Source organism: Ciconia boyciana, chromosome 24 (genome assembly GCF_034638445.1).
Source record: "Ciconia boyciana chromosome 24, ASM3463844v1, whole genome shotgun sequence".
Taxonomy (NCBI): Eukaryota; Metazoa; Chordata; class Aves; order Ciconiiformes; family Ciconiidae; genus Ciconia; species Ciconia boyciana.
The window spans coordinates 1,295,544-1,571,450 of NC_132957.1; the positions used below are offsets into that span (position 1 = coordinate 1,295,544).

The 275,907-nt window shown below is 54.9% G+C and overlaps 9 protein-coding genes and 1 long non-coding RNA gene across 22 annotated transcripts in view; 4 read left to right on the forward strand and 6 right to left on the reverse strand.

The window, feature by feature from the left end:
* Nucleotides 1–15,917: 15,917 nt before the first annotated feature.
* On the forward strand, nucleotides 15,918–38,819 carry ONECUT3 (one cut homeobox 3). Its single transcript, XM_072845505.1, has 2 exons — nucleotides 15,918–16,947; nucleotides 38,396–38,819. The coding sequence occupies exons 1-2, from the start codon at nucleotides 15,918–15,920 to the stop codon at nucleotides 38,686–38,688; spliced, it is 1,323 nt and encodes a 440-aa protein (XP_072701606.1). The 3' UTR covers nucleotides 38,689–38,819.
* Nucleotides 38,820–46,910: 8,091 nt separating this feature from the next.
* Nucleotides 46,911–69,926, reverse strand: ATP8B3 (ATPase phospholipid transporting 8B3). Its single transcript, XM_072845270.1, has 28 exons — nucleotides 69,837–69,926; nucleotides 65,281–65,355; nucleotides 64,577–64,668; nucleotides 63,888–64,001; nucleotides 63,308–63,406; nucleotides 62,781–62,842; nucleotides 62,095–62,167; nucleotides 61,920–61,990; nucleotides 61,266–61,348; nucleotides 60,467–60,625; nucleotides 59,828–59,916; nucleotides 58,781–58,974; nucleotides 57,871–58,079; nucleotides 56,498–56,532; nucleotides 55,912–56,068; nucleotides 55,294–55,482; nucleotides 54,741–54,853; nucleotides 54,175–54,339; nucleotides 53,759–53,870; nucleotides 53,370–53,445; nucleotides 52,763–52,913; nucleotides 52,037–52,304; nucleotides 51,294–51,517; nucleotides 50,609–50,692; nucleotides 50,068–50,307; nucleotides 49,720–49,858; nucleotides 49,320–49,450; nucleotides 46,911–48,652 (listed from the first exon to the last, which is right to left on the reverse strand). The coding sequence occupies exons 2-28, from the start codon at nucleotides 65,333–65,335 to the stop codon at nucleotides 48,431–48,433; spliced, it is 3,606 nt and encodes a 1,201-aa protein (XP_072701371.1). The 5' UTR covers nucleotides 65,336–65,355; nucleotides 69,837–69,926; the 3' UTR covers nucleotides 46,911–48,430.
* Nucleotides 69,927–75,286: 5,360 nt separating this feature from the next.
* Nucleotides 75,287–117,858, reverse strand: REXO1 (RNA exonuclease 1 homolog). 2 transcript variants are annotated; one of them, XM_072845123.1, is made up of 16 exons: nucleotides 117,485–117,857; nucleotides 102,561–104,344; nucleotides 98,559–98,660; nucleotides 95,927–96,128; nucleotides 95,094–95,257; nucleotides 93,093–93,230; nucleotides 91,986–92,109; nucleotides 90,761–90,874; nucleotides 89,439–89,576; nucleotides 86,800–86,913; nucleotides 86,073–86,146; nucleotides 82,562–82,672; nucleotides 82,082–82,197; nucleotides 81,776–81,914; nucleotides 79,059–79,179; nucleotides 75,287–78,304 (listed from the first exon to the last, which is right to left on the reverse strand). In XM_072845123.1, exons 1-16 carry the CDS (start codon nucleotides 117,675–117,677, stop codon nucleotides 78,216–78,218), a joined length of 3,723 nt encoding a protein of 1,240 aa, XP_072701224.1. In that variant the 5' UTR covers nucleotides 117,678–117,857; the 3' UTR covers nucleotides 75,287–78,215. The 2 variants fall into 2 exon arrangements, with proteins under 2 accessions (XP_072701224.1, XP_072701225.1); XM_072845124.1 differs by lacking the exon at nucleotides 93,093–93,230 and having other exon boundaries at nucleotides 117,485–117,858.
* LOC140643420 (uncharacterized) lies at nucleotides 107,938–116,845 on the reverse strand. The gene is made up of 4 exons (XR_012039571.1): nucleotides 116,587–116,845; nucleotides 111,478–112,230; nucleotides 110,415–110,537; nucleotides 107,938–109,880 (listed from the first exon to the last, which is right to left on the reverse strand). It is a non-coding gene; the product is annotated as an uncharacterized lncRNA (long non-coding RNA).
* A 7,578-nt stretch (nucleotides 117,859–125,436) lies between the features above and the next one.
* On the reverse strand, nucleotides 125,437–133,293 carry ABHD17A (abhydrolase domain containing 17A, depalmitoylase). The gene is made up of 5 exons (XM_072845504.1): nucleotides 133,159–133,293; nucleotides 130,375–130,890; nucleotides 128,238–128,432; nucleotides 127,359–127,538; nucleotides 125,437–126,418 (listed from the first exon to the last, which is right to left on the reverse strand). The coding sequence occupies exons 2-5, from the start codon at nucleotides 130,686–130,688 to the stop codon at nucleotides 126,193–126,195; spliced, it is 915 nt and encodes a 304-aa protein (XP_072701605.1). The 5' UTR covers nucleotides 130,689–130,890; nucleotides 133,159–133,293; the 3' UTR covers nucleotides 125,437–126,192.
* A 550-nt stretch (nucleotides 133,294–133,843) lies between these two features.
* LOC140643527 (AN1-type zinc finger protein 5-like) lies at nucleotides 133,844–144,893 on the reverse strand. 5 transcript variants are annotated; one of them, XM_072845386.1, is made up of 7 exons: nucleotides 144,734–144,893; nucleotides 143,914–144,233; nucleotides 142,601–142,774; nucleotides 141,035–141,128; nucleotides 140,174–140,292; nucleotides 138,399–138,509; nucleotides 133,844–136,546 (listed from the first exon to the last, which is right to left on the reverse strand). In XM_072845386.1, the coding sequence occupies exons 3-7, from the start codon at nucleotides 142,749–142,751 to the stop codon at nucleotides 136,398–136,400; spliced, it is 624 nt and encodes a 207-aa protein (XP_072701487.1). In that variant the 5' UTR covers nucleotides 142,752–142,774; nucleotides 143,914–144,233; nucleotides 144,734–144,893; the 3' UTR covers nucleotides 133,844–136,397. The 5 variants fall into 5 exon arrangements, with proteins under 5 accessions (XP_072701487.1, XP_072701491.1, XP_072701489.1 ...); XM_072845390.1 differs by lacking the exons at nucleotides 143,914–144,233; nucleotides 144,734–144,893 and adding exons at nucleotides 141,744–141,808; nucleotides 141,989–142,121 and having other exon boundaries at nucleotides 142,601–142,741; XM_072845388.1 differs by lacking the exons at nucleotides 143,914–144,233; nucleotides 144,734–144,893 and adding exons at nucleotides 141,744–141,812; nucleotides 141,989–142,121 and having other exon boundaries at nucleotides 142,601–142,741.
* Nucleotides 144,894–160,754: 15,861 nt separating this feature from the next.
* On the forward strand, nucleotides 160,755–176,876 carry LOC140643434 (nuclear receptor ROR-beta-like). 2 transcript variants are annotated; one of them, XM_072845162.1, is made up of 10 exons: nucleotides 160,755–160,887; nucleotides 168,235–168,320; nucleotides 168,421–168,562; nucleotides 168,921–169,334; nucleotides 169,748–169,869; nucleotides 170,239–170,371; nucleotides 171,454–171,561; nucleotides 171,955–172,065; nucleotides 172,432–172,544; nucleotides 173,123–176,876. In XM_072845162.1, exons 1-10 carry the CDS (start codon nucleotides 160,881–160,883, stop codon nucleotides 173,282–173,284), a joined length of 1,398 nt encoding a protein of 465 aa, XP_072701263.1. In that variant the 5' UTR covers nucleotides 160,755–160,880; the 3' UTR covers nucleotides 173,285–176,876. The 2 variants fall into 2 exon arrangements, with proteins under 2 accessions (XP_072701263.1, XP_072701264.1); XM_072845163.1 differs by lacking the exon at nucleotides 171,454–171,561.
* A 3,222-nt stretch (nucleotides 176,877–180,098) lies between these two features.
* On the forward strand, nucleotides 180,099–200,835 carry SCAMP4 (secretory carrier membrane protein 4). Of its 4 annotated transcripts, none has more exons than XM_072845164.1 (8): nucleotides 180,099–180,179; nucleotides 185,814–185,884; nucleotides 186,327–186,382; nucleotides 189,147–189,275; nucleotides 192,353–192,509; nucleotides 195,663–195,764; nucleotides 196,740–196,857; nucleotides 197,590–200,835. In XM_072845164.1, exons 3-8 carry the CDS (start codon nucleotides 186,376–186,378, stop codon nucleotides 197,764–197,766), a joined length of 690 nt encoding a protein of 229 aa, XP_072701265.1. In that variant the 5' UTR covers nucleotides 180,099–180,179; nucleotides 185,814–185,884; nucleotides 186,327–186,375; the 3' UTR covers nucleotides 197,767–200,835. The 4 variants fall into 4 exon arrangements, with proteins under 4 accessions (XP_072701265.1, XP_072701267.1, XP_072701268.1 ...); XM_072845166.1 differs by having other exon boundaries at nucleotides 180,111–180,188; XM_072845167.1 differs by having other exon boundaries at nucleotides 180,113–180,179; nucleotides 185,817–185,884.
* Nucleotides 200,836–204,032: 3,197 nt separating this feature from the next.
* Nucleotides 204,033–250,228, forward strand: CSNK1G2 (casein kinase 1 gamma 2). Of its 3 annotated transcripts, XM_072845221.1 has the most exons (13): nucleotides 204,062–204,274; nucleotides 233,222–233,718; nucleotides 241,719–241,759; nucleotides 242,300–242,369; nucleotides 242,793–242,941; nucleotides 243,452–243,686; nucleotides 243,915–244,000; nucleotides 244,448–244,532; nucleotides 244,627–244,775; nucleotides 245,266–245,349; nucleotides 247,129–247,233; nucleotides 248,995–249,101; nucleotides 249,675–250,228. In XM_072845221.1, the coding sequence occupies exons 2-13, from the start codon at nucleotides 233,532–233,534 to the stop codon at nucleotides 249,727–249,729; spliced, it is 1,353 nt and encodes a 450-aa protein (XP_072701322.1). In that variant the 5' UTR covers nucleotides 204,062–204,274; nucleotides 233,222–233,531; the 3' UTR covers nucleotides 249,730–250,228. The 3 variants fall into 3 exon arrangements, with proteins under 3 accessions (XP_072701321.1, XP_072701322.1, XP_072701320.1); XM_072845220.1 differs by lacking the exon at nucleotides 247,129–247,233 and having other exon boundaries at nucleotides 204,033–204,166; XM_072845219.1 differs by lacking the exon at nucleotides 247,129–247,233 and having other exon boundaries at nucleotides 204,066–204,274.
* A 5,838-nt stretch (nucleotides 250,229–256,066) lies between these two features.
* The window catches only part of BTBD2 (BTB domain containing 2), a 22,339-nt gene continuing 2,498 nt past the window's right edge, over nucleotides 256,067–275,907 (reverse strand). Inside the window, exons 2-9 of one of the 2 annotated variants that reach the window (XM_072845682.1) lie at nucleotides 271,365–271,484; nucleotides 267,842–267,998; nucleotides 264,019–264,124; nucleotides 263,021–263,218; nucleotides 259,941–260,133; nucleotides 258,131–258,218; nucleotides 256,956–257,102; nucleotides 256,067–256,363 (exon numbers count right to left, since the gene is read on the reverse strand). In XM_072845682.1, the coding sequence (XP_072701783.1) occupies nucleotides 256,202–256,363; nucleotides 256,956–257,102; nucleotides 258,131–258,218; nucleotides 259,941–260,133; nucleotides 263,021–263,218; nucleotides 264,019–264,124; nucleotides 267,842–267,998; nucleotides 271,365–271,484 (1,171 nt within the window). In that variant the 3' untranslated portion in view covers nucleotides 256,067–256,201. The remainder of the gene's footprint in view (nucleotides 256,364–256,955; nucleotides 257,103–258,130; nucleotides 258,219–259,940; nucleotides 260,134–263,020; nucleotides 263,219–264,018; nucleotides 264,125–267,841; nucleotides 267,999–271,364; nucleotides 271,485–275,907) is intronic. The other variant, XR_012039605.1, reaches the window with a different exon arrangement.

Genomic DNA, 275,907 nt, shown 5'->3' on the forward strand with positions numbered 1-275,907 from the left:
AGAGACTACATCTTCTCTCTTCTTGGAAAATGGCAAATATCTTTGGGGATGGGCCAGTGCTTGTCTATTTTCTTCCCGCCTCCAGAGCAATCGAGACACACGTGTACACACTCGCAAACACGCGCGCATGCACCCGTACGCGTGTGCATCTGCACAGAGGTGCCTGTCTCCCTTCTGCTCCCTCTCACTGTGGATCATGTTAAAGATTCAAGGACTCACTTGATTTAACTGGTGTTAAACTGCAGCAGAGAGCTCGGGTGAGAGCGGGAGCCAGCCACCTTAATATCAGATCAATTAATTATCAGCCCTGTTATGACGAAGGCTGCTGAAATGTGGGTTGAGAGATCCCAGAGTGCAAGCAAAGAGCTCTCATTTCCCCAGTCCCATAATCGCTGGAGGCAGACCTGGCCTGTGATCTCGGTTACACGGGCATAAATCTGGAGCAGCTCCAGTTATTTAATTGGCGTCGCTTGGGAATTGCCTGCATTGCAACCGAGAGCAGCATCCAGCCCTTTGGATGGGAGCCTTGTCCTTCCTGCTGGCAGTTTAACTGCGCCGACCGCAGCAATTATTCAGTTGGGTGACGGCGGTGGCTGGAGGCTTCACGTGCACAGAGCTGGAGGTAGACATTTAGGACATTTAGGAAATTTAGGAGAGAACGGGTAAAGCTGAGACACGGGGAGCAATAGCTGGAGGGTCCTGAGCCCATGAGGGTTCTCGCTGCAGGAAGGTGAAGCCTGGGGAAGGAGGTGAGGAAGAGAGGATGAAGGTGCTGCAGGAAGAGGCATGAGATGGAGCGGGGAGCAAAGCAGCCCCACGCGGAGGGGTAGAGAGGGGACAGGGACAGGGACAGGGACAGGGACAGGGACAGTGCAGAGGGTTTTGATATGGCCATGGGGTGTTTGTTTTCCAGGCTCTTGGCCTGCAGTGGGCTGGTCGCTGCAGTCCCCACGTAGAGGCAGCAGGAAAACACCAAGCAATGGAGGGAGGTTTTTGCACAAGCCTGGTCCCAGCTGAGTGTCTGGGACCCAGCAAGTCAAGGCTTGGTCAGTTGAGCTTATTTGGGCTCTTCCTTGGTCTCAGCCACACACTTCCCACAAAAGCAGGTCCTTCAAGCTTGGTTATGTCCCCCCAAACGCTGCCCTGTGTCCCTTTCTTTGACATCGGAGTCCTGAATCAGTCCAGACTCCTCCTTGCCTGGTTCTGCTCTCAGCCTTGGCATCTCCGGGCAGCAAACAAGACCCCTCTCATAATCAAGGCCAAGTCTGCTCAATTCCTCTTCCCGAGCATCCTGCAGCTCTGGACAAGTCCTTCAGGCTCTGCAGCATTCAGACCCAGATTTGCTGCCTGCCCTGGCCTCTACAAAGGGGGAATTTTGCTGCTCCTGGCCCCTTCCTGAAGGCTGGCCTGGGTTTTGTTTCCCTGCAGGGAGTTTTAATCTCCCCTTCCAAAGTCCTGGAGATCTGGAGGAGACTCATCACCCAAGCCCAGATTCCTGAATGTGCCCACCTCCATGTCTGCGTCAAATGGCAGCTCTGGACACCTGCACTCCCTCACGAGCCCGTCCCTGGCAAAACTCACTTTGAAGGACCTTGTCATTGAGTCTTGGACATGCCCAGGGAAGCTCAGAGAAGCTGGAAGCCACGTTCACCACGTGTGTCCATGGGTCACCACTCTGCAAAGCCAACCCGGATTTTTGAGGCAGGGACTTTTCCTCTCCAAACCTTCCCAGGCTGTGAACGAAGTGGTATTCTGAGTCTTTATTTTTCTATCAATAAACTTTATTGTCTGTTTCTTGCAAACCCTTCAGCAATTAAAAAAAAAAAAAGGAAGAAGAAGAAGAGGAAGAAGAAGAAGACAAAGGGAGTTGATGTTTGACTGCTGGGCTATCACTTAAGTCCTTGTTCCTGTTTACTCAGGACTTATTAGAGCTCATTCAATGCCTATAGCATGGCTGGATCAATACCTGCTGGGAGCAAGAGAGATTCCGCTTGGCCACTGTAGCCCATGTTGCAGAATTGATCTGCTTGGCTGCTGCAATCTGAAAATCCATCTTTTTGCGCTCTCTGCCTCTCTCTCTGCAGCGGGTTGCTAAGCAACGGGGGCTCCTTTGGGCGGCCATTGGTCAGCGCCGCGGCCGGGCGCCGTGGTCCTCCCTGGTCACTTGGCCACTTTGGGCTGCAATTCCTCCTCCAAGGATGGCTGTGGGCCGCGGGGAGGTGGGGAAAGGGCAGGGAGGAGGGGAAGGGGCTGGGGGGCGGCGAGAGGAGGGACGGGGAGAAAAGGGAAATCGATATCACCTCACATTTAACCTTTCTTTAAAAAAAATCTTTGAGAGAACTATATTGACCCATTCCTTATCACTTTGCGCCACTGCAGCCTGCTCGAACGGGGGCTTCGCTGCCTGCACATGTACTCCATAAACACTTTCCCTCTCCTCTTTTTAGGGTAGATCACACTGCCTTCTTTCCTTCTCCCTCTCTCTCTCACCTTGGCTGGACACAAAGTTATGCCAGTTTAGCTAAAGGTGTGTTTTTAAACTGATTTCATTAAACTGGGGCAAAACCTTTGTGCGGATGTACTGAAATCAATGTAAACCCCATTTGCATCGATTTCGCTTCGCTTTGGTAAAGGAATCGAATTATACAAACCAATACCAACCTGCTTTAAAATGATTTAAGAGTGTCTACACAAGACCAATTTTGGCTTGCAATTTTGTGTGTAGACAAGGTCCATCCCTCCTCTCCAAAGAGCCATTCATTAGGCAAATCTCGCTGCCACAAAAGCCCCCGAGCTCTCGCTCCTGTGGCCTCCCCACCGGCATCATCTTTGCAGCCTCCAACAGCCCGTCCTAAAAGTGGGGCCCAGGCTTTGCTTCTCTTCCATCAGATGAAGATCAGGGGTGCGGCGGTTGTTTCCCAGGTGCTGTAGAGTATTTACTGTACAGATATTGATCCTGCTCTCAATCCATCCCACCGTAGATACATGCAACTCGTGTGTGTATGTGTGTGTGTGTCTTCTAACGATGCCTTTTACTATGGTCCCTAGATGATGTCGTATCTAGATCCCAAAGTCTTTGTACAAGAGCTTTACAATCCTTATTTTGTGATTATCTTCACACGGCCAAAGGACAGAGGGGTTAATACTAGACCACAAGTGCTCACAAGTGGACGCTTTCCCTTGTGAGACACCTGTGTGAAGTGGCCTCATTTCTACAAGTGCTGATCGTCTCCCTCAGAAGCCAGAAAAAGCCACATTTCTCCAGGGTCATCAAAGCCACCACTTTTATTAGCTACCACAAGAGGTAATTCACATTCAAAGATGCTTCCCGGACAGAAAACATGAGACCAGTGCTTCTCAGCAAAGATGGACCTCTGATCCCAGCCCTCATCCCTTGGCACAGCCTGTTTGACTCCACTTAATCTCAGGGTTCCCCACGCTGGTATGTCCATATTATTGCTGGGTCAGGAGTTCTTTGGGTCACCTCTTTGCTTAATTTTTGGGTTCAACACATGATTCTGGGGCTCTCCGTCATCACTGTTCAGGGTCAACCTGCAGTGGAGAAGCTCACTAACCCATTCCTGATGGAAAGGTAAGTCAAGGAGCACCTGCATTGCATCTGGGCAGACCACGGCTCCCCAGTGGAGACGAGAAACCAGGCTAGATGGATCTTTGATCTGACCCCCCAGATACTGCGTGCAGGTTGATAGACCCTCATCTGACCTTGCATCCTTCAGCCAAAGGAAGAAGCATCAGAGGACATGTATATTATTATCCTATTTTAAAGATAAATTATTATCTTTAAAGATATATTATTATCTTACTGTAAATTAAAAATCCCAGTAGTTTCATCTCAGATAGAAGAGCTGGACGTAACTCAGCCCAAGGCAGGGTTATGATCTGTCGCTCAGACTTTACACGCAGGCATCCAGGTAGGGCTGAATTACAGCTGTGGGCCCCGTCCTGCCACAGGGTGATGAAGGGACCCAAGTCCTTTGCCATAAAGAGTCGTCCTGACTCTGCTGCTACGATTTTCTCCTCCTCTGCAATTGCCTCCTTGAATTTTCTTGTCCTACACTAATTTTTCCCCTGCAGGAAGGCAGGACACAAACCTTGGAGGAGAGGGACAGCAGCTTGAGAGCCCTGTCAGCGTAGGGCTCCATTCCTGGGAGCATCTAAAGCCCCTCCCGTCGAGGAGAGATCGGAGATACTCCAAAAGTTTTGAAAAATCAGAAAAATGCCACTTCATCAAAACAAATCCTTTTCCCAAAGAAGCCAGCTCTTTCATTAAATCTCCCTTTTCAAACCTTTCATTGGCCACATGAAAAGAGTGGCAGTCGTCAAATTGTCCCATTTCAACATTTTCCAAAAGATTAATTTTCCTCTTCCAGCCCCGTGTGATTTTATTTTTGTTTTAAAATCATGATTAATTTACACTAAAAGGAAATTTGAAAAACCGCCCGAGCTTAAATTTAGCTACAACTTTAAAGCTTGTCAAAACCACCTGCTTTGATTGACAACGTCTGTAATGGTTTTGATTTTTTTTTCCAATTTCTTGCTTTTTTTCTTAATTGAAGAAATTCAAATTCACATAAATTCTCACAGAAGGAGGAGCCCATCTCCTGTCAGGTCCCAAAACTCTTCTCCAAATTCCCAGGGGGGTTTAAGCGGGTACTTACGGGCTCTGATGAACAGCACCACTTCCTCGAATCGGGGCAGCGCTTTCCTCTTCCCACCGGGGTTTTTCGGATATTTTGTTTTATACACATGTTAATGGCTGCTGAATGATCACTTTACTAAGCAGCACATCAACCCCTCGCAAACCTTCCGCCCCTGGTTCTGTGAGGACTCCCCATGCCAAGAGGATGGCTCGGGAAGACCATTAACTGATTTTTGCTTTCACTTAGAGCTTGCAACATTGACGTGCCTGCTCAATATTTGACAAGCTCTCCACTGGCCCCGAGAGCTGAGCAGCGTCTCGGGAAAATATTCCTGCTCTTCACCACCACAGAAACCTTCGGGTTTGATCCTGAGCCACAGCATCCTGGCAGGGCGGGTGCTCCCCTGCTCTCCTGACCGCCTCTCCCGGGCTCTCTGGGTCCGGCAGCCTCCGACAGCTCTGCCTTCAAGAGCCGCTGGGTGCCTGAGCAATGGGGAGCGGCTTTGATCTCCAGCTCGAGCCCCTCGGTGTCCCCACGGCGGGCAGGACTGCGGCCATCCCTGCCCAAGCCTCCCCCAGCCTTCCAGGCACCATGCTGGCATGGAGGGCATTTCATAACCGGCTGAAGTTAAGCACGTGCTGACGTGCTGCTAGTCAATAGGGATTCTTGCCGGCATCTCTGCCGGCTGCTCAGGGAGCCCTAAGGAAGGTCCCACAAGAAGGGGCCCAGCCGCTGCCTCCCGCCAGGCCACGTTTCACAGGGGGGTGGTGAGGGTCTCCCTGGGCTCGGGCACTTGCTGCGGGGTTCGAGCTTGGGGCAGGGATTTAGCAGGAAGAGAAGGAGGTGACATCTCGAGAAGGACTTATCCCAGTCCCCTCCAGCAAGACCACTCAGGGGGTGCATCATTTAACTAGCTGCTTGGCTTGAAGGTGGAGATTAAATGCAAATATCGGCTTCAGCATCTCATGCAGCTGGGTGCTTGGCCCTTGCAGGCATCTGGCTGAGTCTCACCGGAGCACATGGGCCGAGTCCCCAAATCCTTTTGTCAATTACCCCACCTCTCCCTGCGAGCTCCTTCGGACTGCCCCGAGGTTGCGCAGGGACACCCTCCTGGGGAATTCAGGCCGTGCACTTTGATTTGCCTGGACGCGGCACGCCGGGGCGTTGCGCTGCCTGAAGACGCATGGCTGAACCGGAGCCAGGAGCCGGTCAGCAGCCGGCAGGGAGGGTTCCCCTTCTCTGCAGAGATCGCGTGGCTGGGAGATGAACCCTGAGAGGCCATTAAAAAGCTCAAGTCTGGAATTGCTGAGGATTAACTGGCTTTTTTTATTCTCTGCTTGTTTTTCATTGAACATCTTCTGCAGACAAGGAGAGGGAGGAAGAGGAGGGGAGGAGGGCGGGAGGCAGGGGAGGTGGGGAGGGGAGAGAGTCCATTGACAAAGTGAGGTTATTAATTTTTCAGAAAAGAAAATGCATTCTACGTTTTGAGGAGAAATATTGATACGTGCTTTAATGCTCCTTTATTTCTTTCGCTCTCTCTTCTTTCTCACAGTATTTTTTTGTTCTGCAGCTCCTGTGTTTTCATAAGCCCCTGTCCCCTTGCAAACCCCCAAACAGCTGAAAACCTCTTTTCAAATTCGCTTTGAAGCTGCAGTTATTTAGGGGAGGAAACAGAAGCTTCCCCTTCCCAACACCCTTAAATTTGTTGTATAATTAACATGAGACAAGTGTTGAGAGGGGACCCCACAGCAAGAGATCTCCCCCGCCCCAGAGCCAGCCTGGGCAGGCGATGGACACAAGAAGGGGCTGATAACGTTGGGGTTTGCTCCCCGGGTCATGGCCAAGCCACCCGTGTAGGGACCGGGGGGACACCGGGCGCCAGCCAGCACCAGCCCAGGCAGCATCTCCTCAGCAGCTGGGTCCGCTCCCGCGGGCCCGCGTCGCCAGGCCTTGCTGTGCTGGGGCTCTGGGGGCTGCAGGTCTCCACCAGAAGGTCTCCAGGCTGGTTGGAGTTGGCACCAGCCGCCCTCGCTTTCCCTCCTCAGGTCCCCATGTACATGGTAGCTGGTGCTCTGGGTCTGTGATGCTTTTCCAGCCTCTTTTTGCTCTTCACTCTCTTCTGCATCTTTTTTTTAGCCCTCTCCATCTGCTCCTCTCCTCTTTCCCTCTGCATCATTTAACTCACAACCCCTGGGGGCTTTTCGCCCACAGCTATTGGCTCCGCTGGCCCAAAGCCTTCCCGAAATGCCATGTCAAGGACTCCAGCACCCGGGGGAGAAGGAAGAGCTATGAAATAACCTCCATGGCCAGGTGACACAGGGTCTGTTTGTGCACCGGCTGGATAAATCAGCCAGAAGACTCATTGTCCGGAGCACATGTGTGTGCATTTAGCCCTTTATACACTACATAAATGAAGGGCAGGAAACAAAAACTTCATCCATTAACATAATGACAGGTATTTCCCTGTTCTTAGGCCGGGCCTAGTCAAGCAAAACACTTAAGTACATGATTAATTTGAAGTCTAAGAGACTTAAGCACATGCTTAAGTGTTCTGCAGCTCCGGACCTAACAACAGAGGTTTCTACAGGGCAATCCATGCTCACGACATGTTACAGTGGTGCTTAGATGTATGGATTAAGGGTGCCATAAACAGTTGAGATATTCTGTTTAAACAATCATTTGTTGACAAGACTATTCTAAGCCCATCGAATCCCTAAGTGATAGATGTATGTTGTCTTTCTGAGTCTCATGCTGTATCAGCCATTGATTTTTTTCAGCCTGGATGCTAAGGTAACCTTTACCTGAGAGCTTAAGCAGAAAGCAATGGGTGTATGCTCACCATACCAGCCACTGTTTGCATTGCTGGAGCCAGGACAAAGCGAAGGCTCAGCTTCGCATCCATCCGCATAGCACGAGGCTGCCCTGGACTGCTCCGAGGGCTGGGGATGAAGGAGCACGTCTGGCCAGTATCGCTCGGTGCTACAGCGCAGAGGCTGCAGGGGGACGGCTGGGGACATCGGCCGAGGGATGCTTCCCCCTTCCCCAGAGACACAAGCCTTTACCGGGGTCTTGCTCCAACCCAAATCGTGTCTCAAGGCGGTTTCTCATCCCCAATCCACCACAGGCCACCGCAGGGAGGAGCAGCATTGTCCTGCCATCCATCTCCCCACTCAGCACCCACTTCAGGAGATGTTTGTCTCCAGAGACCCACGGGTGCCCCGATGGCTCCATTCCTGCATGGGTGCTGTGTTGGGACACCCTTCTTTGAGATCTGTTTTAATCACATTTATACCGTGTAACCAGAGGAAGGAATCTATTGACAGTCTGTCTTCACATTTCTGTCAATTCTTCTGGAGACATCATTAAATCCAAGAGTGGATCTTAATTTAACGTGTTAGCTAACGGGTTATTTAATTAGTTTTCAATACCCCCAAAAAAAAGTGGGGGGGGGGGGGGGAAGGGCTAAGTATTAAGGGGAGAAAAAAAAAACAGAGAGCAAGATGATGAACACATCCAGGTTTCCCGGATCTGCAGAGAAATTGTCTCCTCGGCCCCTTCGCCTCTTCTCTTTCACAAGAAAGAGCCCTGTTGCGTTTCCCCTTCTCCCCACTGTGTTCAATAATAAATGAAAATGGTAAAAAGCAATTCATACACAGGCTAAGCGTCTGGATTTATTATCAAGACAATTACACCGAGGAGAATTCCCGGAAAATTACTCTTCGAAGTCTTTCTCTGCCACCCCCTCCTAGTTTGGATAAATACAGCAGCAATTACTGCTGTGGGAGAGAGGAGGGCACGGGGAAAGGGGTGCCACTGCCGCACGCCCCAGCCAGGCTGGCTCTCGGGGTGCCATCTGCCGTGGGGCTGGCACCTGCCAGGGGGGCTGCGTTGTGCCCAGGACAGCGGTGGAGTTTGGTAGGAGGGGGTGGGTTTGGGGACAGCAGATGCACGTGTTTCCCTTGGACAGGTTTGTGCGATGGGCCAGCACTCCGTGTGTCTGTGTGTCGGCGTGTCTGTGTCTGTGTGTGTGTGCGTGTAATAGCCCTGTGTGGATACGAGCTGCTTTGGGTTATTTTAGTGACAAGCGCAGCAAGACCCAAGCAAGCCGGGGTGGGCCAGGGCAGGCCTGGGTGCCCCATCCTGCGGGGACCCGCTGCCCATCCCCGCTGAGCCCAGGGCGGCTGCTTGGTCTGGCTGGGGGTCGGCAGGTCCCTGCCTCGTCCCTGCTTCGTCTCCTGTTCCTGCCTCGGTTCCTGTTTTACCTCATCCCCATCCCTGCCTCATCCCCATCCCCGCCTCGTCCTCATGCCTGTCCCTGCCTTGTCCCCTTCCCTGCCTCATTTCCCATTTTCCTTCAACCCCATCCCTGTCTCATCCCTGTCCCTGCCCGTCCGCAACCCCGCTTCATCCCCGTCCCTGCCTATCCCTGTCCCTGCCTGTCTCCGTCCCTGCCCGTCCCCATCCCTGCCTCGTCCCCGTCCCTGCCTCATGTCCCCATCCCTGCCTCCTCCCACCCCTGCCTATTTCCATCCCTGCCTGTCCCCTGTGCCTGCCTGTCCCCACCGCTGCCTCCCCCGGCTCTTGCCGCGGGACGCCCGGCCTCGGGGCGCGCCGGGTCCCGCAGCCCCGGGAGCGGAGGTACCTGTTGCGGGGGCTGAGCCGCAGGGACCGGGGGGCTCCGGGCCCTCAGCGCCCCCGCCCCCCGCCCCGGGCCGCGGCGCGGTGCGGCCGAGCCGGAGCAGATCGCGCAGGGCGGGGGGGGGCGGCCGAACCTTCCCGCTGCCCTCGGCCGTGGGGAGAGAAGTGTCCAAAACGGGATCTTTTCGAAAAAGCAGAGACGCTTCCCGAGCCGGGAGAAGGAACCCCGCGGCGACAGGAAAATACCTGCGGGAAATACAGAGAAACAGAGAAAAAAAATAAATAAAATATATATATCTCGCATATATATAAAATAAATATGGTCTTTTTCTAGATATATCTCCTTGTATATATTATGTATAAAATAACTCTGTTGAATTTGCGTGCTTTCAGTGCGCGGTGCGATGCAGGGACGCGCTGCAGCGCGGCGGAAAGCGCCCGGTTCGTCTCGTTTCCTCGATGTTTCACAAGGCACCGGCACCGGCACCGACTCCTCGCCCCCGGCCCCGCGGCGAGGCTGCACTCACGGCCCCCCCGGTCCCCCCGTGAGCCCGCGGGGAGCCCTTGGGGTGCTCAGAGACTCGGCTTTGAGGGTCCCCGAAATGCACAAAAGTGGGAGAGGGCAGAGGCGGGGGGCGAGGGGCATTTCGGAGGTCTGGCCGTCAGCTCCCCCCCCCGCCGCCCCGCCGAGCACCGACAAACTCGTTGCTTGTCTCACATTGTAGTTTCTAAATCCACCCGCACCCCAGCCCGGCTCGGGGACGGCCGGGCCCGACCGGGGAAAGGCGGAGAGGGGACGGGAGGGAGGGGAAAAAATGGGGGGGGGGGGGAATAGATATATCCCACCTCGGAGCTGGGCGAAATGGCAGCAATTTTCACCGCTTTTTCCCCGAAAGCCCCGGCGGGGCCGAGCCCTCCCCGCGCCGCTGCCGGGGTGTAAAGTTCAGGGCTGCTCCGCCGAGAAGTTTTGAAAACAAATTGCGGATGAAAGAGGCTCCCGGAGGTCCCCGTCGGTTTTCCCGGAGCGGGGGGCAGCGGGGGGGCCCGGCCCGGTCCCCGGTCGCGGGTGGGTGCGGAGCCCCGGGGCCGCACGGCCCCGGCCCGGGCTGCGCCGGAGCTCGGCGGGGCCGCTTCGTTCGGGGGAAACCTGCGGAGCTCACATCGAAAAGAGCAACCGCCCGTCCTCAAAGTGCCCCCCCGGGGCGAAATCGGATGGAACCCCTCCCCCGGCCGCGCTCCCCGCCGCCGCCGCGACCCCGCCGCTTCCGGTCGCCGAGTTTCGGGGCGGCCCAAAGTTTCGGGGTAAACGAGAAAAGTCTCCGGAAAGGCTGTGGAGGGGCCGGTTCTCCCCCCACCCCCGCCCCGCCGCCCCACCGCTTGATTTCCCCCCGTTGCTGCCGCTTTTCCCCGGTCCCAGCCCGGCCCCGGCCCGACCCAGCGAGCCCGGGGGAAGGCGGGCGGCAGAGGCGGGCGGGGGGGGGGCAGCTCCCGACGGGCCCCCCGGTCTGTCCCTCTCCCTAAACGCCTCCGGGACCGATTCTGCAGAGAGAGGGAAATTTTTCGCCGAGGGGGAAATGAAAAAAAAAAAAATTATATCCCGCAAAAGGGAAAGGAGAAGAAGCCGGGAGCGGCGGGGAAAGGGCCTGATCTCGCAGCTAAAATTGTCTTAAAATAAAAAAAAGCCGCCGAGGACGCAGAGCGGCGGGGGGGAGCGGGGGGTGCCGGGGGGTAGCAGAGGAAAAGGTTGGTGGGGAAAGGGCCGGAGTTTGCTCCCGGCTGGATTCCTGCCCGAAGCGCCGCAAACCCCGGCGCAACGCGCGGGGCGCCGCGGGGAAACCGGGGAAGGGCAAATCGCACCCGAAAAGGCCGGAGAGGCCGGGGGGGAGGGCGGGAGGCGCGGGGCTGCGCGCCCGCGGCCGCGGGGGTGCGCGGAGGCAGCGCGGAGCCGCGCGGAGCCCCGGGGCGGGGGCGCGCAGCGGGACCGGCGGGGATCGGGGCTTCGGTGCCGGCGCTGCGCCCCCCGAAGCGGGTTTCCCCACGTAATATCCCGCTTTAATAACCCCGAATCCGGGCGGAACTTTTCCGGCGTCGCTGTTTTTTTCTGCCTTGTTTTGTTTTGGAAGCGAAAGCGTTTGAATCCCCTTCAAGAACGGGTATCAAAGTCTCTTTTTTTAAAAGCTATTGATTGCAAAAGTCTTATTTAAACCAACACATTTTAGTTTCTCACATTTTAAAACATCATCTGGGGCCCATTGTATGGAAAATCGATTAGCAGAAATTGCCACGCTCTTTGCCTCCCGCTTGATTGTTGTAAAATCGAGACATCCATAGGCAAAGGCTGGGCTGGGGAAGATTTGGAACCGAAATGAAAGGGTTTGCGAGGAATCTATAGGCACTAAATAATTCACCTGCCAGGCGATGGTGCTGTTATTTTGAAGCCTTAAAGAACTTTAAGGAACTTGGGCTCCTCCAAGGGCAGTGCTATGGCGGGATGCGCGGGAGCCACGTTGCCGGCTCCTTCTCCTTCCCTGCCCGGCAAAACAAAATGGTTTATCCCCTGCCTTGTACCTGCTCGCCGGCTGCAAGAAATGCTGCCCGCAGGGGCGCGCCCCGCTCCTCTGGGGGTATTTCTGGCCGTGGCGTTTGGGCTTTCGAGCTGTTCCTAAGGGGGGGGGAATAAATAGAAATAAAAATAAAATGGATTGGAGCGCAGACCACCCCGGTGCAGCGCGGCGGCACGGCCCCGGAAGGCAGGGGTACAGGCAGGGAGCGGGCAGCAGCGCGCGTCCTGCCGCCGACACACCTTCCCCCGGGCTGCGGGGCTGCCCGCCCGGCCCCGCCGCTGCCGCCGCCGCCTCCTGCCCGGGCCGGCCGGGAGCGGGGCCGCCCCTCCGGTGCGGGCAGCCCCGAGAGCCCCGCTCCGCCCGGGGGGCAGCGAGGTGCAGCCGGGGGGTGCCGAGCGGGGCCCTGCGCGGGCAGCCGGGGGGTTTGGGGGGGGGGGGGGTGCTGGGTCCGCCCGGCTGCGCCTCTTTCCCCGCTCGTCCCGTCTAGGCGAAGCCGTCGGTCGCTCCCGGGGGCTGCGGCGGGGGCCGGGCCGGGTGGAGGCTGCCCTGGGCCCGCGCTCCCCCTCCGCACTTACCGCTCTCCGCCCCCGGGGCGCCGGCACTGCCCGGCTCCTCTCGGAGCGCTGCCCGGGCGGCTGCGGAGGAGCAGAGGGATGGGAATTAAATAGGGAGAGGGAGCTCAGGAAGAAAGAGGAGGCGAGGGAAGGGATCAATAGCATCCAGCTGGCGAATGGAGACCGGGCCTCTCCCCCGCGCTGCGCCCCGGCCCATCGCCAGAGCCTCTGGGCGCTCCGAGGGGCTTCCCCCGGGCTGGGGCCGCCGCGGAGGCAGCAGACCCCGCCGGGCTCACACATGCCCGCAGCGGCTCGGGCCCGGGGCCGGACCCCGGGGCCCGGCCCGGGGAGCTCCTGCCGCCTCCCCGCTCCCCCGGCCCCGCGTGTCTCGGTGCCTGTCGCCTAATGATATTGCATCGATCGGGGAAGAGCCGGGGGGGGGGGGGCGCGGGGCCACCGCATTACTCAATTATGTCGCACTAATTACTAAAAAGTCTCTCTCTTTTTTGTTGTTTGCTCGGTGCAAAGCTCGGCGGAGGGCAGAAGCCAGCGCCTGCCCCGGGGGACCCCGGTGCTGCGGGCCCGGGGGTGCTGGGGGGGGCAGTGAGCCCGGCCCGGGGACGCTGTGCGGGACGGCGGGCGCGCTGGGCAGCTGCAGGGATGGATCTATCGATGGGCGGTCGATGGGCCGGTCGGTGCGCTATCGCCATTATTACACTCAGTGAAACCCTTCCAGACGCTGCTGCTTCATCCCTGGTTTGTTCCCCACCTCCTCCTCGCTGCGCACCTCGACACCCCCCCCCCAGCATCCTCTGACGCTGCCCGGCTCCAGACCCCCCTGCCCATCCCTGCCCGGCTTCAGGTCCTCCTGCCCATCCCTGCCCGGCTCCGGGCCCCCCCCTGCCCATCCCTGCCCGGCTCCCTGTCCCGTTACCTGCCTGGAAGCCCCCCCCTGCCCACCTGGATATCGGGAACTTCGCATCCCCGCCGGAGCCCCCGGGACGCGGCTCTCTCTCGGTTTCGGGGTCTTGCTCCCGGCCCGCGGACCCTCCCGGCAGGGACGCACCGGGGGTGAGGGCTGGGAGCGGGGCTCGGACCGAGGAGGGCCGGATTCCCCCACATCCCGGCTGGGCCGGGCCCGTCCCAGTATAGGGGGACCCGACCGCGGTGTAGGGGGGTTACAGGGGCAGAAAAGGGGCTGAGGGGGGACCCCCGCTCCCCCCCCGGTTCATCCTCTGCTCCACGGGTGACCGTCCTGCGCCCGCGTCCCGGGAACTTGCGGGACTTTATTTTAAATTGAGCACTTAAGCGACTTGCCGGGGGCGGGATGGGATGGGATGGGATGGGATGGGATGGACGGGGTGGGATGGGATGGGTGGGATGGGATGGGATGGGATGGACGGGGTGGGATGGGATGGGTGGGATGGGATGGGATGGGATGGACGGGGTGGGATGGGATGGGTGGGATGGGATGGGATGGGATGGACGGGGTGGGATGGGATGGGTGGGATGGGATGGACGGGGTGGGATGGGATGGGTGGGATGGGATGGGATGGACGGGGTGGGATGGGATGGGATGGACGGGGTGGGATGGGATGGGATGGGATGGACGGGGTGGGATGGGATGGGTGGGATGGGATGGGATGGGATGGACGGGGTGGGATGGGATGGGTGGGATGGGATGGGATGGGATGGACGGGGTGGGATGGGATGGGTGGGATGGGATGGGATGGACGGGGTGGGATGGGATGGGGTGGGATGGGTTGGATGGGATGGGGTGGGATGGGTTAAAGTGCACTGAGTTCGGACGAGATGTTAAGTTTTGCTGAATTATTCACGGCGGAGCCGGGGGCGGGTGACACCCGAGCACCGGAGAGCAGGACCTGCCGTCCTCCTGCTGCTGCCCCACGCCGCAGCTCCCAGCCCCGCCCGCACCACCCTCGGCCGTGGGAGCCGCGTGGAGCCCGGCAGTGACCGAGGACCGAGCAGCCCACGCAGGGCTGGCGGGGCCCACCCGCGGAAAACTAGAGATTTTATTTGTTTGGTTTTTTTTCGGTATGTTCAATAAAGCTTGGGAAACCCGCACGTCCTGGCCTGGAGGACCGGGCACCGCCGGGAACTGCCAGCGCCGCTTCAGCCGGCGCTCACCGGGACCCGCCGGCGCTGCCGCCGCCCCTCGGGGTGGGAGCCGGCCCGGTGCGGGGCGGCTGGAAACGTGCGTGGAAAGGACCTCGAGTGACGGCCCGTCCGGTGGCCTGAACCCGGCTCATGTCGTCCCTTCATCCCGTCTCCCTCCCTTCCCTTTCCATTTTCCCTTTCCATTTTCCCTTCCCATTTTCCCTTTCCATTTTCCCTTCCCATTTTCCCTTTCCCTTTTCCCGTTTTCCCTTCACCACCGCTGCCCAGGGCCCTGCAGCACAGCGCCGTGTGCCGCCCCACGCGTGTCCCTGCCACCCCCCACCTCCCGGTAGCCTCCGTTGCCCGGGAAGGGCAGGCAGTGCCCGCCGCGGGGGCAGGGGAAAGGCCATGACGCTGGGGACATGCGTGGGGACACACGGGCGTGTGGGGAGAGGCGTGTTTGGGGTGGGTGAGGGCAGCCAGGCCCTTGGGGGGAGGGGAGCCCGGGGAGGCAGCGGGGTGGGCTTGGGGGCCGCTGGGGACAGGCGCATCCAGGGGTGGGGGCAGCCAGATGTGTGCACGGGGGGGTTGGGGTCAGCCAGATGCGCGGGGCGCAGGCGGGCACAGCCGCGCAGCGCCGCCAGATGCGCGCTGGGTGCCGGGGCGGGGGTCACGGCGGTGCGGGGGAGGGTGTCACTCCGTTGCGGGGGCGGGCACCCGGTACGGGGAGGGTCGCCCCGGTGCGGGGTCACCGCGGTGCGGGGAGGGGGGGTGTCACCTGGGCGGGGGGGGGGGGTCACCCCGGCGGGGGGTTGGGGGTGCGGGCGCGGTGCGGTTCCGCCGTGTGCCGGGCGCCGCCGGCCGCGCTCCCCCCCGCCGTGTCCCGTCCCCCCCCCGCCCCGCACCGGGAGAGGTGCGGGGGGGGCGGCGCGGCTCGGTTCGGCGGGGGGGGCGGGGCGGCGCTGACGTCACGCCGCGGCCCAGAGCGAGGCTGCCGGGAGCCGGCGGCCGAGGGGCGCCGCAGCCGCCCCGAGCGCACGCACCGCGCCCCGCTCCGCGCCCCGCTCCGCTCCGCGCCCGGCCGCAGCCCCCGCGCCGCAGCGCACCGAGGCGGGCTGGGGCGGGCGGGCGCGGCGCATCATGCTGGCCTGACCGCGGGGCGCGGGAGATCGATCCCCCGAGCGCGGAGTCTGAATTAATCCGGGCAGCCGGCGCGGGGGGGGCGGGGGCGGCGGTGGAGGAGGAGGAGGAGGAGGAGGAGGAGGAGGAGGAGGAGGAGGAGGAGGAGGAGGAGGCGGCGGCGGCGGCGGCGGCGGCAGGGGGGGTGGGGGAGGAAGGCAGCGAGCGAGCGGGCGAGGCAGCGGCAGAGCCCGGCGGCCACCATGGAGCTGGCGATGGAGAACCTGGGCAGCCTGCACGGCGTCCCGCACTCGCAGCCCGCCGAGCTGCTGAGCCCGGCGCACGGGCGGCAGGGCTCGCACCGCAACCTGGTGCCGCACGGCCGGCCCGCCATGGTCTCGGGCATGGCCTCCATCCTGGAGGGGGGCGACTACCGCGCCGAGCACAGCCTGGCCGCCCCGCTGCACCCCGCCATGAGCATGTCCTGCGAGTCACCCTCCGGCATGAGCCTGAGCAGCACCTACACCACGCTGACCCCCCTGCAGCACCTGCCGCCCATCTCCACCGTCTCGGAGAAGTTCCACCACCCGCACCACCACCACCACCACCACCACCCGCACCAGCGCCTGGCCGGCAACGTCAGCGGCAGCTTCACCCTCATGCGCGACGAGCGGAGCCTGGCCTCCATGGGCAACCTCTACAGCCACTACCCCAAGGACATGCCTGCCATGGGGCAGCCCCTCTCGCCGCTGCCCAACGGGCTGGGCAGCCTGCACAACGCCCAGCAGCCGCTGGCCCCCTACGGCCCCGGGGGCCACTTGCCCAACGAGAAGATGCTCTCGCCCAACGGCTTCGACTCGCACGCCGCGATGCTGTCCCGGGGCGAGGAGCACCTGGCGCGGGGGCTGGCGGCGCCCAGCTCGGCCATGATGCCGCCGCTCAACGGGATGCACCCGCACGGCCACCCGCACGCCCAGCCCGGCGGCTCCCTCCTGGGCGAGCGGGAGCGGCAGGCCTCGGCCACCGGCTCCCAGCCCGGCGGCTCCGGGCAGGTGGAGGAGATCAACACCAAGGAGGTGGCTCAGCGGATCACGGCCGAGCTGAAGCGCTACAGCATCCCGCAGGCGATCTTCGCGCAGAGGATCTTGTGCCGCTCCCAGGGGACCCTCTCGGACCTGCTGCGGAACCCCAAGCCCTGGAGTAAGCTCAAGTCGGGCCGGGAGACTTTCCGGAGGATGTGGAAATGGTTGCAGGAGCCGGAATTCCAGAGGATGTCGGCGCTCAGGCTGGCAGGTAGGGCACGGCAGGGTTTGCTGCCGGGGCCGCCCGCCCCGCGCCTCCGGGCGGGTGGGTGAGGGGGTGCCGCGAACACGCGTGGGGACCCCTCGCTCGCGGGGAGCCATGGCGGCCTGGGGCTGGGCCGGGTGTTACCGACCTGGTTTGCAGCCTTCAGAAGAAAGGGAAGGAAACGGTGTTTAAGGCGAATCCCCCCCTCCCCGGGCCTGCTCCTGCCAGCGGGAAACGAGGGATCCCGGGTGGCGGGCGCCGGGGGCTGCCCGGTGCTCCTCGCCGCCCCTTCGGCCGCCCCGAGCCCCGGCGGCGATTTTCCGCTCGGTCCCGCCCGCCGAACCGGCCCCTCGTCCCCCGGGCGGGCCCCGCAGAGCCGCCGGCAGCCCCCGGCCCGCGCTCCCTGCCGCCCGTGGGTGCGGGCTGAGCCGCGGCCCCGGGGCCGCTCGTGGAGCTCCTTCGCCGTCCGTTGGGCACCGCCGCTCGGTGCCGCAGCCGCGCTCCGGGAACCCGGCTGTGGGGCCGGGGATCGGGCGCGGAGAGGCGGGCGGCGCCGGGGCTGTGTGCTCCGCTCCCGCCGGGACACCGGCTGCCCTCGGCGAGAAGGAGCGACCCCCCCCCGTGTCCCCGGTTCCCGGCCTGGGTGCGGGGCCGGCTGCTGTCCCGCAGCACCGCGGGTGCGGAGCGCGGCGCGGCGGCAGCGCCGTTCCCCGCGGCCGCCGCCGGCGGGGCTCGTTCGGGCTCAGGCCGGCGCTGGGCCGAGGGTTTGCTGGGGAACCGCGGGTTTTCTACGCGGCCGCGCTGTGGCTGCGGGGAGCGGGCGGGGGCGGCGGCTCCGCGCTCCTCCGCGCTGCGCGGAGCCGCCGCGGGGGAAAGGGCCGAGGGCTGGCAGCGACCGGCCCGACCCGCCGCCCCCCGGCACCCGGAGCCGCTCCAGCCCGTCCTCCCCCGGCTCCTCCGCGCCGGGGCTCCGCGGGGCCAAGAGGGGGTGGCCGTGGGGTAAAAACCGCGCGTGTATGATTTTTTTTTAAAGCAATCCCAGCTCCCCGTGGGGCCGGGCAGAGTCCGGCCCGCCAGGCGCTCCGCACGGCGAGGAGCCCGCCGTTATTTATGGAGGAGAGCAGCGTTCATATGTATTTAGTGTAATTCAGTTGCTCTTTAATTAGGGCAGGGTAGTGGCATCTTTTAGTTCCAGTCGATGCCCTATTGAAAAGCAGTTAATAGAATGCAAATTGTTCCTGGCTTTACAAGGTTCTGGTAAATAAAGATTTAAACACTGCCGCGATCGGCCGTTTAATGCCCCCGTTGTTCGGGCTAATTGAGCAGCGGGTGGCTGGTTTCTGACTCGCCAAAATTTGAAATAATAACCACGATGGTGATGATAAAAATGCGGCCCCGGCTGGGGGAGGCTCGGGGAGGTCCCTGCCCGCCGGCCCGGCTCGGGCTCTGTCCCCGCTGCCGTCGCTCCGCTCCTCCCGCGGCCGCGGGGGAGGTTTATTCTCCCCAAAATGGTTTTTATTCCCCAGCGCCGACTTTTCCTCGGCCCCAGGGCAGCCCTGGGGACATTCTTTACGGAAATTAACCCCCCAGATTTCCTGGGGACAGGGTTTAATTCTTTTCTTTCTGCGAAGACGGGGAAAAAACCCCACCAAAACAACAAGCCAACCACCCCGCCGTGAATTCGCCTGCTTGAGCCCCGGCTTCCCACGCGGGACAGGGCCGCGGCCGCCCCACGCCGCCCGTGGCAGGGGATCGGCCGGGCCCCAGCCGTGGAGGGGGGGGAGCCGCCCCGACCTCCCCGCGGCCTCCCCCGGCCCGGCCGCTTTGTTCCCGGCTCCCGGCCCCGCTGCCGCCCCGCTGGGACCCGCTTTCGTTTCGCTGCTCCCGCCGTCTCGTCCACCCGGGCCCGGGCGTGGGGCGGGTTTAAGCCCCTGGGGCTCAGCCCCGGCCCGGCTGCCTGGAGGAGCGGGGCTACACGGAGGGGGTCGCGCTGGGGGGGGGGCCGTGCCCGGCCTCCCCGCTGGCTGCGGGCGGGTCCCCCGCAAGCCGACCCAGCCCGGGGCCGCCGGTGGAGCCCGCTCGGCCGTTCAGGCCGCCCCGGGCTGGGGGACTGGAGGGGCCCGGAGGGCTGCGACCCCCCGGCGAGCAGGGAAGGGACCCCTTCCCCGCCTGGGGAGCGATCGGCTGTTTTCCCTCCCAGGGCAAGCACAGAAAAAAAAGATTGTTAGACGGGGGCACGGCCGGGGCGAGGGCTGGTGCTGGGCCCGGGCCCGGGCCCGGTGCCGGTCCCGGTCCCGCCCGGCCGCAGGAGTCCATCTGACGGATTAGTCGGAGTCAGTAAATCGCGGATCAATAAACCCGCCGGGCCCCCAGCAATGGCAGTCGCCGCTGCTCTCCTCTTCCCAGCCCAGCTCCCCCGTCCGCAGATGAACCATTAATTATTCAGCCGGGACCCGGGCAGCGCCGCAGCCGGGGGGGCTGCAGCTCCCCCCGCCCCGGCCTCCCCCCGTGAGGCTCCGCAAAATACGGGGGTCCCACGGGGAAACATCTGGGCAGCAGCTGGCGGTGCCCGGCCCGTCCCCTCGGGCCATCCATCTCTGTGACTCGCTGTCACGGCCGCATTCCGCCCCCCCGCTCCAGGTGCAGCTCTACAAACTTCGTGACCCCCCCCGCGAGGCCTGCGAGGGCCCGTGGGTGGCGGGGAGCTCCCACCGCGGCACCTTTGGGGGTCCCTGCACGGCGGAGCGGGGCTCCGAGCCCCCACCCGCGACTCCCCCACCCGCCATCCCTGTCCCTCGGTGTCCTGGGGGCGAAAAAGGCATCGGCCTCCTTCGCGTGGGGTCATGCGGGAAGCGGGTGCGCTCCTGCGCTCCCATCCCCGCGTGTCCGCGGAGGGCGGTGGATGCCTTCCCAGCATGCCTGTCCATGGCTGGCCTCCCACCACGCGTGTCTGTGGGTGCGCTCCCACCCTGTCGGAGCCCCGGCCGGCGGAAACCCCCTCCCCGCCACGGATTTATTCCGACGCTCAGGACCAGGAAATTCGCTCGTGATTGTTTCTCGGGAGGGCGACAACATCGTCGTGTCCCTTTCGCGACACGGCGGCTCCCCGCTCTCCGCGTTCGTTCGTCCTCAGCTCGAACGAGCGCTCGGCTGACCCATCCTCTCGTGGGTTCCCCCGAGACGCGTGTCCGTGCGCAAATTCACCCGCTTGCCTGAAGCGTTTGGGCCGCGGGTGGGCTGTAAGGCCGGCCCAGAGGAGCCTGCTCCGCGGGGACCCGGCCGCTGCCCGCGCCCCGGGGGGCAGCGCGGTCCCGAGTGGGCTCGGCGGCGCCTGGGGTGGGCGGCTCCTGCCCCGCAGCGGTGCCCGGGCGCGGGGCCGGGGCTGGCGGCCGGGAGGGACCCGCGGGCGGCGGCCGGGGCGGCTGGGCAGCGCTGCCCCCGCGCCTTCCCTGCCTTCCGCTGTTACGCTTCCTTCTCCCTTGCCCTGCTCGTCTTTCTTTTCCCTTTCCTTTAGCCTTCGCCCCCCGTTTTTCGTTCTCCTTCTTTCCTTTTTTTTAATTTTCGTTTTCTTTTCGCTTTTCCTTTTCCTCCTTTCCTTTCCTTTCCTTTCCTTTCCTTTCCTTTCCTTTCCTTTCCTTTCCTTTCCTTTCCTTTCCTTTCCTTTCCTTTCCTTTCCTTTCCTTTCCTTTCCTTTCCTTTCCTTTCCTTTCCTTTCCTTTCCTTTCCTTTCCTTTCCTTTCCTTTCCTTTCCTTTCCTTTCCTTTCCTTTCCTTTCCTTTCCTTTCCTTTCCTTTCCTTTCCTTTCCTTTCCTTTCCTTTCCTTTCCTTTCCTTTCCTTTCCTTTCCTTTTTTTGTCTTCTTTCTTTCTTTCTCTCTCACTGCTTTTTCTTTTTCTTTTTCTTTTTCTTTTTCTTTTTCTTTTTCTTTTTCTTTTTCTTTTTCTTTTTCTTTTTCTTTTTCTTTTTCTTTTTCTTTTTCTTTTTCTTTTTCTTTTTCTTTTTCTTTTTCTTTTTCTTTTTCTTCCCTCTCCTCCCCGGGCTTTCTCCCCCGAGCAAATCTCCACCGCAGAGCGAACCGTCGTTATTAAAAAAAAAACCCCAAACCACCCCAAAACTGCGAGCACGATCGCGGGAGACTGGGCCAAGGCAAATGCCCGAGAGGTTTGGCAACGCCAATAATTAATGCCGCTAATTAATACCGCGAACTACGACACAGAATTGCCAGAATCAGGGACAAGACTGCGCTGCGTAAAAACTCGGGAAACACCTGTTTTTTCCTCGAGTTTTGTTTCAATTTCAGCCTCTCCCAAACGACTTTGGCCCAACGACGGCTCCTCCCCGCCGGCGGCCACCGGGCACCGGGGCGGCTCCGGGCGACTCCGGCCCCGGGCTCCGGCCCGGGAGAGCGGCGGGAAATCGCGGGCGGTTTCGCTGCTTTCGATCCGCGCGTGTCCGCGGGGAGACGGGGAAAACGCGCCGCGGCCGCGGGGGGGATCCGTCGCTGGGAGAGGGAATTATTCCGCCGCCCTGAAATGGGGAAAACGCGAGGCCGGGGCTGCAGGCGCCCAGCGCTGCCCCCGGGCTCGGAGAGGGGCCCGCCCGCAGCGCCCGGCGAAAGGGAGGGCGAGAGGAGGGAAGCCCGCTTTCCCCGGTGGGAAAAAATGTGGGGTTTTTTTTTCCCCTAAATTTCTTAATTTTTTCTTAAATTATTCTTCTTTTATTTTATTTTTTTTTTAGCACGTTAATAACAGGCAACTTTCTCCGCCCGCCGGGGCCGCCCGCCTGGAGCAGCCACCGCCGGCGCCGCTCCGCGCCCCGCTCCGCGCCGCTCCGCACCCCGCTCCGCCCCGCGCCCCGCACCGCGCCCCGCACCGCGCCCCGCACCGCGCCCCGCACCGCGCCGCCGCCCTTATCAGCGCGGCGGGGCCGCCTCGCTCCGCCCGCGGCTATTTTTCTGTTTGCTCCTAATCTGCGCGTCAGAAGGGGGGCCAATAAACCGCCCGTCGGTTAAATATTAAATCGGGTTCCCTCCCCCCTCCGCCTCTGCGGGGCGGCAGCTCCGGGTACAGCCCACCCGTGTCTGTGGGGTGCTGCTCCCCCAAGCACCGCTCCCCAAATGCCCCCCGGGGCTCCGCTCATCGCCTGCCAGGGAGGGACCCCCCAGCCCCAAAGCAGAGCCGGCGCCGGGGGCCTTTCTTGCCGCCTCCTTCTTTTTGGGTGCACATTTTGGGTGGGTTTTTGTTGTTTTTTTCTTTTTCTGGGTGTACAACGTGGGGGTGATATTTTTTTTCTCTGTTCTGTCAATCGCCACTGAAACCATAAGGGAGAGATAACAGAGAAGAGAAAACTCTCGGAGTGACCTTTGAATCAATTTGAAAAACCTCATTTAACTGATAAGTCTTGAAAGGCCCAGAACTAATTTGAAAATACATCTATTAAAATCTCATTGCCGCTGCCTGGGAGCTGCTGGGAAGGGTGTGCGAGGCGACTTCCCGGGGTCGGGGGAGCCGGGAGAGCAGGTTTAAGTCCTGGTCAACAAAGAGATTGCGGAGCCGCCTGCAAAATGATGGGGCTTAAACCAGGAGAGAAAATAAGAATATTAAAAGCAAATCAGTCTTTCTTCCCCAGCTGGTGGGGAAAGGGGAGATTTACAGCATTTTCCTGCCATAACCAGGCGCGGAGTCTGGGATCGCAGACAGAATATTGGATTTTTTTTTTTTTCCCTCCAGAAAACAAATCCAATATTTTCTCATTCTGCTCAGATGCGGTTGCAGGGCCGGGCAGCCTGCGCCTCTGGGAGGGGGCAGCCGTGCCCCCCAGGAGCGGCTGCGGGGGAGGCTCTGCCTGCGCTCCCATCGCGGGGTTTTCTGCCCAGCTTCCTCGGTGCCACGGAGTGAATGCCAAAACCGGGGACAAACACAGGGTCTGCCAAAGCGGAGGAAGGGGAGGGATAGTGAAGACAGGAGGAGACCAGGGACAGGGCCCAGGCGCCTGTTTTCCTGCCCTGGGAACATCCCACCCTGTCCTGGGCACGGCACCTCGCCTCCCCCAGCACCCCTGCAGCATCGCCTGGGTGTAGAGGAACCAGAAATCCCCTACAGAAACCTCCCGGGCACATGGGTCTCCTTCTGCGAAGCCTTCACAGGGCTCATGGTGGGGTGGCGATGGCCGACGTGCAACACCAAAACAAAATAAGAGGAAAAATTAAAAAAAAACCCAAACCGCCAGAGCCTGGCTTGAAAGGGCTGGGGCTTTGCAGCTCGGTGGGGATTTGAAGACCCAAGCTGTCCTCCTGCTCCAGACCTTGGGGTGCAGTCTGGGACGCCGCTGCCTTAGGACGGGCTGTGTTTCCCGTGGGAATCGCTGCCTCCCTGGCCGCGACAGAAGTCGGACCCGTCACCTCCCAGCCCCAGCGCCTTGTTGGCTGGAGGGGGAAGAGTTTTCCCCCTTGCTGCCTGATTCCCTGAGGTTTCTCGGAAAGGCTCGGGCAGCAGGAGCCTGGCACCCCAAGTACTGATGGAGACATTAGGCAGCTCTGATCTGGCCTACCACCCGCATCCACGCACCCACGCGGCTCAGCCTCAGCTCCCTTTTCAGAGCTGAGCTGCCACGAGGAGCACAAATCCTACAGCTCAGCATCGAGCTCAGGCTGTCTCTGTGCTTCGGTCGGCCCAGGATGTGTCCCATCAACCCGGGCTGTGCTCTTGGCCGTTGCCCTCCACCCACGCAGAACCAAGGGCAGCACAGAGGGGCTGGGGTCAGCCCCTGGCTTCGAAAGCTGGTGAAAAAGGGAAGTTGGAGCCAAAAATTTTCTCCTCCAGCCCATCCATCCACAGCCAAAAGCAATGGTGGCTGGGTGGGTGCAATGAGAGCGATGCAGGGCTGTGCCGGGGTGGTGAGGCGCTGGCGAGCAGCCGGCAGCAGGTTTCGGCAGCTGAGTGCATTTCTTACTGGCTCCGCACAGGACCATGGCCATCGAGTGGCAAGATTTTGCTGATTAAATGGAAATTAAAAAATCTCGTTAATACCTCGAGTGATAGAAAGCATCTCCAGCAATATTTAAACCAAGGCAGGGTTGGACAGGCAAAATGGATGATGGATTTTTAAAACATTGGGGTTATAAAAAATTGCGAAACAAAAAGTCAACCTGGATTCTCTGTTGCTGGAAGGAGGGGCCAGGACATTTAAAAAATAAAGACCCAATACTAAAATTGAGACGCATTTGCATGAACATGGTTAGGATTTCAAGAATGACCTTAATAACTCTGTCTAATAACACATATATGTTCTGTTAGGGTTATGCACCGTTGCTCTAAGTCCTGGTGGTTTCTGCAGCGCAGGGCAAGGAGGTCCAGAAATTATTTAAAAGGGATTCAGTGAGGTTCAAGGTGTTTCACGGGTGGTGCAGTTAAGGCATGGAGAAGGCAAAGCTTTGCCAGAGCACAAGTGGGGCCGGAGGTGCCGCATGGCGAGAGGACGTACACCCGTGTACACCCACGTACACCCATGATGGGTGGGATGCAGGCAGAGGTGATGGGCTGAGACAGGCAGGGCTGCAGCGAGGATGCTCGTATTCCCTGGCCCCATCCAGCTGTAGGTACCGACTTTTTGCCCCCTCATTAGGGATCAGTGATGGTCCTTTCCTTCACCTTCTCATCCCCGGGGTTTTGCCTCCAAGCTCTGCACTGCAGGACCTTGTCGCTCCAACCAAACCATGCCCTGATTTCCTCCAGCATCGTTTCTGAATGCAGGAGGACTCGGTGTTACCGTGAGCTGAGTTTGAGGAGCTGGGGGATGGAATTTGCTGCCTGGCCTCTAACCTGGGGAATGGCAGATGCCACCACCGCTACCCTGCGTTGGAAAATGTCCCCGTCGGGAGACCTGGACCCGTCGTCCTGCCTCAGTTCTGTATTGTTGTGATTGTTCCTCTTCTTTTTCTGTTCCCAAACCCAAGGTACAGAAATAGCCAAGAAGGAGTGACCCTTTCAGGGTCTGGGAAACCTCGTCAGCCCTGGCAGGCTGGGGGTGGCTCGGCTCTGCCCAGCTTGGGAGAAGGAGCCAGAAAATCCCTGTGCGGGAGCCTGCCCAGGGGAAAGCAAGGGCTGGTTGTGGAAAGGCACTCGCTGGGACAGGCTGTCTTCTCCTTGCTTGCAGAGCAGCGAGGAAAACCCCAACATTTTGACAAAAAAAAAAAAAAAAAAGAAAAGCAAATTGCAGCTTTTTTGCTGCTGATGGCATGGGCAGCGTTAACTGACCCAGCTCTGCTGAACCCAGGTCTTGGCAGGAGGAGGCAGCAAGGGGAGCAAGGGGCTGGTGGTCTCCCACCCAGGTCGGAAGAGAACCGAGGTCTCCTGCTGTTGGCATGAATCCAGGGAGCCCTAAATATTGGGGGCTGGCGGGCTTGGGGCATGCTGGGAGGGCTCGGTGTGTGGCACGGCTCCGCAGGGCACAGCAGGGAACCTGACGCATCAGGTTTGGCTGTCAGGGACCCTAAAAAACCTGAAGTGGAGCAAAATCAGGGGAAACACCTTGTGCCAAAGTGGTCTTCAAAGGGCTGTGAAGGTGATGGTCTCCCCAAGGAGCTGCCGCAGCGGTGCACGGCACAGGGAGGGCACAGCCCTGGGAAGCCGGGAGCCATGGCAAGACTGGCTCTGGCCACCGGGAAATGTCCCAAAGCCTCATCTCCCCTCCCCACACCAAGTCCCACCATGCAGCTGAGGGGACATGAGCTGTGATTTGGCTGTGGGTTGACAGGTGGAGCATCCGCAAATCCCTCCGTGCCTCAGTTTCCCTACATGTGTGGGATGACAGCGGGGATGACAGTGCTTTTATACAGTGTATGAAGACACCAGCGCCAGGTCATTAAAGCCGAGGAACTCAGTGATGCCACATAAAAGGCCAAACCTTTAAGCTGGAAGATGAGCTCCAGAGAGCGATGCCCCTTTGTGGGAGGCATGCTACCCTCAGCCGATAAAGAGCAGGTAATGAGCAAACTCTCTCCATTAGGGATAAAATTGCAAATGTATTGGGAGCTGCTGACGGGCGATGGTATCAGGGGCTGACAGAGATATCAACGACTCTGCTCTGCCGCCAGCAAAGGCTGCTCCCACTGCAGAGCATTGGAGACCCTGGTGCTCAGTGCCTGTTGCAGGGCTGGGGAGCGCAGCAGCACGTGGCAATGACACCGGCGCCTGCAAGCATCATCCCATCCCTTGCAATTTCTCTGGAGATCTGGCCCTACTCTGTATTTTTTCCCATCTTTTGAGGTTCCTTTGTCTGCCCTGGACCTGGCATCTCCCCAGATAAGTTACAACCCAGGATGGGGAATGGATCTCCGTTGGGTTTTGCTCAGTGGTTGCTCGGTGGATGGACCAGCATCTGGCGCAGTTGGCTCAAATGTGATGCTTGAAAAAGTGCTGGGGTTTGTGCCGTGGTGGTTTGTGCTTCCAAAGCCCAGGATGGGGGGGTCCCTTCCCCGTCTGCCTCGCAAATCGCAGGGGCTGAGGAGGAGAAGGAGGGAGGGTGGGACAGTGGCACCGCGCTGCCAGGCTGCAAAGTCACCCAGAGGGACCCAAGGCTTTAACAAGAGGCCTCTGGAAATGGATCTGTGGATTGATGCCCGCCTTTAGTTCTCTTTTTGGGGCCAAACTTCAGGATTTTGATGACATTTCTCATGCAGAAGGTAGTGAACCCCTACCCTGATATTCCCAGGGGAGCTCCTGCATGGGGGGGGCTCCTGCTGGACTCCCCCAAAGCCACTCACCCGCCTGGCCACACACACAGGCAGCCAGAAGTGCTTTATTTAGGGCATTTAATTTACTTTCTGTCGCATATTTGTGGTGAGGTAGGTGTTCGCATATGCCTCTGCGTTGCAGCTGGTTTCAGTTTGTGTGGGTCAGAAATGGGGCGAAAAGAGGCGAGTCAAAGATGCGGCGAAGGGTGCGGGTATCATCGGATGCTTTGCATGCCAAGAGGAAAAAATAAATTGAAAAATAAGTCATCCAAATCAGGGCGTTTATTCAAAATAATGCTGATTTCAAACCAACTTGCTTTTCCCAGAGAAAATTTGAAAGCATCTCTCCAAACCTGAAACAGCCTTTTCCGCCCCAGATTGATGATACCCAGCCATTCCTCTGCCTTCAACACCTCCAAGAAAAACCCAAATTATTTATTTGGTTTGATTTTTGGCACCTCGCGAGGCGGTTGCCCTGCCGGCTGGTGCCCGGGAATGGAGGAGGATCGGCCCCGCTCTCCACACAAGAAGATGCTGCTTAATCGATACAGGCAGAGCCGGGATCTTCAGCCCCAGGGTGCCATTACTGCACCGTCATCTCCCCTGGAAAAGGGACGTCGGGGGGACATTTGGTGAATCGAGGGGCTCAGACGTCCCCCTCAGCCTCCTGCTCAGGAGCTTTTCTCGTGGTGTTTATGGAGGGTTTATACTTCCTCTGGATGATGATTTCATTCCAGCCGGCTCCTCTCACCCGTCGCTCTGATGCTCCTGAAGGTGCCGGAGCCCAGCCTGGGTATCCGGGGGTGCTGGCGGTGGGAGGGGGCAGCCCCCTGGGCAGCGTCACCGTCCCCTGGCAGAGACCCCCCCTTGGCTGTCTCCTGTTCTGCAAAAACGGGAGAAAACAGACAGGAAGGGAAAAGGAATGGGAACGTGGGGAAAACAAAGGAGCTGGTGGCTGCTGGGTGTTGGGCTGGGATAGAGCGGTGACACCCGGCTGGGATCCACTCGCTCCTCTCTTTTCCATCCCTTTAATCTTTCTTCTCCTTGTTGTCTTTTTATCTTTTTCTTTTTTAATTTTTTCATCTTTCTTTTTCTTTTTTCTTTTTTTCCTTGTCCTTTTCTCTTTTTCTTTTTCTTTTTCTTTTTCTTTTTCTTTTTCTTTTTCTTTTTCTTTTTCTTTTTCTTTCTTTTTCTCTTTTTCTTTTTCCCTTTTTCTTTTTGTTTTTCTTTTCCTTTTTCCTTTTTCTTTCTTATTCTTTTTCTCTTTTTCTTCCCCTTTTCTTTTCCTTTTTCCTTTTTCTTTCTTCTTCTTCTTCTTCTTCTTTTTCTCTTTTTCTTCTCCTTTTCCTTCTTTTCCTCCTTTTCCTTTTCTCTTTTCCCTTTTCTTTCTTTTTTTCCTTTTTTCTTCGTCCCTCCCCCCCCCCCCTTCTCTCCTCCTTTCTTTCTCAACCCATTTTGCCCCCCACAGCCCCTTTCCCAGCCAGCAATGAAATCTGGCCAAGAGAAACCATTCCCTTTAAGCAACCCCCCGAACACTCCTCCTCACGCCGTGCCATCGCCTTTCACTCTTCCACCTTCGGGAGCAGCCCTGGGGACGCGCAGCCGGAGGGAACAACCCAGGGAATAACCCAGCTCCATCAGGATTAATCGCCCCATCCCGCAGCCCCTTCTCCTTCGCCTCCCTCCCTGCAAACCTGCCCGTGAGCTCCCCGCCGGTCACGTAGCCATCAAACTGATGTGCCAGCAATATCCAACACGCAGTTAAAGCCACTCGTGGGAGTTTCAATAAAATCGACCGGGCAGGATCAATGGGCTGTGCCGGCCCCGGCCCCATCCCCGCACACGGGGCAGGGGGGGCAGGAAAAATACCCAGGGCTGTGAAATGGGGGCGGTGGGAGGGGGGGAGCTGATTACAAATCCATCCCATACTCGCCGTGATTAATTGCTGCTTTACCAGAAGGAACAGCTCTGCGTGGGGGTCATTTTTAAAGGTAATGTTGTGGGGGAAGTTTCTCTGCTGCGGTCAGATGGGAGGAAGCAAAAGCCCTTTTCCTGCGGGAGTTCTCCCGGCGGGATGGGCTTGGAGGGGAGCAGGGAGCAGGACCCGGGGCGCAGCGGCAGCGGGCACAGCCCGGGCTGGTCAGTGTCCCCCCCCCGGCAGTGATTTGAGAGTTGGGAAGGGCCCTCCCCAGCCGCTCGGGAGCATCCCCGGCTGCTTTGCAGCCACGGGGGCCGGGGGGGGGGCTGCTGAACCCCCGCCAGCCGGGATCGCTGGTGTCCCGGGGCCGGGAGCCTGGCCTGGAGCTGGCCCAGCTCCCAGCCAGGGCATCACTTGGCGCTCGGTCGCCCGACGGGTCCAGGTTTCTGGCTGCTCCTCGCCCAAACCAACCCCCCCCGCCCCCCGGCGCTGCCGCCTGCGCCCGGGCAGCCCCTTCACCCCACGGCAGCGGCGAGGGTGTCCGGCCGGGCTGGCGCGTCCTCCCCCGGTGCTCGGGGGGTCCCGGTCCCGGCCCTGCCCCCCCCGGCGGTGCCCAGCTCGAATTAAAACATCATCCATCGTCACAGCGGCAGCGCGTAATCCCTGGCAGATCAGTGCAATTACTCCGGGAAGTGCCCTGGGAGCTGAACTAATAACGCCGGAGCGGTGCGTTAAGAGTCACTGGCTTAGTGCCGGCCGCGGCCGCGCCAGCCCCACACGCGTGGGGGGGAACGGGCTGAGCCACCCCGGGGGGCAGCGGGCTCCCGGCGGGGTGGGTGGTTGTGCGGCCGGGCTGGGGGGCGATGGGGAGGGGATGATGGGCTGTGGGGCAGCCGTGGGGTTGTTTGTGGGCAGCGATGGGGCGGTGATGGGGTCGTGATGGGGCAGCGATGGGGCACTGTGTGAGGCAGCGATGGGGCAGTCGTTGGGCAGTGACGGGACACTACAGGGGGTGATAAGGGGGCAGCCCTGGGGCAGTGATGGGGCAGCCGTGGGGCAGGCCGAGTTTCCCCGCCCCGCAGCCGGGCCGGGAGGTGCCATGCCCGCGGCTCCCGGGGCGGCCTGTCCCCCCGCCCGGGACGCGGGTGGACCGCTCCAGCCCAGCGCGCCCCGTGTGTGCGGGGCGGCTGGAACGGCCCATCGCGCTAAGCCGGGGGGGGGGCTGGAATGGCCCATCTCCCTCGTGGCGGGGGCGGCTGCGACGCGCCATTGGGCAGCGGCGGGGGGGCGGGGCGAGCTGTACCACTGCCACCGCCCCCCGGGGGGGAAAATGCGCCCGTCCATCCGCGGGGGGGCGCCAGCGCGGCGGGGACGGCCCATCGTGGCTGCGGGGAGGGGGAGCGGCACAAACCATTCGCCGCTGCGCGGGGGGCACCGGCGGGACCAGCGCTCCAAAATGGCGGCGGGGCGGTGGGGTGGGCCTCGCCGGGCGACGGCGGCTGCCGGGGCCTCCTCGGGCCTCGGTGGCTGCCGGGGCCTTGGGGCCGGGAGTTCGCTCTGCTCCGCCTCCTCCCCGCCGTCCTCATGGCCCAGCCTGCGGGCAGGTGCAGCTGAGGGCCCTTCGCCCAGGCCGGGGATGAGGGGGGCCTGGTGTTGCCCTGGGCCTGGGCCGGCCTGGTGGGGGAACTCACCCCAGAGGACCAGGCAGGGTCCACCCAGGGGGTTTGAGCGGCTGCCCTGTGTCACCCCCCTGCCCCCGAGCAGTCTCCGGCTCCCCCTGAGCAGCAAAATGGGGTGCCGGGCCCTGCCGTTGTCCCCAGACCCCTCTGCAGCGTGCGGTGACCAGCCTGGGCACATGCCACCCACGCTGGCTGCTGCCTCGCGGCACGGACTGCTTCATGCTGGGTGTGAATAGCCAGGGATCTGGGGTACGCTTGGAGCAAGGCTGTGGCACCCGTCGAGGTCAGGCTGGAAATTGCCTTCAGAGCGCCAAGGCCTTCCAGAGTGCGGCCTGGTGGCAGGGAAGGGCTCAAATCTGGAAGCTTCCTCGTGTGATGCACGTGTGATGCTAAGGGATAACCTGAGAGCAGCCAGTGTCCCCGCTCAGGCCCTCCCGCCTGCCTTCAGAGGTCCCAAACCCTGGTGAAGCAAACCTTGAACACCCAAACCTGGAGGATTACAGATTTTCCTGTTTTTCACAGCACCGCAGAGCAAGAAAGCCGGAAGCCATCTCGAGAATTGACTCAGCCAAACCCTAAGGGAGCTTCCCATCTCACACCCGATAGATTTTTTCCCCCCACTGCATTTCCCCTCTCTCCAGCAAATGGTCCTTGGCTGATGACGGCCCTGGGCCCTCTCAACACCATCTCTCCACCGAGAACAGCTCAGGAGCAACATGCGCTCTGATGAAATATGCTTCATTGATTGCTGAATTTGTTTATCATCCCCGCTCAGAGAACCAGATCTGGGAGCTGCTGAAGGCAGCGGGATTTTGGCAGGAGGAGCCTGACAGGAACGGGCTGATGAGAGTCACCTAGCAGTAGCCCGTGTGGATGCCAAAGGGAGATCCTTGCTGCTCCTTTCCTGGGTGAAGGAGTGAGGACAGACGTGAACTGCACGGGACCCACAGCTGCATGGGTCACAGGGATGTGACTTGCCCCAGGTTCCCGGGGGGAGGCTCCTTGTCTGGCGTGACTTGGTTCTGCCTGTCACTGTGGCATGAATCAAACCCCAAACTCCCTTTTTCCCCCTGGATTCTGCAGCTGGGGCTCTTGCGCCGAAGCTGAGCATGAGCAAGTGTCGCGGACTCCAAAGAAAACTTATTTCAGGGGTTGGAGGGTTTCCAGCTGCCCCCCCAAAACCATCCCTGCATCCACCCTCTCTCCCAGAAGGCGACGACCTTCCCCTGCTGCTGCCATCCCTCACGGCGCTGCTGGCTTCTGCCTGCCGCACTGCCTGACTCCAGCACTTCATTAGCACCAATTTGCTCTCGTCACACTAAGTGGCAATGACTCGGGAGAAGAGTAAGGAGAATGGAGCAGCCGGGAGGACTCCCAGGGCACCTCTGCCCGGCCCTGCCTCACACCAGGCAGCTGGTCCGGTCCCACGCCGTGCTGGCAGCATGAGCACTGAGCAGCTTGTGACGGCAGTGGTCTCCACTGGGACAATAAGAAGCAGCTGACCCTCGTCCAAAAAAAGGCCTAGAAAGGGAGGAAATGGGACAAATGGGGGAAGCGACTTTGCCAGCAGATGTGATGGCAGATCCAGGGGTTGAGCCTGGTTTGCCTAGGTGCTGGGCAGAGCGGAGCGGGGCACCAGGTCTCCCTTTACGAAAGTCTCCAGAAAAGCGAGTGAAAAATCAAACCTCTGCAGAAAGGAAATGCTTTTAACAACAAACCCACATTTTTAAGTCATCTAAAACTGTTTATTTCTGTGTTCATGAGAGGGGTCTGATGCAGCCGACTCACCCCAGGGCTGTCTCTGGCAGGGCTGGCAGCAGCTTACAGGACAGGAATAAAAATAGGACAAACGTGGAGGGATGGAGCCAAGCGCACCTGCAGCTGCCACAGCTTCTTTGTGTCCCTTCACCCACCCCCAGACCAAACTCATCGGCTTCAGCACTGGAAAAGCTGAAAATGCCATGCCATGAAAAAACAAAGCTTAAGAAGTGCAGGAGAGACAAAACGAGGCGTCCCGTGGGGCTGGCATCGCCGCTCTGCTGTACGTTTGGGTGGCTCTGCTGGTGTCCTCCAGCCTCTGCCAGCCCCAGCTGAACGCCCCTCTCAGGAGGGACTGTTGTCACCCAAGCAGGGGACGAGGCCTTGTGTTTTGCCTTGTCCCTTCCCTCCGCCTGCCAACCTGTCCTGCTCTGAAAGCCCCTGGGCTGTTGGGGAATGGGCCAGGGACATCGGTGGCTGGTGATGCCTCACAGCCCCGAATGGGTCGATCGGAGGTGCTCGCTGGAATGAGTCACCGAAACCCTTCGCAAGGGAAGGAAAATGCACCCAGCAACGCAGAGGCGAGCGCTTTGTCTCATCTCATCTCCTCATTTGCAGCATTCAGAGGAAGATTTAATTTGCTGGGCTCGGGGAAGCGGCTCACCCTGCAGCACGCTGGCTGCATACCAATGACCAGGGGCTCTCCCCGGGCCTCATCCTCCAGCAGCTCCCAGGGACACCAGCGGGGAAGCCGTCCCCACCGAGGCAGGGCCACATGGCACAGGGACACACGTGGGGCCAGGAGCTCTGGCCGGACCGTGTCACTCTGACCCAGGACTGTGAGGCTGCAGCTCTGCAGACACATCGCAGCTCCACTTCATCTCTCGGGCTCTGGATGGCCTCTGACGCACAGTTTTCCAAACCTGTGGGTTTCTAGAGCGGGGCAGTTTTTACTACAGCATGGTTCAAAGCTTTTGGATGCTGTGGGGCCACAGCGGTCAAAATCCCCACAGGTTTTGGAGCGCAGAGGTTTTTTGTTTTTTAAATCGCATGCTGCTGAAGTCTGGGGGATCCCAGAGTTGCAGCGTTGCAAGGTGGCATTTGCAGGGATGGGCAGCGTGGGGCAGGCTCTGCCACGGTGGTTCTGTGGTTGACACTGCATCCCCTTTGCCTGTGTGTTTGTTAGTTTTCGGAATCAAATGGGGTTTCAGCAAAAAAAAAAAAAAAGGCAAAAAGAAAGTTGAGGTTTGGTTTTTGAGCACTCCTTCTTCCTGCATTGTACACTGCTGACTCTCCCATCAGCACTGAGTCTTCCCAGTCTTCCCTAGAGAAGATGCGAATTTCCCCTGGAGAAGCCTGTTTGTGACAAATCTCTTTGGGCTCTTTTCCTACAACATAAAGAAAAGTCAAACAAATCTCTCACAGTTACTAAGTTCCCCCAGTTCTGAGCATCCCGGCTGGTCCAGCTGTGGACCAAAGGATTTCCATTTTGCAGATGAAGCTCCCTGATGTCTGGTCCAGACTCTGCTCCAGCTTTGGGGGAACAGATGCCATGAGGTGAAGTCAACTCAGGATCAGACACCGCTCTGCTGTGGGAGGCGCTGGGCTCATCCCAGTTTGCTCAGAGCTGCAGCTCCCAAAACCTTCCAGAATATCAGGGCAGGGTCTGAACCAGTAACACCCACTGCACAACCCCTTCTCTGTGAAAGAGGTTGAGATCGCTTTGCCCCTTCAAGGAGAGGGGGAAACTGAGGCAGCCCAGGGGCTAGACCCATCTTGAAGGCATGGAGAGAAGCCAGCTTTGCTCAGGGCCATTTCCCATCCGGTGCCCACCGGTGAAAAGAGCCCGTCCCACCTCTGCACCGCAGAAACCTGTCCGGACCTGACCGACCACGTCCAGGTACCCCCTCTCCATCCCTTCCTCCCCCTCCCTTTGAGCCCCTAAATGCTCCTTGGTCCCCTTGCACTGCTGCAAACCGATTTGACAGGGAGAAAAGGAGAAAACCTGGTGTTTTGTTTTTTTTTCCCCCCTAACCTCTCTTACAGCCAGCATGCTGGCTCTGAAAGCCCCTGGCTGTCTTTTGTGATTTCAACAAATCACCAGCACTTAAGCAAAGTGGGCAGAAAATTACAGGTTGTATTGCAAGTGAATGGAGAGGGAGAGCACGCTGGGGCTGAGAAAACAGAGGTTTGCTGGTATAATAGAGAAACCAGTGTCTGGCAGGCTGTGGAAGCCTGCAAAGCCATCAGGTATTAGTTAAATGCTTCGCGGAGTTCACGCTGCGAGGCATAATCGCAGCTTCTGAACAGCAGCCATTTGATTGTCTCTATTATGTCCCTTTAGAAATGATTTGGGAGATATTTTGCTTTGAGCTGTCAAGGTTAAGTCAAGGAAAACGCGCTGCCTCTGACATAAGTCTCCAGGGAGGCAGAAGCCCTCAGCAGAAATCCTCCGGGGGAAGCGGGTGGGATGCCTCTGCTTTGAGAGGTCTGTCCTCCTGCTTTCCCCCCCGAGGTTCCTCCTTGCCTTTGCTCCCTGTGGTTTTTCCGCAGCCAGGTCAGCTACCTTAGGGATGAAATACCGCTAGGCTTGTGTGCCGGGCGTCCAGGAGGAAGGGGCTCCGTGCAATCACCCTGTCCCACTGCATCTGGCATTCCCTCCTTGTCACTCCTGCACTTGGCTGGTTTCAGCCAAGCCTGGCTGAGCTGTGGAGGTCTCAGAGGTGCAGGTGTTGTGAAATGAGCTGGGGAGAGATGGGAGAGGAGAGGAAGACCTCCATCGTGGGTGAGCTCAACCCCTTACTGGCTGTCGGAGCATCCCCCCTGGCCACGGGGGACCCTGGTCCTTCTCTCCCACTGTTGGTCCTGGTACCGCCAGGGTCTCCTGTGCCCCAGGAGGAGTGGGGAGCAGGACAAGCCAGGGAATAAATCCCGTGCTTTGGGCATGTGCTGGGGAGATGACAGAGGCAGGCATGGAAGCACCCTGAAGCATGTCCCCATCCCCACAGACTGCAGCCAGGCCCAGGGACCCCGGAGGGACGTGGCTGAAGAACAGCATTAAGCCAAGGATGAGTTGTTTGGAGCTTGGGACTTGGAAAAAAGGGATTTTGAAGCACGAAGAAAACCCCTCACCCTATGCTGACCTGGGTGGGAGTCAGAGCCGTGCCCCCAGCTGCCCCCCATCCCCAGCTCCCACCGCCTGCGGGGACACGGGGATGGCCACCGCCAGCCTGCCTGGGAAAGCAGCGCCTGGGGGATGGGGAATAGGAAAAAGATCCTCCGTTGGGGGGTTGATGGCCGCCGTAAATAGATCTGACCAGCGTCACTATCGATTTCTGTTGTGCGGAGCTGTAATTAGATTGAACTGGGGAAGAGGGGTGTTGGGCTGCGTCAGCAGAAAAAGAAATTAATAAATAAACAAACGAGCACAGGAAACGTGGGATGTGTCCACCGCTGGCTCGCAGGCCAAAAATAACGGGGGTATCAAGGGGTGCGGAGCAGGGTGTCACCTCTGTCTAAGCAATACTCAGCACCAGTTTAAATGCTGGATCACAGTTTTACCAGCAAGACCCTGATGGTGAGCGTTTGCCTCGGAGCTTTGAGTTATTAATGGGCGACTAGTTTGTAATAATTACTCCTAAAAATTGAATGGGGGGGTGCAAATGTGAGGTTGAAAAGCTGAAATGCTGCGTCTCAGGCTGGCTGTCCAGCACTGCTGGTGGGAATGGGTGCCAGCAGGCAGGAGAGGAAGAGGACAACCTGGATCCCCGCGCCTTTGCTAGGGTTACAGCTGGGTCAGCACATCACCCCGCATGTCCCATGGGAGTGTGGATGTATTTACACATACCTACACACATTTGTATGTACCTGGTGTATATGTGGTAGAGAGATATAGTATAAATGCCATCCACGCAGAGCAGAAGCCGTTGCTCACAGGAAGCGTGCAAGGTGCCCACTGTCAACACGAGGTCCTACCCACGCCACGGTCACGGGGCCGGAGCCGAGCATGCCGGGGGGATGCCGGGAGGGCGCGTGGCAGGCGGGCGAGGGGTCCAGCAGGGTGAAGACATGCTGCTCTGAATGTGCACGTACGGTGGGAGGGGGACTTTTTCTGTTTGTTGTTTGGTTTGGGGGGAGTTTGGGGGGGTCTTTTTTTTTTTTTAATTCACGTCTGGAAAAAAGTCAAATTTTCTATAAAGGCTTTTTTTGTTTGTTCTTTTTGCAAGCATCTGATGGTCATAGGGTAGGTTTCCACTAAATAAACCATTCTCTGCTGGCTGTTTGAGTAAGGTACCCCTGGGACAGGGTCCCCCGGCACCACCAGGGCTCGGACTGTCCCTTGTCCCTAAGGATGGTGGTTTGCAGCCAAACCTGCCTGGGGGGGAGAAGGGGAGGGGAATGCTCTCCACTAACCATCTTTACCAGGGAAGGCTGATTTTGACCGAGTGTGGTTGGTTGTCCCAAGCTTGGTGCCTCCTGTCCCCTGCCCCAGCCGGCTCCCACCGATGGCTCCCACCACCCGCATGGGGACGGGGCGAGGACTGAGCCCAGCAGCCGGGGAAACAAGGCTAAGTTTGTTGGATAAATCACCTGCTTCACTGAGCTCTAGATCTCCCCAGCTTTGGGTAGAAGGGGTAGATATCATCCTTCTCTATTAGTTCAAGGTGATGTGAAGAGGACTCGTAGTGCAGGCCAGCTGAAGAAAAATCAGAGGAAGACCTTACTTGTTCTCTAGTGAGGAAGAAGTGACTTCAAGCGCTCTCCCGTTACTCCTAGGCTACATGGCTGCCTACCCTTTTACTCAGCCTGGCCGTGGAGGTGGGTTTGTATAGCAGGCAGGTAGTTAGCCTGAGGGGAATACCTGTCCCGTGGACCCAAGATGCCGTCCCATCGCGGTGGCGGTGGCTTTCAGTCTCGGCCTCTGGCCCCTCCAAGGTCTGTGCACCAGGTCGAAGAGGCTTCTGGAAGTGCCTGAGAGAAGCAAGTTGAAATCTGTCATCCAGCAACGTTCCGACAGCGAATGTCTCGAAGGACCTGTGCCCTCCCTGCAAAAACCTTTGGAAGATCCGAACCAAGGCTGAAAACTGCTGCTGTTTGAGGCAAGAGTGGGGCTTTCCTTGGAAAGTCTTTCGCCCACAGTTTCCTGACTCTTTTCTGAGCTTTCCAGGAGGAAATGGTGTGTCCGCAGCCTTGGAGGGCCAGATCTGTGCCCTGCCTTGCCCATGGGTGTCTCGCACTCCCACGGTGCTTGCACATGTCCGGCCAAGTCCTGACCCAGTGAAGTCCCTGAGCACCCTGACCTAACCTCAACAGCTTGGAGGTCATCCCTGCTTGGAGTAGGAACTGGACCAGCAACCTCCACCAACGTCAGTTATTCTATAATTTTCTAGAAAAATATCATAGCAAAGGGCTCCTTTTCTCACCCCTTTCCACCAACAGCGTGCTTAATATTCCTGCAATTAAAATTCATATATTTACCAAAAGGTGCGTACTCGCCTCCCTCCCTTGCAGGCAGCATGGTGGTGTCAGGGGGGCTTTCCTGGCTCCCGGCAGCCTGTCCCCGTGTGACAGCACCTCTGTCCTCACCTACTGCTCAAGCCAAATCTGTAGGAAGGCTTTTAATTCGGTGCTGGCTCAACCTGACACACATGCCAAAGGATCCGGTAGCAAAGGCACGCAGGGGAGGCTGAATTTCCTGGAGCTTCAGGTGGCTCAGGCTGTTCTCCAGCCTCCAGAGGCAGGAAAACCCCTTCCCAGAGCAGGTGGAACAACGAATGGTCCTTCCAGGCTGTCTGCTGTGGGACATGGTGGCTGCAGACCAGCCTTTTCACAACGTCCCTGTCCCCGGCTCTTCCCTGCGTTTCGGAGGTGGCAGCTGGACATGATGGCCAAGAGACGCCAGTTCCCTGAGTCCTCCAGTGAGATCCACAGAGGTCATGAGGCGAGGGAGACCACGCCAGAGTGCAGCAAGGGAGGGAGGCTGATGGACCCCCAAAATTTAGGGATGGAGTAGGTCTCAATAGTCAGGCTGTGGGAGCAGAGTCAGCCCAGGAGTTTCCTCGGTCTCTAGTCCTAGGGTCAGCTGGAGATGCTGAGACTTGGGCTTTTCCTGGGCATCTGAAGAGGTGATGGGCTTCACCCAGGCTTTCTCATAGTGATGTCGCAGGAGGCTGTCCTCCCGTCTCAGCAGACGCTCAGGAGGCACAGGCAGGAAGAGGAGGGAGGTAGCCTAGGGAGTGGGGGGCAACAAGCCAGCAGGTTTACTGGAGGGAAGGGCCTGGTTTTTGGGAGGCAGCCAGGCAACCTGCAAGTGGGCCAGGGCGGTGAGCACCAATTAATGGCCCTGTTCTCTCTTTTGAATATCTAGCTTGCAAACGCAAAGAGCAAGAGCAGCAGAAAGACAGGAGCCTGCAGCCCAAGAAGCAGCGGCTGGTCTTCACGGACCTCCAGCGCCGCACCCTGATCGCCATCTTCAAGGAGAACAAGCGTCCATCCAAGGAGATGCAGATGACCATCTCACAGCAGCTGGGCTTGGAGCTCAACACCGTCAGCAACTTCTTCATGAATGCCCGCCGGCGGTGTATGAACCGCTGGCAGGAGGAGCCAGGCACCAACCCCGGAGTCCCCTCTTCTTCTACAAGCACTTTCTCCAAAGCATGATGTCCCCCAGCCCTCCCTGCCCCTTCCCGGACATCCTCCTCATGACAAAGCCAACCCCAGACTCACATGCGTGCCCCGAGCCGACCGGGGTGGGTGCTTTTGGATGCTGCGGGTCCATCAGCCTCCCAAACCCTCAGCCGGGTGTCACCCCTGGACGTGGGCCTCATGCCACATCCTGCTGCCACGTCCTCCCAGCTCGTGGAGCAGGGAAAGGGTTTGCAATCAGGTCAGCTCCGTCCCTGGGAGGGCTCGGAGGAAACCCCTGTGGAGCGAGGGATGACGTGGGATGGAGGGAGAGGGCGAGGTGCTGTCTGGAAGCATCCCTGGTCCTCGGTGACCACAGAACCTTGTCTTCACCTGCCCACCAGGGTCTTTGGGGAGAGGGGCACACCCTGACCCCCCCCCAACCTTGATCTCTGCCACAGCCACCCTTACGGCTCCCACGGTGGAGGGGTAAAGGTGGGGGAGATACAAGAAGTGGAGTCATGGGGCTGGGCTCTGGCACAACCCTGCCACACCAGGGCCAAACCCCCTGTGGTTCAAAGGGGGATGAGCAGGGAAAATGCTCCTGTGTGCCTGGGGGGTGACCCTGGGCTCCTGCCAGGTCTCTGGCTGCTGAAGCTTTTTCCGCCCCTGAGGTGCAGCGGGGTTCCCCGAGGCAGCCAGACCCTCTCTGCCATGGACACATGGGTGTTTCTCTCCCTTGAAGGTTTTGAAAACCTGGTCGAGGGCATTCCTGCAACCCCAGTCTCCTCCACGGGCATCTTCCTCCGACACGCCCCCCCCCCCGGGACACCCCCAAAAGCACCCACATCCCCTAGCCCCCCATGCACACATGCACCCCGACCCACGAGAGCACCCGTCCCCAGATCCCTCCCAGAGAAACTCCACGGCAAAGGAGACGCCTCGCCGTGGCCGTCCGCCTCTGCGCGCCCGAGCATCCCCCGGCCCCGCGGCTGGAGGGGGACCGCGGCTGCACCGCGTCGCCTGGCGCCCAAGCAGGTCAAAGAAGCACATTTTAGCTACAGAAATCGGGTATTTAAAAATAATAATTGTTTGAAAGGAGATGGGAGGAGAGACTTGGAGCGAAGGATCTGATCTTTCCTGGTGACTGGCTCCACCATTCACCGCTGGATTTCTGGTTCACTTTTCAGTTGAGGAATGGACTCAGACAAAGCAGATTTGTTGGCTTTGTGTCTCGCCCCATCCACCCCTCGACACACACTATTGCCCCCTCCCATCCCCCCTCTTCATCTCTGTTACCAAAGAAATTACAAAACCAAAAACCCAACAACAAAAAAAATTCCCTCCTGGGAACCAACGTCGGTGTACGGTGGGAAAAGAAAAATCCGAGGGATCTGGTGGCGAAATCCAGCCCTGGGTGTGAGAAGGGGGAAAACTCCCCGATGAGATTGAAAGGGAAAAAAAACAACCCAAAAAAAGGAATAACAACAGAAACCACAACCAAACAAGCTCAACGCAAAGACCGGCAACTTACCAAAAAGACGCCAGATTTTTTTTTTTTGTGCCAATTAACAACCTGCCTTAAAATGCGAATTTCTGGAGCAGTGGTACTAGCTTCAAAACGATCGTTTCCTCCGAGCTCTCAATGGTGACTTGTGCCATATAAAAAAGCAATCACGAGGCCAAACCCTTACAATCAGCCCTTGTCCCAGCCACCCCACGGGCTCCTTGCCAGCCCGGGGTGTCCTCGGGAGGAGCAGGAGGAGCAGGGAAGGGCTGGGAGAGGCTTGGGGATGGAGGGGAGGCAAGGTCCCCTCCTTCCCCCACCACTTGAGGAAAAAAAAAAAATCCTCCAAAACCAACCATCAACCAAAAAAGAAAAAAAAAAGGGACACTATTGAATTTATGCGGGTAAAATAGTACCATCTGTGTTCTAGCGCTATGGTTTCTTCGATTCACTTTACTTTGAGAGCGATCTGTTGTGTAACAGGAAGGCACCTTGTTGAAAAGAAGGAAAACAGGAAAAAAAAAGTGTATGTGTTCACCAAAAAAACCCAAAAAAAGCACCCCAAAAAAAGAGGAAAGAAAGGACAAAAGAATGAAAGAGAGAAAGAAAAATCCCCTGCACACGAAGCCCTGACCGGCCGTGGTCACCGGCGGGGTTAGAGGACGTCTTTAACCAAAGAGCTCCTGGGGTAGGTGGGCGGTGGAGGGGTCGGGGGTGTCAGACTGGACACGGTCTCAACAAACTAAAGCAATTTATTGCTGGAAAGAGAGCGTGGGAGAGAGGGATGGAGAGAGGGAAGGAGCGGGAAGGGGCAGGTGCCGCAGCGTATTTTGCCAACCGCAACCCAAAAACTAACGGCAAAGCAAATCTCATCCCCCCAGGACCCCGCTCCCCGCCACTGATTTTTTCCCCTAACGTTGTTTCTTCTTGTCTTGTCGTGACGTGGTGACGATGGTGGTGGATTCCTGAACCCCATCGAGTAGTATTCAAGGGCTGAAAAGCCAGGAAGGGGGCCTTGGTTTGGGAAGTGAAAAACACACAGGAAAAAAAAAGGGAAAAAAAGGAAAAGAAAGAAAAAGAAAAAAAAAAAGAAAAGAAAAAAAAAAGAGTAAATGCCACAGGCCCTCAAGGATGCAAAGACATTTCTAGTGAGAACCCGAGAATAAAGGCTACCTCACTTGAGTTTTCAATTTTTGTGATTTGAAAATCACGTCTGATACCAAAGATTTTGTTGCCTTGTCTGGTCTGTGCTGGAAACGCCACTTTCCCTGCTCCCCGCGGACGGGCCGGCCGAGAGCCCCCCACCCCAGCCGAGAGCCCCTCGCCGCCCCCAGCCCCCCCCGCCCCAGCCCCATCGAGTCCCCAGAGAGCGAGGGAGAAGGCGAGCGAGCGACCCCGGGATGGCAGCGTGGTAGATGAGTGCCTTTTTCTTGTACCAAAGGTGTGTGGCCATTTCTTTGCTCCTCTGCTTTGATCCTAAAGACTCACTATTACCTCAGCTCTCCAAAGGGACGGATTCTGGCAACTCTTGTAGTCTTTGGGTGTTGGGATGAAGGAAAGAAACCCAACCCTTGTCCTAATTGAAGAGAAAGCATCTCCCTTGCCGCCCGCTGCGGGAAAGGTGCTGGTTCCCCGGCGTGTCCCCCCTCTCAGATTTCCCTGTGTCTCTCAACCTGGCGTGGTCCCCAGGGTCCCTCCATCCAGCCCCTCTTGCCCCAGGAGCACTGACCTGGTGTCCGGGTGCCTTCTCGTGGGACATCGCTCCCAGGGAAAGGCTTTGCTCCAAGTCCTTCGCCAGCCCAGCTTGGCGCTGGGACCCTACAGAAGCCCACAAGATGAAAACATGGGTTTCATGATGGGGTGTTTCTTCCTCGCTCAGCTCAGTCTTGGGCTTTGGTTTCCCTTTTTGGTAGCGCAGGGAGGCTTCATGGCATTTCTGGCTGGAAAGACAAAGGCAGGAGCGGTGGAAAGCCTCACCCCGGGCTTTCTCCAAACCCCTCCTTTAGGGAATGGTTTGGAGCTATGAAACCTTTCAGCAGGAACCATTTACAAGTACCCAAAGGGGCATTTTTGGGGTGGGGGAGATGGGTACAGCTGGGTCCGCTCCACTCCACCGCTCGGCTTTAGCGAAAGGCAACGGGAGGACCCACCGGAGAAGATGCTCTTCCACAGCAATCTCCAGAATGTCTAGTTTAGAGAAATCTTGGGTTGAATTGTACCTGCTTGGTTCAGGCTGTGGCCAAGGCGGCTCCTTTTGAGTTGGACCAAACTTGCCCAGGGCCAACCCCCCTGGCGACAGGAAGCCCGGTCGGGACCCCTGCCGGGTCCTCCATCTGCTGGGCAACCTGACAGAGCAGGTCAGAGCATCCCCGAACCCATCGCCTCCCTGTCCCCCCGTTCCCCCTCCACACCATTGCCTTGGCCAGATCTTGCCCGACCCCGTGGCCGTGCCACCCCACTTCTACCTGATACCCACATGGCTTGTGATACCAAAGACGTTCTCTATGCAGGAGAAAGCCTTCTTTTCCACCCAGCACAGACCTTACAAGCCTTTGACAATGTTCTCTGAAATACCTCAAAATATTTAATGTATAGTTTATGTGATAAAAAAAAAATTACTTAGCTAGTTTTTGGAATTTGTGACTTGAAGCTTTATACTGTTAAATTATAATTTTGCAGAAGACGGCATGTTCTTATTTCTTTGACGCGTTCAATGGGAGACATATTGAATGTTAAGGAAATGAAAGCTGGATAGTTTCACGATTAAAAAAAAAAGAGAGAGAGAGAGAGAAAGAGAGAGAGAAAGATTAAAAAAAGGACCCTTGGAGTTTACAGATTTCATATTTAAACAAGTCCTTTTAAAAAAAAAAAAGAAAAAAAAGAAAAACTAATAATGATGACGATACCTTTGCGTTCAGATGTGTTACTTTTCTCTGAGTCATGTCGTACAAGAGTATTTATTATATGTGTTCTGTGTTCAAATGTAATTTAAAGAAGACCAAAAAAAAGACAAAAAAAAAGACAAGATGAGAATTTGATTTATGCATGAAAAAAATATACTCTTTCTTGAAGTAATGTAATAATTATTCGGGGAGGGGTGGTCGGGTGGGAGCGGGAGGGGACAAACTGTGCTTTTTTTGTCCACGAGTTTTCAGTTGATGAGGACTTCTCTGCATGGATCATGTTTTTTGAGTTGGAACTCACACAACCACGGGAGAGTCGTCGTTTATCCCCTCAGTTTCTTCCTTCGCCTCTTTTCTTCCTTTCCTCACCCTGAAAATCGCGTGGCAGTGACATGGGGAGGCAGGGGGCTGCTCGTAGGACCCCCAGGGAGGACGGGGCGCACGGCGTGGCCCCATGCCCGGCAAACAGGGTAAGGGTATCTGGGGCACGGGACCCCGGCATGTGCGCCCACCCGTCCCACCCGCCGCCGTGCCATCCGGCTCCTCGCCGTGCTTTGGGTTTGGTTTTTTGGTTTTTTTTTTTTTTTTTTTTGCTTTATCCAGCTCTGCGGGTCAAATCCCAAGTGCAGATGAGAGAAGGAGAGACAATCAGCTGCCACGACCCGAGCCAGCAAAGCCGCGGGGCTCCTCGTGTGCTCTGAGACAAGGGAAACGGCCCCCGGGCACCCCAAACCTCCCCCCGGGGCTGAGGCCTTTCCAGGTGATGCTCCCAAGTCCCCATCCCTTGGGGTGACCTCACAGACCTGCCTCTGCCCTTGCCCCGCGTGGAAGGAGGCACTGGAGATGGTGCTGCATCAACGCCCAACCGAACCCAGGGATGGACAGTAGCGACCCATTTCTGAGGTTTTTCTACCCAAGGATGCGGTTTGGGGCAGAGGCACCACCCAACACAGAGTGTCTGCCCCTGCCAGGCTTTCCTGCGCCACCCAGCCTGGCTCTCGCCCTGCACAGAGGCACCCGCTCTGGTTGAAGTGGTAAGAAGAAGAAGAAGAGTCCAGCCAGTGGAAGAGGTCCTGGAGGACCCCAGCCCACTGGCAGGTCTCAGGGGACTTTGGAAGGTCTCCCTGCCTGCCCTAGACAGCCAGGGAGCTTTCTGCAAACGTTCTGAGAGCCCCCCCTGGACAGGGCTGCATCCCCTGCTCCTTCCTCCCCCTGCTCCTCCTCCTCTCCTTGCTTAAAGACGAGAGGAGAGTAGCAGTAAGGAGTCACCTCTTTGGAGGTCAGGAAGGTGATGGGGGCCCAGAGGCGGCAGTGGTACCTACTTCTTTCTGCTTCCCCACCACTACCAGAGCATTTACCTTAAAATGCTGATTCCTCAGCCCTCTCCAGCCTCTTCACCACTCTGTCCTTCGCCTCTGTCACTAGAGGTGGCTCTAAAGCTCAGCCCACTGCGAGGAAAGAGATCTCAGCTTCTTCGGGCCCCACCAAAGTGGCCCCCAAAAGCAAAGTAGGGTTTGTTTTTTATAATCTGCATCTCTTGTCTAATGCGGTGTCCCTGCAGCCTTCGCCTTCTTCATGGCCAGCACTGAGATGCTCAGTACCACGTGGTGGTGGGAGACATGGGACCCACTGACCAAGGACCTGGGTTTTAGGAAGAGATTATGTTTATTCCAGCAGCACCATTCATCTACCAACCAACCCTCCTGTCCTCCATGGAGCTCTGCATCCCCCTCGTGTCCCACTTCCTCCTACGAGACATTTTCCAGCACGAGAAGCTTTATTGCTTGGAGGCCAAGACCTTGTTTCCAACCACAAGAAGGTCTCACCAGGCTTGGATGCAACGCACAGTCACAAGTCCTCTGACCTTACAGAGACCAGCTTCTATCCATCACGGGGGATGGACTGAGTGGCTTGGGAAGCCCTGGAGAAGCCAAGAGCCAAGCACTCTCCCCTGTCCTTTAGCCCACCAGGACTCACTGGATCAACCGCAGGCAGGCTGAGCCCTGCCCCATGCCAGATCTGGCCGTGCCTGCTGCCCACATCAGCCAAAATGCCTTGAGGAGCAACTTGCCATGATACCAAAGATTTTTTTTTCTGTGCAGGTAATGACAATCTGAGCTCTGTCCTAAAGACAATTCTCTCGACCAGGGTTGCCCCCGAAGGGCATTTTTGTGCTGTGGGGAGCAGGAGCAAAATCGGGGCTCCAGGGGCACCTCCGAGGGTGTTGGAGGGTGAGGAAGAGGAGGGGACCCGGGATCTCCCACTGAGATCTGCTGGTTCAGCCTGGCCACCATGTCCTACTTCAGTTGTGGAAGTTTTCAGGGATTTGGGTCATTTCATTACCCGTCACGCCCCCCGAGGCACTCCAGTTCTACCTTGGGTGGAAGTTTTCCACCGATGGCTTTTGTGCTTTGAAAACCCACCGTCAGCAGTGGGGCAATGCTGTCCCTGTCCTGCTGGGCGAGCAGGAGGAGCACGGGCTCCCAGGGATGCCCAGCTGGGTTTTAGCCATTGTCACCCCATTATGGCACAGCCAGAGCCGAGCTTTTCCTGCTGTAACGACAGCTCCGCTGACGGACACTGGCACAGAGCGGGGCAGGAGCTGGCATTTCTCCGTGCCAAGAAATGGCTTTGCAAAAAAAAAAAAAAAAATCACCACTTGTCCCTTTTCCTGAGCATCTGAAGTCTGGGTGGGGAAGACGATCGGCTCCTCGTTACCTCTCTCCCCGGCCGCCTTTGGGGGGGCCACGTGAAGATGCCAGTGGCACCGTGCCGGCCGACCCCCCTCAGCACGGCTGTGCGTCCCCAGTATTAAATCAGCTCCTTTTCCCTTGTCTCAGAGGACACCCACAGCTGAGGCGGCGCTGGCAGCCGGCGATGGAGCTGGACCTGCAGACGCTGCCACGCAGAATCCAGTTCCTCCTGCGTCTTTCTTTGTTTGGGGTTTTTAAAGAGAGAAAATTAAAAATGCAAAGAACAAAATTCAGGTTTGTGGTGTTTTTTTTTCTTTTTCCCCTTAAATTTCTAAAGGAACAAAAGAAGTCAGACAGAATTAATCCTGGCCAGGAAGAACCCGCAGCCTCGGGTTTGCCAGTCCAGCCACCACCAGAAAACATTGCTCATTTTTCTGTATAGCAATAGGCAACACTCGCCCTCATCCCGCATGGTCCGAGGGACGCATCTCTGAGTTTTTAAATGACTTTTTCCTTCTAATTAAATTGAATTTTTTTTTTTTTGCTGCTGCTTCATTGTTACTCTCATGGGATAGGTTTTACTCTACAGCGAAATGCAATTGTTACTCCTCTGTGTCTTGCAACTATATTTGTTTAAGCTATTTACAAACGTTAAAAAAGAAAAAAAAAAAAAAAAAAGAGTCTTATGTGTCAGGCACTTTATCCAAACTGTGCTGTGTGCTCTGGAGTTTGTTCCTTGTTCTTTGCAATGACTCATGCAGGGGAAGTTACCAGGAATCTTAACTCCAGCCTGTCAACAGGTTTTAAAAGAGAAAAAAAAAATTAATCTCTATTTGTTCATCCTCTACTGGTCATGACTGTGTTGTATTTCTGCAGCTTTCTGTTTCTTCAATAAATTATTTTCTAGTCATTCACCCTGGCGTGTGCGTGTGTCCCGAGGTGATGCTCGTGGGTCAGTTCCCTCCTGACGCAGCTCCGGGCAGGAGGAGGGCTGCTTTGGAGGAGTAGCCCCATTTTAGCCATCTCAACTCCTCTCCCTAGACCTGGCCTGAGAGCATCAGGGGGTAGACCTGGGGATCATGCCCAGGCAGCCAGGAAAGGTTTCTCCCCCCCGGTTTCCCACCTGGTAGTCACAGGGACGAGAGCTTTCCCAGAGGAAGCCTCAGATACTTTTATTTCTTGGCACCGTCCAGCACCCTTCTGGCCAGAGCCCAAAGAAAACACTTTAATTCTCACAAACTCGGTGCAGATGAGGCCAAAGCACTTGTTAAACAAACCCATCAAGTCGTGTGTGCTGCAGGCAGGTCCAAGCCCCCATGGCTGATTTAATTATTTATCTTTTTACCCAAATATCTTGTCCTACCGTGCATTTTGCCATGGCACAAGTGCTGGCAGGTGGCAAAGAGCTGGTGGCACACACCGAGGGACCACAGGACCTTTCTGTGCAGCTTTCTCCCTTGGCGGTGTAGCAGAGATTTACAGGAGAGGAGAGAAAAGCTAAAGACCTTTTAATTAAAAAATAAAAACAATAAAAAGGGTGATCCAGTCACCGGTCAGTTGTTCACACACAACTTCTCCAGCAGCCACTGCCGATGTCCCCAAAGCACGGCCCTGCAGGATGTGCGCTCCCGTGCCTGCTGGGCAGAGCTGATGCACGTTACCCCCACGCTTTGCCCTCCCCCCAAAAGTACTTTTCAGGGCTTTGCAGCAAACAGCCTGTGGCCACAAGCTGTCCCCAAAGATGGGGACATAAGTCCTCGGGGAGTGGGACATGGCTGTTCTGGAGACAGGGCATGGCACACAGCAGACACCACCGCTGTGTGCACCTCGTGCAGGGATGGCAAAGACAAGGAGGTGGAGGTGGCGGGGGGCAACAAGGAGAGGCTGCAAGAAGCTGGGGTGGTTTGGCTGGAGGAGAAAAACCTGCAGGTAATCAACCATACATAGGTCCTCCTCCAGAAAATAGGGGACATTTTAAAATTATGCCGCTCGAGTCTGATCTGTTGAGTCGATGCATGTGAAAGCCACGGGCACCGCATCCAGCCCTGCGTGGGGAGAGTGGCCGGCTCTGCCCTGCGCTCCTTGCAGCCATGGGAAAACAAGACGAGGGTCTTCGTGCAGCCACTGCAGCTCAGCCCCTGGTGCGGGAGGGAGCGAGCAGGGGCAAGGGGCTGCACCCGCCACCCAGCCCCAGCCCTGGTCTTGCATCAGGGCATTTTATTAATTCAGAGGTGGAATAACGAGCCTGGGGCAGCAAAGTTGCTGTTTGTGGGTCCAGCCTGGAGCAGGATCAGCCTTGCGCAGGAGGAAGCCCCGGCTCCAAGGGGGCTCAGCAGAGACAAGGGGGCTGGGGTGCCAGCCAGGGAGCTGTGGGGCGAGGGGCCAAGCATGGCAGCAGAGGTTGGGGGTTTTCACAGCTTTACAGGCTCCTGCAAAGCCCATGGGCGTGAGGGAGATGGAGCTGCTGGCAGGACAGATCCTGGGGCTCAGTGCCCAGAGCAGCAGCCCGCCCAGGCTGGGCCAGCCCTTCTGCAGCCATGGGGGCTGCCCACACTTCAAAACCATCCAAATAAGATCAATAAAATGCCCATAAAAGGAGGGAGCCAGCTAGTTCTGTGCCTTGGTGACACCTGCCCTGTCCCAGCATGGTGGGAGGTTGATGCCACCCAGGGCAGCTATGCTGAGGGGCTGGGGAGGGAGGACAAAGCTGGTGTTGTCTCTGGGCACAGGAGACCCCGGGTGGCCCTGCGGGTGCCCCCGGTGCGCAGGCTGTCCCCGCGGGTGATGAGGCCGGCGTAGCCTTCCTGGTGGGAGAAGGCGTAGCTGGAGCGGCGGTGGAAGGAGCTGCGAGGGACATGAGCACGCAGCTCCACCGAGGGCTCCTTCAGGCGGATCTTCTGCAAGGAAATGGAGAAATCAGGGCTGTGGCCACCTCCCAGGCAAGCCCTCATCCCAAGGGGACACATGCAGGGAGAGCAGGGATGCCCTCCACCCAGACACAGTTTGGCTCTCAGCTCCACCATGACCTGAGTTGATGTGATGGGATGCATAACGTGGGGACCCTCATGGGGGTCTTCAAAGCTCTCGGAGCTCTGGAGCACAATCTCAACCCCTGCTCTTGTCTGGGACCTCTTTGTACTACCGGCAAGGCATAACCCACAACCCAGATGGGGGTGAGCTCTACCAAAGCTGGGGGTGGTACCAAGACCCGCACAAGACCCCAGTGCCTCCTAAGCGGCAGCTCCAGGGAGTCCTGGAGGGCAGTTCCTTACTGCAGCCAAAAGCAGACCCTCTCCAAGAGCTGGAGCAGGTCTCTTGCCTCAGGGCCTCCTGTTAGGCCATGAACCGATTTGGGGAGAGGGCCCTGGAACCAGACTTGGACACCGCTGTCGTGAGAAACCACCACCAGCTGAGTGGTACCACCAAGGAGAGGTGACGTCCCACTGCTACAGCCCAGGCAGTGGCTTCCCTGGGGAACCTCACCCTTCTCATCACCAGCAGTGCCCTGGCCAGCCCCAGACACCGGCAGATCCCTCCCCATGCCAGCCACCGCACAGCCCTCACCTGCAGGATGGTAGTTTTGCGCGTGATGGTGCAGTACAAGCGGACGGTGAGCGAGGGGATGGTGTTCACCACCAGGGACAGCAGGACCACGAGCAGGATGTAGGGGTCGGTCAGGGCGTTCCGGCTGGCGTCTGTCAACGCAAGAAGTTGGGTGATGTAGGGAAGGTGGAGAGGACAGAGGGAACAACTGTCAGGGGACAGGCCCCCACCCACAAAGGTGTTGGGAGGTCTAAAGAGGAGATGGCACCTAAATTGGAGTCAAAAATCAAGACAGCAAGATTGAGAAGTGGCAATGAAGAGATGATCTACAAGGTGGGAAACAGCTCGTAGCACCAAGCCCAGGCTGGGCTCCCCTGGCTCAGGGAAGGGGAGGACCATGGGGCTCCCCGGGACATCTCACCTGGGAAGCAGAAGATGGCAGGGGCTATCCTGAAGGCATCGATGCTTTGGGTCAGGAAGGAGAAGAGGCAGAAGAGCAGAAGGCTGGCTGTGACCATCAGAAAGGACAACACCGTCCAGAACTTGGTGTCCAGGATGATCTGCAGGGGCAAGGGGAGAGCACACAGAGGCTGTGGGGACCCTCTTCCATACAGCCACTCATCCCTAATTCCTCCTCTGCCGCAAGGGAGGTTGTCCCCCAGCCACAAAGCTGGTGGGGACCATGTCAGAGAGCCCAGGGCTGAGCCCGGCTGTGGTCCCTGAACATCTCCCCCGGGGTCAGGATGGGGAAGGGCAGAGCGGTACTTACCTCCATGAGGACCGACAGCAATGCCGATGTGGCCACCGTGACGGCAAAGGACTCGTAGTCGCCAACAGCCTTGCTGCCGACGCGGTCCTCAAAGGCCCAGAGCGCAATGTAGAAGCTGGCAAGCGAGGTGCTCACTCCGTGCAGGAGGGTGATGCCAAAAACACGGTAGTTGAAGAGCTCGTCTTGCTGCCCGATCACATAGAGCTCAGGGAACTCCAGGCTCTTCTTGGCACTCACGTCCTGCCGAGAGGGGGCTAAGCATCACCCTCCCCACCCACGCTGGGGAGCAGGATTGGGCCACCCCACCCAACACACCCTTCAGGAGAGATGCAGTGAGTCCCTCCACCCGCTTGCTCTGGGGTGACAGGGAACAGAGGCACCCCAGGCCCGGTGGTGACCTACAGATGCCCATCGAGCTGCTTGGTACCACGTCCCAGCGCAAAGAGCCACGCAGATGGGGTGCAACAACTGCCGGGCTGATTCACACTCGATGGGGATGCAGCCTCCAGACACAGTCTGGATGCAGCCGGGTGAACCATACCTGCTCCAGAAGGCCCACGGACAGCACAGGGTAGGCAGTGTAGAAAATGTTGTAGAGTGCAAGGAACCAGCCCTCATACAGAGGCTAGAAGGGAGAAGAAAGCAGCCGTGAGCTCAGTGGTGCTTTGGAAAGACTCAGAAAGGATGCCCAGGCAGCAGGGGTGAGTCCAAGAGACTCACGTCCAAACTCTGGGGAAATCCCCATGGACTTGACCCAGTCTCTGCATCAGCCCCGTATCGTCTGCAGCGATCGGTGGGCTGTGGGGCCGTGCTGCAGATCGAGATGGGGGGCTGGAGCCACACAGTGGTGGTCAAGTCACACTGATGGCCCTTGGGATAAAAGCTCCCATTTTGGAAGAAACCAGCTTAATGCACGTGGGATCTTTCCCTGCGTCTGTCCGAGACCGAGCTGCAGCTCACAAGGACATCCCAAATCTCCCCAGGGTGCTTTTCCCAATCCAGCCAGGTAAAAAGCGGATAACCAGTTGCATCTCAGCCAGGAAACCCCAAAAAATTGGACAGCCCAATACCAGGGCAAGGGAGAAGGGACACCAGGGCAGTGATGTGGACACGTGCCCATCAGGCAGTACCAGGCACGAGACCTGCATGGGGTCCTCAGCAAGGGGCTTTGCAACATCCTGCAACACAGGATGGGTGCGACCCCTGCTAACGGCAGCATCCCTCACCTGAGCTGTGAATCCACTGTGGAAAGCGAACCAGACCTGGGCCATGAGGCCAGCAAAGGTCTTGTAGAAGAAGTAGCGGAGGAACTTGCAGATGCGCAGATATGCCCAGCGGCCGTGGACGAGCAGGAGGCGCTGGAGGTAAGAAAACTGCGCCAGGGCGTAGTCGCTGCACTGCACGGCTTGCATGCCCTCCAGCCCGCTGATGCCCACCCCGATGTCAGCAGCTGCAGAGGACAGGAGAGTGTGAACTGCAGGTGGGGAGGTTTTTGGGCAGCCGGGTGCGTGATTTCCCTGTGGATTGCCCCCAGGCTGATGGGCAGAGGGTGAATCCAGGAGCAATGAGCGAAGGGAAGAAGCCCCCTCCATCACATGCAATGGCTGCGGGAGTGACATGCCAGGCATGGCTGGGCATGCAAAGAGCACAGCCCCATGTCAGGGCTGCTGGAGAGGGTCAGGGACACCTCTGCCAGCTACCCAGGTTGGGGCTTGAAGTTTCATCAAGGTTCATCCCCACTGCCAAAGCAAATGGTCCACCCTGCTCTTGTCCCAGGCTGATCCTGGTCCTGTGCCTCTTGCTCCCCTCCCGGCACAGCAACGTGGAGAACCAGTCTGGGGGTTCCCCCCCCAGCTCCTCACCTCAAAGGAGATGGTGAGGTGGTGGAGATGGCAGATGGGACACCACTGCTCCCCACCAGCAGGATGCACCGGCCAAAACCCACATTCCCCCCTGCCCTGAGCCTCACTTTTGATCATGTTGACATCGTTGGCCCCATCCCCGATGGCCAGCGTGATGACCTTCTTGTGCTTCTTCACCAGCTGCACGATGAGGGCTTTCTGCTTGGGGGTCACCCTGCAGCAGATCACCGCCTGGCAGCTGGTGGCCAAGTCCACAAAGGCCTTCTCCACCAGGCTGCCCTGCTCCTGTGAGCCCGTAGCCCTGCAGCAAGCCAGCCGCTGCCACAGCCAGCCCTTCTTCTCCTTCAGCACCTCTCCCGTGTGGAGGATTTTGTCCTTAGGGGAGAGCACATGCAGTTGGGACCTTACCCATAGCCTTCATAGCATGAGAGCCCCCAGCTCCTCAACGATGCTCTTAAGTCTTGTAAATGCTACAAAGAAGTGACCCCAGTTTTCTCCAAGTTCATCATGCAGCGGGCACTGTGACCATGAGACCAGTTTGTCCCACTGTGACCAGAAGATCATGTGATTACCCGCCAGCCTGCGTCATCCCAGATGACTGGTTGGACGTGTCTGGTCGAAGCCCTCCCAACACCAAATGATCAGTGCAAGGTTGTCCCCCTCTCCACTCTTCATTCCCCAGCCCAAAATGGGCTTTTCCCACCCCTTCGGCAGGAGGGGCATCACATCCTCCGCGTGCTGGTGCCACCCAGGACTTTGATAGCACCAGGGCAGAAACAGCGATCTGCCAGCGCAGGCAGGGAGCAGAGAAGAGCATCCAAGTGCCACCTTACCAGGAAGTCTCCGCTGACGATGATAGCTCTCTTCTTGTGGCGTGAGTGGCGTGAAGCCTCTGGGAGCTGCTGGGAGAGGCGGCCGCTGCGCAGGGCTTCCCCGCTGCCACTGAGGTTGTTGTTGCTCACCCAGTAAGCCTCGAGGATCTCGCTGTGCAAGGAAAGGGTGGTTGGAGCCAAGCTGAGGACACTGGGCATGCTGCCTGGCTTCAGCTGAGACCTACAGTTGGCCTTTGCCATCTCAAAGCCAGCTCCAGGGAGATGGGGCTGGTACCCAGTGGTGGGAATGGGGGGACAGAGAGGGGGCCCCAAGGGCTCATTGCTATCAGAAATCAGCCTCTGTCCCTGTGGTTTAGACGCTGGAGAGACAGCTTAAGCACTTTCTGGTCAAAGCCTGCCAAGGAAGAGAATGCTGTAGGGGCAGAAACAGATGAGGAGGCCTGGAGAAGCATCAGCAGATGAGGGCCATGGACATCTAGGCTGGGACAGGGAAGGAGAAGCATCTCTGGCGGAGTTGAGCTCTGCTGTCCCCACACAGGTTCCTATGCCCTCGGGTGTCTTCAGTGGGGACAACACTGTCCTGAACGAGGAGGTCACGATTCCTCACCTGATCTCCTTCTCCTCCAGGATCTCCATGTCATCCGTGAGCAGCTTGCACGCGTAGCCAATGTTCATTGCGGTCTCTGCAACACGCAGGTGTCAGCGGCCAGTGATGCTGCCCCTGCCATCCCAGCGCAGCCCAGCCCTTGGGTCCCACAGCCCTTGGTGGCAGCAGCTGCTGGGGGCTCTGCTCCAGCTCTGTGCCATCGCGCAGATGGCTTCCCCTGCCTCAGTTTCCCCAAGGGTGACACGATCTGTGGGACGTGCTGCTGTTGTATATTAAAGGGAACAGCAAAACCTGGTTGTTACCCACTCCCAGGGTCTCATCTCTTCTCTGGTCCTGGTTAGGGGAGAAACTGAAGTGTGTTGGTGGGGTCTGGGGCTGCCTCCACTGACCTTGTTTGTCTCCCGTCAGCACCCACACTTTAATGTTGCCCAGTTTCAGCAGCTGGATGGTCTCAGGGACTCCATCTTGCAACTTGTCCTCAATGGCCGTGGCCCCAAGCAGCTGGAAGGAGGGCGAGTGGGTGTCATGACATGAGGGAGGGCAAGATACGGAGGTGGCAATTGCCCCTGGATCCAACCAGGAGTCTTTGCCCATGGGTGGATATGACCTGACAGATACCTAAGCCAGTGTCTACTGGCATGTCACAAAGTCACCCCTGGGGGAAGAACTCCACCTGCCCTCCCACCCAGGGGATGGGTGTTGGGTTGGACACCTCACCCCCTCATCCCAGAGCGCCGAACCCCACACTCCGGCCCTCTGTGGGACCAGCACAGCCAGTTCCTCCTAAACCCCAGCCTCATCCCACCTGCAGGTTCTGCTCCATCTCCTCGTACAGCTTGTCCAGCTCCCGCGTGCGGTCCTGCAGCAGGATGCTGGCCTCACGGTGCCTCTTGCTCCACTCACTGTACTCGACCTCGCTCACCTCCTTGCTGGCCAGGCATAAAGTCCTCAGTGTCTCCTCTGCAAAGCGCTGCAGAGATGAGACATCAGGTCTCCCTTCCCTTGACCAGGATGACTCTCACATGGACCAGGGCATCATGCCAGCCAGCCACAATGCTCCCATGGGCAGAGTCAGAGACGATGCAGGATCTGAGGGTCTCCCTCTGGGCTCTGACTCCCTCCCCCATCCTACAGCATCCCCATGAGCATCCTTGCAATGCAACTGGTCCATGCAGAACACCGAAGGTGGATTTGATGCCCTCTTAGCCCCTGTCCCATATGCAGATGAGGCTCCTAGAGCAGAAGGAAGAAAGAAGGACCAAAATCCTGAAGCCAGAGGGAGAAAGAGCAGCAGGGGACTCCAGGACACCCAGCCCAAAGCCAGCAGCAGGGAGACCAGCCCCTTCCGCCCCAGGTTGGTGCGGGACTCACATCCAGCGCCATCTCAGTGAAGGTCTCGTTGGGCCCTCGCCTCTGCAGCCTCTCCAGGATGACTGTGTCAGCCCCCTTGGTGTAGAGCCGGATCGTGCCCTGGGGGTCTTGCACTGGGAGGGAGGGGAAGGACAGCTTAGGTATCCAGAGAGATGGCTCCCACTCATCACTGTCCCCATGCAATGGCCATGCTACAGAAGGCACCGCAGGGGACGCTGGTGCTTTTGTGCCTGCGGTCATAAGAAGCACAGGAATTTCCCCAGATCTACACCACCACGAGGCAGGATCAGGCCTCAAGGACTGTCAGTTCCTCACACACCTCCCCTGAGCCCCTGATTTACTCGCTCTGTCTTGGCTGCTCAAACCCTTCTCGGCTGCCTTCACCAAGGTATCAGGGCAAGCAAAACTGCAGGGATGACCAGGATGATCCTTAGGAGCTCCTGTGCCAGTTGCAGTCAATTGCAGCCATCCCGGTGCCATCCCTTGTAGGGCTGAGTACAGAAGGGACCCTCTGTGTTCCTGGAGGGGCCCCCCAGACACCTCACCCGCTTACCCAGGACAGACATCCTCTTGCGATCACTGTTGAAGTCCAGCATGGCCAGCACTTTGTACGTCCTCTTCTTCCCCAGCTCACTGATGGTGATGGTGTCTTGCGTTCGGGCCAGAAAAACGTACCCCAGGTTCCTAGCTGCCAACACCAGCGCTTCTTCGTCTGGTGAAGCTGCCTGATAAACCAGCTGGTCTGCAGAAGAGGAGTAGGGGTTAGACAAGGAGACTCCCAGCCAAGCAATTCTTGGACATCTGAAACACCCTGTTCTTGCCCAGCACCAACATTATCTATGGACACCCTAAATTCCAAGCCACCAGGCTAGGGAAACTCAGTCCTGCTTGTCTCATCTCTTCTGCTCATTGCCCCAGGCAGGAGAAGTGCCCAGACAGGGATGGATTATCCCCCCTGTGCTTCTGTTCCAACTAATCAGCTTTAAAACAAACCCAAATGTACATGTCCGTGACGCTGGGACAGCAGCACAAAGCATCCCTGGGCTCTCACGCCACCTGCTCCCCGCACAGCAGAGCTTTGCTGGGCGATGGAAAAAGCCATCGCGGCCTCAATGCCTCGAACAGCAGCTCAACCCCGCTCCAAGCGTGTCAACCACCGTGGCCAACGCACCGCCCTTCTCCTCCACCATGACAGTGTGGCAGAGGGCCAGCAGCCTCAGGAACTCCCTCAGCACCGGGTCACTGTCCCGCTGGGCGGCTTCCAGCAGCGTCGCATCGCAAAAGTCCAGCAGCTTCTCCCCGTGGTGGTTCCAGGTCAACCCCGACCCCTGCAAGAGGCACAGGCAGGCTGCAGGCGCCCGAGAGAGACCAAGCACGGGGCTCTGCACCGGGGATGCTGCTGGGTTGCAATGCAGCAACCCTGTGCTGGCACGGTCTGATCCAGATCGGAGTCTGTAAGCCGAGCTCTGCATTGCCTACACCAAGGGGGGGAGTATAAAAAGGCTGGGAATAAAAACCAACCAAACAAACAAAATCCGAACTGCATTATGTTATAAACCCTGTTCCCCTGTCCTTAACTGGCAGCTGAGGACCAGCAAACTCACCAGCCCAAGGAAACACATACCACTCTCTTACAGCATGGGACCCCATTGTAAGCAAGCTGTGCTCCAAAACAAAAGGCTGGGCCTGCTGCCGGTGTAATCAATAACTGCTACAGCTTTGGCCCCGATGTTACATGGGAGAGGGGAGTTACGCACCGATGGCTGTTTGTTCTCACGGCCTGTGCCTGTACCTGCCAAAATAAAAATAATTCAATTAATAGAGAGCTGGCAGGGAGCATCACTAGCGGGGGCTTTGAGCAGTTTCTCTAGAAGGGACTGCTGCTTTTGCTGGCCAAAAGACTGGCAAAAAGGGACAGGTTTTCAGCATCTGCTCAGTGTCGGTCATGAGCCAGGCTCCATTAGGATATCCAGGTTTGACTTATTTGGCTCTTGGACTGTTCAGACTTTTGACACGTTTTTAATGTTAAAAATTCAGGTCTAGCTTTCACCCGCGTTTCCTGGGAGACTCTGCAGTTGGCCAGAGACTGGCGGGATTACGGCGATGCTGCCATCACAGAGGTGCAACACGATACATCAGGCAGGGGAAAATCAGTTTTATTCCTGCTTAAAAACTTTGCTAGATTTTTTTTTCCCCCTCCTCTTTGCTTTTACTACTGTCCATTTGTCTCAAGTGCCTGATACTTATCTCAGGAAAAAGGAGCTCCATGCTAAAGCTCTGGCCTGTCCCGCTCGCTAAATTGCACTAATTAAGCACTGAGACAGCTCCTAGAAGCCAGCCGAGAGCTCGAGTATAGCAATAAGAAGAGGAAGGACTTGGCAATTCTCAGATTTCTAAGGGGAAAAACAAGCAGAATCATAAAAAAAAAGGCAAAGAGCAATTACATGCATACACTGTAAAGAAACAGCATAAGGGGAATGATAACTTCTTTGCCTTCTCCATAGGTCACCTGAAAGCCTGAAATGCCCAGAATTGGAAACCAAGCTGGAGATTCACCAGAAAACGATGCAAAGAAGAAAAGCAAAGCCTCCTTTTTCTCTCCAAGACCTTCAAAGAAAATAAAAATCCATGGGCTTCACTGGCCCATCACCCCGTGGCTCCTCTGCCTGCCCTGTCCTGGCCACCTGGGCCAGCATCAGCTAATTCACCAGCTGGGATCCACCTCACTCAGACTATGTGTTTGCCATGTAGCTGTGCTGGGCTCCTAACTCCAGGCTCCCTTTTTTATCAGGGAAAACCTAGCTGATCTCAGCTGAGTTTGGGGCACGATACCTCTCCTGAAAGGTAGGCACCCATTTTAGGAGGGCAGAATTGTGCCCTGACTCCGTGCACTGGGAGCATGAGACAAGTGTGACTGCAGGCGTGGTGGCCCCTGAAAAGCACTGGGAGATGAAAAGCATGGGAGATGAAAACAAACTGAAGTCCTACAGCATCTTCTGTCTACACGCTGGACCACCAAGATCAATCCACATGCCCCAAGCTTCCTAGCAAGCCAGGAGGAGTGGAAAGAACCAATTCAAGGTTTACCTAACTCATGGGTCCCTACAAACTTGCTTCTGCCAAAAGTTACCATAGATGGTCCCATTGATACAGCATTTCTTGAAGCTCATAATGTTTTGTGTCAAGGTGCCAGTCTTGTCCGAGAAGATATATTCGATCTGGCCAAGCTGATCGTTGAGGCTGGTGCTTCTGGCTTTTGCTGGAATGTCCTTGACAGGGTAATACATTTCCAGATCCCAGTTGATAAAAAAGCTGTTCACCAGATAGATGAATTCAAACCTAGGGAGTCCAGTAGAAGAAAACTTACGCTGGGGAAGGAGACTGCATTACTCACATCCCAGGGGCACTTGGGGATCTGACACAGGAAGGAAGGGCAGAGGGGAATTCCCCACCTGGATCCTGTTGCTCTGAGCTTGGGGGAAGCAAAAGAGTTTTCATTGTTCATGGCCAGGTTTCCAGAAGGCTCATCACACCGGACTGAGAGCCCGCTGGGTCCCAGGCAACTGGGCTCCCCTCTGGAAATCTGGCCCTTGATGACAAAATTCATAGATCTGGAGATTCAGTGAAGGGCTGAAAAGTTTGGAAACTGCTTCTTCCAGCACAAATTGTGATTATTGCCTGCTCACAATGGCCGTGCCCTTCTCTTCCCCACCCTGCTGCTGCTCAGTGGGGAAACACCACCTTCATCAGTCTCATCCTCACCCTGTCCTCAATTTCCAACATCAGTACGTGTCTTTGAACCTCTTTTCTGGCTTTCCTCTGAGATCTCAAAGCACATCACCAATGTTTGTAAGATACAAACCCCATCCATCCTTACCCTCTTATGGCTAAGGGAACATATGGGAATGACTTGCTCAGGGTCACAGCTGGATCTTTTGTGCAGCCCCATTTTGTGGCTGCAAACCAAGGTGCCAGATGACGGCCAAGGGCAGGGAGTGGGGTACTGATCTCCGATCACTTGCAAGCTCTGTTGTTCTTACGTTATATACATGGACATGGGTATGATGATGCTCAGGAGGATCGTGAAGCCCCAGAAGTTGAAGAAGGCCTGCTGGGCAGGGGTCGTGTGCTTGTAGAGAGCAGAGAGGTAGCTGTGCTTCTCCTGGAACATCCTGGCCCAGAACCCAGAGGCAACGGCGAGACACAACGACGTGACCAACAGCACCAGGAAGATCTGAGATGGGGAGCCAGGATGAGAATGTCCCATCACATAGAGCCCGCCAGACTCTTTTCTAGGACCAACCATTGCCTCTTCTAGACTGTTTTTCTCATTTAGCTGTAAACCTGCAGAAAGGTGTCCCTGTGCCTGTGTTCTCAGAGCTCATCCTGGGTGGAGATGAAGGATCACAGCACGTATTTCAGCTTGACACCTCCACAACACACACACGGCAAAACCAAACTTTCCCACCCTCCTAATTGCCTCAGACACCATCTCCCTGGACAAGGGGTGTCCTGCAGCCTTCCTGCTGAAGTTACCAGCAAACAGAGGAATGCTAGTGGCCAGTCTGAGAAGTGATGACACTCAGCCACCAGGAGCTGGAATAAGAACCATCCAGTTCATTGTTATGACCACGCTGCTTTGCTACCCACAGAGGAAAGGCTCCTCCTTTCCCTCTTCTCCATTTACTCTGTGCTGAGCCACAGCCTGCAGGTCCCTCAGCACAAACCGCCTCCTCGGACCTCCACGGTTATGGATAAGTGAAGCAGGCCAGGAGGGGTTGGAGATCCTGAATACTCCAGCTCCCTGATCCAAGGGGCTGCTCTACAGCCGAGGACTCAGAGCTGCCAGGGTCCAGGGTTAAGCAACACAACCACCACACAGACTGCTCCAGACCCAGCAACTACCACTTCCTGGGAACATCACTTGGTATGTGCCCATAACATGTTAAACCCAAGATATTTTGAGCAAAATATTGCAAGATTAAGAAAATCAGCATCACCCAAGCAAGCAGCCTCTCATGAGAAGACTTGTGAGCTACCCCAGGAGGCTGGTGGAGCAGAGCAGGAGGTGTTTGCACCACACTCACTATGATCACCAGCCGGTCCATCATGCGGTCCAGCTTGGTTTTCTTCCGCTTGATCTTTCCACAGTTCCTCATAATTTTGGAATCAAACCCTGGACAAGAAACATTTTAGAAGTAAAAACGCAAGTCCGTAGCCCCCAGAAGGTTGACTTGCAGCTAAGTGATGCTGGTTTCCTCCATAACGACATCTCCCCACCTCTGAAGACTTCAGAGGACCTTGATCAGTGGTTAATCATCCCTTGATCAGTGGTTAATCAGGCTGTGGCTGCACACTCGGAGAAGTTCTGCTTACATCAGATCTTACCCCACCCCTCTACCCACAGCTACTGATGGCCAAGCTCTCAGCTGCACTGAGCTACCTGTGCAGGAGGCCACAAAGTGAAATGGATCCAGGACGTGATGCAGCTGATATATAACCCAGGATAAGCAGATGTCTGGTGCCACCACATCATCTCCCTGCCAGCGAGCCCAGAACCCAGCAAAGCTTGGGACAAACTTCTGGGGGCTTGGTTACAGTAGCAGGTCTTCCCACATTTACCAGCTGACAATGGGACCTGCTGATGCTAGAAGCGCTTGGGCAGCTTAAAACCCCCGGGGACCTCGGTATTTTCTGCCCTTCCTGATCTGGGCCTGGGCACTCACCTGCATAGATAACCAAGCCGTAGCAAACGTCAGTGTTGCGAAGCTTGCAGCCTCGCAGCAAGATCCTTTCGCTGTCGAGCGAGTAGGTCTCACCCCTCCACTCCAGCGTGCCGGTGAAGCTGTGCATGCGGCTGTTGGGCTCCTCGCAGGTCACTTTCCCTTGAGCAGAGGGCACGATTCAGGTAATGGCTTTGGGGGAAACAAGAGGTCCTTCCTCTCCCTCCCACCACACTTGTCCCCCCCAACCCCCCAAGAGGGGTGCTGGGGGCTTCTCAGGGGAGATTCAGATTTAGCCAGGGCATCTCCAGATGCAATTGGGATATGGATAGCTCAAATTAAGGTCAAGCTAAGCTGGAGGGCCACCTTGCAGTGTGGAGAGGGTGCTCAGTCCAGGAACCGCACTGGGCTATAAAATTGGACAAAGTACAAACACAACCCACTTCATCCCCAGAGCCTCTGAGAGGGGAGTCTGCATCCTATGGAGGACCAAAGGGGAAAAAATCCAGGGTCTGAGCTCAGGTTTGGGAGCCAAGCACTTGATTCCAGTGGGAAAATCAAGATCCGGGGCAGGGGGAAGGTGCACAACCCCGATGGACCCATCACAGAGCCACTCTGCTGGGAAAGGTCCTCCATGCAAGGTCTTTTGGCACGAGCCACCCTCCAGCCTTGCAGGCAGGAGCAAGTGCAACCTCCGGTTAGGCTGACAGCACTCGGTGCCTGAGAGGACAGAAACTTCCCAAGGCTGAACCGATCCCATCCCAGCGGGACGGCCACGTCCTCGCCCATCCGGGAGACTCACCATCAAAGGTGGCCATGCTCTCCTCGCTCACCAGCTCCTGGTGGGTGACCAAAAGGGCTTGTCTGAACTTCAGGTTCGTTTCCCTGCAAACAAGAGCCACGGAGGGAAAAATAAAACAGCCCTGAGGGGTGACAGAGCTGTTAATTCTGCCTGTCAGACCCATGGGACAGAGACGGCCATTAATTATCGGGTGATTACATGAGTGATGGCAAGGAAAAGCGAGATAGGGACCTATCATGCCAGACATCGAGCACTCATGCAGGGAAGAAGCTCTGGCCCGGAGACCCTGCCATTAAATCATCCTGCAGTCGGAGGCGGGAGGGACAGGCAGCCGCTGTCCTCGGCATGGCTGGGAGGGAGCCAAGAGATGGAGAGAGATGCCCGAGGTCACCAGCTGCTCTGTGGAAGCCTCAAAAGTGTTTTTGGCTTCCCATTTTCAAAATTTGGGGCTCAAATCCCATTTCTGGGGTGTCTATAGGTTTACCTTTTGGAGGATCCCCACATCCCATGGTTTCTGCTGGACTTGCAGCCCTCCCAGTGTGCCTGACCCCCCAATGCTGGGGGGTCCCCAAGACTGGAGGCTTCAGCCGTTGGCTGGGATGTCTCTGCCCCTCTCCCCCCACGGCAATAGGGGTCCCCTGCCCCTCCCCTCACCCATCGATGTCAGCAGTCTCCACGTAGCACAGGCTGCTGGGCTCCGAGCTGCACAGCAAGAGCATGTCGGCCTTGAAGAGCAAAAAGGGGGAGAGAGCACCCGACTGAGCCTCTCCTCGCCAAAACTCCCCCCTGCTGCCCCTGGCACGCAAGCCAGCTCCAGGTCCCCGCTCACCGGGACGAAGCTCTCCTTACGCAGACGGACGATGTCCCCAACGCAGATGTCACTCCATTTCTGCCAGCGGAAGCTGCATGAGAATTAGGAGGGAAATTTTTATCCTTGCAGAGGAGTGGGAATGGGGACCATGGCTGTTTCTGTCCTCTGGACCAGCCTGTGTCTGTCCCAGCTTCTTGCACGAATGGGGTCTCCAGATTGTAGGTTCCTGTGCCACCATGGTACCATCTACGTGACTGAAGGATGGCTGAGCACCAAGGATGGCACAGGACCCATTTGTCACCTCCATAAACCCCGTACCTACAGGTGGCAGGAACTTTCAGCCCCTGGCTGCAGGTGGGACATGTTGGTCCTTCCCTGGACCAGTGTTTAGCAGGAATATGACTCCATAGGCTAGATATGAAGACTTGGAGGAACTTCCACGGCCAGGAAACCCTCCTCCCAGCATATCACAGCAAATTAGGGCTTTTTTAGACCTGTTGTCTGTGACTGGGATACGATCATTCCTACAGGGGAACAACTGGACCTGCAGCAGATTTTGGGAGGTGATGGGAGTTTGTAGAGTCAGGGACATTCCCACCAAAACCCTTCTCAGCTGCTATGCTCAAGGGTGCTCAGCACTTCAGATGATCCTTCATTCCACACAGGCCTGGAGAACACGGGTACAGCTTCCCAAAGCCCCTCACCTCTTCCCAGACAGGATTTCACATGGTCTGCTGTTGATGTTTCTGTCACTTTGATGACGGCCCTGCACAGAAGAGAGGAAAAAAAGAGGCCAAAAGAAAGGGATAGGCCATGCCAGATTTCCTTGTCCCATGAAAACAACACTTTTAATGCCACAATCTGCCTCCTCAGCCCCAGGGAAAGATCTGCTTTCTGAAGCAATCAGAAGATGTATTCTGATGAATAAAGAGGCAAAATTCCCCCAGGGTATTTCTGGGGACCAACCTGGGAATATAGCCATGGGTTAAGATATTAAAGATGGCAGAGATGGGGGTCTAGACTCCAAGGAAAGCAACCAGCCAGTCACATTCTTCCCAAGGGAAAATACAAGGCGTTTTGGACATGGTAGAGTTGACACCTCAGGAATGACGAATGACAGCAACTCCCAAGCTTTTCAGTTCACCCCACAGCAAAGGGGCCCTTTCTGCTGACCATTCCCCACAGGACCTATGCCCAACACTCACAGCCTTTCGCTCCAACCCATACTCACAATGTCATCAATCAAGTCTCGTAGACCCCGGATGGTGAGAAGGCAGCTCAGGGGGAACAGCAGAGTGTACCAGGGCAGTGTGGAGATCTCGGGGAAGGTCTAGAGAAGGAGAATTTTACACCACTGACACAACTTTCATCCCACCTTGGGACATGTTAGGTGACTGAGTAACTCCCCCTCGCTCCCAGCTCCCATCCCCAGCCAGCGCCTGAGGATGGCAGGAACCCATCCAAGATGAATCAAATCCACATCTCTGTCTACACAGAACTATTTTGTTGAATTTCCACCTCTTTTTAAACTGGATGCGTGAAATGCATGTGGGTCACTGAATTTGGAGGGTAGCATTTCTGTTTAGGCATGGTCTACATGAGCTTAGCTTACATCCAAATCCAATCAGTTTAAAGTAACCAAACTTTACATAGGTTAAACCCCTCAGAGTTCATGGAAGACAACGAACACCACTGAAAAGCAGCATCCTCAACACCATTTTAGACCAGAGTCCCCTACTCTAAACACCAGACAACCCTCCTTTGCTAGACAGTCTCGCACACCCTTGCTCTTACCTTGGTGTCCATCTCACCTGTAAGAGGATGACAAAGACAAAGTAGACGTTGGCCATTCGGTGAAACTGCTCGTAGAGGTTCAGCGGCAGGAAGGTAAAGATGTTGTACTTGGCAGTCTTAATGGCATTGCCCTGCAGAAGAAAAGCAGGTCAAAGCCACAGTGGGAGTTCAGCCACATGAAATCAAGGATGTGTTTTGAAAATGCCAAAAACATTCTGGTATTTTTAGGACTTCTCAACTTTTTATGGCATAAGAGATGCCTTTAAAAATTTACAAAAGCCATAAAGAAAAAGATTTATTAAAGCAAAGGCCCATATGACTTAAAATTGAAACAAAATATTTTGCTTCTGATCATCTAAAGCATACCCAACTGACCCCCAACAAGATGGTCATTATTCAGCTGGAAAAAAAAAAAATCTGTTTTTTTTCAATCAAAACTTTTTTCAAAAATCTTTCTTTTGATTTGACCATCAGACTAAAAGGTATCCTTCAAACAGTTCTGCTCCTTGTCTGACAGCTTCAGAGGGCATCTGGGACACCAGGCAGGGAGCAGCCCCTTCCTCTTCATTGAGGATTACGTATGCGACTCTCCATCCTACTGGAGATCACTCTGCAGCACCTCTGTCATGTCATCCCCAACCACCACCAGCTCAGGAATCAGGGGCTGAGTAAAGAAATGGCCCAGGACTGGCCCAGGCTGACTCACCGCATACTTCTTCTTGGTCAGACAGAAGGCAAATTTCTTCTTGAACTGCATGTGGTAGTTTCGGTCGTTGGCCCTCACCTCCCAGGTGAAAGCTGGAAAAGCAAGTGGATATCCACCAGCTCTCATCAGAGCCAGGCCCTGGCCATCAGCCTCTGGCCTCCAAGGACACAAGGACCAGCGATGGTGCCACTGGGCTCACGGTAACCCACTGCTGGCAAGATGGGCTTCCCAAGATGCACCTACACCTTGAGAGCAGCTGGAGGTACAACTGGGACAGAGCTGGATCTTTGGGGTCAGCTGGGTGGACAGAGGGTGCAGGAGGCCAGAAGCTTCCAGAGATGTAGGACTGCTGCACACACTTCCCTTCTGAGCCTCAGGCTAACCGTTTGGGCTCGGGTTTTGGTTTAACAGTATAATCAGGCCAGGTGAAGGACAACTCCTCCAAGCACAGTCTTTGCTATTCTGAAGGCTGGTCGTTCCTCTCCTAATTTCATTTTTGCTATCCCAGTGCAGATGCCACCAAGCAAGGGGCATCCCAGCTATGTTCCCCAACTCCTGCACCCCAGCTGACAGTCAATCCTTCCAGACCATTTCACCCCAAATCTGCTTCTTCCCCATCTCACAACCCTGTCCCACATTCAACTTTCTCATAAACTGTCTAAAAAAAAGGAAAAAACCCCAAAACACACTCACTGCACACTGACCTGGCAGTTGCTTCTTTCCATGCAGGCAGCCTGAGGTTGGGTCTTGTGCAGCCATGCTGGCACCACTACCAGGATCTAGGAACAAGGACAACCAAAGATATTTGCAGCGCTGAGCAATGACAGCGTGACCCCACCAGGATGCTCCAACATCCCAAACCTGGGCCCTCCATCTCTCCAGGGCAGGCCATCATGCAGAAGGGACACTCTTCTGGGCAAAGCTGGGGATGAGTCTCTTTCCTGGAGCCACAAACTAACTTAGACCTTTTTACTACCCTGGAGATGTAAAACCCCACATTGACACACAGTCTTTTGTAGCCATCTGAATGACGCAGTGACATCAGGCTGAATATTTGTCATCAGAAAAAGTCTTTCTCCCTTTGATGCCTGATGTTCTTTGCCCTGCCTTTTGCAGGACCAGCCACAGCTCAGATCTGAACTGAAATCCACTTCACCCTGGCATTTTTTTCTAAGAGTCACAGATTTGCCCTTCACGGGTGCCTTACGCTTAACTCAAACCTTGCGTGGGCATTGGCACTGGGGGTTGCCTGGATAGACCCTTGCCTTCTCAGTGTCCTCAGGGGTGCTCAATGGCTTTGGCGTGGGTCATCTTTCAGACCCACCTCTGCCCAGTCCCAGCTGCCCATGACAACTCAAAGACATTTTTCCTCTCTGAGGAAGTTATGGGAAATCATTTGAAGTCATCAGCAAGGAAGAGAAACTCTCCCCGCCCTGCCATCACACCCGAGCGTCCGTCATGCCTAGAGAGCAGCTACCTTCATCAATGACAAGATTTCCCTTACGCTCAGTGACCTTCCCTGCAGGGATGTTAGGGAAGATTAATTAATGTTTGTGAAGCGCTTTGTGATCCTTACATGAAAGGAGTCAGTGAGGTGTAAAGCATTAATTACCTTATTATTAAATAATCCCACACAGAAGTCTGTCCCTGCCATTATTTTTTATCTCACTCCTTTGATCACTTTTTTTTTTCCATTCTTTCACCAAAGTGTCTACTTCTCTCCCTATTGCTCCTCGTGGTACAAGGCAAATTTGATATTGGTTTGCCCCGACACACGATGCTGCCCTGGGACACTCGCAGATGCCACCAGCTGGGCCAGAGCTGTCACCTCGTCCCAGGTCAAAGAGACTCTGAACAGCAACATGGGCAGCACCTCGGCCTCTGTGTCCAAGAGCTTGCCCAAAAAAAGCACTGATCCACAAAAATCATGCTTCTTTACCACTAGGAACTCGACATTTGTCACTGTACGTGGGTCCTAACTGACACCCATAAACTCAGCACACTTGGGGCCCATCTGTATTGTCACAGCATGGCTGAGAAGGAAGGGTTGCAGGGAGCTGCTATGCATGGTGGGACACTCGTGCTACATCCCACGGCTCCAACTACCATCTGTCCCACAGAAAAGAGGGAGCGGGATGAGCAAGGATACCTGGAGGGATGAGATTTCTTCCATACCCAGCTGCACAGAAGCCCTTTGGTGCCCAGACTGGCTGTTCCCACTTTGTTTGGGCAAAATAAGGTGGCAAAGAATTTGACACAGAGAAACGCAAATCTCCCGTCTTCCTCCCTGCTGTGATCCCACTCATGTCCTTGGCCCAGTGAAGCTGTCAGCTTGGGACATCTTTCCCTGCAGCCAGCCAATTCTGGGCTGCACCTAGTTGCAGAGACACAAGGGGGACACCAAACTGCCCTCCATCTCCTGCTCCTGGCAGGCACGTTTCCCTGCCTGCTCCTAACAGAGGGGTGGGCTCCCCCGACCACGCAAGGATACCTCCTCCTCATGGACCATAAACAGGCCAAGGGATACGGGCTAAATGGAGGTACCTGCACCATCGGGAACATCCAACAGGAGACAAGATGAACCTCAGGGTATCCAGAATGGGGAAAACTGAGCCACCTGCTCACACCCTTCTAAGTCAGCCAGTGCCCCTTGGCTCATACTGGTGGAGGTAACCATCCCTGCTGTGACTCCATCCCCGACACTGGGCCAGGGCACAGCAAGGTCCTCATTATCCCATCCATCCTGCAGTCCCCAGTCATGGGCAAGCAGGGCAAAGGCAGGGATAGCAGCCAGGGTCAACCCCGAGCCCAGATCTGCAGTCAAGCTTGCGATGATGAGGTAGGTCCAGGTTCAAGTCAGGAAGTCAACACGCAGGTCAAGATCAGGTCTGGTGACAAAGGCCAAGGTGAGGCATAGCCCAGTGGTTACTGGGCAGGTCCATTGGGACAAGACAGCTCCAAGGTCAAGCCAGAAAGCCAGTCCATGGGTAGAGGGCTGGGTCCATGGCCAGGGACAGGCGTATGGCCAAGCTGGAGACAGACCCACCTACGATAAAGCTTAGGCTAGGACTAAGCCCCAGGGCTGAGCTTAAATAGAGCCCCGTGCCCATGAGTGGGTGTGGGAGAGGTCCCAGGTGAGGCTGCTCGGGGCCATTAATACCTGTTAGTGCCCTCGGGGCCCTCACCCATTGCTCAAAGCATCTTCTGACCTTGCTCCAGGACATTAATATTAGAGCTGAGGCTGACAGTGATGTTCGCTTGAGCTCACTGCTTCCAAACCCCCAAATGGTGCAACTGCTTTAATCAAAGGGTCTAAACCTGCCCTGCCCTGAGTCTCCCCGAAATACACTGGAAGACCTCAGGTTTGTCTGTGGTCACCCTTTCAGAAGGTCCCTCTTGCGCTCAGGATCTGGCCTGAAGTTGAATATCCATCATGTCCCCGCTGCGCTTGGCATCTCTGAGCCCCATTGTGCCCAGCAGCGATCAGCGTTACCCCCTCCGCGGCACTGCTCATCTGCTCCAAAGCGCCCCTGTTCCTGGGCGATGCCAGACAAAAGTACAGCTAATTAAGCACCTGCAGCTGGCAGATGCGGCACCCTCCGTGGAGCTGAGCGCCGTGCGAAGGCAGCTGGGAAAACAGCCCCTTGCCAGAGCCCAGGAGCAGGGGGAAAGGGGAAGAAAAGGAAAAAAAAAAAAGTGATTCAAAGCACTGGAGAAATACTTCTAAGGAGGTATCCAAGAAACCTCAGTTCCAAGAACCCTCTCTACAAACCTCACTCATCGCCCCAAAAATTAGAAATAAAAATTGCACTTTGGGTAGGCAGGAACAGGCTGGAAGCTGGTGCCAGGGTGCCCTGCCAGCTCCAGCTGCGCGGGCGGGCAGCCAAACCCCGCACTGGCCCCAGCCCAGAGCTTCCCGGGGCCAGAAAGGGCCAGCAATGGCCAAAGGCACAAGACATCCTCTGACCACTGCTCCACACCTCATCTAGACCAACAGTGATTTATTAACCTACAGGGTGTTCCTCCAACTCAGGGCCTGGGATGAACTGGCCAGTCCACCCAGCTCGGCAGGGAACGTCCCGTCCCGCTGGTCCCTGAGGTCTCCGGCTGTACGGTGCTGCTGGGTGCTAACAAGACCCAAAGTGGGGCTTTCTCACCCAAAAACCATAGTTTTAGGCTAGCAGAGGTTTGCATGGCTGAACACAAATAACCCAGTTTTAAGCAGGAATGGGCACCGTGCCACAAGGGTTTGGCCTGGGTTAGTGAAACACGTGGAGATTTATGTTGGTCGCTGATCCGACCCGCTGATACAGGGTTTCTGTGACGGTTTTGTTTCTGAAATCTCCGGATAAAAGTTGAGTTGTTGCTCAGCACAAGAATTAGTGAGAGACGTGTTGGGCTCCCTGGGAGCACCCAGCAGACCCAGCACAGCCAGCGCTCGTGGCTGGGGGTTTCTGGTTGCCTTTCTGCCCCTCCTGTTCCCTCCCAGCCAAAAAAAAACGGGGGACAGGACCAGCCCGACACCCTGTCCCCCGCCCAGGGCTGCTGGGCGCTGCCATAACCAGCCTTGTGAGTGCTGCTGTTGTTTACCTGATCGCAGCATCCCCACGGGACCCCAGCCGGGGACCCGCCACCCCGGGGACCCCCCGCCGCCAACCCCCAGTTCCGCAGCTCCAGCATCAGCCCATGCTCAGCCCCGTCGTGACAGCCGTCAGTGACACCGGCCCGAGGGCAGGCAATGAGCGGGTGGGTGGGTGCGCGGCAGCAGCCAGCTCATGCCTCCTCCTGCCCTCGTCATGCCGGAAACGCCCCCGCGCTCCGGCCGGGTGGATCACGGTTCATTAAAGCCTCTCAGGGTTTTTTCCCCAGCTCTGAGGACATGCCCGGGCCATGAGTTTCCCTCTGCTCGCCCTATTTTTCCACCTGTTTTGATGCAGCTCCAGGTGGAAAGGCGGCTCCCTCGTCCCCATCCTGAAATGCTCCTCCGTGCCCGGCATCCAACCACGGCATTGTTAGAGGGGGGCTGCCCTGGGCTCCCCCCTTCTCCCCGGGGTCCACAGGGAGAGATGCAGCTCCCAGGAGAGCCCCGAAGCACCCGCCAGCAATGAGCCCCCCACCGCACCCACTGCCCACTCGGGTCCCAGTCGGCACCCATGGGTGCCCCGAAGAGAGCAGGAGGGAGGAGGATGGCAGCTCTTGGGGCCTGCTGCCCTGCGCGGGGGGCTCCGCGGTGCCACGCTCCCCCCCCGGGTCCCCGTACCTGCACCGATCCTGCCCGCAGCCCTGCTGACAGCCCTGGGTGGCCGCCGAGGTCGTGCCACCACAGCACCGAGCGGGACTGCTGCCACCCGTCCTGCCCCACGCCGGGACCGTGGGGACAGCCCATGCCACACCTCCAGCCCTGGCCTCCGCAGGGACGTGCCTGCCCTGCCCGCCTCCCATCCTGGCTGCCTGCCTCTCCCTGCCTGCTGCCGGGGCACCCTCGCTGGGCACCCCCCGGGCTCCCCCTCCTTGCTGGCAGCCAGGCACAGCTCGAAACCCGCCCTGATTTATCGTCTCGGCACGGCTTGGTTCGGAACAACGTGGAGCTGCTGCTGCGGGAGCTGTTCCCGTGGGATCTGCCAGCGGACGGGGACGTGGTGTCAAGGCCAGGGCGTCCCCGCCACCCTGGGTGGTCCCAAACCGGGTCTGAGGGCAACGAGCTGGCACGAGCGTCTCCGGGGCAATGTTTGGGCAGAGAGCAGGCAGATTTGGGCAGGGGGGGCGTTGGGCTGCACTGGGGCCGAACTAGTTTCACTGGGGAGCGTGCAGTCCCCCCCAGAGCCCCCAGGGTCTGGCAGCAGCTTGGCGGGGCTCGGGCCATGCCTTGAGGACCAAGGAAGGTGGGAGCAGGGCCCAGCCAAGGAAGAAAAGGCCAAAAGCACAAACGAACTACGCTGCCTCCGAGCAGCCCCAAGGTGACAGCGCCGGCACTGCAAACCCAGCTGGGGACAGAGGCCGCCTCGTTAGTGACGGCAGCTAACGAGATGAGAGCTGGCCCGGTGTCTCCCCGCTCTCCATCCTGCCCCGCATGCATCCCGCATGCCCGCAGAGAGGCCCCACCGTAGTGGTCCTGCGTTAGCCATCATTAGATTAATTGCTCCCTGCAATTAACCACAGAAACCCGGAGGCAATTAACCAAGCGCTGGCCCGACAGTCCATAAAGCATTTACTGCGTAGTCATGAATAACTTGTTCAAGGTCCATAAATAACACAGCTGCGCCGTGTCCCCATGTCCCCATGTCCCTGCGCCCCCATGTCCCCGCGGGGCACTGGGTGATACCGGCCAGCACCCGACCTGCGGCAGTGGGGGTAGATTTGGGTGCATCCCCATCCCGGGGCTGCTCCTCACCTCCTGAAAAGGGAGGGGAAAACCTCACCCAACCCTTGCCCAAGGGGCCGGTGCTGCGAGATAAGCCAAATTAACGAGTTATTGTTAATTCTCACGCAAAGCTGGTGAACAGTGGCCTGTGCCATTTTGAAATAAAGCGTGGGAGAGGTCTGGGTCACAGCGGGCAGAATGGGACGTTTTGGTTAAATGGTCTGAGCAAACGTTAGCGGTGGGAGCGGGCACGCGCTGGAGCGGGGCCGGGGCCGGGGAGTCTCCATCCTTGACCGCGGTGGGGGCCGGCCCCACTGGGAGCAGTTTTTTGCATTTTCGCAGCCCCAGATAACGACCATTGATGTTAACCCAACCCCTCTCTCCAAATACAAGCAGAGTTTCTCCCTTCCCTTGCCCCGAGCCCATCACCTGCCTCTCGTGCCTGCTCTCCCCCGGCAGCTCCTCCACCGCCGTGGCGATCCCCGGCAGCGCCCGTGGGGCCCACGCCTGGCCCTGGAGCGGCATCCACGAGGAAATTCGGCGTTTCAGGCCTCATCTGCCATCTCCTACCTGCTGCCCCGTCCCTGCCGCTCCCTCTGCGCCGGCAGCACGCGCAGCGCTGGAGCCCTGCGAAGACCCTCGGACGAAGGCGGCACCGGCACCGCTGGGGAGGGCCAGCAGGCACCTGGGCATGGCGGGGACACACCCCAGCCCCAAACCTCTGCGTCCCCCCGGCTTTCACAGATGCTCGCTGCTTCCGGCAGCAGTGGGCCAGATCCGGAGGAAGGAAAGGGATTTCCACATCCTACCCCAGCGTCCCCCCCGCAGGGACACGTGGCGTGGCGGGTGGTTTCGGGCACCCGGGAACTGATAATGCTGGCGGAGAACGGCCAAGGTCACCCTGGCAACCGTGGCCGGCGAAGATGACATTTTTTACCAATCAATCGCCCCCTGCAATTAGCTGAACCCCCCCCCGGCGCAATTAAGCAAGCGCCAGGAGCCCAACGCCAGGGTGGAGGATGCTCCGCTGGGTGCCACGATGACCGTCCCAGCGCGTCCCCTCTCCAGGGGCACAGAAGACCCCGGCGGGGGCTGCCCCACGCAGCGGCGGCCAGATCCTGTGCGCAGCTTCCCACGCTTGCAGGGAAGAGTTAAACCTTTGAGCCTCGTTTTTACCTTCGGTCGTGGACCGAGCAGCTCCAAGTGCCCCGTTCCAACCGGCCGAGCAGCTACAAAGCCCCGTTTGTTTGGAGAAAATAATAATATAATAATTTAGAAACATTTCCCTGCGGGACAGGGGTTGTTTCTCAGCCTGGGAGCAGCCCCACAAGCAGCCCCCGGCCTCGAGCCGGCACCTCCCTGGGCTCCCGTTGATGCCCCAAACTTTGGTCCTGGCTCAGGCACTGGCAGACGCAACCGAGGGGACCGTCACGGCGTGGCGGACGGGCAGCGCTGCCTCCGGGCATGGCTGCTGCCCCCGGACCAGAAGTGCTGCACGTGGAAGTGGTGGAAGGAGCGAGCGATGTCCTTGGCACCCAGCACCTGCCTCCAACACCCAAAAACTCACCCTCCCCAAAAGCTGCACGACCAGTCAGCTGCTGCCCTCCTCCCTGCTCGGCACCCACAGCCTCCTCTTCCTCCTCCTCTGCTCCTGACCACCCTGCGGCCGTCTCAGGCCAGGGGACAGTGCTGGGAAGGGGACAGGGCTGGTCACCGGTGGTGACCCTGTTTCTCGCCCACCGCCAGCCCCTGTTCCCCAGTCTGGCCCGTTCCCCTCTCTTGCCAGTGGCTGGAGGGTGCAGGAGGACCCCAGTCCCTGCGGTGACACCGCTGTCACCCACCTCGCCCTGCTGCAGGTTTAGGGCTGGGAACAGGGACCCCCATGCCTGGGGAGCCCCACAGCCCCCTTGCACTGCAGGGCACTTTGGGGGTCCAGGGCCATGGTGGGGGCACAGGCATCCCACGCTGCCACCCCGGGGGAAACCGAGGCACGGAGCAGAGCGGCCGAGGTGCCCGGGCTCGGGGCACCGACAGCGGGTCTGGCCAAGCAAAAGGCTGGAGCGAGGAGGAGTGTGGAGGGAGCAGATGCATGGGGGCTGCCACAAGGTCCCTGTCCCCATCGACCATGGCAGAAAGGGCCTCACCGCACCACTGTCACTGCATAAGGAGCTTTCCTGCCTGCACACACAAGCCATGGGATCCCTGACACATGATGGATACTCGCCTCCCTGCCTCGGCCTCAGCCCTTGCCCTCCTGGAGGTTCTGGACAAACTGTGGTAAAAAGCTTTATAAAGAGAGGATCACTGACCGCGGTCACCTCTGACCTGTGCCGGGTGGCTCGGTGGCAGGGGGTGACATGCAGACACCCCGTGGATGCCCCTCGACAGGGGACGATGCTGCAGGACGAGACGGGCCCTGGCACAAACCCTGGTAGCATCTGCAAACGCAGGGCTGCATGAGATGAGCTGCCCAGTCTCAGCTGCAGCTGCAGAAGAGGGACACGTAATGACCCCATGTGCCCAACGAGCCCCCTGGGCTGCCCAAAACCTCTCCCCCCCTTGCAGGGGGGCAGGAGGCTGCTTTGATTTGGGTTTGGAAATTCCCTCCCCGCTTGAGAAAGTGAAGCCATGGGAACGGAGCGGCCACGCAAAGCCGAGCTGCAACCAGCGCAGTAGAGAGGCCGGAGCAGTGCGGGGACCCTCCTCCCGGGGCTGAAACCAGCTCTGACGGTGCCATCGGGGACCCAGCGGGTCCCCGTACCCATGACAGCTCCGAGGACACAGCCAGCACAGTGGCACCGATTCGCCGGTAAAGAGCTTAGACTGGGACAGGGGCCAGAGGCTGTTTCCGCAGATCGATACGGGCACAGCGTGCAGGGACAGGGGCCAGATCCCCGGCAAGGGGGGACAAAGTGGGGGGATTTGTAACACCCCGGCACCTCTGAGCTGGGGTGGAAATCAAGCCTTTTTTTGCAGCGAGCTACTTTGCATCACCTCTCCAAATCTGAGCTCCCCCTGAAGGAGCTGGCTGTGCCGGTCCAGCCTCCCCAGCGGGGCTTTGGGAGGCGAGGGACCGGGGTTACGGCTCAGGGGGTCTCTGCTTGTTTGCTTCCCCCAGTTCAGCTCCAGCATCCGAGAGCTGAGCCAGCGGCGGGGGGACAGGCAGCACCAAGCCCAGGGGCTGCACTGGGAGTCAGAGGCGAGGGACCCCAAAGGGACAAAGGTTTCAGAGAGCCAGAAAGCCCCTTGCTGCGGTTTCTGTTGGCGATTCCCCAACTCCGGCAGTGCCCCCAGGACACAACGTTTTCCAGGGAAAAAAACGAGGGTCTCAGACCTCCGAGAAAGATATTTAACACAGACCTGCAGCACCGGTGTCCGTCTGTCCATCCATGTGTCCATCTGCACGCCCAAGGCTGGGCGAGCGGTGCTCACCCGGGACCAGGGCTCTCGCAGCCCTACAAACCCTGCCTGCCTCACAGCGGGCGACGTTGCGGGAGGAGAGGGGCCAACCACCCGCAGGGGAAGGGACGGCACCCTGGGAGGTGAACGCCGCAACTCTGCGCACCCAGCACCTCAAAGGCCCGTAAAGGTGGCTGAGAACACGGGTCAGCCGTGACTTTTATAGCATCCTAAGTAACCGCTGCCATCGCCAAGCCACCACCAGCACGTTAAATAAAACACATTGCCAGTGAGGTCATCTAATAGCCTATTATTTTTTTATTTGAACTTTTTACCTTCACCTCTTCCTCCGTGCTGAATCAGCTCCTTCGCTTGGCACTTTAATTCCTGCCCCATTTGCGAGATTGATACGGGCTCTCCTGGGGAGCCTGGTCAGGCGGCGGGAGGACGCCGAGGCGGGCACCAGTGCTCCTGGGCTTTCGCCCCAGCTCCGGGACGGAGGCAAGAGGAGCCGGGACCTGCCCTGCTGCTGCCCAGCGGCTCAGGGCACCGTGTGGGGGGCAAGAAGGGTTTGCACAGAGCAAGGATATGGCCCACGCCACCCCAGGCACCGCGGGCAGCACCTCGTCTCGCGGTCCCAGGGGGTTGGGCTGGACTTTTGCAGCCGCCGAGTGGCACCGGTTTGGCCCCCTTTCCTCCAGCTCCTCGGCTCGCCCCGGCAGGCTGATGTGCCGCAGAGAGGAATGGACCGTTGAGAGCTGCAAAGCCAGCGACAAGTGCTGGGAGAAGGCTGGGCTCTGCTGCAGAGCCACTTTGTGAGGACACGGAGGAAATAACAGCGGCTGCAAGTGGAAGGGATGCCCGGGCCCTTCCTGCCTCCGGAATGGCTCCAGCACCCATCCTCCCCAATCCGGCCGCAGGCAGAGCAGACCCAGACTCAGGAGCGTGCGTCTAGTCAACACCCTTTTATTAAAAACAATTACAAAAAGTTACAGGTTACAATAGTTATGTACAACCCAAAAACCTCTTACCGACCACCAACCTCTGGTCTTAGTGTTACGGTGCCCGGGGGTGGAGGCGATGGCAGCCCGTGGGCCCAACGCTTGCTCTGACCCGCACCGACAGCGCGGGTGGAAGTGGTTCGCTTTCCCACTAAAACCCCACAAGACGGGCAACGTCCCCCCCACACCCCACTCCAAAAGCCTCATTTTAGGGGTCCCGGCTGAACCATGGGGAAAGGAAGTGGGAATGACCGAGGTCCCCTGGCCTGGCAGGACTCACGCCTGGAGGAACGCACCCCGTAGCGATGCTCTGCCTTTCCCGAGCCCAGGCGGTGGGATCAAGCCAAGCAACCAGCTCCCCAAGCAGGACAGCAGCACACCGGGTCCACGTGAGAAATGTGCCGGCTTTTCCAGGGAAGGCAGCTGCTGCAGGAGAGGGCCGGGGAGCTGGGACTGCCTGTCGAGTAACGGGGGAGCCTCGAGGCAAGAGCCGGCTTTGAAATCTAACATGGCAAACCAGTAGATTGGTGGGCTGCTCCAGGTACGCTCTGTTGCTGCAGCCAGGAGTGAAGATAAATGGGGGGATAAACAAGGGAAAGAGGCAGAAGCGGGAAAAGACCTTCCCTCCCTGGTTAGGAAGCACTGAACTTTCTCTCCGTCTTTCCCACGGCCTGGGCAGGAACAGCATAGCTCCCTGCAGGCGATGGGAGAGGGGGACAGGACAAGGTGTCCCGAGGCTGCTTCACGTGGAAGCCCCACAGCAGGGAAGGAGGCGGCTGCAGCGCTTGGCAAAGGCGGGCTGCAAGGAGAGCTGGATGCGACGTGCCCTACGGAGCGCTGGGGGAGTGGCAGGGAGCTGCACGGCCTGACATCGGGGGTAACGAACAGGCTGGGAGCTTGTGCCACTGCCTGCCAGAGGAAACACAGAAGGGCTCGGCAATAACAGGAGCCTTTACAGTCCTCACTTCTCCCGGTGGCTTCAGGAGAGCCTGGCAGAGGTCAGGCACTGGAAGCCACATCCTCGCCTCCGAGGACAGCAGTGGGATGGGGAGAGGCTCCCAGGGCTGGTGCACACACCAGCACCCTCCGGGCCCATGCAGAGGGGCCCGAGCAGGACGCCCCTGCCCGTGGCACACAGCCCAGCCCCACGCTCCTCCCCACCGCCACGCTGGGCACGGAGGTGGGACAGGTCAGCAGGACGTGCCAGGGGACACGCAGCACGTTCCCGAACTCTGAGCCCAGCACCGCCAGCGGGGCTACAAAGGAGCGAGCCAGACCCAGCCCCGACAGGAACCAAAACCCAGCAGCTCCCCTGCCCCACAGCCACTGGAGCAACACAGCGAGCCCGTGCCAGGGACGCGGGGGCCAGGACCACACCAGCCACCGCTGGGAAGCAATGCCAGTCCCGCCTGGGAGGGGGGGCGATCGCTGGTCTAATAATGGGGCTAAGCTGCTGCCTGGACCTCAGCTAAGAGACCTCATCTATCAGGGACCATTTCAATCAGCTCTGCTGTTCCCCCGACAGCAACGGAGCCTGGGCGGAGAGAGACCACTAGAGCCGTCCAGTCTGTCTGTGCTCCTGCCCCCGTCGCCGCAAGCGCGACAGAGACACACTCTCAACAGTTGCTTTTGTCCAGGGGGCCAAACAGACAATAACTGGGTCTTTTGCTCTTCTTAAAACATGCAATATGTAAACTAATTTAATGAATAATTTTTACCTATTGCTTTTGCTCTTGCCTGCATCAAGTCCCTGCTATCTGGGCAGAGTGGTGGGGAGTCCTGCAGACTGCTAGGGGCCACCCTTAGGTGCAATCTTAGCTGCTCCTGGGTCCCCACAAAAACCTTGATCCCTGCATACAAGCTCCCTGGAGACACGCTGGAAGCTCAGGGTCAGGGGAAGGACAGCTTGTCCTAACCCGCAAAGACACGATGCCTGCTCTTACCACTGTCCTCTCCAACACGGCTCCTCCCCTGGAAAGCTGCAAGTTGCTGCTTGGCTCTGGGAGTCCAATTTGTCCCAGCCCTGCTGTCCCTTGCCTCACTACTACACACACGGCTCCCTGAGGTCTGGGCAAGGTCTGACGCTTGTGGTTTCCCCCTTTTGCAGCGATTGCAGATCCAGAATGCCAGCCCTCACTGAGAGGATCACCTGGGCCACAGCAGGCAGTAATTCCCCTGACCCCATCTCATTCCTCTCCGACCTGCTGCTCCCACCACGTGCTCTCAGAGACAGCCTCCCTCTCTTGCAGCTCTGGCTTTCTCCTCCACAGCGGGGCTGCACTAGGATTTCCTCCCAGATGGCTTGATCCTCGGCTCTCACCACCCCTTGCTTGCCATTCACACACCAGCTACACAATCCACTCACTTTACAGCTTCCTGCCCAACTTTCTTCCATCTCCCCCTATCTCCAAACACTGCGGGAATCAGTACAGAGTACAATTTGGAGTACAAAGGCAATTTAAGGTACATTTGAAAAAAAAACAAAAAAGAAAAAGATCTACCTTTAACCGAACCAGAAAGATCCTTCTGCACGTATCCAACCTACCTCTAAAAGCTTCTCCTAGGAACCAAGAAGTTCTCTCTGGTTGTGCTACTCAAAACCACCTTGCCATGCCTACAAGGCAATTGTACCACAGAGTATCCCTCAGGTGGAGTAAAGAGGATCTGAGAGCCACTATCTGGACACAGGGACCTGCAAGCAGTGAGCTGGTGCCGTTCAGCTGCGCCAGCAGCAGTCCTTAAGTCCCATAGATACCTGCGAGTGCATGGGGAGTCTGGGGTAGCATGCTGCTGCGTACAGGTGGACAGTGTTACTCTGAGCATTTATTGCACTGCTTCAAAGAGGTGGAGGAGGAACAGGAGAGAGAGAAAGCGCAAGTCATCGTTTCACTTTAGCATCTTCTTTGATCTTCCAGACCATCAGCTCCATGCAAGCTCTGGCATCCTCGCTGGAGTCATGCCCTTCCACTGAGGACAGAAAGACAAGGATGGCAGTTAGCACCTCGGCCCAGGCAGCCCCTCTGCTGCACAAGGGCTGCCTCCTCACAGCGCAAAGCACAGAGGAAGGCTTCCCAAGATGAGATTCTGCCTGACACTGCTGGCCCAGCTGCTCACTGCCCTCTGCCACAGCACCCACAGGTGCATCTGTGATCACCATGAACCACAGTAATGGATTTAAAGTAGAAGAATTTCCACTAAACACATTTTTTGCTGGACTTCAGCCTGACACCATTCCCTTGTTTAAATTAAGGGCTGCAGTCCTGCTAGTCTGTAGGCCCTCAGGCTGTGGAGAGGTCAGAGAGGCCTCAATTTCCCCAGCAGTACGTTTACAATGTGCTCAAGGAAGACTGAAAGGAACATGCCATGCTTCAAACAGGAAGGTCAATCTCAGTTTGCCAGAGAGAGAAGGGAGGGCATGACGTGGCCTTAACAGAGCTACCTCTGGCCTTCTCACACCACTTCTCTGGTCCCCGCTTAGCACAGAGAGGGAAGAAGCAAGTGGTGCTGGCCCTCAGAACAGGGTTCAAACTGAAACTGTCTGTGGCAGAGACTTCATATGCTGGCCCTTTCACAGCTACTGCCAGATACTATGCAGGAAAAAAAAAAGATTAGGAGCAAGATGATGGGGCTTGGGGAGAGCAGAGGAAGGCAGGTCCAAGGAGCCCACATCCAGGTGGGACGGGACACGAGAGCCTCACTCTCAGCTCCTCCTTGGTCTCACCATTGTCCTGGATGATGCGCTTGAGGTAGTCTGCCATCAGTGTCCGGAGAGCCCGTTTGTAAGGCAAACCCAGCCGGTGGGGAAAGACGATCGCGGTATCCACCACTGTGCCATGGATAAGCTGGAGGGAGGGAGCAGGAAAGAAACATGCTTATTTTCCCTCTCCCACACGGACGGACACTCCTTAGGATTAACCATGCTAAAGCGATCTTCCGGTCAGCCTCTCGGGCTCTACGTAATGCTGTCGCCAAGCTCTAACCCAACCAGTCTTGCAAGAGGCTCTGGCTGAATCAAAGATGACTCCCCCTTGAAGGATGCGTGCACGCAGGCTTCCCAATGCTCTGCCAGCCAATATACCTGCCCTCAAAGCCCTGCCTAACTGCACATTCAAAGCAGCAGAAATACAGGGCTGACTCAGTTCGTATAACTCAAACGACAGGACAGGTCAATCCTTAATACCCTGGCCTGGAGAAACTGGCATACCTCTGAGAGTGTCCTTCACAATGAAAAACTAAGCCGAGGAACCAGCTGACCCCACAAAGCTTGTAAAAGCCTTTCAACTGCTTCTCAAGAAGTGGACAGAAGTGGGAAGGATATGCAAGTCAAAACTGTACCTAACCCATTGTACGTCACACTGCTTCTACAGAAAAGCCCTAACCTTCAAGGTGCTAATCAGCCTGAAAACCTCCAGTGCATCAGCAATGAGTCAACAGGAAGTTTTTAACCAGCACTGGCTTAGCAAGGATGAAATGGGACGAGGAGATTTCGTACTTCTGGGCGTAAGGAACTACGCAGTGGATGGGAGGGAGGCCCTGGCTGGTCCCATGTCTGGGTCAAAGTGCCTGGGCACACAGGAGAGGCAAGAGGTTTGCTGTCCTCTAGGTATGAAGTGTCATCATGCTGTAGGAACTGAGGATGCTGAACAGCTCACCAGGCTACCCACCCTGCACCAAGGGCCCTGCGGAGGACCAAAAGGTCACATCTGACACAGTCCATAAACATAGGGTAAGCTGGCTTTTTTCAAATACTAATTTCTTACTCTCAGGCTAAGACAAGATTAATCCTCTGTTGCCAAGAATACGTGTTCAGTGAGAGCTAAAGGAACGTGGATGAAGGCAGTCCCACATCTTGAGTACAGGAGTGAAATGCAAGGTCTAAGAGATAAACCTGTATGCCTGACCAAAAGACGGCTCTGCAAGTCTCGACACAGGATGACTCAGACAGGACCCTGATAATCCCGTCTCCTCATCTGCCTCGACTCTTCCTAGGCACCAGCTAATGTTGCATGACAATCCGTAACTTCGTCATTAATAGTTTCATAGCCCAGCTCCGTAAATGCCTGAGAACAGCTGCAGTTTAACAGAAACAACCTGCTACGCTCTTTGGAGTATAAAACTGCCAACATTATGGATAATCTCTCCTAGACTGCAGTCAAGTTTGGCACTCACCCAGGCACAATGATAATTACTTATGTAGATCAGGAAGACTGAGGAAACAGGATAATATAGCTTTAAATAAAAATTGAAATGCTATCACCATTTGGAGCTTGCCATGGCCATTAGCGAGATGTCGACTTTACTGCCACAGCCTTCAGACATTACGACTTGACATGCCACTGCCTGTCATGCTCTGCTATATTGCTCTCGGGTTCGTCCTCTTGGCAGTGTCTGCGATGCTAAGAGAAAATCATGCCTCTAAGAGGCCAATGCAGTCATCTTGTGCTGATAAAACTGTAAATAATTTTTTTATGATGATGATGAACTCTCTGAGAGGCTGGGATAAAGGGTGCCACGGAGAGGTAAAGCGCTTTGCAGGCATTAAAACTCCCTGCTTCCAAACCATCGCCGTGAGCTGGCAGCCACAGCTCCTTCATCAAAGAAGCTGCATGATAAAGAACGGCTGGAGGAAGTTCTGTCTTGTGAGCCTAGACTAAAGACTCGGCTCCTGCCTGCTGCATGCTTTCTTGGTGACCCTGGACAAGCCCCTGGGGATCTATGTTCAGAGTGCAAGGGGAGAGGACAGCCCTCCCTCGCAGGATAGCAGAGATGGCTGAGAGGTGTGCAGGCTAGACTGACAAGGGCCAAGCAGGAAACAAGACAGATAAAAGGTCAAAATAGCTTGATCAAAGGAACACCACAAATCACAGCAAACCAGGCAGAGAACCTCACTCAGTGAAAACAGACATTTTGACATTAGAAGAGAAACCATGAGAATTATCTCCAGTGGCAGAGACAACGAAGAGGCTTGTCCTGTTTCTAAAATAGTTACCGTGGACATCCAGAGGGCACAGGGGACTCCAGAGCCCTCCCCTGTTCATGCCCTGACCCTGGCTGAGCACATCTTCAAGCCAGTCAAAGGAGGATTCACCAACGGAGGATTCTTGACTATATGGCAGGAGTGAAAGGCAAATGATTCGAGATCAGTCCTTCCAACCAGCCCTGCTCTATCCACCCTCCCCAGTCACCTCTAGAGAGGTCCGTCACCCTGGGCAGCACCAGCCAACAAAAGCTGGGGTGACACCATGAGTGACACACGTGACCCACTCCCTTGCTCTTCCACCACAGACAGCTTCGCAGCTGGCTCAGAGACAAGACAGACCTACTGTGTCCTCCTGGTTCTTGGAAATAAACAGTTCCTAAATTTAAAGGAGACATATAACACACACCAGAGCGGGAAAGAACCAGAGGGAGATGTAAACGCAAGACAATGCAAGTTACCTTTAGTGCAAATAAGTCGCTTTCCAAGCTGTGCCCTATCAATATGGTGTCTGCACTGAACATGTTCAGTAGGACAGCTTGGACATCCCGCAGGGTGATACTAGTGTTCTCCAGGTCCTCTTCTGTCACGCCTGAGAATCTGCAGAGCAAGAGCAGAAAGGAGGGCTTCCTTCACTAAAGGAACACCTCAAGGCCCAAAGCATCTCAGCCATTAGGAAGTGGTGGCCAGTGGAGTTTCAAGAAGGGCTCCCTGCTAAGTTCCCGATTCTGAGCACAGACCTCTGACCCAAGGAAGACCGTCCTTACCTGGTGTTATAGTCCACCACCTTGGTGTCCGGTTTGACGAAGGTGTCATATACCACTTTCAGGTCAGAGTTGATCACAGTTACTCTTGTCAGCTCCAGTCCTTGCTTAGTATAACACTGCAAGCAACAGAGCAGACATGAAGACAACTGCATGCCAACCACAGCACGGTATCAATGGAGCCATTCACCGAAGTGCTGCAGATCCCAAAACGCAAGGCCAGCCAGCAAACACTGCTCAGTATTGGCCAGCTAGCTACAACTTTTCAAGGGTGCATGCAGTCCCCAATGAAACACACATTGCTAAAACTAATTAATAACAGCTAATTTAAATGTACAGAACCAAGATGATTTAGAGTCCACAGCAGGAAAGGAAAGATGGTAAGGAAACAGAGCTTCCCTTCAGTCGCTTGTATCACACCCTTGGCCTGCCCCAAAAAGCTTTATTTTGCTTGTGCATTGCCCCTATTCATTAGGGACTCACCATTTCACAGTCTAATGCGTAGATTCCAGGGTAGCCATCAGTTGTAGGCAACTTCTCAAAAGTCTTCACAAAGCCATCAAGGCTCTCCTTTCGCCCATCGTGGACATGTTGCTTAAATAAAAAAAAAAAAAAGGGGGGGGGACACACAACAATTGTTGATGGTAGGAACAAGAATCCAAAAAGTCCACTTCAACAGAACGTCCTACTTAAACAAAAAGATTTTTTTTATCATTTCTAAAGGTTAATGAGGAATAATTCTTGCCTACCAGTCGGTCTGAGAAGTTCGTCACAATAGCAAAGCCATGTGCAACCCCGATTCCAAAGACAGATCAGGGCTAGTGGCATCATATTGACAGCTCAAGTAGGAGCAAGACATCACACATCTAGGGACAAGTATCGTTCAACTTTCAATTTGGAGCAGAATTACTCAGAAAAGGTCACACTGAGGTCTTACACTGATCTAACTCCAGCTGCTGCTTCCTGGTTTAGCTTGCAGCCAAGACATGCCCAGGTGCAGGATTCTAATCCCAGACATCCCTGTTCGAGCATTAGCATCAGGTGTATCACAGCCCATAGACAGCATGAGAAACTGGTGTAATGAAGTACCAGAAAACATCAATGTGTGCATGCAAATCAAAGCCACCGTATTCTAAAACCAGATAGTTCGCAGACAAACAGGAGCTACTGCCTACGAGCACTGGAGGCAATAAATAGAGAGTATTTCCAACCACTCTTCATTATCCCCAGCTAAAGCTCTAGGGTCAACAAGATCCAGCACAGAAGAGCTCCCTGAACTAGCAGGAAAACTCGGAGTGATTTCGCAAGTGGCTTAAGCCAATGCAAGGCTAAGCCACTGTTGCAAGAGGCACTCCCACTCTCGTTTCCTCCACAGCCACAGATCCCACCCTACTTGGTCAGCCTGAAAGCCTTCTTTGCAGGGGGAGTTTTAAACTGGATGATTGCACTGATCCGGTTACCTGCACCCCTGCACCAGTGGGGAAGCAGGAACACATAATCGAGGGCAAGACGGAGGTTGCAACTGCCCTTTTGCCCACTAACGTGGTTTTAAGTCAAATTAAACTGCTGCACCACACCCAGAGGTGATGCTCTCTCTCCTGTATTCCCCAGTGGGGTTTTTTGTTTTGTTTAAGTTTTGTCTATCCCTAAATCTCAATGTATTTGCACACAATCACAGCAGCCCGTGTACAGCCTCCTTCATCGTGCTTCTCACAGATCTCACCCTACAGGAATCAAACTGTACTCGTTCGTCTCAGGATAGAAAGGCTGGAGAGATGAGGAACTGAGGCACCTGTAAAGCTGAAACCTGTAGAAAGCAAGGATTTGCATATTTTCCTGCACAGGTTATTACTGCAGGTGCAGCCAAAGAACAGAGAACTGCATCATTTGAAGTTAACAGCTGGGAGGCCACACTTGTCCATTCTGCATCTATGCCCATGAATCTGACTGTTTTGCTAAAGAAATGGGTAGAGCAGATTACTAGGCCAACAGATAGTAAATGTTTCTCTCCCTTACAGCTTGATCCCTTCCCTCCCTCTGTAATACGATATAACTGGGCAGCGAAGAAAAGAAAGAAAGAAAAAAAAAAAAAAGATGTTTTTCTACAGTAGTTGATGTTCTGCAACTGTCCAATTCCTCCTTGCTGAGAGGAGAGCAGAAAAGTTGCTTCTGTTTTTCAGACCAGAGAAAGAAGCACTCAGTTGTCACAAAGAAGAGCAGCTCCAGACTCCTCCGCTCCTGGGGAGCGGTAGGTACGAGCACAGCTCCATCCTGCCATCTCCTGCCACACTGGCTAACTGCAGCATAATCCAGACAGGCACATCTCAAATGTATTTGGAAGGAAAAGACACAGACATGCTTTTCTAACCAGCTACGGATCTAGTTACATAGAACAGTTTCTTATTACAATTATTTGCTGTTTTGAATGCCCTCCTTCAAAGCTGAAAGATACTGTGCTCCCCAGCAGCCCAAACATCCCAATATGTCATTGCATACTCTCATTCTGAGCAGGCTGTGGACTCCAGCCTTAAATCTACCAAAGGATGCTGTGAAACTCGCTCATTTGGATGAGAAAACCAAGAAAGCCAGAGCATAGTGATCTGTAGCAGCACAACAACTAGGAGGCAGATGAGAAAGGATGCCTGAGCCCTGGAGCACTGGTGGCATGCTTCATTGAGTAAGAGGCTATTAGAGAGATTGTATGCTTCTTAAAAGGCCATGAGGTTTTATGGTCTACAACAGCCATGCAAAAAGTGCAGAGAAGTCACGTTTTTATAGCCCCATCAATTTCTCCCGACTTCCCTGCTGGATGTTTTTTGGAACACTGATTAAAGAGATCCTAATTTCACATGAAAAAGAAAGAGGAGAAGTAGCAGCCTGCCTGATCCCATCCACACTTCAGACTGTGCAGGGCAGGCTTTTAGGGTGCCCATACAGACAATTCTTCCTATTTTAACAAGCCTCGAATTTTGCCTCAGAATTCACTTCCTAGCTCTAGCTTTTGGCCAGAACAAGAAGGGCACACACCTCTCCAGAACCTACAGCCAGCCTTGGTGGCCTTGTATTGCTTGAGGTCTTTCAAACAGTGGGACAAGAAGAGGCCTTATAACAGATATGCTCTGGGAGCCCCTTCAACTGGACGTAACCCTTTTAGATCCCCTCTCACTTAGTTCTGCATCATGCTCCTCTCCCCTGTGTGGCAGCTGCCAAATATAAAAATGCCACTGAAACAAGTGACAAGGAACATCCCCAGAGACCTGAGGGAGAGGCAGAAGACGGATTGCTCCCTTCAGTCAGTGGTTCAAGAGGACCAATGATGCCAGGCTGGGAAGCCAACTCTCCTGTTGCCTAAGGAAAAAAAAAAACACCTGTGCAAAGGTATCCCAAACAGCGTTCAGCTCTATCAAAGGGCGACTCTATTCCTGAGCAGGTTTTTCATTCTGCTTTCTAGTGCTAGGATCCCTTCCCTGCCTCCCTCCTCAAGAGGAGTAATACTTATGAGTTAAAACAGGCTCCTTGGGAAGGCTCCTCCCCTTAATACAACAAAGGGCATACAGTAAATGGAAAACTAAGAAAAGATTTGGCCTACAGCAGAAAGCTACCTTAGCACGGGCATCTGGGAAAGGAAAAAAATCAGAAAAAGGTTTTGGCACACTGATGTCAAGGCCCTGAGACTGCTCCTTAAAAGGAAATTCCTTATTTCTCACTTCCTCGATGTTTCCCTATCTGAGCTTTTGCTGGGCAGCTTAACCCACTGGCATTTGCTTAGGACAAATGAAACCACCTCACTCCAGACAGCTGAGTCTCCTCCTTCCTGCCAAACACTGAATTTTCCTACCTTTGCATAGGAAAAGATATTTAAGAAGTACTTGTTTTCCTCCCTTAGGGGAAGCCACCATTCTTCTAAAGGCTTAAGCAATGATTACACAGCCATCACCACTGTAAGCAGAGGGCATATGTCATTAAGAAAAAAAGGTGCTGCTCAATAACTTACTTTAGCAACCTGGCAGCCTGGTGAACCCACAGCTCCTGAGCAGCAGCTGTAATGAGTTTCCCATCCACCTGGCACTGAAAGAGCAAGAGATAAGAGTCAAATAGAAGAGTCCTGTTAACAAGAGACCTAAACTTTAGCTCTCACATGCAAAGATATCGTGGATGAGCACAGCAACAATAATGTGGCAAACAAAGGGGAAAAATAAATATGGATTCGCACGCAGCAATCTGAAGAGTTTAAGTCTTTCATACTCAGCCGGACAAACTCCAGAAGCCACCTGGATGCTCTGATGGAAAACCAAAGCAGAGCTCAAACTTGGTTAGTGTCTTGCTGCAAATGAATTCAACCAAGCCCAGTAAACTCTCCTGGGCAGTGACAGACGGCTAGTGCTCCCAAGTCAGCCTCCTCAAAAGACTGATTTTTTTCAAAAGGCACAGGAAGGTTTGTTTTTTCTTTTACTTTTTTTAAACTGAAAGATGAACAACCTCTGCTCCAGCCCGTGTCACATTTTCAGGACCGTACCACTACTTCCCAGCAGCTCTTTGCAAGGCAATTTCAGCAGCAGCAGGGCCACCCAGTGACAAAATTAGGAACTGTCATAACCTGTGAGCGTGACAAGCCCCAAAAGCCACAAAATGTTCCACAGCAACTCAAACCCGAGGTAGACTCTGTGTTCAGAGCTAGAGCACAGTTAGCATGTGACTAAGCCCTCTTTGAAGAGATATACCTCTCTGCTTGCGTAGCCTTCCCCAGTGATGGACGCACTCCTCTTTGCGAATGCAGTTTCCAGAGGCTGAGACCACGTACTCAGTGCCACAGCGACAACAAATCCTGCAGGAGGCTTTAAGAGAAGAGAGAAGCAAGAGTCAGGTCACTAGAAATCCTTCCCCTGTGTCCTGGTTTCGGCTGGGATAGAGTTAATTTTCTTCCTAGTAGCTGGGATAGTGCTGTGGTTTTGAATTAGTATGAGAACAATATTGATAACGCACTGATGTTTTAGTTGTTGCTAAGTACTGGTCACACTGGTCAAGGACTTTTCAGCTTCCCATGCTCTGCCGGGCGCACAAGAAGCTGGGAGGGGGCACAGCCAAGAGGGTTGGTCCAAACTGACCAAAGGGCTATTCCATACCATATGTCGTCATGGTCATTGTATAAACTGGGGGGAGTTGGCCGGGCAGTAGCGACTGCTGCTCGGGGACTGGCTGGGCGTTGGTCAGCGGTTGTATCACTTCTTTTTTCCCAGGTTTTGTTCCTCTCTCACTCTCTTGTTGTTTTCCTTTTCATTCCCCCCTCCCCCCCCAATTATTAAACTGTTCTTATCTCAACCCACAAATTTTCTTACTTTTGCTCTTCTGATTCTCTCCCCCATCCCATCGAGGGGGGAGGGGGAGCGAGCAGCTGTGTGGTGCTTAATTGCCAGCTGGGGCTAAACCACAACAACCTGTTAAACTTGGCCAAAGCACAAGAAAATCAGAATCACTCAAGCCCCAAACACCAGTGAAACAACTTTTCCTGTTAAAAAGGATTCCAAATGTTGTTTCAAACTCCCATAAAGACATAGCAATCCCTCTGAAAATGCAGTCCTGTAGCATTTGCCCCCCAAACACTTCTCAGTGGCAAACATAAGACTCCCTAGTGTTTTTGGTGCGCAACATCAGCTCCAACACAGTTCACATCAACATTTGCTGCCTTGTTTCTCCATCCACAGCAAATTACGTTGTACTCTAACACAGTTATTTTAAGAAACAGGATAAATCACAGCAAATTATATTGTACTCTAACACAGTTATTTTAAGAAACAGGATAAATAAGTCATTCTTTGGACATCAGAGCTAATGAAGCCTGGTTTCCAGGGGATCTGTGCCTTGTCACTTCTAAATGACATTCGAGTTCTTCCTCGGCACAGCTTTTCTGTAAGGATTCTCCAGCATCTAAAAACGGAAATGCTTACAGCACAGCCTGCCCCACCGAGGGGGCAGTTACGGACTTCTTCCTCCTGTCACCTGTGCTTGTACTGCTTACAATTCAGAGAAGGGAGATGCAAAAAGCCAGAGTAAAGAAGTTGACTGTCATGCTTCTGATGTCCATGCAATCCCCTCAGTTCTAGTGTGAGCATTTAAGCTGCTAGCAGATTCCCAGCTCTGCATAACACCAGTCTAGACCATTTTTGTCCACTGACCATGGTTGCAGCATTAACAGACTAGCAATAGCTTAGTCAAATAAGAACAAATTCAAAGATCCTGCAACATCTGCAGGAAACTACTGAAACAGAACCAGGAACATGATCTCAGAATCTTATAAAGCAGCTGGCTGGTTAACTGAAAAAAAGGGCTCTAACAAATATAGTACCTGACAGTGTTAATGCAAGAGAGCTTTCGTACAGGTTGCTTCAGCAACCGCAGGACAAATGTAGACACAAGGTGTTAACACGGATGAGCACTTAACACACTTTAGCAAGGTCTCTCCAAAGAGATGCTCAGAGGAGTGTGGCAAGGAACCTCAAAGTATATCCTAAGTATGTGTTTTATCCCTGCTGCATCACAGCCTGCTCTAATCAGCATTTGAGAAGCATAAATCCTGCTACAGGAGTTCAGAAAATTCAGACAGAAGAGGAGCCCACCCTGTCCTGAGGAAACCTGGGGGATCATTTTGTCCAGTTGCAAAAAGGGCTGTTGGGAACTACTTGGCCCAGTGCTGTCAAGAGATCAAGCAGAAAACCGTGCAATCCAAACCAGCAAGGCATGACCCACCGCAAAACCAGCCTGGCCCAGCGTTGGTCCATATCACACCATAACAGCAGTTCATATGCAGAGACACAAAAAAATCCTTCCCCTGGAAGAGGGGAGCATCATCAGATGCTAAACAGGAGCCTCTCTCCAACCAATTCCCTTGCAACAGCAGCAGGCAGCCTCCAGGTTACTGCAATGAAGTTGGAGTCAAAACCTGCACTGAGTGAAGAAGCGCAAAACATGTGCGCGCACAGGGGGTGGCCGAAGGCGGTTTGCCCAGGGAGGCAATCTGACCCATTCATATTCGTTGGCAGCAATTAGAAACCTCACTCAGCCCCACAGCCCCACAAACTATAAACCTTGTGTCAAAAATAACATTCTTGTGACACGCAAGCTGAAGAAACTCGTCCTCTAGAAAGGCAGCAGACTTCTGCAGCCACACTCCTCTCCTCCGCAACTGGCTGGCCTGCAGAGACAGAGGTCACGGCCAAGGAGACACATCACAACAGGAGAAAATGGCTCCACGCTGAGACCAAGAACATCCTTATGCAAAAAGACCATTTGCAAGCAGGACAGGCATCTCCAGTTGTACTGTATCTAGCAAACCTTGCAAAATGAAAGAGCCAGCAAAGCTTACAGTCAATCGTTTTCTTCTCCTCTGCAGTGAAGAGGACAGCACGGCCGGGCTTCTCTGGGTGAGGCATTGGGTAACCATTTTCCTTTAGCTGCTCCTCGGTCATGAGATACTCCTTTAGTCGCCGGTACAAGGCAGCTCCTGCACACAAAGATGATGCTGAAGCCAGATCACTTAAGCAGGGACTGCTTCTCTTACTGTTTTTTGCTTTATCAGGCCTCCTGCGAGGGACTCCCACTATTTTAAACTTGCTTCCACTGCCTTTGTTCAGGATTGACAGAGAAATAGGCGCCAGGGCAGTGTTTTTAAAAATCTGGTCATTGGTGCACGAGCTGATTTTTAACCTCTTCAACAACCAGCATTAAGTCTGGAAAACACAGCTGAAAGAATTCCTCCAAAGGGGCCATCTTCAGGCCTTTTTGTTACCAATGTGAGACTTCTCCCATTTTAACATTTTAAATGCTTTAACTGATAATTTGTAACACAGCCCAAAGAATACCCCTCAAAGGCCACCCACAGCTAGCTAAAAAATTCATTATCAGAAGCTTTCTTCCTGCTGTTGATTTCAGGCTGCTCATTTCATTTCACAGAATAATTATAACTTCTTGCACTCTGCTCAATATCTCTTCTTTTGCTGCTACGTTAAACCCCTCCAATATTGCTGTGTACCCTTTGATGTTGCTTAGCTGAGCTATACAGGCCCTTTTAAGCTTTCTCCATGTCAATTCCTTCTGCTCCGTGGCCTCCCTGTCTCTTCTCTGATCTCCTCAACAATTTGCCTACATCTCTTGGCAACCAAAATACCCATAACTGATTTGAGCCAACATGAATAATGCTTGTGGCACAATCCTTTGGCTACAATATGACCTTACTATGACATTCGTAAACGTGAAAATGAGCCCTGCAGAGCAGATGGAGATATTTGTAACTTTGCCTTTTAATCTGACAGGCACATTGTAAAGTACTGCTTCAGGGCAAGAAAGTTAAAGTAAAATCCAGACAGAAAAAAAAGCCCAAAAGTCAGTAATACCCAAAACACAAGAGGCAGCTCTGAACAGTTACTGATGCTACATCAAAGCCACGCGGACTACATCAGTGAACTCGCAGCCCAAAGCGGGGAAGTAAGGCAGACGCTGATGAGAGCGACGTACCGTTCACCGAGCAACTCTGCAGCACTGTACTGCAGTTGGGTAATAATTCATAACACCGGCCCACAGATAAATCGCAGCACTTCATGCATCAGCAAGATCCTGCTCTCCCCAGTCACAGCGTTATACCTCCAGCTAAAATTTACAGGTTACAGCCTCGCAGGAGCAGGGTCTTACCTGTTAAATCCTCTGCTCTCAAGCTCCCTGACCGGTTTAGAGTAAAGCTTGTCTTAGCAGCAAGCTTCCCTCCCAGCACAGCTTCATGGGACACCACTTTCTTGTTACTTGTCTCTGCAGCGAGAAGAGGGAAGAAGCAAAACAGGACAGAGATCAGGTACCCAGCTGAGTAAGAGTAAGTGACTTCAGTCCTAGAGTTTGGGGCACTACACATCGGCAAAAGGAGGACCGCATTTATCCTCTTGAATTTTTACTCTGCTCCAGAAATTGGCACCTGTAAGGTGGTGTCCTAGCATTTTCATTCCAGCACCATGGGGAGCTTTCTGTTTGCACTGTCAGCCCACAGCAATTTATTTTTTTTTTAAGGGCAGCAAGGACATTTGTACAGTTCCCCTGGAAACTCTGGTAGCTCTACCTGCTTACTCTGCACAGCAAGCCCTCCTCCTGCCCAAAAGCAAGAGAGGACTAAGCACAGAAGCAACTCGACCCGGTCATGTGCTGCGTGGTGGCATCACCCACCCATAGCGAGCAGCTTTGTTGTTAGGTCTCTGCAGACCAGACTCCCACACTGAATCTTTCAACTTCCTTTAGAAAGGAGCTTCAGAGCTCTAGAATATGCTCAGCACATCAGATAATGGCAGATAGGTGCTTTTTACTAATCATTAACTGGCAGCCCTCTCCTAAAGGCCAGCCTCCCAAGTTCAGCCGCTCTGACTAATGGCCATGAAGGTAATGAAGACAGAGGGGAGAAAAGGGAAGAGACCAGGAAAAAAAAATTCACAAGAACAGCACAAATTGATTGTTTAATGTACCCTCTCGAGAGCCAATAATGAAATGTCTTAACCCTCTTCGTTTCTCTCTTGAAGCTTAATGTGTGTAACAGATTTCTGCGGTGATGGACGAGTCTATCACTTTGAAGGCATCATGTGAAAGTTACTCCATTAGCGGGGCTTTTCATTTTAAAGAACTTGTGCTAAAAAAAAAAAATCCATGTGGCATTATCTCCATTTAGGTTCAGACAGCCAACAAAGCATTGCAGGACTTGCCTCTTGAAGGCCCATTAAAGCTTGCCAGACTATAAAAAGCTAACTGGAGTTGTTTGCCTTTCAGCATAATGCTTCTGAGAAATGGGTCTGTCTTTTCAACAAGTTTCTCTCCATGGCTTCTAATCCAAGCAGGGATTGTTAAGCTGCTCCGATTATTAAACCACAAACGTGGTACGTACTGTTCGTACTGGACGGGGAATTGGGCACTAGGCTTCGGAGCTTCTTTAAGGTGTTCACTGCCACATTCAGGTAGATGTTGCGACTGGTGCTACGTTCATAAGCCACCTTCTCTTCTGACAGAGCCTGCAAACAATGCAATTCATTACTACATACTCTCTTTCCACTACTGCTTTTGGAGAAAAGAAACGTTTGGCTCTTAAAATACAGAATCCAAGTATGATAGCAAAAAAAATTGCCTGGCAAGGAATCGAGTAATAAAGTGGAACATGGCACAAATATATACTGGTTCTGGGGCCTGCTTAGGCGAGTAAGAGAAAAAAAAAAAACTGCATTTTAAACAAAGTGCTGGAAGAAGCATTTTCATGTGAAACCTCCCCTGACAGATTAACAAAAGAGTTCTAGAACTGCCTGGGAAAAGCTGTTTTCCCCACTTCAGTGGCAGTGCAAGAAGTCTGGCAAACGGTCACTCCTTGGATGCAACAGGAACATTCCCCCTAGGGAGCTGTGAAGGTGAAATCCCACAAAAGAAATCCTCGTGGCATCTGCTTTGGTTACAAAACACACCACACAATGTCCCATACTTACCCAACTAACATTAATGGCCAAAGTTTTCCAATAAAACGCATTATTTTCTCAACTCTGCTTTTGGAAATCCTACTATATTATTCCCTACTGCTATAAGGCTCTTTAAAAGCCTCGCAGTTCATAAGCAGCAAGTTTTACCAATTATATCTCTCTCAAACACTTAGCTCTGCTGAACACTTAGATTCCAGGAGGTGTTTGCTGCTGTACCAGAGCAAAAGGCCTTTTTGTCCAGCTTGACCATAATGCACTTTCCCCTACACCTCTCTTCTGGGGTTATTAAAAAGATTGTGCCTGCTTTCCGAATGAAGGGAAAGATGGGATTTCCTACTGGAAATCCCCACTGGAATTACACTTTCTGTTGTCCAGTCTGGAATTATGTAATGCCAGTCTCCTCTACAGAATTATATGTGGACAGGAGAGTTTTTCTGGGTTTGCTGCAATTTTAGAAGGTCTTAGCTAAGGCAGAGGATGTTATTCTCTGCTGCAGACTTTATTCATAAGAAGCAAGCATCAGTACAGACCTTGTCAAATGCTTCCTGGGAGGAGGAGCAGAATTTCAGGCACTCATCAATGAAGAGATTGAGATATCTTTGACGAATGTTTGTTGGGACTTTAGCACCAAATTCTGTGGGAATAACAGGCCTCTGTAAGCTGGTGCTCTAGAGATGAGACAGAGGGAGAAAAAGGCTATTCAGGGTTTAAGAAGTATGTTGCTTTGAGACTCTCACATTTCCTGCTATGTTATTAATAGTGGCATGACTTCCTTTCTGAAAATCTGCCCAAAGCTAAACATAACATGCATCATTTTTGGTACTAAAAACACCACTTGAAGCTTTTGTGCCACCTTCAGTATTTGAACTACTTCAAAAAACAACCATGTTTCATTATGCAACTCATCCAGCAGCCAAGGACTCCCAGTGGCATTAGTCACAACACTACATTTACACATACAAGCATTCCAGACCACGAAGATGATGACATTTACATGAAGAGATTCAAGATTAGCAAGGTACCAAGCACCACGCTTGGACTTGGAGATGTGAACACATGACACCAGTTATGTGCACGACAGACATGGTTTTCTTTTCAGTGCTCTGGCTGTGAAGAGAGAATGGGAGGCCCACTCCTGCCAGGCTGGCAGCCAGCTAAATCATGACACTTTCTGTGGGATTCCTGTAACTTCACTGCATTGAGGTTTTTTCTTCCTTTTTTAATGCCCATCATGATGGTCCCAACAGGATTTCCCCCTTAAACTGAATGACATCTTCATGCATAAAAAAATGCATGTTGGACCAAGTTACAACCTACCACTGCAGTTGCCATTTAACACCAGTTTATGCACCAAATCAACACAATTTGCCTCTTTTTTGGAGAAGAAACCAAATGTTCACCTCTAAAGCACCCAACTGTTTTGTCAGTCTTTCTCCATCCCCCCCAAGAGATATCCATAAACCAAACCATCTGCTGCAATCTGTAATAAAAAGAGCTCTAGAGAAGATATGAGCATGTTCAAGGGGGAGCAACTGGTCCTATCTCAATGGGAAGAGTGCTCAGTTTCCTCACGAGACTTCCACTTTGATGCCCTGTCCAAGGGGATTTGGTCCTTTTCATTACATATATATATTTTCTCAACATCTAATACGATACCCTTAAGCACCTCTGTTACACTGGTAAATATTTTACCCTTTCAGTTGTTTCTTTTATTTTTAATCAGCTTCAAGTTATATGTTACTATTGTGGCTTTTTGGGTGGGGAAGAAAGAAAATGACTTTTCACTCCTACAGAAATAATCAGAGTATGTTATGATATATCCTGACACAAGATATCATCAATAAAGACATCTTTAATCCTGGCACTAACCATACTCCTTGCCATGCACTCCAGCAAACAGCTTCTTATGCCATCCACATGCTGCTACATGAGGAACTCTGTTCTGTCTCAGCAAGTAACATGTTCCCCAGTGCTCATGAGGAAAGGAGGGACTTCTTTGCTAAGGAACCCGTAGCAAAAGTACCCAAAGGCTGGGCAGGTACCCCGGGGCGGGGGGAACAGAGAGTTTCTTCCCCAAATGCTAACAGCAGCATGAAGTTTAAATGATCACATTTTAACTATATAGGTCACTGTGGGACATTATTCATAACCACCTTCCTCAGGATGGCCCACAAAGCCCAGGAAGGGCATTAATCCAGCCATGCCTTTTGAACATGAGAGGCTCCAAGTCCCTCACACAAACAGCTACGCACCTAGCCAGACAGCACAACGGAAGACTCAAACTGAAGATGAGCGATCAATATTCAAAGAGATCAGAGCAGCACTTAAGTATTTCTATCTTTTTAAGCTCCTACCCCTCAAGTGCTTAATTTTTTATACAATGCTATCGAGGAAAACCACAGGAAGAAACAAACCCATTTAATCAACCTAATCAAAACACCGCTCTTCAGAGCGTGCTAAGTTTGGAGCAGCATGGTTAAACATACCACCCTCAATGGGGAACGACCAGAAAGATTTCAAATTTCTCTTACCTGTAAGGAGGGAACATGCGCTATCCTTTTCGGTACGATGGTGCTGGTGGTCTTTGAAGCCATCCCAGCTAAGGTGCAAGCCTTCAGAGAAAGGGTGGGTGCTTCAGAGTCATTGGAAGGTGTGACACTCCTGCCAGCAACAGTCGTCTTACTACTCACGAGGCCTGCAAGAAACAGAAAACATATTGAGGTAGAAATCCTACCACTGGGCTTCAAGTTGCCAGAATGAACTTACTATAAAAGGCCCATGCTGCAAACTGTGATTTTTTCGAATGGAAGCCTCCGAAGGGATACAAATTGGGTAATTTTACCACCTTCCAGGCAAGGATGAAGGAACCTTCTGCCAGGAAACGTGCCTCATTTCTGTTTGGTTTTGGGGTAACTGAGTCAGCAGAGTTTAAAGAGGTAACCCTGTCAGCTACAATGCACTAACTGCCCATCACGTCAGCTCTGAGTCCTTCCAACTACAAAGGGATATCAATGAACATTAATTAGTACTTCCCTCCTTTTCGTGCCAGCTCTGAAGGCCTGAATGGAAGAGCGAACAAGGAGCAAACATACTCCAAGGAAGAAACAGAAAAAGAACACGCTGAAGTGAGGGAGGCTGGGTGAGACAGACAGGGGAACGGGGCTGTACGTCTCATCTGTTGCTTTTCAGAACAGGATGGAATTTCTCAGAGGAAAGACCTTCCACTGGTCACTGTCATTCAAGATCCTATGCTGCACATCTCCTGATAGTTTCACATCCGCTTGGCAGAAGTTTAAACAGAAGGCAGTGTCTTTTAACAGAGGGGAGGACAGGACAGCGATCACAAATAACGCTGCTGGCTTACTTTGTTTGGCTGCTGCAGAAAGGGCTACATTTGGCACATGAGCAATCCTCTTCTTTTCTCCTGGCAAAGAAAGAGAGGCCTTTTGAACGGCCACAGCCAGCTGTGCCGCCTGCTGCTGAGCCAGCTGGATCCTCTGGTAACAGACCTCCTGAGCGGTGGGGGGACGGTACGGCCGGATTACAGGCTTGCTCGGGACCTCTGCCTGCACAGACAAAAAGTTTTAGAGCCAGCATGCTTGCCTGCTCAATCCCCAACCTCTGGCTTCCTTTCACCCAAGAAAGGTCTCTTTTCCTCAACCCCAACCTGTTAGCAAATACAGGTTTTTGAGAGGAGAAGATCCCAACCATCTTCCAGAACAAAATATTTAGTGTCACTCACTAAAAAACGTGACATTAATGATTCACCCTCAGGGAAGGCCTTCCAGCTCTCTGGCATGTTCCTAAACTGGTAGGTGGTATTTGAACTGCTTGTTTAATGGCATGATGTTCCCCATCACTGTGCCTAACGCACTTCTGGACTCTGTCAATAGTCTCAGCTCTACAGCCTTGCACTAGAAGATGAATCTAGCCCCGCACTGCCCACTGCATGCTTCTTTAGTTTATATTGCAGTGAAAGAGTGACCAACTATTCTCCATTCCCCTTTGCTACACGATGCTGAGTTTTCCAGCTCTCTCCCTCTCTGTCTTTCCCATGCTGAAGAACCAGTGCCATCTACGCTTGCATTACAGCAGCTCCCCACCTCTCAGCAGCCTTGTTTCAGGCCTCTAGTTCCTGTAACTACTTAAAAGTCTCACATATATGTATTTATGGGATTAGAGCATTACATAAACTGAGCTCTGAATTTTAAACAGGCTCTGCCCCTGCCTACTTCTGGAGGCATTTCACTGCTTCAGCCGTTACTAGCACAAACAAGTTACACATGCATTTTCTTTGATGTCCAAATTTAGGTTGCAGGAAAGGTGCCAGAAATTATGTCAGCAAACAGAGAAGTTTTCTAGCAGCAGAAGTACAAGAGAAGCAGCAGTAGTACAAACTTCTCCACACTATTTAATAACCTTTGAAATCTGAGAAACAGGCCTTCCCTCCTGAAATTTCTTCAGAGAAGGGTGCGCTCGCACAGCCCATGTGTAACACAGCATTTCTGAGACTGCAAATTGGGGGCAAGCTGGCACCTCCTGCATTCCTGGTCTCTGATGCTGACACCGGCTTCTGGATACCAAACTGAGTGCAGTCAGCCATTAAATTATAATTACAGACTTCCAAGCAGGGCAGGACACTCATTTTCTGCCTCACCTTCAATTCCTTTGGCCCACCATTTCCCCTGGCAACTAAACTAGAACTCAGCTCCCTCCCCTTCTGCTTGCTCAGTCCTTGAGCTATAAATCACAAGCAAGACTGAGCAAATATTCAACTTGGAGGGACACAGCAAAGCACGAGCCTCAACTCTGCACGTAAAAGCAGCAGTTCAGGTCTTACAGCACCTCCTGAACAGACGTGGCAGCAGCGCCGAGCTGAGATACTGCAGGGAATGCACGTCCCGGTGCATGCTCACGGCCGCTGCTGCTGAGCACACCAGATCGGCTCTGTTTGCCCATGCAATGGCTGTGCTGGGGCTCACATCTTTGGAAAGCATTTTGGGATCAGCTGTCACATTAAGAAAACGTATTTAAAGATTTGTACATGTCTAAAAGGCACCTATTTACAATAAATATTTGAGTTAATGAATTTCCAACCCATTTGCTTCAGTCTCTTATCTCATCACTTTGGAAGAAAGGGCCCTTATCAAAACACATGAACTGGCTGAAGATATGCAGTTAAATAAAATGCATTGTATTGACCTCAGGGCTTCAAATTATTAAAAGCAAAGAAACCTTTTCTAGGCAGAGAGGAAAGGAAGAACAATTAATTTGGACTACCCAGCTCAAATCAGTGCGTAAGTCTCCACTCTTATCCTGCTGGAACATAAAACTGACTAATCTGTGCCTAGCACCTGGAGGGAAACACATTAAACCCTCAGAGAAAACATGAATTAAAATCCCAGTGAGAAAGAAATAAAAAAATCAGAATGTCTTCCTTGCCTTTTTTTTTTTTTATTATTATTCTCCTCTGTATTTAAAGTATTTTCACAATTGTGAAAGAAGAGTATCAAACAAGATACTGTTGATATCTTGGCTGATTCAGAACAGATATATATAAGGTAATGGTTTTAAACATCTGACAAAATTCCTATAGCTATCTTTCAGGTCCACAAGACAAAGAAAAGTACCATCAGACACAGACTGACCTTGTGTCCAGTTAATTGTTATCTAAGTGATTGAATGAAGCTATACTGTAGAAAAATGAACATCTCAATCTATCCCAATGAGTTACAAGGTGCAAAATCCATTTACTCTTCCACAGCTTACCCTTGGACAGTTTATCAGAGTTTTGCTGCCCTTTGTAAGAGACGCCTAACCACGTTTTTCAGAAATCAGAAAGGGGAGGAAAGAAATCTGACACAGAAGGATTCCAGTGCAAACAACTCATATGCTACTGCCTGAACCTGGGACTGCATCATTTTCCAGTGTCATAACAGGACAGAAAATCCTCACTTTAAAGAATCTAAACTTTTGCTTCTAAAAGCTGCACTTACATTTCCTTGTTTGACAAGATGAGAGATCCTTCTTTTTTGGCCAGGAAACAAGGTAGTTAAATTATCTTCTGTCTTTTCTTCATTTCCTTCCTCTTTGGATATCTGGAAAACAAAAGAACAAGCTTCCAAAATTGAATAGACTTGAAGATCCTTCTCAATGAGCAGATCTGAAAAGTCTCCTTTTGGGTTAACAGCAAGTCCTTGCAGGTGGCAGGTGAGAACAACATGTGGTCAGCTGCTGAACTACTAAAACAAACCTTGTTTTGAACCCAAGAGCCACCAACGAAGCCAGCAAACAGCAGCATTACAGTTCCCACCCAAGCGCTCTCTCCACAAGCAGTGCACTAGGCAGCACTGGCATGATTCAGGACAGCCTCTACCTGCCACAAGAGACTTGAACACCCTTCTGCCAGCTGCTCACACCTCACCTTTCATGTCGTTCTTAAAATCCAGAAGGTTTGGGGGGATTTTTTTGTAAGAACTTGGGAGCTGACTCATTTCTGCCCTTGTATAATGTGCTGCCAGAGCAGGTCCTGAAAACCTGCTTGACACCAAACCACAGTTCCCCCACTACACATTTAGGGAAACATTTCTCTGCAGCTTTATCTACAGCCATATTTGCAGAAAGACTGCGGTGACAAATCCCCGGGTCACACGCTTGTATGGCCGGAAACCCAGGAGGAAGTAACAGCACCTCTCCAGCTAAAGCTACTTCTGAGCTAACATCTCAGACTTGCTGCCGGGGGGAAGAAACCACTTTAAAATCTTTGAATTTGACTTGGCTGTTCATTTATACAAAACACACTTCACAAGTTTATTTTTCAAAACTTTAGCTGCTCTCCAGTCAATCTTGCTTTCAGTTTTCCAACACAACCCCTGGCAAAGCTCTGAGCAGAGACAAGCCTTGCAATCTCTTAGAAATTCAGCGACAGAGCCGAAGGCTGGATTTGGGGATGAGCTCAGTCTCCACTTAGGTTGAGCTTGTGTTCATCACCACAAGGGCATTCTGGATGAGCACTTCATACTGAATCACTTCGCTCTCTAGGAACTCGGTAAGTCTGTTAATTCAGTTACACGCCTAAATAAACTCTCTCACAAAGCGGTGGAAAAGTACCACACTGCCCACATGTATCTTCCCTCCGGACTAGCACATTACTGAGACCAAACGACACAGGCTCCATCTACAAAATTATTCCATAAACAAAAAAATTCCCCGTGACCAATCCTACCTGCCAGGAACGCAGCAGGGAAGCAGGTACCTACTTACAGACACTCATCTCACAAAGAAGGACCCCTCCGCTGCAACGCTTGTTCCTTTCCAAAACAGGGGGAAACTAAAATTTTAGTGCAGGGATCTAAGGTAAAGCACATGCAAAGGAAATACACGTGGCTGCTGACAGCTCCATGCCAGAATTAACTGTTTGCAGTGAGTGGCAGCCCCTGGTTCAGCACTTTCTGAACTCAGTCCATTTTGAATCATCCCGTATTTGGAAAGCTCTAAATGGGTTAGTATTTCCCACTATAGATTGCGTGCCCTTATACTATTTTCACTTAAACCAGGCAATTTGAAGAAACAAAGCCAAAGCAAAGCACTCATTTCTAGCCAGGAATTACACTAAACACTGAAGAAAGCAAGCTGAATTTTAAACAAGCAAAATCAAGTAATGCTTAATAGTTCAGAAGAAAATCGTTACGCACAACTGCTTTATATAGTTTCTTCTACCAAGGCATTTCACACAAGTGTAAAAAAGGTCTTTACTTGTCAGCAACATAGACTTCTCTCAGAACAGATCAGGGACTTTATTGCAACAGAGAGTTCAGCAAAAAGCTTTAATAGTCCAGCTTCTTTTCAAAAGATGAGCTCTCCTCCCCACACTGCAGATCCCAGCGCACTTTGTCCTCCACATACAGATGGTCATGAATGGAAGAATTTTGCTCACGGCCACTTCACCCACCCAACTAACAAAAGCCTGAAAACCAGCACCGATTCCTGATGCCATTTTTAGAATAAAAGTCAACAAACAACTATACCGGGAGAAACTGGCTTTCCCCCATGCAGTCGCATGGTTCCCGCTGCACTCACCCTGCCCCTCCTTCAGATCAATAATCCCAAAGGGAATCTTGCTGTGTTTGAAGGGGTCTAAACTGGAACACACTGGAAGCCCTGATGGAGTCCCAGTACCTCCATTATGTTTTGGACACAGGACAACTGCAGCTGAAGCCACTCAGTAATTCCTTGGATAGACGCACTCAGCCTTTGGCACCCCTGTCCCCCCGCACACAGAGGGCACCTGATTTTGTCACCTTGCCCCGCTAAGCCTCCCAGGTTATCCAGCTGACTCAGCAACCCCAAAACCTCCGTATTGCAGTCAGATGTGCCAGACGGATAACACTAGAGACAGGTTTGGGGTGTTTTCTCAATGTTGCTGAATTTGTCACCTTTTTATTTTTTTAAAGCCCTTTCCAATCCAGTTCCCTGAATGCTTGCTCTGTACGCAAGCAAAATCATCCCAACCAGAAAACCTGGGCATGCTGGGTTGGACAGCAAGTCAAACAATCCTGCCCATGCACAGGCGGCCGCTCCCAGGATCGAGGGTTTGCTCTTGCTGCCCAGTCAAACTCAGATGTCAGAAGATGAAGGATGAGTTTTGTCTGCTCCTACTTCCCTGCCTCAGAGGCTGTCAGAGGATCACTGCCAGCAGCTGCTTTCTAGCCTTTTACACTTGCTCTGCTCTGTTTTAATCTTGGAAAACAAGGGTCTTGCATCCTTTGGGGACCACCTCACAGTCACTGGCAGAAGCCTTTTTATGTAAATGCTGCCTTTTTACCTCCTTATTCTGAACCCCCTTGTACCTTTTGAAGAAGTTTTACCTTCCATTTCTTATTTGCGCCACCTACAAGGTATCCAGAGATCCTCATAAAAATATCTGCAGTATGCTTTTAAAACAGGAAACAGTAATTTGGGGAGTCTCCTGCCACTACGATGCTGCAACAAGAAGGCATTGCCCAGATCGGCAAACTTGGATTAGCTTTGCAACACCCACAACATACTCTCTGAAGCCTTTTCTCCAGCCATCCAGGCCACCATGGTTCTTAGGCCAGATGTGTAGTCAATCAAATTCAGCATTATACAAGTACATACGGAATATCGGTCTGACCTAAGCACTTAGCTATGATGAGTGCTCTAAAGATAACGGAAGGCCGAGACATACGTAAAGTTGATAAGGGGGATTCATACTGGAACGTGGAACGTCTAATCAAGAATTACTGTCCCTGGGAGCAAAGCACATCCTGGAGAAATATGTAAGCTAACTCAGATGTTTTGGGACAATCTGAAACTGCTAGCAGAAGTGCAATAAGGAGCACCTTTACGCGAACTATCCTCATTATAATACTAAAAATCACACCCCTGGAGCTGGAGACCCCAGCCCAAGCAGAGACCCCTCACCTCTGAGCATAGGCAGGATATTAAAGTAGCACTGTAGCTTTAAGATTGAGACAAGAAAATGTAGATCAATAGAAAATGACTTTGCATAATTACTTATGCATATGTATAACTAGACTGAATAAATATTGCACCTGCATGAACGAGCGGGGTGCTAGCTTTGTGGACCTACCACCTAGCACCCGGTCTTGCACAAAACTTGAAATAAACTGATATCTCAGCTCTGTGTGCGTATTGGGTGTTGCACACCAGGTAACGAACTCTGTTTGCGAAACAACAGATGGAGACAGAAGTAATTGATACCCTTGAAAGCTAAAGGCCTTCCACACAAAAGGTAACTGAATCCTTACATTTCCCAGCAGCTTTCAATCCAGCAGGTAAATTCAGGTGCAAGCTCTTCAAAGCACTCAGTCATGACAAGGATGAGATTCTTCCAAATTATGGAGTCTCCCTCTGTAGCCCTCTTCAGCTACTTGAAATAAGCAACACCACTAAACCAAACCAGAATCCTTTCACATTTAGATATGAGAGAACCAACCAACCCAAACCAGCATTACCTGTTTCCCCAGCCTTCCCTTGTCTTCAGTTTTCACGTCTGTAGATTCATTAAAAATCCTGAGACACTCTTCCATTGGATCTGACTCAAAGTCCAAGTCTTTCTCAAGGATGGAATAATCAATGTCATCAGATGTTGAGGAAGACGACGACGACTTTGACAATTTAGAGCGCTTCACTTTCTTTGTCCCTTCATTTTCACTCTCAGAGTCTGAACCACAGTCCTCGCCATCCGAGTCCGAGCTCACGTCAAGCAACGTGGATGGCAAAGGCCGGCCTTTGTCATCGTCATCTCCACTCTCATCACCAAACAGGTCAACATGACTCAAACTCTGCTGCTTCCGACCTTTCTTTGGATCTCCTTTTTCTGTGGAACTGATCTTTTCTTTCTTTCGCTCCACTGCTGGAGTCTTGGCCCCTTTCTCTTTGTTTTTACGATCACAGGCTTCCTTACCATTTTTCGCATCAGCTGTTTTCAGCTTGGGGTCTTTCTTGCTGCTCCCCAGCTTCTCCGTACTAGAGCCTTTGATGACACCCTCACTCTTGCTTTTCCCTGAACTACTGCTGGTGGACTTGGATTTTTCTTTCTTAAGCCCATCCACTTTTTCTGACTTTTGTTTTTCAGGTTTCTTTAAATTCCCATCAGTTTTCACTTTGACACTTTTATCTTTGCAGTTTTTCTCTTCGTTCCTGGTTTTTAATTTTTCTTCTTTCTTCAGCACTTTGTCTTTTTCTGTATTTTTACTTTTCTCCTTCTTACCAACCTCACTGAGGCCAGGTGTTTTACTAACATCTGATTTCTTCCTTTTTGTTTTGTCTTTTGAGTCTTTGTTTTTATTTTCAATTTCCTGGTCGTTCTTACCAGAACACAATTTCGCTGCTTTTGCATTCTTGTCTGGTAAGTTTTTGGCAAGATTTTTCTGTGAACTTGGAAGGTCTTCCACACCATATTGTGCTGCCCCTTCTTTGCTATCCTGGGAAGCAAAGTCATCCACTTTGGTGCTCTGCTCTTTGTTGGATAACCCGTCATTTGATTCACTTTCAGAACCAGCTTTTGATTGTGAACTAACAGAAGTTGGCTTATATTCCACATCAGCCTCATCTTCAGAGGAAGAGAACCTGGCATACACTTCATAGTCATCAGGTACTTCACAGAGCTTCTTTCGCGATGGAGAATAAGATTCCTCATAACTAGACACCCTACCCCTTTTAGACCCCTTTGGCTCCTTTGTTGTGGCTTTGCTCAAAAGCCTGGCTGAGTAATTTGAAAGTGGGTCATATTCCAAGTCTGTAGAAGGCTTAGAGTCATCAATCACATATTTATTGTTAGTGACAGTACTACTGTATTTTTTATTCTGTACTACAGCCTTGGGAACATATTCCAGTGAGCTACCTTTTGATCGGGAAGTATCCAAAGTGTATTTACTTGACCGGCTAGCAGCAGCGAGAGGAGTAGGGTTGTAGTCTGAGTTATTATTAAAGTTGTAGCTACTTGGATTATATTCTAAGGAGGTAAATGAATCATTTTGTGTCCCAGCAGCTGACACGGGTGTATTCGAAATGAGCGAGGATGCCTCTGAAGCACTGAACTCCTTTGTCGTTTCTAGCAGCTCCTCATACTTTTTCTGCTCTCTCTCAACTTCGTTTTTGACTGCCTCAATGGCCTTGTTGACCAGCTCCAGCTCCAGAATACCGGGCGTCACATCTGTAATGTCAGCCAGCGCACCATCCTCTGCCTCCAGCGAGGGCCTCGGAAGCTCTGGATTGTAGGGATCATAGCCTCGTTCTGTAAAAGAGAAGGAAAAAATAATTTACTACCAGCAATTTATGTAAAATTTTCTTTGAAGTAAAATTTAAAAAAAGGTAAAAGTTCTTTTTAAGGTCTGCTCTCATCAAAACCAATACTGAAAGACACTACCAAAAGACATGTTCTTGCCACCACAGAGTAGACGTTTGATACCGAAAGCCACCAGTGACATTCTCTGGCCAGCGGCAGGTGTGTGGCTAGACTAATTTTACAAACTATTCCTGGGCCTTAAGGACTAAAGATCTATTAACAAAGTGCTTTTATTACTCATGGAAAAGCTCTATAAATTAAAGAGTCTTCGGGGCACCAAAGAATAATCACTGTATTAGGACCAAGAGGAGCTGAGTATGCGCAGAATTATCTGCTTAATTCAATGAAGCGACCAAGGGAGGAAAGAGGATTCCAGTACGAAAACTGTGGATTAGGTTCTCATTTATCGATGCCAATGCCTACAGCCCACTGAAAGCCTCCAATATTCCTCAAAGCTCAGTATTTCTCACGGCAGCTGCAGGAAAACCAGTCTTATTTGGACTGACAAACTGAGTGCTGCCAATATAAAAAAACTACAGGTCCAAAGGCAACACAACGCAACCACACAGAACAACCACCAAGACAGGAACATTAAACACCCAGAACATTTCTCTTTTCTGACATTTGTCTTTTCAGACAAGTCCCTTAGGTGGCCTCTCTTACACAGGCATTTCTACAACTGCAAACAGAGGATACGCTGTGACCACGCTGCATGGCTCTTCTGACCACAGCTCTACAGGAGAGCTTTTGGTGAGCGACGGTCCACCCTATGGAACAATATGGAAATGCTAAAGCAACTCATCCAAGGGACAGCTTACAACTGGAGAGTCCAGTAAAGCTCATCTTGTAACATTCATCTTGAAAATGACATGGGAGCAGTTGTCACAAGTATAAACGCTCTCCACCTTCTGCCATGGTGTTCCAAAATCTCCCACCTACCTTTCCCACTCGTGGTGAAAAAGAAGGGAAAAGGACATCATTCGCACGCGTGTGCAGAGTGACAGGCACCCTGCTTGCCAAGGAACAGGCAGGAAAACAACTTCACCTTGAAAAATTAGACTAGTAATAGAGGAACCCAGCAAAAAAGTTCACTGCATTTAGCAAGCTAACAGAAGCTACAGGTAAGTTAATGGCTGCTTTTTTACTTTGAACAGTTTTCAATCCTTGTTTTATCATAGTGTCTCTGGATGCTGCTATTCCAGAGGAACTTTTTCTTCTTTCCTAGAATGATAGTAGTAAAACTGGCTTTCCAACATGAATGTGTAGAAGGACAAAACAATAAGCAGAGAGATAAAAGACAGGAAAAAACCCAACCTCTCAGGTCTAACAGGGATGAGACAATTTCTTCTAAGAGCCAGAAACGAACAGTGTTTACAGGAGTCGTTTTTACCATTCTCACAAGACTGAGTTTTTCCTTGGGTTTTTTATTTTCTGGAGAGGATCCATGAATGCACAGCTCCCTTTGGTAATAAGTAAAGAACCTGACTAGCAGTTGGCAGAACTAGCCTCCAAGCAAGCAGAATAATGGAGACTGGGTTAAAATAAAGGTGGTGGTTTCATAAAACACTTTTTACCCCCTTGGGTTTGCAAAGTTTTTTTCCAAACCAATTAGCACCTGATTGAGCAGGGACTCTGGGCAATCGCAGCATGATGTCACCATCTTCCAAAGAACAGTCTGAGCTGTGCTCAGGACCAGAAACGTGGGGAAAAAGGAACAAGGAGATATATTTCTATAACTAGCTCCCCCTCCACCTATTGCAAAGCGCTTTACAAACCAGACACAAAGAGCATTTCCAAAACTAGTGTCTGTGCTTCCCCGTTACAACGCCCAGCACAGCTCACACCCTGGGGGAGAGAGGGAGGGAGAAGGTAGCAAACCAGAGCATCTCAGTGGGTGGTGTACACCAGACAGACTGATATCCAGAGCCTCATTAGAAAAAGAAACCACAAAGAAACGTAGATAACTAGGAAAAAACAGGAACAAACCTAGATGCAAACATCATCATCAAGGCTAGTATATATAAACAGATTATCAAAATAATTAGGTATAAATATTAGCCTAGCAGCTGATAAAGAACAGAGTGCCCTCCATACCCACCACCTCATTTCTCACCACTTTGCGAAACGTCAGCTCCATAGTGGTAAAGAAGACCAGTGCAGTGAAGTCTGGAGGAGTCAGCTATTACCCTCTAACTCAAGATGGAGACCTAAAATTTAGCACAAGCATTGTTAAGGGAACAGCTGAAAGCCTGGTAATTTGTGCAGAGATAAGTATTAGGTGGCCTATAAACAAACAGAGGCGAGAACACAGAGTCTGGATCTAAAGACTTGCCAAAATAAAAAAAAACAACACTGCCACACCAAAAAACCCCACAACAAAACAAAACAACCCACCAAACTACACAAAAGACATCTTGTCCACGCAAAAAAGCAAGCTATTTTAAATATACCAGGATACAGAGAAAGTAGAAGACAACCTAAGCACAGACCTGGTGTCTGATTCTCTGCTGTTCATCTACAGTATAAAACTAACTTGCACATTGTCTTTCAATGGAATGACCAGATGTAAAAATACATTATAACCTCTGAGAATGCCAGCAGGCTTTGAGATATCGTCATGGAAGAGCTCTTTTGTAGCTGTGTAGGAGGCCTGATGGATCACCCAAGCGCCACTGATCAAAGGCTACCTTTTCCATGAAAGACACTTGTCTAAGTGGGCTCCATGATATTAATCAGGACTGTCACCTTTGGCCATGATGCATTTGCAGATAACGTAGCGGAAATACAAGCAGAAAACAATACAATACCTCTTTGTTTTTATGTATACACACACATCTATAAATATATATATACACACAGAGAGCCATATACACACAAGTCCCCAAAAAGTCACGAGAAATTAAATATGCTATCTGAAACCAGGCCACCTTTTCAGATGCCCAATTATGCTCCTAAGAACCCAGGAGAGGAGAGGATCTCTGGGCAGCTAAGCCCAGTCCCATGCAGGCAGGCACCCAGCTACACCCACACACAACCTGGATACAACGTTCTTACAACCTGGATACAAGATTCAACGCAGTCTTCTTCAGCTTTTGCATTTATTCCTCTTCATTTCAAACACTAATATGAATACCCATGGTGAAAAGAAAGATTACTACAAGATGAACTACACTGGTTTTGCTATTCTGATATACAAGATGTCTGCAGTATTTCTGCTGAAGCAAAATGAGTAAGTGAGAGGTACCACATAGTGAAATAACTCTTTTTGGATGGATGTAAAATTGAGAGTCTGCACTGTCCTTTGAGAATCATGAGATAATGAGACTTGAGATGACAACTCCTTATAGGATTGTGAACTCAACTGCTATCAGGACACTCTTTAAAATACATTACTTTATTGAAATAGTTTGCACCTCAGACATATGAAATAGTCCTTCTGAGACACAAAAAGGTGAAGTTAACATCAACGCTATACAAAACAAGTTATTCATAATTTACATAGGACCTCAGCAAACAATTCATTTAACCTAGAACTACTTTAGAATATACCAAAATGAACTGCACTTAAATCAGGCATTTCAGCACAGAGTATACAGAAGTGTAAAACAAGATTCTTCCAAAAAAACAAGGTTGATTGTTTTTTTTTTCCTGGTTACAGTCATGTTGGTTCTGGGAAATGAGGCCTCAGTTCTGAGGTGGAGCTGTTTTATTACAGAGCTTCTATAAACTAGCGACTCCTTGCTGTACACTGGTCCTTCTAGTTTGTGCAACAGGCAAAGGCAGTAAACAAAGGCTGACATTAAATGAATAATGGGAGTACAAGGTCACCTGTTTGATGTTAAAACTTATTTTACAGTGAATCATTCTGGAGAAAAAGATGTCTTTTTTTTTTTTTTTTTTCCCCAAGCACCCTACCAGAACACATACTTCAGATGCTTTTGATACAGAAAAGCAGAAACGTATGACGGGTACCGGTCGTTGTAAACCTGCAGGTTTCAGAAGGCGAGTCAAGCTCTTGCACGCATATGGGACATGGATGACAACTACCTTTCTTCCAGATATAACACAGAGTTGCTAAGCAGCAGCAGCTGCTGCTAAACAAAAGGGAGACAAAAATTAGAAACTTCCAAATTTGCGGCAATTTGGATCTCAAAACGGAAGGGTTTGCTGGCCAAGCTGCAGAGGGACCAGCACAGGCCAAAAGACAGCAAACCTTTTCAAGACTCGCCACTGCTGAAGTCACCCATTTTCCTGGGTCACCTGCAGCTGGCAACTAAAGGTGCATTCACTGGGAGATGAGGAAGGTGAAAGCTGTTGGGAGACCTCTTTGGAGGAAAAAAAAAAAAAAGACATTTTTATTTTAACGTCATCAGACCAGCTTTGTTAGCTTAACAGCTTGCCTGTGTTTACAGTGCCAGTACTTAGCAAATGGACAACCTCTGCGATTACAGAAAAATTATCACCATTGGAAAATTATTTTAAGCTTTTAATTTAATGCTTCACAGAAGAGACAGTGGTTTCTCAAGAACAAAATGTTTCAAAAAGGCTTTACCAGCAGGCTGAGTTTTGCTACTCTTCAGAATTAAACAGCGCAAGAGATGGCAGGTTTTGGCGCAGACCTCATTTGCGAGTACCCAAAGCAAATTTCCAACAATTAATTTAACAATAATATCCAACCACCTGGAAATAATTAACACTGAGATTTAAAATAGTACATTTCAAATAATTATCCAGAGCAAATGGGTTAGGAGGACAGGTAAGGGGAGGTAAGAGAAACGTTTCTTCCACTTGAAATATAACCCTAGTCCTTGTGCTGGTCTAAGAACATAAGGGAAGCAAGGTTTGAGAGGTCTAGTCCAAGCTGGCCTCTCCTTATGCACCCCACTCCTTGCATTTGTTATTCCATGAGAGGTATTTGACGCACATCATGAACCAACACGGTCATTTCTTTAGTGGAAAAAAGGAAGCAAATACGAGAAAAGAAAGTCTTATATTAGCAAGGCTGAAAAAAGTTTGAACAGTCATCCATCACACTGCGGTATTTTTAAACCTGCTGTGACAAAGCCTGTTTAAGTTCAGGGTATGGTTTCACCAGATGTTGTCAGCCAACATAAGTGCTCAGTGCCACCGAAGGACCGTCTCGGTGGGTTGAACTGGTTGACCAGGGGGATCACCAGAGGGTGTCACAACCACCATGAGGGACACGAGCAGCCAAACATCATCCTCGTACAGGCCATAAGCTGTTTTCTCAGCTCAGCCGCATGAGACTGCCGACACGCTGTGGCCGGAGAGGAGACACGGACCTGCTCGAGTGGATTCAATCCAGCAAGGGAGCCGCTCCAACGTGGGCCGTGTCACTCCCGAGCAGGCAGCGTTATCAGGGAACAACTCACTCGGGTAGGAAACTCACTTTGACAGGAGGACGTTAGGGCACACCCTTCAAAGCAGCTCAGGCAGCAACGTCCAGGGAAACAGTACACACCTCCTAATTTTATTCAAGAAAACACAGTTTTGTGCAGTTTTGCCTCTGGCACAGCAGAAGAGGCATCTAAAAGGTCCTCAAGCCTACTAAGTATGGTAGCTTCACCCTCTTGATAGCCTCACAGACAGTCCTGGAGGACAGCTGGGACCGCCACTGCTTCACACAACAACACTAGTTAAATCCAAGGATGCAAAAGCCAGAACAAGATGGTCTGGCCCATGCAAAAGCCATCATTTAAATTCCTCCACTGCCCCAGTGATTTACAGTCCCACCCGCTCCAGTGCTAAAACAACAGCAGTAGGCAAAGAGCATTAGAGGCATGTCAAGGTCTGTGATAAATGTAATGTTTTCCTAAGGGGAAATCACACCATCGATACATTTCTCCCATAACCTAGGAAGGAACGCGAGAAACATAACTGGTGTATTTGCCAGTAGAGGGGCAGAAGCAAAGGTTGGCACCCCAAATATCACGATTGCTCCCCAGGCTGCTACCCCGACCCCACAGCCTGTCATCACACAGGCTAGAAGGCGTCTCACCGTTTTAAAATCGATGATACATTAATCTGGATATTCAATGTTTGGATTCTTTGGAGATCTTTCCATTCCCTCTCTCATTTTAGCTTTAAAGTTATTCCTCAATATACAAGAAAAGTTGAAATTCTGTTTGGGGAAAAAAAAAAATTAACGGAGACTTATTTTTTCTGTTTCCGAGAAAAAGACAGACCAGAAAACATTTCCACGTCCTGTACAAGTGCTAGGTAAAACTAAGAATCTACTCCAAAACTTAATTAGTAGAGCAAGTCTTCTTTTCAAAGAAGCAGAAGAAAAAAATTAAATATTTCAAGTATTCTGGTGTCTTCTTTTCTCTCTATTCAACTCCGCCTTGAAAACTTATTTGACCAGCATGGTCAAAAGCAGTAGCACTACTCCTGACCCACCAGTCCCTTAATTTTCCAGCCTTCCTCTGGCTTGCTCAAGATAAGTTATCTTCTCAACACCTGTTTTATTTCTTTAACTATTTTGGGTGAAAAATTCCCATTTAAGAACAAAAACCAACAGTATTTCAATACAGTCACAACTGGGCACTTTGAAAAACAAAGTTAAAAACTAAAGAAAAGCACCTTTCATGATATATTACATTTAAAAACTTCAGCTGTGACTTATGAAGGACTAAAACCAAAACTTAAACTGGTTTTAAAACCTGTCCAGCTTTAGTTAACTCAAAAGCTGGAATTAATACTTTGCAGTTCTTTTACAACTCGGACACCTGCAGCTCCACAGACTCTTTTAAGCAGCTAACCTAACGCAGTCCCCGATTCTCAGCACAGATCCTCTCTTTAATAAAAAGGCTAGATCTCACAGAGAAATGAAAATCCTCGTGTGACTAAACCCTCCAAAGCAGAGCTGAGCTTTCTGCACAGTCCGTGTATTTCAGAGGCAGATGCAACCCTGAGGACCAAAGTCTCACGTTAAATGAATGGCTAACACGTGAAAGCCTCTCTGGAGAAGGCACTTCTCTCACAGCTGCTTCTTCATGTACTGCAACCCACACAAAAACACAAGTTCACTCCACAGTAAGCCAAAAATTTCAAAGAATTACCTGAGCTCCCCGCGGTTAATAAATATTGCAGATATTTGTTCATGCTGTACTTGAGGCTTTTAATATCTGCTTGGTACTGCTAAGACACTCCGGCAAAGGCTTATGGCACAATACCACTGACCATGTGCTGACACAGCACTTTCTGAGCTGCAGAGATAATTAGGGCAGGACTTACCAACCCAAAGTCCCGCCTTCACCCTCATTTACTCCCAAGTCGGACTGGGTTTTACTCGAGTGTCTGCAGGGGCTTTTTGACTGTTTTCCTCTTTCCTAGTGCTACTACTATCATCTTGGGGAATTTTTTGACATCTTACTTTCTCCACTCCCCAACTGTACACGTTGCTTTTTATTTGATTTGAGCAACACAAGTTGGCAAGCACAGAGGTTTCCCACACAGCGATCCCCAGGGTCACGCTCAGCGATCCCCTCATCCCACCGGGTCCCCTCAGCAGCGTGCTCCCCAGCCGGAGCCCAACGCCACCCCACTTCTCCAGCCCCGCAGCCCACGCTCAGTCCCAGCAGGGAAGGAGGCTGCAGGGCAGGGAGACGACCTGGCCCTGCCCGTCGCTGCGTGCCTGCCTGCAGCCCAGCGCTGCTGCCTCTCCGGTATTACGTGAGCCGACATGCCGCCCCGGCGCCTCCGACTCGCCTCGCCCAGCACAGGGCAGCCCAGGAAAAGTGGTTTGGGAAACCCTGGACTAGGGAATTGCGCTTTCCACTTCTCCAGCGCTAACACAGCACTGTGGTGTTTGACTAGAGGAAAAAAAAAAAATAAATCACAGGAAGTGTTTAAATGTCAGGTAAGATATTCCACACTGGAGAGAGAAACCCTGTAAGAGCAGACAAAGCGCTCCTTAGGGTGGGCAGAGGGGAGCCCGGGGAGCTCACAAATGCCACCACAAGGCTAGTGCCTCTGACACCCAAGCAGGCTGCTGCACCTTTAGCTTTCAAAATCCTTCCGGCTTGACAGAGAAGATTTGCTCCCACCTCCTGCTTTTCACATGTCTGTAACTGGAGCAAGGAAGAGCCGCATGCAAGCTGAGGGCCAACTCTCCCCACAGCAAAACTACCACTTGCAGAAAGACCAAAAATCGGAAGTGCCCTGCCAGCCCACACTGAAATCCCGACACATAAAGCAGCTGCACCTGCCCACCCACAGGAAAACTGCCATAACTGACAATTTAGTTAAATGACAAGAAATCCCTCACCACTGGAAAGCCATGACATTGATTTACATGAAAAGACATGTCCTGACCTTACCGTCAAGTGAGTTTTCTATTCTTCATTTCAAGACTCAGATAAAAAAAACATCCGCCGGTGACATTTTGGTAATTACTGTCCTAAACACAGATGGGGGGGGGGGGGGGGGGGGAGGTCTTAGCAATGCCCCCCCACGCAGTTCATGGAGTAGAGCACCCGACACCGAACCACCCGATTTCCTCTCTCAGTGAAGAAATACCAAAGGCAGTTTATAAGTTTCCATTTCTGATCATTCAATTTCCCTGTAGCAAATGCAATAATAAAAGCTCTTTCCTACAAGAAACTGATCCTGCACAACATCAACTACAGGAAGGAAAACGCATCTGTTAAAGACTTTTTTTTCATCCTTTCTACACATGGCGTGAACCTGCACTGCAATATAAGTAATACAAAGGCAATCCCAGACAGTGCTGAGTTTAATGCGCAGCCCCTCAGCAATGTGCTGACAGGTGAAGAAGACAACGGCCTCGATCCTATGGTGATGCATGGGCTGAAGATGATTAAACGTGGGTTTTAACATTTAAAGAGCCATTTTAGGTTTTACTAAGTATCATTTTGCACAGCAGTTTATATACAAGTCACAGCCATCCCATGTGGCTGCTTTTCAGCTGAAGACTTTGAAGAAGGGAGAGGTGAAGTGCCTTCCTGCATCAGTGACAGGACCAGCAGAGTTAAAGCTGGGGAGATAAGCCCAAGGATTTCTCCACACCTGACCTGGGCAAACAGGAGCCAAACCGTGTTACAGCGGCTTACTTGTGGGCTGGGTAGCATAAACCTCACAGAGGTGAAAAACTCAGTTGCTGCATGGTACCACACAAACCCATCCAGTCACCTTTCAAAGATGCAATCTAGATCTAATCTTGCCCATGCAAATAGAAAATCCACACGGCAAGAAAAGCGCTCCACAAGCTTTGGACCATACCAGAAAACTGCCAAGCAATTGCCAGTACACACCACCCTAGAATAAAGTATTTCAAGGCAGGGTGCTGAAAGCCTTGCTCTTCCCACCTCATGCTAACACAAGGACCAGAGTAGACAAAGAGGAACTCAGACCCTCAGACCTGGACGCAGCTTTCTGCTCTGGGTTCAAAAAACATCCACCTCTTAAGCATCTCCTGACAGCTACTATCAAACCCAGCAAACCAAAGAGCTGGTTTCCTTAAGATATTTATGAAGAGATGTATTATGCTTCTTTTATGACTTTCAGCATACTTGGGACCTAGACTTTAAAGAGACTTATTTTTCTCCTCTACAGCTCTTGAAGAGACGCTTTTAGGACTGGAGACAGTTCTTCCCTCCTACTTACACAGCACACTTTCAAAGCACTTCACACACATTCAATAATCTTTTCATCCTGCTCTGAAGCAGGTGGGGTTTAGTCATTTTGTAGATGGAAAAAGCACTTCAGCCAAGTCAGGATTAGAATTTGCAATCTCCAGATTCCCAGTCCTGCACAGGCTCGCATCCCATTTCTCAGCCCACCAACACTGCCATGGAAATACCACATCGGTGCGTGCTACCGCCCCAGCACCTTCCTCAGCTTTCAGCCAGCCCTGAATTTCCACAAGCCTCCAGGTAGCCACACTCTTTTACCACGCAGGCAGATACTTGCAGTAAAGACACTGGAATAGATTTTGCATATGAAGTATCATACGTTTCAGAACCCAGTTCAAACGTGCCCTACGGACCAGACGCATCACGCTGGTTCCCTCCTCACCCAACAAGTTTGTATTTACTGAGCTGCTTTCAGAGGGGAAGAAAAGGGAACGCCTGCTACATACAAACAGCAGCAGACGGGCAAAAACTCAGTCCTCCTGCTGCTGCTGATCTCCTAACAGGCACGGAGGCCTCTTCAGCACTGTCTCCCAGTGGTTGGGACCGTAACAGCACTGTATGAAAAATAAGGATCATATATTACAAACATCTGAACACTACGCTCTTCAGGAAGTTCGGAACAGTGAGAAGGGCAAAGAAAAAGGGAATAGTGCTACATCCCACTAATTCCTCTTTTCGCCTCCTCTCTGCTCCATCTGGCACATGTCCATAGCCTCCTCCCACCACAGCCTGGCAAGACCAGCTCCACTCCTCTGTTTTCAAAAGCTATTTTCAAGGCTACAGAAGATCTGCTAAGAGTTTTGGAGCTACTGCCAGTCCTATGGTGATCCTCAAACATCAAAGTCAACACCAGCCTTGAATCAATATGCTTAGCAGGCTGGTTCTTTAGATGTTATCCTTTTTTCTAGGCACTATCCCAGAAAATACAGATCTGCACTGTAGCTCTTGGTGTAGATACCCACCTGCTTTGGCAAAAAAATTATGCTTTTAAAGCTTATTTATCGAGTGACGTGATTAAATAGGTCAAATATGCCCAAGTGCACTGTTATAAGGCTACTTTAAAACAAGACAGGCAGTTTCACTTATGTTGGGTGGAGAAGCTGCTTTCAAGAAGATGGTTGCTTGGTTGCTAGCTAAACTACTACACCCTCTAGTGTAAATCTTAAATACGTCCTTCCAGACTAGACGAGCTTCAGACAAAGGAAAAGACAGGAGCCCTTCAACCTGAACCCTTCAGGTGAAGCTAAGCCATAGCACTGCTTAAAAAATAACTGCAAAAGTGTCTTCTGCTCCTACAGAAATCAGGCACTTTACACAACCCCGCTGAAGTCCTTTCTAAAGACAGCATTTCGCAGCAGGTTCACCACTCATTTTCCATTTCTCAATCGAAATCAACATAGAAAAAATGGCTGAAGCCCAACACTAAGCTGAGGCAGAATTTACAGATCCTTGGTTATGACAGCCGTGCCATGCGTTAGATGCCAACAGTTTGGGAAAGAGGGCAGGAGCACATGCTGAGCCGGCTGAGGGAAGCGGGAGGCAGCGGGCTGGAAGTTAAGCCTCAGGATCCCACTTCTTTCGCAAGCGGCAGACACTTCACCTAGGAAGACTAGACCCATGCTTATACCTGTTGTTTTACAAAAGCCAGAGCTTCTCTAAGAGCCATAATACAGTAAGTAAATCACTGTGACTCCCCAAAACACAAGCTTTCTCTCCTGGGTCACTACCACATCCAAGCCAGGCCTAACAAGATTAGCACTGGGATCACTTCTTTCTTGTCATTCACACTCCGCTCTTACGTTAACACTTTTCAGCCAGTATTAGAAGCTGCACACACTTTCCAGGTGCACCACGAGGTTTTACTAAAGACCAACTTTCACTTCCCCATTTCGAAAATCAAAACCAGCAGCAGCATTTATTTAGTACAGCAGCATCTGTTTCAGGTGGCAGACCAAAATAAGCAAATCTAGTTCCAAAACCGACACTCTACAGATATTTAAAGACAAACAGGAATAGTACACTGAAAGTTAATTATAATATCAAGCATCTAGAGGACCATCCTACAGGGTTCTAGGGAGCTTTTCAAATTCAAAAGAACACTGAAAGAGGCAAAAACTTTTGTCTTTCTAATACGGTATGTCTGCCTGTGACAGCCCTGAGTATACTTCCTTTATTTTAAACTAAACCATAGTTGTGGTAAGTTGACCTGGTAACCAGGAGACATGAAAAATTAATAATCTTCCAAACTTGTGAATAACCTGAAGTTAAGCAAGCACAGAAAAACCATGACAAGTTGTGCTTTATTTTGACAACTTCTGCTTCAGGTTGTTAGAGACCACACATACTAGCAAGCATACCTAACTGAAATAACAAAGCTTTAACAAAAAGAAAGCAAGCAGCATTCTACTAGGGAGAAGAATGAAGGCTTTTCTTTCCAAATAAAATAAGCAGATCAGCAAATAATGTGTAAAACGACAAGAGTTGCTGGAAGAATGGAGGAGAACAATAGCTCACTATCTTTTTTGTAGCGAAGCTTCATTTGAGAAACCTGGCAGCACTCCATGCCCCTCAAGTCCCTCATCGGGAGGGGGCCTGGCTCACAGCAGCCCCCCCATGTCACCCCACCAGCAGGACCTGCCTTGCAGCACTGGACTAGAGAACACATCACCTCCAGCTCCCAAAACCCATGCACCTCCTGAAGGGTTGTGATGGCACAGCAACTCTTAGCAGAGGTTGGAAAGACTGCCCTGACACCTCATTGCCACGTGAGCTGGGGTGCCTGGAGGGACAAAGAAAGGGATCAGAACAGAGCTGCCCTTCTGCAGCCTCCATCCCGGTGACGAGAGACAGCCTGTCCTCAGGCAATCGGACATTTTGGAAAGCTGCTCCCCACCACCTCTGTGTCAGACAGCAACTGTGGGATCCAACTGGCGACGATGAGGAGGAGACGCCCATCTCTCTCTCACCCGGTGGGGCAGAAAAGGCCCTTCAGGCCCTCCTTCAGAGGCAACAAGAGGTGACAACCAAGGGCCCAGAGCCCGCGCAGGGCTGAGCGCCGGCAGACACAAAAGCTCAGGGGCGAGGGGGACCCACCTGCCCCGCCTGGGTGATGCTGACAGACCCCCATGGGGACATCCCACTCGAGAGGGGCCTGGGGGGGAATACCTGAGCCCTGGGCGCAGGTGGGGTTTGGAGGAGCCAGAGGCAGATTCAGGCCCTGAAGGGTGGGCAGGCGTGAGAAGGAGGAAGGGCACGGGCCTGTCCTTGCCAGGGGGAGGCCATGATGCTGCTGCTGGGGGGCAGTGCCGGCCTGGGGGGCGGCAGGGCGGGGAACAGCCACACCCCGGGGAGGGAGAGAGACGGGGGAAGGGAAGGAGGTACCGCGACCCGGCGGGCCGGGCCGGGGCCGTACCTGCGCCGTGGCCGAGCGCGACCCCCGCGCCGGGGCCGCCGGAGGCTCCGCACCGCGCCGCCGCCGCCGCCACCGGGGGGTGCCGGAAGTGGCAGTAGGGCCGGCGGCAGGGCGGGCCCCCGCCCGGCCCCGGCCCCCCGGCGCTGAGGAAGGGGCAGTCGATGCCGCGGAAGTAGCCGGTGGATCTCAGCATCCCGCCGGCTGCGGGGCAGGGAGCGGGGCCGGGACGCGGGGGCCCGGGGAGGGGAGAGGAGGCACGGGCGGCGGCGACGCGCTCCCGCCTCACACCGCCGGCGCCGGCCCCGCCGCCATCTTGGAACCGCCAGGCCCGGCGGCGAGGCCCCCGCGACGCCGCTGCCCGCACAGGGCTGCCCGCGGCGCGCCTGAGCGGAGCGCGGGGCGGGGGCGGGGCGAAGGGAGAAGGCGGGGCGCAGGGAGAGGGCGGGAGTGCGAGGGAAATGGCGGTCGGAGGGAGGCGGCCGCGCTGAGGCGAGCCCGGCCCGCTGGCCGCCGGCCCGCTCCTCCGCTTCCCTCAGCCGCCTCCCTTGGGGTGCCGGGGCCTTCCTGGCCTCTGCCCGGCGGCTGCAGGCGTGGGAGCACGGGTCTCTCCCTCAGGAAAGGGCCTGGGGTGTCCCGGGCCCCCACGGCCGCAGGGGGCTGCAGGGGAACAAACCCTGCACAACCGTGACAAGTCACCCACTGCGCTCCTGGAGCCACAACTGGCGTATGACCACTTTGAGGAGATGCCGTTGAGAATATCTCCAGGTTCAGCTGGTTTTGGGTGGACCAGCTACGCCCCCAGAACCCCACAGAGCGAGGGGGAGAGGCTGGGGAAGGAGGGTGCAGGCCCCAGTGCTGTGGCCCTGTCCTGCTGCCTCACACCAGGCTGGGCCACCTCTGCTCCACCCGAACACCTCCAGATCGCTCCTGCTGCGGCCAGAGGGACGGCCCCGGGCTCCTTGTGCTGCAGCCCACTACCCCCAGCATGGCCCACGGCTCCTGGCACAACCTCGGCCTTCTGGAAAGCAGGAGAATGCCAGCCACGTTTTAGTAGAAGGACCTGAGGCAGAAATAACTCACCAGAGGCCACGCAGAGGAGCAAACTCACTTTGCGCTGCCCCCCGCCATGAGGACCTGGCCCTCCTTCCTTTCCCCAGGCAATCTTCACACCCGTATTTATCGGCGGGGAAACTGAGGCACGTGGTAACAGCCATTTGTCTGTGCCGAGTCGGGGCCGGCCCTGGGGGGGTTCAAGCAGGCGAGCGGGTCCGCAGCTCCTGGGAATCGCCCGGTGCTGCCCCTAGCTTGAGTTTTTGGAGGGGGGAGTCTCCACCTTCAGCAGGTGAGGCTGTTTTGGGGTGACAGCGAGCAACCAAGCCCTTGGAGGAGAAATCCCATTAAGTGTAGCCAGAAACCCCAGTCCGGAGAGAAGGGAGGATGCAGGAAAGCCTCATCGCTTGTGAAAGGAGAGATGGGAGAGAGGGTGGAAAGCGCTGAGGCAGTGCGGGGAGCCAGCTAGAGGATGTAGAGAAAGGTGCACAAGGAGGAGTCGTCCTTGGCCCCAAGGAAGGACAAGGGAAAGACCACAAGTCATGTTTCATAGTAGTCTTAAAAAAACCAAAACCACTTTATTTTCAAATACGGCACCACAACAATGTGATGATCCTGCCTCCTCCCTACCCATCGCTCCCCCACGGCATCCCAGCAGAGCGAGTCCAGGAGCTGAGAACATCGGGAGAGGAACCCACCACCATGCCTGGCCAACGTGCGGGGGGGAGTGAGCAGACCGATGCCCCGGCACTGCCAAGGTCTGGGGGTGAGCAGCTGCCGGCCCCAGGAAACCTGAATAATTGATACAAAGCTTTTAAAAAGCAGGAAACACCAGGAGATCATCAGCTTTCCCTCCGGCAGAAACATGCCACCGACACAAGGTGCCTTACAAGGTACCCAGGGAGGGCTCACGCTGAGCATCCCCACCCACGCTCCTGCCAGCCAGCTCCCTGCCTCCCACAAGTGCTAGGAAAGCAAGCTATTCGTTCCCCCCCAAAAAAAGCATTTTTATTTTTATGATATAGATAAATCTATTCTATATAACTTCAGCTGTAATAGAGAGGACTCTGTAGAAATACCATGCGCGCAGACATGCTGCATAACGTTATTTCCCTTCCTTACAATTCTCGCCCCATGCTTACTCAACTCTCAAGCTGGCAAAATAAAATAAAATAATATAAAATAATCCATCCCTTTCTGTCCAGACCTGGAAAAACTGCCTGAAATCAATTCAGGCTGATCTTGGCTACGCTTCCACTTCCCCACATGGAAAGGGGCAGCTCAGTTAACTGGGATGCCCACTCAGCTCCCAGTTAGCAGCACTGGAAAAGGTCCCGAGGGTCCCTGCACACACCGAGGCAGCCCCTCTGAGAAGAGGGACCCCCAAATTCACCCATCCTGGTGGATCCAACCCTGCCAAGGACCTGAATCTCCCACCGCAGCCTCCCAGATCAACTAATGGATCCCCAAAACCGACCTCATGTTCCCCCCCAAAAGCTCCCAACCCCTCCGCAGAGAAACGAGGGCATTTCCCCAGCCGCTGGTCCCTGGGACACCCGGCTGATGCTCGCTCTGCCTCCTGGCACGGCTCACATCCAACGACCAAATGTCCCAATTTAAGGTAAGGAGGGGAACAACCTCGGGACAGGTTTCAGGCACGCGGCAAGGTTGTCACAGCACCTCGGGTCCCCATGTGGGACAATGGGCAGCGCGGAGGGACGTGCGCCAGCGCAGCCCTCCGCGTTTTTGCCCCTCTCCTCCCTGGGGAGAGCCAGGCAGAGGGATGCCACCACATCTGGGCCACACTCATCCCCACCGCAGCCCGTTATTGCTGCTGGGTGACAGCGGGGACCCGCTCCCTGTGCCGGGGAGACCTCACGCTGTGCTGGGCTTCGCCGCCACAGCAGGGACCGAATGGAGGATGCGACCCAGAAACGTGGCTCCAGACCTGCCACGGGGCATGCTCCCAGTTTGCTCCCCGGGGCAGGAGGCTGGATCCAGCCCTGGAGCTGGATCAGGGGTGACCAGGGGGAAGGGGATGTCCCCAAAACCTTACCCCAACCCACCAGCCCGGGCCCAGCTGCAGGCGAAGCATCTCCTGCAGGGAGTGGGTCCCTGCCTCCCCGCAGCTGATCCCCACCCCATCATAAAGCTGTTGCTGGGTGAATTGAGTCAAGTTTTTTTGGGGAAAAAAGCCAAAAAATAAGGAAACCAGCCGGAGATGCTCGTGTGGCGGGAGCCTCCCGCCTTGCAGACCTCTGCTCCCTGCTTGTTATTTTGCATCACTGTAAAAAAGCACCTCCCGGGGCAAGTTTCTGCTCTCCACGGTGGGGGTTACAGATTTTCCCTGCATCCGCGCGGGAACTTTCCCGTTGTTCCGGCTCGAGGCGCCAGCCAGGAATTTGCGACGTTGGAGACAGAAACGGGGCGGTGGGAGAAGAGAGGCTTCCCCAGAGCTGCTAAAATGTCCTCATGCAGGGTCGTCTCTTCGCAAGGATGGGCTATTCGGTGCGCGGGGTGATACCCATCCCAGTACCCCTGCCTGGTACCGCCCCACATGTATCCCACCATGGTCCACGTCCCCCATGGGAGACTCCTCCCCGGCCCTGCTGCAGCGTCCCGCTCGCCCCCCAGCCCCGCCACGGCCAGGAGTGCTCCGTGACACCCCATAGCCCCATCCACATCCCGGGGCAATGGCCCGGCCGCTGCGTCCCACGCTGCCCAGCCCCAACCCACGGGGTATTGGCCAGCTCGGGGAGGATGCTCCAGCCCCCCAAGAGTGCTCCCAGGTCCCCAGGGTGCTCCTGCCCCCCCAGGGGCATGCTCCAGCCCCCTAAGGGTGCTCCCAGCCCCCCAAGGGTGCTTCTGCCCCCCCCAAGGGGATGCTCCAGCCCCCCCAAGAGTGCTCCCAGGTCCCCAGGGTGCTTCTGGCCCCCCAAGGGCATACTCCAGTTCCCCAAGGGTGCTCCCAGCCCCCCAGGGGCGCTTCTGGCCCCCCAAGGGCATGCTCCAGCTCCCCAAAGGTGCTCCCAGCGCCCACCAGGACTCGGGCCCCGGCCCCGGGTGCGTGGTCCCACATGTGCTGTCCAGGCGTCGTCACCGCAGGGCTGTGGCAGCCCGTGGGCCTCCCTTCACCGTCCCAGCCTCCAGGCATCGCTCAGGCATAGGATGACAAAGGGAAGCTCACAGGGGGCAGGGGGCCGCGGCCCCGCACTCCTCCCGCCGAGGGCTCCTGCAGACGGGAGAGACGTGAGCGGGGAGGGGAGGGAAGGGGGCAAGAGCCCGGGGGAGCCGGGGGATCCCCAACCTGCAGGAGGTGAAAACCAGCCCACGGATCTCCCTGGTGCGACCCACCGGCCCCAGTGCTGCTTCTCCCCGCTGGGGACAGTTTGGGACGTGGCGGGTGTGCAGGATGCGAGCGAGGCCACGCACGGGCGGCGCTGGCTTTTGCAGGGGGGTTGTAGTGAATGCGCGAGTTTGCGTGTGCGACCCGAGGGGGCTGAGGAGTGCGGCACCAAAAGGGCAGCGTGGGGGTGCAGGGGCGTATGTGCACATCCACGTGTGTGCGCACGTCTGTGCCGGGTTTTGCGCACACGCGTGCACGGCTGCGTGTGTGCACGCGTGTGGATGCGAATGCGTGTGCAAGCCTGCGCAAGTGTGCGCATGTGCACGTGCAGGTCGTCGCGTGCTCGGATGTCTGTGCGCAAGCGTGAATGCGTGTTTGCGTCTCTGCAGGCACACACATCTGTGTGGGCACGTACACGTGCGTGGGTGTGTGCGTACGTACGTGCACAGTGCAGAGCTGGGTGGGCCCATCCCGCGGTTGCCCACCCGCAGGGGCCAGGCCCAGGCACCCTTCCCGGGACCCAACCCAGCACAGGGACACCTCGGGGACCACTGGGCACCCACCACACCGTCCCCCCCAGCCGGCAGCGCAGGGTGGTGGGTGCCCCTGCTGCAACCCACGCTCCCTCCTCCCCGTGACGCCATGCCACGCTCGCCGTCTCTCACCAGGGAAGTGCTGGCCGGCGTCTGGGCGCAGCCGCAGCCACACCAGGATGCTCACAGCGTCTGTGCTGCTCAAGGAGCAGGGGCAGACGGGCTCTGCTCCTCCTGACCTGCCACCGTCCCTGTCCCCAGCTGTCCCCCGCCGGCCCCAGGTCGCTGCCTCACTCACCTGGCAGGGCAGAGCCAGGGGCTGCTGCCAGCTCATCCTCTCCTCTCCTTGTCCTTTCCTGTCCCTTTCCCTCCATCTTAGCCAGAGCCGTGCAGAGCCCCTCACCCTGGCGTTCCTCCTCCGGCACCCTCCCCTCTCCCCAGCCCGACCACGGATGGGATCCTGTCCCTCTGCCCTTTTATACCGTCTTTGTTCATATGACAAGCACGTGAAAAACCAGAGCACAGCTCGGAAAAAAGCTCCTTAAGATGCTTTAATTCAGTTTCCTGGATCCCATGACTGAGCTCGGCCTGTGAACGGGGTCTCATGACTGTGGCACGCAGGCCCCGGCCATCAAAAGCCTCATTTATGCCCCAAAAGAGACTTAAACCCCTCTTGGCCGGTCACCCAGTGAGCCTGATGTCCCCCACGCCCGGCCTCGGCCACAGCCCCGTCCGCACCGGCATCGCGCCTCTGCCGAGGGCTCATCGCAGCGGGTATCCCGTCCTTTCCCCTGCGGGATCCCTGAGACGTCCAGGATGTCGTCCCCTTTCACAGCCATTACAGGCAGGCACACGCAGGTGCCCCCCAGTCCAGCCGGGTGCCTGCGACTCTGCAGCAATGGGAGCAGGAGCCGCCTGCGCCCCGGCTCTTCCGGCTGGGGACTTCAAAACGACCCAGGGGGACGCCTGCCCTGTCCCCTCTGCGGTGGCTGCGGGAGGGACTTTGGGGACACTCTGAGGCCTGGCTCTGCCTTTCTCCTCCTCCACGCCCTCCTGAGACCGCAGAGTCCCCCTCCAGACACCAAACCCTGTCCAGGTCCAGCCCCAGCCCAGCCTCTTTCCTTCCCCATCCCCTCCTGGTGCTCCCAAACCGTGCCACCAGCGGTGGGGACGGAAGTGCCATCCCGGTGGCTCATGGCCCAGTTTGGCCCCGCTGGGGGAGGACACTGCACCCAGGACCCCCAGGGCAGGTCTGGCTCATGCCTTCTGGGGACCCTGCAGCTCACGTATGGATTTCCAGCTGCTCGTGCCCGAGTAAGGGGAGCCTGAGCCCTGTCGGGCCAGGAGTAGTGAAGGATCCAGACCCAAAAAGCCCCGATCCCTAACAACGGATCACAGCCACGGCTCCCCATCATGGAGGCGGCAGCCAGCGATGTCCGGCTCACTGCGATCCCATATACCAGAGCTGGCTCTAAATTTTGGGGATCAGGCTGAACTTTTCTGTCCTTTTGCCTTTTTTTTCTTTAAATGACGCACAGTAAATACAAACTCAAGCCCCCCCAACATTCCCCCCAACGCAACCACTGGCTCTGAGACGTCCTGCCAGTGATGCAGAGCCGCTCTAAAGCATCCGCAGCTCAACAGGAAACAGGCAGCAGTAAGAGGATAAAAATACCCTCGGTGCAAACAAAACGTCTCTATGTCAGGATTAGGGCGCCGTGGGCTGCTCCAGCCCCGCTAATCGGGGCCGGGGCCGGAGGTGAGCTGGGCCGGGCGACCGTGGTGGCTTTGGCTTCCAGCACACGTGTGAGCTAAAGGCTCTAAAAGCACCCAGCAGCCGCGTGTGGCGAGGCGGGGAAGGGAGGGGAGGGCTGGGGGGAGAAGGGAGAAGCCAGACGTCCCAGCTCCCAGACCCCAAACCGCCCTGGAAAAGGGGGGAGACCACCCAGAGCCCCAACGTCCAAATCCTCTTCTAGCTCCTGCGGAGCCCCAGCGCCAAGGAAGGGTCCCCCCTCCTCCGCTGCAGCACCCTGCCTTGGTCCCGGGGGGAAGTGAGGGATGTGTGGGGAGCGGGGGGTCCCGTGCCCCCCCACCTCAGCCCCCCCATAGCTCCCAGCCCCAAACAATAGGTGCATTTGAGCACTCCGAGCGCGGGGCCGCGGCGAGGCCCCACCACAAGGTCCCCGAGCCCCTCCGAGAGCCGCCTAAGGAGATTATCGCTCCTCACATGAGCCCGCTGGGCCCCACGGCCTCACACCGGGGAGGAGGGGACACGAGGGTGACAGGGGCAGGGAGGGGGGAACCGGTGCCTGGGAGCCCTGCGAGGGTCCCTGTGAGCACGGGAAGGGGCAGAGCGCTGCTGTGCTCTTGGGGTTGGGGCGAGGGATTCCCCGGGGACAGGAAAACACAGGGCCCCTTTGAACAGCTCTTCCCAGGGCGATTTCAGGGCAGGCGCTGACCCAAAAAGCACAAACCCGAGCACTCTGCCTTTCCGTGGGGCAAAACACCCAGCCTGCTGGCCGGAGGGCACGGTGGGATGGCCCACGCGCCTGCCTCCGTGGCCAGCACATGCCAGGCATCGCAGAGGTGCCCGTGCAGCCAGGGGCACAGCTGGGCACAGAGCAGGTCAAAAATAAGATCTGCCCCCCCCGGGGCCGCCCCGCCCGCTCAGGACCACGCTGCGTCCCTCGCGACGCTGGCCCTGGTACACCGGCAGGCCCTGGGGACGTCCCGGGGGATAACGGGCCCCCGTTGTCCCCACAGCCCGATTCACAGAGACAGACCTTCGCAGCCTGGTCCTGGGGGACCAACGGCTCCTTCCCCATCTGCTGGCACCTTGGGGCTGCCCGGGCCCCAGAGGAGGGTGACAAACGTCGGGGATCCGGCCAACTGCAGTTCAGCAGAGGCATCAGCCAGCAGGGAAAGCCGAGGGGCCGGACCCCACAGGGGCTGGGGCTGGTCCCCCCGGCTGGGTCACAGGGAGGCAGCCCCGGGCGTACCCGGCAAAAGGGCACACACAGGTAAAACGTTAAACCTCTGCTCTTTATTCAGTGCCTGGTTTCCTCGCCCCGGTTCCCAAGAGCACCACGAGCGAGCGGTACGGAGGAGGTTTTCCAGGGGTGACCTGAACACGGGGAGTGCTCTGAGAAGGCAGAGCAGGGCCAGACTGGAGGGGGTGTGGGGCAGGGGGGCACCTCCTCCATGCGTCCCCAAACTCCCCTTGGGGACACGGCTGTGCTCCGGCTGTGGGGCAAACGCCAGGCACCCCACCGCCACCAGCGCCGATCCTGGGAAAGCTCCGTCAAGAGCAGGAACTGCCACCTCCTCTGTCCCGCCCCGCAGGGACGCCGGGGAGGGGGCCGGGCCCCCAGCCCCTCTCCAACTCGCATTATTGCTATAGTCAGAGCAGCAGAGCGGCCAGGAGGAATTCAGGAGTTCGCTGTTTTAGGAGAGGGGACGAGGACACGTCCGAAGCCAAGGATACGCCATCAAGAGGGTGGGCTCTCATCTTTCTGGGGAAGGGGGAAGGAGGGAGCTGCCATCTCTTGCCAGCCCAGCCGGTGGTGCCAGCAGCGCCGGGGCTGACACCAGGAGGAAGGAGAGTTGTGCTCATGTCCAAGAGGAAACGCACCGTCTGCTCCAGGGCCTCCTGCCCTCTCCCGAGCCTGGAGCTGAGGCTGTACAAACTCATTGCATCTCCAGCAGCAGGCACTGGGGAGAGACACTGGGAGAACTGGAGAAACAGGCAGAAACCCCCTGTCCGTCCTCCCGCCCCCTGGCTAGTTGCGTTGGCTGGCCAGCTCCTGGGAGATGAATTTCCGAAGGCGCTCGAGGTACTGGCTGTAGAGTTCAATGTCATTGTGCCCAGCCCCGTCCACCCACAGCGGCTCCACAGCTTTGGGGCAGCGTTCAAAGAGCGCCAGGCCATGGGAGAAGTCGATGACTTCGTCCTCCGTGCCGTGGATGATGAGGACAGGAGAGGTGATTTTGGAGATCTTCTCGATGCTGCCAAGAATGTGGGTGGGGGAAGAGATGAGAGAGGGGGTAAGTACAGGGATCAAGGCGCTCCCATTCCTCCTGCCCCCCAAAACACATCCCCTCGGGGAGAGGGACCAGGAAATGCTCTTTGATCACAGCAGAGCATGGGGACATGGAGCTGCTGCCAAGGATGAGCTCCAGGACAAGACCTCCCCCGGCGTGAGAGACGAGGACCAGGCAGCGGTGACAACAGCCCCCTGGGACCTAGGCAGGGCAGACGGAAACCGCTGCAGGAGTGCGAGCCCAGGCCCTCCCCGCGTCGGGATCAGCCGTGCCAGGCTTTGAGGAGTGGAAGCACGGCTGTTCTCAGCCTGGCCCCAAAGGCCGCACGAGGCCATCGGGATGCAGAGCGTGGGCTGGTGGCTCCCAGCCACAGCTTCCGGCTCGGGGACCGTCCCTTGGGCCCCACTGGCCTGGCTGAAAGGGAGAGGGGAAGCAAGAGCTCGTACCAGCTCATGGAAAGCGCTGCCCTTCCATGCCGCTGTCCCTGCCCTCTGCAGAGGGGGAAAAAAAGCCCAAGAAATTACCCTTGGGGGAGAGAGGGGTCCCAGAGACCCCCGGGACTTGTGATACCTGACAAGGGGCTGGTGGGACAGTCCCAAAGCTGATGGGCAAAGACACCGGGACAGGAAGGCCAGGAGGCGATGCCACCGGGGAATGTGGGGCGCACACATGGCATAGCCCTCAGGAGGGGGCACGGTGACCCCAGGGAGGGTTACGATCCCCCGCAGGGGACCGAAAGCAAGGCAGGAGAATCACGATGGGCATTCCCGGCCTATCATGGGAAACAGGTCCACAGTTTTCACCATAACCCCTCTTCGTGGCCAGCGCTGGCCTCCAGGCCAGAGCTGGTCTGGGCACTGCCCCTCCAGAGCTGACCCCTGTCCCTTCTCCTCAGGCCACTCACTTGGGGAAGGCATCGAACCAGTAGGTCTTCTTGGTCTCGGGGAAGGCAACTCTCATGCCAGAGGTGAGCGGGGAGTGGAGCACAATGGCAGCGCACTCATAGCGGGAGGCCAGGTCAACTGTGGGCACCGTGCCAATGCTTTGTCCATATAAAATAATGTTCTCCGGGCTGATTCCATACCTGGGAGAAGAGAGGGCAGGTCAGCACCCGAGCACCAGGCAGCAGAGTCACATCACCCCGAGATACAGCTCAGGGGGTCACCCTGCTCTGGCCACAGCACCCTGCAAGGCTTCCTGGGGTGGGGTGGGGGGGAACGGGGCTCTGTCCCCCCCACCTTCCCCCAGCTCCTCACGGCGGGGCCCAAAGCAGCTGCCCCGCACCCCCGGCAGGACCAGGGAGCAGCCAGGGTTGAGCTGCCAGAGGAGCTGTGGGGGGGCGTCAAGGCTCACCCTTGCCAGGAGCAGGGTTACGGGTGGGTTCACGGACCCCGGATCGCAGCCGCACGGAGCAGCCCCCAGTTCCTGGGGCACGCTGCGAGCCAGGCCTGGCTGCAGGCAGGGCAGAGGAGGCAGAGCCCATCATGGGGCTGCACCCTGAGCCCGGCTGGGGAACTGGGGCTGAGCACAGCCAGGGGAGAGCCTGGGAGCAGCAAGATGGGGAGCACAGCTTGTGCCAGCACCCCCAAGCAAGGTCATACCCCGCAGCATCCCTGCCCCTCTGGGTCCCCTGCCCCGCTCCCCCTGCAGCTGCTTTCCGGCCACCCCTTCCCATCACGAGCAGCCCGGGTTCCCTCTCTGGGAGGTTTCCTGTTTTCCAGACTGCCGGCCTGCAGGGTTTTCCTGGACGTCCTCCCTTCCCCCTGCCCGGCGCCCCGCTCACCGCGTCCGCAGCGCCTGCCACGCGGCGTCGATGTCGGAGTAGAGGTTCCTCTCTGAGGGCTTGCCTGTGCTCACGCCGTAGCCCGAGTAGTCGTAGGAGAAGATGTTGCAGTTGATGCGGGTGCCCAGACCGATGTAGAAGCTGCTCATCTGCCCCAGGTCCACGGCGTTGCCATGCGAGAAGAGCACCGTGTACCTGCAGCGCCGGGGAGAGACGGGCGCAGCGGGTTAACCAGGGACTCTGCCGCAGTGCCGCCGCGCTGCCCAGCCCCGCCGGCAGCTCGGGGAAGGATGTGCCTGGGCAGCTCCAGCCTGGATGTCCACTCCCAGAGGCTGAAAGCCAAACCCCAAGACGCGAAGGGCCAACACCCCTCTGGCCACCAAGGAAGGTCCTCGCGACACCCCCAGCCCAACCCCAGGGATACCCAGACCCTCCTCACCACCCAGGGCCAGGGGCTCACTCCAGCAGAAATGGGCAGCCCAAAGGCAGGACGATTCTGTTCAAGTTTTTGAGTCTATTTTTGGTAAAAGCTCAGGATTTGGGGCCGTTTGCCCAATGGGGATTTCAAATAAGAATTCTGACAGCAGATTTTTTTCTCCCCTGAGTCTGGCAAGACACCAGACACTGGGAGAGAAGTGAATTGTGGGAGTGACAAGGCACAAGAAATTTCCACCATAAGGGGAAAAACAATGTTAATCATAAAAATTAACACTAATAGCACACTGATGGAAGCTTGGCTCTCTTCTGCCAGAGGGAAGGAGCAGGACCCGCTCCCTGCTGAGCCCCCACAGTTGGTCCAAGAGGTCTGTGGCCAGGTGGAGCCTCCGTGTCCCAGCCTGGACGCCCCAGCAGGAAGGCAATGGCACGACGGGCTGCGAGGAGGACAGACCTGATGCCCCAGGGGGTTTGGGAGGGCCGGATCCCCCCCAGCCCAGGCCCTTCCCTCCAGCCCGGCAGCCCGTGCTCAACGGTCACTCCCGCAGGCTGGCTGGGAGCGGGGCCAGCACCGAGCCTCACCACGGCAGGGCACGGGCAGGCGGATGTGCAGGCAGAGCAATCCCGCCGACGGTTTCCTCTCTCCGGGGACCTGCGACGCATGCAAGGACGGAGCAGACGTCCCCGCCGGGCAGCCTGCGGAGGCCTCCTGTAACGCAGCTTTCTAACCCCCGCGAGAGCCATCCCCCCTTGCCCCAAGCCCACCCGGTGAGTTCAAAGCCCTCGGCAAGCTGAGGGCAGATCCGGGCTGCATTCCCTCGCACAGAGGCCCCTGCGGACGCTGTTCCTTGGTGGGCACGTTGCTGCTGGGAGGATACCGGTGTGTGGGGTCAGCCAGGGTGCTGGAGGCTTTGGGACCCGACCTCCCTCTGCACCTGAATCCCCACGCCGTGCCACCGGCTCAGGGAGCAGCTGCCGAGTCCCCTCCTGTCCCCGCGCCATCCCCCCGTGCCTAGCCACCGGCAGCCGGGAGGGGGTCTCCGTCCCGCACCCCGGGCTGCCCCTCGCCACCTTCCCAGGTTGTGGACCCCTGGGTGTGACGGGTAGCAGGTTGTGCCTAAACCCCTCCTGGCTTCCGCTCCTATCGCTCTTCTTGAGGACTCAAATTCGCCAGGGAATTACACTAAACGTGCAGACTCAGTTCGCCGCAGGCGTCTCCTGGCCAGCACAGGCTCTCGCCCATCCGTGGGGGCTGCGGAAGGAGGGCGAGCAGCCAGCGCAGACCCCCACAGCGCTCACCGAGAGCCTCGCGCAGACGCTTGGTTCACAATGGGAGCGTTACGTCACTGGCGTGACATCAGGGGGGATCCGCGGGACAGCCTAGGGAATCCCTACATCCCTATAGCCTCCAGCTTTGCCTCCGCTCCGTGTTTAACCTCATTCCCAGCTGCAGCCACAAGCCAGACCGGTCCTGGGAGCCGAGCTCACCCGCCCCACAGGATCCCTCCAAACCCCCGTGGCGGGGCCGGCTCCTTCAGCAAGGCGCCGGGTCAGGCTGGGTCAAGGCGGTGGCACTCAGCTGCAGGAGAGGAAGGGGCAGGATGGCACCGTGCCCACCGGCACTGCACCAGCCCGACGTTGAGCCCGCTGGGGTCAAACCGCCAGCAGCGGCACCGGGCCGGCACATCCATGGGCGACTCACCTGGCGCCTGGCACGCAGCGGACGTACATGCAGCCGACGCGGTTCCCTCGGCTGCTTTTGGTGACGAACACCTCGATGTTGTCCAGCTCCCGCTGGGAGTACTGGAAATCTGCCCGGTCCTTCAAGTGCAGCTTCCACCGCCCCGCAGCACCGCCGCGGAGGGAGCCGGTGCTGGTGCTGCCCACGGGCTCCGGCTCGGGGACCACGGCATAGGTGGGCTCGGGGGGCAGGAAGGCCAGTTTGGCAGCGATGCGGCTGGGGCAGGGGGGGCAGCAGAAGAGGCAGCAGAGTTGGCTGATCGACAGCCCGTTCATGACGGCGGTGAGGCGAAAGGCAGCCGCGCCCAGAGCGAGGGAGGATCCAAATCGGAGAGAGGCCGGGAACGATGACGGCCCGGAGAGGCCCCGTCCTCAGCCAGCCCTCGGCACGGCTGCCGCCGGCAGCCCACCGCGGGCCGGGGCGCTGGTCGGGGCTGGGGCGGCCGCCATCCGTCCGTCTTCGGGCAGCAGCGGTGGCCTGCGGGCAGGTCAGGCAGCAGTGAGGGCTCTGCAACGGGCACTCCCCAGACACGCGTGACCCATGGCCGGGGACAAACACGTACCTCCCCGGCACACGCACGCGCCGGCGAACACAAGCACCGCACCCCCCCGAGCCGAGGGGCACGGCACACCACACCGTCCTCCCCTCTAACACACACAGACAGCACACACCCACCGCTCACAGCCCCCACGCTCGCGCTGAACCCACGCACCCCCCCAAAACCAAGCCTCCTTCAACGCTTCCCAGCCCACACACCCCCACACTACGCGCCGCAGCCTCCACGCACAGGCCCACGCTGGGGAGGCGAGGACGGCGGGTGCGGGATCGCACACGCACACACACACACGCTCCACGACAGCCGCACGGTCAGCGGTACAAAGACCAGAGCCCCTCCAGGACCCTCCCTGGACGCTGGCACAGGCCTGGCCACACAGGCGTATGGCGGGAGCACCGAGCTGCTGAAGAAAGAGGGGAGGGGGGGAGAAAGAAAAAAAAAAAAAAGCAACTATTTTCTGCAAGTTTGGGCACAGGCTAGCGCTGAGGAATGTCAAACCAGCCCACACCCCGAGGAATTCGCTCCATCTGCTTTCGAAGGGCTGGGAAAGGGGAGGAAAGGGTGGAGGGGGGAGGCCTGCTGCCCAGCCACGAGGGGAAGGCACACGGCACCGAAATATGCCAAAATGTTCGGAGTGAAGGGATGTCCCGTGCCCCGGGCCCACCGCAGGCCCTGCGCTTTGGGGGCCGGGGCTGAATTTGGGTCCCCCTCGGGCCGGTGGCCATCCACAGCGGTGCCAGGGCTGGCGTCACACCCGGCACACGGCAGCCCCGGCCCTCCCCGGGTTTGGCACCCCGCGTGCCGGCAGCACCACGCGCGCCCACGGCAGATGAGGGTGTCCGGCGGCCGCGCACCTGCACGGGCACGTCAGGGTGTGGGTCCACGCAGGCAGAGGCAGGCAGCTGCCGGCGGCGCAGGTGCCGTGTGTCACGCTCACGCCGTGTGTCACGCTCACGCCGGGCCAAACCCTGGCACCGGCTGGGGACACGCGCCCCTGCGGGCAGGCAGCCCCGTGGGCAGGCAGCCCTGCCTGCCCGGCCACCCTCACCCCGCAGCCAGCGTGGGGGCCGGATCCACACCACACACACACACTGACCCCACACCCACTCGCCCCACAGCTGGTGTGGGGGCCAGATCCACACCACACACACACCCTGACCCCACACCCACCCCACGCCTGGCGTGGGGGCTGGATCCACACCACACACACGCACTGACCAGCCCCGAGACGCACAAACACTCACCCCACTGCCAGAGCGGGGGCATCCACACTGCACCCACTCACTGACCCAAGTCGGACTCCCACACACACACCGACCTGAGTGGGCCTCCCCCCTTCACCGACAGCACAGGAGCCCCCCACCCCACACACACTGACCAGTGTGGGCCTCTCACCCCCCACTGGCTGGTGTGGGGGGTCCCACAGACACACTGACCTGCGTGGGCCCCCTCCACTGACTGCTGTGGGATCCCCCCCCCCCACTGACCAGTGGGTGCCCCCCCCCCCGACAGGCATAGGACCCCCCACCCCACACACACTGATCGGTGTGGGTGTCCCCGTGTCCCCCCCCACTGGCTAGTGTGGGGTGGCCCCACATCCGTTGACCAGCGTGGGCCCTCCCCACTGACTGCTGTGGGACCCACACACACACAGACTGACCCCTGTGGGACCCCCCCAGACACACGCTGACCCACGTGGGCTCCCCCGCTGACTTGTGGGTGCCCCCAGCCCTCGCTGACCAGCGTGGACCCCCACCCCATCGGTGTGGCCCCCCCCCCGATTGCTGTAGGCCTCCCACACACACCCGCTGACCAGCGTGGGCTCCCCCACTGACTGCTGTGGGCCTCACTCCCCCACCGACCGGTGTGGGACTGCAGGACCCCCACAAACACACACGGACCGGTGGGGGCCCCCCACGATCACTGTGGGCCTCCCCACTGACCGCCCTGGGCCCCACACACACACTGACCTGCGTGCCCTCCCCACGGCCTGCTGTAGGCCTCCCCACACCCACACTCTGACCGCTGTGGGGCCCCCACGCACACTGACCCGCGTGGGCCCCCAAGCACATCCACGGACCGGTTCCCCTCCCCCCCGGGACCCGTCCCCCGCCGCCCCCGCAGGCGCCCCCAGCACCCACCCGTGCCTCCCCGCTCCCCGGCCGCGGCAGACCCGGGTCCCCCCGTACCTGGGCATGCTCCGCCGCGGCCCGGCCCGGGCCCCCCCCCCCGCGCTCGGGGCTGCCAAGGGACGGGCGGCCGGTGCGGGCCTCCGGGGCGGGGGCGGCGCTGCCCAGCTGCCCGCCTGGCCCCGCCCTCTCCGCTCCCGGAAGTGACGCCATCAGCCCGCCTACCGTTGCCGGGGGAACGGCGCGGCCTTCTCTGGGGGTCGCTCCTCTCTTCAGGGCTGCTGAGGGACGCGGGGGACGAGCCCACGCAGGGAGGCCACGCGCGGCCAGGATATTCCCCCCCCCCCCCCCTCAAATCCAGATGCCAAACCCAGCCCGGAGGGGGGGTCCTCGGCCTGGTCCGTCCCCCCCCCCGGGTCACGAGCAGCGTGGGGTCCCGCTCCAGCCCTGCAAACGCGGGTGGAGAAAGCAGCTCCCCCACCACGCGGGAATCTGGTCCCCCAGGGCCTAGGGGTGCTGGATGTGGCCCCAGGACACAGCCTAAGTACCGGGGTGGTGGGAAGAGAAAGGGGGAGTCCGGGTGCCAGGAGCAGGGCGCTTCTAACCCCCACCAGCACCAGGCACAGTTAGTTATTATCCATAGGGAAACTGAGGCACGGAGCCCCACAGCCGCCCCAGAAGAGCTCGGAGCTGAGCCGGCGCCAGCGTGCGACACATCTGTGTCCGTCACAAACCATCCACAGCATCCAAGCAAACTAGACTGTATTAATATTTACACTTATGAAGAGGAAGGAAATAAAAGGGAAAAGGTAAGTGGTGGAGAAGCAGGTGGCTGCCCCTTCTGCCGTGTGGGCTTTCCCGTTGGATCCATAGGAGCTGCGTCCCCTCCCCAGGGGCTCGTGACCCTCGTGCGAATGCAAGGCGAGGGGTGGTTGCAATTTCTCATGGCTTCCCCCCCCGCCCTGAGAGCGACGGCTCATTCTCAGCCAAAACCTCAACGGTGAAACCCAGCCTTGCCACGCACCGCCAGCACCGCACTTACGGCCCGGGTGCGTCCCGGCACTAAAACGTGCCGCCACTCGCATGCTCCAGACGTGACGCCGATATTGCCCAGAAGCAAAAAACAGAGGGAAAGGCTGGCAAGAGCCAGCCTCGCCTCCGCTCTGCGCTGGCGGGGGATTTGCATCATTTTTGGAAGTTCGAATCCTCCTGGCAACGCCGAATGACGGTAACTGCCTCAGGGCGCACACCGCTTTGGCTGAAATCAGAGAGGAAAAATGAAACCTTTGGAACAATCCCCCCGCAATCACCGGGGCAGAATTGCCAGATAAACTGGGGAGGAAACCGACACTTGGTAGGAGCTGCCATGATTTCCCCTGGCTGCTGGTTCGGCCCCTGCGGCTCCGCTCTCCGACACTCTTGTACGAGCCGATGCCGAGGGAAACGCTTCCAAAGCGTGGGACGGCCAGAAGTGGGGCAGAGGCTGCTGCTTTTCCCCTGGGAGTCATCTGAGTTTCTCTACTTGTGAGACCGCTGGGAGCCCCGTGGCTGCAGCCCCGCTCCCGGCATTCCCAGGAAGGAGAGGCGCCCGGGGTGCTCCGGGGCAGGCACAGACCCTGCGTGGTGCGGAGGTGGCTTTCAGCACGTCCCAGGAGCCTCTGCCTGCCTTGCACTGCGTACCCGAGCCCCACGTTTTCTTTTCTAACAGCCCCAGAGCACTCGATGTGTTTTTTCTAGAGTGCTACCGAGCCCGGCATTTGGCTTTCCCTGCGCTCCAGAGCCCTGCACATGCATGTGTGTGTGTGCCCGAGAGCCTTCCAGGTGCCTTTTGAGGTGCTTGAGTCTTCTGAGCACGTTCAGTGTACCCCTAAGCTCTCCTTTTGCCTTCCCTTGCACCCCAGAGCCCTCCTTGAGTCTTCCAGCACCCCCGAGAACTCTACGAGTCTTTCGATGGGCCCAGAGCCCTCCAAGTGCCTCTCCCTGCTCCCCAGGGCTCTCCATGGGCTTTTCTGAAAGCCCCCACCCGCAGCTGCAGGCACCCCATGACCCTCCTCGTGACTTTTCACAGGCCCCGCAGCCCTTCACATGCCTTTCCCTGTGCCCCAGATCCCTCTGTCTGGCTTTCGGAGCGTCTCCTGGGGATCTAGCCCTGCCTCTCATCCCACAGGGACAAGCAGCAAGGCGGGAGAGCACGGAGGGTTGGGTGGGCTTCCCGAACCAACATGCTCACAGGGGAGGAAAGCGCTCTCCGAGTGTCAGCGAGGCCCACAGGGGAGGAAGGGTCCTCACCGTCCACCTGCATGCAGGGACAGGAAAGGAAGTGGAGGTTTGGTGATCTGAGCTTTGTGCACAACCCTGATGAGAAAGAATCACGTAAGGCAGAAGGCAGGGAGCGGAGGGGAGAGGAGAGGCGCAGGTGCCGCTGTGTGATGACAAACCTCGCTTGGGAAGTGGCCAGCGGTTATTCAGGGGGTGTTGAAGCATGGGAGGCCAGTGCAAGGGTGTCCCTCAGCCCAGCCACGGCCCTGGATGCAGCGAGCCTGGCAGGCCAGCTCCCTCCCCGTGGCGAGAGGCATGAGGCAGCGAGTGGTACTTTCCTAAAGGTCCTGACCTGCGGCTGGAGCGTGTCTACATCGCTTCAAGCCACAAAATAACTTTACTGTGCCGGTACTCTGCTGCTTAACCATGCCAGTGCTTCAACAACAGCGTCTCAAAGGGAGGGGAGGGGTATTTGGGGCATTAAAACTACAGAATCCTCTTTTCTGCATCTGAGACTGAACACCTCTCGGGAAGCAGAGGGCAGCCTTGCTGCCAGGATTCCCCAGCTCCTGGTTTTACATCTGCCACAAAGAGACGGTGGGACAGAGGGAATGAAGTCCAACGGCAGCTCGCGGGCTCCAGCCGTGAGTCCCAGGTGGTTCGCAGGACTTGGAGCTGCCGGCTGAAGGGAAAGGCTGCCCGGCAGAGCCCTGCTGCCTGCGCCACGCAAACAGCCCCAGCGGAAGACAAGTCCAAAGGCCTCAGCACTGGAGCGGTGGGGCAGGACGGTCCCTTTTCCCTTGGGAAGCTGGTCAAGAACGGATCAGCTGAGCTGTGGCTGTTGCACGGGCAGGAAGGGAGAGAAGGAACGCCAACTTTCTGCCACAGAGGCGTGAGGAGTCTCCATGTCTGGGTGCTGGTTCGTGTGTGCTGCTGGAGTCCCCATCGCACCACCGATGGGGCTGGGAGGAAGAGGAAGGCTGGGAGGAAGGGGAGGAGCACCAGGCCACCTGGCTACAGTTGGAGCTGCTCAGCCCCCTTCACAACTTCTGGATCTTCTCAGCAATAACAATGGGGTTCTCCTTACGGATCTTCTCAGCTGCTTCTGCCTTGTAGTCGTAGGGGCAGGCGTGCATGTCGGAGTACCGGTGAATGGCACAGAACAGGTTCCCGCAGCGGCAGTCAAAGCCTGAAGGGAGGAAGAACAGAGAGACAAAGCCGCGTTAGTCCCCGTCCAGCTGGACAGGAAGGCGGCAGGGCCCCCGCTCTTTCCTGCCAGGCCAGGAAACTCCACTAATGCAGAAAGAGGGTCAGATGGGGGGGGGGGGCACTGTCCCTGACAGGCGGAAGGGAATCTCAGTGTGGGGGAAGACCACGGGTTGCTCTTCGATTTCCTCTGGCTTAGCCACTCCCGTGAGCGCAGGCGCGCTCTGGGCAGCCCCAGCTGTCACAGCGGTGGGAAATGCTCCCAGAGCAGCTGCTCTCCACGTTCCCTGGGGGATAAGGGACATGCCGGGGACTGCAGAGTGCCAGATTGCTAATCCAGACCAGGCTCCCCAGGCTGCAGGGAGGCAGCCTGAGCTGGAGCAGAGCCCTCCGAGCCAGCTTGGCTCCCCAGGCATCAGTCATGCAACAGCATCTGGCCTGACCAGCAATAAGCCAGCAAGCAGCGAAACCTTCACCTCGTTAGGATCACTTTCGAGCTATCTAGGTTTCAAAATTCATAATTTAGTCACTTCATTTGGAGACAGTGCTGTTCTGAAGTGCTACCATTATCACAGCACACTGGGAAACTGAGGCACGGAGCAGGAAGGGGGTTTGGTGCAGGACAGCAGATCAGCTCCCTGTTGTGCTGGCAGTGATGCACTTTCTTGTCACATCTTTCCAACTACAGGCTGTAAAGACCACAAACACCTTGCTACAAGGTGCCTACTTGAGAAAACTCATTTTATCCTAAATGCCCTGAATTCACAGGAGTTCTCTGCAAGTTGATTCCTAAAGGAGAGGAAACTTCTCACAGTTTGAAGCTCTTAAGGAAACACTCATCCAGGAAAACAATCCTCCCTGCAGATCTGAAGGCTGGGCACAGAGTACCCTGCCCAGTCCTAGGCTTAAAAATCCACGTTTATGCTATGACAGCACCCTCAAATATCCAGGCAAGCTCGGGTTCCAGTGTCAGGCGCTGGGCAAACCTCCCAGGCCAGCCCATGCCAAAGCAGCTTACCTCGACGAAAACAGAAGTGTGTGTGCTGTCCCTGGCTGCTGAACGCACCGAGGAGGCTAAAGAGGCGAGCGCTCCGCTAGAACAGCTTGACCTGCACGGCTCTAGAGTTAACTTTTTCCAGGGAAACACTAAATGTCAGAGTCAATTTAGGGGATTGATGTTTTTATTAACAAAGCACAGCCAAGTTAATTGCTTCATGAATTGCCTTTCCAGGGGCAGTTTTCCCATTGATACCGGTCACCTGACACCATCTCAGCACTTCTCTCTCTTCAGCTTTACAGGCTGAACGCTGAGAGCCATCCTGCTCTCAGGAACCTAACAGCAGAAGTCAAGCAACATTAACTAACGGGATGAGTCTTGGAGCGCGATTTTCAGTTTGGATCTAACTCAGTTCATGTCACTATTATGAAAGCTTTACCGCTGACTTGAATAGGAGCAGAATTAGATCCACAGCAAGCACTGCCTTTGCTTCTACAAGCAGCTTTTGCCAAGCAGCAGAAACAACCCAAGAGGCACAGCTCCATCCAGTTCTGCAATCCTGCATCCAAGGGCTGGCAGGGACCCTGACAGTGAGAGGCAGATTCCCCAGGCTACTGCCTCGGACAGCGCTGTTCGCAGGTTGAAGCTCCCCTCCCACCTCCCCTGCAGCGCCACATCTGAGGATGTAAAGTACTTTTTGGAGGGGTACCTCCAACCACTGACCCACGCCGACCCTCTGAACCCAGGCAGTATCACAGCACAAGGAGATCTGTTCACAGGGCTATGAAACCAGACTAGTTAGGCCACAGGCAAGTTTTCCCCACAGCCAGGGTCTTACCAGTTAGCCCTATCTTCTTCCGGCAAGTGAAGCAGCGATTCTTCTTTTGTTTCGGTTTTTCTGAAGCTGTCTTGCCCTCAGCTGTGTTCTGGGATATTTCAAGCAGGGTACCTGAAACAGAGGCAAGAGTTTTGCTACCCTTCTTGATAAACCAAGCGACACATTCGTACAGGAGCTGCTTGAGGCCCTACCGATGCTGGGTCTGTGCCAGACACCTCTGTGTGCACGTTGCCCTGGCCGACAGACCCCAAACTGTGAGATTTGCTTTGTTCCAGAGATCTACACCTCACACAGCCTCATGTCTTCTCTGTTTCAAATTCCTTAAGTTCCAGGCTCAGAAACACCAAGGAGATATTACGGTTTAGCTAAGGCGTATGTACATAAAGTAACGTGATGCCCTTTAGCTTCTGCCAAGAAGAGGTAATACTAAGTAGAATTACCTGGTGCTTGCCATAGGTTAAGCACGCATCTGGATAGTCACTGCAGCTTAGCTGATGTACAGTAACTCAACTGCACAGCTGAGCCTAGAGTTAATCTTTGCAGGGAAAAAAAAAGTTAACCCCTTGTAAGTACTACTAATTATTTTTGCTGACTCTTATGTAAGTGTTCCTCGTATGTAGGTCTCAGAATGCTTTACACAGATACTCATCACTGTCTCTAATCTACCAAAAGGAAAACTGAGCTCTGAAAGCCAGATTGTTAAAGGTCACTGATGCTTAGCAGGATTTCCTACAGTACCTAAGCAGGTTAGAGAAGTCAACAGGAGGGAGGAGCTCCAACTCCTAGCAGATACACACCTGCAGCGCACGCCACTCTGAAAATCAGGCTAAGGAGACAAACAGTCAGATAGCTTTGTGGATCTGACCCTAAACAACTTTCTAAAAATCCCACAATCAGAAGAAAGGGGCAGGCTCTCCCAAGCCTCTCTTTCATCAAATAGTCTCTCACCTGCCTGTTGTAAATTGTCTCCTGGGCTTGCAGGCCAGGGATTACCAAATCCAAAATGCACACTCATGTGCGGTGACTAGAGCCTGGTTTTTTAGCAACAAACAACTCTTGGGGGTTTTTTAGCTTTGAATACAAGCAAACTGTCAGCTGACCTAAAGGAGGGTGTCTCCAATGCAGTGTCACTTGGTTATGGCTCGGCTGCAACACCATGGCTCACTCTGTTACTCATCAGCTGGAGGACATACCCCGCTAGGCAACAAAACCCATGCTCCTCTATCACTTCAAGGTACCCACTTGGCAAACAAAGCGACAGCGTTAACACTCCCCTCTGAGGGGCAGGTATGCCTCCCGTCACACCGGATGACAACAACCAGGCCAGCAGCTGCCCCTGGGCACCACCACAAACACGTCTCCTCTCCCCCAAGACTACACTGGATCCGTCTCCTTTCCTCCCTCAAGAGATGGCAGGGAACTGCAGCCAACAACAGCCGTGCAGCAGGCTGTGGGACGCTCCGGGCTTTCTGCCATTCACTAGGATAGGCGTCATGGAAGATTATCCTCCTGCCAGCGAGTCGAGGGCTGGCAGCTACTCAGCCTTCAGCCCACAAAGCAATCTCTATCGGCCTGCCCTCAGGCACAGCATTTTCTCTCCTCCCTGTTTCAGAAACAGACAAACTGTTTTCTCCTTAGCTCTCTTGCTAGGTGTACCTTTCCTGCCGGGAGGTAACAACCGTCCCCTGGAGTTAGTGGCCAGTACTGTACTTGCTGCTCAAACTGACTTGCGAGATCAGTGTCATTCAGACTCGTGCAAAGGCCAAACCATCTACCTGATGAGGAAGATGCTGATGAGGCTTCTTCTGTCTTGACGAATTCTTCTGTCTCACCGCTGTTTTCTTCTCTGGATATGCTCATGGCCGTCATCTGATGGGTCACAGGAGTCTGAGCACTGGGAGCATTTGCCACAAACAAACAAACCAACCATAGAGCAAACATAAGTATTTTCTTTTGATGAACAGTTATGTGGGAGAAATCTTCAGCCTGTAAAGGCAATTTCATTATACTCAGAGGTAGCTCAGGAGTACAGCAGGCTAATTCCCCTTGAGATTTGGGATCAAAGTTCTTCATAGACACAAATGGAATGAATCTGTGATGACCTCCGTTTCCTTTTCCACTCAATTATATCTCAAAGCCAAGGCAACAGCCCATCCAAACAAGTCCAGGGACAGGGAAACAGAGTTATGAGTCGGGACTGTAATGCAATGGTGGAGCTCAATGCAGTACTATCTTCCTTCCTATCAAACGTGACTGAGGTCCCTAATCCTGCTGTCGCAGCTTCCAGACTGGATCATCACCAGGTGCTTTCACTTAGGACTGAGCTGAAACCGAACAGCTTAACACAGCTTGTAACAGACAAGGTGCACTGGCTCTTAGAGAACCAGGATGCCACTCAGTTTACTACAGGTCTTCATTTACTTCATTACTTCATTACCCTCTGGTACCTGACTCTATGCATCAGTCATCATCATCAGGGACATCTCAGTCTACCAGATAAACCAGGGTCACAATGAACAGTGATCCGCTTTACAGATCCCCTTGGCCACACGAAGGATGAGAGCCCACCCCTTGTGTCCCAGGGCTGGTTTTTAGCATAGCTGTAGATCCCCCCGCCCCATAGACTATGACCCTACCTGGCTTTCACATCCTCAGGCGTGGAGTCTCCCTCTGCACGCTGCCCTGCAATTGAATCTGAAGCCATGGGGCTGCTGTTGGGACCACTGGGTGCTACGAGACAAGATCAGAGTCTTGGTAAACTCTTAAAAATGTCAGCCAGTTCCTCGGGTGTTTGCCAGCCAAGGAGAAAGCAGGATGAGCACTTTCAGCAGGCTTGAACCTCCTGCTCCCTCCCAGGAGCTGGGAGGGCACACCCCGGTTGGCACCACTCCCAGATCCCCTGTTCTTATATTCTCCCCTCCAAATCTGTGCATAAGTCTCTGTGGGGACAACACACCAGTGCTGGACAGACCTCACTGTGACCCAGTGCAGATATTCTTACATTAGATTGGGAATGACTCCTTGTATCAGGATCATAACATCTTTCTGAAATTAGCTGCTCATCTTCTGGAGGACTGCAGGCCTTGTTTATGGAGATCTGTTCAGCTCCTCAGGATCTGCGAACTCCCTTTTGAGGGACGACAGTTTATTCGCAGGAGTTATGTGCTGAATGCCTTCCATTACTGTGCATTTTTTAACATCTGGTAAAATCTGACTTCAGTCACCCATGACACCTCCGTCATTCTTTGATACCCCTTCTTTTCCTCGACATTGCAAAGCAAACTCCGCATCAGCATAAATACTCTCCTATCAGCATAAAAGAAAGTGCTGCAGTTACCAACATACCTTGAACCCGTAACTTTGCAACTTCTCCGAGGTATAAGAACCAGATCCTCATCTGCTGAAAGGAACTGGCTTCAATAGAAACATGTTGGTTTATGTCAGCCGAGGATCTAAGTCAGGGTCGTTAGAAAAACCCTTTATCAGGAGGAGCTGTGCTCCCAATATATATTTTGGGTGGGTAATTCAAGGAAAGCCATTATTACACTCAGGAACAAAACTGCGAAAGATCTCTAGAAGGCGTTTCTCACCGGTATTGCAAAGCCTGTACACGGGGCATCTGCACAAACTCTCAGCAAAAGAAAATCCTGCTAATGATGGCAAGAGCATCCTTTCTGTGCACCTAGCTGCCTCCCAGCTCGGTGATATGTCAGCTCTGTTTAGCTGCAAGAAACAAACCTTTTATTTCATTGCTTTTGATTGTCAACCCTGTTAAGATAAGAAAATTATGCAAACCCAAAAGACCAAATTCTTCCCAAATAAAAAGTCATTTCGAGGATCTGTCGTGATTCCCAGCAGTCAGCACATAACTCAGGGAGCGGGTAATGGCTAAAAGTCTGGGCCACTGTTAGTACAAGTGAAGTTTTACAGTTTACTGGAAGGTGCTGACTGGGACGGGGCTTCACAAACAGCTGGGACTGGGAAGAAAAAAAACTGATGCCCTTATGGGGAACAGAAATGCTCAAAGGCTCAGGTCTTTGATTTAGAGGCTTGGGTCTACACGAAAAGGGAAGACACGAGTTTTCCAGGAAGAAATAAATCTGCTGGTGGCCAGTACCAGCACCATGCTCTATCCCAGTTGCTTAACAGTTTGCATACCAGGCACCCATTTAAGACAGATTTCTCAGACAAAAATCGTCTACCTGGGGGGCTTATCCGGTCACTGCTCTGCTGTCTCTGTAGAAACTCCTTGTAGCAAACGGAGCACATCCCGTTAGTCCGGGGGCTGCCATAAAATCCACAGCCTGTGGTACACAAGAGAGGCACCTGGGTTTGGTTTGTCTCCTGAGCCATCCTCTCTCCTCTGAGGCGCCAAGCTACAGACAGGAATAAAAACGAGACAGCTGTTAGGGCCGGAGCGCTCGTTCATTGTACGCTGCAGCTGATCAGGAAGGAGCACAAAGGATCCCGAGAGAGTCCGGTTCCTGCACGTGCACAAAACGCGATCTGAGTCCCTTAAGCACGGGATACCCAGCGTTCATAAGCAGCCACCGGATCCGGGTCCTGGGGCCTTGAGCCATCCAGAGCTCAGCTGCCGGGAGGCTGCCCAGAGCCAGGCTGAAAAGCCGACAGGAACCAGCTCCTGGTACTCCCTCCTCACACCACGACGCTCCCTGAACTCCCAGTGAAAGACACGCACTAAAACCTGAACGATCCGCTCTCCAACGGTAACAAGAAGTGCCATCGCAGCGCAACCGATGACTCCTGCAAACACCGAAACAAAGAATGCCACTCAAACAGCCAGTGTCCAGCCTAATTAGTTACATTTTGCGCTTAGTGGCGTTTGTCTTAATTTCAAGACTGTTTTACTTCTTTAGTTCTCAGGAAGATGATGCAAGTGATGCAAAAATAACCCACTGACTCTCAGTTTGGACACACTCATGTGTTTCCTGACACATGCTGGCAGATAAGGGGAATGTTAGCATAGTTAGGCTGGAAATAAGAATAAGGTTTCCTTCCAGCAGTAAGATGCAATTCTGGAACACCTTCCCAGGGGAAACAGCAGACACGGTGAAACCTACTTTTAAAACGAATCTTAGTAATTTCTCTCTGGAACACAGACAGTTGCCTCTAGACCCGGGAACTGGCCCCTTCCAGCCACACGTGGTGTAGCATTTACATGGCCAAACTGCGCTGCACCCCTTTAAACCAGAACCATAAGCAGTAACTCCCAGCAACAACAAACACCAATTCAGATGTGTGTGAACAACGTGGCCGCGGCCGGTCCAGCTTTGGCGGAGGACAAGGGGAAAGGATGTCTGCAGGACCACGGCAGCACAGGTGGCTCCAGCTCGGGCACAAAGACACGGCGTTGCTACCGGGAGTCCCCAGCAGTGATCCCCTTCTCCTAGCCCGGCAGTTGCACAAAGTATCCACCGCTTTACCCCTCACTCTGCCGCTCCCACAAAACTTGCTCCACCGAGGAAATAAAACAACAGGAACATGAAATATTTACCCTCCCAGGAGCACTCCTGTGGGATGGAAGCGGATCAGCTCTGGTTTATTCCTCCTTATCCTCAGCTGGGTGATACAAAGCTCCACTCTGCACTCGGGGCTCCCCTCGCAGAGCTCAGACCAGCGTTGCTACTACCAGACCAGGGGTCCTTCCCGGCCCAAACCGACCTCTCCTTCGGCACCAGCAGCCAAGGGAGCCTCCTCCGCGCCGGACCCTCTGGGAGCAGACCTGGCAGGCTGAATCCTCACGGAGGTAATCGGATGGTAACCACTGCCACGCACGGACAAATTTTCAGGAGTTGCTTCTGATTTTGAGCGTCCCTGGAGAGAGAGGGCAACGACTGCTGAGACTTTGGACGAGTTCAGCTCCCCCTCAGGAAGCAGCCTTAGCCAGCAGCCCAGGGGCGACCTGCAGCGGGGCCGAGCGCGGCTTTACCGCAAAGCCAGCTGAAATGAAGAACCGCGGGGGAAACCGAACCGCTCCCTCTCCCGCTGCTCTGCCCCTGCACCCCGGGCCCGGGCAGGCCGGGGCGAGCCGGGCAACCCACCACCGGGCCAGGGAAAGCCGCAGGCCACCCGCCCACCCCATCGCCCTCCGGCCGAGCTGCCCCAGCCGCTGCCCGGTCGAAGGCCGGCGCTGCCCCGGGGGGATGTCTCCCCATGCCTCCCCCCCCCCCCCGCCCCCCATCGCGGCCGGGCCCCGCGCCCCGCGCCCCGCTCCCCGCCCGCAGTGGAAATCGAGGCCGAGGCTTCGCGGCCTGCGCGGCGGCGGGCAGGCCCGGGCCGGGCCGGGCCCCTGGGCCGCGCCGGGCCCCACTCACCGGCGGCGGAGGCGGGCGGCCGCCGGGCCGGGCCGGGCCGGCCGCCGGGAGGCTCAGGCGGGCGGCGGGCAGGGCGGGCTGCCGGGAAACATGGCGGGCGCTGCCGGCGGGACCGCGGCCCCCGAGCGCCCTCCCCCGGGGAGGGCCCGGCCCGGGCGGGACGGGGGGGACGGGACGGGGCCGCCGCCTGCAGCCGGGGCCGGAAAGGCCTGGCTATAGGGGCTGGGGTATAGGTGTGTCCCGGTTATAGGGGCTGGAGTATAGGTGTGCCCCGGCTATCGGGGAGGGGGCTGAGACCCCCCCCGGCTATAGGGGCTGGGGTATAGGTGTGCCTTGGCTATAGGGGAGGGATTTGTGATCCCCCTGGCTGTATGGCCAGGGTATAGGTGTGCCCCGGCTATAGCTGAGGGGGCTGAAATGCCCTTATGGGTATAAGGGGTGGGACACAGCCAGACCCCACTATAGAGAGGGGATCTGGGAGCCCCCGCTATAGGGGCAGGGACACAGTTGGACCCAGGCTATAGGAGAAGGGTGAGACCCCAGTCGCCCCAAGCTATAGGGGCTGGGACATAGATATTCCTTGACTATAGGGGAGGGAGCTGGGACCTTCCTCCCCAGCTGTAGGGGCTGGACCCCAGCTATAGGGCAGAGGATGGGGGACGTCCCCATCTATAGCCGCTGGAGGAGAGGGTGGACAACACTCTTCCCCCACCCCAGCTATAGGGGCCAGGATGCAGCTGGCTCTACCCCCAGCGACAGGAGTGGGGCTGGAGATACCCACCCCCCGCTCTCGGGGCCATACCCCATCTATAGGGGGTGAGCCGGGAGGCGGTGGTGCCCCTCGTCCATTTTGGCTGCGATACAGAATTAATTGACCTGAGCGCACGCTCATTCTCAGCCTCACCCCAGCCTCTCCCCGCAGCCCTGGGACCCACGGGGCGTCACTGCTCACCCCACGGGTCAGCCTTGCCATCCCAAACAGAAAGGGAGGGTGGGATGCTCCGGGCGTCTCCGGCTGGACGGGCTTCCCGGCTGCAAACCGTTACCGCCGCTCTTCTCCGAGCCCTGGATGATGGTTTTTGGTTTTTGTTTTTGTTTTTGGTTTTTTTTAATCAAAGCTTTGCTCAGGTGTTGTCGTGACCCAGCGTGTCACGGGGCTGATTCGCCTCCGAGCCCGTGTGCCCGTGGCCAGGGTTGGCGATCGTAGGTGCCAGGGCAGATCACCGCAGGAGAAAGCGCCCGTTGCCCAGCGGTGCTGGGGCTCAGGAAACACCCAGGAGCAAAACCCCGGGAAGCCGTTGCCAGGCTCTGCTCGGATGTCTCCCCACCATCTCCCTGACCTGGGGGGCTACGAAAAACTTTGTGCGTTAGCCCTAAGCCCCGGGCAGGCCGTCGGAGCGAGGCTTCTGCTTGTCTTTGGTTTGTGGCGGAGGCGCAGGCAGGGCTCTGCTCTCGGGCCGCCTTTCGGGGCCAGCTCAGGCCACGCAAAGGCATCTGTTGGTGCGGTTTGATTGATTTGCACTGGTCGGCGTGGGAAATAAACTCAGCTGAGGGGCTGGGCAGGTCCCTGCCCGAGCATCCCCGGCTCCCCGAGCATCCCCGGCCGCCCGGTTTCCGTGGGGCCAGCACCGGCGAGAACCGCACACCCCGGGCCGTGGCCACCAGGTGGCACCAGGCTCCCACGGAAAGGTGGGCACTCGTGTACCCACGCACCCCACACCCGTCCGTGCAGCCCCTCACCCACGTACCCGTGCACACCCCCCCCGTACCCTCCACCCTCCTGGGCACGGCTCGCCCGCTGCCAGCCCCACGCTCCAGCCAGCCCTGCGGAGCAGAGTGGGTCCCTCTCTGGCACTGGAGCCCCACTTGGCTAACGAGGGTCACTTGGCTAACGAGGGTCACTTGGCTAACGAGGATCCCTTGGCTAATGTGGACCAGGGGCCCTGGGGCCACCGGCACCAGCCCGGGCTGCCCCTGCCCCCCCCGGCGCTCTCCGTGCACCCTCCGGCGCTGCCGTCCGGCTCCCCAGGCCCTTTGGCTTTACAGAGCCTCGTGGGGCAGGAGCAGGGGGTCAGGGCGGTTTTTGGGCGGGCAGAGCCCCCAGCAGCCCTGGATGGGTGGGTGAAGCACAGGAGCTGCTCTGCCAGGGCGGCTGCAAGGAGGCCGGGAGCCACCTGAGTGCCCAGGCTCCAGGACCCTGCCTGTGGCTGGGGCAGCGCGGCAGGAGCGGGGGGCACTTTGCTGGGGGGACGAGGGCACGGGCCAAGGGCGGTGGTGGGGCGCGGAGAGCAGGGCAGGCTGAGCTGCAGGGCTATTAATACACATTTTCCCGTGATGCTCTGGCACAATTTTCAGAGCCAAAGCCGGAGGGAGCTCCTGGCCGACGCAGCCTGGGTTTGTCCCTTCCCTGCTCCGCTCTCCCCTCGTCCCCAGAACCGCTGCAGTCACCCACCGCTGTCACTCCCACAGCACGGAGACATGCTGCTGGAGCATCGTCTCCATCTGCCCTTGAGCCGCAGCAATGGAGAGAGGAGCTGCCTCCATCTCTGCCCACTGCCTGGCTGCATCAGCCCTCTCCTAAGCATCTTCTCTGCCTGGGTTATCTAATGATGATGGCAGAGCATCTAAATGTCACTCCACTAAAGGGAGCAAGGCGTCCGGGGAGGGGGGGCTGGGGTGGACAGGATGGGAGAAACAGGAGCAAAACAGTATCGATTTCTAGCCAATTATCACTGTTATCAAAGCAGCACAATTAAAGGATGAGGACACATTTCCAATACCCTGCCTGCCCCTCCGAGGCCAGGCACTGGTTCGTCAGCTCGGCCGAACGCACACATCTGCGTGCACGCAAGTACTTAACATCTGCACATGCGTGCCCGTGTATGCTTGTAGCACATGTATGTGCATGCAAACACACATGCGCAGCCGCGCAGGCGCCCTGGGCTCGGCAGCGTCTGCTGAGCTTGTTTTCCCCGTGGAGTTAATCTCCCCAGCCCGCTTCGCTGCCTTGTTTTTCTGTGCAGCCAAGACGTGCCTCCATCTGGCTCTCGCTGAGCCCAGGGAAGGTGGAGGGCTCTGGGGATGGCTGGCAAAGCACTGCCCAGGGCTCTCGCCCAAAGAGGAGTCGGAGCAGCGGGGACTTGACCCGTTTCTCTTTCTCCGGGTCCTCTGTAAAATGTTTTCTCTCCACGCGCCCATCCTTCCTTCTCCCTCCTCCTCCCTGCTGCCCCAGCACGCAGGGGCTGGGTCCAACCCTGCTGCACCCCAGGGCTCTCCCAAAGTGCCAGCTGGATGCTTGCCCTACAGGTATTTGGTTTCTTATGCTCTTGCAGGATGAGCATCGGGGTCACACAGCTCTGAATTACACTATTTACATCCCATCGCTGGTGGGCGGCATTTGGGAGCACCGAATATGCCAGCACAGACCAGACCCCCGGCTCAAAATGCGTGCCGGGGCCCGGTACGCTAATGTGGATTATGCACAGAGAATCCCCGCAGCGTGTGCCTTGAGCCGTGGCAGGGGCTTCGCATGTGGTTTCCAGCATCGGGAGGGTCAGACACCTCCACCCCCAGAGGCAAACCCAAAGCCACCATCAATCCCCAGTTGAGCAGACCCCAAATCACCCCCATCCCAGCCTTGTCCCTGGGGGCTCTGCTACCCGCTGTCCAGCGGCACAGCTCGAGAGCAGCCTCTCCAGCAGCAACCCCAGGAGATGCTCCCAGAGCAGTGGGGAAGGAAGGAGAGCGTCTGGGCTCAGGTCGTATTGCCTGGGAGGGAGTTTAAATGGAAAACCACGGAGGCTGACAATGGCAGGAGCCCTGTGCTCCCCACCCAGCCGGCCACCTTCCTCCCGCAGCTCAGGAGCCCCGTGCCGGCTCTCACCGCTGAGCATCGCCCTTTCCCCAGGGGAAGAGCAGGACCCGAGCCCCGACACCCTGCCCCGGCCGCCAGCCATCACCGCTTCCCTCTCCCCCAGCACCCAGCCCCTGCTCTGTCCAGCCTTGCACAGCTAACACATTAACCCAGTGCTGCGCCAGCCCCTGGCCGCAGCGCCCTGCGCTCCCTGCCTGCGTGACACACATCTGGGGAAGAAGAGAGGTAAGGGGGGGCATAAAATCCTTTTAATAGGCTCAGTGGGTTAGAAACCCCCTTGCAATTACCACCTTCTCCTTGTGTGGTGCAGACAAAGGACTCTCCGGGGTGCTGGGCATGTTCCTGACAAACCCAACGTGGCTGCGGGAGCTGGGAGGAAAGAACGGACGTGGGAGCCCTTTCAGACACTGCTATTTGGTTGCAAACTGCTTAATTTCCTGAACAAAATGATATTTTTGTTGTTGTTGTTGTTTTGATGGAAGGACGGCACTTTTTTGGCATGGTACAATCCCAGGGCTATTCATCCGTCGCCACAGCAACGAGCTCCATCAATGGCCATCCAAGATTGCGGATGATTAGAGACAACATGTAAAAGGTGGAAGATGCTGGGCACCTCGCAAACCTCATCTTCCCAAATGACTTGAATTATCCTCATTATTTGTCCCCAGCCAATTCTCTCCCCGGTCCGCGGGAGACGTCGCTGTTATATAAACACGGGAAAAGCCGAGTTATGAGAGCGGGTGGAGGAGAAGGAAACGGTCCCTTCTGGTGGGGACTGACCTGGAAAGCTCATGACATGGAGGATGAAACCCTCCGAGATGCTCAGGGAGCTGCAAACATCTTCCTGCGCCTGGGGCGGGCATCGCTCAGGGCTGCAGAGAGTGAGGCCACCACGCTGCCGTTGGAGCAGCGGGGAGCATGGCCAAGCTCTGGGGTGGGGTGGCCATGACCTCTGCTTGTCCCTGGCCCTGCAGGACCTTGCACCCTCCTGCGGCTTTGCCTTGAGCTGTGCCGCTCCTTCCCGGGGATGCAGCAGGGAGCTTCGAGTTGATTTGCTCTTGGAGCGGTTCAGGGACCCAGCTCATCACCACCACCTGTTTTGGGGGTAAACCAGAGGGAAACAGCTCGCTGGAGCCTGGCGAAGGCATGATGCATCCCGGCGGAGGGGCTTCCTGCGGTAATGGTGTCCGTGGGGCTGCACTGAAGTATGGCAGCCGTGAAACTTTAATGCCCACCTGCAATATTCATGGTGCTTTCGATGGCGAGGCAGGAATTGCACTGAATGGCCTGAATATTTCATGGGTGGCTCCGCGCCAGGATTTTGGGGAGGGTTTCCTCTGCTGCTACCGCTTCCCCACCCTGCCGCTAAGTCTGAGCCATCCAGTGTGGAAAAAGGGTGATGACACCCCGATTTTCAGCCAAAGAGTCCCAGAAAAATAATCTGGGGGCATTTCGGCCCCGGCCCAGGGTGGGAGGAGCGGATGTGTCCTTCTGGGCATCTCTCTGCTCCGGGGGGCATGGGAGACCTCGCATGCGGGGCTGAGGGTCTCCTTCGTGACCTTCCAAACTGCCTTCAGGGGATGTCCCCCACCTCGGGTCCCAAAGCGCCACGGGGGTGGCCTGAAGTGTCCCCCGCCCCCGGGCTGGGCTGTCCCAGGGCCACTGTGAGGGATGGGGACAGCAGCTGTCCCCAGTTCTGTCCTCCCCAGCCATTGCAGGGCTGTCCCCACGCTGGAAGTCCCTCTCGCAGGGACATGTGGTGGCACGGGAGGTGACAGCCACCCGGCATGGCTGGGATCCAGGTCAGCTCTCCATCGGCACACCTCTGCCGTGAGCCGGGGTGCTCACAGCTGGCGTTACTCAGGATCCTGATCCGAATCGAGTTAGCCCGATTGGGCACAAGGTCCCCAGTCCCCACGGCTGTCCCGTGACATGGCAGCGATGGGGGAGGTGATGGTGAGGACACGCTGCTCCAGTGCAGCCCCCTCTCCTCCAGCCCCCTTGGCTGGAGACCTTCCTCGAGCAGCTCCCTGCCCACTTTCCTGCAGCTTTGGGGGGCTGCTGGGGGGCTGGCTGCCTCTGAAGCCCCCTTAGGTGGAGACCCGGAGGGCAGCAGAGCCCCTAGGTCCCGTGGCAGGGACAGGGACGCTGCAGCCTGATGGGGCTCCAGCACCCGCGTGGCTCAGATGATGCCCCAGAGCATCGTCTCTGCCCAGGCAGACGCCAGCATGGTGCACGTCCCTGCCTCGCTCCATGCCTCAGTTTCCCCACTGTACCCTGGGGATGGTCCCTCCAGGCACTTTGCAGGGAGCTGTGGCCACCCTCCAGGGCCATGGGCAGGAGAACAAGGTATGGGTGGGATCCTGAACTCCACCAAGGGACAGACCCCCGCCCCGAGCACGCTGCTGGGAGGGGTGGCCAAGGGACACATTTGCCCATCGTCTTCTCCGTCAAACAGAGAGGTGGGAGGAGGCCAGGCATGGGTGCCACCCCCGGGCTCAGCACGCCAGGGGCCAGCCCTGGGCAGGATCAGCTTTGCCTCCCGTCTCTGGAAGGATGCTGGGACCTGTCCTTGGAGCAGGGGACCGAGGACCGCTGTCACCTCCCCGAACGGCTCCAGGGGAGCAGTGACACGAGGGACAGCTCTGCCCTGGTGCGGGAAGGTGGCTGTCCTTGGGGCAGAGGGTGGTCCTGGAGGGTGGGCCCTGCACTGCATTTCAGCCTCACGCTCCGCTGCTGCCGGAGCCGGCTGCCACTGCAGGGTGGCCACCACTGTCTCCCGACCACAGCATCACATTGGATGTGAGACGCTGACACCTCTGGGCTGGGACATTCATGCCCTTGGGGGACGCATGCCGGCTCCCAGCCAGGGCTCATCCCCCTGCCATTGATCCTCACCACGTCCCAGGTCCCCCCGCTCAGGGAGCACCCCCCGCTGGGATGCTCACCCCAAACCCCACGGGCCCCCGGCTCCCTGGGCTCCCCCTTTGGGTCCCATCCACTCGCCAGCAGCCCCAGCGCCCCGTGGAGACGATGGCCAGAACCAGCACAGCCCCTTTGCAGGGAGCCGCAGCGCTGATCAGCCTAAATTGGAGCCGCTAATTAACAGCAGGAGAGGACATCAATAAGGGAAGCGGCTGGTGCTGTGGCTGGGGCCAGGGCCGGCTGGGCTGGGGCCCCTTCTGCCACCCAGGGTGCTCTGTGGAGCCCCACTCCAGCACCCTCCGGCACGGCAATGCCGGGTCTCTGCTCTTGTCCCGCATCCTCAGAGCAGGAGGATGGGAGATGCCCGCACAAGGGCAGAGCTGGGTCCCATGGGAAGCCCATCACCAGGCTGCGGGTGACAACGAGGGGGAACCCCCCCATCCCACAGACCCCAGGCCGTGTGGGTGATGGGGACAGAGCCGACACTCCAGGTCGGGGAGCTCCGGTGTGGGAGAAGGAGTTAATTCCTACACCGAAAAGCTCTTTGCCGGCATCTCGTCTCTAATGGAAGAGTCATGTCGGATTAGCGGGCGGCCGCGCGAGGCACCAAGCGAGCGCCCTGCCTGCCGGCGCCCGGCCCCGGGGAGAGCCGGGGAAGCCATGCGGAATGGCAGATCTGGGCCACTGTGCCAGCGCCGGCGGGGGACGCACCGCGGTGGGGACCGCAGCTGAGGATAGGCACGAGGAGCCCGCCGCAGCGAGCTTTCACGCGAGTTTTTGTCCCCATCACGGTGTCTCGGCATCCAGCCGTGATGCACCTGCAGCGCCTGGAGACGCTTTTCCTCTATTCCCAACCAGCCCGGAGAAAATTGGGTTCCGAAGCAAGGACACCCCAAACCCTTGTGGCACGGTGGGTCCAGCGAGCAGCGGGGCGTTGGCGGCCGCGCTCCCTGCACCTCTGCCGCTGCAATCCGATAGCCGAGGGCGAGCGATGCCCAGGCGGTGGAAAAGTGGGTCAGGCACATTGGATACCATGTGCTTCGCCTCCCCTTTCACACTCCTTATCACAGCCCTGATGGTAAATAAACCACCCCGTCTCCCCAGCAACCCAGCCGGCCGCTGGGCCGTGCCAGGAGCGGAGTCCAAGGTGAGCCGCGGTGCCGGCGATGGGAGCCAGCCCGGCCAGCTGGGACCCAGAGGACGAGCAATAGCCCCCAGCCGTTGGCAGGGCACGGGGAGCAGGGTCTGCCCAGCAGCTGGGAAGCACCGTCCTGGGCACCGCTGTGGTGGGTGGGGTGGGAAGGGTGGGTAAGACCCATTTCTTGGTGTGATGCTGCCTCTGCAAAGGGCACTGAGTTCCCTGAAGCCGCTCGCTGGTTCCGGCAGATCCCGAGATGGGAAAACTCTGAAAAAAATGGGAATATTTGCCATGAAAAAGCACAACAAGGTGTTTGGGACACCTTTAGGTAAGCATGTCTCCGAGCCGGGCTCCCTCCGGTCCCCAGCAGCAGGAGCAATGGCTGAAAGCATCGGAGCACCCCTGACCCACTGACCCATAAAAAGGAGGCGTCCCGGGGGGGCCGCACCCTGTATCACCCGGCCAAGCATCCCCCTCTGCAGGTAACCCCAGCTGCTCCCCCTGGGCAGGGCTGGGCCACCCTGACCCCCCCCCAGCTGCTTAAATCAAGCAGAGCCCTTTGTTTTGTGCTTTCATATTATTTAATTCTCCTCTCCTCACTTGCACTGCAGGGGCAGCGGCTAAGCCTGGGGCTTTGCTAAGCCAGGATCGTATTAAAAGAACAGAGAGGAAGAGAGTTTCTGCTGCTAAGCTGCTTGCGGTAACAGAGATGGATTTAAGGAAACTGCTCCCATAGCGATATTATTGCCCAAAAGCACCCAGCCCAGGGGAAGGCAGCCGGGGATGCGGGGAAAGGCCCCGGGCTGGTCCTCAGTGGGACGCACTGGCACCGGCACTGCGGGCCTGGGGGTCTTGCCTGAGGCCACCCGGCAAAGCCCCGCAGGGCTGGGACCCAGCCGGGGCCCGGCCCGGCCCGTTTGGTGCCGGGCGGGCGGTGCGGGCAGCGGTGGGTGGCTCACCTGGGCTTTGCCTGTATTAAAAGCTAAGTCCTCCGGCACGGCTTTTTCCAGAGCGGCAGCCAAAAAGGTGCTTACGGGGCCGAGGCGGGAGCCTGCCAAGCCCTAATTAGAGACGCTCAGCGGTGCAGCGTGCTAATACGCAACCTTTCGCCTCTGGAGGCCGGGATTTAAACCGCAGCGACATCGTCTTGGGGATGCGAGCGCTGGGTTGTTTGGGCGAGAGAGGAAAAACCTCCCTTCCCTCCCCAAACGGCGGCGGACCGGGAGCTGCCGAGACTCCCTGGCCTGCCGCTGACCGGCACCCCCAAAATGTCTCCCCGGTGTGATGCAGGGTGACCTGAGCTTGGGCAGGGGGAGAAGCCAGAGCAGCTCCCCAGGTGCTTTCCTCTCCCCTGCTCCTTCTCGCGCCCTCTCTCCACATTAACATGTTAACTTTGGCCAAGAGCTTTTCCCACTGACCTACTGATCTTTCCTATTTCAGTCCCTGGAATTAAGGGATTGCTGGGATTAACTTGCGCTAAAGCCTCCAGATCGGCTCTGCAGCGGGACGCCCAGGTACGGGCGCAGCGGGCAGCCGGGGGCACCGGCCGGCAGGAGGAGGAAGCCAAGCGGCGGTCGACGGCTCGAGCATGGGCAGGCGGGTGCAGCACCCCACGCTCGAGCAACTCAGGTGCTCTCGGCTCCTGCTTCTCCCCTCCCCGGAGTTTTGGACCCGCTGCAGCCAGGGCTGAGCACCCGCCCAGGTGACGAGGAGGGTGCGGATGCCCAGAAGCCCCCGGGATGGATGGCGGCTTTGAGGACCACCCTGCACCCAGCCTGTCAGGGGCCGTCCCGGCAGCAGGGATGCGATCAAGCGTCTGGAGCCAGCCGGGGCTGTGCGAAGCCGCAAACGCGGCTGCGGCAGCTCCCAAGCCCCTTCCCGGGAAGCAGCCGGTTCCCGCGGCAGAGCCCCGAGCGGGCAGCCAGGACAGGGCCCTCGGCCAGCACCGTCGTCCCGCCACCAGCCCCTGCCCCGGGGTCCCGCAGCCGTCCCCGGTCGAGCCCCAACGGGGGGATGCTCCCAGCTGCTCTGCTCCCAGCTCAGCCCCTGCAGACCTGCCGGGCAGCTGCCTGCACCCCAGGTCCTCTGCCTGTCCCCCGGGGCGATGCCCCAGTGTCACCAGTCCCCCGAACCCTCACTGTCAGTGGCAAAGCGGGCTCTGGCCACCATCTCGGCTGAGCCAAGGGCTATTTTTTTGCAGTATTTCCACAATATTCTAGTTTAGGGTGAAAAAAAATCCCCCTCCCCAAATCCTACCCCAGTTTGGACACCCCCCCCCAAAGGCAGGCTGCTTTCCCACCTGGAGGGTCACCCCCAGGGAGTCCCCATCCCACGTCCCTGCCCCAGCCCCGGGGACCGTGTCCCCTCCATGTACCCCCATCTGCCCCAGGTCCCCCCTTGCTCGCTGCCGGGCACAGGAGAAGTGGCATCACGTGAAACTCGGCAATTTTGTGGCTGGGAAGTTCAAAAAGATGGAGGCGAAGGGAGGGGACGGGGGGTGGGGGGGGGCAGGAACAACCCGGCTTTGAAGGTGCCTGGAGATTAACTCAAGGCCACGGTGGAGGCTCGGAGCCTTTTACAGCAAAACCTCATTAAGGCGGGAGCGGGGGGGACGGGGGGAGCAGGGAAATCTTCTAAGCAGGAGGAAAAATGTTTGATTCAGCAGAAACAAGTGGGAAAAAAGCCCCCTTGCGTCCCCCCACTCCGCTTTTATCTGTCTCAGGGGGATCGGGGCGGAATATGAAATCTGCCCCTTTCCTCTTTCCTGTTTATCTCCTAATTATTACGCTGGAGATTCGGCAGCGCCATGCGGTGCCCGGGCCAGTGCCGAGCGGAGGCAGTGCTGCCCGAGCCGGGAGTGCGTGCCGGGGGGAGCTGCCCGGGAGCCCCTCTGCACCCCCAGGCTGCCGGGCTGAGCCTCCGGGGCAGCAGGGAGGGAGGGGGTGGCGCAGGGGGGGGCCCAGGCCCCTCCTTCAGGCGCTGTTATTTGGGCAGCATTTGTGTAACGAGGTGCGCCGGGGCTCTGCAGCCTGGCCCCTGGAGATTCTGCCTTTGCTCCCTCCCCGGGGACCCTGGCGCCCGGTGGGGCGAGCGGGGCGATGGGCTCGGCCGAGGGTGAGCTCCCCCGGAGCAAACCCCCCGGAGCGGATGCTGCGGCCGCCTGCGGTTGCCCGGCACCTCGGCCCACTGACCTACTTTGAGCATCGCTGCGCGGCAGCCGCGCGGGGACGGTGATGGGGATGGGGACGGGGACGGGGACGGGGACGGGGACGGGGATGCCACGCTCCAGCCAGGCAGCGAGGCGATGCTCCGTTCCACCCACAGGCACCCACAGCCGCTGCCCGGGGCCCACTGGGGCCCAGCCTGGCCATGCCCCCCCCAGCCCCTAATGAAGGCTCAGCAGCCACTAATTGCTTGGGGCCCCCCTCGGGGTGCAGGGTGAGACCGAATGCCCCTTCCCCGGCCCACCGGCAGCTCTGCCGGCCACGGCTCCAATTAGCCTCGTTATCCTGCGTCGCCGCTGATTAAGGGCCGGGTAATTGCTGCGGCATTGGATGTCCCTTGTAGCCGCATGGCAGCAGCTATTGCATAAGCGCCGGGTGGGTGTTACGTGAGCGGGTCAGGCCAGCCCAGGGGCTCCGGTTACACCTGGCCCCGCTGCCCCCCCGGCCCCCACGCAGCCCCTGGCCCCGGGTGGGGACAGGGACAGCCCCGCACGGGCTGCGGGACTCGGGGGTGCACCCCACCGCTGCCTCAGTTTCCCCCTTCTCCGTGCTCTGCTTTGCACCCGCCACCCGCCCTGGTGTGCCCGAGCAGCACCCACCCTGCGCCACGGCCCCACACCACGGCCCCACACCATGGCCCCACAGCACGGCCCCACAGCACAGCCCCACACCACGGCCCCACACCACAGCCCCACACCACGGCCCGTGCCAGCCTTTGCATAACGAGCGCCACGGGGCGGTGACTCGCGCCGCTTCGGCAGGGCCACGTGCCCAGCGCCATGCCAGATCCGGCCGGCTGCCGAGGGTTGGCGCAGGCGGCAAAGCCGCGTCTTGTCCCTGTGGTCTGGGGGCACCGGCCTCGTGCGGCACAGCACGGGGACCCTCGTCCTGCACCGCCGGAGCGCTTCGGCAGCGGGGTTGGGAGGAAGGGTGACACTGACGCCGTGGAGAGGACAAAGCGGTGGGCCCCTGTCCCTGCGCGGGGCGTTCTCGGTGGCGTCAACCCCGCAGCCCAGGGGCCACGTTAAGGCTCAGTGGTTGCGAGCGCCGCGGCCGCCCTGCAGCCACCCCGTTCCCGCTGCCCACAGCCACCCCCCAGCCTGGCACTGGGGGACAGGACCCCCGCCCAGCCCCGGGGCTGGGGGCTGCCACGGGGCACGTCCCCACGCTGGCACTTGAGGACAAGGTTTGGGGGCACCAACGCTGCGGCCCCTGTCAGCGGGTTCACCCCGTGACCTGCTCCCTGCCGGCAGGTCAGCCGTTTCCAACGGGAAACTGAGTCACGGCGAGGGAAAGCAACCCGGCAGCGCCCACGGCGGGGAGCCCGTGGCAGGGCCACCACGGGGGCCAGCTCTGCCAGCCGGCTGTGCCAGAGCTCGGCGAGTGCGGAGCGGCCCGGCACAGCCCCAACGGGTGGCTCGGCGGTCTCCGAGGCCGGGTGAAGGGCTGTGGGTGCAGGACGGGGTGATGCTGGCTGGGCGGGCGGAGAGGTTCCCCTCTCGCTGGGTGGGGCGTGAGCAAAAGCAAACAGTGATTAAGGTGCAGTGGTGTCATCCCAAATTCCTGCTCGCCTCCAGGCCAGCCAGGGGCCGATTCGGCCGATCCTGGCGGCGGAGCCGTGCCGGCAGTTGCCGCTTCAACGTGGCCACGGGCTGGCAGTTGCCGCTTCAACGTGGCCACGGGCTGGCAGCGCTCCGGCATCTGTCCTGGCCCTGACCACAGAGAGTCGGCAGCGAGGCCGGGCCAGGGAGGAGGGGAAGGAGAAGGGCTGGACGGTGGCAGGGTGGCAGAGTTTTTCCTTTTTATCCATTCCCGGTGGCCGTCTCCTCCCCGCACCGCCGATGCCCGGGGCTGCTGGTGCCACCTGCGACGGGCTGGATCCAGCCCCGCTGGACGTGTCCCCCGGCATCGCCCAGGGGGGTGCAGCTCCCCGGCGCTGAGCCCGGCTCTGGCAGCTTCCGGGCACCAGACGGCAGCTCTGGCCCCTCCGGCCCCGCTGCTTCCCCATCGCTGGGAACGGTGCTGGTCGATGCCGGGGTCAGCGTCTCTGCACCGACCGGCTGCGAGCGGAGCTGCACCAGGCTCTGCATCACAGCACGTGGAGGGAGAGACAGTTTTTAGGGGAGGTTCAGTGACCTCCAGTGCTGCCACATCGAAAACAGCCCTGGGCAAGGGGAGGGGGGGCCGATCCTCTCTCTGGGGCAAATGTTACTCCCGGGGCTCAACTGTCACCACTGGTGACCTGGCTCCACCTCGGTTCTGCCTTTGCTGGGACCGGGACCCCAATTTAAACCTGGCCAAATGCGCAGGGTGAGGCCCTGGTCAAGACAAAAGGGGGTCCTGCTCTGGCGTAACCTCTCCGCTCCACCTCTGTGGCCCCAAAACCACGGGGCTGAGTCCCAGACCTGCAGCACCCGGCACCCGCTGCCCCACGGGCCGTTCCTACCCGGGTGGCCCCGCAGCATCTCCTTTTCCCCCGGGGCTTTCCCCGGGCCACGCCAACACCCGTTGGTGTTGGAGGTCGGGTGCCGTGCACGAAGGGTTAAGGAGACGGTGGCGGGGAGTGGGTGCGTGGGTCAGGCGTTGCTCACAGCAGGTGTGGTGCTGCTTATGTAACCTCATACTTTTGGGTTGCGCTGGGGCACTCGGGGAGTATTTTCGCTCTCGCTCTGGCGCGATTCGGCCATGACTGTCCCAACAGTGGCAATCGGGGCCGTGCCAGGCAAGCTGGCGACCGCCTTTTGGGAGGGGCGAGTTCGCCGGGGCCGGATCCTGCGTGCCCCAAAGAGTCACTGCATTGCTCCCGGTCTCAGTTTCCCCATCTGTGAAATGGGGCTAATGAGGCTGACCTCCTTTGGGCAGTGCCCGTGACCTCCAGGGATGGTCAGCGGCCTCGCGCCACACACGCTGCCGGTATGGGGGCTGCCCGCAGCCGGGGCCGGTCAAGATGTGCGCTGGCCATCCAGGGCTGCGCTTGCAAAAGCCCTGCTGGAAGCGGAGCCTGTAAAGACCGAGGCGAGACGTCTCCCCGCGTCCCGTCTGCGTGCCCATCCATGCGCAGCGCAGTGGGGAGGAGGGAGGAAAGCTGGGAGGAAGGAGCGAATCCGACCGGCGAGAGCAGCGAACCCGTTCCCAATCGCCATCAGCAAAATTATGTCAGACAGCAGCACTGGAGCGTGGCAGGTGGCTCGGCCCCCTCCGCCTCCCGCACCCCTCCGCCCCCCGCCCAGCCGCCGGCGTCCCCCTCCCTGGCCGCAGCCGCTCCCGCGCCGGAGCGGAGCGAGGCGCTAACTCGGCACACGGGTGGGAGCACACAAAGTGCCACCGCGGCTCAGCCCCGCCGTCCGTCTGCCGCCCACCCGTGCCGCTGCGAGGGGACAGTGCTGGGAGCGGGGGGGGAGAGCCCCTCTACCACTGGCCCGGCAGCATCCCTGCACCCCCAGCTCAGCCCTGGGCTCTGGGGTGGCCGTGGGTTGAAATCACCCTCTTCAGCCGTGCTTGAATGGTTTAATTTAAGGGTTTGGGGGCCATGGTGCCCCCTGAAGAGCCCGACCGCGAGGGCAAGGGGGAGTCTGGGGAGGAGGCAGCAATGCCACGTGTGCGATGGTGGTGGTGGCTGCATCTGCGCCCGTGGTGGATGCCACCTCCATGCCCACGGCTCATGCGGTGTCCATGCCCACGCCATGCCTGTGGCCACCACTGATGCCTCGCTTGTGCCCATGGCAGATGCCACATCCATGCCTGTGGTGGATGCTGTGTCCGTGGAGGATGCCATGCCCATGGCCATGGTAGATGCCATCTCTGCACACAGCAGGTCTCCCGGCCAGTGCCACCGTCCCCAGGACCCAGGCATTCCTCGGCGCTGCTGAGCACTGCGTCCCTCACACCCTGAGCCCTGGCCCGGCCGTGACACGGACCAACCACCTCCACCCCTGTGATGTGGCACCATGGGGACTCGGGTGACCTGATGCTAGAGTCACACGGCAAACTCCCACCATGTCACACTCCAAACTCTGGCAGCGCACCGTGAGGTCTCGTTGCGTGGTCCAGAGCCAGCGTTTCTTTGCATTTATTATGGCAGCACGTCGGAGTGCCCCATTATCCAAGATACGACCCCGGGCCCCAAAGCCCTCTGTGTGCATGGCAGCATGAAGGACGGGGTGGGAATGGCTCCCTGCCACCTCCAAAGCTCCCTGCTGCTTCCACCGTGCGCTTTCCGAACGGCAGCTCTCGCAGCCCTGGACCTCAGCGCCTGCACCCTGGCGTGGGGAGACGTTGGGGCTGCTCAGGGCTCCCCGCGCTTCCCACATCCCCCAGCGCTGGGTGTCTGTCCGCACCTTCTCCAGGGTCCCCCCACTCTGTCCTGCCTGGGGTTGAGCATCCCTGTGCCAAGTGGGGCACCCCGGGGGGGAGAGCGGAGCCGCAGGGGGAACGGGGTGAAGCAAGGAGGTGCGGTGATTCAGCGGGACACGCAGCCGGCCCCGTGCCTGGGCGAGCCGGGACAGGACGGGCACCGGCACGGCCCTCCCATGGGCGGGCAGCACCCGGGGGTGCAGCGCCGAGCACCGCGCTGCCAGGGCCGCGGGTGCCCGGCCCGGGGGGTCGAGCAGCCCCCGGCACCGAGGAGGCGCCGGGCAGCCCCAGGGCAGCGCCCGTGTGCAGCGCCGAGCACCGGCACGGCGGGAGCGGCGGGGACGGGGACGGGGACGGGGACGGAGGAGGAGGAGGAGGAGGAGGAGGAGGAGGAGGAGGAGGAGGAGGAGGAGGAAGGGCAGGAGGTGGGGCTGGAAGTGAAACCGATGTGGGGGGGCGGGGCGGGGCGGGCTCGTCATGTGAACGGCCGCATGCTCGGGCAGAAGTGGGTCAGCGGCGCCGCGGAGGGGCAGGTGCCAGAGCCGCCGGTGCCGCCGGTGCCGCCCGGTGCCGCCGCTCCCGCCCCGCCGCCCCATGCGCCCCCCGGCGCGCGCCTGACCGCCGCCGGCCACGATGCGAGGTGAGTGCGGGGGGCGGGGGGCCGGGGGGACCGGGGGCACCGCCCGGCTGCGGGGGGCAGCGGCAAAAGTTGTTCCCGGTGGGGGACACGGGGGGGGGGACCCGGCGTCGGCCCCGCCGGGGGGTCGGAGGGGGACCCGCGTCAGCCCCGCCGGTGACACGGGGGGACCCGCATCGGCCCCGCCGGGTCGGTCCGGCTCCTGCAGCTCCCCCTTTCATCGGGAATAACATTCTTGTTTATTTTGCTTCGCTTTCCGACGCCGGCTTAGACCCGCTCTTAAGCTTTTCCTCGCACTAAACCCCTTAATCTCCTCCTCAATATGCTGCTCCCACCAGGGCTGGATTTCTTGCGGTTTTTCCCCCTTTCCCCCTCCCGCGGGTTCGGGGCCCGGCCGGGGCAGCCGGCGGGGGGCTCCTGCGGGGCCGGGCGAGGGACCAGCCGCAATTTCGGGTGCCCCTTATCCAGGGACGGGGCCGAGCCGCCCGCCAGCGCCTGCCCGATCTTATCCGTTATTAAAGGCGATGCCTACTTTTCACCCCTCCACTTTGCAAAGCAGGCGCTTGGGAGGAGGAGGACGGAGGGAGGAAGGCTCCGGCGGGACGATCCACTGGGGCCCGGTGATGGTGACGCAGCGGTGGCCGGACCCAGCTCTCCCCGTGCCTGTTCCCGGCTGAGCTGCTGGGAGCACAGCTGGGACCTGGCACTGGGGCGGGGGGGGGATTTTCATCCCCCTTTAAATCAATTTTCCATCATCGCCTGCCGTGCCCGAGCCCTTCACCCCGCCAGGGCTTGCTTGTGCACGTCCTTAGGGGTGGGTTTTTTTCGCTGCGTGTATTTAGGTGTATTTATTAGGCGTGCACGTCTTTAGCCGTGTGTTTTTGGCTGCGCGTATTTAGGTGTATTTTTGGGTGCGATATTTGGGTGCATTTTTGGGTGAACGTACGGGGACGCACATCTTCGAGCTCCTCAAATCAGTTTTTCTCCCTCCCCGGTGCGGCTGCGGCTGCTGCGGCTCTGCCACCCGCCGCACTCTGGTGTAATGGTGGGGCCAGGACCAGGCGAGGCGAGGCGAGCCCCTCGCGTCCCCTTCCCGCCCCGTGACATCCCGGTATTTCACCTTTATTAGTACGGAGGGAAGCATTAACACCTGCCTAATTAATAACACCGCCTGGCTTCTTACGTAGCGCTTGCACAGCCAGCATTGAGCTTAATTAGCAGCTGGGTGAACTTTTCCTTTTTTAAAAATTTTTTTCCTTTTTCCCCCCCAATTACTGTGCGTTGGCCCTAATTAAGGGCCAAACCCCCTTGATATCACATCATTTCCCCCATCGGGCGTTTTTCCCGCAGTCCCGCCTGGCGCAGGGTCCCCGTCTCTCGCCGAAGCCCAAGTGCCGCATGGCGATGCCAAATCGATTCAATCTCTATTTTCTTCCCCAAAACCGCCTCCGCTCTGCCCCTTTCCCCAGGGGCCACAGCAGCTCCTCGCTCCTGTCCTTCCCCGCGCCGGGGCTGCGCCGGGGCTGGGCGAGAGGCTTTGCCTTGTATAATCCTATAGGGTTTCCAGCCCTCCTGCTCGCTTGTTTTGCAAGCGGCGTGGCTCGGAGCGTGCGGTGGCTCGGCAGCCTTTCCGACTTGTCCTAGTGACCTAGATCTGTCATTGGAAAAATCAGAGAGGGCGGAGGAGGAGCTTTCCTGCCCGTTTAGGCAGCGTGCGCATGCTGGCGCGGGCGAGGACGGCTGGCGCCCGTCGGCCCTCCCGCACGACGGCTGTGCCCCAACCCGGCCACCGCGGGATGGGGATGGATGTCCGTGCACTTCGTCTCCCGAAAATAAGGCTGGAGGAGACAGGTGGCAGCCAGCAGCATGGGGTCCTGAGGGATCCAGCCAGGATTTGGGATCCTCGACGCCGATAACCATGGGGAGCGGCAGCACCTGGAGGGGGAAGGCGCAGTGATGGGGAGATGCTGGTCCCTGTCCCCGCAGGTGGCAGCGGGTTAACCCCACAGCCTGGCCATGCTGGCAGCATCCCCTGCCTGCCCTGCCTGTCCCTCCTCCCTGTCATGTTTAACTTCGAGCTCGGCAATGGCTATTTAAAGAGCTGCTAATGGCTAAATCGCGCCCGGTTTATTGGATGTGGTGAGCAGAGCCGCTCTCGCTGCCTTTATTTAGCCCCATGGAGATAATTCCCCCCGATTTAGCTGCGGGGCTAGCGGGGGATCTCCCACCCCAGCCCGGTTTCTCCCCAGCCTGGGCCCGTGGCAGGTCTCCCTCCCCGCCACCACACCTTTGCCACCCTCCTGCACCAGCCAAAGTGCAAAGGGCTGTGTCCCGCCCTGGCGGGGCTGGCCTTGGAGCGGCGCCGTGTGGCACGGGGGGCGGTGAACCAGAGCAGCCGGGGCAGGAGCCAGGCGGTTGCGGAGGAGCCTCATCGCCCACCTGCCCACTACTGCTTGTGGGTGAACTGCTTGCTACGGTTTCCAAGCCAGGGACACACGCTGCACTGCGGGACAGGGAAAAAACGGCACCTTGCCAGGGATTGGGATGGCTATGAAGCCACTAGCCACATGGCCACGAGCGAAGGTGACTGGGGGTTGCCCTGGGGCAGGGGGAGAGCGGTTGAGCCCTGTTCTGGCCCAAAGTTTCCAGGAAATCTCTGCTAATCAATCAAGAAACCGGTTCCCCCCTCCAGCATCACAGCCCAACGTGGGGCTGGAGTTGCGCAATTTAAATTTTCCTTATTGCCTGCACGGCCCCGGCCCCGGTGCTGCCAGTGCTCCTGGAGCCAGTGCTTTGAACATCACGCCGGGGCCGCGCTGGCCGCATGCTGCAAACTGCCCCGGCCTCGCACAGCCCCAGCCCGTTTGGGGTTACCCACGGGGTGCATGGATGGGGATGGGATTTGCCGGCGGTGATAGCCGAAATGCCGGGGGACCCCGGGGCACTGCAGCACAGGAGCCTGTTTAAAAGCAAAACCAAGAGCAGATATAAAGGGGTGCTCATTCCTTTTATTTACTTATTTATTCCTCCTCTGCCAGCCCTACCCCATGGCCACCTTCCCAAAACACAACGGTGGCTAATCGCTGCGGGAAGCGCAGTGGCTGCCGGAGGCGGGTGCAGCCGGGAGCAGCAGTGCCGGGTCCTGGGGTCGGAGGTTGCCGCAGAGAAGGAGGGAGCGGAGCTGGGTTTTGGGGCAGCGATGGGGAGGCGGGATGGCATCATGTGTCCCTGTGGGTCCCTGTGCAGCCTGGACCCATCCTCCTCCCCCTGCTCTGGGTGCGCCGGGGGTTGCTGAGCCGGAGGGGAGAGGACGGTGGTGGCAGCGCACCAGAGCAGCCCCTGGCTGGGGCTGGGGAGGTGAGGGAGGGCTGCGGGGCTGCTGCTAACTACCGGAGGTGCCCGTCATCGATCACGGCAGCGGGATGGGGCACAGACCTACTTTCCCAGCAGGTTCACTGGGTAATGAGCCAGGGCACTGGGGAAGCCGCCTGCCCCGGCTCTCGCCCCGGCAGCGGAGGGGGTATTTGGGACAGGGATGGCCACGGGGGCATGGAGCTGCTCTCCACCCTGCAGCAAGGGGCACCCGGGCCCCGGGGGTGGGTTTGCTCCCGTGGCATCATGTGGCCCACCCAGGGGAGGGGGTGGCCCTATCCTGGCCCCAGCCCCACGGGTTGAAGGGTGTGCGGGCTCCCCCCGGGGAGTCTGCGCAGGGGCTTTGCAGGGACCTGCCAGCGCACCCAGTCCCCGTCGAGTCCAGACCCCCGTGGCCGGATCCTGCAGGGCCTGCCTTGTTTTGGGGTGCAAGAGGGATGCCCGCCCTCGGGGCGGAGGCGATGGAGAGGAGGGTGTGCCGGCGTGGGAGGAAGGCCGAGTCTTGCTCTGGGGAGGGCGGCTCTGGCTCTGCTGAAACCACCGGAGCCGCCTGCCCGGTTCAGGGCAAGCGGTGCTGGGCTGGAGGGGACACACACGGCCGGGTCCGGGCAGTGACAGGGGACCTGGGGACACCGCCCCACAGAGAGCTGCAGCTTGGGGCGGCAAACGGGTGTCTCCAGCTCGAGGTATCACCCCAAAATGCCCCAAAGGCCCCAGCCCCAGCGGCGGGAGGTCAGGGTGCAGCTGCAGTTCCGTCCCGGTGTGGCCGCGGCCATGGGAAGGGTTAACGGCCGCGGCGTTACACAAGCGCGTGGGGCCATGGGCAGAAAGTGTGTCAGTGGGACAGGATGGCTCCAGCTGCGTGGCCACATGCAGCCACTGAACCGGGGGCCAATAGTCACCAGCACGGCCGAGCCCCATGGCCGGACGGTGCCGTGGTGCCACTTACATAAGGGCCGGCCGGTGGCAGCGGGACGGGAGTTGGGCAAGAAGTATTTACAGTGGGAGGAGAGCAAATACTGCAGCCGGGACATTTTAATTGCCGGCTGGAGATTACGTTTTTTTTTTTTTAAGCCCTTTTTTTTTTTTCCCCCTGCCCCCTATTTTAGCCCTGCTGGCCCTGGGGAGGAGTTTTTCTGCCTGGCCCCCCCCAGCAGGGGGAAGGGATTTGCCTCCACCTAAATAAAACCCTTCTGCACAGCATGGCTGATGCTCGCAGGGTTGTGGTGGGAGGAGCGCAGTGCTCCAGTGGGGAAACTGAGGCACAGCAGGGGGGGGCCATGCCTGGGGTGTGGGGTCTGCTGTGATGTTTCCCGCCGATTGCGGTGAGATGTGGGGGATGCGGGGTGCTGCTGCGGCCACCCCACCAGCACCCACGTCCCTCCCTGTCCTGCTGGATTTGACCCGGGAGATGTCCGGCCCCCGAGGGGGTCCCGGGGGAGACGTGGCCGCAGCACGAGGGGACGCCGAGGGAGCCGGCGTGGTGATTCAGCCGGGGCTTACAAACAGAGCGGCAATTAAATGCTGTTCTGGGCTGTAATTGCCATCGCGCCAGGGTTATGGCCATATTTCCACGTCAGTTATTTGGGGCGAACGTCTTAGGAGCGGGTCAGGTGCCGGCTGTGGGCACGGCCGTGTAATTAGCAGGATGCTAATTAGAGCCCAAAGAGGCTGCAGGCACACGGCGAGCGGTCAGGGCTTCTCCTTCGCAGCATCTGGGGGTGATGCTCGGCTCCGGAGGAGCCAGGAGAGCATCGTCCCCACGTACCCTTAGCTCTGCCCGTGCTGGCTACAGGGGTCTCTCGGGGGGCTCCCCTCCGCCTGGGCCTGGGGGTGCAGGGGCAGGATTTGGCCATCGGCACCCCACGAAGCCATTGCCATCATTGGGAGCCGGTGAACGGCTTTCAGGGCCCCGTGGGGCGAGCGGAGCGGCACCCTCGGGCTCTGCTCGGTGGGTGCCGGCGGGTGCAAGGGCTGTGCTCAGCCCGGCTGTTTTGCCAAGCATGCGGTGCCGGTAATTGCAGGGGGCCGGGAGTATCGGCTGCGGGCGTGAGGGCGCGGTGCGCCGGCGATGCATCACCCCAGCGCTCCCGGCGGCTGCAATTATGTTGCATAACGAACCGATGCCACTTCCTGCCGGGGGTGGCCCGACCTCCCTGTGCCCCCCATGGTGCCACCACCTCCGTCCCGTCCCCGCGCTCCTCCCCAGGCGATAGGGACAGGGCTTGGGGCAGGGCGTCGGGGTGGGGAGGGGTCCCCACGGTTTGCAGGTTGCACCCCTCTCCGGCAGCACGGGCGAAGGCGATGGTGGGAGCTGGAGAATTGAGGGGTGTCTTGGTTGTCGGAGCCCGTGGGCGGGAGGGGGGTGCTGGCACGTCACGCTGCCGTGCCTCCATCCCCCCGCCAAAGGGGTGATCCCGGGACTGCGATGCCAGTGCAGTCGGGGGGGCTGGGACTGGGGGATGGGAGGATGCCCCGGCTGTCCCTGCCCGCTCCCTGCCCGCTCCCTGCCAGCCCCGGGTGGGCAGCTCTGCTGCCCCGCGCCCAAAAGTGCAGCAGAGGTGCAGGCAGAGGCTTTGGGGAGGGGCAGGGATGGGATGTGACCCCCTTGGGTTGGGGAACGACGATGACAGAGCCCCGGGAGCAGCCCAGCTCGGCAGCCCTGGGAAGGGGGGGTGAACCCCAGAATCACCCGGTGCATTTGGGGCAGGAGCTGAGCAGCGAGTCGATGGGTGGAGGAGGGATCTGTCCCTCTGCTTGCACCTGGACTCGGGGCAAGTCCTTCCCCCATATGGCTGGAACAAATCTGCCCCGGGCGGGGGACCAGTAGCATCCCCGGGGGACCGACGGCAGCCTGGCTGCCCCGCTGCGCGGTGAGGCTCGCGCTGACCCACTCCAGCCACCCCCAAAGCAGCGAGGGACCCCGGGGCACGCTGGGTGCTGGGGCGCAGGCAGCGCTGGCCGAGCACTGGGGTTGTCACCCGCAGAGGTGGCTGGGGCCCCTGCCAGCAGCGAGCCACAAAAGATGTCCCTCGACCAGAACCGGTTGCTCCCAGGGGAGGAGAGAGGCAGGAGGGAATTACCCGAGCTGGGGATTTGCACAGGCCCAGGAGATTTGAAATAACCATAATCTGGCCGCGGGGGTTATTTTGGCGCGACGGCGGCTGCCCAGCACCCTCAAGAGCGACGCCAGGCTGAGCCCGGCCGGGGGGCGCGGGGGCTGGAGCGGGGATTAGAGGGTGCAGAGATGCCGGGAGGCACGTACGAGTCCCGGGGGTGCCCCGCGTCCCCCCCACCCGGCGCGCGCGGGGCGGGCAGAGCCAGCCCAGATCTAGGGCAGCTGGAAAATGAGGAGGACGAAGCCTATTAGCAGCTCAGTGCCAGCGAAGCAGAAGCAGGGAGGGAAGCGGATTTGTGGGGGGAAGGGGACCGGGACCTTGAGCCAGCAATGGCTATATCGGTCCTGGGTTTCAGAGGAGCTGCCGGGGGGGGCAGGGCCCCCCAGCCCCTCTGCTTGGGCAGACGTCTGGCAGGAGAGCGTCTGTGGCTGCAGGAACAGGATGGTCCCTGTGCCAAGGATGTCCCTGTCCGTGGTGCCCCCCCAGCATGCACGCACTGGCTTAAAAATAAGGGGAATGATTCCAAAACGGGGTCCTGGGCAGGCTGGTGCGCAGCCATGCTGCGCTCTCGTAGCTCAGAGGGCTTTTCTACCCGTCTCTTGGTGCTGGAGAGGATGAAGGAGCAGATGGGGGTATCCCGCTCCCTGCGTGGGCCTTTTTGGGGTCCTCTCTGAGGTGCAAGCATCCTTGCGGGGTCTGCGGGAAGGGCTGAGTTGCCAGCGGGTCCAGATCTCGTGCCTCAGTTTCCCCAGCTGCCAAGCTGCAGCTGTCGCAGGGGGAGGGCCATCTCCCCCGTTCGGTTCTGCGGCGGCCATCATTAACCACCGTGGTTTTCCCCCTTTTTTCCGCTCCGCCGCAGCCCAAATCGAAGTGATCCCGTGCAAGATCTGCGGAGACAAGTCCTCAGGGATCCACTATGGCGTTATCACCTGCGAAGGCTGCAAGGTGAGCCCGGGGACGCCCAGGGACGGGTGCCAGCAGGCAGGCAGCCGTGGGGGCTAGCATCCCGCCGGGTGCTTTCCCAACACCTCCCCGTCCCGTGCAGGGTTTTTTTCGGAGGAGCCAGCAGAACAACGCCAGCTACTCCTGCTCCCGGCAGAGGAACTGCCTGATCGACCGCACCAACCGCAACCGCTGCCAGCACTGCCGCCTGCAGAAATGCCTGGCGCTGGGCATGTCCCGCGACGGTGAGTCGTGCCCGGGGTCCCCAGGGGCCCGTCCGCTCCCCCTCGGAGTGAATTGGGCTGAAAGGGCCAGAGCTGCTTCCCCCGTGAGGCCAGCCCGGGGAAAGGAGGGGTTTGAGGAGCCAGAAATGCTTTTGCATTTTCCATGGGAAAGTTTATATCGATTCTTGTTCCGTTCGACCCAGGGTCAGTCTGGGAGGGGGTGCATCCGACGGGGCCCCTGCCCCGCTCAGGGCTCATACACCCCCAAACCATGCGCTCCCCTGGGAGCCAGGACCCTTCCCAGGGCAGGCGGGTGGTCATGGCTACCACTCTGCGGGGCGAAGCTGCCCTGACGCAGCCGCCCTCTCCTCCCCGGCAGCGGTGAAGTTCGGCCGCATGTCGAAGAAGCAGCGGGACAGCCTCTACGCCGAGGTGCAGAAGCACCAGCAGAGCCAGGAGCAGAGCGGCGGCACCAAGGATGAGCCCGAGCCCCTGAGCCGCGTCTACACCACCAGCGTCAGCAGCGGGCTCTCGGACCTGGACGACATCTCCACGCTGTCGGACGGGCTCCTCTTCGACTTCCCCCTCACCCCCGATGGCAGCAGCACCTACTACAACCTCGACCTGCTCGCCTCGGCGCAGCCCTCGCCTGACCAGTCCAGCCTGGACATGGCCGACGCCACGCTCATCAAACAGGAGTCCATCTACGAGCTGATGCTGGAGCCAGCCCTGTTCGCGCATGGCGCGCTGGAGGGCGGCCAGCTGGCTGCCGATATCTCCGTCCTTGAGATCGGTGAGCGTTAGCGTGGTCCCGGTTGGCATGCAGCCCCAGGGATGGTGCTCGGTGCAGCCCCAGGCGCCTCGCAGGACGCATCCAGCCCTGGGTGCCCGCGCAGCACCGGGCGAGGGACTGACCCAGGCTTGGCTCTCGGAGCAGCCCCAAGCCCATCTCCTCCTCCAGGCTGAGCACTGATGGAGCTCGGTGCACCTGAGGTTGTGCAGAGCGTCCCCCCCTCTGCCCCGGGGACAGCCCCCGATGCCCCATCTGTCTCCAGATCCCTGTGACATCGCGTGTGAGCCCCTCTGCCCCTCCAGCCCTCAGCCCTAGCAGCCCCCCAGGATGCCTGGGAGGGGTGGCATCGGGATGTGGGCACAGGGGGCCGGCGGGGTCCCGGGGACTCACTGCCCGCTGCCCTCACCTTGCAGACCGGGTGGCACAGAATGTGGTGAAGTCACACCTGGAGACGTGCCAGTACACGACGGAGGAGCTCAAGCGCCTGGCGTGGAGCCTCTACTCCCCCGAGGAGGTCCGCACCTTGCAGAGCAAGGTGAGCGCCGCTGCCACGTCCCCCCCAGCTCCCCGCCACGGCCAGAGCCACCGCAGCCATTGGCGAGGACCACGGCTGTCCCCCAGTGCTGCGCCGAGGCAGGGAGGAAGGCGAGGAGGATGAGGGGGGGTCTTTTGGTGCTTTGGGAGCTGCAAAAGCCCAATTGGCTTTTGGGGTGTGGGTGGCAGGTCACGTCCCAGGTGTCCTAGTGCCACCACCCCCGTGGGTGGCACGGCACCTGGGTCCCTTCCCTGCCCCATGCAGCGGGGACGGGGGTACAGCGGAGCCAGGGTGATGTGGTGGCAGCAAACCCCAGGTGGCCGGGTGGCAGCGAGCCCTGAGGGAGGGACATCCCCGCTGTGTTGGCAGAGCTGCGAGGCCATGTGGCAGCAGTGCTCGCTGCAGATCTCCAACGCCATCCAGTACGTGGTGGAGTTTGCCAAGCGCATCGACGGCTTCATGGAGCTCTGCCAGAACGACCAAATCATCCTCCTGAAAGCCGGTAAGAGCGGGGGACCCTGCCTTCCCCCTCGCGTCCCTGCCGTCCCCCTCGCATCCCCAAAGCCTCTCCTGAGCCTCCCAAGCAGCAGCCGTGGTGCCGAAGGCAAATCCCATCTTTTCTGTCAGCTAGTGCTTTCCTTCCCGGATCTCCCCTCCCTCCCCGCCCCGATTGCCCCCAGGGCTCGACATCAGTGCTTGGTGAGCAGGTACTGGGCTGGAAGGAGTTTAAGGTCATTTTTAAGGCGATGGTATAGAGAGGGACGCAGCGAGTGGCCGCCCCAGGCAGAGGCTTTTCTCCATAGTCGCCCTCAACCAAATGTCACCCAGAAACCGGGATGGAAACAAGCACAGCGGGTTTTCCCCCGGGAGAAGGGGTGCCAAGCCCAAAGGTGAGCAGGGAGGGAGAAGAGGAGAGGATTGGCCTCTTCTCCCAGCAAGAGACTGGGAAGAAGAGGACAATGGCAGCACACACCCCTGTCCCTGCCTGTCCGCCTCCCCGAGCCGGCAACGCTGTGCCCAGGCGAGGAACCTGAATGTGCAAAAGCCCCAAAATGCCAAAAAGGTGGAAAAGCTGCCCGGTTTCAAAACTTTCGGGGCTGGGGAGCTGGGAGTCTCACCCAGCAGAGGGGATGTGTGCCAGTGTCCTGCAGGGTACTGTACCCCAAAGCCAGAGCTGGCCGTGCCCGACGCGCTGGAGTTTAATTCATTCTTTCATTTCTTCCTTCCATTTTCTTTTTATTTATTTTTGTTTTCACCCTCTTCTCTCTCGGTGCTCCACCATGACCTCAATCGATCTCTGTGTCCGGCTGTGAATGCCTGGATAATGTTTCCCTTTGGTGAAATATTGTGGTTGCAATTGGAAACCTTAAAAAAAAAAAAAAAACCCAAACAAAAAAAACCCCAAAACCAAAAAAAACCAAACCTCCCAAACCTAAATTTGATTTATTGGAATAACCACTCTGCTCTTGGGAATGTACAATCTGGACTTCAAACTTGCACTGGGGGCTTTCCTCTTTCTTACATTTGGTCCTGGGATGATGGAAACCCCCCTGCCCTGCCCTGCCCTCTCTCTGCCTATGTCAGGTTGCCTCGAGGTGCTCCTAATCCGCATGATCCGCGCGTTCAACCCCTTGAACAACACCGTCCTCTTCGAGGGGAAGTTCGGCGGCATGCAGATGTTCAAGTCGCTCGGTAAGAGCCGCTTCGCTGCGCCTCTCTCGGGGCTCTCCTCTCCTTTCGACGCCTGGACGGGGCTGGGGTTTGCAGCCAGGTGAAATGCAGCGTCCCTGTGGCTGGGCTGAATCCCCGTGGCACAGGAGGGGCTGAGACCCACCTGCGTTTGCTCCCGATCCCATTGGGATCAGGTTGATGTGCACCGTGGTTAGGACCTGCTTTCCGCCCCAACCCGAAGCCCAGCCACGCCAGGCATCCTCTGCTGGGGACCCCCCCTTCACCCCTCTCGTCTCCCAAAAGCTTTCTGAGCCCCGGATGCCACTGGGGTTGGCCAGTGAGTGGGATTGTGGGGGTGCCGCTGGGCAGCGCGGAGCCATGACGTCCCCCTCTTCCCCGCTGTCCCCCCATCAGGCTGTGACGACCTTATCGGCGCCGTCTTTGAGCTGGGGAGGACCCTGTGCCGCCTGCAGCTGTCGGACGAGGAGCTCGCCCTCTTCACCGCCGCCGTCCTGCTCTCCCCGGGTACGGGGGGGCTGTGGGGGGGACGCAGCAGCCGGGCCGGGGGGGTCTTGTGCCAAAGCTGGGGAGAGCTGAACCGTAAATCTCAGCGCTGATGGATGACTTAAGTTATTTCCAGGAAAGGAGGTTGGGGTAAAAATGCATCTAAAAAGGCACAAAATGCGTCTGCCAGAACTCAGTGGGAGGAAGAGCCGCATCCCCCCCACGGTGGGGTGGGGAGGGGTGAAGAGGGGCTGCCTGGCTGTGCCACCATCCCCAAAAACATCCCGGAGTGCAGGAAGGGTTAAAAGAGCAAGAGGCCACCGCACCATGCTGGGGGGGGAGACCCCCACGGCAGCACTGACCCGGGTGGCCGGCCGTCTCCCATAGATCGCCCATGGCTGACGGAGTCCAAGAAGGTGCAGAAGCTCCAGGACAAGATCTATGTGGCCCTGCAGCACGAGATCCAGAAGAAACACTCCACCGAGGACAAGCTCTCAAAGGTAGCGGTGCTGCCTGCGTGCGGCACGGGGAGCCCAGTCGGGGCACGGCACGTGTGCCACGGGGAGACATCTGAACTGGTGGATGTGGCTGTGCCAGAGCTTGTTAGCCGTGCACGGGGGGTTTTGGGGGCGCAAGCCCTGGGACCTGTTGAAGGAGAATTTCTCTTTCCAAGGGCCGTGCGTCTCCATCGCGGTGCAGGCGGAGGCAGCCATGCCGTTGGCAGCCCCGTGCCACTGAGCCCATCAGTGCGTGGGGCAGCGGGAGTTTGGGGCAAAAGGGGCCATTTCAGGAACGCTTTGGGCATGACGGAGCTGGGACAGGGACAGGGGGCACTGTGGGGCTCCTCACACTCTCCCAGGCTCTGGTTTTCCTGTGGAAAGATGTGGGTTTGGAGGCACGGCCACGTTGCTGCCAGGCTGCCCAAAGATGGGGGGTATCCGCTGGTGCCCCCGGCACCGGGCAGAGCCAGTGGTGCCCAAACCCACCCGCTTGTCCCCACGGGAGGGGGAGCGGCCGTGTGAGGGATGCTGGCCAGCAACCGAGTGGTCACCAGTTCTAGCTCCTTCTTTCCCCACAGATGGTTTCCAAGCTGCCCTTGATGAAGACCATTTGCAACCTGCACTTGGACAAGCTGGAATTTTTCCGTCTCCTGCACCCAGAGACCGCCATGAACTTCCCACCCCTCTATAAGGAGGTCTTCAACTCAGAGCTTCAGTACAGTGACCCACGGGAGAGCTAAGGCTGGGAGCCACCGGCCCTCTTCGAGTTCCCCAAAATTTGGAGATGACCTAAACTTCAGAGGTTTTGGGCAGTTTATTTAAATCAAATAATCAAACTCAAGAGAACCTGGGGGGCTGGGGTATCTCCCCGGCCCCGTTTCCTCGCTGTGGATTGCAATAGCTCTTGAATGTAAAGCACCTTGAAGGAAAAAGCAAACGGACTTTGCCATACCAGTGAAATGAATGTGAAATCTCCGCTCGGGAGGGAGATGTTCCTGGCAGTGGTAAGGGACCGACCACTCCCCGCAGTGCACGGATCCAGGGGAGCGCACGCCACGCACACGCCGCGCTCGCGGCATGGCCCTTCCCACCGTCCTGGCTGCACTCTCCATCTCTGATTTTTAAATTTTTTTAAATTATTATTTTTATTTTATTTTTTTTACCCAAACACAAGGCATGGGATAAAGAAGGGGCAATGCAGACTCAGCTCGATAGGGGTAAGCCAGGCCGGTGGGGACAGCTTTGGGCTCCTGGCTGGAGCCAAGGAGAGGGCGAAGGCAGAGCCTTTGCTTTATTCCTTCTCCCTTGGGGCACGGGGTGACCTCAGGAGCTTGGCCAAGAAAGAGCCGGCTGTGGCCGGGGGGAGATTCAGCGCAGGATTTCCCCGTGGAGGAGGCTGGTTCGAGGGAAAGGATGCCCAGCGTGGTGGAGGAGAAGCTTTGCAGGGTCTCCGTGCCCTCCGTCGTGGCATTTTCCCAAATGCCTGGCCAACTCCCCATTTGGCTGGCCGACTGCCTGGCTTTTTGGAGCTGATTCAGCAGGTCCACCCGCCTCGTGCCACCTTTCTGCATCCCGAGCGCTTCTCGAAGAGGGGCTTTGCCCTTGCGACTGTGGCCAAATCCCAGCTCTGGGCTGCTCCACCCCAGAGGCAGCCGCAGGCGTTGGTGCGGGCGCCGGGGCTCGGTGCCTGTCCCTGCGCGTCGTCGCAGGCAGTGGCTCTTTGGGTGCTGGCTGCCGCACATAGTCTTTTTATTGAGACCGTTAAAACTCTGTCCTGTGGCTCGGCACCCAGAGGAGGTTTCGTGGCCTTTCCTCCACCCAGCCCACAGCCGGTCCCACGGCCGAGTCCCCCTTCCCACACAGGGACCACTGGGAGCACGGCCGTGGCTGCTGTTGCAGGCTGAGTTGGACCCAGGCTTTTCCCCCCAAGGAGCTCTTTAGAATTGTTATTTTGGGGTTTGTTCTCTACTTAGCAGGACCTGGGTGCTTTTTAGGGGGAGAAACTGCCCGTTGGGGTCAAGGGGAAGTGAAAGGTCCTTATTTCTTCCCTGGGAAGTCGTGGTGTGGTCGGGACCTGCTGCTCCAAGCTTGGGAAGCTCGTAAAGGTGAAGAAGGGATGGATTTGTGGGGCGATGCTGCGATAGCCCGCAGCCGGTGGGGCTGCTTGAGAGACTCTATGGCCAGGCTCTGCAGATGGTTTTTCCATCCCTATTCCCGCTCCTCCTGCGGTGAATGCCAAAAGCTACAAGGGAAAAACCTGCCCCGAGGCAGCCCCAGTTTCTGCTGACAAAGGGCTAAAATCCCAAGCCCCTTCCCGCTTCGTGTTGATTTCTTGTGCGTCCAGCCCTGTCCTCCGGCAGCTCGGCTCATCTCTGAGCGTGAGCCGAAGACCTTCAATTCCATAATTGCACCCCTTAAACTCAACGAACAGCTTTCTTAGTGATGGTAGCGGATATTTATGCTTTCAGTTAAAAGACCTCCTAGGGAAGACCATGGACCAACCTTGACCAGGGAAGACTCACCAGGAAGCCGATGGGATTTCTGCTTTGGTATAAGGCAGAGAAAAATTTAGGACTGTGCTATTCCCCGGCAGCTGCCATCCGCCACGTACAGCCGTGCGCTTTCTGGTTTTGCTAACCACCGTCTGAACGGCTTCTCGGAGCGTATCGGAGTTCGTCAGCCTTGATTCTCTCTCCGATGGCGTTAGAGCCCAGGGCTCTGGGGAAGGCTGCTGACCCTCCCAGCGGCCCCACGCGATGTCGAGTGCCAATGCGTTGTTCTGTAGTACAGCATTCGCCGGGGTGGGGGTGCGCCCTGCTTGTTTCCTGCCCTCTCGGATCCTAAAGCTTTGACAGAAGTGAGAAGTCAGTACTGCCTTTTTCATCTAAAGGGTTGTGCCTTTTTTTTTTGAAGCATCATTTCCAACAGCACCGTTTGCTTCCCGGCTCCTGTCTGCGGGGAAAAGCACTCAAGAAAATGAATGTGCTTTGTGGAGCGGGTTCTCGCCCTCCATTTCTGCAGGACAGCAGCACTCCCTTTCTCGGAGGAAACAGCCACGGGTGTTTTGAAATGTTTGGGGGGAAAAAAAAGCACACACCCTTCTTTATGTCCTCGGTATTCGTCAGCCAACGTGCACCAATGGTCAATGTCACCGTTTCCATTTCATCCGGCAAAGAAACCAAGAAAGCACCTTAAATCGGGAAAAGACTGAGCCCTTGCCACTGGTTGCGTTTTTCCAGCTTATGACACAGCGTCCATCTCATGGGAGAGATTTTGGATTCTGAGCAATAAAAGCCCCCATGGGAATCTAGGGAAGACTGGAAGTATTAAACACGTGTAACTCAACCTGCCAAACTGCGGGAACCTGCACTTTTAAGTTCTCTTTAAAGGACCCGACTTGTCGATTAAATGATTTCTTGGGAGGGGATAAATGATTAAATGATTTCTTGCCTGGGACAGGCGGCGTGCATCGAAAGGGATGGCAAGGGTGCGCTGAATCCCCTGCGGCACCTCTGCTGGCTGCAGCCTCTGCTTTCGGCTCGCCTGAACGCGCGGGGCCGCGGTGGCTGTGCCAAGGTCCCTCGTGCTCCCTCTGTGCCACCGAGAGCAGCGGCTCGGCAGAGCCAGGCATCGCGCTTGTAGGGAAAGGGCGAATGAAAAAGCCCGGGTAGAAATGCCTGACAAAGGGAGATTTCCGCTCTCCCTTGTGCCGGAGCTGTGTGTGGCCAGCGGAGATGATGCATGGGAGCCCCGAGACCCCCGACTCGCTTCAATGCTCAGTCCTCGGCGTCTCGGTGACGTTTCCATCCCACCGGCCAAGAGACGTTTTGCCGCTTTATTTTCAAACAGACCTCGGCTGCGAGGGATTGCTCTTTTCCCTTGAGCGGGGCGACCTCAGCCGCGAGGGATTGCTCTTTTCCAGATGAAGATTAATTTTGTGTTTGTTTGTTTGCTCTGGCAGTTTAGCTGAGTGTGCATTTCCACCTCCAGAACCCTTACACTGTGTATAAAAATGGATAAAATATATAATATATATTCTTGTGAATGTTGGTGCAAAAGAGAAAAATATATAAAGTTTCAGTTGGTTTTATGTTATTTTTTATCTATATGAATGAAAGGAAGAAATGGAAAACATTTTTTTCCATTTACCACCCTCCACACACACCTACCTGTAGATACCGACAGGTTTTATGGAAATGTTTTACTTTTTAGATTTAGGAACATGCTTCTGTTCTCATTGAATGTTCTGTCTTGTAAGATTGTAATTTCTATTTTTTTAAAGAAAAAAAAATAACTAAATAAAATTTCTTCTTTCGGACCAGTCAGCTAGGAAGGGAGGGCAGGGGAGGGAGAAATGTTTATTTAAGGACAAAAGCATTGTCTGAATTTTTCATGACATTAAATAAAAAGTAATATAATGTACGGATGAAAAACTTTTTATTGAGGTGTATTCTATAGGTATATAGATGTATCTTGCACAAAGTTTACAGGGAGAAAAATAAAGTCTGTTTTACAAGGTAAAAAAACATAATAATGTCGGAAATAGGGACTGTGATTCCAAATTTTTGCAAAGGGTGAGACTGGAAGCAAAGCCCTCAAAGTCATGGAAAAGGCTTTCATTTCTCCAGCAGGCTCAAGACCAAGCTGTACCAGAAGCCCCGATCCAGTGCAGGATTTGGACACAAAGCTGGATTTTAGATGTTGTAAGGTATTATTGGGTCACTTAAAGCTAGGCCCACACTGGAAGGATCCTGAGGTCCGGGAAGGGGCTTTGGGAAACCTCTGTTCAAGCACCACCAGGCTGAGGACAGTGACCGCACCTGGTGGTACTGGGGACACGTTTTGGGGCAGGGGTTAGTGGATTTGTTTTCAAACAGCACCCAGTCCTAGGAGGGAAGGAGGGAAGAAAGATACGTGCCCTGGATACAAGGACTCGGATGCAAGGACTCCTCTCTGTCAGGATGCGGATGGGTCAAAGGTATCACTGGGTATCAAGCGTGCAAATCTCATCCTCATTTCCCCCTCCTGCTTCCCCTGAAAACCTCACCTGGGTGCATGCTCCCCGCTCTCTGGGCAAGTCCAGGGCAGTCGTGTCCCCGGCAGCAGCAGTTGAACTGGCCGAGAGCTGTGGAGCAGAGCAAAATAATGAAAAGGGATCCTTGTACCAGCAGGGTCAGTAAATCCCAGGGTCTCGCCTCACCGGCTCCCCAGCCGCCGCCGCTCTGCCATTCCCAGGAGGCAGCACACGTCCTCCTTCAGTTCCCACCCACAGAGTTTATATATTGCAGGATAAAACCTGGCTGCTACCGAGAGCCAGGAACAGCCAGAAACACGGCACAGCTCGTGGAGACATGGGGAGGGGCTGTCATCCCGTTTGGAGAGGGAGGGAGAGGAGCTGGGGCGGCCGGGGCTGTGGGAGCACGCAGGGACCAGCCAGAGCTGCGGGTGTAGCAGCCCACGGCCTTGACAAGCTGCTGCACACCGGCACGTTTATCTGGTTTTCATTTTTAAAAAGATGTCTTTTCCCACAAAAACGTTTATTCATTTCTTTCGGGGGGGGGGGGGAAGCACGGGAAATCAGTTTAAAAAATTCCTTGCAAAGAGCTACTCTTTAAACAAAACAGGTTTATGAAAAATGGCCTTTGGGTTCCAGGGGAGATACTGGGAATTGCCGGGAGGAGCGTTAACACCTGCGGTCCGCCGGAGCCAGCGGGTTCAAGGGCCCCTGGAAGCCCGAACACCTTCAGCAGGAGGCGGCAGGCGGGGACTGCCCGAGCGTGTCCGTCCCAGGCGGGGCACAGCGAGGACAGGAGCTGCGTACCAGGGTGACCCAGATGCCCGGAGTCCCCATCCCTGGGCTCTGCCCATCCCGCCTTCCCCAGTAAGCTCTCCCTCTCTCTTACTGGTGACCCAACGTCTCCAGTAGCACTGGATTTACTGGGGCGGAGTGACCTCTACTGGTTTACAGCTAAAGTATTCCCTGCATGTCTGTCACGCTTCTGGATAGATGGAGGCAGGAGGCCTGATTCTCCCCTCCCAAAAAATATCTGCCCAGCTGGTAAATACTGCAGCAAGTGGCACTGCCTGGGCCCGCTTTGGGGAGCAATCCCCAGCAAAGCTGGGCAGCCTGCCTAGAGCAGGGGCCGAACGCAAGCAATGAGCCCCAAGACCTGTATTTTAGGGAAACTTTGCAGACGAGGGGTGCGAAGGCCTCAGCAACTGCTCAGCTAAGTGTTAGAGGGATGAGTCTGAATCACACGGCCCAGAGCTGGCAGCGCTGCGTTTACAGAAACCACAGCCCCAGGGCATGTTTTAAAGAAGAGTAGGGTTTATATACGGCCAACTTTACAGCATTTACATAGAGCTGGTACCTTGGAGATGGGCTGGTACCTATGTTAAGGAGTCTAACACCGTGTAAATAAGGAGTTAAGGAGCTACAGAACCAAACAAAAGTGTATCGATCCAGAAAGTGTATAAATCCAGCTGTCGGTGTGGCTGGGTAGGGGCTTCCCAGTACACCGCTGTCAGCACAAAGGTTTCAGAGGGATCGGTCTGTTCAACCCTCACCACCCTGTTTTGCTGAACTGCAGAAGGGGGCAAGTCACACAAGCACCGGGCACCAGCTCCACTGTTGCTGCCGCTGATTCACCTGACTTGCTCAGAAGTGAAATCAGCATTTAATGACCGATGTTATAAACAGCCATCTCCTCAATGACCACCCAGCCCTGGGTCCCCAACCCAGTTATCACCCATCAACCGTTGTAGCTAATCCAGCAACTAAAACTTGGCGATGGGCGGAGAGGCTGAGCTGACAGCTGGATGCCGTAACGCTGTTTGGAGACGGAGCCCATGGGTGCCTCCGAAGCAGCTCCGGCGCCGGCGTCCTCCGCAGGGTGCTGCTGGGAGGGGCACGGCACGAACCCCCTGACCCAAACCCACTCTGTTTTATCTGAAAAGAAACCGGTACCAAGGCTGAGGCGCGGCCTGCGCGGCGGGCAGCACCTCCTCACGCCGAGGGGTGCGGGCGCCCCAGGGCCGGGGCTTTTAACGCTTACGCAGGGGTCAGGGCGAGGGGGCCCGGGCCCGTACAGGGCTGAGCCCTGCCCGCCGCAGCTCCCCGCCCGTGGCGGCCTCTCCTCGGCCCTGGCGCCAGCGCTGAGGCTCCTCCACCCCTCAGGGGCCATCCACGCACCCCCGCCCCGGCCCACGCACCCGTCTGGTGAACGGGCGGTGATAAACCCACCCCCTCGGGGCGGCAAAGCCTCCCCGGCGGGGGCGGGGGCGGGGACGGGGACGGGGACCGGGACCGGGACCGGGACCGGGACCGGAGCGGGACCAGGCCGAGGCCCCGGCGCGCCCCGCCGTGAGGCGCCGCAGGCCCCGTCCCGCGCCCTCCCGTCCCGGACACTTCTGTCCCTCTCGGCGCCCGTAGCGGAGTCATCCCCGCCTCAGTCCACGCCCCGTAGCCGGCTGGCCCCTCACGTGACGAGAGGTGGGGGGGTGTCGCGGGGCACGCTGGGAAGTGTAGTCCGCTCCGCCGGGAGCGCCGCGGCAGCGGCCATTGGCGGGACTCCCTTTCCCAGCGCGCTCCGCGGCGGGCTGGAGGGAGCGGGGCTCCGGCCGCTGCGCCTTGAGGTGGGCACGGTGAGCGCCGGGCCGGGGCCGCGGCTGCGGGGCCCGGGGCCGGGCGGGGGCAGCGGGGCTGGGCTGGGGGGCAGCGGGGACAGCCTCGGGGGAGGAACGGGCGTCGGGAGGGAGCGCGGGCGGCCTCGTGGAGTCGCGGTGCAGCGGGCCCGGCCCGGGGGTCGGGCGGGGGGTGACAGGGCGCCTCAGAGTGCACCTGGGGCTGTCACGGGGCCTGCCCGGGGGCCGGCGGTGGGGCAGCGGGGAATGCCCGGGGAGGGGGACGCCGGAGAGGAGGTAATGGGGACAGCCCTGGGGACGACAGCGACGGGGGTAATGGGGACAGCGGGGGCGGCGACAGGGGAGGGGGTGTCGGGGGAGCCCGTGCTTGGGGAGGTATTGGGGACAGGTCTGGGGGGATGGCGCGTGTGTGGGGAGGAATCGGGGACAGCCCTGGCGGGGGGGAGGGATTGGGGCCGGCTCCGGTGGGAGCAGCTATCGGGGGCAGCGTGTGCGGGCGGCGCTGGAGACAGCCCCGGCGGAGAGCGGTGAGGGGGCCCGTGCCCCCATGGAGCATGGCGGCAGGTGTACGGAGGCTGCTCCCGTCCCCTTGAGGACCGCGAGCACCCCGGCTGCGCTCTCCATCCTCTCCCCGACGGGTGCTCGGGAATTTGCCTCTCACAGCTGCTTTCTGCCTTGGCCGTGTGGGGCCAGCCGGCCGGGACACATCTGGCAGGGACACATCTGGCAGGGCTGGCATTCGGGGGCTCCCAGGGGAGCGCAGGGCAGCCCAAGGGGATGAGGCCGGTGCGCTCAGGGCAGCTGCAAACCTCTGGCTGGGAAAGTTCATGTAAGTGATTTTCCAGGGACTGTGAGGAGCGAGGGTGAAGCTTTTTGACGTGCATGGTTTGGGTAACAGCTCTTTCATATACTGCCCTTGATAGAGACAGCACATGGACATTGTAATTTTATTTCCCCCTCTCTGGCTTAAGTTTTTTTGTGAGCATTAACTAGCTCTGAGAAACTCTTATCTGACCCTGTGATGAAGGGAGCAGTAGCTTAGAAATTAAGCAGGTAATTGATGGATTAATTTATCTGGTTTTTAGTGTTATTCTGGGTCAACTAATGTTGTTGCTGCTGTCTGCAGCCCAGGTCTTCTACGTGAGGCCAATCCGAGTAGGTGACAAGCAGTGGAATAGGCTTGTGCTCTGAACACTGTGTTTCTGTGCTTTCTGTCTTCCTCTTGAGCCTTCTGAGGTTCTGCCCCTGAGCGGCCAAGCTTTACTTCTGGAAGCAGTCAGACCAAAGTCAATATTTGTCTGCTGCGGGTTGCGTAGTACCTAAATTAAGGCTTCTGCCCATCTGCTGAGGCAATAGCTATGGCTGTGTAAACAGGCTGGGACAGACCTGGGGGGAATTGCTTCCGATTGTGCTTTCTCACCAGCTCCAGGATGGGAGACAAGGGGAAGAGGGGGCAGCAAAATGCCCTGTGCAGCCAGGCGTCCCCGAGAGGCTCCGGTAACTTGGAGGTGTCTGTCGGACTGACGTGGGAGGAGGGTAACCCTTGCTAACTTTATTGTTCCCTGAGCATTTTCTCAACGGGAGTGCTGCCATAAACAGTTTCCCCATTCTCACTGGTTGCGCTGGGCAGCTTTTGGAATTACTTTTTGGGCTGGTTTTGTTGCCTCATCTAATTTGAAGCACGGCACTGCAAGCGTTGCGCTGGCGTCACTGAAGGGGCGGTGTCCTGCTCCGCAAGGGTTGGCAGTGCACAGTGGCGAGGGGAAACACTATCAAATACAAACTGTATCAGCTATACAAAGTCTAGGTTCATAGAGCTGAGCCAAGTGTTTTGGTGCCTTGCAGAGTGACCTCTGCTGCCTTGGGCTCTCTGGGAAATTCCTGATAAGAGGTGGGCATCTGAATGAGACTCAAAACCAGCCTTTTCTCTTAAAACCAGTGCGGAGTCACCACTTTCTTTTTAAATGCAACTGAAAGGCTTACGAGCAAGACATTCACTTGCTTCAGGAACGCTGGAGGCTGTGTTGATTCCCTGCCAAGCCTGGTGGTTTCAAATCCACGTCTCCCAGATCCCCGTGGAGTGCCCTTGCTTGTAGGCCATTTGCTCTTTTGAAATGTCTGCGGTCCGCTGGTTTGCAGCGTGAAGTGACTTCTGAAAGCCTGGTCTCTGGTGATAGCCCTCACCCGAGGGGTAAGCTGGAACCACTTTCAGGAGATGTGCGTTGTGCCCAGGTCTTCTCATTCTGCTTGTGCTCTAATCATTCAATCATTGTCTTACGAGGGTGTGTTGGCAAGTTCTTCTGCCGTTGTTGTTATGTGCGGATCCTGCCCCTCGATTTGCTTTTGGCAAAGTACTCTAGATTAAACCCTTGAGTACAGATTTGCGTAGAAGTTCTTAGCCTTGCTACAGTCATCATATCAGAATGAAAATATAAAAGCAGTACAGAAAATATCCTGAAGCAAGACTTCAGAAGCTGGTGAATTTTGCTGGATGGAAAGCTTAGGATGTCGGGCTCTTCTGCAATTGACTGGGACATCTGCAGATGGGACAAGAGGAGCCGGTGTCCTGTGAATCTGGTCTTAGGGGACTTGCCCCAGGTCACCAGGTGGTTGAGGAAAGCAGGAATGAGTTCAGCTCTCCCACCTCCCTGTCAGCACTCTTCTTTTGGCCTGTCCTTTATTTATTTCCCCTATCACCCTTCTCTCTTTTTGGAGAAAGAAATCTTGAGAAATAACTGAAACTTTTAAAACTATTTACTGTAGTATAGGCAGAATAAACAAGGGGACTAAATAGTAGCATACATGCAGTCATATAATGTGCCTCAAGCAGATTGCTGCAGGTATTCCTTCACAAAATTTTCCCTAATCTGAGATGGTGAAACGTGTTTCACACTGAGGTCACCTTCAAAGTAATCGTGTTGTTGTCCGCCTAGAAAAACAGTGCTGCTTGCATACGTGTCTTGGTTTAAAAGGAAAATGCTGTCTCTTAAAATGACACAAGGCATTTTTGTCCTTGAAACACTAGTGAAGAAAAGCTCCGACTGTTTCCAGTGGGCTCTTGTGAGTCATGTGCGTTGGACTGTAAACTTTGGAGTTACTCATTGACCGTGGATGAGCACAGTGGAAAAAGGAAGTTCACTTCACGCCGTGGTTTCCTTAGCTTGTGTGGTTTTTTTCCTCCCTCCGCAAATAGCGGATTATATAGGAAGAAGTCTCTGCAGCGGAGTGCCGGATGTTGGGTTTTTTCTATTACCAATTAAACTGAAAATGTTCTGGTGAACAGAGAGCTTATTTACACGTGTTCTTATCTTGCACAAATTCACGCGTGGTTGGATGATACCTGTTTATGGATCTGTTTATCTGTATTTGCTGCGAATCTTATTTCCTTATGCCAGGATCTTGCACCTGGAGCTAGACTTGAGGATGTTTAGGCTGCACAGTGAAATTTTCCCCCTAAAGGAGTTTTAGCCACTGGCCGTCCAAGCTGAGCAATGTCATCACTTATTAGACACAAGATTTTTTCCCTGACTGTACATCTGAGGCCTGTTATCCCGAGACCCTACAATTAAGAGTTTGCAGAAATCCCGCCCAAACTAAAAGTGGTGAGCTGAGGAGGTATGAAAACAGCGACTCCTGTGCAAGTATATCTCAGAGCACTGAACAAAAATATCATTGGGTTGGATCCTGGAGTCTGAGTTCATGCCCGCGAAAGGTTTGAGCTTGCGGCCGTAGGTGTCCGTGGGGGAAAGCTCCCTTCCCTTTCACCGGGAGCGGGGCTGGAGTCTCAGTGCAGCTGAACCAGTGGAAGGTCAATGCATTTCAGGAACTGATTATTCAGTGTAAAACTTGGTCGTATGCACTTGTCCTTGAAGAAAGAAATATTCTTAATGCCACTTTGCAGTTACAAAACACATCTTTCTGTAGGGAAACTGCGTTGGTGTCCCAGGAACTTCTGTGAGGTTACTCATAAAGGCAAAGGTTGCTGAAGAGAGGAATATTCAGGAGTTTCTGTCGTAGCTTCTTTACGTGATGATGTACTCTGTTGTCAAAGCATTAAACCGTGGCTGAGATTTCTTAGGAAATGAGCAGGTAAATGAGAACAACTGGGTAAGAGGAGAACGGAGTGGATCGCTGGAATGCTGCTTTCTCTGGTTTTTTATTTATTTATTTGAGTTAAAGCCACTCAACAGCACCACAGTTGTCTCCTTGAGAAGGGAGGGCACAGGAGAGCTACTGTTTGGCCACGATGCCCCTGTCAAGCCAGGAATGTGTCCCTCAGTCTTTCCTTCTGGTCCCTTTTCCAGTGGACAGACTGACGCCTCCCACCACTCTGCAGCTGTAGACACTGGCACTGAAGTACGTGAACTAAATAATCCTCTTCTGAAGAAGTACCTTACTCGTTTGCTCATCTTTTGGTGAAAGATTCTTTTCTCTTAGTGCGTTAGCGTAACTGGCGTTCATGTGTCATTCGTTCTGCCCCCAGAATTTACAGATCTCAGCTGGGAGCAGCTGCAAATGGGTGTGGTGAAGTTTTAATTGTATTCTTAACTGTCTTCATACTTTATTTTCTATTCACACATTTTAAAAAGGCAAAGCAAAATGCTTCCATTTCTAAATCATACGTTATAAAAGGCCTGTCAGACGCTGGGTAATGTCTGTATTGTGGGAAAGCCTGGAGGCTTCAGCTGCGAGGGGGGCCCTTGTGCGAGCCTTTATCCAGGGAGTCCCAGCCCGGAGCAGCTCACAACTGGCATAGCTTTCCTGTCCACACTCTGTTGCTTTCTTTAGACTGGTACAAGCAAAATAATACGTTCTCCTCAATGTAGACGTAGTTAAGCTTGTATATAATTGCATCTCTACATACAGGAGGAATAAGCTGCCTGTACAGGTCCTGCTTCTTATCAGAGTGCCGTTGTCTCCACCAAGGACTGTGCTGGAGTAACTCAATTAAAAAGGAAAGTAAATTGGACCCCCACAAAATAATTGCACCAGTGTAAACTCTTCAACCTCCAGACCATACACAGGGCATGCAGGAGGGCAGCACAGAGGTGCAGAAAAGGGAAATGAGCTGCTGTAAATCCCCAGGGCTTTGGCTACAATGCAGCTATTCTGACCTCGGTGCTGCGGTTGCTGTCGGTGCCGGCAGCAGCCTGTGGCATTTGGTGTGTTTTTGTAGGGGCAGTTTTTAGTCTAGACTCCCTTCATTCTTGATAACTCTTGTCAGACCCTGCAGTGCTGGTTTAGAGGGTTGTTTTGTGGTATTCTGTGTTTTCATTCTGGGATTTGCAGGTAGGGGCACACAGTGTTTTTATCCTTAACGAAGAAGGGGTAGAATCACAGACAGACCTCTCAGCTCAGCACAGACCTCTCTGCGGCTTTCATCTGTGTGATTGGTTCTGCCAAAATCAGCAACACGGCTGATGCCGAGTAAACTTTGCAGGATTTGATTCTTCCAGAATTATGGTCATGTTTAATGGTAGTAACAGGAAGAATGAATCTGCATTTTAAGAAGGGTTGTGCAGAATTATTAAAATAGTGAGGGGTGTTGGGTTTTGTGTACCAGCTGATCTTTTTTTTTAACAGCAGTTTACTTCCCAGCTAACAGTGATTATCTGTTCTTTTCAGCAGTTGGGAAGGTCCACAGAGAGTCAGGAGCCAACAAATCATCTCAACACCTAAATGAGGCATTAAGTCTGGTGAGCTTGTACAAATCTCTCTTCCGATGTATGCGCTTTGCTGGGTCCCAACCAGAGCTGTCTGTCTCAGCTTGTTGTCTGGCTGCAGCTGGAAGGTACACATGTTCTGGCAGTGGCTCTCTGCGCATCCTCAGCCTTTGCCAGGTACCACTAAGAGCACATTTGTTTGCTGCCGAATAATACAAGCCTTAGAAGTGGTTGACAGTGGGGCTGGGCTGAATGAGATGCTACCAGGTGGAGTTTCATATGTACAAGGAGAAATTGTGATCCTTTCTGTAAGGTTCCAGCATGCCCATTTTGGGCAATTGGAGACGAGTAGTTTGTAGTGGGAACCCTGGGCTCACAGTGTGTCAAACGCTGTACCGGAGATACTCTCGATTCCAGGAGATTCTTCGGGTGCTGGTTAGTGACATGTGCTGACCTGATTTTCTTTCTCCAATAGATCCGTTGCTATCTGTCTGAAACTTCACCAGGGAACACTCCTAATAGAAATGGCAGGTAAGAGCACCTGAAAATATGGCAATGTAGGGAGAAGAACGGTTTCAGAGAATGTTTTTCAGTACGCTGTGATGGCTGTCAGGTATGCAACATGCGTCCCTTCCTGAGATCTTAGTGATCCCTAAAGCTCTTCAGCTACTTCTCTTTTCTTGCCTTGGTCGCATTCACTTTTACGCTGTATCCACTGTCGATTTGTCAGCTGAGGTTACTGTTCTAGCAATAAAGGCTCAGGTGTGACTTGTTTGAAAGCTGTATGAGTAGGGAATTTATTCACAGAAAAGTACATGAGAATAATTCCTTCCTTACAGAGGCTAAACAGCTTTCCACAGCGTTCCTAGCTGTACTATTGATACTAATACATCTTAGTGTTACTTGTAGTGAAATTAGGAACAAAATTCCTCCCAACTTTTTTAAGATAAGAGAAAGTCTGGGACTTGCATACAGCTGCTGTTCATTGGTAGTACAGTCTGGTTTTTGAAAGCAGGGGTTGTGTGCTTGCTGTTCTAATGAGTTGATCCTAGCCTTGATGGGAGTGCTGTAGCATTCCAAGCCATGCAGTCAGACATGAAAGGGGATATTTTCATTTGATTTCTTTTGTCTACTCTTGGAAGTGACCCAGAACAGTTTAAGACTACAGGGTCTCTGGGTGGGAAAAAGTGGTCATCTGGCTGCTTGCAGCTGGGCAGCAACGGAGAAGAGGTGTAATCCCGATCTTTGTGTTCCTAGCAAACAATTGTGGAAGTACTTGGAGCATTTTGTGAGGTTGAAAAATGACAAACTGCAGTAGCTGCTGCCCAGCAGGCCAGTTGGTTTTGGCCCCACCATTTGGGGACTTCTGCACTAGAGGCTGGCACCAGCTCTACTGCTCATGAGAGATCTGTACTGTAGGAGAGAGAAAACGGAAGAGAGCAGAACCAAAGTAACTAGCTACAGCTTCAGCTGTTGAAGAGAGACAGAACAAAATTTGCCTTATCCCTCAAAACAAAAAGATTGTTAGAGAATCTGCTTTTACTGTCGTTGGTTAATCTTGGTCTTATTGACTTCCCTAGAGAGCTGTCTCTCTAGCTTTGAAAGCTGTGCCCCCTTCCTTTCCTTTGATCCAGCATTGTTATGTCCTTTTGTAGGCTGCTGAGACAGACTGTCCAGGAGAAAGCCCATAAGATGCTTATCGCAAACAAAATTAGTGCTAAGAAGTCCAGATTCCTATGGACTTTGAAAGCAGCCGTGGGATATCAGCACTACATGTGATGGGGTCAGCAGTAGGTGTTAACCCGTAACTAATACCAGCTTTAGAGGGCATCTGAATTAATGTAAAATGCATTTAGAGGAGATGGGTGAGGAGGAGCAGAAGACTTAATGTTTGTTTTTATAAGGAAAAGTCTACTGAAAAGTCAAGTTGGGCTGGTGACATCAGACATTATTCCATATTTAATCCTGATGTACTCACAGTGGGCGTTATCCTCACCATATTTTCTGTGTGCAAATATGCCTTTCCTTTGCATGAAGTGAAGCCTTTTCTTTCCTAAAGCATGTCTTACAGCTTTAGACTCTTCCCTGCCAGCCTTCAAGTGAAGCTAAGAAGCTGCTCCTGCGAAATGTCTTCTCACACAGAGCTAATGGCAAGAGAAGGGGAACTCTTGTGCTGACAGTTCTTGTTCAGACATTTCCTCTTGTCTTCTGTGCCATTTGGAGGTTTTCCCAGGACATTCTTCATCTCTTCCTCTGGTTGTTTTTAATTCTGTTTACTGAGGCTGAAGTGGACTAAAGACAATTAGTCACAATGCCCTGGAATCAAACTTTAATCAGCACTGGAAGGCAAGAGCAAACATTCCCAAACATGTAGAAACACATGTCCAGGCACACACATATACACAGCAAATCTGTGCATCTGTCTAGAAGCTGACAGCAGCTTAAATGCAGAGGATTTAGGCATTTAATGACTTGATTTTAAAACATAATTTCTTCCCAAGGTAAGGTTTTCTTCACCATATTGTTTTTGTCAGCATTTCCTCTAGCTTTTTTATTTTTTCTTCCCCCTTTTTTTTTCGCTGGGGCTTAACCTTACAGGAAAATCTTGACTTTTAAAGAAAAAAGGGTACATTCATGAGTCTCGTCACAACAAAGTCATCCCTGACATCTGACTTGCCTTCCCTGAACTGGATGATATCTGAGTACTAAATTCCAGTTTAGGAGATGCTTTCTGAAGGCACCCTTCCTAAGGCCTGATCCATGTGCCAGCAAGCCCACCTTCAGCTTGCGTCTGAAGGTAAATCTGCTTGTCTCGACGATCGCCAGCCTTTCCTCTTGCTTTGGTTTTCTGAGAGGTTGTCGCTAAAAACCTCTGTGCAGCCTGTTTCCCCCAGGTGTTGCTGGCCTCTCCCCCCTTCCAGGGGAACCTCATCCTGGAGCTTATTTTAAGGTCTTTTGTCTTGCAGTGCCTTTCACACAACGTTACACTGATGTGTAAAGGTATCGAATCCATGTGTCGCTTACTAGCTTGTTTCTATTCCTCACTCTAAGCCTTGCATGTGCTAGTTTAAATATCGTGTCCACTGCTGAGGAAGGAGAACAAGATGTTTGGTGTCCAGGATGAGGATGAACGCGTTGCAGTGAGTAACGTGAATGGCCGGAGCTGGCGATGGTTTTCCCTTTTGATTCTTGTGAGTGCACGGGTGTGCATTGGGAAGGCGTGGAGGATATTACACTTGCTCAGCCATATGAGAATGGTTCTGCATTCAGCTAACATCTGTGTTCTGCATTGTAGAAAAGGTGAATAACTTCCCACCGCTCCCCAAGTTTATCCCTCTGAAACCATGTTTCTACCAGAATTTTGCTGATGAAATTCCCATCGATTATCAGTCTCTGGTGAAGAGAATCTACCACGTATGGATCTGTAAGTTGAATGAGAAACCTGTGCTGGGAAAATGTACGTGTGTAGTGAAAAAAACATAGATCTCAATGACTTATGTGCTTTAAAGTTTTGACTGCAATTAGTTGATGAGAAACAATGATTCATCTTAGAATACTGTAATATAACTTTATGCCCAAATTTTAAGCTGCCGTGCCATGAATCTTTGCCGCTAGAAAAGTCCATTAGTAAATTTGAGGAGGAAAAAAGCAGACTGCATTTGATACCTTTATTAATGTCAAGTGATGCTTCAGTCCCCAAAATAGTCCTCTTAAAGTAATTCCCAATTCACCTAAACTAAGACGAATAGGAGAATTTTAGGCAAGAAAATAAATGTGGCTCGCCTGCTTGCTACCTGTCTCCGCACCTCGCTATAGGAAGGCTAAAATTCCCCCTTGTTTGTGCCACCCACAGATTTCCCTTCCCAATTGAAGCAGTGTCTTCTAGCCGTACGCTGTCTCTTCCTTAGCTATCCATAGCCTACAAAACATTCCCTGTCCTGCTGGAGAAGGGCACTGATCCTCTCGGTCACAGCTGGTGATTTGCTGATATTCTGTATGAACAGACCTCCTGGCTCTGGGCTTGTGTTGTCTGGCTTAGCCATTCAAAAGCCAGTAATGAAAATTGACCATTCTTCTCCAAGGAATGAAATCGGATGAGAAATGGTGTGGCAGGCCTAGAGAACCACAGGGAATGCTTTGGAAGATTAAAAATCTTTTTGCCTTCCTTATCTTTTTTTCCCCAAATGCTTGTCATCCTATTTACCCTTCTCACTGAAGGAAAGCTTGTTTTCTGCCAGATACGCATTTGGTGGCATGGCTTTTATTCCAGATGCATAGGATGTGTGTATGAGAGAGATTTGTGTGCATAAATAATAGCATAATCTATCACTCCATTGTTCTTTCGTTATTTAGAGATGCTGAAATGAGCTCTGTAATTTTCTTGCCTGAAGAAACTGCTTGTCCCTTCAGACTAACTGGTTAAATGTTGCATGCTGTAAAGCTGCCTTTGTCTGCGGCTCTTCCTAAACAAAGCGCCCCTCATTCAAGTTAATGGCAGGCTGGAAAGGTGCCAGCCATTTGGGCAACTAGTCTACGCATGGCTGAGGAGACTTGGCATTTTCACCAGGAGTTTTAAATTTCCATCTGCAGCACACTTTCTTTTGGGGTCTCCCTGACTTTTTGGGATGGGATGGAGGGAGGGACACATATGGAGGGAAGGCGGTAAACAAGAAAAGGCCAGAGTTAAAAATAGAAACACAAAAGTCGTTGCTAGAAGGTTGAATGCTCATTACTTTAATTGGATGTGAACATTTTATTAAGGTGGATGGTGATTTGGGGAAACCTGTACCAGAGCTCCCGCTACTGGAGAACAAACTCCTACCTGATGCGCAGGGAGAACCAGAAGTTCCTTAAAACTTTATAGGTGCTTGGTGGTTGGTTTTTTATTAAGTAACTTTTGGAGGATAAATGACTTCTGAAAAGAAAGATTTGGAGAAGTACAGCTAATTACTGTATAAATGAAATTTAAATAATGAAAATTCTTTCTTCCCCCCAATATTAAGATACATCCAAACCATTGTGTATAAAGCCTTGTTGTTAGCTACTCAGAAGAAATTTTCTTTGTAGTAAAACAATGTTTTATTTTAACTCTCATGTAATTTGTATGTCAGAAGCAGCAGCTGGGTTCGGATGCTTTCCATGCTAGATTCTCCCGACTGTGTTGTCAATATTATTTTATGACCACAAAACTTTGTAGTTGTTTAGCAGCCCCTGGGCTGCGTGAAGGCAGGTGGTTCTGTGCCAAGAGGAGGAAAGAGAAGAGTCAGGAGAGGCCAGACTGGCGTCGGGCATCAGAGGACCAAGGCAGTGATGTGCAGGCGTGCTGCAGAGCCACCGCGTGTAGTGAAGCAAGGAATGGGCAGGGCGTGTTCACTTACCGTGGGTGAAGAGAAATTCAGGGATTTAATTTTGACTGAATAAATGAGGCCAGGGTCCAAAGTGCTACTGTGAGCTCATCACCAGGCGGTACTGAAGGGTCTTTTGTGTTTGGATCCTCCGCCTTCTCATTTCTCTTTATCTGTGCTAATTGATACAGGTTACCGCAAAGTTTTTTAAGAGTCACCACCTGTTTTCCAAAATAGGAGCTTGTAATTGGGCTAAGCCCCTTTGACACTGGCAGAGCCTGGGGGGATGCAAGGACACAGCTGCAGGGAGTCCCTGGAGTGTTGAGGGGAGTGCGGGGAGGAAAGCGGGAAACCCCTGGCATGGGGACCGAGCTCAGCCTGCGAAAGCCAGGAAGTGTGCAGCCCCCCTTTGCGGTGACGTTGAGCTTCAGGGAAAGGGGGGAGCAGCGTCGCTTCATGCTCGTCTACTTAGCACAGCACTGGTGTGCTCTGGGGGCTGTTGTCAACTGTTCCTTTTTATCCAAGTGGCAGGAACAGGGATGAGAAAAGGCCTTTAAGCCACCCCTATGGTCTTGTGTTCCCAGCCTGATTGGAGTTTGCTTATCCCCTCACTCAAGGCAGCACTTACAAGCCCTGAAGCTAACTTCCAGGCTTCCTCAGAGGCCCAGGGAAGCAGAGAGTGAGCCCGCAAGGCACTGTGCTGGCTCTGTAATAGCCCCTGAGGCAGCCTCAGCAAGCACGGAGACCAAAGTCATATTAAGGCTGGGTGCGGGGCAGTGTTTTACACCCCTCTCCTCTCATAAAGGGGTTTTGCTACAAATGGGAATTGAACCTTGCTCATAATTCATAATAATACTGGCCTGAGTCTTGTATTGGTCGCACCGGTTGCTACCCAGCTCTCCATCCTTTGGCAGGTCCCAAAAGAGTTTCCTCATCCCTCTGCTGCAGCACTCCCTCTGGAGATGGACGTCTCTGTGCTGCCGGCTCCTGGGGTCACGCAGGAACCTGCGACTCACTTGGAGCGGCTGCGTTATTGGGCTTGAGTTTCCCACTGCAGCGTGGACCTTTCCCATTATAATAGCGGGTGTTTGTTTCCTTTTTGCCTGAAGATGTGAAACTGCACAACCTCACGTTCTTTCCTCTGCCCTCTTTACAGTTTACTGCATCACACTAGTAGTGAATATAATTGCGTGCCTGGCATGGTGGATCGGAGGAGGCTATGGGGTCAATTTTGGTTTGGCCATCCTCTGGCTTATCCTCTTCAGTCCCTGCGGCTACGTCTGCTGGTTCCGACCTGCGTACAAAGCCTTTCGGTAAGTGGAAGCCCGTGGGGCGGTTTTGGTTCTGTTTCCTCTGGGAGAGAGAGTGCTGTTACCTGGGAGTGCCCCTATGGAGAGATGTCTGTCTAGGATAAAGATGAAGGACTTGATGTCTGAATGTCTTGTTTACTTTCGAAAAGAAGAATGTGGCTACTTTTAAATACTAGAGGTAGGACTGAGGATTGGAGGTGAGCAGCAGCGAGTAGTTTGCCACTTCTATGAGGATGAAATCCATATTTTACTTAAATATCTCAGGCTTAGCAGCACCCTCATGTCAGTATAGCGTTAAGATAGATACTAATTTGGTAAAGCTTCACTGAGGCTTATTTTGTTGGAAGACTATTAAGTTATTAGTTTTTGAGAACTCTTCTGTTTTTTGTCTCTAGATACCTTTGAGAGCTTGGCTGCTTTGCTTTTTAGATAAAAGCAGTTCCTTGGAGCAAGTCCTTCTGAAACTCCACAAATATTTAAAGCCATCCTACATTTTAATTAATCATTTGCATTTGCTCATGCTTGCTGTGGATCACTAGGCATTATTCAGACATTAATGCATAATGCTTGTTGGAGCTGTGACGGTCCCGAGCAGTTTCCAGCCTGAGGCAGGGAGAGGAGGCACAGGGGAGGGACCTGCCCAGTGTCGCACTGCGGGTCACCAGCAGACCCCACACACCAGTCAGGGGTTTGGGCTCTGAAGGTGAAGCTCTTTTCTGGTAACAGAGAACCAGATACTCTGGATTTTGATGATTCACCAGATTCTGAGATGAGTTGGTTTAGATAACAGGAAAAGCAGCTGATAGAAATGGGAGGGTGGTGTCCTATCTATTTAGCACATGCTATATTAGTTGTTTAAATGCTCTTCCAAATTTACGCTTTGTATACAACACTGGGCAGTTAATGCACTGGTGGTGCTCAAAACATCAGTGACTACATCATGGAGTACAGGGGAGGATTATTTCTGATGGAAATGGAAGGCCACTGGGTTAGATTAATCTGAAAGTTTTAAAAGACATGAAAATACTAGCTCTGAACTCTTGCCCTCTGGGGCTGGGGTTGTGTCTCCGTCCCTAGTTCAGAAGCCTGAGGGTCTCTGAGTGCCGGCTAGAGCTCTGCTCAAAGAGCAGAGAACTGCTCTGTTCAAAGACCAGTTTCCATTCTGAAGTCTGGGAAAAATTACTCCTCCCCATTGACCTCCTCTGGGCTTCACAAGGACCGTTTCTAATTATTTCTTTAATGTTGTTTGTATGTGTTTATGCAACTGAATACTGAAAGGTCCCTGAGGTTACTCTGTGTAAAGACTTCTACAGTTAAAAAAAGAATAAGCCCTAGGGAGAGACAGGCAAGCCCAGAGATCGTTGACTTTGACATCCGTTGTAGAAGAGGCTTGAAAAGCACTGCAATGGGGCAGCAGTGTTTCTTGTGGGATCGCAGCTAGCCATGATTCAAGAAAGCGAGGTCAGACCCACTTGCTATGCTTGTTCTGGGAAGAGGCAACCCTTCAATATTGGCATCATGTACTGCGAAGATGCTTTCGTAAAACCTTCGTCATACATCTGCATCCAAAATTAAATTAGCTGCAGAGCTTTGGCACTAGGGCAAAGCTGTTGCAAATCTGCACCAGAAAGCTGGATCAGAAGTCACCTTTTCTGTGTATCCTCACTAATTCCCACAGATCCTTTCAAATGAAGACTCCTCCAGCCCTTTCAGGTTGTAGTTGCAAGAGTCTGTTTGAAGGCTCAGCTTCGAGCTTAATCCTTGTTAATTAGATTATGATAGGCACTACTGTGAACAGTCCATGTTTAAAGTATTTCTTTCACATTCCTCTACTCTGAGGTGATATTTGAAGGGTGGGATCATGAGGATACTCAGAGATGGCAGATTTCTTTCACAGCATCTCTGTGACCATCTTTTGAAAGATGAAAGATAACCGCACCAACACACACGGCTCAGAGCAGCAGGGGTCTGGCTGGAGGCTTTTCCACTGGTCTCAGACTAGCCAGGGTCCACAGCATTGACCTCTCCAGAGCCTGGGATCCTGCCTCCCTCATCTCCTCTTTAGGCATTAGGGGCTAGAATTATAATACTAATAAACATTGAAATACTTTCAGGGTTTGAAAAGGAGCTGGGAATGACTGGAGCTCTTTTGTAAACTCCCCCTTGCACCAAGATGCCTCATAAGCAACTGAAGTGTTTTTTGTAAATCTGCTCTCTAAATCATGGGCCCTTTGAGTTCCTGAGAGAATGGGAATAATTCGTATCATTAAAAATGATAGTTTGAGGAGTTTTAGATGTGCCTGGGCTTACAGTGAAAGGCTGGCTCATCGATGTAGCTGGTTTAATGGGATGAAGATGTTCTGCTGCAGTTCTGTGGCAGAGCCAAAACTTGGGCAAGACAGTGCTGTGCTCCAGTGCACCCATGATGGAGAGACCGTGAACGCATCTGGTCAGCCTTCTTGTTTGGGATCATATTCATGCTGCTTGTTATACCTGAATAAATTAAAGGACCTCACATATTTAGGACCCTCTCAACCTATACATCCTGGAGAGGTGGAGCCTGCAAAGATGCAGAAAGCATGCTTCTGCATTTCCCCAGACAGGGTACCACCCACTTCTGTTATGGCTGTTTTTCCTCCTATTATGTCCCAGTGCTGGACTATTAACCATGGGTGTGTAAGCGTGATGACAAAGAGCCACTGAGACATTCCCAGCTGGAATTCTCATGCTCAATGATCACTTTTAGCGTATGGGCAAACTCTGCCTGCCAGTGTTCAGGCCCCCTTGTGCCTACTTGCCAGTGGCTGAGCTGCACAGGTGTCAGGCTGTGCTGTCCTCAGATGTTTGGTCAGAGAAATGATTCAGGCACTCTCTGTTCTGCAGGAGACTGCCTCTCCTCGTGTGTCATCATATATACAATTACTTTGGTAAAGCAATTGCAGGAGCTAGGCTTATTGGAAGAGATTAGGTGCTGATGATTCATGGATCTGCGTGCTTTCATGGCCAGGGAAAGAGGAGTAGCCTTCAAAGTACATAGCTGTAGAGGGATCTCTTCTGAGATACCACATTTGAGAGTTTGTACATGATGGGGTCAAACATCAGCGTGAAGCAATGTGAGGTGCCAATCTCTCCCTAATTTCCTCTCTTCCTTCACAGGTCGGACAGCTCGTTTAATTTTATGGCCTTTTTCTTCATCTTTGGCGCACAGTTTATTCTGACGATCCTGCAGGCGATTGGTTTCTCCGGATGGGGAGCTTGGTAAGCAGGATGCTCCTACAGTCTTATAGCTGAGCACTCAGCTCCCATGCCTGAGAGTTTCAGGCTATGGGCTGTTTCCGTGAACTTTTGAGAAGCTGGTGGGAGACTGTACAGGGTGGAGTGGAAGAAGCTTTCTGTTTTCCTCTGTGGCATAATTATATCTGCTCTTGGAGTACACAGTTCTGTTTTCATTGCTGTATTGGCAGTCGGATATCTTCACCTGCTCGTTCTTTTTAGCACCTTCCTACAATGTCCATTTCTTTTTACCATTTAACCAGCCAGTTTCAAGATTCATCTGATCCTGTCTTAGCATTGCCCTCAAAGTATTCACAGCACATGGTGAGCAGTGCATGATGACTCACTGTTGGCCTATAGAGCAAGTATTGTGAGAGTTGTCCTAAAATAAATGGGAGCATTTTAGTGTCTGTCCCTGGTTATGTTATAATTGTTTGGCATTTTAACTTTCTGTCTCTAGAAACTTGAGAGCAATTCCTACTGAAACTACAAGTAAGAGAAAGTCCTAGCACTCCGTACAGCATTTTGTTTTCTTAACTGCTGATGCTCTCCAGTTGCCCTACCTGGTTATTGCCATCAAAGGAACAGAGATGCAGTGTAAATCATAAGACCCTCACGTTCCCTGTTCCCAGGTCTGGTCTCTAGACGCACAACCTCTGCGCAATCAAAAGCACCTTGGGAATAAATCTTCTCTTCCCAAAGTCTGTGCAGCAGCTGGCTGTCCCCTAACGGTCTGAGACTGGATTAGCGAGGGATGCTGGCAAGCGAGATTTGAGATCTTGGGGAAATACCTGCCTGAGCTGCATTTAATTCTGTCCATTTTCTCCATTGTTCTTTTCATTTTCAAGAGCTTAAAAGCTGCCTTGTAATTTCTGGGTATGACTAAACAGTTTTTCAGATAATAAGGACACTTAAAAGAGAGCTATAATGATACTGTTCCCTTCTTTCTGTTTCTTCCAGTGGATGGTTGGCAGCCATTACTTTCTTTAGCACCAATGTTGCAGCTGCTGTGTTTATGCTGTTTCCTGCCATTATGTTTACAATGTCAGCAGTTGCAATGCTCATCTGCATTTTAAGGGTAGGTCCTTCAGATGTCTCTCTGACTTGGAGTATCTGCACTTTGTATCGCAATAATGTGAACCGGCAGCTTAGCAGCCACTGTAAGCCATCACTGCTTTTAAAGGTTTTATAGTGTAGTCAGCTGGTGTCTCTCAGAGTATCTAGAGGACAAATCCAGATAACACAAGACAGCTGGGGCTGGATGTTGTCACCATTTCATGTGGCAATGTTCCTTTACATCACTCGAAGCAAGCTTTGTTGCTCATTGGGATGGTCATTGATGGTAACAGTGAAGCATCTCACGATGGCCTGCAGCAGGGACTGGGTGGCAGGGTGGGAAGTGGTCCTCTGTTCTCTGCAGAAAGAAGGATTTGGAGGTAGTTCTGTCTGGAAAGCTTCAGTAGACTGACGGCAGAGGAGGAGAGAAGGCAGAAGCCCTGCTGAAGCAGCAGTGTCAGTTTTACAGAGGTTTCAGCCCGCTGGCCGGGGTTGGCTGCCTTGCTGTGGGATTCCCAACCTGAATCCCAGACATGTGGCTGAAATGGGTTCAAGTCTTGGGTTGATATGATCTATTTGCACCTCTGTTCACTGTATTATTACCTTTGTAGTGCTTTTGTTCCTTGGAAATACAGCTCTTTACAGAGAGAGAAACAAATACATGATACAGTACCAAAGTGACTATAGCTCTTCTGAGGAAGAGGTGTGGGTACCTGTTGCTGACTTTCCTCTTGTTCTCCCTTTCATCCATTAGGTACATAAAATCTACCGAGGGGCTGGTGGAAGCTTTCAGAAAGCTCAGGACGAGTGGAACAGCGGCACATGGAGGAACCCCCCCAGCAGGGAGGCCCAGTACAACAATTTTTCTGGGAACAGCCTGCCAGAGTATCCCACAGTGCCCAACTATCCCCCGGGAAACCAATGGCCTTAAGCAGCAACAGCTGCAAACTGCCTGGATTCTCTTCTTTTTGGTCTTTTTATTATTGTTATTTGAAAAGATCATTTGCATTCCCCCCCAAGCACCCCAGTCATCTTGGGGACTTTTTTGGTTTTTTTTCTCCTCATCACTGCAGAAGATATGTGCTGTCAGCCCTTGCCACCTCCGGAGCTCTGCACGGCCTTATCAGAAAGTTTTTTGTTTGCGTTGAGTTACCAGTATTTGCCTCGTTGCAGACTGAGGAACCAACCGTTCACTGCCCTTGCTTGAGGGAATCCTCTCATGACCATGTGTGAAAAAGGCTGACTTCCCCATGACAGCGAACACTACCACGATTGCTCCTTCTCCTGCCCCCTGCTTAGTTTTCATCACATGCACAGCACACCCCCAAGTCATCTGTAATTGTAACAAACGCAATCAGAGCAGTAGTAGCAACTGGTGTTTACTCTCCTGGATGAATAATCTGGAATTTTCACTCTAAGGGAAATGCAACACCTAAATTATTTGGTACGAGTGATATCGAAGGTATTGGTAAAATCTACCACCTCATTTGCTTGTGCTCTCTGGTGAAGAATCCTTTAGATAACGGTGCTTGCTGTGGGTGAGTGTTGTTCAGATGTGAAGTCCACAAGAGTCCTCATTTGTCTGGCTAGGACTATTGTTATGCTAGAAGTCTTGCTTTCCCTGCTGCCAAAAGTTTTTGCCAGATCTGTGTGCTTCAAAGGTACAGATTCATCTCATTGCGTTAATGATTGCTCACTAAAAGCCTGATTCAAAGCCCACTGGAAACTATTGAAAAGCTTGCTGACATTGGGCTTGGACCTGGCTACCTGGGTGATGTTCACCCTGTTTACAGGTAGGCAGCACGAGATCTCTGTGCCATCTGACTTCCACTTATGAGGCATCCAGGTTTTGTGCTGACCCAAGAAATGCCCTACGGGACACACCTTGCCCTGTTGGGACACCCTTTTTTCTGGGCTCCCAGCCAGTAGCCGGATGCAAGATAACTATTGATCTCAGTGCTGGGGCCCCAGTGTGGTTTGGGAGTAATTCTGTTACAATGCATAGTTTTAATTCTGCCTTCTACCAATGTAGTTGAAATCCAAACATTATGCAGTGGGGTGTGGTAGACCAAGGAAAGCTTGTTAGTCCTCATAGCTGATGTTAGTTGTGCAGACCTGCTCTGTGTCTGTGTAGCCAGCAGCACTTTCCTTCCATGTACGAGCAGGGAGAGAGAGATTTTTTTGCCTTTCTCCAAGAATCGGCTAAAGAGAGGGTAAAGCTGTTGGGAGGGATTGTTTTCCCTGAGAGCTAGCATCCGTCTCGTCGTTCATCTCCATTCTGTGCATGCACGTCAGGACTCCTGTAGCCTGAGCCATCCAATTCCCCTGTGTCCTACAGCGATCCAAGCAGCAAAGGCTGCAATTTTTTCTTCTCCCTCAACAGCCTGCTGTGAACTTTTTCAAACCTGTCAAAACTGGGAGGTCACTTCCCAATATTTTTATAGGGAGTGAGTGTTCAAAGTCTTCGGCTCTGAAAGTTTCGGCCAGTGATCCTGTGAAGGACGGAGTGCTCCGCTGCGGAGATTTGGGAGGTGTTGGGCACCCCGTGGGTCAGACCCGGGGCCTGCCCGGCTTGGCAGGCTGGCGGATGGGATGCCAGAGATGTTGTGGTGTAAGTGGAGTCACTCCAAATTCACGCTGAGTAACTAGAAAATTGGCTCCTGGAAAGGGACAGGGAGGTTGTCCTAGCTAGGTGGAATTGATTTGCAAGTGATCTTTTGAAAACTCTCTCTACATGTGCCTTATCTAATAAAATATTAGTTCACGAAGGAGAACTCTTCCTTCCGCATCGCCCCTGCAGAACTTCCCATTTGCTCTATTAACTTTTCCTGTGTCATACTGTAAATACTACGTGAAGTACAGCTTGGAGTCTGCATGACACCTTTGTTACTAGGGCCAAAGCGAAAGCAAACGTGAATCAGAGGGCAGAGCCTCCTGAATTTCCGTTTACAAGCAACACTGACACCCTGCTGCAGAACCAGCCTTTTGCTGGGTCTGCGATATTTAACGTGCTCCAAACACGAGGGGTTTTTTCTTGTGAGTGTGCAGTGTGCTTATAAGTATGAACGCTTGAAGCCTTCTTAACAGAACACGACCTGATCATGTTGTCAAGCTTTTAGGTGCCTTTGTCTTGTGTCAAGTGTAATTTTAAGTGTTCTTTGTTGCTTGCCATCAGAAAGTGATAAAAGAACTGCCTGTCGATTAACTCCCTGGAAATACGATTGCACTACAGGGGAGTGAGGGAAGGTTAACAGGGCCGAACGTGAGGTTTGCCATACTTGGAAGCCAGAACACGGTGCACCCGTGTACCATGCTCCCTCCGGCCCTCCCCCTCGCCATCCTCAGCCTCTTGCCAAAATTTTTCAAAAGCGATTGGTGTCTGTCCTTTCTTAGTGTGTCAGGTTGGAGATTTCAAAGGAACCAAGAGGAGAAGCATTGCTGAGGACTCTGCATCCTGCTTCTCTCTCTTTTTTTTTTTTCCCTTTCTTTTTTTTTTTCCTTCCACTCCCTTGGATATCTGGGGGGCTGTTCACGTTCAGCCACGTTGAAAATGCTTGATACAAGGAGAAGGGGTACTTAGGAACCTGCCCACCACAATGGTCAGAGCCAGACACCAAAATCGTGACCCATTAGCATACACTGCCTGAGATCTCTACAGAGCTTAAACGAACCTCTCTGGATGGGATCTGCCATCTCTCAACTCCCCTCCATCCTCTTTGATGCCAGAAACCGTAATTCCAGAAAGTTGACCCAACACGCTGCCTGAACTACTGTGGCTTATTTTTTTGGACTCCTCTGTATGTTTTTAAATGTTTACATTAGATTTCTAAGACTTCTTAACACCATTAACCTGGACCTGGCTCCTGGTTTTGTTCGGCATCACGTGGCGTGTATGTGTGCGATGTTTCATGTCACTTGTGGAGCTCTGGTTTTTGTTTGTGTTTTTCTCCTGATCACAAGACAATAAATGCTCATCCTGTGCTTGATGAGAAGAACTGGCCGCATTAGAGAAGTGTGTCTGTTCCTAGGTAACCAGAGTTATCTGGCAGAGGGAAATGGCGAAATCTCTATTTTCCTCCAAAGTCTCCCACCACATGTTGTTTTTTCTTTAAAAGAACAGCACATTTACGGATGAAGCTCATCCTCTGTGCTGGGGACCGGCGCAAGAGTGGCACGCTGTGGTTTGTACTCTTACAGATGCCTGATAAGCGTTTACCAAAGGTGCTGCCATTATTCTCATTTTCTAACAAAGGGAACGGAGAGCAGAGGTGTGGGTGGTGGTGAGAAAGTCGCATCTCCCGAGTGCTGGGGACGAGGTCTTTTTCCTGGCCTCTCCTTAGCAGTGCAGAGACTCGCACCAGCCCCTTGCAGCGCTGGCTTCTGCCTTCTCCGGTTTATTGCCCAGAAGGAGATCATTATCCCTGGAGTAAATGGGCTGTTTGACAGCGAAGGTGAGTTGAATCGCTCTATTTAGCACGTAGCTGAATTTATTGCCCCAAATTACCATATTGTGTCTACATACCCCGGTTCCACTCTGTAGCAGATATTTAATCCTAAAAGAGCCGTTTTCATCACAGCTGCTCAATACGACATCTGCTAATCTCGATGTCTTCCTTACCTCGAAAAGCCTTGTGCCAGGTACCCCCTGCCCAGCCATCAGCATCTTGCTTTGACCGGCAGTGGTTTCCTACAGCTGCTTGCTGCTGTGCCAGTGATGTGTTTGAGCACGAGGATGAAGCGGCTTTTGCTCAAATTCTTGCTCCAGGCCCTCAAAGTCTGAGCACGAGGCACAGCTTGAAGCTCCTGCTCCAGCTGCTACTAGGGCAGGTCCTTGGCATTTGGGAGTGATGAGTCGTCTGCCTCCGCCGTGCTCCCTGCGCGAGAGCCGGGGCTCGGCAGGAGGACGGGGCAAGGTTCATCAGGAACGAGCCCGAAGCATGGGGACGGGGGGGTGGTTGTATGGCCGACCTCAGCCCCCCGCCCCAAGGAGCTCCCCAAAAGGTTCAGGGTCCCCGGCGTCGGGGTGGGGGCTCTTCACCTGGGGGTGCATCAGACGGGACGCTGCTAGGGGCCTGGCTTTTTCTTTTTCTTTTGTCTGGTTCTTGATGTGTTTCTGTCGCTCTTCAGTTTCCCAGGCCCTGAACGCGAATGTTTCACAGCAGGAAGGTTTCGTCTGCCCGCCCCCGAGCAGCTCGTTCTCCCGTGCGTGATTGAGAGTGGTTCGTTTTGTGTTGTCTGCTTGCAAATTAGCCCTTATTAACTCGTGCCTGTGGGAGGAGGGCAGGGTTCGTAGCTGGATGCTTTCCTGACAGAAATTCTCTGGCTTTTCTTGCTAACTCACCGGTGCTGAGCCGGTTCCGTAGCATGAGCTGTACAGGTCTCTGCAGACCACACCTGGCACGCTGCGTGTTCACTGCTGGAGATTTGCCTTGAAATAAAATCAAAACTATTTGCTTTCCCCTTCTCCTGCTCCAGAGGATGGGTAAATTCTCAAGTCAAATGTCCGACCAACTTGCGTGTTCTCAAAGTGCTTGAAATCGCCTCTTTCTGTGGCGCGGGGTGGCGGGATGGTGCAAAAAAAAGGGGAAGGATGGCTCTGCCGTCAGGTACTTTGGGGGCAATTTTATTCTCTCCAGTGGCGGGACGCGGGTCATGGCCCCTCGCCGCCCTCCTGAGCTGGGAGCAGGAGGAGGAGCGCTGTGTAACACCACGGGGACGAGATGGCAACATCTGGGCTTTACGTGCGGAGTAGCTAATTTTATTTTCCTAATTCTCTAAAATCATAGCATTTTCTTCTAGAAGCAAACACCTACGGGAGAAAAGTACTTCAGACAAATGCTGGGGGGGGAGCGTTTCCCTGGAACTGGGAGAGAATCAGGTCAAGCGGCTGGAAATGCTGAAATGGGTATTTGGGGAGATGCTGGTGGCTGAAGACCTGATTCTCCCCCAAAACCACACAAACTCATTTCCCATTGCCTGTGAATATTTTTGGGGTGAATCTGTCCCATGCCGTGAAGAAGATGAGAGCAGCGGGATCGTACCGGACTGCCTCCTCCCTCCAACATTACCTGAAAGGCTCAAGCACGGACGGCTCTTGTGCCACCGAGAGAAAGAAACGATTCTCTGTGTCCTCCTTTGCCGAGTGAGCGCAGGGAGAGAATTTTTATGGCCAAATGATTGGTCAGAATAACTCCAAAAAAAGAAAGTGAAAGGCTTTTGGAGGTGGCACCAGGGATTGCGTGCCCACCCGGCTCCCATCCCGGCGGGTCCCAGCGGCCTGGAGCTCTGTCCCGTTGACCTCCCCTGCGAGGCAGCAGGGACGGCAGCGGCTTTGCTCGGGGCTGGTGTCCCCAAAAAGGCTTCGACGTCTGTAAAATGCCAGCCCCTGCCTCCCCTCTGCTCCCGTGGGCCGGGGTGGGGTGGGATGGGGGAGGCGGCGGGGCTTCGCCCACCGGTACCACGGCCGCACCCCCCTCCGTGGGCCCCCCCGACCCAGCTCCCCTCCCCGGAGATGGCCCCGCCAGGCCCTGGCGCTGGTTGGGCCCTATAGCGGGGCTGTGCGTCGTATTGGGGGCTGTACCCCAGAACAGGGGGTGTACTCTAGTGGGGGGTTCAGCCACATATTAGGGCCTGTCCCCTATACTGGGTCGATATACCCCATACCAGAGCCTGTCCCCTATAGTGGGGCTGTGCCCTATACTGCGGCCTGTTCCCTGCGATGGGGCTGTACCTAACCCTGAGGACGGTGCCCTATACGGGATCCTGGTCGCTATAGTGGTGCAATCCCCCGTACCGGGAGCCACATCCCGCAGTGGGACCCGTCCCCTGTAGGGGGCTGTGCCCCTGTAGGGTACCCTATAGCGGGGCCTGGCCCCTGTGGGGGAGCTGTGCCCTATACCGGCGCCTGCGCTGTACAGGAGGCTGTAGGCAACGTAGGGGCCTGTCCCCACAGCGGAGCTGGGCCCCGTACCGAGGCCCCCACACCGGGCCAGGCCGCGCTCCCGCCCGCCGGGCAGCAGTCAGTTAAAGGGAGGCCCTGCCGGTAGCCGCCAAGCGCGGCGCTGCCGTAAAGTGCCCCGCGCTGCTGCAAAGCCGCCCTCCCACCGCTCGCCTCAAGCCTGCTATTCTCGAACGCGCTTTACGCCAACGCCGTTGCGCCACCACCCTCCCGTCGGCTGCGCTTGCGCCGAGCTCCGCCGGGCCTCTCCGCTTCGGAGTTGGTATTCAGGAAGGGCGCTTGCGCCGGCGGCGTGGCGGGGGGCGCATGGGTGCGCGCGGAGCCTACGCCGGCGGCGTAGCGTTGTCGCTGGCTGGCCGCTGCCCGCGGAGTGGTGAGGGGAGGCGAGAGGCGGCGTGAGGAGAGCCGGGCCGGGGGCGCCGCCATGGGGAGGCGGCCGCGGGGCAGCGGCAGCGCGGCCCGCCGCTGAGGGCCCGCGGAGGTAACCGCCGCCGCGGGGCGCCGGGGCCGCGCCGGGGTGCCCTGTTGCTGCGGTTCGCCCCGGCCGGGACCGGGCAGTGCCGGGGGGCCGAGCCGGGCGGCGCCTCAGGCGGGGGCGGGGGGCCGGGCCCGGGGCGCTGGGGAGGCTGTGGGGGCCGGGCAGGGCCCGGAGAGCAGAAGGGGCCGTGGGGGCCACGGGGCAAGGTAGGTGCCGGGGGGAGGCCCAGGCTTGGCCTGGGGGGCTGAGGGGGCCGGGGGGGGATGGTGGGGCTGGGGGGGGGCGCTCAGACCGGCCCCGGCGGTCTGAGGGGGCCGCCGGGCTCAGGTTGGGGTCGGGTCGGGCCCGGGGGCTGAGGGCCCGGGGCCGCCTCGCTCCGTTTCCTCCCGGCGATGCCTGTTTTGTAGCCCTGAGGAGGGGGTCCGGGTCCACCCGAGATCGCGATCCCCCCCGAGGCCCGTTTGAGGCCCGGTCGGTGGCAGGGATGGGGTCGGGCCTCCCCGGGTTGTGTCCCCCGGGCCTGCACCCTGCCCTGGCCTGCCCGGTGGAGCCAGAGCCTCGCAGGATGTTGGCTCCTTTGTATGTGGCTTTCCTCTCTCCAGAGGGGTTGGGAAGTGTTTATTTGGGGAAAGGGACTGTGCTGAATCTGGTATTTAAAATAGCTTTTTTTTTTTTTCCTTTAGCAAAGCGGGTGAGGATGAATGTGAGAAACAGGAAAAATACCCTCCCCCTTCTGCCCCCACTCAGACAGGCGCTGACTTTAACTGTTCCTAAGGCAGCCAAGAGGAGAGCTTTGCAGATGAGAAGCAGCTCTCCTGTGGAGCTGGGCCACCAGAGGCCTGTGGCTCCTGTTTGGTGGCTGGCAGAGGAGAACTGAGTGAGGCTCTTGGACCTAGGGGGGGCAAATAATGTGAAGTTGTGGGGGTGTTCGGGAAGGCGTCTTTTCTTTTGAGGAATGGCTTGTGGTCTGGGCAGCGTGGGGACTTGCTGTGTTAGGTGTATTTCTCAAGTTAAAAAATGAAGTTTGTTAAACCTCTTTCAAGTTGCCATGAAATTAGTCTGTTCTGAACAAGCTAGAGGTAACTGGGACCCGAGTCAAACCGTGTGTAAAATGACTGCAAGCATGCAAGAGTTTTGCACCAGTGTGTTTGGAAGTTGCCTCGTTAACGAATCCATTTGTTTTCCTCTTGTACAACAAGTGGTTGGATATCTGGAAATGAATTCTGAGGAGTGTAAGTTCATCTGCTGGCTGGACTGTCCTGTCAGCCTGCCGCTCGTGGCGTGCCCCCACCTCCCCACTGCCAGCACAGAGGTTTAAAAATTGGGCCTTATATAACAGATTGGAGAAAACGTTTGGTGTTTGCCAGTGTGTCTGAAAAAGAATTGCTGTAAATTAGGGCAGGAGGCCTCCATGGGGATCCTGTGGAGAGGCCTTCTCTGTGGCGGGGTAGGCTTGACTGCTGTGAGGAACTTGCCAAAGATTTGTTGATTTTGTTTTAATTCGGTGCATTACAGATAGGAACGTTGTTTGGTGATGATTTTATCACCGCTTAGCACCTTTTGGGCCTCTGGGTGGGTTGTAGTCTTGCAGTGCAGTCGAGGATGGTCTAACCCCAATCTGCTGCCTGGCTGGTGGCAGCTTCTCTCAGGTCTGTGGTGGTATGCACGCCTGGGGAGCCCCCAGTTTCCCCTGGGGGGAACTGTCTTGTTAGCTTGTAGAGATGGCTGCCCTCCCGTGTCAGTCTGCCTCGGGATTTGATCTCCTCCTCGTTAGCTTACAAATCTGTAAGGCCTTATAAATCGGTTCTGTAGTTTCTTTGCGAAAACAGCTGCCACTCTGGTTTGCGCTTGCATCAAAACGACTGGGGTGCAGTTGGTGGTGGTTTGCAGGGGAGACTGTTTTTTCTGGGCAGTTTCTCTGGGCGCACTGAATGGAGCTCTGTGTTTCTGCCCTTGCAGCGTGGTTTGTGTTTGGTTTTCTTGTTGCAGCACTCTTCAGAAGAGCGAGTGGAGAGGAGGAAGTTGGCACTTGCAGTTCAGCAGGTTTCTGGATTCTGCCCTGCGAGTGCTTCTCTCCACTGGTGTCAGTACGTAGAGAGGCTTCACATCGCCTCTTGTTTTGTATTCAGTCTCCAAGCTCCTGTGCAGCCCGAGTGTTGTCAAAACTGTTAATACGGGAGTGACTCAGCGGATCAATGAGAATGACATGAGGGTTGTGCTCATGGACAATCAGTATTTTTCCCCCCCACCCCCTCCAGTCCCACTGGGCTGGAAGAGACGATGTCCGAGAGCAACTGCCAATAAACATGTTTACTGGACTCGGGCCTGACTGTGCTCTGTAGCCTTCTCTCCCCCCCCACCGTGGTTTTCCTAGCTAGGAGGAGCTCTGATGAGCTGTGCTGGAGCAGCAATCCTTTGCTTTGGCTGGTCCGTCCAGGTATGTGCCTAGCCTCCGGTCTGGGGGCATTACAGGCTGCTAGAAGGACCAGTCCTCGCGTGAGCCAGTCTGGGTAGGAAGCTGTTTATCTCTGCCTTTCAGATAGGGGAACTGCAGCGCTACAGGCACTAAAGGCTTATCTGAGATGGTGAGGAAGCCTCCGGTGAGCGGCAACCCCTGCTCTGCTTTGGCTCCTTCCTGGGGGTGTGCAGGAGGGGTGCAGACCTCAGGGCTGTGGAAGAGACACTCTCCTTTTGCTCGCCAGGGCTGGCTAATGTGGGGTTTGGTTCCAGCGCATGGTGGCCTGGTTTGCCTTGCGCTACTCCTGTGACTTCCAGCTGCGTCAGGAGTCAAACCCTCTTCCCTCGTAGCACTGCTGAGAGGGGAGAGATTCGGGTGCCAACACAGGAGCTTCCTTCGTGTGCTTACAACGGCTTTTTGCTCACAGCTTGTGGGAACAGCTCTGCCCACAACCCTGTAATTGGGCTTTGACTAGGCAGACTTGGCTTGTCCTGGGCGCAGTGAGAAGCTGTGAAACTGAGCCTCCTTTCTCGGGCCCAGACACGGCGCGGCTTGGAGACTGCTTCGGTCCTGCTGTACCCTCTGAGCCAGGAGGGGAAGGAGGGGGAGCAGGTCTCTCAGCAACTCTGGGATTCTGCTGGAGAACAAGTTATCTTCCCGTTAGAAAAGCTGTGTGCTTATAAATAGTTCTGGGGTTTTATTAGAATGTATGTTTACACTTCATACTGGCAGTCTGCATCTCTGGTGGGCCCATCGCCGTAGAGAAGAAGCAGGGCTCGGTTGTGAGGAAAGTGTAAAGGTGACTTTCTGCTGGGGCAGCTGAACACGGAGTATTGGGGCTGTCCGTCTGGCTCCCAGAGTCACACTAGCTGCCCTCCATCTCCTGGGGAATTCTTCTAAATCCCTGCACAGGCTGCAGCCCTTCCTGTTGCACAGCCCCTCCCTTGCATGTTACGTTGATGCACTACTAATAACTGGCTTAAAAAAAAGCTCACTGCAGAGCATGCATCTAGCTGAGATGTTCCAGGATACCTCCTGCCATGTCTTTACTACGCTATCAGCAGCCAGATGGCTCTCTGGCAGCCAGGGTGAAACATGGGTCTGCTCTTTCAAGGTTTGTCTTGACCTGAGGTGCTCAGAGCTGTGATCCCCACCGCTCATGTTCACCATCCCTGCTGTGACAGGGAGGGAGAGGTGGTACAGCACGCACTGGGTGCAAGTGCAGTGCATGTAAAACCACAAAAAGTCTGTCTGTCTTCCTCTTGCTGTGATGGTAATGTTGCAGCAGATCAGCGCACTCGATAAGCGCTGAGGTGATCCCACGCTGTGCGATTTAGGAAAGGGTTCTTCAGGTAAGCTGAAACTTGTAGGTAAGACTTTGCAGGGCATTTTAAAATGCTGCATGGAGCAAGATGTCCATTATTTCTTTCATAGCTCACAGTAAGGAGAGTTTGCTCCTGGAGTAGAGGAATTCAATTAGTTCTTGAAAGACTTTAAATTGGCTTCTTTGGTTCCAAAAAGATGACGGACAGAAGTTCACTGCGTGTCCAGGAAGATTTCCCAGTGGCCATGAAGTCTGTATTCTGCTGGAAGGTTGGTGACAGTCGCATTTTCCAAGCAGCACCCTGCTGACATCTGCCTTCTCCACTGCAGTCAGACCCGTGTCGCTTAAAATGTTGCAGCATAAACATTCTCACTTGCAGGAAATGAAGGTCTCGATGTCTTGAGGCTAGTTCACCTGTGACAGTAAAACCAAGTGCTCTCATGATCTCATCTGCTAAAAAGACTTGCACTAAGATGGTAGCGTGCGGGAAGCCTGGAGTCCTCTCCTGTGAGGTCCAGAGGAGCTGAGCCTCAGGCCTGGGACGGGTTCACTGCGCTGCAGGCTGAGGTCTCTGCTTCCTCTCCAGCATTAACTTTTTTATCATTCAATTTTACATGTCCACCAATCAAAGAATGTCCTGTAGCCCTTTGTTATTTAACGTTATGTAATGTTTTTTAATGAGGGAGGCCTGGCTTTTGCTTTCCAAATAGTGAATTAGACAGTTGGCAGGTGACACGCAGGCTTTGTCCGCCTGAGAGGGATGTTCTTAAGTTAATAAACAGGGGTTAAGGTTGGTCTTGAACTTGGATTTTGTGAAGCTTTCCTTTGGAAGAGCTTTGCAGCCCTGCCAGTCTGCAGCTGAGCAGACCTGCGCAGGGGGAGTGGTGCTGGGAGGGGTTCGTGGGTACCCTGGGAGCATGGCCACGTCTCTGGGGGTTCATCCACCTTCCCAGTCTGGAGGCTGGAAAGTCTTGCTAAGAGTGGCTGTTGCCTGGGTGCGGGGGGCTGGGTGACAGGCTCTGAATGGTCAGCGGTAATCCAATTTAAAACCAGAACGGAGGTGTAATGGTTTTGTACTACTCAGAAGCTCCACTCTTACAGACTTGTCATTGCCCGATGTTTTTAGGTAGAAAATCTCGCTGCTTTTTTGCTTTTGAGATAGCACTGAGGTATAAACAATAAAGCAAGAAATCCTTTTTCTTTTCCTTTTTTTAGCATGGGCTGTCAGCAGTGGTGAAGTTTATACTCTCTGCCTGGTTTGCCCAGTTTGATGCAGTGAGAGGATTGTGCTTTCCAGCACCTTCTGTGCCATACGTGTGGGCGAGGGGCAGGCTAAGGCTCTCCTGGAATCCCCCCACCCCCAACTATGTCGATTCCTCCTATCCCGAAGGCGATGCAGTTGAAGCCTGGCTTTTGTGTTCCCAAGTACAGAGAATATTAAGGACGTGACTTAGAACAAGTGCTGGTAGTGGAGGTATGGTCTGTATGCTGGAAGGGACTCCTCGCAGCCGGGAGCTGAGGAGCAGCAGTCGCCTCTGGTGGGCGTGGGGTCAGCGTGCTATGGGACGAGGTGCTGGTGCTGACAGGTACAGACTAGTCTCCACCTTGAGCCTTGGGAATTTCTGCACAAACTTGCTTGCTGGAGCTTGTTGCTCAGTGGGCTTCGGCAGCTGGGGAAGTAATAGGAAGTGCTTGGAGGGATGGAGCTTTAACGCTTCCTCCCAGGTAACTTGCATATGATTTTAAACGCATGCTGTTTTCATAGGGATCTCTGCCCAATCAGGGGATCCCAAGAAGAGATTGTCAGAGTCCTCAGCAGTCCTCCAGCCGAAGTAGTAGGTGTTTTGGCGCAGGGAGGGGAGTAGAGAGAGGAATTCCAGCACAGCAGACCGTCACAGCTCTCCATCTCACATGATAGCAGGGGCTGTTGCCAGGAAGCAGCTCTCCACTGCTCAGGCCCCTCTTCTCCCTCCCAGGCTCGCTGCTTGGAGCAAGGCGCTCCTTGGGCTTACCAGGTCTGCAGGCACCAAGTTCAGGAGAGTGAAAGGGAAGCTCAGTCAACACACCATGCTGAATTTAGCTGCATATAGAATAAACACTGTGAATGGGAGTTATTGTGCAGTACAGGCACACCTGTGCTGTGCTGCAGTAACCTTTCTCTAGCTAAAGCTCTCTGGGTAAATCTGTTGTGGCATTTTGCCACGGAGAAATGGTGGGCAGACCCCTTGTGTTGGAGCAAACTCTGGTTTCAGGTGGTTTTTGGCAGGGGCTCCTTTGCCTCAGCTGTGAGGCACAGACGCAGGCCTGCCTTCAGCAGGAGGTGTGTGAGCAGCATGGTGATGTAGCAGCCCCGTCTGCCGATGGGCTTGGCTCGGCAGCGACGCAGCATCGCAGGGCTGCTTTGGGGTGAGGCGAGGCCAGCTCTGCAGGGGCTCCGGCCGCTCAGGGCTGGCTGCAGAGTCACGATGGGAGCTCTGCTCCCCTATTCTGTGTGGAAAATGCCCCCAGCGTCCCAGAGCCCGGGTGCAGCCATGCTTCAGGTGTACTGACCTCACTGCATTTTTTTTTTTCTCCTCACCCTTCCCTCTCCCTTTTATTGTGCTGACATCCCTCTGACTTCTTGGGTTCCTACCTTGCTGAGGTATTTTCTTGCAAGAGCGAGCACGTCTGCCAGGGAGCTGGGCTGCCTGCATAGCAGGAACAGCCTAGAGCATCTTCTGCACCGGAGAGATCAGTTTGCCAGGCATGGCTGGATGGAAAGGTGGGCGCCTTTGAGAATGGCAGTGGTGCAACCGGAGGGGGGAGGACAACATGTGCAAATGCCCTCACTGCAGTCTGGATGGCACCCACGGTTCCCAGCAGGTCTTCTCTAATGTCTCTCTGAGTATATAAGCACAGACCTGGAAACAAGATTCAAAATAATCCCGTGCACAGCGCAGAGGATGCACTGCAGCGGGCTTGGCTGGGTGACAGCAGACACCCGAGGTGTTATAATGCACAAGCAGGGGACAGTTGCCGCTGCTGGTTGTGGTCCTGGCAGGGGATGTGCAGAGCCTGAAATCTGACTTCTCCCTGGAGAAGAGTGTAATGCTCGGTGCTTTGCTCCTATTTTTGTTCGGAGCCAGAAATCAAAGTCCGGAGCAGTGCTTCTGCAGCCAGAATCATTTAAAGGCACTTGCTGTTGTTTTAGGGCCAATATTTAACTTGTGCCTATGATGAAGAATGTCTGTTAGACTCTAAATATTTGCCTTAAGGAAGAAGTTTGAGGGAAGAAGGTCCACTGCTGGGGGGGAAACGGGGGATTTCAGGAAACGAGTTTAAGTCTCTGCATTTACAGGTCTGTGTAAAACAGCCTGTGTGCCCCTTCTGGCGCGGCTCTGGCAGGTACTGAGGCTGCTCTGGCTGAGCCGCAGCGCAGGAGTGTCTGGGAGGAAATGTTTGTGTGCTCCGGCGGCTGGAGCAGGCAGCGGCGCAGGGTGTGTCTGCTCGCACAGCCCCAGTCCTGCGCTCCGGCTGCCAAGGGGGATTTAAAGGCACAGGTTTGGAGCTGCTTTCCAGCTGGGGCTGGTGTGGGCAGCCAGGCTGAAGCGTGCATAAACTTCCTGATAAAAGCAGCTTATCGGAAAAGAAATGCTCTGCTGCTTTTGCTTTCTCTGTGTTCTTTGGTGGTGAGAGTTCATTAGCTGTGAAATCCTCTGCAGTGGATCCTGCTAATGGCAGGGTTTCCTGTTCCCTGGACCTGCTCATTGAGGTGCTTGTGGTTTCTCCTGTCCTCTCTCACCTTTCTGTGTGATCCTTCTTGCAGTCTGCCACAAACACTGTCACATGGCCTCCAGTAAGCCTGCAAGGGTGTTCGTTTGCTGCTGGTCAGTGTTGAGCTTGTTGCATGTTTCTGGGCAGAGAGTGGCTCTGTGGAGCTGTGTGCTGGGATGCCGGTGGTGTATGTCAAAATTCAGGTCAGGTTATGCTGACATCTCAGTGGGCTGTATGGGCTGGTTGTGGTGTGTGAGGACATGGCGATGGAGAGGAGCCTGGTCCTCTGTTACAGCTCCTTAGGTGGCCTTAGGCAGGTGAGGCAGCCCATTTCCGCAGTCAGGGCAGGTTAGTAATTCTGGGTCTGGATGTGAAGTCTGGGCTTTCTTAGCTATACGGTAACCCTCTGCCCTGACTTCTCATGCTCTGTGCTCTTGATTGGATGCTTTTGGCCATCCTTGACTGTTTTAGTCGAGTTTTGCTTAGATACAGAAAGAACATGTTTTCTCTTGAAGCAAAATCAGGCACGCGGCTGTTTGTGAGCCAGTCCAAGGGGAAGGCTTTGCCCGGGCTCCTGTGTGCAGAGTTCAGCCCAGCTCTGAAAGGTTGAGAACTTCCTCCTTCCAGTGTAGCAAAGGGCTTGCAGGCAGCCCTCAATCCCAGCCTGAAGCTATGCTAAGGAGAGCCACGTCCAGCCAGAGCATGGCTCTGGCTTTTAGTGACAGGTTTGGTGCTGGGGAAGCAAAGGCTTTTGTCAGGGCACCGTCCAGCTCAGGGGGTGGTGTGGTGCTGGAGTTCGGAGGGGATCGGGGGCTGTGTAGGAAGATAGGCTGTAGAGGGGTTCATGTTCCAGCATGTGGCTGGCAGCCCCTCTGAGCACACACCCACGGGGCTGGCTGCAGGTGGGCACCCAACAGCACTGTGCAGCTGTGGGAAGTCTTGGCCCATTTCCATAATGAGTGTTGATGGGTTTAAGCCCACAGATTGGCTGCATAATGAATGAGGGAGCTAAGAGAGCTGTGTCCTGTCTGCAGGGACTGGAAGAGGTGATAGGAACTAGAAACATGAGTAATTAACTCAAAAAAAGAAAAGGTTTGGGTTTTGGATGAAAGGGTGTACTAGAGAAGGGGAAACGTGTGTTGGCTGGTGTTTCTGGGACAAATCAGAGAAGTGAGAGCCCAGAAATGAGGGAGAAGGGACAGTTTGTTCGTGCAAATAATGTTCCAGGTATTAATAGCAGCAAGATGAAATGGGTCCTCCCTGGGGGTGTATCCTGCGCGTTCTTTCATGTGGGTGATCCCTCTGACTTTAGAAATCAAGCCCTTTGTATACGGCCCAGAGAAGCAGGTCTTGAGCAGGTAAGGTAAAGGGAGGAACCAGTGAGGTCGCACTAGATCTGCCTTTTTGAGAGAGAGTAGTCTTTTGGATGAACCCCTTGAAAAGTTTCCTTTCCCAGTCCACAGCACCTCTGTAGCCACCTTTTTGGCTGTAGCCACTCCTGTGGTGTTCCTGTTTCTGTCCTGGCCTTCCGATCCCATGCAAAATACACACAGGTGGGGAATGAGGGAAGATGAGAAACAACATTTGCAACGTGCCTTTCTGAGGTGGAGGTTGGTGGCAAACCAAGTCCTTAATCCACAAAGCTGTCACGGTGCTTAAGAAAGGGTTGTGAGTCTGATCCTCTACGTGAGGGATGGAGGAGTGAAGAGATCCTGAACAATTTGTGGCATGACCGGGAATGGGATGTAGGTCTCTGGCCCCTCTGTTCTGAAGCTTATTCCTCCCTGTGAGCCAGCAGACTGGGGTATTTCTCTAGGTCTTAGAAATTTGTCCCAGTTAGTCTCCGGTTAGTTGAGATTCGTCTTTCTCTAACCCCCCTTTTCTTCTGTGAGATCATGGACGTGTCATGCTGCTTCGCTTCCCCATCTGTAAAATAAGCAGGTCACTTCTTTACCTTCGAAAGAGGTTGCAAGGAAAAATGTGTAATGGATTGAGCTGCTTGGTCTTGTAATAGAGGAGGTGGGAAGATAAATGCCTCATGGATCGCTCGTTGCTTCTCTGAAGATGCTGCTGACACTTGCAAGCTGATGGATGATGTTGTGCCACAGAGCATCCCTCCGCCCCAGTTACTCTGCAGGAAAGATTAATTGCATGGTGCTACTCTTTTTTTCCTCCTCATGGGCTGGGCTGTGGGTCCTCCTTGTGGTCCTGGAAGGCTGTCCCTGTTGGGTGACTGTCCCTGTTGGGGTGCAGAGCTGGGAGCAGCGTACGTAAGCCCGGACGGCAGTGAGCCAGCTCCCATGTGACTTTGCAGTAGGGAAGTTATTCTGGCATCTCAGCACTGGAGTTTGACAGGTCTTTGGGGAGAGGTTTCCCTGTGAACCCCCCGGAAGCCTTCCCTTCCTTCCCCCTCTTCTTTCCCCCCCAGTTCTTAAGGTTTGGCAGTCATTTGAGAGGAAACGTGTGGGGTTTTGAGCAGCCTGGGGAAGAAAGCAGAGAGGAAAATGGTGTTTGCTTGAATGTGGGACAGCTTGGCTTGGCAGAGCTGTAGCTCTGCAACCCAGAAATGGAAACAGCCCTTGTCACCAGTGGGAATGACACGCCCCTCCACCCACCCTGCTCCGGGGCTCTTCCAGGGCGAAGGGCCCGCTCTGGAGCGAAGTGACCAGGCTGGGACAGAGCAGAGCTGGCATTGTCCCCCCCATTCTGTGCCACCCTAGGGGAGTTGGGGAAGTTGCAATTAGCTGTAGTTTGGTGATTGAAGAGATAACTGGATCCAGGCACCCCTTTTTCCCCCGCCTTGTCTTGCAAAAGGCTACCCCAGATCTGCCAGTGCAGCTGCTTCCTAACCTGGTTCTGTCAAGAGGATATGGGTTAAGGGGAAAAAAAAAAAAATCCTACTATTAAAAGTGCTTATGTGAACCCAGATCCTGCTGACAGAAAAAGGTTTGGTAGCGATACACATGACAGGAGGCCAAGTAGATCTCTGCAGAGTGACAGTCCCCAGATGGGCTGAGGAGCGGGGGAACCCTGCTGTCACACGCATCTTGCCGTTGCAGTGCACAAGCCTTTGGCAGCCGGGCTGGATGCACACTTTGAATCTGCTGAGTTGGAGTCCTTGTGGGTCTGTTTCCCCCCCTGAAACTGTGGCTGGTATGTGAGTGGCTTGTTAGTAACCCCTTCTGGAAACCCCTTCTAGCTGAAGGACCCAGAGTGCTCAACTTGCCCCCATTCCCTGCGGGTCGAGTAACTATCCCCTTTGAGGTGGGAGATGAAACAGGCTGTGGTTTTCGTTCCTCCAGTGTTGCGTGGCTTTCATCTCAGTCGCTTCCTCCCCTACCCTGGTCCCAAAGTGGGGCTGGGAAGGAGCCCTGTTGTTTGAGCTACCGGGCAAATCTGTATTACAGCAATTGCCCATGAGAAGTGTTGATGAAGCTGATGGGGGAAAAACTGCCTGGTTTTTCAAAGCCACCCAGATGGGCTTTGCACTCTCCTGGCAAGAGCTGGTTGCTTTGCAGCACAGACTTCCCGGCCCTGTCCCTCATGTGGGCAGCAGGGCTGCCCCAAGCTGCCTGGCCGATGACCAGCATCTTCTCCCAGCTTAGGCTGCACTGCTGAGTTTTCAGATCCCCTGCGTGTGCTCCCATCGCCTCCCTGGCTCTACACTGAGTTTTCTGGGTGGTACAGCACAGGTCACCCTCCCTCCCCAGTTGTCAGGGCTGGGAGTCCCTCCTTTCCCCCACCACTGCCTGGTGAGAGCCCTGCAGTGGCAGAGCCAGGGAGGAAGCAGGAGATAAACGCTCGCCTGTGTCCCTCTGTATCCCCTGACAGAAGGTCAATGGCTCTTAAGAGGTGGTGCCTGCCCAGGCTGGCACTGGCGAGGAGGAGGAGGGAGGTGCTGGCTGAGCTCTGCCTGTGGGCGTGAGCTCTGCCTGTGGGCGTCCGCTCCACCCGCCTCCTGGAAATGCGAACCAGGAGACAAATCTGAAACCAATTGCCGCAGCCAGGCCTCTGACCCGCTCCTAGCACCAAGCAGGCGGTGCTGCACGAGGCCGGGTTACTGCCCTGGCCTGGAGAAGGTACCTGTGGTCAGGGCCACATTCTGCACAGGTGACCTTAGAGGGCACAGCAGCCTCCAGGGACCGGGCTTTTCTCCCTCTTCTGCTGCTGCTTTCTGTGTGATGTTAGGCAGTTATGTGCCTCAGCTCCCTCTTCTGTAATGACACTTCCTTGGTGAAGTACTTTGAGCCAGCTGCTGCAAGGAGTAGTGTAAGAGCCAGGGGGCATTTATCGTTTGCATCAGCTGACTGGAAAGCCCCTGGAGCTTGTGACTAGGGACATCAGGGAGATAAGATGGCTAACGCTGCTGCTTGGATTCTTGCCCAGCTTGCTGGGAGGGAAGGAGGTGTGTGCCCAGCCCCTGGAGCCATATGGCGTGGATGCCAGCGCAGGGTCATGCATGTGGTCTCTTCTGGGGTGTCCCACCTGGCACAACAGATGTGGTGGCAAGTACAAACTTTGAAATGGCAGCGTCCACACCTGGTATCATCTAGAGCTCCCAGGTGGCCTGGGCTCTGGTGGGACAGAGGGGTAACAAGGAAGTGGGGTTTTCTCATGTGTGGCTGCTTGGAAAGCTGTGGTTCAGAGAAAAGAAGAGTGTCTGCCGTGGACTTGTGGTGTGACTCCAGTTTGGGCAGCAGGGAAGTCCTGCCCTCCAGAGATGGTGGCTTCCGGGAGAAGAGCGAGCGTCACCTGCTATCAGAGCAGGTTTGTGCCCTGGCACATAAATTGTCAGGCTGGTGCGATGTGCTCATGGTAGTCCTCAGGCTCCTTGTCCGTCCTGCTCTGGGGGAGCCTTTCCCCTGCTGGCTCCAGGGGCACAGCCCCTGTGGGGTGCCAGGAACCCCCTGCTCCTGGTGACTTGCACGTGAGGAGGCCGTGCAGATGGTGAGCAGAGGGAGTGCTTTTGCTTATTCTGTGGCTGTTTAGGGGCTGCAGGGAGGGAAAATGGAAGTGCTGAGAGCTAGTGCTCTGCTAAACTTTTATCTCCTGCTCCCTGGAAGTTGGGAGCAAGTGAGGATGCTCTGGGTTGTTCAGTGATGCTGGGCCAGCTCCAGCCAGTTTCAAGCTGTTTGTGTTGTGGGGAGACCTGTGGTGTGAGTGTCCGAAGGCAGCAGTCTGTTCCCAGTCTCCTGCTCCTGAGGTTATTTGGGAGCCCGTCCGAAGGCTGTGGGGAGGAAAAAGTGCTGAGTGTGTTGCTCTGGCGTCCTGCTCCCTGGAGAGGAGAGCGCCTGGCTGGCCTATGCTGGTGTGTAGTTGAGTTCCTCTGCGGGGAGGAAATCTCCTCCAGGTGGATGAAAGGTTTTGAGACTGTCACCCGGCTTGGGGGAGGGAAGGAAGGGAAGGGAGCCACGCGCATCCAGGAATTGGCTTTTGTTATAGGAAACGGGTTGGGAAATGTCCCTTATCCTTTGGAGAGCAGATGTTGAGCCCCTCGCCCTAGCTACAGCTGATCCCTTGCAATGTCAGAAGGAAGCACATGTGGGATTCAAGGCTGTGGGATCTCTGAGGACATCCTCGAAAGGGTTGCGTTCTTCCTCTGCTCTTGAATGTCTCCCACCACTTGACAGCACTCCTTCTGAGACAGTGCTTGGATGGTTGCATCTTCCCGTGTCCTCTGCTCCCCTTCTGCTGCTGCCTGGCCCGTGGGACGCAGCTGTGGTTTGTGCTGTGTAAGCAGAGCCACGAGAAGCTCTCCCACGGCGCGTGGGGGGAGGTCTCGCCCCACCATGTGGTCGGACCCTCTGACTCATGCACACCAAAACACCTCTGCCTGGGCTTTCTCTGGAGCCTCATCCTGCTGTGACAAGTCATGGATCATCCCGTGGGCAGCGTCCCCCTCGAACGATGTCCGCAACACCAGTGCGGTGGCTCCTGCAGAAGAGGAGGGCAGACAGGCAGGGGCTGGCAGTGGCAGAGCAGTTCACCCGCAGTTTGGCAGCGTGGGAGAGCTACGCTGCGCTTCGCCCGGGGAGTCTGTTTCTCTCTACCAGGCTGTCGTACAAAGCAATCCACAACTCGGGGCTGCAGGGTGCCCCCTTCCTCAGTGACTGGTTGAGAGCTGCTCTTGACCTCCCCATCCATGGGAATGGATAAAGGCACTGCGTCGCCAGCAAGCAGGGAGCTGTTGTGTCGTCCGCTGGCTGCACTGATGGGTCTGGGCCTGGGGCTGCCTGCCACGGGCTGGAGCTTGCTCTGTGGCTCGTTGACAAGGGGTGAAGGTGGCACAGCAGCCCTTTGGTCACATGTGGTTTTCACATTGTGTGAGGATTGTTGCTGTCATGTCCTGGCTCGTTTTCCATCCTCAGGGGCCTGTCATTGTATAAACAGGAGGAAGTTTTTGCTGCAGGTCTTTCTCAGTGGGCTGTAGTAGAGGCTGTGGACCCTGCTCTGCCTTCAGCAGAGTGGAGAGAAGTGATGGCACTGTGCACGGTGTCATGTGTGTGACGAGGCTTTATTGATGGATTGGCCTTGTGGTGACGGTTGGGCTGTCCCAGCACTGGGAGAGCAGGACACCTTCCCATCTCCCTGCTTTGGTGGGAAGAACTGATTTCACAGATTGGGATTTCGAAATCTCTGGGAGTTTGCTCTTTCAACCGTCTGACTTCACGCTAATGTTAAAATACACGTGTGTGCTCATGTGTATGACTGCAAATTTGGGGGAGGGAGGGAAAACCCCAAAGTTTATTAACAGCAAGCAGTTAATGCCGGGCTGGGAAATAAGCCCATCACAGTGGGGTGGGAAATAGATGGTTGCTTGCCAAAACATCTGCTCTCCTGCTCTGGTGAGGTGTGTTAACAGCGCCGGCTGCGCACCTTTCTCTGTGGGTCGCTGTGGATGCTGGCTCCAAAAGGCACTGAGCAGGTGGGCTCAGGACTGGCTCTCGGGTGGGCACGTCCTGACCTCGCAGCTGCTGCAGCATTTCCCCTCTCTGCTCTGCTGGGCCACTGGCATGCTTCTCCGATGTCTCCTCACCTGCTGCTGTCTGCTTTTGTAGCTGCTGTTCCTCTGGGTTTGCTGCTGAAGTCCTCTTGCAGCAGGTTGTCCCTAAACCTTTTCCTTTCGCTGGGCAGGTTCTGCAGCCTCTGCCTGGTGGCCTGGCAGGAGGCAGAGCAGCTCTCCGCCGCCGTGGCTGTTGCTGCAAAGCAAAGGTGCAGCATGTCTCTGGCTACAGTGGAGGTGGGGAGAGAGCCTTCTTCTGTTCTGTCTGTCTATGAAACCGATGGCAACTCTTCTTTCGCATACATTCCTGTGCATGCTGCCAGATGTGCACTAAGACCCCTTATCAAGAGAAAGGCAAGCAGCACTTTATCTTGTTTTTATGAAAAGTGTTAGCTTTTGAGGGCATGGGAGTATTCAGGAACAGGGCTGGGGAAGTAGCGTGCTGGTAGAGATGGTCTTAATCTTATTTCAGGCTGCAGCGGCACAGGAGGAGGTGTTCTAGCCTCAGATGTGAGATGCGAAATGGAAGCAGTTGTTCCAAGCTGCTGGGTGAAAATTATCTATTTGTCTAGAAGCTTTTTTTTTTTTTTTGCCACTGCCTGGAGATTGCAAAGCAGGCTGTGAGCTCTGGAGATGGGAGGGAAGGAGGTGGAAAGGGAACTTGCCTTACTTGGAAACCTGACATCCGAATGCAATGTTTTCCTGCCTTGTTCCTGGAGTGTGGCCCAGCACAGGTACTGTCACAACCAGGCTGGTGATCTGGGTTGTGGTGGCACTGAATTTGTGTGTTTGTGACAAATGTAGGATCATCCCTTTCACAGAAAGGCTTTGCAGGTGTCTTGGGTCCCACCACTGCTGCCTGCCTCGTGCTGCTGAACCAGCGTCATGTACCTGAAGTTAAACCTGCTCTCGAAGCTTCTGTGGTGCTGGGGGAAGGATGGAGAGGGCACGATAATGCGTTAGACGTGCTTGTGCAGCTCCCGTTCTGCATCTGCAGGCGCTGCTCAACTTTCCGAGTCGGTCAGCCTTCAGCTGGATCCCCACGGTGCTGCAGGCCCAGCAGCTGCTTGGAGCACGTCTGGATCTGTCCTTGTTTGGCCTTCCTTTCCGTATCGCATGTCAGGGCAGCAAAAGGGTGGCTGAGTTGTTAAGGTGTTTTTTTTTCCCCACAGCTGAAGCAAAAATGGTTAAAAAGGATCTATGTCCAGTGGCAGAGGTTGAAATACGGAGTAGGGCTGTCCACCCTGAAGGTGCTTTGGGCTCTGACTCTGTAGTCTGTGCTCAGTAGCTGTTTGAGCAGTAGCTCTCCTTGGGCTTCTCTGTTTCCTAGGGCACAAATGTGACTCACTGGTTTGGGATACAGACAATCCTTTGGATACCTGCTTGCAGAGAGAGCCTATTTTGTGAGGAATCGCCAGGCATGAAAGCAAACCTCAGGTTTTGCAGTAGGTGAGCGTTAGGGACTTGACCTTTCCCAGCGTGTCAGTCAGATCTGGCTGGATTGTTCTACTCCGAAGCTTCTTGGGGTTGATGTTGGCTGTACAGCTGAGTCTTGGGCTTTATGCTCTGGGCAGGAATGGAGTAAATAGCGATATTGGGTCTTGACTGTAGAAATGAAACCTTTGCAGGCCCTCTCTCAAGATGAGCGTGCTTGTGACAATGGAATCGGTGCAAGAACTGGGCAGGACGGGACTGGTTGGAAAAGAAGCAGGTTCTGCTGTTACGTCAACCTCGGTAAATGTGTGGAGGGAAGAGCAGGAGAAAGGGAAGGCACGGGACTGGTAAACAGGTTTTTGCTGGCCAGCTGCTGTGGACTTTTGGAAGGCAGCTGGTTCCTTTGCAGCTCTGCCTTGTAGCTGCAGCATGGATTTAATTAGTATCCGGTGTCTAACTGGAGCTTGCCGAGTTGTGGATGTATTGTCTGGTTTAAATAGAAAACTCACTGGCAGAGCCGCAAAACCCGGGCCGGCATGCGAGGGGCTTGACGGCTGAGACAACTTGTTCAAGTAAGCGACTCTGTGTATGAAATGCATTATTGAATCCAGCTCTCGAGGTGCCGAGCAGGGACTTGAAAGGCACCGTCAGTGTCTTGGCTGGGGTGCCTGCGTGTGTCCCGTGGAAACCACTGGAACATATGGGCTGTGGGAAGGGATGAAGAACCGGGAGTTGGACTCTGACTACTGTCCTTTTAAGGTCTCCCAGCCAGAGACTCAGCTTTGTCTGTAATGAACTTCCTTTCTTCCAGTACTACTAACTCTACATGAGTAAAATTGAAACCACTTCAACATCCTAATTGGCTTTTTTTTTTGTGCTGAACTGTTAAGATGTGATAGGTTCTGCAGAATTACAGCCTTGGGTGATTTACTTCACGCAGGGGCAGAAGGTGAGCCTGTGTCTCTTCTGTTGTTGTTCAGAACCAGGTTTACTGCTCTGGTTACCCCTCTGTTACTTACAGCCTCCCTCTTACGGTAATAGCAAAGCAAGTTGCAGTTTCTCAGCCAGAAATTGCTTTGTGAGCAGGAACACCAAAGCGATGCTAGCACGAGCAGTGGGGCAGCAGGCTGGAGCTGTAGTTGGGCGATTTGCTGATCTTGCCATCTCCCAGGTGTGTACCAGAACCTCTCCTGGCCCAGAAGGCATGAGGATGGCCATTGCTGGTCTTGGAGAAGGGATACTGGAGTAGAGAGCAGGTAGAAGATGCTGGTAACATCCCAGAGGCATGACGACAGGGCTGGATGGGAAGGCGAGCAGGTATCTCTAATGCAAAATCTAGGGATTTTGCATTCCCAACACCCCACAGTGGTTTGGCGTTGCCACTGTTTCCATGCAGTGTGGATCCAGCACAGGGATCCACCATGGGAATGGCTCTTGAGATGGATGTGGCTCGAGAACTGGGAGGTGGCTGCAGTGGGGCTTAGTTGGGCACCATCGCATGTCACACGAGGGGTAAATCAAGGCGCATAGTACAGACCCCTCTTGTGGGGTCTGTAAAGTCAACCAAAAGCTGTTTCCCTTCAAGTCTCTCTAATAAAGCTTCAGTGTGTTTTCTGGTAGATTTTATGAATTCTGTAGTTGGAAGTTTAAGTTTTTGTGGCTGATGAGCCCAAAAAGGTGAATAGACTCTCTTATCTACTTGGTTCTCCGATGAATTTGTCTGACTTGTGCTGTGTTTGATCTTTTCTAGTCTAGTTTTCAGATCTGGTCTTATTTAAGCATGTGTATATTTACTATTATTATTTTTCCTAGAGAAGTATTTTTAGCTTTTTGCTAGGTTCCTGTGCTGCTGCTGAAATTTCCATCGTGGTATTTCCGGCTCCTTGGTAAAGCATAGTTAATATTTTCCATCCAGGTGTAACTGCTTTGGACGGGCATCCAACGAAAAGAGTGAAATTCTGCATTTGGCTGGGAGCAAATTGCATAGCAGCTCGCAGCAGTGGAGAGATGCTTCATGAAGTCTTCTTTGTGGCTGCTTTTACTGAGAGATTTAGGAGTTGCCCTAGAAGAGCTGTTGACTCTGCAAGCTTGTTTGTATTCAAAAACGTTGAGGATCTGGGTGGTTCTGAATTTGGACTGTCCAAAGCACGTTGATTTCCATTTCTGCTTATGCAAGCAGGGAGCAAACAGGCATCAAAATGGTCCCACTCCTGTTGGTTAGAGGGGCCTGTTTCCTTGTTAGATATTTTTGGGTGCAAAATAATTACTGCTGAACTGCTGCCAGAAAGCTGACTCTCAGTAAAGCTGACGCTATACCCACGCATCCATGCCTGCCTGCAGGGAGTTTTCCTTGTCCACGCTGAGCTGTGGTGCGAGTGGTCAAGACTTCAGGGTGAAGTCAGCCAGCTCTCTACCCTTCTGCCGGTCCAGGGGTGTTCTCCGGCACGTGGCTTGTACGGCTCTTCCGTGCTCCTCTCCAAAAGGAGGCAATTGTTTTAAAATCACACCAGCGTAGAGAATTCACACCTTCACATGAGTTCCTAGCAGCTGTTCAGAGTGTTGCCTTCTGGGCCCCATTGGAAACTGAAAACAGTACTACTGGTGGTTTTCCCCCTTTTTTACTAATTTAATTTCATTATGTTTAGAGAACAGATTTCAGCTTTGCTCCCACTCTCTTTTGGGACTGTTGCGATGCTGGAGTTGGATCGGGGGATGCTGTGCACACTCCAGGTTCATGAGCACATACTGCTCCTTGGGCAGTAAGAGTCTGGGATGGTTGGGCCATCCCAGCACTAACTGCACCATTAGTGGTGCTGGAGTTTGAGGAACAGCTGAGATTTTGCTTTTAAAGCAGACTGCTGGGTTTGAATATGTCAGCTGGTATCCTCTAAAGATCTCAATGAAATCACGCGTGAGCCATTACTGGTTTTGTGTTGTGAGAACTTGGTGTAGCCAAGTGTTGGTGAGGCCTCCGAGCTGTGAAGCAGGACTCCCGTTTGGTAGAAGCAGTTCTCTGCTGCAATGTTGAAGCTGCTCTTCTCATCGTTACGGAGGGAATGATGTGGCACAAACCATTTAAAAATAAAAAAAACCCAAAAAACACCAAACAACTGAAAATTAATAGTAATCCATTAAAAAGCCATATTTGTGTTTGGAAGCTGGGAGAAAATAACTTTTGAAGAGATTTGGAGCTTGATCTGTTGTAGGTTAAGAGCTGGCCAGAGTGCACAGTGTCTAAAAAATCTCCTGGAGAAGGGAATAGCCAGTAACAAGAGAACACTTCTAATTTAGAGAAAAGCTTAATAGACATGATAGGTGGAAGAGGAAGCCAGAAAGCAAAATCCATCTTCTTCACAGCACAGCTCGACTCTGGGGAAAAAACAAGTGCTTTATTATTATGATTTTTTTTTTTTTAATCCTGGTGTTTTTGTGGCTTGGATGTTTTTTTGGATGTGGCTGAGAGTCACGGAGGGATACCAGGGTAAAATGCTGAGGTGCTCGGTCAGGCTGATGGTCTGTACTGGGAGCAGTACAGCTACACATGGTAAATGCTTTAATCTCTAACGCATTCCTCCTCTGTCGTTTTGTTTTTTGGGGGTTTTTTTTTGTTTTTATTTTAAGTTATGGTACTAAGAGCAGTGTTAGCTATGTCTGACCCCTCTGCTGCTCACCGCTGTCAGGAGCGGTCAGCACAGGGAGGGCGAGAGCCCGGCCATGGGACGCAGTGAGCGGCAGAGGCAGGAGGGGACTGGTGAGGCTGAAGGTGCCAGGAGCGCCCTGCGCCCGCTGCTCGGGGGGCTGAGCTGGGCTAAGGCATGCGGGTGGAGTCCTCCCTCCTCACGGACACACCATGTTCTCAGTGAAGAGCTGGGAAGCCAGGAAGGGAGGGGAGGTTTGGAACAAGGATGCTCGGATCATGTTGGATTAAAAGCTTTGCTGCCACAGTTTAGGGTTTTTGTGGTTTTTTGGGTTTGTTTTTTTTTCCCCCCTGAACACTGGAAGAAATTCTGGTAGAAACATTATTCTTCTTTTTTTTTTCTTTTCAAGAAACAACCTGGATGGAAAAAACCCCATGTTTTGGACAAACTGCCCTTGCAAATTTCCTAATTGTAAACATTGTGGGGCCAAAAGTGAAAGCACCCTGCGGTGTCTGTTTGGAGGGGGAGACCAGCTACAACCGTTCCCGTCTTGAACGGGAAACTGTGCTTCAAATGCTCCTGGTACAGTGACCATGGTGATAGGACTGCGTCTGCCGTGTAATCGATGACTCAATCTGATAGCACTGTACAGATGTGAACTGGTGTCCGTGTTTGTGCGATGAGGGATGCAGCGGCTTGTAAGGAAGCAGTCGGGGAGATGGGCTAGTAGGGCTTCAGACAAGGGCTGCTCTTTGGGACGAGCAGGCTGGCAGGCTTGACGTGAGGATCCAAAAAGTGGATTTGTGACTGATGGATATTCCCCACCGGTGGGCTGATGACCTTGTGCGTGGGCAGCAGGAGCGCAGGTATGGTGGGTGGATTTCACGGAATGGTGTTGCTGTTTGGTGGGGGAGTTTCTTCAGTCGGTTACTGGGTTCTTGTCTTTTCCCTGAAGGATTCCTTGGAGGAGGCAGGGAGAAGGTTGCTGAGCTCTCAGCGCTATTCAAAAGCTGAGAAAGAGCCAGGCATCTCCCTGGGGACCTCAGATGAACAAGGCAGATGCAGGGGAGTTGTTATCCCAGTGTAATGGCCAGGATGCAAAGGGCCAGAAAGTCAGTACATGCCCAAATCACCAGGGAGGCGGTGGCAGAGCTGAGATCTCTCAAATCCCACCCCTGAACTTGAGCTATGAGGCTCCTCCACCTCTCGAAACGCGCTGCACGTTACGCCTGGGTTCCCCAGTGGCTCTGCATCAGCAGTTAAGTAACAAACTATTTAACAAGAGCTTCCTGTTGTGCTGACACCAACATGAATGCACAAAGGAGGAAACAGAGTAAACAGAACTGTGCTGGCTCCCACCTCACTGTAAGCTGGGAAAAGCGCTGGAGATTGCGAGGAGGCCTGGACACCATCTCTGCTTAACCTGACTCTGCTGGGGTCAAGGAATGATGTTCTTGGGGCTGCCATCAGCAGAAACTGCGCAGGCGTTGTGTGTTGCTGGGAAAGCGACTGCTTTCAGGAATTCCTGATTTTTAAGGGATTCCCTGGGACAGATAAAGGCTCCTTCACCCCTGCCCTGCTGCTCCAAGTCCTCCGCAGGGGCTCTCCCCTGTGAGATGCAGCCAGTTCTCCATCTTGATGGGGTTGGCACAGCTCTTCTGTGCAGCGGCCAGCGAGATACTCACATCCAGAACTCCCTTCTCTGCCGGGTACCTCAAGTTCCTCAGTCAAAAAACTCAATCCTCTCCTTTCTTGAGGGATGGGGAGGAAATGGGGCCAGAACAAGCCAATCTGCTTTTACCATAAGGAATAGTCTGCTGCCCCAGTAGGTTTGCTTTGGTCTCCCATGACTGGAGCTGTACCTGGTGGGAGTACAAGGCAGAGTGAGCTCAGGGTGCTGTACACCCCTGCTGCCACCCAGCCCACAGAGGGAACTTCCCTGGGTGGGGGTCAGCATGGGTTTTCTCCAAACAGCAAGGTTTCCCTCTTCCTCCTGGGGAAGCAGCTGATGCAGCTGGGGACAGCCCACCCCATGGACCTGTGTCCGAGCTTCTTTGGCACGTCTGCTGTGGGAAGGAGCTGATGGCAAACTGCTGTGTCCAGCCAGGAGGAGAGGTGCTTGTCCGGGGCAGAGGAAGCTCAGGAGATCCCTGTGGAGCACGTTGCATCACCTGAGCCCGGCAGCACAAGGCAGGGAGAGGAGCTTACACTTCCAGCTTACAACTTTCTTGTTGCCCAAGCAAGTCCAAGTCTTGGAATTTTTTCATTTAAAAGTCTTTCATTTAAAAAAAAATAAAACAAAAACCAAAAAACCCCCCTCCTACTAATTGTTTTGTTTCCCAAAAAATCCACCCAGTGTGGATTTTTCTCATAAATGTTGAGACTTGAGTTGCAGGGAGCTCGGCAGCGTGCTCTGGAGCATGATGCCATTTCTCCAAGGTAGATGCAGGAACGGGCTTATTGTGGTGTCTGACGTGGCCATCTCAAACCGAGCTTTCTGCTGTGGCACTGGTGCGTGTGTGCGCAGAGAGAAAAGGGAAGGAAAGCGGCGTGGGGACCGGGTTCCTGGTACTGCTGTGGGGCTGGGAGTGAGTCACCTCCCCAGCTTTACAGCTCTGTGTCGGTTGTAGAAGAGAGTAGTTTTGAGCCCGTGAAGTTAAACTGGTGCCAAAGGTGTGTGAACATTCCCACCTCAGTGTAAAGGTGGCCTAGTTCCAGTTTGCTTGTATTTTGTTCTTAAACATCAATTAAATAACAGTGGGTCAAGCTGGATCTTTACACATGTGTATGCACTTGCTGTCGCTCCAGTACAGGTTGTCTGGTTGTACTGGTCACGTTGGCTGTCCTGCAAGAGATGCTAGCATTGGGCTTGGACAAATATGGTTTGAACATGAAATTTCCAGAATATGAGAAGTAGTTGCATTATTTTTACATCTTGGCAAATCCACTGGATTTCCCTTCTGTGGTAGCTGTATGGACAAGCTTTTCCTTGAAGCTTTCAGCTGTTGAAAGAGCAGAAGTGAGGAGCTTCAGCCCAGAGGGAGGACCTTGGCCAGCCCTGCAGAGCACAGGACACTGCAGGCCCAGCAGGAGGGGTTTCTGCTGCACTGGGACACTCCAGAAGGTTTTTCCTTTCCTCTTAGTCCAGAGCAAAGTTGGTGGGAGAAGGTGTCTTCATGGCCATTTCCTGTTCTTTGGAACAGCCTTTGTCCGCAAGCTGCCGTCTTGTTCCTCCAGCCTGCATTGACCTCTGCTTCCCACTGCCACAGGCACACATGGGAACAGTGGCCCTGTGGAGGATGCAGGTGTGGGCCCAAACCTCCATCTTGGGAAGACCTTTTGTACCACTACAGTTCGCAGCATTAGGTTGGAATTAGTAATTTTTTTTTTTGCCCCCCTTTAGCATCTGTTTCTCATTCTATAGCTGCTCACACCCCAGATGAGTTGTTCCCCTTCTGAGCTTGTTTGACCTGGAAGGCTCCTAGTCAGAGCCACGCATGAGTACCAAGAGTTGTCCTGCTTGTCTTGGGTCTCTGGAGGCCTCATGTAGGGTGTGGGGTGGATGGAGAGGGCCCCAGCAGCACTGCGATGGCGCCTGGAGGCTGGTCTGCGTGCGCTTGGGTAGCACTCGCGCATCTTCAGGCTGCTCAAAAGCTGAAGCCTTCCGGCAGCCCGTTGCCTTTCCACTCGCTGAGCTCTTGTGGGGTGCCTGCGTAGGGACACCCTGGTTCTCCTGCCCTCCTACGGGAGGAGGGAGCTGCCCCGCGTCCCTCCGGTGCTTCCACTCCCACCTCCAGCTTGACTGTACCCATTAGAGGGGTCTCCTGGGGAAGCCTGGTGAGGCTTTCTGTGACCTCTCATTTTGGGAAACCTCTGTGTCGTGGCAGAGCTTTTCCCTGTTTTGTCTTGAGCGGGGTTGGCTGCTGGCGCTGAAGACTAGAATACATTTTTAACTGCAGACCTTTGTAGACATCATCTGGGACCGTCTGCAGCTTGCTTTAAAGATGTTGGATCTTGCTTTGTTTTAAGACTTTTGATCTCCTTGTAAGCTAAGACTTCATCTGCCTCTTAAACTTTTAAAATTTATTGGGTTTTGGTTTCAGCTGTGTAAGGCCACTGGTTGCTTTTTGGTCTGGATTTTTGTATTGGGAGCCAGCTGATGGGTCGTCCTTTGGGACATCAGGGTATTTGTGATTATTTTTAGCTTTTAATTGGCTGTGATCTGTACTTGGAGCTGTGTAGTGTTCAAGGGCTTTTCTTTTTTGTGCTCTCAAGAAGCTTTCCTTTCTCTTTCATCTGGATGCAGCTGTGTTTCTCTTTTGCCTGCAAAGTGTAGAGTACACGGGGAAACCAGCTTCAAGTAACCATCCCAAAGGCTTGCGGAGATCAGGGCTCGGTACAGTCAAGCCTCTGTGGCTGGTAGCAGCATTGCACGCTCCTGGGGGTGCTGGCTGGTCCAGGACACCTGGACTCTGTTCTGAGAAGTGCCACGGACCTGCTCCCCGACCTTCACCAATCACTTCCCTGCTCTGGGCTGCTATTTTTTCCTCTTCTTCCCCTCTTTTGTCCTGCCCCGTTTAATTGTAACCTCTTTCGGGCAGGAACACTGTGTGTGTATAAAGGGCCTGGAACAATGTGCCCCAGATGGTATTGTACAAGTCCTTTCTCGGCAGCCATGAGGTTTCGCTATACAGGAAAGCAATTTTTAAAAATACAACTTTTCAGCATTTTATACTTGCAAATGTGGCCAGGAACTTCCTGAGCCTCGATATTTCAGTCCAAGTCACAGGTCTCAGAGACAAGGGCTACCACTAGAATTGCAGCTTTTCCTTCTTTTTTTTTTTTAAAAAAAAACAACAAACAACCCCCCACCCCCAGTCCCTTTTTCTCACCCTCATGACTGCAGAGGAAAGCTTGTAAATGTGACTGGAGCAGACCTGACATACTCAAAACCAGATGGCAAATAAAAAGAACTCAGTATTTCAACAAAAACATCATAAACCCCTTCTTTGGGTTTCAGATGATTGCTTGAGTGTGATTTTGCCCCCTTTATGGTACTTTCAGTGTTTTTGTGGTTCTGTTTTGGGGAGGTGCTGAAGTCACTTGCACTTGTCTGCAGTTTATTTCACTTTCAGGTTCCCTGGCTTGGAGCACTTGCGTTGCAAACACTGCAGGGCAGTGCTTATTTGTTTTAAGACCACAGCTTGCTTTAGAATTTCTTCTACCAAACTTCAGGCCAATTTATTTTTTTTCTTATTCATCCCCCTCCCTCCCCTTCCCCCCAAAGAGAGAGAGAAGTTTTCTTAGTCTCATCTTGCATCAGATTTTATACCAGGCCAACAAATCCAGCCTAGAAGGTGCTTTTCTGAGGCTGCTTGCCTCTATGTGACCTTCTGGGTGAGGATTCCTGTTCAAAAGGCAACAACATGCCGTCAGTTTTATCAGGGGCATCTTCATGGTGCTGCTACCCTGGGGTGGCAGGACGGGGCAGGTCTGGGTCCATGTTGCCTGTTCAGAGGCTGCTGTGTTTTAACAAACACAGGTTTTGCAGGGCTGTTTGCTCCAGAGCAGTGGGAGTTCTGGGATTTTACCAAAGGTTTCTGTTTCTAATTAGGTTGTTCTCAATTTTAAAGGCCAGAGATCTCTTTATGGCACAGAGTGGAAAACCTGACCAGTCACTGACACTGCACAGAGAGGTGGGTCCTGCTTTTGTACCGAGGTGCAGAGCCGTTGCCTCTCCTTGGCGCTCTTCGGATGCAAAAATAGATTCCTTCCAGCCCTCGCCTCCCCGTGGCTCATCCACAGGGGAGGCTGGTGGCCAGTTTGGAGGAGCATCACTTGCCCTGGCCTGACTCACACAGATGCGGCTCAGTGACTTCCTGCTGCTCTGACCGCCCGGCTTTGGGAAAGGGGGAATCGCAGCACGGCAGCCAGCTGGCACACAGCCCCAGCATGGGGGTCGGTGCTGTGGCCTCGCCAGTCGTTGCCCTGGCCTGGCTGCCTGCAGTCGGGGTTTGGAGCCAGGCTCTTTCGTGAGGGCTGCTCCCAAGGCCGGGGCTTGCTGTGCAGGTAGGGCTGGAGAGTCACGCTACACTGCTGCCTGCATTTGTCTGGGCTGGGGGAAGACAGCACAGTCTCCCAGTGCTCACAGGAAACAGTATTTATTTTTTCCCTTCTGTTAGGGCTCTGTCTCGCTCCATTGTCTGAAATTCCCTTGCAGAGACTGACCCATAACTCTTTAAAAAAAAAAAAAAAATCCCAAGCGCGGGGCTGGAGCTCCCTTGGCTCTGGCTGTCGGCCGCCTGACTGTGCAAACAGTCTGGGCCTGAAATCCCCTGGGACTGAACATAAAGGTGTGATTCAAAATGAAAATGGGGTATGAAGCAGCATGGCCTGCACATCGCCGGCTGCCTCCCCGTCCCCGCTGCGTGGCTGGAGCCATGTCCGGGGAAGGTGGCTCCCGAAACGCCCCGGGAGGGCCGTGCCGCACCGCCTGCGCCAGGAGCTGGGAGGTCGCAGGGGAAGTGGCTCCCCAGCGTCCCTGTGCGAGGCCAGCAGAGGTGGGAGAAGCGCGAGACGGGCGGGAAGGCACCGCCATGTGCTGAACCCGGGGCGGAAATTATCGGGGGAGCAAAGAATGAGCAGGATATCACGTGTCGGCCGTGTGCGCTCGGGGCTGGGGGAGAACAAAGCGCAGGGAAGCCCTGCTCCGCTGCCGCTCCCACCCTGCTTCCTGCTGGCACGGGATGGAGACCGCTGGCTGCCGGGGGAAGGGAGCGTCAGGGCAGGAGCCGGCCTGCAGCTGCCCACGTGGCCTTTAGGGAAGCTGGAAGGCTCTGCCTGCCTCAGTTTCCCTCGGCCGAGATGTTCTGGGTGCAGCAGGATGGTCCCCAGGTGTTGGCCTGCCAGTAGTGGCCTTGGAGGGTCAGGCTGCTCTGTGCTGGGGCTGCTGTGCTCTGGGGTTGCGCTGAAGGTGTTGGCCTGGAGGACGGAGCCTGCAGGGGAAGGAGGGGGCTCCCATCCCACGTGAAAGCCTTGTTCCCCAGTGCTTGAACAGGCAGGTCCCACAGATGGGTGTCGTGCACCCACAACAGCCCCAAGGGGCCGGGCCAGCACCCTGCACCTTCAGTGCCTGCAGCTCCAGTCCCTCCTGGAGAGCAGTGGCATTTTGCCAGGATGCTGTGGACAGGGTGTGGTGGGCCCTTGGCAAGGATTTGGTGTCAGGCGAGGACTGGGAGCGGGGCAGCCCCAGGGAGCGGCTCCCCTGCCCACGGACCCTTAGGCAGCCAGTCCTTCCCCCATGCTGAGCTATGGCTTTGGGTGTCTTTTTCCCTCTGTTGCTCTTAGACCCTCCCCCATTTCCCCCCATGCACCCTTTAGCACAAGAAGCTTTTTTTTGTTATTAATAGCTATTGAGAGCCAATAAAAAGTTTTATGGGGTTTGGCCAAGCGTCAGGACTTGCAGTGTGCTCATTTCCTGGAGTCTGAGCGCTGGAGGGGCGTGGGTTTGCTTGTTTAACCCTCAGGTAATGAGGCCGCGGCAGCAAGGGCTCTGGGTGGGCGTCACGGGAGCCTGGAGAGGAGTGAAGGAAGGTGGTGAGAGGGGGAGTGGGGCTGGGGGGGGGGCAGGCAGGGAGGGGTGGGAGCTGCCTCCCAGCTCAGCTGTCTCGAAACGCAGCAAGGACTGAGCTGGGAGCAAAACCAGAGATGATGAATGCTGGGGGGAAAGCGGGGCGTGCGTGCATGTGTCGGTCAGTCGGTCTGTCTGTCTCTCACGTGGCCTCCCAGTGTGCACCCAGCTCCTGCTTGACCCTCTGCGCTTTCCAGCCTGTGTTTAGCTTCCTGGCTGTCCTGCTCCTGGAACGCTCTGGCTGCCTCCCGCGTGGGCATCCCTGTGAGCAGGGACCGAGCCTGACCTCCCCCCAGGCAGCTCCAGTGGGAGTCCTGGATGGAGGGAGAGCGCAGCTCCCTCTTGGGAACCCGGTTCCCGGAGCATAGAGCTGGTCGATAGGTACTGGTCATCCCACCCGTCCAGAAGGGAGTGAGGGGCTGATTTAGCCTCGATGTTGGGCTGTACCCATGTGAACACGGTCAGCTGCATGGAGGGGGCTTGTGTGGAGCCAATGTCATAGAATCACAGAATGGTTTGGGTTGGAAGGGACCTTTAAAGGTCATCTAGTCCAACCTCCGTGCAATGAGCAGGGGTGTGCACATGGGAAGGAGCTCCCTAGTTTGAGGGGCTGAGCTGAGTCCTGCCTGTCTGTGGGGGCTGAGGGGAGCCCTGAGTTACCCCACCACCAGCATGGGGCTTCCTGCCAGCCTCCCTGGGAAGTGCGGGGAGCTGTGCTCATGAGGTAAGCAAGGTGCTGCATGACCACTGAGCAAGCAAGTGTCCACGGCCATCTCGCAGCGTCACAGCGGCTTTTGCCCAGGCTGCAGCCAGCAGCCGTGTTGCCCACTGTGCCTGGCTCCGAGCTTTGCAATTAAAATCAAGGTTTGTTTGCGAGAGTGCAGGAAGTAGCGGCAATCAGGAGCTCACCGTGGAGGTGAGCGGGGTCTTAGTAAGCCTTGGGTTCCTGTTTGCCAGTGTCTGTTCTACCCCAGCCTGGCAGGCCTGGGCGGGCTGTCGTGGGAGCCCTGAGCATGGTCATTCCCCACACGCGCACAGCTGCTTAGAAACAGTGTCCTCTCCCACGCGTTCTGGCGCAGGATCGCTGGCACAAAGGTCCCAGCTCAGCCGCAATGGAGGCTGGTGCTGGGGGGAAGCGCTCTGACTCAGCTGGCCACAGCCTCGGGACCTGCAGGGACCCTCCCGGCAAGCAGCGGCCTGGGGAGAATATCCTCTTTTCACTTCATAGGAAATTGCACGCCTGGTGTGGTTTGCCCTGTAACGCAGTGGTTTACGTGCGTCCTCTGCTCTTGGGGACTCTCGGATCTGACCAGCGGCAGCCTGGCCCCGAGCACCTCGGCTGGTGTCTCCAAAGGACTCCTTGCTGCCAGCAGCCCTTTCCCTGTGGGAACGTTGTTCTCCCCACATGACTCTCCAGGCTCCGACCTGGAGATATGCTCATCAAGTGTTTCACCTCTTGCTGTGGCCAGCCTTTTTTATTTATTTATGCCAGCATCTTAGACGTGGGGCACCCTGCAACAGTCCTGACACCCCAGCTTCTCCCACCCCTCAGTTGCGGCATCCTTCTTCGTCGTGGGAGTTATCTGTAACGCAGGGAAGGTGTTGGAGGGGCTCTGCGGAGCTGGGGGCAGGAGCCTGGAGCCCACAACCCCCTGTTGTCCTCTGCCTCTTCATTTCCTTGTGCTAATTTTCTCCCTCTCTTTTCCACAGCTGGGAGACCAAGGAGCCACACTGGGAGGACCCTCTCCACAGGATGTTCTCTCCACCAAAGAACTCCCTGTAACAGGCGATGATGACAATCCTGGCGGGACCTTGGAAAGCACTAACATTTCAGTAGCCCAGCACCTGTGGGTGGCCGCTTATCCCTCCTTCTCCACGCCCCGCCCTCCCATCGCTCACCGTGATGGTGTATTAACCAAGAAGAGCCCTGCTTCTTTTCTCCTCACCCCTCAACTTTCGGCAGCTCTGGGATTTGTATGGCAGCAGCGTAACCGTGGAGAGGCCGGGGTATCACAAACTTATGGATTTTGATAAGAGAGGAGGGAAAGGGGAGCTGGAGGAAGGTAAAAGGATGTCCAAGACAGGTGGAGGAAGGAGCAGTCATGGAAGCCGGAGTGCTGGAACCAACTCGGGAGTCTTAATGGTGGGTCCCAACTTCCGGGTCGGCAAGAAGATTGGATGCGGCAATTTCGGGGAGCTCCGTCTAGGTGAGAAGGGTCATCTTCTGTCCTCGCTATAACTCCTTGTGCAGGGATTGCCCTGGCATCCACCTCCTGCAGCAGGAGGAGCTGGCACGTGCCTGTGACCATCAGCACCGAGAGTGTTGACCGGCCATACAGTGTTGAAGCATTGCACGTTGCATGTAGCCCTTTCTTCCTTCGCAGAGTTTCCTTTTCCTCAGCCCCTTCACACTGTGCTTGATCTTTCAAAGCCTATGACAGCCCAAAGGACTTATTGCAGAGGTGTTTCCCATCTCCTCACCATACCTATTGCTCTTCGGGTTTATCAGGGAGAGTGTTACAGTTCAGTCCAGTCTGTTGGAAGTGGTGGTGGCCCATGTAGGCCTGGGTGTCCCCCCCAGTCCAGGAACACTTACTGAGTAATGTTTCACGAGATGCCACTGTGTGCTCACCAGGTCTCGCCCCAATTGTGCACAGGGTGCTGCCCTCCCGCTGCACCATGTGCCTCAGGAGAGCGGATGGAGAGTGGGGGCCTCTCCATGGGGTGTTCGCTCTGCTGGGGCGAGCATCAGGGGAAGAGAGTCAGTATTTTATCATGGGTAAATTCTCTGGTTGTTTCAGAGACTCTCCTAAAATTTTATGTAGAGGAGAGAGAAAGGGATGAATAAAACCCAAGCACTTTCCATGGTCACTTTCCATGTTGAACCAAGCTTATCAGGAAACGGTTCAAGCAAGCTTGTTTAGAGGGTGGATAGGTTGCCCCTCTCCCAGGGACTTGGCGTGCCCCAGGAGGCTTTCAGCAAGCTGTTAACTCTTTGGTTGGCATCAGGCAGCTGGGAGAGGCCTGGCAGTGCCAGGCACCGCTGTGCCAGCAGTGCAGTCTGGATGTCTCCAGGAATGCGTGTTGGATGTGTTGATGGAGCCTCTGCCAGGCGGAGCGTTGGCCTTGGCTGTGAGTGCTTTGGGAAAGGGCTTGTGCCCTAGGAAGAGGGAAGAGAGCCGGTCCCCGGAGCAGGCTGGGAGCCCGTGACAGCCGTAGGCCTTGTTGTTCCGTGGTATTTTAAGCAGCGCCTTTTCAAACCAAGCTCTGAGCTAAACCTGCAGTAAATGTGGTCGTCTCGGCAGGCTGTTTGCGTGCAAAAGGAGCAGGAGGTGGGAGGCTGTCGGGAGGCGTCGCCGGCAGCCCCAGCTCAGGCACCCGCACGGAGGGTGGGGTGAGTTTACCCACCTCGCTGTGCCGCCTCTGTCTGCGGGGAGTTAATGTTAGCTCTTCCCAGCATGACAGACTGGCTGGTGCCAGGCTAAACCGTCCTGTTCCTGAACTCCCCGATGGGATCGCCGCTTAATTGCAGAGCTTGGGAAAATGCTCTTTTTAAAATCCAGCCAAGTGGTTCCCGCGTTCAGCAGCAAAGGGTCTGTCTCTCCCAGTGTCGTGAAGAGCTCTGATCCTTCCTCCAGACCTAGGTATTGTGGAAGGAGAGGTATTTAGGGGTTTTGCAGCACCAGCTGCTCCTTTCGCTACCCAGGTGGATCTGGACACCCCCTGGGGATGCTGGACCTCCTGCTGCCAGTGCCTCCCTGCAGGGCTGTCTGGGAGGGGGGGGGGACAGAGGGCTCTGAGCTGTGCAGGGTGTACCTGTGTCCTTCCACCTCCTTTTCCCTGCTTGCCAGTGAACGTCTCCCAGCAGGTACGTGTTTCTGAGTGAGCTATCTTCCAAGATCCTGCTCTAGGCAGGAGTCTGAAACAACTGGGGCCATGGCTGTTGCTTTGTTTGGCATGCTCAGCGCTGAGGGTCAGCGTGACCCCCTGCCTTGGCCTCCCCCTCACTTTTCAGGGACAGCACCAAGACGGACACGAGTCTCGCATGGATCTGAGGAGTGTCTGTGGAACTGGCAGTCCGGGTTTCTCAGAGCGGAGCTGCTGCAGGGATCTGGGAGCAGTTGGGCTCAGTTTGCTCATGGCTGAAGGGACAAGCAGTGAGCTCTTGCTCTGGGGCTCTGCAGCGGTTGATTCTCGCTGTGAGAGTTTGTCCTTGCCACCAGCAAGAGAAGCTTCTAGTCCCTTCACGTGGTTTTCCTGCCCTGTCACACCCTGTAGCGCCTGGCCATAAGATGGTAAAGGCCTGAGCACAAGATCTCATCACAGCAGTGGAAGCCACAGCTATGTGGCTTTTCTCCTAAAATCGCATCTCTCTTCCTTAGGTGTGCCTCTGAGCTGCGTCAGGGCTCAGGAATGCTTTCAGGACTTCACAGAAAATAGGGATTCCTCCAACTGCAGATGAATGGCAAGGGACCAGAGGGATCCTGCTGTGAAGTGGTGGCAGGAGCAGGCATGCTCCCTAGCTGTTGCTGGACACTCGGTTTTCCCCTGGGAATGGAGTATTCAGTCCTCAAGGCAGGCTGGTTGCAGAGGCCAAAGTTTAGCTCAGTGTTTAAAAGCTCCTAAATCTTCTTTGGACTTTTTCCTTTCATAAAAAAAGCCAGGAGATCTTGCAAAAACATGCTAGGAGGTGACTCCTCCAGCTCCTGGCAGTGGGGGACGGAGGAAGATGTTGTCCTCCTGAAACAGGTAACGCTTTGCCCAATTTCACCACTGCACTGAGAAGCAGGTGCCGATCTGTCCTCAGCTCAGCTGCCCCAGATCAGGACAAGTGTCCTCCCAGGTGTGGAGGTGTCCAAAATCAAAAGTGATTTGTTTAAAAATAAAATTTAAAAAAAATTGGCATAAGGCATTTGTGGGAAGACAGAAGGGGAATGACTTCGGCAGGCATTCCCGGCTGCCAGAGCCATGCTTGGATCCCGCCCCTCCTTGTTCATGCTGGCCTTGGCATCCTGGGCAATACACAAAAGTAGTGCCAGTCCCAGGATGGCAAAAGTAGGACTGTCCCAGTCAGGCGGTGCTGCTGGCCAGTTCCTTGCTGTATGAGCATGACTGGAGAGCTGGGCTGGGAGCGGGAGCGAGGGGAGCGAGCTCCCCTCATGGGAGCCATGTGGGGGTTAGCGAGCGGCAGGTTTAGGTCGTGCAGGTGGTGGGTCCTGTTACATCCTGGTCACCCCATCCTGGTGCTTCATCCTGAGCCAGGCAGGGCACCGTGCCGAAGTGCTTGTTCCTCCCCCTGCCAGCCTGCAGCTGTGGACGAGCGCCAGCCCAGCTCCTCCTGGGGCTTTCCAAAGGCAGCCCTGGGCAGCACCCGCTGCCTGCAGCCCCCCGAGCTCCCCCCCTGCCCTGGCTGGGCAGCACCCCTGCCCATCTGCTGCCTGCAGCCAGCCTGCCTCTGTGCCAGGGCTGGGTGCTGCCCTTTGAAACACAAGGCAGGAGGAAGCTGGTGGCAGCAGGGGTGACCGGAGCGTGGCTGTGGCTCGTGTGCCCTGGCACTGGGCTACGGCTGATCGGCAGGAGCCTGCAGCCCACTGCCTCTGCCAGCTTCCTGCACCCCTGGGAGCAAGGCCAGCACGTACTGCTCGCAGTGAGGGTTTGTTGGAGCGGGCCCCTCTTGGCAGCTCCTTGGTGGTGCTTTGGAGTGGGCTGGGATAGGGAGAGAGAAGGAAAACCCTGACATTAAAGGTCAAAAATGCGCCCAAAGCACCTGGGTGGTACGCAAGCCCCCTTCCCTGAGCTCTGCCTGGTGCTGGGCTGCCTCGGAGCTGCGCTTTGGAGCCAGGAGCTGCTGTTTGTCCTGCCGTGCTGCCTGGGCAGGGGGCTCCCTGATGGCCCCCTCCTGAGCCTGGCCCGAGGCGGGGGCTCCCTGATGGCCCCCTCCTGAGCCTGGCCCAAGGTGGGTGCTCTGGTGCGGCTGTGCCATGGAGCTGCCCTGGGGCAGCCTCAGCCCGGGTGCGCGGAAGGATGGGGACCCGGCCGAGGCTGTTGCTTTTGTTCTTCCTGCAGTAAACTTCTGCAGATGTGCTTTTTGCAGCTTTTCTGTGCTCACCTCTCTCCCCCAGCCTGGTGCATTCATTTCTAATGGCAGCTTGTTTTTCTTTGAAGTTAAAAGCTGGAAAATAACTTATTTTTAAAAAGTAAAGCCAGCATTTTGGAGGGAAGAAGATGGGGGGGTGGGTCCCTGTGCGGTGTATGAGCCAACAGCAGGTCACTACTACAGCTGGGCTGGGGCCGTGTCCCAGCTGAATCATCACGTGCGAGTGCTGGGGACATTCCCAAGCTCTCTTGAGCTGTGGTTCTCACCCCTGGCCTGCAGCCTCCCGGCTACTCATGGGGGTTACTTTTCGGGGGCCACAAAAGTTACCTTCAGAAAATGTGGGCTGGGGTCAGCACGATGCATGTGACGCTTGTGACCCATTCGGCTCTGCAGAGACCTCCGTACACATATGGCGAAGGGCTCAGCCACCTCTAAAAGGCGGCTGGCTGGTCGGAGCCGCAGACCCACCACGTGCCGGAGGCGACTCACAGGCATCTTTGGAGAAGGCTGTGGGAGAGAAGAGCCCACGCTGCCTGCTAACTGCTCCTCTTGGCTCCCTTGCTAATGGCTCACACTTGTTTTTCCTCTTGGTCTTTCAGAGCCTCCTCTAGAGGAAGGTCAAACTCTAAAATAACTTTATTTTTCCCCCCGATGGTATTAAACCCCAATGCTCCAAGGAACTGTCATTGCTTGGACTGACACAGCTTGTGTCGCTGGGGCTGCAGTGCTTGCAGTGCTGGGCCGGTGCCCGGTTGCCTTCGCACAGAGCTGCCTTTTCCCGTGCTCCTCGACCGCATCGCCTGGGGACCGGAGAAGCCAAATTGCTGGTCCCGGTGTCTAGGTGTGACTCAGGGCCGTAGCACGCAGAGGCTCCCCGCGCCATGAGTGCGGTGCTGTGCCCGCACTGTGCCACAACCGAGGGGCAGCGCCAGGCGGAGGGGCTGGCACAGGGGAGGCACTTGGATGGGGACGCGGCTGGGAGCCCGGCGCAGAGCCCGGCTCCTCCCTGGGCCGCCGTGATGTGCAGGAGCAGGTGCCGGATCCCACCACTGCCAAATCCGCCTTCAGGAGGGGGACGATTTGGGTGTTAGCACAGGGCTAAGAGAAAGCCACGTCCGGCTTTTAAATGCGATACAGACCCCGGGTCTGATGGATGGCTTTGGCTCGGCTCTGATCGGACATGCCATGTCTTGCAGGTGCTGGCAGCTGGATTCAGAGGCGCTGCCAGCACTGAGCTGGGTAAAGGCCTCTCTGCAAACGCAAATATTTGCTTTCTGCCGCCCATCTTGCCACTTTTCTCTTCTTTTTTTTCTTTCAAAAGCACCTTTTCTTCTGTGAATCCTGCAGTGGTGCCTGCTTGAGTCCTCCCCTGGGGCAGTCCCTGGACTCCAACACATTTTATATGTTAAAGTTATCATGTTAGTGAGCGCTCGGCAGAGCAGGCGGCATGGGGGCAGCCGTGGGAACTGTTCCAGGAGCTGGAGCGGGCAGTTCCCCAGCATGGGCCAGGCCCTGCCGGGGGACAGACCCTGCAGCCCTGCCTCCTTGCTCATTCGCTTTTTCTTTCCTGTTGCCTTTTTTTTTTTTTTCTCATGATAGGCTGGGTCTGCTCTTCGCTCCTCTTTTTACTGGGGAAGGGGAAGAGGATGGTGGTGGTTAGACAGCAGCAATGGTCCGTGCTCACTCTGCTCCCCCATCTTCTCTAGCAGCTTTGTCCAAGCCCTCTGAGCATTACCGGAAGGGATGAACCACGGGGGTATCAAATGATTTGGACTCATTTGTTGTACTGGGAGAGGGCTGCCAGCTCCCAGAGCGTTTTTGCGGGTAGCTTTCTGTGCCGGGGGGCCAGTGTGGTGGGGACAGGACAAATGCCACATAACAGGGACAGGGGTGGACCTCTCCAAGCACAGCCCTGCTGGGGATGCTCCTGCCTCCTTCCCTTCTCCCTCCCTGCTGTGCTGGGCCGGTTTTGCAGTGCCCCTCTGGCAAGGTGGCAGGTATCCTGCCACGGTTTTTTTTTCCTCTTCAGACCCAGCCTAACCTCAGGGAAAATCCAGCTGTGAGTTTTCTAGTTGCATGTTACTGCCCTGAAGGCAGCAGTGATTTTTTTGGACTGAACTGTACGTCCCCAAGGCTGGAGCTCATCTTAGCCGGGGAGCACATGGGGACCCTGTGCCATTGTCCCAGTTAGGGCCATGCCTGTCTGGCTGGGCTCTGCCTGCCCCTGCGTCCCAGCCGGCACGTGGGGCTGTTTTGCTCTCCATTGCGATTGTTTGCAAAACACAGAGGTCCTGGTGCATGGAAGATAAGCTGCCTGTACACGCTTCTCCTCCCTGCCAGCTTGCTCCCTTCTCTCCCCGTTAAGTCATTGGGAGGTTACTGCTCACGGCAGGGGCGAGGGGGCTGCTCTGGAGTCCATCGGGATTTCAGTTCTTCCCTGCCCCAGTCAAGTTCCCAATGAACTGAGGGTTTCCTTGAGCGCTCTGGAGCCGTGCACGGGTCTGGAGGATGTCCCACCTCCTCCCCAGGAAGTGTCAGTCTGTGATGGGCCAGAAACCCTGGGTCTGGCATACACTCCTGTTAGCCAGACGTTTCTCCCTCCCTAATCAGCTACTTCCTAATCGCTGTGAAGGGATTTGGTTTTGCAGAGGCAGGAGACAAAGTGGCTTGGCAGAGGTCCCCTGGGATGGGAGAAGGTCAGTGAGGCAGCAGGATTGAGCCCCTCCTTGGCTGCAGAGCCCATCCCTGGGAGGAGCCGCTCCATTAATATCTTCCATTCATCCCTCTTCCCATAATCCTGCTACCGACTCTGGCGCTCAGCAGCTGGCTCTGATGTCACCCGGCGAGGATTTATTGCTGCTTCAGGTGGAGAGCAGCAGTTGGAGCAGATGAAATCTTATGCCAGGAGGAGCTTGTTCCCTGAGCAAACTGCTTGGAGAAAATCTGAGGAGACAGATGCAGCTCCATCAGATACGCACATGCCAGGCAGTGGATCGCGTGTCTGCTGGCTCTGCGTGCCATGGAAGGGAACCTGCTGCGGTTAACTCCTGTCTCCCTGGTGTCCTGGAGGGCTCTGGCAGAAGGGGCACTCGGATATTTCTGCAAACCTCTTTAATCTTTGCTTTTATGGAGCTGGGACAGAGGTTGTACTGATGCTTCCCAGGTGTTACACCTTCCTCATGCCCTCCTGGCTCCCTGGGGTGAGCACAGTGATGTGCAGACACCATTAGTTCAACCTTTCTGTACTTATGGGTGTGAAAGCTCCCATGAAGGTGCTGAGCTCTCTAGGAAGTCATTTACAGGCTCTTGGAGTGGCACGGCTGCCCTTTCAGCTCTTCTGGGCACCTGGAAGCAGTCGTCTGGCCCTCCCCACAGTATATCGGTGCCTTCAGCTCCTCCTCGTACAGTCTGGGCCGTGCTGTGGGTCTGCTCCTGGCTTCCCCTGCACCCTTGGGCTAGTGGGAGCATCCCGAAGGATGAGGTTGAGCCGCACATGTGTGCACGCGTGCACACACACACACACACGTGTGCCATCCCCAGGAGTGACCCCAGCCCTGGGGCAGGGATTTCCACCTACCTGCAGCGTCTTCAAACCACTGCCAGCTGCAATGCCTCAAGCTGCCCCAGTGCTCTTGGGGGTCCTTCTTCCCTGCCACCCTCTGCATAGTCCTGCTGCCCACAAAGCAGCATCCCCCAACTCTGGACAGCCCTCCCAGGGCAGGGCGGCCCCTCTCCATGCAGGGATGTGGCTGGGAGAAACAGCAAGTCCCAGCCTTGTTCCTGCCTTGGCCAGTCACATCCCTGCAGGCCTGGACTGGGACGCTGCCCCCTCCCAGCAGACTTGGCTCCAGCCCCCCAGCAGCCTGCCCATCCCAGAGGAATCCACATACCCCATCTGGGGGTAATTAACAGGCGTGTTGCAACTCCCCACAGTGGGTTCCTGCTCCTGCTCATGCCTCGAGGCCTGTTTATGTGTTGTGGGAGCCACCGAACCTGTTTGGGATGTCTGTTCCGCAGCCCAGGAGCCCTCAGGGGACTGCGGCGGGTGTGAAGTGGGGTTAATGCAAAGGCTCACTTGCTTTCAATTGCCTTTTTCGTGTCTCCCTGCAGGAAAGAACCTCTACACGAATGAATACGTAGCTATCAAATTGGTGAGTCCCTCTGTGGTCAGGGTGGTGATGTTCAGGCCACTTGGGAAGGAGATTGTTCACCCTCCCCAGGCTGTTGGAGTGGGTCGAGCCGTGTGGGTTGCGCTAGGAGATGGATGGGTGGCTGCGCGGGGAGCTGTGCTCACTGCTAGGAATCGAGGGCAGGCAAAGCAACACACGTCATTGCAGGTGGGGTGATCTGGGCCCAGGGAGACAAGAGCTGCGTCTTCGCTTCTCCAGGACCTCGCTGTGGCCTGTGCTGCGCTCAGCCGGTGCCAGCAGCAGAGAGACCTCCAGGAGAGGGTGGTCCCCACTGATACTTGCTCCCATTTATGTCTGCCCCAGCACCCGGATCTCTCTGGAGGGGGTGGATCTGGCTGCCATATGGGCTCGTCTCATTGTCCCCTGAGGCTTCATCTCCATTTTACACCAGCTTTTCTCAACCCCAAATGCTCTCAGTCCAGCTGCTGCCAGCATGTGAAGGAGGTGTCTAACATCCTGCTCCCTACAACAGCCTTAACCGTTCTCCTTCTCTCTTCCAAGGAACCCATAAAATCCCGGGCCCCCCAGCTGCACCTGGAGTATCGGTTCTACAAACAGCTCGGCAATGCAGGTATGGGGCTGGGCTGAGCTGCCGCGGGGAGCTGGCCGCCCAGGCGACATGGCTAGGAAAGGGAGGCTTCCTATAAATGTGACTCTGCAAATTCGCTCCCCAGCATGAGCGACTCCTGCCCATCTGCTCGGCTCGGAGAGACCAATTTTACACAGAGCCACGCTAATCTTTGATCCCTTTTTATTTAGTTCTTTCCTCCCACCTCCCCTGCAGCAGTCAGGGATGCAGATGGAGCTGCCTCCTTCGCCCTCCTGCCAAGAGCAGAGCCAGGCAGTCTGCGGCACGGAAGGAGGGCAGTGCAGAGAAATCCCCCTGTCTGCAGCCCCCCGTCCCAGCTCCAGCAATGGCATGGCCACGTCAGCATGGCCGTGTGCTGCTCAGCCCTGTTGCAATCCCTGGCAGCCCCTGCTCCGTCTCTTGCAGAAGGAATTCCTCAGGTTTACTACTTTGGCCCCTGTGGGAAGTACAACGCCATGGTGTTGGAGCTGCTAGGACCCAGCCTAGAAGATCTCTTTGATCTGTGTGATCGGACCTTCACACTCAAGACCGTCCTGATGATCGCAATCCAGCTGGTGAGCACAGCACCTCTGCCTCACCTGCGGCTCTGTGTGGCTCACCCTGGCCTGCCTGGCCGCAGACCACGCTGGGGGAATGGGGTGATACATGGGCACGGCGGTCAGGCTGTGTGGGGACCCCACAGGGAAGGGGAGGGGAAGGAGGGGTGAGCCAGCACCCGGCAGGCTGCGGGAGACACATCCCAGACCACCTCCCTCCATACCTCACCCTCTCCCTGACGGAGGAGGGCTCTCCCTCACCCCCACACAGCCCCTCTCTGAGCACAGCTGAACATCTCTTGCTGTGTGTCTGAGATGTGGCTGGACTGAGGTTGTCTCCCAGGGCTGGAGGACCTGTTGTGCCCGTCCTTTTGACCCAGGGTGATGTACGGGCTGAGGGGAGCAGGGCTGCTGGCTGGGAGCGAGGCAATCAGAGCAGAGTCGGGCCCAGGGGAGGAGCGTGCAGGGATGCGTGCAGGATGCACGGTGCGTCTCTGCCACGGTGCTGACATCTCCTTCTGCCCCCAGATCACACGGATGGAGTACGTCCACACCAAAAGCCTGATCTACAGAGACGTCAAGCCAGAGAACTTCCTGGTGGGGCGGCCGGGCAGCAAGCGGCAGCACACCATCCACATCATCGATTTTGGCCTGGCCAAAGAGTATATTGACCCTGAGACCAAAAAACACATCCCCTACCGAGAGCACAAGAGCCTGACAGGGACAGCACGCTACATGAGCATCAACACCCACCTCGGGAAAGGTGTGTGCGCACCGTGCGGCCAGCCCTGCCTCTCGGCTGAAAGGGAGAGGGAAGGGGACTGCAGGGTGCGAGCTCCCCCCTGCCAGAGGTGGGGCTGGGGACAAACTGCCTCTCCTGCTCTTCAGCCTGGGATGTTGGCAGGGGACTTGGGGTGCTGCAGGGTCTGACAGGGACAGGGAAGGTGGCTGTAGTGGGAACGTGCCCATATCTCTTTTTCTCTCCATGCAGAACAAAGCCGCAGGGACGACCTGGAAGCATTAGGGCACATGTTTATGTACTTCCTCCGCGGGAGCCTCCCTTGGCAAGGCCTCAAGGTAACTGCCAGCTCCCACTGTCCCTGGGCACGGCTGCCCTGCGGGTCTGGCTCTGCCCTGGCATGGGCAGCATCAGAGTGTGGGGAGGGGAAAGCTTTGGCCCCCGGGGTGTTGGAGTGTTGGCACCCCACCAGATGCAGGGGCTGTTGCTCTGAGCTCCATGCCAGGCCCTTTCTGTGCTGAGCGGCTGTAGGTGTTCCCCTCTCTGTGTCCCTCCTGCTTTGCGGGTATCCCAGCTGCTCTCACAGTGGCTGTCCTGGAACCACACTCCCCAGTGTTCATCTTCCAAAGCTGCCCTGGGTGAGGGGATTCCCTGGGAATGAGCTCTCGCTGTTACCTGGAAAAGGGGGACCAAGAAACCATTTGTGGTCTGACGGCACGTGGTGCCTTCCTCGCTCCTGGGGACGTGCCTGGCCCTCATGCTGACCTGCTCCTCCTCTCTGCCAGGCTGACACGCTAAAGGAGAGGTATCAGAAGATCGGCGACACCAAAAGAGCCACTCCAGTGGAGGTGCTCTGTGAGAACTTCCCAGGTGAGGGCACTCTGCATGGCCTGGCCCTGGCCCCAGAGCCACTGCGTTGGCATCTTGTCCCCCTGCCCCAACTGAGCCTGCTCTGTCCCCACAGAGGAGATGGCCACATACTTGCGCTACGTGCGGCGGCTGGATTTCTTCGAGAAGCCTGATTACGACTACCTGCGGAAGCTCTTCACAGACTTGTTCGAGAGGAACGGTTACGTGTTCGACTATGAATACGACTGGGCAGGGAAACCGCTGGTGAGTGGCGAGGGAGCGGGGGTGGGCAGAGGGTGCGGGGCCCCAGGGTGCCCGGGGGGGCGGTGGGCAGCATGGTGGTGAGTCAGCATGGTCTGTGGCAGCAGCCAGGGAGGATGCACGTCGGTAGTCGTCCCTGCCACGCACATCCGTGCCCAAGAGATCAGCTCCACCAGTCCTCACCAGACACCAGCAGCCAGCTCCAAACTGAGGCTGTCGTGCTGATGAGTTAAAGCTGTGACACAGAAATTTGAGGCTCCTGGAGCTAAGGGGAACCCAGCAGTCGAGTTGGCACCTTGCTTTCTGCCATGGGCACCCTCTTTGGGTTTGCTGCAGCCAAACACCAAGCGTGGAGCTGCTGGGGCAGGGGTAGGGGCTGGGATCAGGGCCCGATTCTGGGGTGTTTTGCATGTTTGGCCAGAGGTTGGATCAGGGAGCGTGGGGCGGTGGGAGGGCTGCTGTGCCGCGGCTGATGTTGTCCTTGTGTCCGCAGCCCACCCCCATCGGCACGATGCACAGCGAGGTGCAGGTGCAGCCCCCGAACAGAGACAAAGCACAGCCACACACCAAACACCAGGTGAGCGGCAGCGCTGCCCGGGCCGGGGCACGGGACCGCGGTCGTGCACAGCTTGGGCTTCTGCTCCACAGGCTCACAGAGCCCAGTGGGACCTTTGGATGGAGGCAGGGACCACGGCATCCTTTTTTCCCCAGTGCTGTCTCTTGGAGGGCTTCCTCCCTGTGGGTCTGGGTCTGTGGCTAGCAGGGGGACCAGGGCAGCGTCCCTGGGGCCAGGTGGCCTGGCAGAAGCGTGAAGAAGCAGCCGTGGGAGGCTGTAGCACGGTGGGGAAGCGCCAGGCCTGGGCTTCAGCCGGCAAGCTGCAGGGTTTAGCGCTGACCGGTGGGTGTGGACACGGTACAGGCTGAGCCACCTTGTGCTAAGGACAATGTCCCCGGTGCTGCGTCCCCATGGGAGTAACTTGCTGCTCTGTTTGCGGTGCCACTTTCTTCAATGGGATGGGGACACGGGACAAGGGAGGGGGCTGCCTCGGCCTCGGGGGAGATTTGTGGTGCAGCTTGGCAGCGTGTGGCCCCGTGCTGGAGAGAGGGGCTGGCTTTGCCCTGGGAACCGGCGGGGCATGTGGGGCCGAGCTGGGAGCAGCCCGGGGCAGGGAGACGGGCAGAGCTGTGCAGGCAGCTCCCTGCCTGTGTCACTGTGGGAAAGGAGCTGAGCTGCCCAGCCCTTCTCTGGTGCCGTGGCCCATCCTGCCCTGGTGCAGGAAACGTGGCTTTGGGACTGCTGCCATCAAGAGTAAACCTCACACGTTTCCCCAGCGGTCCCATACAGAGCCTTGTCCTCTTGTCTGCTACGGGGAGCAGAGCACCTGCAAACGGGCTGGAGCTGAGGGTGCAGCACCCTGTCCTCCCTCACCCATGTATCGGCCCAGCGGTGCCCCTTGCTGCTGTGGGCGTTGCAACCACGGGGAGCCAGGGACAGCCCTGGCTCTCACTGGCTGGTGGCTGGGCAGCGCTTCCTGAGGGAGAGGATGACATCTTCAAAGCGCCTCTGGCTCATTCCTGGGAACTTGTTCCCAGTAAGATCTGCTCTCTGCCTCCAGCATCCAAGAAATGCCATGTTCGACATCCCTTCTCAAGGGCAGTGGGAAAAGCAAAGCACAAAACTCCCACAGTGTGGGAGCAGTTTCCAACCTGGGGATGGAGAGGGGCCGTGCCATGCTCACAGTGGCGAGGGTTTGGCAGCAGGGTGCTCCCCTGCTGTCGGACAGCTGAGGAGCCCGGTGCCCTGAGGAGCAGCACAGCTCGCTTCCTCGCAGTTGCCCCACAAAGATCCGCGTCAGCCTCGGAACATTGCGCTTGTAGGAGAGCGGCCGGCGGCATCGCCTCGGCCCGGCTGCACCTCCCTGTGCGGCGAGCGGCACTGCTGTCCCAGCACGCTCCGAAATGCAGCCACCGGCCCTGTCGGGGCTGGCCGTGCTCCGCAGGGCAGTGTGTCCTCAGCTGCCCGGAGAGGACGTGCCTGGTGCCGGGGAAGAGCCCAGCTCCATTGCTGGGGGGTGCGTGTGTGCATATGTACGTGGCAGGGAGGATGCGGACCCACGGTGTCACCGCAGGGACTGCTCTGGGGAGCCACCGGGATGGTGCTGCGTGAGTGCCCTCCGCAATCACAAACTCGAGCTGCTCTGGTCATGTTTTTGCTTTTGCATGTCTTATTTTCTCGACTCCCTTTGCCACTCTTCTCCCTGCCCCTTTCCTCCACCTCTCCCTTCTCTTCCCCATTCTTCCTCTTTTCTTTTCTTTTGTTTCTTTTCATTCTATTCCTCCTGCCTGTCGCGAGCAGCCGCCCGAGGGGACGGAGTTGTGGGATCCTCAGGCCAGTGGGCAGCCTGCCGAGGAGCCTTTGGGAGCTCACCTGGCAGCCGGCAGGCTCGGGGGGTCCGTCCAGGTACACGCAACCACGCGCCGAGGGCAGGGGCGGGCGCGGGAGGGAGCAGAGCCAACCTGCGCCACGCGACCTGCCCACACATCTGGGCGCAAGCCGACGTGTGTCTGCCGGCCGTGCCAGGGGATCAGCCCCGCTCCCCCGCCCCAGGGCGGCATCAGGGCCCCGCGTGCCCAGGGTCTTGCCTAGGCTGCAACACGTGGACCCAGGGGCTGCGCTGCCTTGTCCCTGTGGTGCGTGATGCTCACGGCTCGCATACGAGGCTGGCATTGCTTCCCGGGGACTGCCGGGCTCTCGGTGCTGCTGGTTGGGACTCGGAGGGCAGTTAGAGATGGACGAAGCGCTGGGTCTGTGCCAGGCATCGGGCTCTGCCCCCAGTGCTGCTCGTCCCAGCAGTGCCAGACGACGTGGCCTTATTCCACATGGAGACTTCCCTGTGCCTCCTTGTTTGACTGGAGCGATGGCTTTGAGCCCTGCTTCTCATCCCTTTCCCTGGGCAGTCCTCAGCCTCGTCTCCCCGCCTCGGTCCTGCACTCGCGCCGTCAGCCACGTGCTCGCCGCCCTCACAGCCTTCTGCCCTCCGCTGCTCAGCCCCCCTCGGGCTGGTGGGGTCCAGCCCACGCGGATGGTGGGGCATCCATGGTGGGTGCCCGCCGGCCGGGCCTGCGCTGCTTCCTCCGTCTCTGCTTCTGTCCCCACCACTGCTGCTCGTTCTGCTGCTCCATGGTGAATCTCTGCTGGTGCTCGGTCCCGGGCTTGCGTCTGGCTCCTGCCGCTGCCGTTGCAGGGCTGGGGCAGGCCATGAGGCCAGCTCACGCTCTGTCCTGCTCCTCCTGTACCATGTCCCCTTCCTGCCACAGCAGCTGCTCCCTGCTCTTGCTCTGCAAACCTCCCCCCGTCCTCAGCCTGCGCCCGGCACTGCAGGGGGATGTTGGTGACGCACAGGGCTTGTTTCGGGGGGCTGTAGCTTGACGTAGCCCGGCTGGCTGGGCACTGTGGCTGTCGGATGGCAGCTCCTCCACAAGTCTGGGTAAGGCTGAGCCTCCTTGCCAGGGACGAGCAGCTTGGCGATCCTTTGGCCTGTGCATCCCCAGGGAGCTCCTGGCTGGGAGCAGCGGGCGCAGGAGGGGGGGTCTCAGGCAAGTCCCAGCTGCCTATGCCAACCCCGTCCTTACTTCGGTGACTTGGATCTCCTCCCGGCCCTGGCACCGCACACGGCCCCGCTGCCCTGGCGAGCGGGCAGGAGCTCAGGGCACCTCGAGGCTGGCAGGAGCCCGCGGGGTGGGCGCTGGGCTGAATCCTGCAGGGCCTGGTGGTGTTGTGGCTTGGGGCTGGGGAGCAAGAGCTGTGTCCAGTTGCTCGGTCATGGCAAGGTCTCCTCAGAGCTAACAACAGCTTCATGGGGCTGTGTCTCCCGGGCACGTTGGAGCTGGTACCAGTAAGCCCCTCTCCTGGCGGGATGTGCAGGGGTTCCCTGGAGCCAGCCTCCTTGCAGAGACGCCGAGGGGATCAAACCCCTCCGTGCGATGGGGCTGCTTGGGACTGCTCAGCACCAAAGCCGAGCACCACTGTCTGGGCGAGGGCACCGTCCTGCTGCCCTGCGTGGGGACCTCGGTGCTCCCAGCTTGTGCAGGGCCGGGGGCGGCCGTGCCACCTCCTGGGGCTGCACCTCTCCGGGACGCAGCTGCCGCGGGGCAGGGTACGAGGCTAAGGACCGGCCCGTGCCCCGCGGGCTGCCCCGCGCTGACGCTCGCCTCTCCCCAGGTGATGAGCTCCACCAACGGAGAGCTGAACACGGACGACCCGACGGCAGGACATTCGAACGCCCCCATCACAGCCCCCACCGAGGTGGAGGTGACAGACGATACAAAGTAAGGACACAGCCCCACTGCCTCCCCCTTGCCAGGGCCGGGACAGACATGGGTTTTGGCAGCTGCCCTGCGATGGCTTGGCCAGTCCCCTCCAGGGAGGAACAGCCCAGCTCTAGAGCGAGTAACTACCGCTCCTTCCTGGGACCCCACGAGAGGTGTCCCTGCAGGGCCACCACCACCCCCAGCCCCTTCCCAGCTCACCCTGCCCAGCCCTGGGGCTCACGCATCCTCCCCAAAGCCAGCGCAGAGGGGCATGCATGGATCCGGGGCCATTCCCTCTCCGGGAGCCCTGGCCCTGGCTCCGGCCATTGGCATTTGCCGTGGCCGGCCTTGTGTGCTGTGGCCGGTGTCACTCGCCCTGGTTGGTGTCACTTGCTGTGGCCATCGCTGTGCTCCCAGTCCAGCCCCTGCCATGTACAGGAGGCACTTCCCGGAGCAGCTCTGCCCACGTGGGGCTCACCAAGATGCCGAGGGGTTTCTGTTCCTCCCCGCCCCGCATCTGCCCTGACCATGGGCCTGCTGAGCCCGTCTGTGTCCAGGCCCCGGGGCTGACGGGGTCCCCTCTGTCCCCAGGTGCTGCTGTTTCTTCAAGAGAAGGAAGAGGAAAACCACCAAGCGTCGCAAGTGAGCTGCCAGGCCGGGTGGAGCGGCGTGTGCGATGGCTCCTCTCCCTCTGGCCGTGGCTGGATCTTGACCTGCGGAGCCGGCGGCGGCGGCCCCTCAGTTTGGACGGGGACGGGGGGGGCCGAGCCGGACGGCCTCCCCCAGCACCCCACGTGCAGGCGGGGAGCGGGGCCTCCCCAAACTGCTTGTCCTTTCCTCCGCCACTCGCCCAGCGCGTGGCCGTTTACGCGAACCAAGCCCGACTTCGCTGAAGTTCCTGCGTCCGTCACAAAGAAAAAAAAAAAAAAAAAAGAAACCGAAACAAATCCACAGCGTCACTTGCTTTTGAGTCTATAACTAGTTTGAAAATGGGGATCAACTCTACAGACTCTGAACCGTCGCTGTCAGAAGAAGCAGAAGACAATTTCGAGAGCAGTGGGCTAAGGAGGATTTTTTTTTTTTTTTTTTTTTTTTCTGTTGCTTCTTTGTCTCTTAAGTTAATTTAAAGTGAGTCTCGGTGCAGAGTGCTGAGTCGTCAGTCTTTGACCGTCATCTTCAGTGTTACTGAGTTCTGCTCTTCCTTTAGGCCCTCCACCCCGCGTCCCCCCATTGGGTCCCCCCCTCTTCGTTAACGCCTTTGGTGACGAGCGGCGCGGTCTCCGGTACGGTGAGAAGTGCTGGGGTGTGCGCAGGGGTGGGGGGAGAGGAAATGTGTTTACAGTTCATTTTACGATGCACTTTCGCTAGCAATACAGGCGACGTTTGGGCCTGCCAGGAACAGGGCGGCGACTCCCGGGCTGGGGGATGCGGGGACGGGGACGGCCGGGCACCGGACTGCCCCGGCCACTGCCAGGGCCGCCTGGCCAAGACCAGAGGGACGCACAAAGGGAGGTGGCAGAGCACGGTAGAAGAGCAAAGCAGCCTCATCTCTGGCGCTGGGATGTCTTAGGGCTGGATGTGTTTCCGCCACAGCTTTAGGTCTATTTGCAGCAGCACAGAGGCAGCGCCGCGGCTGCAGGGCAGCGGTTTATCGACCTCTGGCTTTACAGATTGTTTGCCGCGTGTCTGAGCCCGCCGAGGGCCCCGGTGCCGCTTCCCGGGGCGGCAGCGGGCACAGGGTGGGCTGTGGCTGGGGTGGGTGGCACCGTGGGCAGGCACGGAGGCAGGCGGTGAGCGCGGCCGGGCAGCAAAGGGCGTCAGGGTGGTCCGGAGCTGCGGGCGTGGCATCCTCCCGCCCGATCCTCGGGCAGGAGGAAACTGGATTTTTTGCAACTTACACACAAACAGAAACACACGGACACAGAGAGAGACACACACCCCCACGCACACCCCCCCACACCCCCACTCCCCCGGTCCTCACCACCCCAGGGCACCGCAGCTTTCCCCCGTGACTGCACCCGTGCGCTGTTGTGTGTATTGATCATGACACATTTGGGGGGACACACACACACTTATCTTTACCAAAACCCTGTTGTTCTGCCCCAAGAGAGGGGCCGAGGCTGTGCTGAGCTTTTGCGGGGGGGCGGGGGTGGGGGAACGGGACCATCTGTGGCTGCTTCGAAACATTTGTCCAAACTGACCAGCTCTGGAGGCCCCAAATCACGGGAGGGGCCGCGCCAGCCTGGGGGGGTCACCCTGTCCTGCCTGGGCACCCATGGGCCATGGCTGCACGTGGGGGCCCTGGGGAGGGCACTGCGCCGTGGCCCCCCCTTCTCCTAAATTCGGGATTGACCCCGGCTTTGGCTTCTCCTGGGCTGCAGCGGGGCAGGAGGGGCCGCGGCAGCCAGGGCAGCCCCAGCCGCTGCTGCATCCCCCGCCCGCGGTGGGGGTGACGTGCAACGTTTGACCTTGTGTCCCCAACGAGGCAAACAAACAAAATTTTTAAAATCGCCTTAAATTTTCACTGGAAGCGGACCCTTCTCAGAGCATCGGCTCAGACCAAGCCAAGCGGAGGCCGAAGAGGAGCCGCCGAGGGGAAGGGACGCGGCCGCGGGCGTTTGCCCGTCTCCGTCTGCGCACCCTGTGCCGCCGGCAGCCGCGAGCGGGGCCGCGGGGGCAGCCGAGGACGGCAGCACGGCCCCGGGACTTACTGTCCTTCCAGCGAGGAGTCCAAATACTGAGACTGTACGTGAGGGCGTTTGTTCCATTGCGAGTTTAGTTACTGCTTTAAAACAAAGTGTACAGAAATGGCATTTAAGTTTCTCTGATGCTTCCTGGAAGCCATAGAATTTAGGGGCTTTTTTTTTTTAATAAAAACAATTAAAAAATAAAATTTAAAAAAAATCTTCAAAACCCTACGCTTTCTTCTGCGCTCGATTGCATGGCCCCGAGGGTGGGGACACTGACAAAGTGCTCCCTTGTCATCTGAGGCTCGACCAGCAGCGGGTTCCCCGTCCCCCGGGTGGGAGCTGCCTCAGCCCCTCCGTGGCCGTCCCCAGCAGACGGCCGGCTCCCCGGCCATGCGCTGCGGTGCGGAGCTAAAAATACGTCCCCTCATTTCTTTTTCACGTGAAGCAGCAGGAGGAAAGGCTGGGGGAGGTCAGGGGAGCAGCAGTGAGGCTGATGGCTCCGGGCACCTCCCTGCCCAGCCTGAGTCTCCCCAGGGCTCGAAGTGGGGGTTGCGTAGAGCCCGCGAGTGGGGCAGTCAGTGGGGCAGGGGGGCAGTTCCCACTGGAGCCCAGTGCTCCCGCACAAGCAGGGCTCTGCAAGGGGGCTCCAGCCTGAAGGACCACAGCCCTGGTGGGCCTCCCTGTGAGGAGGAGGAAGGACAGGACGGGCATTGTGCTCGAGCCAGGCAAGATCCGGCCACGGGACCTCGGGCCTCCTCGGGTGCAGCGCCGATACGTACGACGGGGGGGAGAGCAGAGGGGCAAGGCTGAGGTCCCCGCTGCTCCGGGCACTCCGGTGCCCCCGACAAAGTGCTCCAGCACAGGCTGGCAGCTCCCCACAGCCCAGCCCAGCCCAGGGCAGCCGCCTCAGCAGCCTCCGGCCCAGGGGACGGCATTCACCAGGCAGCTCGGACACGGCCCCGCTGCTCCCTCCAGGCAGCCGGTAAGAGCGGAGCCCCGGCTCCTCACCAAGGTGTGGAGCAGCGCGCCCGGGAGCTGCTGAAAGGTGCTTTGCTGGGGCAGAAGGGCAGGCAGAGCCCAGCCCTTGTCCCTGCTCCACCAGCCGCCGCTTGCAGCCCCTCCGCACGGGGAACCGCCTTCCAGTCCTGCCCGCACAGGGCAGGGGAAGAGCCCTTTACACCTCCCTCACACCAAGGTCCCCGCTTTCAAAGACCCAGACTGACCCCTGCAAAGGCCAGGACAGCTCTTTGTGCGTGTTTGTCAGAAACTCCAATCAAGGTTAAAAGAAATTCAGTCAAAGTGACAGGCTAAAGCTACCACAGATGCAGACGGGATAATGCCCTCTCAGCGCCCTCCTGCTCTTCTCCCCCAGAGAAACAGAGGTTCCCTAATAACCTCATTCCCCAGAGGGTCTGGGCTTCCCAAGCAGTGATCTGCCTTCCTCTCGGGACTCCCGGGGAGCCCGGCTCCTGCACGCACCGCAGAGGGGGAGGCCGGGGACCTCACACCCTTGGCTGGGGGAGAAGGGCCTGGAACCAGCTGGGCACAGGTTTTCCCCTCCACCGTTCCTTTGACACACCAGCAGCCGTCAGCTCTCTTCAAATCATGAAGAAACTTTTGTAAAGACAACCTGAATGTCTTTATTGATTTCCTATTTACAAATCACAAAGCTGGCCAAAAGCAGAGTGTGAACACTGAACGAGAGCATCGGATACATTCATCAATATAGCACTGGAGTCGAGACAGTCCCAGCTCTGCTCGGAAGGTGACGTGGTACAACAGAACGTCTCATACTTTTGGAAACAGGCATGTCCAACAACGAATTACATTCATCTATCTACAAAAGCCAGGATTGCATCAAACTGCATAAAAGCCGTAAGAACAGAAGTTGCTCAGGTGTAGTTCAGTTTGACTCCTCTCCCTCCCCGCCAGGACAAGCTACCAGACCTACCTTGTGGGGCGACAGCAGGAAGGGTGGATTTGGGAAGAGAATCTGCGTAACAAAATAGTAGTAAAAACAGATGCTTCCAGGGAAGAGCCAGCAAGGAGGCGCCTACCCCGGCTGAGCAAGGCCTGCCGTCGAGTCCTGCTCTTTCCGCAGCCAAGTGTGCAGCTTTGCTTCTTTCAAATTCCAATTATTTCCACGAGTGCCACCTATATACAGAAACGCCCCGAGGTGCCGTATCCACCGCAGACAGCCTACCCCGGGGAAGGCGCAGGCCCCGACGCGGTTCTCGGGCGCGCGTAGTGAAGTTCCCACAACCTTTGAGAAGAGGGGCAGAGGCGGGAGGCGAGAGCGGGCGCAGCTATGTACATCCCGACGGGCCGCCTCCCTCGCGGGAAGGAGCCTGCCCAGGCTGTTAATCCATCTCACAACACTTTGCATTGCACAGAGTCAGGTTCAATAACTAAGTCATGGACCCATCATTTTTTTTTTCTTTTTTTTTTTCTTTTTTTTTCTTTTTTTTCTTTTTTTTTTAGTACTGGCCATATTAAAAACATCCTACCTTGAAGCAGGCTTACAATATACACATCTTACAACGTCTTCCTAGAGAACGTAACACACTATTGACATCTCTAATAGCTACTGGTTAGGAGGTGCAGGGCGTTCCTGACAGTGTTACTGCTGCGCGGCTGATGAGGAGATACCCGGCCAGCCACAGACCCGACCGGAGGGAGCAAGAGGAGGAGAAGTCATTTCCCCAGTGAGCGAGCAGGCACCGAGCCATCCACACCAGCAAAGGATGACCAGGTTTTAACTTCTAGCAGCTAAATACGGTGGCAACTGCTGCCTGGCGAGTTACGATGGCTTCGTGTGCCTGGAGCAGAGGGGAACCTCAGCTCTGAGGCAGCACCACCCCTGCCAGCAAGTCCCACGCAGACTTCGGAAGGCTCTGGCCACGCTGCCAGGCAGTCTTTTAATTACAGCTTCCTCGGCAGAGGAGGGGGAGGAGATCGTAGTCTTCACCAGCGGGCAGCGACCGCGAGGCTGGTCAGGCAGCCACAAGTACAAGCCACCCACCTCCTCCCCGGCAGGACAGCGCCTTCCCTGCCCAGCTAAAGTTGTACCTGCTTATGGGGAAAAGCAACCGGCCCTGAACAGGTAAGAAGGGGGCCTCTTCCAGATTACCGAGCTCAACGGCCCAAAGCCAGGTGATATTTGTAAATACCGCATCTTCCTCCTGCACCCGTCCAAACAGGCAGACTGTGCAAACATACACAGGCAAAGAGAAAACCTTTGTTTTCCTAAACTGTTTCATAAATCCTCGTCCATCTGCTGCGTTATTAGGTAACAGGCAGTCGCACATCAAGCCTCTTCCTATTTCGCATCAGGGCAGCACGCTCTGAAGCGGCCCAGGGGTGGGTTAGCAATGCAACAAACAAAGAAAATGCATTGAAACGTGCATGGAAACAGCAGCGAGACACAGGAACAGGGGGGCCAGGTGAGGCAAGTTCCCTTGCTTGCTTCAACTGACAAACCCTGGCACTATCTGCAAAGGATTTGATTAGCACAGTAACGACTAGCACGGGTACCCTGCTGCCGAAGGCTGCACGGGGGTTACTGAGGATCGCCCATCGTTTGAAACGCGCTACGGAGTTTGAAAGAAGCACCACCAGGCCCCAGCGCAGCAGCCTGCACACAGGGGAGGAAAGAGCCTGCCCGGCCAGAATCGCTGCCCCTTCCCGAGTCCGCAGGGCCACGGGCCGTCCGCAGGGGAGGGCGGTTCGCTGTCACCAACTGCCCAAGGTAAAGGATTGTCACAAATTAGTGAGAATAGCATGAAAACGCCGCAGTCTCTCCAGAGGCGCTCGAGTGTTGAGGTCTCCCTCAAGACCGTGTAGTGCTAAAACAGCAAAGCCTCAGGGAAAAGGCCACTTTCCGTAACTTTTTGAAGGCGGCTGCACGTGCCGTGGCTGGCGGGAGGGAAGGCGCCAGGCACGGGCTGGCCAAGCCCCGCCGTTGCAGCGGCGCTGCCGGGCAGGCATGGCAAATCGTCTCGCCTCGACTGCTGAGCTAGAGCAGAAGAGGATGGGCCACACAGCCCTTGACTGTGTCTTTTTGCAGGATTTTCTCCTCACAGCAAGTATAACCACAACCAGAGCCACTCATTTCCATGCTTCTGACTGGTGGAAAAGCATCTACATTCATTACAGTCAAAAAAACGCGTGTTGTTAGATAGGATTAATCAGTAAAGTGAAAAATGACTAGCCACAGACAACCTACAAATGATACTGGTATACCAGTTAGTCTGGTACGTGATAGCAGCAGAATCACTAGCACAAGGCAAAACATGAGCTTTGAAATGATTTTACTGAGACCTTTGGCTAGTGTGGCTCCAATTGGTGTGGTAAAACTCAGCCAGAAATTTCGTTTGGAAGGTCACGGGGAAAAGAACAGAAGAGTCCAGAGCCAGCTCCGCAGCTGCACTATGTGTAGAAGATGATCTCTGGGATTTGTCCATCCTCCACGGAGGTGCCGTTGTTATTCCCAGCCGCGTAACAGAACGTAAAGCAGGTTTTGGCTCCCGTCGTTGGTGATTCATGGATCACTTTGCGCAGTCCTTTGGTTCCGTAGTGGGAATCTGGACCCTGCGATGGCCACAGAAGACAAGAACAAATCAAGACAGGGATCACAGCCCTGCAGGGACCTGCTGCCCAGGCACACTCTGGGAGGTCTGGCCTCACAGCCTGGCCCGAAGCAATGAGCTCTGGAGATCTCAGCACCTCCCTTTTCTTTCTGGTTCTTGCACCTCAGGTATTTTGAGCAAAGTTCTCATCTCTATCAGAACTTAACACTACATTTAACCAGGTCTCAACAGTTAAATATCAACTTTTTTAAGCCACTGCAGGCAGGCTCTGGATTACATGCCCGCAGAACTGACAGCTTCTGGTGTATACATCTGTATACACCAAAAAAAAAAAAAATCCCATCACTTCATCACCAATGTAGCCTGTTAATTACCATGCACTTGCAAGACAAGTTAAAAACCGACTCTGAACGCTGCTGGTGAACGTGCACATTGCACCACCAGGTGAAGGACTACACAGCAGACCTTCGAGGTTATACTACAGGCCTTCAACAATGCAGAGCAAGAACCATATTGCACTGAAGGGACTACAGAGCCTGCTGTCACCTATCTTTATAAGCCTCTCTTCTACCCATGCCGCCCCAGGACGGTACCTTGAGAGTAGCACATGCTGTATAGTTGACGTTGGGTAGAATCTCAACAGGTTCCTTGAACATGACCCGGAAAGTGTTTGATGATCCATCACAGCTGAACCCCGTGTCATTCTGCCCCAGGACCGTGTTACTGTCTGTGTGGATGATCTGTAAGACACGTGTTAACTTTTAATCTGCACAGTTAGTTGAACGCTGCCCTGCACCAGGGCAGGTGTGCGTCCCCTGAACTGGACTGAATCTGAGGGACTCAACAGTTTGACCAGCCCCGTTGCGACTGCACTATCCCATTACTTATGTCCGTCTCCAGCACTGTGATCACACTGAACAACGGTGGGCTCGGGTCCCAGACAGCCTGAGACAATCAAGCCTGGCAGAGGACGGCAGGCCGACGTTCTGTGCTTAGATCTTCACTTGCCTTTCTCCTCCAAAAGCTCAGGGGCACCTGAAGGAGACCCTGACAACTAAGGAAGAAGTGCTTGTCACATCAGCTGTGCTGTGTTGGGGTAACTTTCCTGCAGACGGTTCTTCTCAAGTGATCCAGACTGGGGTTACGCACACACATCCAGACCAAGGCACACAAGATTTCCGTAAGCCGCCCCAGTCTTTGAACAAGATCACAAAGGACTTCAGACAACTGAGCCTCCCTCAGTCCTACTCGTCATCTCAAACGGGACGCTGACGACGTGAGGCCGCACACCGGCACTGCGCAGGCCCAGCACAGACACAGCAATTGCTTTCGTCTCTTCCCTTGTTGAATTGTGGCTGCTCCACCGCATTTGTACAGCTCGGAGCAAAAGACGGTCCAAGTACTACTGCAGCACCCAAGTGCTGCTGCAGCACCCGCAGGGCAGAACTGGCCTGGCCTGCTCAGTGTGGGAAAACATGCACAGCTTCTTCTCAAACTGCATCACAACTCTCCGGGACGTATTTTCAAAGGCTGCGAGTGGACTTGGGGAGATACTGCAGTGACGCATGCAATGGGAGGTTGCATAAAGTCAAGAGCAATAATCCCTCTTATCCCCAGTGCCCCATCTGGCCTTCACTGCATCTGCCAGCCATCCTATCTAGAAAACAAATACAGTCCCTTCTAACTTAAGATTTTGTTGCATATTCACTAAAATGTGTGAGTTGGTTGCTACAGCAGCAAATATTTTTAATGTAGTAGAGATAATTACCTGTATATTTACTTGGTAATCCGTTGGCCCATGTATGGATCCGTATAATCCAAACCCAACTACAAATATCCTTTTGTTTACTGAGAACCTGCAGGAACAGATCAGGAAAGTCAGACCAACTTGCCACTCCTGTACTGTTTTAGTACAAGGATGATACACAAATATCTTCACTCACTTCAATTTTATACCTATGATTTAATCAAACATACTACAGTTTTAAATGCAACTCTTACTAATAACTGAAATCTTTTAAAGAAACCACAATTTGTAAGCTTACACCTTTGACTGTCCTCATGGGCCGGCAATGATTTTGTTTGCTCACGTAAAATACAAAGCTGCACAATCCCACCACCGAACCTTAAAGTCCAGGCTCAGAAAGCGTTTCGAGGTTGCGGTACAACGTCAGCATCCAAAAACGCCAGCCAGGCGAAGGCAGGGTAGCCTGCAGAGCGTGGAATAGTGCCCACCCTCACGGCAGCAGCAGTCTTTCCAGCAAGGTAACAGCAAAGACCACTTACAGTGTCATTAGATATTTCACTGCTGAGCACTGGAGAATTGTTAATGTGCTTCTGAGTATTTGCTGGATATAGCTGCACTCAAGATTTACCCAAGAGTAGAAAGTAAGATTCAATAGCTCCTGAACACAGGAATCCCTGCTGCCTAAGGCAGCACGGGAAGGATATTCACCCCACTGCCCCACTACAGCTCCATCTTCTCAGGCAGCAGAAAGCCTCAGTGCCTGCCAAACTGCCAACATAATTTCTTCACCCATCCACCAACTCTTTCAGCCCTGCGTGTTTCAAGAACAAACACCTGCGGCAGGCTAGAAGCCACTGCTCTGCAACCAGCATAAAATACTCAGTGTTGAAACTGCGCACAAGCCTTGCTGAAGACTGACCCTGACGCTGACAGCAGTTGAACTTAAAAGTCAAATACAAGCTCCAAAAGGTCTCTGAACGTTAGATCTGAGAGCAGTAAGCGTTTGGAGCTAGCAGCTCTTCCAATTACAATTTCCTGTAAGGGGATGAATGGACCAGAAGATCCAACCGACAGCTCTATCGATATGCAAGAGAACCATCAACGAAAAGGCTTAAAAATTTTAAAGACTATATTAATGCAAGTCCCCCTTCCACCCAAGACAAAGACGAATCGGGAATAACCAAGGCTTTCTGATTACTTCCTGTCTTGCTCTAATCGCTTGGCCACACAAGGCTTGCAAACCACCATTTGCCACGCCACACCTCCACATCTCTTGTCACCATGACTGGGCTTTGCTGTTTCTCTACAAGCTGAGGTCTAAAACTAGATATTAGCAGAAAAGCAGGCACAGCAAGCATTTTATCCTAATCTCTCCCTCAAATAGGCAAGATTAAGGGGCTTCAACAAGCCACATTTACGCTTATAATAGAGCGGGGAACCAACCTGATGGAGCACTGGTTAGTCAACATACCCAGGCACAGGAGGAAGCCATGAGCTGCCTGGTGACTCCAACTGCTACGTGCCCGTACAGCTGCAGGAAGCCACTTGAAAAGGAGAGAAATAATCCCCAAAGAGGCCTGTGCTGGAGGGCCACATTTGCTGGAAACCTTTGCCAATAGAGAAGCAAAGTGGCAGCCTGCAGCTGCATCAGGCTGTTAATGCATCAGGTGCTGCTTTCGCCCAAAAAACCACTTTCCTGTCAGGGTTCACACTAGGGTTTATATGGTGGAAGTCGGGGTCTAGCACGTAACCTTGCAGGTTTAGGTGTAGAGTAGGCTCAAAGCTCAGTAAACACGAATCTATCAGCAGCAGAATGAGCAGAGAAGCTGACCTTATCCTGTCACTAGTCCCACTGTACCCCCAGCGGCTCTCCACCTGCTGGAATCGGCTGATGCTGCACTCCTTCCCACGCAGGCAGCAGCGCGGTCTGTCGATGAACTCCACCCGCGGCTTCGGGTTCACTGTGAAGTGGAGGAATAGGCTCACCACTTCCCGGTCCGTGAGGATTCCCGACTGGGCAGGCCCTGCAAAGGAGCATGAAAGCAGCGACGCCGTCAGCCTTCAGAAACCAGAAGGGATCCTTTTGGGATTTACGTGGGGAGGCAAACTTGACTCGCAGCCAAGAGTGGGCCAAACCCGTATCACCCATGGGATCTCGCTGGTGTGTCAAGAAGTTAAACCCCAGACAGAAACGTGCTGCCTGCCTTTTATTTCCATGCCAATTCTGGACTGCGGAGCCTCCGTATGAAGCACGTACACGAAACGGCGATTAAGTGCGCAGCTCTGCAGAGCCAAAATGCATTTGGCTAACAGGACTGGTTTAAAAACCGAAAGCATGCAGGCTAATCCTTCCCCCACTCCCTCATGAGATGATAATACTGGTAAGAGACAGGGATTTTCACACATCTACACTGGTATTTCATAACATTACTGTTAAGGCATCATGAAAGCCCATGAGGGGTAGTGCGAGGGAATATCACCTGGTTACCATCAACTTAAGAAAGTATAGGAGTATTTTTCAGTCAAGACAAAAGTGGTTCAGCTCATGCCCTGCTTTGACTCCCTCCTTCCCTCGGGCATTTAATCCCTGCTTTGGGTTTGTTTGGTTTTTTTTAATACCTTTATTGCAGAACCTAGGGAAAAATGCTAGGAATTTTAGCAAGAGTTGAAACACGTTCTCAGCTTTTCTCCAGTAACTAGATGTTTCTTCCGAAGTGATGCTAAGCTCAAGCTTTGGAAACTACTTTGAATATTTTCAAAAGTGGAAACGGGTAAAAATTAGTCTTTTAGCATAAGAGTGAAAAGCTGCTCTGCACCTCTATTCACAAGAGGCTTTTCACAGAAACAAGACACTGCATACTGGAGAAACAATAGCATTAAGTGCTTTTTAATGTGGGAAGCAAATGCCTAGCTACTTGTTGGTCCAAAACGACTTGTAGTTGGTTAAATTCAGCACGATGTTACACAGACACAACATGGTCCAAGGCTGCGATAGGTAGAGATGAAAGAATTTAAGGCAGTTGACTGTTAACAGATAAATGAGCTTATGGATACTTTGCTCAGCAAAAATTAGCTGTCATTGATCATTTCTAAACTTATCCTGTGTTGCTGCAATTCAATTCTTGAATGTTTCAAATTACTTGCTCTAAGGGAAGGGAGTGACACATTTGCCAGTTAAAACATCTTCATGCAAAACTCCATGTTCGATAACCAGATTATACAATAAACTGGTGAAACCACTACCTCTAAAAATCCTTTTTTTTTTTTCTCTTGGGAGAAGGGGGCGGAGGGGAGCGGTTTCCCTCTCCTACCTCTGCTGTGATCACCAAAGAAATCAGAGTCAATCAGACCCTGAGAAAAAGGACAAAGCTGAAGCAATTCCGAGGTAGTCCCTTGTTCAAGGACCAGCTGACCAGCAGAGCCTCTCAGGTTCGGGGTTTCTCTTGTTCATCTTTTAGGTTAAAGTGGATGGAGAAAACTTAAGAGTTTCTCTCAAAGCAAGAAGACTAACCAAAGATCCAAGTCAAACAGGCAGTTGTGACAGACAGTATGGAGAAGGGCATTGACATTCCCAGCTCGAAGGCTTCAACCCAAATATGCCCAAATTAACCCATTCCTCCCAGTGCAACAGAATGATACAAGATCTGAAGGAAGGGTTGAAAGAAACAGGATCTACAGAAAAATGCAAAGCTTGGTATACATGAGCTACTCTGATGGCTGTAGCACTATCCAGAAGGAGGATGCCTTCTCCTGTCAAGCCGGATCGTAAGCCTGTGATCTGCTGCAAAGCTGCTGTTTGGCACGACGCACACCGGGGAACAGAGCGTGCCGTGTTTCCACCCAGTGCCAGCACAAAGGGAAGTTACCCAGTTGGGATGAACGGATCTCTGCCTCCCTGACCAAGCCGTTTCTGAAGGGATTCACTTCCCTAAGACCACGTTGCAGCTGTGACAGGCAAAATAGAAAGTGGGTACCAAGTTTTAAGCACAGATTTACTTCTTACTAATATCCCTCTTCATCTTGAAGTATGTACATTAACTGTCGATAAGCCGATGCCATCTCTGCCTTGAGAAGTGATTTGCAAAGGAAGTGGTGTCAGTGACCCTTTTTGCTTCTTTGTACACATAACTGCAGTCTAAAACAAGTTTCGGTTTTGAAGATGGCTCCATGGAGTCTTTTAGCATGAAAACTATTTAAGCCGATTGCCAGTTTTCAATCCCTGGAGAATCACCAGAGTATGAAGTCAAAGACAACAGGCAATGAAAACAAAACAAAACAATCTTTAGTCAAAACTGTTAAATGATTTAGACATCTTTGCAGACCAGGATCTTAACGTAAACTTGAAAAATGCTTTGAGGTACAGACTAAACAATGCCAACCCTTCAGCTCAAAGAACATTTTCAAAGTTTTCTCTGTTATGGGGCTCTGCTCTGAACAGCATCAGCAAGGCAGGGCCAACACCACCCCTGGATTACAGGCAGCAGCAGAGAGAGGACAGGGAGAAACATCCTCGTTTCTCTTTGGGAGCAGGCTACACCAATTATATGCAACTCCATTACTTGTGTGTAGTTTAAACGCTTGGAATGGTTAGAAAGAAAAGCATGTGAACCTCTGTTTGGATCTTTGCTCTCAGCTGAATGAGAAAGTAACCATCTAAACATACAAACAGTCAGCTGTGATCTGACTTGCTCCTACCTGATGGAGCACTGTAGTCTTTAAAAAAAGAGTGAATGATCATGGATGAACATAGCATTTACAGAGGAGATTTTGTACATCAGTGGGAATGGGGGATAATCTCAAATGTAAATTACTACAGGATACACAGAGAAAAATCCATTTTCATGTACTTGATCCTCTGTAGTTCAGAGAAAGCAAAGACCAGGGTTGCCAGAAACGCCTTTGTTCAGTTACCTGCTGCAAACTCCTCAATAGTCATCAATGGGAAGCGGATAAGAGAAAGCGCTTTGCCCAGTACTTTCCGCTTGTTCTCTGGAATCACCTGAAGTTGCTGCCGTTGACACTCAGCCTCCGACCAGCGAACCACTGCATTAAACAAACGAACCTCCCGGATCCCCAGGGTATCCCTCTCCAGCACTGCAACCAGGGTGTCTGCAAGGCAGGACAGATAGTGACAACTTTAGGCACTAACCCAAATCATCCGATTTTACCTAGCCAGAAGTACCCTATGTACAGCCAAGGTAAGTACAAGAGAAGCAATTGAAAAAACAGCATCTCCCAAAAGTGCTGCCTGCAGCCTCTGAGGAAGATATATCTGCATATTCCATAAGCAAGTAACTCACTGGAGCAGCAAACAGTGACCAATTAATTGGCATGTTAATGGCAGTGCAGTAGAATGAACTGCAACTTACTTGATGTCAAATTTGGATGAAGCCAGCAGCATGAAAGCCAGAAGGTTACCCGTGCCTTACCTTCATAGTCCATCTCATTAGAAGAAGGTTAAAGTCTGAATTTTAATGTTTATTAACTGTGCCCAGCAAGTTTGGAAACTGCATACGATAATTAAAATAGCCAGTTCTCACTTCCAAAAACGCAACACCTTTTTAACTCCAAAACCTGACAAAGACTCAGGGAACAATGCCAACTCCACAAAAGAAGGCAAGTTACACCCACCCAAAACCTGCCAACACCAACAGAGGAAACAGGCTTTGTATCGTGCCCAGAAAACTCAAGTTGCACCAAAGTAAGCAGATTCCAGGATATTTCTGCAAGCAAGCATGCTCTTTTGCAAACGCCTTGTCTCTAGCCACTGAGTGCCAGAGACTGTTCGTTCAACAGATTGCTCCAGAACAGCAAAGCCACAAAAGAGAAGTGCCAAGTATTAATCTGTAATAACTTTAGAGGCTAGCTTGTTAGGAAAGTATGTAGAGGGAGGAGGGGAAAAAGCTTACCCAGATCAATGTCTGTAAACCCCTCTGCGTTGATGGCATCTGATGTGTTCTTGTCTATGTTCTCTAGGCAAAGGCTGGCCAGCTGAGGCTCATCAAAAAGTCTTGCCTAGTAATGAAGAAGCAGTCGTTAACACAAAAGGTATTTTAAAGTTTACACTAAATAAGAACCCTCCCTTCTCTCCCAGAGCCCATCTTCATTAGCAATACTATGCCTGACTGCATCATGAATTCACTGGGCTGCAGCGGTCTTTCACAAGCAGTTAAGCATGACAAGGCAAACACTAGAAAAATCTGCACTGGCAACAGTTCTGGTTTAGCTGTGCATGTCTTCAGGCACGTCTTTGTTTTAACACCGCATCAGTTAATGGGGCTATAGTGCTTTCTAGCGCCATACTGACCATGTCAGCTGAGCGTGGGTAATTTTTACTACATCATTTTTATATTTAGAAGAAAGCTTTGCCCAATGACTCCAGGCCTGCTCGCTCTAGGAATATGCAGACACAGCTTATTCTGTAAGAACAGTGTCACACTGATCTCATGTATTAGCAAAAACGCCTTAGCAGGCACACCGCTTACGTCCCAGGGAGATGTGCAAAAGCCTGCGGGGTACGCAGCCTGCCTAGTGCATTTGCATGTTTTGCACAGAAACAGCTACTCTAATCTAGTTAGCTTAAAGAATTCCCCCCAAAATAGGTTACTATTCCAAACAAAGCCTGCACACAGCTTGGAGAGTTGCTCAGAATCTCTCTGCCCAGCTGAAATGCAGTCTCATAACAATGTCACTACCAATCCTGGACCACCAAGACATGTTACCAACCCTGTGCCTGGCATAAGCAGAAATGAGGTAGAAACACACAGAAGTCACTAAGACAACCTCTTATCTCCAATGATTCAGTTTTGCCATTTAGGAAGGAACTGCCTTAACATCACACCTAGCATTAGCACGAGAGCCCACTGGAACTTGAACTCACTGCCACAGGTAAGGTTTAAAAATTGTGTTTTGGGCTGGGAATTCAGTCACTCACGGAGACTAGCACTATCGAGCATCTTCTGCTTCACCCTTGCTCATGGGCTGTAGAGCTCAGCAAGGCCAGCCTTCAATGGCGAGACCTCAAGTGCAGAGAGCTGAAACAACTCTCCATTTTCTCAGGGACCAGGGAAGCTTCAGCAGTTGTCACCTACTCCTGGGGCTGGAGGATTGCCCATGCCTTGTGCTCTTGGCATCCAAGAGCTGTGACTGACTCAGACTTTACTACTGTAGTAGCTCTCTTTTTGACACATGAAGGACTTACGTTACACTCGCAGAGTTCTCCCCCACAGCGGCTTTAGGCAAGCTATTATTTCCTTGTTAATCAAAGTGACATTTGCATGTATGTCTGGCATGAGAGAAGATCACGGTTCACTATGAGGCACAATCAATTAGAAGAGCTATTTGCCACTGATATTTCTGCCAGAGATTAGCAGTTGCTTGAAACGCTGTCAATGACGTAGTTGCTGGACCAGCAGGATTCAGCAACGATAGACGCAAAGGAGGTTTGGGGCTCTATGATCTTAGGTCCACAATCTCAAGCCTGTTGGGAAATGGTTTGTACAAGATGCATCTCAGGTCTGTAACTGACTGTACAAATTGTCAATTTGTTGCGGTAAAAGCAGAAAACAGAGGCCAACTTTCACACTGAAGGACCAGAACCGAGAGCATTTTGAGAACAGATCCATTAAGTGAGGTGCCTCGTGCAGCCAGTCATAGAGATACAGACACGTTTCTCAAAGAACACCAGCCTCAAACATTTGAGAGACTTGATATACTGCAGTAGTGAACATAAACTAGATACGAATCACCACTGATAATTAATCATAATGGATAAGCCACAAACAAAAGGAACCAGGAAAGCCTATCTCCATCTGGCATTTCAGCTGCCCCAGTGCCAGGCAGTATCCTGGTTTTGGTATCTGAAAAATGAGCACACCTTCCTCTTTTGCCAAAGAAGGACCTTTGTGACTTGTAAGGAAGTCACCGTGAACCTAAGTGTTACCTTGCCAAAACTGTGAAGTCAGGTTGCAGAGACTTAGCATGCCGCAAAAACCCCTGCATAAAGAATACCACCAAAAAGCTGACACCTCTAATCCTCATGAGGTGATGACTAGCATAAGATGCCTCTTCAAAACTGCAGCCTACGGGAAAGATCTCTTCTCAGCTCTTGGATAACAGCTCCTGATCTTTCAGACTGCAGGCTGCTGAACCCAAAGAACGGGAGAGCTGCAGCCAAAGAGTTACAATTGTCCTACCACGCATCAGACGGGAGCGCAGATTTAGGTACCATCACCCAATCAAGAATCTTTAAGTCCTGGATCTTCCGAGGGAAGTGCAGCGTGGTTCCCCCCAGGTCTCAGAGGCTGCCTCGCCGTTTATGGCATGTGGAAAAGGGCCAAGTTAAAAAGAGGATGTGTAAAGACAGACATGGTATTTTGCAGCAACAGCTGAATCCTAGCAGTGAAGAGTACCTACAACAGCAATGCAACATGGAACTACTTTGAGAACTTGATCCAAATATTTAAACTCAAATAAAATCCCAGCCTAATCGCAGCAGACAAGCAAAGAGCTCAGCAGCGACTGCTTCAGGCCAACACTGCTTCAATTTCTGCAAAAACTGCTGGTGTAGACACTGCCACCAATGCGGTCAGAGCCTGAAAGACGCTTGTACTCCTGACAAGGAGGAAAAAAGCCAGCAGACAGATACGCTGGGCAAGACAGGACAACCCCTCAGAGCCAGACCACTTAGTGCGCTGGTTCCCAAGTCAGGGCAGCTGTGAAAACTCCTCTGCAAGGTTTGATTAACATCAGAAATCACAGCAGCTTTCCTGAGCCGGCTGATCAGAAATATTCCTCCAGAGCCAGTCAAAAGTATGCCCATTCCCTAAAGGAAAGAAACTCACACACAACACCTATTTGTTTCTTGTTCCTACACCACCCAGAACAGGGTGTCCCTGGCAATGCTACAGACACTGCAACACACAGGTGACAGCGCTGTGGAATGATGGGGCTAGGAAATGGGAAGGACAGTGATGCTAATTTAATCCACCTGCATGCAAAGGCTGATCTTCTCCAAATAAGCACAAGTTGTAAACATTGTCTTCTAGCTCGCTGCTTAGAAGAGTCAAATGGAAGATGGAGGAGTCCAGCCCTCAGATCGGATCAGACAGAGGGGCACAAGGATGCGCAACCGGCCTTACAAGAGTCAAGAAACACAGCTGCACGGAAACTCCAGGTTTGCATGCCTTCAGTAGAGCGGGACAGTGAGCTGGAACAGGCCGAGGAAGAGATCACTTTGTTCCTCTCCTAGGAAAATAAACTGAAGCACACATGAAAAAGTTGCATTTTCTGTCTTTCACCCCCATTTCAGGGAAACTATTGCAAAAAAAGCCCCTCAAAGAATGTCTGACCAGCTAGATGCAGCAACCTTTGCACAGAGAAAGCTTATTACAACAGTCCTGAATCTGAACACGCGAAAATCCTCTCATTTCACTTTTCTTCTTGGCAGATGAAATTTTTCCACCCTGTTAATTTCTTCCCCAGCTCACACTCTGGAAGGAATCACCTGCCACACTGAAACAGAAAGCAGCTCTGAAACAGCAGCAACATTTGCACGATTTTATTGTTCTTTGCAAGAACCTGCTCATCAGCACTAGACTCCTGTAAGGAAGAATTCAAAATGACACAGAACTGCTCCATTTTGGATTATCAACTCCGTAACCCTCAGAAAACTGTTTTCGTATTGTGATGGACCTTGCTCAAGGGACTTAATGCAAACAATTGCAAACTCACCTGTGTTAACAGCATGAAAGCATTGTCTGCTCGAAGGTTTTTTTTAAGAAACTCCACACAATGAGCTTCAAGGGCTGGAACTGCATATTTTTTAGCTGTGTAAAGTGTTGTCATAACAGTCTCTGGTCCAATCTGAACTTCGTCTGAATAAAGAAATCTGAAAACAGGCAAACAAACATTACTCTGGTGAAGCCAATAAGATAACAGGGTAAAAACCCTTGCAATTCATAAAAAACATGTTTGTGCTTATGCCCATCGTCCTGGCCTCATTTCCTATACTTGGGAGTTGGATGGGTTTTCACATCCATTCCACTGACTCTGGTTTACCAAGGAGAAACTTTTTTTTTAAAAAAAACCCACTCTTTTCAGTATAACTTGTAATGAATGAAATAGCTGGGATATCTGCTGAAGCACCTCAAACTGTCTAGCATCCCACGAACAGTGAGCTGTTTAGCCTGCCACTTACACTAGGCTAGAACAGTCTCTGGCCAAGTGTACCCCTTAAAACTAACATTTTTGGCTGTTCAATTAGACTAAACAAGGGCAAAAATTCAATCCTGCCTGCCTACTTCAGAAGAGAAGCTCCATTTTACATACCAATTCAAAAGCGATCAGAAGCACTCACACATATACATCCACTGTAGATGAGGTGTTTTAGCCATACCCCACCTTCCCCTCATCTCTTCACTTCACATACTGAACTGTTTCATTTCATTATACAGATGTTAAAGTACAGCACACAATATAACTTCAGCATAAAGCAAGAGTTAATTGCAACGAAAAACAAGGATTGCCATGCTGCTAGCGAAGCATCAGCCTTCACTGTTAGGCCAAAACAAGGAAGTACATTCATACTGCATGGAAAAACAAAGGTCTTCATAGGAAGCCTGACCGAGCCTCCTCATACCCAAGCATGCTGATTAGAGACAACAGGAACTGACAGGCTGAGTTCAGTAAAACCAGTTACACACTTGATGTTAGTCCTAATCCCATGCAGAGTTTTTGTTTACTGTTTTTCCTTTAACCAATCGAGCATTTGCCAATCAGGATCTGAAAGGCACGAAGCACAGAGGCGTAATATTGTGTTAACTGTGCTTGGCATTCCTCTTCCATGGGATATTTTGGAAACTCCAGCATTTCTTCTGCATTTCCCTGCAGAATTTCTTCTGCATTTCCCTGAACGGGGCACAGCAACACGTCGTGCGGCCGCTATTCCTGGAGGCTTCACGCAGCAGCAGGGCTCTTTAGGGGGATGCCAGGCAGGGTCCCCATCTGGAGGGACTTGCTGCAGAGCAGCAGTGGAGCTCCTGGTCCTCCAGCTAGAGAGGGCCAGGATGCAATTCAGGGAAGCATAAACAGGGGGATTCAGAAGCAGGGAAGCGCTCTCATTGCTGTTGAAAGCAGGCTTTTGTGCTGCTCTAGAGCATCTGTTAATAACAGCATCAAGCCACAGGCTCATGAATGTATTTTGCACACATCCCTTCACCAGTCCTATTTTCACTAAGTAATCCTTTTTATTACAAGATTAAAAGAACACAGTTGCTCTAAAAACAACTAGTTCTATTTACTGCAATGACTATGTTAGTATTATTTTTACAATAGCCCAAACAGTGTGCGCTGAGAGGGATAATGAGAGGCTCAAACTGTGAAAAAGTGTAGTATCAATTTAAAAGAAAATTTAGATTATAACCCCAGACAATCAAAAACGTTCTTTGGGTTACCATGCAAATAACAACAAAAAAGGATCTCTAACGCAATTACAGCAGCCCTGTTGAAGGCCACTAGCCCACAAACACAATCACAATCTAGTGTCCAGAAGAGACCTTCTGCTGAACATTCAGGATGGGCACTTTGTCCCTTGATAAGCTCCTGATCCTACAGCATTAGGTCACGGCTTGGACCAAGTCCAGAGACATATGTAAGGACCAGCTGCCATTTCAGATCAGTGTTTGGAGGGACTGGTTTTACTCTAGGAAGGTTCATACCACGTACTTGGTAAGCTTCCTAGTAGAACGCAGCACCCAAACTTCCTTTGGCACGTTTAAGCTCTGAGCATTTTAAAAGCGACAGTTCGATTCTAGATTTAAGCACCTAAGATACCACTGGACCATGTGCACAGCTACCGTAGCATAACTGCAAGCTTTAGAGGCACTGTGATAATCCACACACAATTCCTCCTATACAAAATATGAACATTTCTGTTGAAATCCGCCTAAACGCATCACTTGAGTCTTTTCAGATGATGGTTCTCTTCCAAGATCATATTGTTTATACAAACGCTGAAATCTCAGCACTGGCAGGAAACAACATGACTTTGCCTCTAATTCATTTGATATTTTAGTCTCACTGAGTTTTAAAGATAGATACTAACTCTGCACTCCAGAGAGATCTACCTGGCTGATAGAGAGTCATACGCCAATTAGAGGGATTCCCCATGTGCTGGTGTCTGGTTTAAAATGAGCCAAAGGGGAGGGGGCTCGGGGCTCCCTATTATTTCTGGCCTTTCATTCTAGCAAAGATCAATTTTAAAATCTTCTAAGATAGCACAGTCATGACCAAAGCACTTTTTGAAGGTAAAGCAAAAAGTGTGCCAAAGCTATATATAGTCATTGCTCCCAATAGGAAGCAAGCGGGGAACATGTCAAGACCACAGGACTGGAAACCCCTGGAAGTAGGTTACAGAAATCCTATAGAAACAGGACAATGACATTTCAGCGTACATTCACGATTGCTGCTGGATGTCATACAGCACCAGCCGAGCTTAAAGAAATCGGTGAAAAGGATGTTACAGCCCCTTCCTCCTCCTTCCCCCAGCACGCAGACTTGCAACGCATGCCGTAAATGTAAATTCAAAACCAGCTCTCTAAAAAGGAGTAAAACACGCACAAGGGGAGATACCATACAGAATGGCTGACGCTGATTTCACACCCTTGCTTACCTGTTATAACTTGCTCATTTGCCCATAACCAAAATGAGCTCCAAGTATTTGTAACTTACAGAGCTTTAAGAGGATTACTTTTCCCCACTTCTCTCAAACAGCATTTGGATCAAATCAAACCAATTCACAAACGAGAATTTATGAGACAGTGTCTGAACAAGTGAGCATCAACTTAACTACAAGGGCCAGCATGTGCGCTTATTCGAATTGCTAACCAGAACACCTCCCTATTGCTGTATTTGCATGGTGTAACTATATATAACTACATATTTACAAAATTATAATCTGTCCGGTTTAGTTTTGCCCATACTGCAGATCAGGAGCAGGAGGGCATATTCATTTAACTATTGCTAAACCAAAATATGGAGGGAGTCACATTTTTGTGCAGTAGCTACACTAGACTTTCACCCAGGAGGGATTTAACACCAGCATTTAAATGCCCTTGAACAGACCATCAAAGAGGCATTTTATTTAGAAACTTAACGATCTCCACTCTACAAAATAGTTCACTGCTTTCATTAAAAATATCCTTCTCTACAATAAATCTGTTCATTCCAGTTATACTGTATATTAGAAGAAGCTTACTTCAGCAGAGCTAGGAAGGCAGCAGGCTCCACATCGGGCAGCTCAATCTCTGTAGAAGTTGTGGCCATTCCACCATTAAACATCGCATCGAAGACTGCGCTGCCCACAGCCAGCACAAACCTAACATTAAAAAACAAACAAGCAAAAAAAACCTTACATTAAATCGTGTTCACTTTCCAAAAAAATCCCAGGCTAGCTGCTATTCCCCAAGGCCACCCCCAGGGAAAGCAAATCATTCCTAGCGTTAAATCAAAAATGTTTTGCAACAGAAGGGAGTGTCGGGCTTTCCATTCATTTACTGCAAAAACACCAACGTTGCAAGCAACTTCATTTTGAGCCCTGTCCCAGTATACAACATAGTAATGGTTCCCCAAAGACAACATTTTGTGCATCACGGAACAGAATACACATGGCTGCTTTGCAAAGTCCTCGTAGGAGCCTATGGAACACTCACGAGGTTGAGAAGCAAGAAACGACGAAGTTAAGGGATTCGAGTTCTTCCAGTGAACAGAGCCTAAGTCTTGGTGCAATTCCCCACACAGGCATACCGAAAACGCTTATGGAAAACTTGTCACTACACACTACCCATCCTCCTCCCTTCTCCTCAGACACCAGAAAGACATCCTTGGTGACAGCAGAGCAAGCTCTCAAGACGTGCAAATTGCACCGGCAGCATCACTGGGAGCTGTGGACACCAGCACCTCCTGCAGCACCCGGAAAGGGAGCTCCTTCCCCAAGCACACTGCTGTCTCCTTCCACGCAAAACCTGCTTTGGGCTTAGCCTAGAAGGCAGAGAAAACCTCACTCGAAGCAAACTCACACCATTAGGTGCACACAAACCCTTTTCGCACTGCTCTGAGTTTACATGGTAATTAACAGTGAGAGGCATGTTATTGGCCCTAAAGAAATAGGAAGTCAGAATTCCCACAAACCAGGTTTGAGACTGAAAATAATATTCCAGCGCTCCCATGTAAACAAGATCATTTCCCCCAGTGATAAACACCAACTCCTATTTTAGGAGGAGGCACAGACCCGGGCTGCTGAGAGGCCTGTATGTATGTAAGCGGCTGTACCTGCCTTGTGCCTTAGAAGAGCCATTTTGAGAACTTTCATTGTTTGAAAATGCAGAGACGAGTTTTTCCCAGGAAAGCAATCTTGTTCCTGGTGTCTGCAATCAAGCAGCTCCCTGAAGTTAAATACAGCACAGGCCACGAAGGTCGCAGCTCGGCAGCATGGGGAAGCAGAGGAGACCAGGCTGCAGAAGCGATTACTGCAACCACTTCTCCAACTGACTGTAAAAAGGCAGAAGCTGGAAAATTCAGGGCCTCTCGTTGCAGCAAAGTTGGACACATGCTTCGACAGAGAGAAGCATCAAGAACTGCAGGCAGAAAACCGTACAGGACAGAAAGCACGAGACAGAAGCCTCCAGTACTCGGACCCCAAGGAAAGCCCATGGCTAAAGGGGAATTTCAGTTAGATTTTGCTGCAGTAGGAAATGACACAGAAGCCTTTTTTTCTTTTCCTTTTAAACAAAATTTTTCTTTTTCTCGCTTTTCACTCCCCTCCCATCCAGAAGAGGCCTTCCATGGACACAATAGAGCAAAGCGCCGTGGACGTGCCAGGCTTGTTTGCCGTGACAGACTGTTTGGCTGACAAACCGGGTTGTATTGTTTCTGAGCGGTTAAGAGAGCTAGGGACAAACCACAGCGGTTAAAAAAAAAAAAGTACACGCATGCATATTTTTATCAAGCAATTCTAAAGAAAAATGTCAAGAACAAATAAAAAACCTTGTTCGCAATACTAGAATTTCCAGATGAAACAGAAATCCTTGTTCCTACAAAAGTAATGATGGTGGCAAGACAATCGCAGGCATTATTTGCTACTAAAAATTAACATAAATTAATTGCACTCTGAAAATTTTCATTCTCACAGCCAGCACAGTATACATCCTCAACGAGCAGACAGCCTTCAGAAGCAGTTTGAAAAGGGCATTGATTTAAAAAAAAAAAAAAAAAAACCCACACTCAAATTTTTGCTTCCATTTCACTCAGGGACAAGTCAGACTGATTTTTTTAAACTGCTGAGCCCTAAAGGGATCCCAGTAGGTGCCTGAGAGATACACAGGACTCTGAATTTTACGTTCCTTTAAAACATTAAGGGAACACAATTAATGTAAGAAAATCCCTCTCTCTTCATAGTGTTTTCTTACTCTTCCTAAAATGAACAGTTAAAGCTATTCTAAAGACACGCCAGGAAAAGCAGGGATGTGCACCGTTTCTCCTACACAGTCCAACAGTTTTCCCCAGCCGCTCAGGTCTGCAAAAGGAAGAGACGGGGTTTGTTTCAGATGGGAGAAGCACAACTATTAAGGCAACCTGGCAGAGTAATAGCGTTTACTTTCGTTTTCCCCTCCTATTTTTTGAAGCACTGTGCGACCAGTGCACAGCAAGCCTCTCTCCTAACCCCAAGGAGCACTGCCCGATGCAAACGTACAACTCTCAAAAGGGAAATGCAGGTACCCAAAGCTCAGCGTAGTGACCCACCTTTGTCAGAGGAAGAATACAAACACAGCGTTACTTTTAAATAACGGCATAGTGGCCAAAACAAAGTGGACTACTGAAGGGATGCAGAGAAACGATCAGAAACAGAGCAAAAGAACTAAGAAAGCAACACTTGATTTTTCATCATTCCCTCTGCACGTGTAAGAATCAAAGTAAACTGACTTCCCGCAATAAGAGTCACAGCAGCTTCCATGAGGTTAATAATTTCATTTGTCTTCACGAGGATCCAAAGTTGACGCCAAAGGCTTTTGAAGGCCTGCAAGAAAATCTTTCATTCCACTACTTATAGCTTCCTACCCACCAATTTTCACTGCTTCCTTGTTCACCTTGGCATCTCCACCTGTCACCTAGGTTAATTTGTATACCCAACAGTCCTGCTCTCTTTCTAGGCACTATGGTAATACCAATAATAAAATAAACCACTCAAGAACCATGACTATCTCACCGCTGCATACCACCTCCCTCCTCCATCCACTCCACTGTGGAAAAATCTTAAAATATCTATTCCAGAAGAGCTGGCAGAGGAACAGAGCAACACGTGATGTGCTGGAGCTCGGTGAAACCGTAGGTGACAAGAAGCTAATGAATGATGATCGTTTGCTGGCTGCATCCTTCCAGCGCAAGGACTAGAGACACCAGGTGAAGGGAGCAGGAGGCAGGTTCAAAAACCCCCAGGAGAAGCCCTTCACACGCAGCCCCAGGAGCTGAGCCGTGGGACACCTCGGCACACGACACTGCAGGTACTGCAAGTTAATACGCATCCAAGAAGAGACAGGATGAGCTCAGAAGAGAGACACCTGGAAACAGCAGCCAAAAACCTCCTCAGACTGTCCCCAAGCTGCAGATCTCCCAGGCTGGAATACACACAGGGGTGTGTCGCCACACGCTTGCCCTGTTCCCTTTTGGGCCATGTTTTCTGGCCAATTAACAAGCTTAATTATCACACCCATGCAGCTCCTGGCTGATGAGGTTTAGATGTTTCTAGTCTCATTGATGTTGTGCTCAATGAAGCAGATCTGGAAAAAGACAAAAAAAACCCCCTTCCCTCTTACCGCTGGGCCTAATCAACACATTGACCTTGGCCACGTTAGCACTGTGAAGCTTTGAGGCAGCCTGCTCAGTCCGTCCTTGACATCAAAAAAAACTTAAGGCCGTTCCATCTTCTTCGTGGCTGATTCAGCAGCAAGAGGGAACAAGCTCAAGGCTCAGAGATCGAGCTTGCTCCAGGGTAGGCAAGCAACCTCCACAGGGTCTGGAGCCTCCTGAAGGTGGAAAACGTCTGATCTTCTCAGGGCTGTAGATGCTTCACAGGACAGATGCTTGGACAGATGAACCTTCAGTCGAACCCAGCACACCTTTTACCTATAAACAGGGCTTTTGTGCACAAAATAAGTGTTTGTTCTTAGTTGCTATGTGAGATGTCTATTGTCTGCTTCTACGGCTTTATACGAACTGCTGAACTTGCCAGACTCTCTTCGAAACGCACCTGAACCTACAGCTACGTCACACTGAGAAACCTCCTCCCTGCACCACCACGCGTGGACAACGTCACCTGCGATCACTCGGCATATATGCCATCTAACTACCTCAACCTACAAATACACCACCTCTGCTCTGCTCCTTCCTGGAGGAGCCCGACGAGGGAGCACCGTCACCTCCAGCTCCTGCAGGACTACGACTCCCGGGTTATTTGTGCTAACCAGTTTGCTGCCAAAGCCGGCAATTTCTAACGCACCGTGCAGCCATATCAAAGATGATGTAAGATCTTGCAGACCACTCCTCAAGGCACCACTAGCTGCTATCCAAGAACCCTATTTAGGATATGCTCCTACTGCAGCCATGCTTTATACCTGGCCCAGTCTGAAAATTAACACAATAAAACCAGACTGTAGAAATACTTACCTGTTAACTGTGGACTATTTCAGACACCTAGCATCAAAGTACGAACATCTGCCCTTGGTTGCTGAAGCAATACAGTGCCT

What these genes read in the sequence shown, in the direction of transcription:
- ONECUT3 (XM_072845505.1), top strand. Translation starts at nt 15,918, where the DNA reads ATGGAGCTGGCGATGGAGAACCTGGGCAGCCTGCACGGCGTCCCGCAC. An exon ending in GTCGGCGCTCAGGCTGGCAG is followed by an intron (nt 16,948 to 38,395) that starts GTAGGGCACGGC and finishes TTGAATATCTAG; the next exon opens with CTTGCAAACGCAAAGAGCAA.
- ATP8B3 (XM_072845270.1), bottom strand. Translation starts at nt 65,335, where the DNA reads ATGGCTGCACAAGACCCAACCTCAGGCTGCCTGCATGGAAAGAAGCAA. An exon ending in TGGACCGGCTGGTGATCATA is followed by an intron (nt 58,975 to 59,827) that starts GTGAGTGTGGTG and finishes TCCCCATCTCAG; the next exon opens with ATCTTCCTGGTGCTGTTGGT. An exon ending in GCTGACGGGAGACAAACAAG is followed by an intron (nt 53,446 to 53,758) that starts GTCAGTGGAGGC and finishes TGCGTGTTGCAG; the next exon opens with AGACCGCAATGAACATTGGC.
- REXO1 (XM_072845123.1), bottom strand. Translation starts at nt 117,677, where the DNA reads ATGCTGAGATCCACCGGCTACTTCCGCGGCATCGACTGCCCCTTCCTC. An exon ending in CGCGCTCGGCCACGGCGCAG is followed by an intron (nt 104,345 to 117,484) that starts GTACGGCCCCGG and finishes TCTCTTTTACAG; the next exon opens with AACGAGGCTATGATCCCTAC. An exon ending in CGCATGTTCCCTCCTTACAG is followed by an intron (nt 93,231 to 95,093) that starts GTAAGAGAAATT and finishes TCTCATCTCTAG; the next exon opens with AGCACCAGCTTACAGAGGCC.
- ABHD17A (XM_072845504.1), bottom strand. Translation starts at nt 130,688, where the DNA reads ATGAACGGGCTGTCGATCAGCCAACTCTGCTGCCTCTTCTGCTGCCCC. An exon ending in TGGCAGGCGCTGCGGACGCG is followed by an intron (nt 127,539 to 128,237) that starts GTGAGCGGGGCG and finishes CTCTTCTCCCAG; the next exon opens with GTATGGAATCAGCCCGGAGA. An exon ending in TGGTTCGATGCCTTCCCCAA is followed by an intron (nt 126,419 to 127,358) that starts GTGAGTGGCCTG and finishes CATTCTTGGCAG; the next exon opens with CATCGAGAAGATCTCCAAAA.
- LOC140643527 (XM_072845386.1), bottom strand. Translation starts at nt 142,751, where the DNA reads ATGGCTCAGGAGACAAACCAAACCCAGGTGCCTCTCTTGTGTACCACA. An exon ending in TGACCGGATAAGCCCCCCAG is followed by an intron (nt 141,129 to 142,600) that starts GTAGACGATTTT and finishes CTTGTCTCGTAG; the next exon opens with CACCCAGTGGTCCCAACAGC. An exon ending in CCTGAGGATGTGAAAGCCAG is followed by an intron (nt 140,293 to 141,034) that starts GTAGGGTCATAG and finishes AAATGCTCCCAG; the next exon opens with TGCTCAGACTCCTGTGACCC.
- LOC140643434 (XM_072845162.1), top strand. An exon ending in TCCGCACCTTGCAGAGCAAG is followed by an intron (nt 169,870 to 170,238) that starts GTGAGCGCCGCT and finishes CTGTGTTGGCAG; the next exon opens with AGCTGCGAGGCCATGTGGCA. An exon ending in GCAGATGTTCAAGTCGCTCG is followed by an intron (nt 171,562 to 171,954) that starts GTAAGAGCCGCT and finishes TCCCCCCATCAG; the next exon opens with GCTGTGACGACCTTATCGGC.
- SCAMP4 (XM_072845164.1), top strand. An exon ending in AATCTACCACGTATGGATCT is followed by an intron (nt 189,276 to 192,352) that starts GTAAGTTGAATG and finishes CCCTCTTTACAG; the next exon opens with TTTACTGCATCACACTAGTA. An exon ending in CCTGCGTACAAAGCCTTTCG is followed by an intron (nt 192,510 to 195,662) that starts GTAAGTGGAAGC and finishes CTTCCTTCACAG; the next exon opens with GTCGGACAGCTCGTTTAATT.
- CSNK1G2 (XM_072845221.1), top strand. Translation starts at nt 233,532, where the DNA reads ATGGATTTTGATAAGAGAGGAGGGAAAGGGGAGCTGGAGGAAGGTAAA. An exon ending in TGATGATCGCAATCCAGCTG is followed by an intron (nt 242,942 to 243,451) that starts GTGAGCACAGCA and finishes TTCTGCCCCCAG; the next exon opens with ATCACACGGATGGAGTACGT. An exon ending in AGCCACACACCAAACACCAG is followed by an intron (nt 245,350 to 247,128) that starts GTGAGCGGCAGC and finishes TGTCGCGAGCAG; the next exon opens with CCGCCCGAGGGGACGGAGTT.